This window comes from Callospermophilus lateralis, chromosome 13 (genome assembly GCF_048772815.1).
Source record: "Callospermophilus lateralis isolate mCalLat2 chromosome 13, mCalLat2.hap1, whole genome shotgun sequence".
NCBI lineage: Eukaryota > Metazoa > Chordata > Mammalia > Rodentia > Sciuridae > Callospermophilus > Callospermophilus lateralis.
In genome coordinates, this window is record NC_135317.1 from 87,050,754 (window position 1) to 87,339,111 (window position 288,358).

The window sequence follows — 288,358 nt, forward strand, 5'->3', positions numbered from 1 at the left end:
TTACTGTGGTTTGTGGATCTTCCCCATCAAAACAGCTGAGTGATTGGCAAAAGGCAGGCTGAAGAAAGGCAGGGTGGAGTATGCCATTATCTATCGTCATCATTTGCCAGTGTAATGCAGACTTGTCAATTATCCTGTCATGCATCAACTTATGTTGAGTTCGAAAACAGTAAATGTCATACAAAAGTATAAGTGATTTATACACAAGACTACAGGAACACTTAAAATCTGCCATGCAATGAAATGAGATGCACCAACAGATTGCACGGTTTGTGGTTATTACCAACAAGGGGAAAAAATATAAAACAATAACAAAAAAAAAAAAAAAAGAAATAACTATTTGAGAGCACTCCAGAGCAGGAGCCCCTTCTCAGCCCCTTCCTATCTCTAGGAGCATTCAATTCATCAATCTGACTAATAATGCTTTGGTACTTTAAGTAACAAAAGCTCTAGCACTCAAATCAAAAGCAGTCTGTTCCCTGCTGCACTTTGTAACCATCTGACAAAATGCAAAAAGGCCTTGCTAAAGAACATTCCCAGTGTTGCAGGGGGAGGAAAAAAAAAAAAACAAAAAAAAACCCAAAACAGAAAATTCAAGATAGGGTATAAGCTCTAGCTAAGTGACCCTACACATGGTGGTGACCTATTTGAAACAGCCAATCTTCCATTTGTATTTTGAGGCTAGTCCTTTGGAATCACAGTTTTTAAACGGAAGCATATGAAATGTTTTGCTTTCATTGTCAGATCCGTTACCAAGAACAAAACAAGTTCAAAGACAAGAAATCAGAAATTGGTCACACACCTAGCTTCTCTTTTATTTTTCATTCCCTGCTCTGCTATCCCATCATGGAGGCTGCTTTGATCTGGGGCTTCTATTACTTCCTATCTGTTGACATGACTTCAATCTGTCTCCCGCCTTCCCTCTCCTCACTCTCGCTCTTGGCTTTGTTCTGTCTTCCTGTGTGAATTCTGACCTGTTTCCACAGCTGTTCTACCCTCTGGATTGGCTTCTTGCACTTGGATCACATATTTTATCCTTTCAGCCCTATTCACACTCCATACTGCCTGGGCCACTTTCCGTTTTGCCCTTTGGCCTTATCGTCCTCAATGGTCTTTACTACTTTTTTTTTTTCTTTTTACTGCTATTTTTTTCTCTAGTACTTTCACTCTGGTTCCTTTATGTCCCTATATTGTCCACATGCTAGCCATCAAACATTCAATGCACCAAATTGGTTTTATCATTGCACAGCCAATTTTCACAGCCAAATCTCTGTTCTTCTTTTCCACAGTCCACCTGGATGTTTCTATACAAAGCCAGACTAATCTCAGCTCAAGCAGACACTGACCACACATAATCAAACAAAATACAGAACAACTCTAAATTATGCTAGCCTATCACAAGGAAACATTGAATTCTTTATCTAACAAAACTGAAACATAGATGGTTCGTAGAAGAGCAAATTGCATGTCCCAGCTACCATCTCTGAAGTATTATATTAATTATTGTTATGTTTATGGACTTCACTGAACATTAACAAAATCTACTGAGAGAAAGGATTTTCTTTAGAAAAGGGACACATGGGAGCCTCTAACCTGAAAGATCAACCTTGCTTTTTAATTCTTCAGTAATCAAGGTGGAATTGTGGCCTTTGCAGTTTATGAGACAAGGACGTCTGTCACATCCTTTTTTCAGATAATCTGACAAACCAATCTATCTGATACAGATAAGAGCAATGATACAAGTGAGCAATCACATCGCAGTATATATCATGCCTTACTATTTTGTTTAAAAATGCAAATGAAGAGCTGGGGACATAGCTCAACAGTAGAACACTTGGGTTCCATTCCCAGTGTTGCAAATAAATAAATAAAGTCATTTTTCCTAAGTCTTTCTGAAATGTAAGACTTCTGCTGTTTTTTACATTACTCTTTGACATCATCAACAACAAAAATTAGGACACAAACATGAGGCATTATCTCTCAAGCTCTAAACTGCTCCTGCATCATAAGGAAGGTGCTGCTGAGAGGCACATTATCCCCTTTATTTATCACTGAACACAGTTCTGTGGGTTTATATTTAAACAGGACTATTACAATGGAAAAGTGACATGGTTCATGACTCCTGGTAGTTTACTTTCTAAATCAAAATGACATTATAAATATAAAAAGAGATATCTATTCTGCAAATAATATTGAAAAAAGAGTACTACTAGAGTAAGTTCTTCCGCAGAAATAAACATTCTGAATTCTTTTACCAAGGAAATGACATAACAGTGGGAGATGTATGTGAAATCAGACCCAACTGTGTTCAGATCCAAACACTCCTGCTACTGGCCTTCGAGTACCTGGGCAAGTTATTTAACTTCTATGATCTTCCTTTTCTTTTATTTTCATCTGATTTAAAATTATATATATAATTTTAAATATCTTCAATCGAAAGCAATAAAAAATGTTTTTTACTTTTTCCTACTATTCAAAAACGTTCATCCTACCACAGCCCCTACTGAGCACACTCCAGAATACTAGCCTTTCTCTGTTCTTGAAACTTCCAACCTAAAGAGCTCATCCCAAGACCTTCTCATGTCTAACTCTTCATCTCTCAGCCCAAACTTCTCTCACCCAGAAGAAAAACCGGCCTTGTTCAGTGGCTTCCTATCCTGTTTCTGTTCTGTCATCTTTGTGGAACATGAGCTCATTGCTATTATTTGTTAGTCTCATTATTTACTGGTTGACCGCCCACACACACCAACACACACACACACACACAGAACAATCTCTGTGAGAGAACTTAAACACCTGGTTCCTTGTCAAATCAGCCCAACATTTCAATCTGACCCTGAGCAGTAGAAAGCCAGGTTAGTGAACGAGGTTATAATCTTGGAAAGAGCATGCTGGTCCCAGTGTAAACAATGGTTTGGTTCTGAAAAAGACAAAACCATGGAGACAATAAAAAGACCAGTGTTTGCCAGCAACTAGAAGAGCACAGACGTTGTTTAGGGCAGTGATCCCACCCTGTAGGACACTATGATGGCAGATGCATGTCATTATACATTGCTCAGAAGCCACTGAATTTAAGGACATGTCCCCACAGATTCACCAATCATAACAAATGTGCCACCCTGCGGGGGGATGCTGACAGCGAGGGAGGTTGCACGTGTGAGGGGACGGGGCTTATGAAAACTCTGTGTAAGGAAAACCAATCCTCCAGATGGGGAGCTGAAAGAAGACTGTGACGTAATCAGGCCTGTATGACAGAGACCTCAGCTACAGTTACAGTAGACTGCTTTACAGGCTAGGTCCACGTCCTGATGGTGTCTAAGTGTCCCTCTTAAAGCCAAACATCTTCTCATGGACACAAACACTTGGGTATGATCAACCTAGCATTTAGTAAATTGTACTCCTTACCTACATTGATCTACCTTTTTTTCTCCATGTTTATTAAAAAAAAAAATCATATAATTTAAAAAATGTATTATTTTGACCAGCCAGATCCTAATAGGCTTTTTTTTTTTTTTTTTTTTTTTTTTTTCAGTACTCAGGACTAAACCCAAGGCCTAATTCATGCTAGGCACTCTACCATTGAGAACACACAGGCTTTTTGTTGTTGTTGTAGTTGGACACAATACCTTTATTTTATTTGTTTTTATGTGGTGCTGAGGATTGAACACAGTGACTCACCATGTGCTGGCGAGTGCTCTACCACTGAACCACAAAACCAGCCCTTTTTTATTTTTATTTTGAAATAGTGTTTTTTTTGCCAAGTGTCCTAGACTGGCCTCAACTTGTGATCAATCTTCCTGTCTCAGCCTCCTGAGTAGCTAGAGTTAAAAACATGCACCCCATCACCAGTTTATAGTAAACTTGTAATGAGTTTATAGTCAACTAAATCCTAAAGATATTTATAAGAATATACTATCAAAACATTTTCTCTGTTTTTTAAAAATATCTTTTGGTTTCATACCAATCTACTAGGTTATTGCCATCCTTTGATTCCTTATTCATCCAACATAATATTTGGCTATTCCATCACTCCAAGATGGGTGTCACCTACATATTTTATAAATATATCTTGTGTATTTTTATCCTATTGCAGGAAATGATTTTTTTATAAGCAACTGGAGAGTGCAGGGATTTTTCACAACCTACAAATGTCCTTTGCCTCTCCTTTCAAGCTGTGTTCTATACACTAGATTACAGTACAAGGAAGAGGCTGCCCAGAAATTTCTGCGTTTCTTTATGAAAAATAAAAAAAAAAAAAAAAATGGGTGAAAAAAATTGACCCATATAGAGCCAAGAAGCCTCTTTGTGACAGAACTAAAGAATTCCATCACATTTTTAAGGTTTTTTGTTTGTTTGTTCCCATGAGTTTTAATATCCATTCATTCATCAATCGAATCTCTTTGCCATTAGTTTTCTCATTACATTCCTCCATCTTACCCTTCAAGACAACAGTTAAAAACGGGGGCTGTGCTGACACCTAAGCTTGTAACCAACCAGCCACCTCTCTAGATCAACACAGCCCTGGTTAGAAATGACAAACCCTGCCTTCCTGGAGCCTGCATTCTAGAGGAGCAGATTCTAGTGGCACTGAAATCTGGCCTTTCTGTAATTGCCCATTTATTCTGCTTACTAGCTTTCCTAAGAGGATTTTTAGGTCAGGGTACCCTGAAAATTCCATGCTGCTTCTTTGTATTTTCCTTCATACCTTGCCTCCTTCTGGTTTCATGCGTGGCCTTTTAAAATTCTGTACTCAACAGACTGGTTCTGAGACAGAGGCATTTATTTCTTTGGCTTCCTCCCCTGTCTGCATACTGCTTGTGACCACAGCTGGGGACAGACAAATTTGCTTCCAGCTCTGGCTGTTCCTCCAGCAAATTATTCAACTTCTCCGCCTGTTTTCTCATCTATAAAGTATAAATAAACAGAGGTACTGCAGAGCATTGTTGTGAAAAATAAATGGGCTAACTGATCGGAAATACTCAGCAAAGTGACCAGGATAAAGGAAAAATCTTGCGATTTATTTATACAAGGTCTTATCCTCTTGGTTTATGCTTCCATTGAGTTTCTAACAATGTAATCGCATCTTGTTTTGTGAAATTGTAGATCTATGTTCTAGCTCAGAAGTCACCTTCTCTGTGGTTCCATCTTTGCTCCTCCCTGTCCTTATTAGGTCAACCATTACCTGGGCTACGTCCTCTAGCCCAGGTAATGTCTCACCTGTAAAACTGCAGGCTCCATGGGCCAGGAGGCTGGTTTTCTGTCTTATTCACAAGTGAGTTTCCAGCAATTAATACCATGCCTGACATATAAAAGCATGCAAATATATGTTGAAAGAACTGATTGGATTTAAGAGACATCTGTACCCATGCTGGATTTTCCTACTCCCTTTTTCTGTATATTATTTCTTTGAGGTAGTTGGGTGAATCATCTAATGGAAGAATGACAAGGCACTCTTAGTTCCCTTCAATTATAAATCACTAGCCACATTTTTTTGTTCATTAGAATTAAGTCAAGTTCATTCTCCTCACGGTTGCTTATTAGACTTAGGTAATAACTACATTCATCTTGAAGGTTTAACATGCACTAAAACTATGCCTATGACTTCTAAGCTTACTGTTTGCAGATTATTCTTATGGTGGTTGTCATAGATGTATTTGAGCACAAAAATATGGCAGCATTTTATATGCAATAGTTGACACATTGAAGTCTATGATAATCTACTAAGTATGCCCATTGGTACCATGCCTAATCTAAATATTAGTAGTCCAACCCTGAAGATTGTAAGGCTGGGGAGGTAACGAGGATTCACTATGAATCTACTGGGTGCATAGCATTGTAGTAGTTACTATGGCAATATAGGGGGAAAAAATCTATTTAAAGAACAAACTTTATATTAAAGAACACAAATGGCACTTTAGTTAAATAAACCTGAGAAACCAGGGCTGCTTCTCTTGTAGGAGTTCAGTTTGATACCACAATCTTGGGCCTTCTTTGCAAAGAAAAGCAGAGTAACATATGGCAGGTTTTGTAGCTGTGAAAGTTAAGAAGCTGCCCGTGCCAATCCACACAATCCAACCCCAAACACAGACCTCTTTGGTTATTTTCATTATCCTGTGATGAAAGGAAAACACACAGGGCATTTTTTAAAATTTTTAATTTTTTTATAAGATAATCGTCACTATGTGAGGAATAAGCTGATAATAGATCCTTAGTGAACACAGAGGTAGACATGGCCTATGAGAGACATTTATGTGGATCTGTGTTATCTTTTTCATTATCACTTTAATGTGATTATCTCTTGGTGACTGACTACCCTACAATGCAACATACTCTGTTGAGGCCTGCTAAAATTTCTCAAGTTCAAGAAGTCAAAAAGGGGTTGAGGTTGTGGCTCAATGGTAGAGCACTTGCCTAGCATGTGAGGCACTCGGTTCGATCCTCAGTCCCACATACAAAAACAAATAAATAAAATAAAATTATTATGTCTATCTATAACTTAAAAAAAAAAAAAAAGACAAAGGGGCCAGACAGGACTGGTCAGGAGGCTCTGTGCATGGCCTCTCCTCCCCTCACATGGTGCCAATCTTCTCTCAGGACTCAGGTTAACCCAAACACAAGTAAAACTGCAACAACATTCACTAAAAAATCTCCTTAAAGACAGAAAAAAATCCCAAAGTCATATATATATATATATATATATATATATATATATATATATATATAATTTTTGTAGTATTTTACACAGACATACATTTTGTGATGATTCACAAATTATTATTTCATAGGTTGGGGTAGAAGAGGCTGGTCTCTGTTATGACGTGATTGAAATTTTTCTGTATAGTATTTCTTTGAGGTAGTTGGGTGAATTATCCATAAAGGAGAGTTGGCAAACATTTTCAAAACAATAAAAATATAAGTAAATTCATCCACAAAATGTAATCATTAATTCTAATGATTTCATTAGTTTCTGTCCCCAACTCCTCATCATTATGAGGCAAATATACAATAGGTGACAAATGTCATAAAATATTGATACTGCCAGTATCTAGGACAGAAGTCAGAAAAATGTAAAAACTGGTCAGATCTTGACTGTTGTATGTGCTGCTAAATGAAGTTTTGCTGGAACCTAGTAATGTCCTTATATACTCGTCCTTACATATTGTCTCTGAGTGCTTCTCTGTTGCAATGACAGAGTTGAACAGAAGTGACAGAAACTGAATGATCTACAAATACTAAAATATTTACTACCTGGCTCTTTACAGAAGATTTGCTGACTTTTGCTCTAGAATATACAAAGCTCTAACAAGGAAGGAAGGGACAAAAGAAAAAAAAACAGGAAAGAAGGAAGACCAATCTCTTTAATAAGTAAAATAAGCTCCTCTTTAGTGGTGAAGTGCTAGTCCCCAATGTGATGATACTTGGAGATGGGACCTCTAAGAGGAAATTATGTTCTGATGAGGTCATGAGGGTGGGGTCTTCATGAGGCATTAGCGTCCTTATGGGTAGAAACAAGAGAGCTTGTTTCTCTCTCTACTATGTGAGAAGAAAGCAAGAAGATGGTCCTTTGTAAATTAAGAAGAGAACCCAACAATGTTTGTACCCTAACCTCAGACTTCTAATCTCTAGAACTATGGGAAATAAATATGTGTTGTTTAAGCCACCTCATCTATAGATTTTTGTTATAGCAGCCCAGGAAGACTAATACAAGAACAGAGATCTATCCAGCTCCAAAGCGTATATTCCAGGTATCTGCTAAGCATTTTTTACAAACCTCATCAGGAACGTCCTTCATAAGCAACACTAAGCATGAATTAAACAACAAATATCTCTGGCATGTTTCTGCACCCTGCAATGAGAAAATACTAATATAAAAAGTATTTCTAGAAACACCTCATTAAAAATGAAGGAGTCACGGCAACATCTGCTTCCATCTCCCTTTTGAAACCAACTGAAAAATTGAGAGACAAAATGAAACACAATAAATAGAAATAAGACACAACTGCACACCATGATCAATGAAGAAGATGCAATGAACCTTGATTTATATCTAGGAAGTACATTAAGAGCAGACACAAGAAGCTGTTGTCAAATGGTGCGTGATTTATTTATCTGCTAATTTGTTTTTCTTCAAATCGAGACTTTGCATTGAAGAAATCATTTTCCCCCAATCTGAACAACTGAGCATATCAGTCCACACAATTTATTTAAACTGACATGAATACCACTGGAACTCTACAAGAAATAAATAGACTTGATCTTATCAGTTTGTCATAATCCCCTTCAATATTCACCTCTTCCTAACTTTTCTGTCTCCTTATCATCTCAATTTCTTTCTCCTCATTTACACAGATTATCTTTTTTTTTTTTTTTGGCAGTATTGGGGGTTGAACCCAGGGATGCTCTACCACTGAGCTACATCCCTAGACCTTTTTATTTTTTGTTTTGAGAAAGGGTTACCTAGACCAACTCTGAACTTGTGATCCTCCTGTCTCAACCTCCTGAGTCACTTCAATTACAGGTGTGAGTTATCACACCTGGTTCCACAGGTTATATTCACTCCTACTTTACATCATATAAAATAAGAACCAGTAAAAACAAATAGCTGCTTTATTCTTCTCATCACAACTTTTATTTTATTGAAATATCCAAGTTGTCACATATCCAGTATTCTGGCCAAAGGGAACACTTGCTGGTTTTTTTTTGTTTGTTTGTTTGTTTTTTAATACTAGGAATACTGTGTTTATGTTTATGAGATTCATCCACAATTCATTGCACATGTTGATGATGCAGGTACCAGTAGCTTTTTATTTTTATTGCAGAGATACAACAATTTGGCTATCTCTTTAGTTCTTGATGAATCTCTGGGTTATGTCCATATTTGGGCTGCTATGAATAAATCTAACATGAATATTCTTTCGAGTCTTTTTGTGAATGTGTGTTCATTTTAGGAAGGTGTATTAGCTAGGTATGGGATGAATGGGTGATGGGGAAGGCCTTTGTTTCATTTTATTAGAAACTGGAAAACAGCTCTCCAAAGTCATTATAATATAGTTGCAGTTTTTAAATATTCCACATTTGACTTTCTTCGTTCTGCACCCTTGTTCATTCTCCTCTCACTTGCTGCAGCGTCCATCCAGTGATTATGTGTTGAAGTATACAATCCTTTGGGTCCATTTCATTGGCCTCATCTTCCAGGAGGTGTTTCTATCCCCAATTCCCACACAACCAGCCCAGACTCATTTTTCTACTCTAATCTCTCTTTGCATGATGTATTACTTCTCCTAGGGCCTTTTTCACTCAGCTTTTCCTATTTTGCATATCATGAAAGCAAGATTATTTTGTGTACCGTTGCATCCCTCAGGCCTAGCTCACGGACGGTATCAAGCATACAGCAAGCCCAGAGTCAAGATTTGTTAAAATGAGTGAATTGTTATTTCAATATATACCTTATCTCTTTCCTAAGATTACAAATTCCTTGATGACAGAAATCATATTTTAATTTCTATAATACCTGAGATTTTTGGCATGAAAATTGTTAGTTGAACAAATATCTGATGTGTTTTTATAAAAATCATTTTAATGAAAGGACATGACTGTTAACAATTAAATAAAATTCAATTTGGAGAACAGGTAAAATAACTAGTGGGTTTAAATTTTTTCATATGGTTCCAATAACCTAAATTTTTCATCTGATTAAAAGCTACTTGTTTGTTACAAGGTGACAGTATATAAATATATAAATGTCCTTTCCCAAATCTTTATTTCAAATCAGAGTTGATTTCATATAATGTTTTCATAATACACATGTATGCAAATGTAGTCACAGGGATTCTTAAATATTAATCAAGAGCACTTAAGTCTTTGGTTGTTCCAACTGATTCTCATTTGATAGGAAATTTAATTTTTTGAAAAGGCTGTTGTATTAAAACTCAATTATTTCTAAAGATATTGTTGTATTAATATACTTCATTTTAAATCACCAGGCATTGTAGTAAATGACAACAACATAATTAATGTATAATTGGGATAAAGCTTCTAGCATATAAAGCTAAATATTTTTCTCAAGATAATATTATAAGATCATCTAAACTTGTGAAATGAGTTCTTATTACAGAAAGAAGGTGGAAAAAAATAAAACCTTTCTAAAATCTTGCTCCATTATTTAGAATATCCATTCACCTCCTGAGCCAAAGGAGGTACTTCAGGATTCCTGTACATAAAGCTGTTTAATAGATGTCCTCAGATATTTTACCTGCCATTACAAAATTTGGCTATTATGAGAAATGTTATAGCACAAAATGTACTTTATTGTCAGTGGAAATTTAAGAGGAACTGTGGACATGACACTGAATTCCAATATTTTATTTAACTAAGCTAAGAGACGAATTTTCAATTTAGAAAAGGCAGAAAGAGAAAAAAATTTTAAACAGACATAGCAACTTTGCTTGGTTAAAGAAAAATGCAAACATAGATACTAAATCTTTGGTAGTTGTTATAACAAATATGATGTCTTAAAATCTTAGGATTGTTTAGGGAAGATTGCTTGGAGTAGGTGGTGTGCTCAGACTGATATTTTTAAACGTATATTTTCATCATTGAAACCAAGGGTCTGAAACTTTTTCTGGAAAGGGCCAGATAGTAAATATTGTTTTGCAAACCATAATGTCTCTGTTGCAACTACTCAACTCTGCCTTCAGAGCTCAGAGAAGTCATAGATGATGTACAAACAAATAGACGTGGCTGTGTTTCATTTGCATTTTTCAGTAGACTTTTTAACTTAATAAAAGAGTAACATTTCCTCACCATCACATCACCCCACTCAGTCTTTTAATAATTCTCATTACTGGACCATAAATAAAAATGCTTCCACCACACAAAAAAAACATGTTTGCATGATATATTTTAAAATGTAACCGAGGACTTCCAATGTCAGCTCCAATGTGAAAAGAGCCTCGAAATCATTACTTCTGTTCTTACAATAAGACAATAAAGAAGTAGAAAATCAATGGCTTTTCTTCAATCAATTAAAGAAATGAGACCACAGGGAAACCATCACCCTGATATCCAGAGACAGTCAAGTATAGAGAAAAATAGCCAACTTCAGCTTACCTGGAACAGAAGCCACTAGTTCCATAAACTCATAGGAACACTCAATTGGTAATTTTTGACAAATTGCTGGAGGCAGAGTGTGATTAGCTTCAAGAGTGAGAAACACCTGGGGTCCAGCCTTTTCTGGGTTTTACTTCCAGGCAACCTTAACAGATTCTCACAGTAAAAACCTGTGAGAGGTTCTGTCCAGCTGAGAGGGCGAAAGAACTATGCCACTTTTTTTTTCAGACAGGGCAATAAGAAAGTCTCCATCTTTAATAAACCCAGAGTATTCTTCATAACCAAGCCTTACTGTTCAAGAGAGATTACTTTATCAGAATCTTATCTACCCGGGGGCCTTGTTGTCCCGTTTCATCTAAAGGAAGAAATAAAAAGTCTGAGAAACATTTCTGAAGGTCACAACCCAAAGACTCAGGACCACCACTGAAAGAGTAAGATTTCATCATAAGATTATAGAACACCACTTCTCCAACACACCTTAGCTCCTCATCAACAGTCCTCCAGCGTAATAACAGTGACTATTACCCAATAAAGTGGAAAGGCAGACCACCTGAGCAGGCGTCCTCAGGGAAATCTAAGAACAGGAGAGGGGGGCGCGGAAACAAGGGTACCTCAGGGAAACAAAAACCTCTTGCACCCACAGCTATGGGAAACATTAAATATGGCCCCAGCTTAACATAATATCTGTGCCATATTTGAGTCTTGTTCTCATGCTTCTTTTCTCACTTTAGCCTGTGGTTTTCGGTGTACTTTGTAATTTTCTAGTAAAAACCAAAGATAATACATTGGGCAAGAGATACTGAAGTAAATAGGCCTTTAAAGAGTTAACACCTAGAAATGACTTTCCATGCTGGATGGTATGGTAAGAGAATATTAAGTTTTATGGAAAACTGCCAAAATATTACTAAAGTGGTTGTACCATGGGTGTTCCTGCCAGCAAGGAATGAGTTTCTGTCCCCACATCCTCACCTATGTCAGTGTTCTGGATTTGAGGCTCTCTGGTAACACGGAGGGATATCTTATTGTTGTTTTAATTTGTACTTTCCAGATAACCTGTGAAGTGAGGCATTTTTTAATATACTTATTTTCCATTTTTTTAAAAATATTTTTTAGTTGTTGATGAACATTTATTTATTTAATTATACGCAGTGCTGAGAATTGAACCCAGTGCCTCACACATGATAGGCAAGTGCTCTACCACTGACCCACAACAACTCCAGCCCTTATTTTCCATTCTATGGAATTTGTTAAGGTCTTTGGCCCATTTCGAATTTGGGTCCTGTGTTTTCATGCTGTCCAGTTTACTCCTGTGTGTATTTTGTAAAACAATCCTTTCTATGTATTTTGCAAATATTTTCTCCTGGTTTGAGACTTGTTTTCCCATCCTCTTGACAGTGTTTTTCCTATAGCAAAAGCTTTTAATTTTCATGAAATTTAGCTTGTCAATTTTTTTCTCTCACAGATCATGCCTTTGATGTTGTATTTAAAACGACATCATCAAAGACAAAGCCAACTTGATTTTCTCTGGTTATCTTCCAGGAGTCTTATAGTTTTGTATTTTAAATTTAGATCTGTGGGCTATTTTGAGTGGATTTTTATAAAGGGTATAGGGTCTATGTCTAGATTTACCTTTTGTGTATGGATGTCCAGTTGTTCCATGTTAAAAAAAAAAAAAAAAACTATCCTTTCTTCATTGAATTGCCTTTGCCCCTTTGCCAAAGATCAATTGAATAATGAGCCCATCAAAGACCTTATTCATATGTTTCAGTGGTTTTGATCTCTAGAATTTCCTTTCGATTATTTCTTATAATTTCTACCTCACTGTTTATATTACCCATCTGTTCTTTCGTGCTGTCTACTTTTTTCATTAGAATCCTTAGCATATTAATCATGGTTGTTTTAAATTTACAGTCTGATAATTCCAACATCCCTGTAATACCTGCATCTGGTCTAATGCTTCTGCTGTCTCTTCAAACTGCAATTTTGCCTTTTAGTATGCTTGTCATTATTTGGTGTAAGCCAGACACAATGCAAGGCCTGTGGTAAACAGGCCTTTAGTGACATGGTAGTGATCTATAGGGAGACAGGGAAGGTTCCATAGTGATATGATTAAGCCTTAGTCTTCTAGTGAGCCAATACCTCTGGACTATGACGTTCACAAGCTCTTCTCAGTTTCCCCAACCCAGATCCCTTGAAGTAGGATAGGAAGGCTGGAGAGGGCTAAAGGTGCCTATTTTCTTTCCTTACATCAAGACTGTATCAGGCTGGAGTTGGGTATTTCCTTTCTCTAAAGTGGGATAGTCTGTAGTAAAGCTCCAAGTTTTCCTTTAGAAAAAGAGTTTCTTCTCTTAAAGGCAGACCTCACTAAGAAGAGCAGAGTGCTCTGGGTATGTTTCCAAATGTCTACTGCCCCTTCCCCTAAGCAAGAGGGGATTTTTCTCCAATCCTTATTTAAGAACCTGTAGAGCTGGTGGAGGTAGAACTGAGAGCACGGTAGGCCCTCCCTGTGGCTCAGCCTGACAGGAGTGCTCAGACTCCTCCACACTGAGCCTCCAGCAATTCTTCCATTATGTTTCCTCCCCGGGTGCTGGTTCACATGGAGCTTTCTGCTTCAATTAGGTTGTGATTCTCAGAATCTGGCTCTTCACTTTGGGGGTCAGTAGTTTGCCCTTGGTTCTCTGATAAATCTAAGAAGAACTGCTTGATTTTTAGTTTGATTTTTTTAAAAAACTGTTAAAACAAAGTGACAGCTTTCAAACTCCTTATATACTGGACCAGAAAACAGTGTCAAAGAAAAATACTGCCAGACACTAGTTATAAGCAGCAAGACATATTTTATGCAGACTACTAGTGAAGGGAGGAGAGACTGCAACATTAACTGAATTTAACTCCAACTGAGACAAAGGTGACTGTGGTTTTTCCATTTTTAACAGTACAACAGAGAGAGAACAATGGGAGACAATAGGAAGTAAACAGGGTGGACAAAAAATTGGGGGAGGGCTGTGTAGAAGAGTAGGGGGAAAAGAATCACAGAAACAAGATTACATAGAGAATTACTGTAAAGATTTGTGAAGGTAGGATGGGATAATGGCAATTTGGTGGTATTGTGTTTTCATAAGCACAAAGTCAGCAATGAGAACTGGGATCACCTTTAGAAACAGGTACAGGAGGTAGCCAGGTAAAAGTTCCATAAGTCTCTTAGCATAGTGTTGGGACAATTCTTTTGTGCCATATAGGAGTCCATATTTCACAATTGTATTTGACCAATGATCTAAAACAGTAAGTGTGCAATGATTTTATAGTCCTCAAGGTTAATGAATGCTTAACTTGCACAAACACTAAATTATTATAGCCCCATAGAAACCTAATATTAAGATGTCATTTAAGGTGAAAGTTGAAGCCAGGCTAAAGTGTGATCAGGCCTCTGAGCACAGTGTTGGGAGAAGTCTTTGGTGTCACAGGAGTTCAAATTTCATAATTATATTTGAACAGCACTCTAAAACTAATAAGTGTGCAATGATTTTGTAGTCCTCAGAGTTAATGATCGTTTAACTTGCACAAACACTTGATAAATTATTATAGCCTATAGAAAATAACATTTAGGATATCATAGCTTAAAGGATCTGTTTAAAAGTGGCCATCTTGAATACAATTAACAATTTAAATTAGACTATCATTTGTATCCAACTGTATTTATGCTTAACCCTCAAACAGCCTTTGAACACAGTTTGTCTTTCTACTGATTTCCTTTCTGATAATTTAATTAAACTGTGCCATGTAATAACCAATCTATGTATTTGAGAAATTTATTTTAATGCCTATCCAATCTTTTAACATCTATCCTGCCCAAGGGATGAAGCTCCACCTCAGCTTCAATTCAACTCCCTTCAGAAGAGCTTCACACACTTAAAAAAAAAATTACTTTTTCTTAGAAATAATGTTTCAAAATGTTTCAGCACTTGATCTCTGCTCTGTTATTATGAATGATGTATAAAGATTGCATATTGGCTGCTCCATGATATTTTAATTTTTGATAAACAATAAAAGCAACTAGGAGTATAATATAAAGGTAAGCTAAATTATAAATAGAAAGTCTACAGTATGTACATTTTGTCGATACAGGTCTACTTCTTTCATTGGAAAACCTTAGAACCAGATGCATTTGGCAACTCAGAATTTTTTGGATTTTAGAAAAATAATACACTGCCTACCATGTTTATTATGTAACACTCACAGTGGTGTCTAGAACAGCTCCACAGGATGAAACTCATTAATAATTTTGCAGCAAAGTATATAAATATTCACACTAAGTGTGGTTGTGATAGATAAAAACATACATAACCCCATGTTAGTTCAAGTCAAGTTCAACACCCAAATGCATTTTGGTGCCAAACTTATAAAAAATTTTGACTTTGCCAAGAATTTTAGATTCTTGGCATATACTTAATGCTCAGAAAATTCTCTTTGCCCAAATCTAAAATAAAATGGTTCAAAAGGTAATTCTCCCTCTCTTCCGTATGTCAGATGTGAACCTTGATGGCTGTGTGCTTTTTTCCTTACTAAACTGAGGTCTTTCAAAATAGATCAAACTCATATCAAACCAATGTAGGAAATCACAATTAAGGCTAAATGTTATCCCTAATAATCTGTAACAACATAACTTTTCTTCCTTCCAAATTCCTTTTGATTGGTAAATGTGTCTAATACTTGATAGCATTATTTCCCTTGGGGGATATGTAGCGTATAGATACACACTGGTGGGTTGGTTGGTTGATTTTCATTTGGGTGTTCTTCAAATGAAATACTTTGAGTCTTTTGTAATTGTCTGCACACTCGTGCATGACAATGTCTAGCTCCTATGCTCCTCTGAACACAGTCTGTCAAGTCCCTTCTTGGCATGCTCCCTTTTGGGCTGATATTTTGACAAGCATCTGATATGCTGTAGCTCTCAAAATCCATTTCTTATTTAGCAAAGGAGTCAGAATGACCACAGGATTTATGCACCCTCTCCTCTCTCCCTCACATGTCCCTTCAGAGGTTTTCTGTGACAAGCAGTTTAAGAAGCACTGTGCTAAGAGACAGCTCTCCTCTCAGTCCCTCAACTGCTACTTGAAAATTAGTTTGAATGTAATTTCTCTTCCATTTTTCCACCAAAAGACTTCCTTCCCAATCAAGCTTTATCCACGCATTTATCATTGTCAGAAAAGATGAATGGCAAAATTATCACACAGAAGAAGATTAAAACTCAATGTTTTAATACTTTTACAATCATGTTCTATTATTCTTCCTGGGAGCTTTAATAGATAGTCAATGAGAGCCAGCAGTAAAATTCTGCCTTGGTTCAAATTCTGGATTTCCCACTTAATAGATGACCTTGAACCAGCTGTATGTTCAGCCGTGTGATAATGCCCACAAAGCTTACCATGAGGATAAATTAGTTAACACCTGTAGACTACTCAGTGCCTGTATACAGTAAATACTAATGAAAAGTTCATTATAAATAAAACACATCTAAAACTGCTAAAAAGTTCTGTTATATACAAAACCCATAAACAAATAAATATGTAAAATGTGCTAATAAAAAGTACTTCTCAAAACATGTGACTTCTGAACAGTAAGTTTCTGACTCACTTTTTCCTATGGAATTGTAAATTTATATGTGGTTCCAATACTGATCAAAGTCCTCATTACTTCTCTCTGCATATACTTAATGCTCAGAAAATTCTCTTTTCCCAAATCTAAAATAAAATGGTTCAAAAGGTAATTCTCCCTCTCTTCTGCTTGAAATGGCCTTCCCTCTTACAGTTTCAAGGGTAATTTTTAGTTATCTTTTTAGATTAAGGGTGACATTTCCTCCACAAAACCTTCACAGATTCTCTGTCCCACCTTTAATACCCTATGTATATCTCTCTCACTGTTCTTCTATAGTGTTTAGAATTCCCTATTCTTTCCTCCTTCCCCATCTTATTAAGAGCAAGGAGAGTTTTATGTATCTTTGTCTTTCTATTGATTCTTTGAGTACTTGACATAGGTTGGGGGGTAGGGATACAAGAAAGTGTAATTCAAGGAAATGACTGACTTCATGATTCAATGAGTGAAGCTTACATCAAAGCAAAATATCTACCATTTCTTACCAAACTGGTCTCATTTTACATGCATTTCATACCTCATTTGTAAAATACATCAAATGTGAAATCTTTACTTCAAGAGTACTATATTTAGAATTCAAGTAATTGTGCCTGATTGACAGAGTATGAGACCAAATTTTCTTATTTTGCCTGTATTTTTCCCCACTGAAAAAAATTGCTACTTGGAGAAACTCCCCAGGGATTATGCTTTTAATTAACCTGGTGAGAATTGGGACATCATGAATTTTAAAATTCTTCAGGTGACTCTACTGCGTGTCAATGCTTGGAACCACTGACCTAGATCCTGCATTATGTTTATCAGGCTTGTTTACCTCAACAAGATCCTAGGCTTTCCACTTAGTTGTACATTGGGTCTTGGAGAACCTTGTTCTCAGCACCTATTTTGGGTAGCTTGGATAGGAAATATTAGGACGCTGGTTCTTCACATCTTGATAGTGCTGTGCATTTTAAAATTTTGTGTGAGAATGATAGCTCTTTGTTCTAGAATGCCCTCAAACTTGCCCAGGTGGAGCTACTGAATTCGTGTCAATAGATTTCAGCCCCGCTGTAAACCCTAGTACTAATGTTCTTTCTGTGCTTGTAAATACCATATGCCAAGTGGAACTTGTCTTGTGACTGGTCAAGGTCTTACCCTGGATCCTAGGTCTCTACTCTTAGCTATATGCCTTAGTAACTGGGCTCCTGCTTCATTCCCTTCTGCACGTGTCTTGAGTATGAGTGGCTAACGCTTCTAGCAGCTGAACTTCCTAACCCTTGGAACCACCTCTCCTTAACTGGATACCATGAAGCCAAGCACCCACCAACCTGGACAGGTGTAACCTGGATGGCAATGCTTTGGACTTAATTAAGGATATGAACCCTTTTGTCTCTTTTTTGAATCTACATTTGAAAACATGTCCTTATAAGTCTCTTTCTCAAATTACCCATTCCTATTTTTCTCAGTCTTGTGTGGACACACAGAGCTTTTCTATGATGTAAATCTGCCTGAACTCTTATTTCTATTTCCCCCCATATTCTTACAGGAACTAAGGGTTACTTCTGGTGAGAAGTAAAATGAAATTACTTCTGAATTAGAAATACAGAAAGTAGAATCCTTTGACTTCCACAAGTTTGATAAAAATCATTTTAAACTTGACATTCATCTATATTTTCAGTGTAGGAGAGAAATAGTTAAGCTCTAAAGCCCCGGTAAGGATTCTTTTTTAATTTAAGTATTCTCTACCCACTTGAAATCTACACAGTAAAACTATAATCAAATTTCTGACTGTATCCGACTAGAATTCAAAACAATATACCATTGCTCACATTATATCTGTTTAAAAAATACCAATAACTATTCATCTTCATAAAAAAAAAGGTCAAGCCAATTAATTTAGGGAGTGCCCCCAAAAGTAGTTTGGGCAAATGTAACTAAATGTTTTTAGCTGACATGTTTGTCAATAGAGAAAAAATAATCCTATACAATAAAAATATGCATTTGCAATTGAGGAACACTGACCTGATATGTACATAACCTGAATTGGAACTCTCCCTTTACCCAAAGAAGGCAGCTGGATGCTGTAATACTTAGGCCATCACTTCACATACAGGGAAAAACCCTTCCAAACAGCCCAGATCTTACTTTATCAAAAAGCCCAGATATAGCCAGGCCTATCAGTATCACTCAGACCTTGCTTTGGGGGCTAAGGATGTAGCTCAGGGGTATAGCACTTGCCTGGCATACAAGAGGCCCTGGGTTCCATCTCCAGCACCACTAAAATAAGAGGAAAAAATCGCTTTTTAGATGGGATTGAGGTGGGTTCCTTATCCAAACCTCATATCTCAGACCCCAGACTCTGGGTTGGGTTCTCTGCTTTTCTATACAAAGTTTTTCTACTCTGGACTTAAGTCTCTTGGTATTTATTTTCTATTTAATAGAATTAATATATTCTTAAGATTCTTTTCCTGACTGCATATGTTGCATATATTCATAATAGTCCTATTGAAAAATGCCAGGTATAGTGGTACACACCAGTAATCCCAGCCACTCTAAGGGATGAGGCAGGAGGATCTCAAGTTCCAGGCCAGCCTGGGCAACTTAGCAAGACCCTATCTCAAAATAAAATGGAAAAGGACTAGGGATATAGCTCAGAGGTGGAGCACTTCAGGATTCAATTCCCAATACCACAAGAGGAAGAAAAGAAAAACCAATGTTGAAAAATGCAAGTAAACACAATAAAGAAACCAGACATGGTGGCACACCAGCAACTGGGGAGACTGAGGCAGGAGCTTCAGCATCTTAGCAAGAACCTCAGCAATTTAGTGAAATAAAAAATGATTTTTAAAAAAGGACTAGGAGTATAGATTAGTGGTAAAGTGCCCCGGGATCAATCCCCAGTACAAAAAAAAAAAAAAATTCTACAACCCAAATAATGTGTGATGTTTATCTTACAAGTTTTTAAATAAATCTCTTAGAGGCCCTGTTTTATAATCCAGATTTTTAAAATTTACTTTTAACATGTAATAATTCTATGTCCTTAAATATTTTCCTATATCATCATCTTTCTTTCTTTTTTTTTTTTTTTTTTTTTTTTGTTTTCAGCTTCATAATGTTGGTTAAAGGGCATAAACTTTTAGATGTAAGCTGAATAAGTTCTGGAGATCTAACATACAGCATGGTGACTGTGTGAGTCATATTTTTGTCTCTGCAACCAAGACCTGGTGAGAACAACTTAAAGGAGGAAAAGTTTATTTTGGCTCACAGTTACAAATGTCCATGGTCAGTAGACTCCACTGCTCCGGGCATCATGGCAGAAGGGTGTGGCAGAGTAAAGCTGTTCAGCTCATGGTAAACAGGAAAGGGATGGAGGAGTCAGGGACAAAATATAATCCCCAAGTGACCTACTTCCTTCAGTCCCACCTGCCTACAGTTACCACTGAGTCAGTGCATTCAAATTATTAATCCATCCAAATGGATTAATCCACTGATGAGGTTACAGCTCTTATCTAATCATCTCACCTCTGAACACTGCTACATTGCATATCATGCATCCAACATAAGAGCTTGTCTGAGGACACTTCATATTCAAACTGTAACAGTGACTATAGTTAGTAACTGAATTGTTTACTTGAAACTTGATAAGAGAGATGTGTACTCACACATGCACAAAATTAGAACTATGTATGGTGATGGACTTGTTCACTTGATGGTGGCAATTGTTTCACAATGTCAATGTATATCACATCATCTTGTTCTACACTTGGAATATATGTAATTTTCATCTACATCATCTTGATAACTACATACTATTCCAATGAATGACTATGTCATAATTTGTTTACCCTTTCTGTTGTTTCTAATTTTTTATTATAAACATGGAATGATGCACAATAAGCTATTAGAATGATTACCTGGGAACAGGTAATAATGATTGGTGAAAGGAGAAGGTAGATAACAAGGTAGTTAAACAAGAAAGAAAAAAAAAAGAAATATACACACGCGCACACACACACACACACCCTTACCTATGATATGATCTTTCTAAAATCTTTCTCCATAACACCAAAGCTACCCTTTGGTGCAGCTTATAAGTAAGTGGATTAGATATATCAGGACACTCATTGCAGAACTGCTTGAAACAGCATTCTTTCTTGAACCAGTCTTCAAGAACCATATAACTCTTGACAAGGCCAACGAGACTTCCATGTGGCTAAAGGGAGTTCTCACTCTCTACCCACTATTCCAGTGGATTTCTCATGCCTTCCTGAAACTCTCTTCATTGCCTTATGGTACTCAGCACTTTCTGGGTTCTACTCTTACCCCACTATTGATGCCTTCTCTGCCCGTTTTGCTGATTCCTTTCTATCAACACATCCTACAAACATCAAAGTGCCCAGGGTATAATCCTTGCACTTCTTCTCTTTAGTTACCCTCTCTCTGAATGATCTCATCTAGTTCAATGTCTTTAAATAAAGCTCCACATGGATGCCTCCAGCCCAGATCTCCTTACCCATGATCTCTCTGCTGAACTCTAGACTTGTACATCCAACTGTCTGCCTGCCTTCTCCACTTGCATGTCTAACAGACATCTCAAACGTGACAAGATTAAAAGGAAATTTTCCCTAACCCCCATCAAAACCAACCACTTAAGCTGGCATGGAGCTTCTCTCACTGTCTTCATCATTTCAGTAAAATGCAACTGTATTTTCCAGGTTTTCTGACCAAAAATCTGAAGGTATTGTTGACTTCCTTTTTTTCTTCACAACTCACATCCAAACCCTCAACCAATCAATCCTCTTACCTTTATCTTCAAAATGCATGCCAAGCTTTACCTCACCATTTCCTATCACCTGCACCAACAAGCTTATCTCTAAGGCGTTGTGATGGTCTCTTTCCTCATCTCTCTGCTATCTTCTTCTGTGCTCTCAACGGAGCAACCGGCTGTGTTAGTCAGCTTTCCATCTCTATGACAAAACTATTGAGATTTAAAAAAAAAAAACTATAAAGGACAAAAGACATCTTTCCCTTATGATTTTGGAGGTTTCCGTTCATAGTCCATTGACTCTGTTGTTTCTGGACCTGTGTGTGGTAAGACAGAACATCATGATTTGGAGTATTTGGTGGAACAAAACTGTTCACTTCATGAAAACCAGGAAGGAAAGGAGGAGTAGAGGAGGAGAAAAAGGGTTATTGTCCCCAAATACCCTTCCAGGGCACATCCCCAGTGGCCTTACTTCTCCAATAAGGCCCCACATTGCACAGTTTTTACCACCTTCCTTTTGCATCACCATCTGGGAACCAAGACGTCACACACATGAGCCTTTGAGGAACATTCCAGATCCAAACTATAACAACAGTCATTTTTTTTAAACATACTTCCCTTCTTCCTCTCACCAATACTCCCCATCTCACTGGATCTGCCCTATCCAGACTGGTGTTACAAATTGCTAGCACTCTCTGTCTTAGGGCTTTGAACTTGATGTCCTTGATGCTTGAGATAATTTACTACCAGATATCTATGGAACTTCCTTCACTGAATTTATTACCCTGCTTTGCTCTTCTCCATATTATGCTCCACTTATTTCCACCAGATATAATAAATATTTACTTGTTCATTCCTTTATCATCTGAATCTCCCATAGTAACTCCATTAGCACAAGTAATTGGTTAGTTTTGTTCACTGCCAGATTCCCAGCACCTAGTGCAATGCCTGGAATATAGTAGATATTTAGAAAATATTTGTTGAATGAATAAATAAAATTTCAAAATCTTGTCACAGTAGCCCACCTATAATCCCAGCAACTCAGAAGACAGATGCAGGAAGATCACAAGTTCAAGACCAGCCTCCACAACTAAGACCCTTTCTCAAAAAAAAAAAAAAAAAAAATCTGGGGATTTAGCTTAGTGGTAGAGCACCCCTGGGTCCAATCCCCAGTACCACCATGAAATAAACAATAAGATTAAACATGAAATTACATAACATGTAAAAACAGAAGAAAGTGATGCAGAAGATTTACTCCCCCATCTCCTATTAACTAACCTTTTTAGAGGTACATTGCTCAATACAATAACCATTAGACATATGTAGTCACTGAACACTTAAAAGTTTGACTAATCCAATCAAGACGTGGTATTACAGAAAAGTCCATTGTTTTAGTCAGCTTTTTTTTTTTTTTATTGCATGCCACTGTCTGAATGCTATGCTGTCTAGAAATTTCTTCCATCAAATTAAGAAGTCCATTGCTTTTAAAATCAGCCTCACAGAAAGTCTCAGGACATAGGAAAAATGCAGACAACTTCTCAATCAGAACATAACATGAATTCAGATTCCAATAGTGCCTTCCTTTTCCTCTAAACCTCATGAGCCTAGTCTTCTTCTTTACTGTACACAGTCTTATTGACATGCTGGTCTTCTAAGCTCCCATCAGAATCACCTATTAAACTCCCCCAAATTCCAAAAGAAATTCAAATGCTTATGAACTACATGGTCAGGTTAGTCACAGCAATGACCCCACTTCTTGGTACTAATTTCTATTTTAGTCAGCTTTTTCACTGCTATGACTAAAAGACCCAATAGAACAAGTGTAGAGGAGAAAAAGTTTATTTAGGGCTCATGGTCCATAGACAGCTGGCTCCATTCCTTAGGGCTTGAGATGAGGGAGAACATCATGGCAGAGTGTGTGGCAGAGGGAAGCAGCTCACATGATGATCATCAGAAAGAAGAGAGATTCACTTGCCAGACACTAAATATGTACTCCAAAGACAACCCCAATGACCCACCTCCTCCAGCCACACCCTACACACCCTCTGTTACCACTCAGTTAATCCCATTAGGGGATTAATTCACCAAATGGGTTAAGGCTCTCATAACTCAATCATTTCTCCTCCAAACCTGCATTGTCTCATACATGAGTTCTGGGGGGATATATCACATCAAAACCATAGTATCCATACTTAATTTCAAAGACTTAGTACCAAAAGAAAAGGAATGTATTTATTATTTTCATACTAATAATTTTCATATTGATTACATGAGAATGTTATAATTTTTTTGATATTTTAGATTAAATAAAATATTAAAAATTACCTTCGCATGTTTCTTCTTTATTTTTTGATGTGACTATAAAATTAGAAATTATATATGTAACTGTCCTATTTTTAAATAAATCTTAAAATTCAGTCTTGTTTTTATTCTTCTCAATTCATGGGGCACAGATTTGGAATTCTACCCCAATATCTGCTCACCATTTCTTCTTAAATAAAAGTTTCTAATTTTTCTAATAAAAGTGTACCAGAATTAAGAATCTCCCAGCTCTCTCGCAGCTGGGTATGGACATTGCTTTGCACTGTGGATGGCGTATGAAAAGAAGTGATGTGTGCTTTTCAAAGAGAAAGTTTATCCCATCCCATTCCTTTTTCCTGGGTCCCACTTCTGCCTGGAATTTAGATCACCTTGGGCATTGTGAATGAGAACAAAACCCTTCAGATGACAGAGCAAGAAGACAAAGAAAAGATGGTCCCTACACAACTGGGTAGGTCATATTGCCCCATGAGGGAGACATAAAATTCAACCTCTCTCCAGTCATTATTAATTTGGGTCTCTTTTTCAAGCAGGTAAAACAATTTAATACAACTGATGACTATAAACTGTCAATTTGACGGTACATTTGTAGAGATTTTTCACTTTTCATTTATTGTGTCTCATTTGACGTTCACCACAGCCCATCAGATCTGTAGGACAGATCTTACTGACCTAATGCTATAGATGGGGAAGGCTTGAAGAGACATTGAGACCTGTCAAAAGAGTAAATGGTCCTAAAGTGACACAACTGGAATTGCTGCACACGTTTTCTACCTGTACCATAATGTTCTTTCCCCCATGTTACTCTATAGGGGAGTGTGAACCTGTAGCACACCCACAATGATTACACATTACACATTTCATCAGGATTTTTTTTAATAAATGAATACAAAATATTTTCAAAAGACTATTCTGATTTTCTATATGAAGTATATTTAAGACTGGAGAAGATGAGGACACAGACCATGTTTTTCATAACTCTTGTGTTCTTTTTGCATCCAACATTCTGTCCAGTGAGTCAAGTTGACACAGGGACTGGCATGGAGAGTTTTCAGGGGCACAGCAAGGCCACACAGGTGATGTGTCATAGATTTTAAAAAAAGCAATTAATAATGGAATAAAATAAAACAACATGTGCCATAAAATTAAACCCCAAGCAGCTTCAATACTTGTAGAAAATTGAATTTTTTTCAATGAAAACATACCACTAAGGGAACACATAGAAGCATCAATATCTAAAACACAAGTTACACCTGGATTTAAATTTAGCTATTTTCTTTTTTCATAGACAGTTTATTTTCACTTAAAAACATGAAGGAAGAAATTTTGACATAATTAAGTGGGACTCTGGGAATCCTTTGCAATACATTTTACTTTTCATCAACCTGAGTTTTAGTGCAAGTCCATATGTAGTTTGATGCTATGGGGCGGGCAGCAAAAATCCTGTATTAACAGCTGAAGCAGTAGATGTTCCCACACTGCTTTGTACTTAAGCATCTCAACCTACACCCAAATCCATGCTTAGGGATAAATCAATGACTGAGTTCTGCTCATTCAGCTTTAGCCCCTCATTGCCAAGATTGCCAATAACGTACATACTGCAATAGCAATTTGGGGGATGAAGGCATTGGTCTGTAAGAAATTGGATTGAGAACAATTTATTTTACACAATATCCAGCCATTGAGTGATATAATTCAATCTCTATCAAGCCATGACAAAAATGAAAATGCTTAAATTCCCTTAGGAACAGAAATCTAGTCCCTATCTATGTATGTTTTTCACTTGAACACTTTAATTGGAGTATCACAGATGAGTACATTTAAAACCACTTTAGAAATAACATAAATAAATATCTAATCTATAAGCTTAAAACTACAGTAATCAAATTTTTAAAAAATTTTAGTAAAAATCATATGCAAATAATTGTACCTTATTTTAATTGACATTCCAAAAGCATTACTCTTTTAAATGCTAAGTTCTGAACTCAAGAGACAATAGCTCAACACTTTCACAAGTGACTTCCAAGTAAATAAAATCAGACTAGCCTAATGATGAACAAAATACCAATTTCCATGTTAAACGAATCAGAAATCTTTTAGGTTTTATTGACATTTGCCTTTCTTTCTTTCCCTAGATATAATCAATAACTAAGTCTTGACAATGCTCCTAAGTAAGCCTAGGATGCATCAGTTTGTAATCTTCACTGCTAATAACTTTGTTCAAGCCACCATCACCTCAGTACCGGGACCTGGGTCTCTCCACATCAACTCAGGCCTTCTCTCCATTTTATTCTCCAATAACCACAGTGAACTCAATATATATATATATATATATATGTGTGTGTGTGTGTGTGTGTGTGTGTGTGTGTATGTATACATACATGTATATATACGTATATATACACATGTATGTGTATATATATATGCCAGGTTTGCAAAAGACATGTATGTACAAGAACATTCCCTGCAGCATTTTTTCTAATCATATCAAACCATATACCCCAATGTTCATAACAGTAAAAATGAGGCACTGGAATTCTACATGGCCAGGGAAATAGAATGAGATACAATTATGTGGAACAACATGGATGAATATCACACACATGATGTTGAGTGAAGCAAATCAGACTCAAAGAAGTACACACTTGTAATTCCACACATAGGAAGTACAAAATTCAGCAAAATCATTTATGACATTGGAAGTCAAGATGCTGATGATCCTGAGGGGAGACAATGATTGAAAGAGAAAATACTGAAGTCCTAAGGCTTCTGCTCTAGGTCTGGACACTGGTTGCACGGGGTGTAGTTCACTTTGTGAGAACTCATCAAGCTGCACACTTCTGATTTGTGCCCTTTTCTCTGCATGTATTATACTACAACAAAAAGTCTACTTTGCAAAAAACACCAACTGGATCATGCCATGCTCCTATTTAATTATAACCTTGGGACCAAAGGTTAATCCCATTCATGGGGTCGTCAACATGCTCCAGCCAGTTTCATGAGAATTGCCCTCTGTATCTTAAATTAATAATAATCTTTCCTACTTCAGGGCCACATCATATGACATTCCCTCTACCTGGAAGCCTCTTTTTCTATCCTTTGCCTGGTTAGCTACTATTCACCTTTCAAATCTCCAATAAAAATTTATTTTCCCCGGGAGGCATCTCTGGTCTTTAGCTCTAGTTCTGTAGTGCCTTCTTTCCTCTTCCTCATTTATCACTTGTAACCTTTATGACCTGCTTCACCAATCTCAGAAACACAGTTCTTCCTCCTCTCCCTTTCTCTTCAACAAATTACCCAAGAACCCTCACAAGCACCGTTAAGAGGGAATCCATCATCTCCTTCTTGGGCCCCCAAAGAATTCAGGCACATAGGCACTTGATCTGTCCAAAATGTTTATGCTTCAAATGAAGGGTAACTGGAATCTGTATATCCCAACCCTGTACACTTCTTGCCATTTGAGTCACACAGGACAAGTCCCAAACAGTTTGATGGACAGAATTTGTGGACAGCAGCTGCCTCATCCTTGTTGATCCGGGTCTTGGCCAGATCCCAGTGACATCCCAGACTTGGTTCACCTGTACCTGCACAGACGACCACCACACTATACTGCAACCTTAGGCACCTAAGTGTGGCTTTTCCACATACTAGCAGGTCTCAGCTCACCCACCAAATTCAGCCTGAAGATACATTTTGTTTGGTGCAAGCAGTGTCTTCTGTTTATCTATTTAAGATTGACCTTTAAACTACATGAAAATCTGGAGTTAGAACTTCTCTTGAAAATTTAGGAAATCTTCCAATAGTGGACCTATAATTCCACATGGCAATAATGGCCTGAAACCAAGCAGCAAGTACTTCCTTGAAGAAATCAGGAGGCCTTTAGTTTGCCACAGTCCCTACTATTTATTCTCTGTTGCCTCCCTAAATCAAGACCAAGAATCTGTTGTCATTTATCAGTGTGGAATGCACTGATAGTTTTCATTTTAAGATTAAAGTGAGGGGTGAAGCTATGGCTCAGTGGTAGCATACTTGCCTGGCATGTGTGAGGCACTGGGTTCAATTTTCAGCACCACATATAAATAAATAAAATAAAGATCTATCAACAACTAAAAAAATATTTTTTTAAAAAAAGCAAAGTGAACTATTTTCCTGTGTGTATTTCTCTTAGATATGGAGGAAAGAACAAGCACCTTCATGTTTTAATAAAAATTGGAAAAGCATATTTATTTCAGGATATAAAAATATTCCTACATATGTATTATACAAAGAGCATGTTTCTAACAAAAGACGACACCATAATGACACAATCATAGAAACAAATCAAGTGTGACCAATAAACCTAAAAGGCAAGTGATGTAAACTTAATGCACTGAAAGATTAAAATTTCAACTGTTTTTTAATATGATTAAACTAGAGGATATGAAGCACATCCAATATTAAATAAACTAATTGCTCAAGCACAACACCTTTTATAGATTATTAATTTATTTTTCGAAGTGCTTACTAACTACAGCAGCAACTATGTGTCCTGAACAGAAACAAATTACAATTTTCAAGGGCTTATAATTCTTTCCAGAAATTCTCTTGTTCAACACACTATTACTGAGAACCTAAAGATCAAGTTATAAGAGATGATGTTTGGCTTCTGAGAACTTATCACATCACAAAAGAAGCAGTTTATAAGCAATATCCCTCCTCCACCAAAAAGGCTTTATTATAGTCTAAACCCAAGGTAACTGTGGCTTCATTCATTTTACAGTTGCATAACTACAAGGTCCCTGAAGATCTGCTCCAAGCTAACCTTGTGTCCCTGCCTGGGAAGAGAGGAGCTGATGTTTTCCACAGACTTAAAAAAAAAATCATCATCATTATCAAACTTGTAATTAAATTATTCTCTGTGAAATCATTTTTTTAATGTGTACCTCATGAACCCACATTGAAACCCACAAAATCATTTCTGTTGTTCACTACTAAATGAGCAAATCACAAGGATTCTAATAAATACACTGGGATGGAATGGGTTTATTAAATACTATGTAGCTGGAGAGAGGCAGATCAAAGGAATGGTTCAAATCATATTTTCAACTTCCTGCAGTGACCAGCTGTATGAACCTCCTCAAGGTTCCCTAGATTAAGGATATTTCACCCAGCTATCCATGTGGCCCCCACGCAGACCACGGTGCAGAGTCCAGCTGCCAATAGTCAAGATTTTTAAGGCTTTCAGTGGACACACAGGAACAGATTTCCCCAGATGCCGCAGGTGACAACTACTGCTCTCTGCAGGAAACCAACCTGCCTCTGTGTGATAGTCAGCTTTCCAGATGGCTCAGTAAATCTAACCCTGGCATTTACCCACTTTGGTGTAGTCTCTTCCACGTTTGCCAGGATTGGTCTGTGTGACCAAGAGCATTTGTACCTCTGAGATTAGGTTATAAAAAAAGACCATGCCTCTCTTTCTCTCTGAGATTACCTTAGGGGAAGCAGGCTGCCATGCTGTTAGCCATGGGGAGGTTTACATAAGAAGAATAATGGAGACCTGCCCACAGTGAGCATGGCTCTCCACCCCAGTTTAGCTTTGAGAGCACTGAAAGAGCAGGGAGACTCAAGCCAGAACCACACAGCTCCAGCTCCACCTGAATTTCTGACCCTCATCAACTATACCAGATAGTAATTGATTGCTGTTTGAAGCTGCTAAGTTTCAGGATACCTTGTTTTACAGCAACAGATAAACAAAACACTCTGAGAATGATTTTGAAGTACAACCTATTAAAGTAGTAACCCTACTTAAACATGGAATCCAGTGGTTCTCAGGGCACAATTATCTCATATTTCTTATGATTGTCTTAAAGTTTCCCCAAAGATAAGTTTTTTAAAAAAAAAAAAATAGGATAAATACTAGAGAGCTTTTCTGATGACTTAAGGTAGCACAATGTCAAGTGCATGGTGAGCACTCTATAAATACTTGCTGAATTAATTGTTTAAACTACATTTTAATAAAGCATCCCACTGCATGTTTGTTCGGTTAGAAAATTACTCAAGGTGTGATGAACTAGGTTAAAATACACACAAAGAAAATATATCCATGAAGAACTGGTTCCAAATGCCATTCTAATAATTCAGCACAAGGGATATGTTCATTAAACTAAGACCTTTGACAAGCATCTCTGATCTCTAAAACTTTGATTTCTCTTTCTGTATTCAAAGTTGACAGGAAATCTTGTTAAGATTTAAGAGAGGAGAGGCATCAGTGTGAAATAAAAAGACACAAATGGAAGAATTTGACAATTAACATGAAATATTTATATGATGTTGGATTATAGAAATGAAAAAAAAAGTATCTAGGACAAAAGTTCTCAGGAAATCTCAAACACCTTGTTTAGAGTATCTTAATACGACAAAATAAAATTAAAAAACAAAGTGAAAACATTTCTATGTTGAGACCTATTGTTAAGTACTCTTCAGAAACACTCTATCTTCAAAGGTTTATTTAGTGAATATTTCATCCGGATTTTTTTAAAATATGCAAAATCCCATTTAAACTAACCACCGGATAAAAACTTTTAACATTTAGAAAGAAAAATTTCATTAAAAAATTTAAAATTGTCCTATGATTTATAGTTGACTTTTTTTTTTGGTTAGTTGAGGTAGTAACAATAGATTTTTTTAAGTGATAATCCATCATTGGGAGGTTACAAGTAGGCAGCTCTTTAATAAATGTTAGCACTAGATGATTTCTTCCATTTTTTAATTAGAGCTTTACAGTTATACATAGCAATTGAGTTCATCCCAACAAAATCACACATTTATGGATTCAATTTCAGTTCATGATCTTCCCCCTTTCCTTCCCCTTTTCTTTCCTGTCCTTCCTTCCCTACTCTGCTTGACTTCCTTTCACTCATCTATATATTTATATTTGATTGGTTCTTTTTACTTAAACATAGAAGTGAAATTCCCTGTGGTATATTTATATACCCACACAATGATTTTTAAAGAATTCATTCCACATTGCCTCCCCTTTCCCATTCCTCTACTCTGCTTGTTAATCTCCTTCTTGTACACTACTGATCTTCCTATGTCTTTATGATATCTGTTCTTTCCTCCTCCTTTCCTTTATTTTACTGTAGCTTCCACATGTGAGAAAAAAAATTCAACCTTTGTGTTTCTGAGTCTGGCTTATTTCACTTAGCATATTTTTCATTTCCATCCATTTACCAGCAAATACCATAATTTCATTCTTTTTTTATGATTGAGTAGAACTCTATTTTATATATATAATCCAGTCATCTATTGACAGACATCTGAGTTGATTCCACAATTTAGTTATTGTGAATTGTGCAGCTACAAACATTGAGGTGGCTATATTGCTATTGAATGCTGATTTTTTTTCTTTTTGGAAAATACCAAAAAGTGGTATAGCTCGGGTGGTTCCATCCAGAGTTTTCTGAGGAATCTCCATACTGCTTTCTAGAGTGGTTGTACTAGTCTGTATTCCCACTAACAATATATAAGTACACCTTTTCCCCCACATCTTCAGTAGTATTTATTATTATTTGTATTTATGATCATTAGCATTCTAACTGGAGTAAGATGAAATCTTAGTGTAGCTTTGATTTGCCTTTCCCTGATTTCTAGAGATGTTGAACATATTTTCATATATTTGTTGGCTATTTATGTTTCTTCTTTTGAGAAGTTTATTTCTTTTTCCCATTTATTAATTAGATTATTTGGTGTTCTTTTTTATTTTTTGCATAGTTTATACATTCTGTATATTAATCTCCTATTGAAGGAATAGCTGGCAAAGATTTTCTCCCATTCTATGGGTCTCTCTTCATACTCTTAATTACTTCCTTGCTATACTGAAGCTTATTAGTTTGTTGGCATCCCACTTATTGATTCTTGGTTTTATTTCTTGCACTTTGGGGAATCTTGTTAAGGAAGTCAGTGTCAGATCAACACGATGGAATGTAGACCCTGTTTGCAAGATTTCTGGTCTAATTTCAAAGTCTTTCATCCATTTCAGTTTGACTTTTATGCAGGGTGAAAGATAGGGATCTATTTTTATTTTTCTACATACAGCTATCCAGTTTTCCCAGAATCATTTGTTAAAAAGATTGTCATCTCCAGGATATATTTTTGTCACCTTTGTCAATTATCAGATGATTTTAAGTATGTGGGTTTGTCTCTGTGTCTTCTATTCTGTTCCATTGGTTTTCGTGTCTATTTTGATGTCAGTACCATGCTATTTCTATTATAACTCTGTGGTATAATTTCAGATGAGGTACTGTGATACCTCCCACATCACTTTTTTTGCTCAGTATTTGGCTATTCTGGGTCTTGTATTCTTCCAAATAAATTTAAGAATTGTTGTTTTCTAATTTTGTAAGAATGATGGTGTCTTGATGGGAACTGCAATGAATCTGTATTTTGTGTTTGATAGTATGGCCATTTTGACAATATTAATTCTGCCTATCCAAGAACATGGGATGTACTTCCATCTTCTAAGATATTCAATTTCTTTCTTTGGTGTTCTATAATTTCCATGGTAGAGCTCCTTTACCTCCTTGGTTAGTATTTTTTTAAGATTATTGTGAAAGGGATGGTTTTTCTGATTTCTTCTTTGGCCAAATCACTGTTGGAATGTAGAAAAGTTAATGATTTACAAGTGTTAATCTTATGTCCTACTACTTTACTAACTCATTTATAATCTCTAGAAGTCTTCTGGTGTTTTTTCTTTTCTGGGGAAGGGATCTTCTAGATATAGGATCATGACATCAACAAACAGAAATATTTTGACTTTTTTTTCTAATTGTATCCCTTTGATTTTCTTTTCTTGCCTGATCATTCTGGCTAATGTTTCAAGTATTACATTGAGTAAGAATGACAAGAGTAGATACCTTTGTCACTGTTCCTGATTTTAGAGGAAATGCTTTTACTTTTCTCCCTTCAATATGATGTTCGCTTTGGGTTTGTCATAAGTAACCTTTATGATGTTGATGTAAGTTCCTTGGGTCCCTAGTTTCTCCAGCATTTTTAACATGAATGGGTGCTGGGTTTTATCAAAGGCCTTTTCTGCATTGATTGAGATATTCATGTGATTCTTGTCCTTAATTTTAAGTGGTGACTTACATTTATCGATTCACATATGTTGAAATACCTTGCATCCCTAGAATGAAAGCCACTTGATCATGGTATATTATCTTCTTGATGTGTTTTCAAATGCAGTTTGATAATATTTTACTAAGGATTTTTTACATCTATGTTATTCAGGGATATTTATCTCTAGATTTTCTTTCCTTAATGTGTCTTTGGTTTTGATAGCCAGGTTAAACTGGTCCCCTAGAATGTATTTAGGAGTGTTCCCTCACTTTTGATTTCATGGAATAATCTAAAAAAGACTGGTATTAGTTCTTTAAAGGTAGAACTCAGCTGAGAATATATCTGGTTCTGGGCTTTTCTTTTTTGAAAGGCTTTTAATGCTGTTCCAATTTCATTACTTGATATTAATATGTTTAGGTATTCTATGTCTTCCTGGTTGAATTTCAGCAGGTCATATGTGTCTAAAATTTGTCAATGTCTTCTAAATTTTCCAGTGTATTGGAATATAAATTTTTTAAATAGTTTCTGATGATCCTCTAAATTTCAGAAGGGTCAACAGTGGATATCTCCTTTTTCATCTCTAATTTTAATCATTTGGGTCTCTCTATTTTGCTTAGTTTGGCTAAGGTTTATCAATCTTATTTATCTTTTTGGAGAAAGAACTCATTGCATTTGTTCTTGTATATTTTTTTATTCTCAATTTCATTAATTTCAACTCTGATCTTAATTATTTCCTATTTTCTACTGATTTTGGAATTAGTGCATAAGCTTATTTATCTGGGATCTTTTTATTTTTTTAATGTAGGCACTCAGTGCTATATCTATATCTATATATCCATATATCTATATCTATATATCTATATCTATATACTGGTATACGTGTATTTATTTATTTATTTATTGTTGCCACAGATTGAACCCAGGGCCTTGTGCATGCAAGGCAAGCACTCTGTCAACAGCTATATCCCCAGCCCAGGGGTATATATTTTGTATCTGGCAAGTGGAGTCTCTCTCTCTGTCTCTGCTTCTTGGTGTGATGTACTAAACTGTTTTCTTCTGCCATATCCTTCTGCAATGGTGTTCTACCTCACCCTAAGCCCCAAGGAATGAAGCCAGCTGTCTATGAACTGAAACCTCTAAAACTATGAGACTCAAATAAACTTTTCTTCCTGTAAAATTGTTCTTGTCAGGTCTTTTGGTCATAGCAGAGAAAAAGCTGACTAAAATTGTGCAGGACTGAAGGCATGGGGTGTAAGTATTGAGTATCAAACCCAGGGCCTTGTGCAGGCTAGGCCGGTTCTCTACATCCACAGCCAGGTAGAAATAATTTTGATGCTTACAGCCTCTGTTTTATGTTCTCCAAGATTACTCCCATACTGTACATTTCAGGTTCACAAGCTTCAAAGGTAGGCATGAACTTGAGTATCTTTGACATAATATATAGCCTTTGATGCTATAATAATGGTACTTAAAACCAAACTCTTTAAAAGTTGCTTCATACAGGACAGAAGCCTCCCTTGATATTTCTTGTCTAAGTGCTCTTTTCACACTGTCAATTCACACACACACACACACACAGAGTCTTAATAGACAGAAAATACAAGCTTGCTCTTTCTAGATCCCTAGCCCTAGCACAGTAATGCAGAACAGTAAAAGACAGCAAGTGCAATTGTGAAAACACTTTTCAGGCATTTGCTTGTTTCACATTTATTAACATTCCACTGACTCAAAGAAGTCCCGTAAATGACTCTAGAGTCAAGAATGTGGCAGAAAGTCCCAAATGGAATGGAAAGCATAGTACATATGACCAAGGGCATATGCAGGGGAGATGAGGAATCCCTGCCCCTCATGCAAAATATTGCTTTACTACCAACTCACATTCATCCCAGCAACTCTGCATCTCTTTCCTCATTCTAGTTCTACACCCTTCTTTTCAATTATTGAGTTCTCCCAAGCCCCATCAAGTATTTTCCCTTTTTAAGTTAATTAAAAATGGATATGGATTACTTATTGCCAAGGGAAAAAATGAGTGAAAGCTTTCTTGAAGCTCAGTATAAATATGCTTACTATATAAACAAATGTATTACTTTATTTCACAAAACAAGAGAAAGAAATTACTTTATTCTTTTAGATTATATGACTCTGTTTGATATTTCAAGTTGATTTTTGTACACTTCACTTAATAATTGATATATAGTCAAGTGGCAGTGATAAGTAGTACCTTTATTTTCTCCATCAGTATTTTATCATTTCTCTTTAAAAACTAATAAAAACATAAAATTATATCATTTATTTCTTTAGCCGCTCTTATTATCTGCCTTTCCCCACTATATGTAAGCTTTGTGAAAACAAGATTATTATTCATTATATTCACTTTGTATATTCTCAGCATGTTTAACAGTGTTTAGAGAGACTCAATAAATATTTGTCTAATTGACTTAAACTCAATTGTGAAGATAAAGCAACCAATTTAAAAAGTATTGTTAATCATATTTACCAATTTATTATAATTTTTAAAATTTCATTTCTTAACTCAACTGAAAATCAAAATTTTATTCTTGCCACCCTACCTCTATAAGAAAAAGGAAACAACCTTGTTCTGATTATTGTAATTACTAACGAATTAGTAATGTAAACCCTACAAAGATGAGGGAAACGTTCTGTTAAGAATGAATATAAAGGAAAGCACAAAATAAGTGATGAATTTATATGACTTCATTCAGATGGCAAAAAACCCCCACAAAACTCTAAAGTTGAGGCTATTTGCTTTACTAAGAGGTTGTTTCTGTTTTCAATGAAAAAAGCAGGAGAGAAAATGAGGCCAAGACACCTGTGGTAAATTCCAAAAATGACTACAAATTCTACAAATTATTTTGTTCCTGTATGTACATCTTATAGCAGAGGACTTTGTAGCTTCATTCATTAAGAAATAGTGTCTAATGAGATGGGCATCATACCCTAAGTACATGTATGAAGACATGAATGGTTTGATTATACTTTGTATACAACCAGGGACATGAAAAATTGTGCTTTATATGTGTAATACAAATTGTAATGCACCCTGCTATCATATGCAACAAATTAGAATTTTAAAAAAGAGAGAAAGGGTCTATGTCTTAATATTGTGCATCTGGGTTTGGCCTTGGAATTTGTTTTGGCCAATGGGACATCCGCATCCATGTTAGAGGTGGATATGTGGAAAATGCTCATGCATTAGGGCTTACACTTTCATGTTGTCTTTTTAAAACCCTAAGACCACTGTGTAAAGAAACCTGCAACAACAAATTGGAAGATGAGACACCACATGGAAGGGAAAAGTTATGCCAACTGAGCCCCACCACCCCGAGCAGGTTACAGCTTCCAAACAAGGAAACTTCCAACCAAGGCCAATCAAACAGTGACCTGTCATGGGAGTGATGCCATTAGAGACCCAAGTCAAAGCAGCTCAAAAGGATCATCCAGCCCACCCAGAGTGCCATGAATACTACGTGTTGTTTTAAACCATTAATTTTGGGCATGATTTAATACACAGCAAAAGCTACTATTACTTGAACTAGTAGCTGAAGATAACAAGAGGACCAGAAGCATCATCAACATCAAGGCAGGGAGAAATCTCTTTTAAGTTCATGTTAGATATTAAATAACTAGAAAAGTACAGTAATAAATTGGAGAGGAGTTCATAAGATGATGACTCTTTTAAGTTCAATTTTATACTCTAGAGCTTCAATTTCTTTAAAGGACTTCTCAAAAATATTCTTTTTTAAAAATATATATTTTTATGAAAAAAATATATTTCACATATAAAGCCAATACTATGAAGAACTTTGCTAAACTGATTGCCAATCCCCCCATTTCTAAACTGAAGTTGTTTGGTAATAAAAGGCAGGATTTGTTTTGTCAGGTGACCAAAAAATCATATTCTTCTCTTAGAAATGGCTCTGAAAGAATTATGTTATTATGCAAAGGAATAAATCTTTTCCATCACCCTCTCTGCTAGGCCAAAAAACAAATTTAAAGTAGTTTTCCAAAGTTTCAGTACAGGATATTAGTATGACCATGTAGAATGTAAGCAAATACAAACCACCAGTACTTTCTGGGTTTTCAAGGAAAAGAATATTTTTCTCTCATTTGTAACCCCAAAAAGATTACATCATATGCCCCTTGTATTGTAGCCTAGAAGACCTCAGATAAACTTCAGTTTTCCACTCTGATAATTTCAGAAATTCTGATGATTTTATTTAAGGAAGAAAGTTAATTTTAAAAATGTATCAAGGTGTTAAAAAGTTTAAGATTTGATGGAGACAAAATATAATTGATATGAAATTCTAAAACACCACATGGAAGAGATCTGATCACCAGCTGCATAGTTTTGTTTTGTTTTTTTGGTATGAATTCATAGGCACTCGACCACTGAGCCACATCCCCAGCCCTATTTTGTATTTCATTTAGAGACAGGGTCTCACTGAGTTGCTTAGCACCTCACTTTTACTGAGGCTGGTTTAGAACTCATGATCCTCCTGCCTCAGGCTCCTGAGCCACTGGGATTACAGGCCTGAGCCACTGCATCCGGCTACCATCCATATAGCTTACAAAGGTAATATCAAGGAATTCTTTCCAACGTCTGAACTGCTCATCCAGTAAAAGATTATACAAAGACTTCAGAGAGGAGAAGAAATGATTTTGACATAATCAACTTTGGAAATAGCTGGGTTTATGCTCTGAGTGGGGTGCTGGGGAATAAGAGTGGTACCAATACAGGGGAGCGCTACTTCCTTTGCAAGGGAAGGGGGTTCCTAGGGGCCACAAGGAAAATAAGAACAACATTTCTCACATTTGCAGGTCTTAGAACAGAGCTACTTCATAGGTGAGCATGCCTAAGCCATAGCTATGCAGATTTCTCTTGGAATCTGATGGGAGTCTCAAAAAGAAGTTAGTTAACCTTGCATTATCTTGAGCCTCCTGGAGAAGCAGAGTGATGTTGGGAGGCAAAAGCCTATACACCTAGGAGCAAAGGAACTCATTTCAATAGAGACAGTTCTTCAGGCCACTTGAATTAGAATATGCAGCAGGTGACTGAGAATCAACTAAAAGAGCCACAAAAAACAAGATCTGCTTTAAATCTATGCAGGGCTCAAACAGCATGAAGTTAGCTCCCAAGGGTACTTGTTCAGAAAGGAACTTCCTATTTCCTTACCATTCCTTTCTCCTAGCTCTAGGGCACAGAGGCAGCAGTAGGAGAGGAAGGGGCCAGAGGGAGAAACAAGGAAGAAATAGAGAAACTTCCAACCACTGGCCCCTCCCTACCATGTGCTTCCAAAAAGCATGAAAGTAGCAGGGGATATGACACTGAACAGAGTTCCACAGTTTTAATTTTTTGTATATTTCAATATCGGAATTAAGATTGTAATTATAACTTAAATTAACTATAGTAGGTTATGTACATCATTCACAATTGAATAGGCTACTGTAGGTGATGGAAGTTGTAGAAAGTAAGGCCTACCTGGAGGAAATAAGTTCTTAGGGGTATTATCTAGACAGATAAATCTTGTCCCTGGCTTCTCCATACTGTGTACTTCTCCCCCACCCCTACTTCTTGGCTGCCATGATGTGAGCACCTTTCTTCCACCATGTCCTCTGCCATGACCTTTCTGCCTCAACACAGGTCTAAAAGCAATAGAGCTAGTTGATCATGGACTGAAATCTCTGAAACCTTTCATCCTTTAAGTTGATTTTATCAGGAAATTTATCCAGAAAAAGCTAACACAATGAATTAGGAGATTCAAGATAGTAAAGAAAGATGTTAATTCTCCCCAAGTTGATCTATCTGTAAATTTAACATAATTTTTATCAAACCTTCACAAGACTCTCTTAGCAAATTTAAATAAATTGATTTTCAAAATATTTAGAAAGGCAAAAAACTGGACCAGGTAATCCAATTTTGGAAAAATAAAAATAAAATGGTAGAAAACATTCTACCCAATCTTTTGTGTTACCATAGAGCTATAATAATCAAGATAGTCTAGTATTGGTGGAGGGATAAATACATACATCAATAGAACAAAACAGAGAACCCAGAAGTGAATCCACACAAAAATGGACGACTGATATTTTTATAAAATGCAAAGGAAGGACTGTGAATAGAGAAAGGATTAGCTTTTCAACAACTAGTGTTGAAGTGACTTCTATAGGCCAGAGAGAGAGAGAGAGAGACAGAGAGGAGAGAAAGGAGAGGATCTCATACCCTATACAAAAATTCAAAGTGCATCATAGATTTAAATGTAAAGCACAAAATTAACTTTTAGATGGCAGTATAGTAGAATATATTCTGAACCTATGACTAGGTAGAGTTCTTAAATATGACAAGAAAAGTATAGTCTATACAGAAAAAAAATCAATAAATAAGATTTGAACAAAATTAAAACATTTGCTATATGAAAAACTCTGTTAAGAGAATGAAAAGACAAACTCCCAGGGATGAGGGTGCTGGATATTTGCAAAGCACAAATCTAACAAAGGAGATGTATCTAGAACAAACAGGCAGTTCTTACTTTGCACAGTAGCGTGGGACTATAAAAAATGACCACGTAAGCTGAAGCCACACAAAGCTTCCTTTAATCAGTTAGAAAATATAATTGTTCCTTGACCTTTAAAAATTTTTGTCAAAACTTTCTCATTATTGGTACCAAATGTACATACAAATTTTTTAAGGTATTGAAACCAATTTATTTAGCACATCGTAACTTAAAGCTTTAGAAACTTTGAGAATTAAAGTGCTTTATATATTTGCAAAAAACATCAAGAGTAGCTTCAGTAATGCCTTCTTGTGATAAAACTTACAATAAAGAACAAACATCTTTTCTGAACCTACATGAACTGTCATACTTCTTTATATGCTTGGATTAGCTTTTTAACTTTTGCATTTTTTAACTTTTTAGTTTTTTTATAACTTTTTGCATTTTTTATTAACTTTTTTAACTTTAGCATTTTTAATATCATGAAATATTTCTAAGTGTTCCTTTAATGTAAAGATTTTGCCACTTTCTCTGGGATTTCTTCATCCTTCCCTTATTCATGTTATACGGTTTGCTGTCACTAAGTTCCTCTGGCTGCATATCTAGTCTCTTGAATGGCAGCAGTATCAACATTCTCATACTCGACTATTTTCTCTAAAATTCCATTTATGGTTAATTAGAATTTTACTTCCAGTTTTGTAATTTTTTGTTTCTGTGCTACATTTTCAAGTTTGTTGGCCAGTTCCATTTTTCACTTATTCATTTTTGTAAAATGTCATAGGGATTTATCACTGAGAGACAAGGAAGTAACACAAACACACATTTTGCTTAAGAGGTATGCAATGATCAATCACCAAAGACTTTGAAAGAAGTGAATTGTCATAGATCATGATGCACATCTGTTATTTATGTTTTGATCTGTGGACTGGAGAGCTAGCAATACTTTGTGCTTTATGCAATCACTCACAGTTAATGTTATGGTAACTGAAATTTGAATTATATAATTTGAGCCATTGCACTACAAGGTCATGCATATTGGAATCATGCAAAGCGAGCACTGAATATATAAAGAACTCTCAAAACTTTCCTTTAAAATAAAAAGAATCAAATTAGAAAATGGATAAAAGACAAAAGTACACCTTTCACCAAAGAGGATATACAGATAGCAAATCAGTACCTAAAGATATGTCCAACATCTTAAGCCATTTGGGACAAATTAAAAATCATGATGATGTATTGCTATACATCTACTACAATAGAAAAAAAAATTTAAAGATCATGACAATACTAAATGCTGACAAAGAATTGGAAAAACCAGATCTCTTAAACACAGCTGGTAAGTACTTAAGAGGTACTTCAGAAAATCCTTGAGCAGTTTCTTAAGAACTGTTACCACACCACCCAGCAACCATATCATAGAACATCTATTCCAGCAAAAGCAAACAAAAAACAACTTATGTTCACACATTCATATGTACATGAATGCTCTAGTAGCTTCATTTGTCATAGCAAAAATATATATAAGAAAATAATCTACATGCCCTTCCATAGGTGAATATCTGAACAAACTATTATAACAAACATTGCTATACCGGAACACCAGTCAAATATAAAAAGAAACAACTATTGATACAGATATTGGGTGAATCTCCACAACATTAGAGACAGAAAAAGCCAATCTCAAAGGTTGTACTGTATGATTCCAATTATATGAGAGTCTCAAAATGGCAAAATTACAGAAAAGGAAAATGGATTAGCAGGTTGCCAAGAGTGGTGAAAGGAGGGTGTGTGTTTGTGTGTGAGACAGGGGCAGCATAAGTCACCTTTGTGTTGATGGAACAGTTCTGAATCTTGATTATGGTGGTAATAACACAAATCTACTCAAGACAAAACTGCATAGAACCACCCATACACACACTCAAAAATGAAGGCATGGAAAACTGAAGAAGTCTGATTGGAATGTGTGGATTAAATCAATATGCCTGCTTCTAATACTATACTCTTGTTATAGAAAATGTTATCTCTAAGAGCAATTGGGTGAAGAGCAACTGGGACCACTCTGTATTATTTTTACAATTTGTTATGAATCTGTAATTTCTGTATTTAAAAATAAAACATTTAAAAAATTTCCTTTATTCAGAGGTGCCACTTTGGGGAATTTATCCATAATACACTTACATATGTGTACAAAGATGTGTTCATATGGATGTTCACTATAACACTATAGTGGCAAAAGACTATGCTTAGTCTCAACTCTCTCCAAAGTGGTAAAACAGCTATCATGGGAAAGAGTATGCGGTTGGTTAAAAGAAACATGACATTTACTATATGATAAATGTCATCTCAATTTAAAAACTGAGAGAAAAAAACAAAAAAACAATTTCCAAGATATGATCTTAAGTGAAAAAAGCAAGATGCAGCAGAATGTTAATATTTATCAGAGAAAGAGAAAGATTGATGTATCTGCTTATGTACCTATAGAATAGCACTGGAAGGGTCCTAGGATTATTGGACACAGTTATCACCACCAGAAGAAAAAATGGGTACCTTTTGAATTTGTAGAACATGAATAAATCGATATTTACTGAGCTAGAGTGTCATTGCTATCACCGTGGTTTTACACTTACACTAACTACTAAAACACTATCCATCTGGGTGTGATGACACTCACCTATAATCCCAGTGGCTTCAGAAACTGAGGCAGGAGGATCTAAAGTTTGAGGCCAGCCTCAGCAATTCAGTGAGGCCCTTAGCAACTCAGCAAGATCCTGTCTCAAGATAAAAAAAATCAAAAGGTCTAGGGATGTGACTCAGTGGTTAAGCACCACTGGGTTCAATCCATGGTACCAAAATCAATCAATATAGACAAACACAATCAAATTCATTTTTCACTCTGGCTTCCACACAATTATTTTACCACAATGTCTTTTCCTTTTTCATTTGTTTCTTCTGACACTATATATTCATGTTTACCATAATTCTAACACATGGCCCTTCCTGATGCCACAGTTTCTAAGACACTGTTCATTCTCCACTCTGAAAGAAGTCTCTCATAAGCAGCATACACTCTATGTTCATCAAAATCCAATCAAGAGACAAAATTACATCAGTAATTGAATAGAGAAAGTTAAATATCAAAAACTGTTATTAAAGATAGTTTACTGGGCTGGGGATGTGGCTCAAGCGGTAGGGCGCTCGCCTGGCATGCGTGCGGCCCAGGTTCGATCCTCAGCACCACATACAAACAAAGATGTTGTGTCCACCGAGAACTAAAAAATAAATATTAAAGTTCTTTCTCTCTCTCTCCCTCTCTCACTCTCTCTTTAAAAAAAAAATGGAAGTTGTAAAGATGTTGTGTAAAGCTAGAAACACAAAATTCACACCACTTTAAAAAAAAAAAAGATAGTTTACTAAAATGGTAATAATGGATACAGAAATAACAGAGACAAACACTCCCCCTGATTGTAGGAGAGTGTAAGTCACTCCCCTATCCAACTACCCGAGGGCTGAATTTAGAGCTCATTGGAGAGGTCAAGGATGCCAAAAGAATACAAAGTGTAGACAGAAGACACTGGCCAGAGAGAACTGTCTAGTGGGAGCATCTTACCTAGTGATGAGATCCCTGGAGATTGTGAGTCGGGCACAGGCTGTCTATAGGAATAGCTCCCCAAGCAACAGAGAGACTTGTAGGAAGGTGCAAGCTGCAGCTGTTCTATAAAGACTACTGGGGGTGCAACCAGGCCTTCCACATGTCAATCTGAATGCGACCAGATCAAAGCAATGACACATGTGGTCCAGAGAGCAAAGTGCTCTCCCCTTGCCATGGCCTTATCATGTTCTTCCACGGCACAGTCTTAACACTGAGCCCACTGACCAAGGAAAGATGCATACAGAGTCCAATTTCAACATCACAATACAGCACAAAGGGTAGATATGGAGCTGAGACAATCAATTGGTATATTCTACAATCCTGAAACCAAGTGAATTCAATGGGATGAGTGACATAACTGCAACTCCAGAGTTACCCAGTGCTGGTGCTATGAAAGTACAGAGGAGGGGAAAAGTGAATTTATAATTATTCCTTACTAGATATGTGTGCCTTTACTTAGTCTTTTGTATGTATTTAATTGATAATGGGTTTCATTTCTTTAGAGACAATCTAATAATTTTCAGATAGGTATATTTCTTAAAGTATCATGTGTGTGGAAAATGAAAATTTGGTTTTCTGTTTTTAATCAGTCGTTATCTAGGTTATGATGATGCAAACACATCTGTGTTCAACTGGTTTTAAAAGGATTAATTCTGGTCCGATTTTTTTCTCATATGTGATGTTACTACCAACGGCAAATTGCCTTATGATGCACATAATGTGCACAAGAATAACAAAACACCTGTTATTTAGTATGGACAAATACTAAGATAGATTTACAGATATGAATTTGAGCTTGGTCTTGAAGAGTTTTCAACATATTTTCCAGATAGGAAAGGAACAGTTATGAAGGTATAGAGATGGGAGAAGAAATGATAGGTAGAGAGACTGCAAAGCAGTGTCTGAAGCCTAAGTCTTTGGGAGGAAAGAATTAAATAAATAAATTATTTGGGTCTTAGGTTTTCAAAGTTAGTGTTTCAAAACAGTTATCTGTGGACTACTTGAGAACCATGTTAAAAACATATTTCTAGGTTAATATCCCTAGACACCTGTTTAACAAGTTTGGGACAATCAATCATACAACCATTCCCTTCATGGTATGCTAATGTTCATGATCCACACACCACTATTAGATAAATATTTTTCTTTATTGCTATAGGTCTCCAAAGTCAGTCACACACACACATCAAGGAGCATACAAGATGATTCATTGGGGTGTTGGAAAAAGACATTAAAATACAGTCACACTAAAATTCAGCTTAATTTATATATGGACTGATACAGATGCCGCCACTTGATCTATGTACAAGGTGAACTGAGGGAGAAAGACCTTAAGTCCTCATTTCCTCAACCAGCATACTGTGATAGACAACGGCTTATAGATGTTTCACAAAACAGAAAAGTGATACCAAAAATGTGTAGAAAAAAATTTTAAAAAACATAGACAGTAGTAAAAATACATGAATGTGGAAACAAGAAAATGGCAGAATTGACCTCTTTTCTAAATCTAAATTGGCTCTTTGCTAAATTACAAGATAGAAAGTTATGAAATCAGATAAATAATAACTTTAAGAAAAAAAATGCCATGGAAAGAACATTTTGAAAACTATCACTGATAATGTTCTGTGCTTTTGTGGCTGAAAACACAAGTGTATTGCCTATCAAAATTTTCATATCTTCAAAACAACTTGGAAATAACTTTCTGAGCTATTAAAAAATCTCTAAAACCTCAATACATGTTTTTTTTTTTTTTTAAATAAATACTCCAAAGTGCTTCTTTGGGCTTTAGGAAGCCATTTATAAACAAATATATAACTTCAGATTAGTTGCTAGAACAAATGTTGTTAATCTTCCATGAGGTCAAACATTTATTCTCACTGGGACTAAGATTGGAACACTTTTACTCACCTCACTCCCCTGTTTGGTCCTCACCTGGAGGTTCTGTTGGGACAGCTCAGTACTGACATTAATAGTGAGATTTTCCATGTAGTATGTCGTGTCTTTTCTACTTGAAGAGTACTTAACCCTTTACAGATTCCCCTTCTATCACAAAATGAAGTTGTTTTTATTATTTGTCCATTTAAAATTTTGGGAGCATTTACTTAGGTGAACTTACTTTGGGGATATATTCTATGGATCCTGAATAACCTCAAGATGAATGATCTTACTTTGGAAAGAGATTTTAGGTTACAGTGTTATTCTAAAGTCTAGAAATGTGATTTTCTTTCTTTCTTTCTTTTTACCTTTGTTTATTGTTGTCTTTTTTAAATGTGGTGCTAAGGATCAGACCCAGTGCCTCACACATGCTAGGCGAGCGCCCTACCACTGAGCCATAAGCCTAGCCTCTGTGGTTTTCTTTTTCTTTGTACATTCTTTTCTGTATCCTGAAATTCAAACATTTGAATATTTTCTCCTCTATGTCTAGTGAATATTTCAAAATCAACATTTCAAAACTAAAACTGATCCTTCCAGCTGCTACCATGCCCAAATTAGGCAGAAACTCCATTCTTGCAGTTACTCAAAAAACTTTTTGAAATGTCATAGACCATTATCTTACACACTGCATCCAATCCACATACTCTCAAAATATTTTGAAAATCGCACCACTTCTCCTTCTTCTACCAATACCACACTGGTCTAAGCCCCCATCATTTGTTGTTTAAATTATTGCAATACTCAAAGATCTAGTCTCCTGGCTTCTGCCCTTGAAATCTTCATAGTGTATTCTTGAATTATAGTCAGCAACTCTTCTAAACCAAATCCATTCATATCATTCCTCTGCTTAAAATTTCTCCAATGGCAGGGAACGATGGAACATGCTTGTAATCCCAGTGGCTTAGAAGGCTGAAGCAGCAAGATTGTGAGTTCAAAGCCAGACTTAGTGACTAGGTGAGGTCCTAAGCAAATTAGCAAGACCCTGTCCCTAAAGAGTATATAAAAAGGGTTAGGGATATGCTTCAGTGTTTAAGCACCCCGGAGTTTAATCCCCAGTACCAAAACCCAAAATTTTCCAATGGCTTTCCAGATGCATCAATAAATAATTGCCAAGTCTTGCAACAGTTACAAGGGCATACATTATCTTGTTTCCTGCTGACTTTCTGCCCTCATCTTAAGTTTTTGCTCTCTCTAGGTATATTCCTGCCTCAGGGTTTTTGACTACTCCCTGTCTGGAGTGCTTTCTCCCCACATATTTATAAAACTAGCTTCCTCACTTACTTCAAATTACTGTATAAATCTTACCTTATCTGCCTCTAAGCACTATGAGATAGAAAATCCTGCCACTACCTTATCTCAATATAAGCCTAGTCATATCATGTTCCCCCTTTCACCACTTATTACCATGTAAGACACATTTATTCATTTACTTATTGTCTATCTCTTCAACGTTGATGAGGGTGTGGCCAACATTTTTGTTCACTAAAACAGTGCTTGTCATTGGTGCAAAATAAATGATAAATACTTGAATTGAGTATCTGCCTAGCATCTTTTCCCCAATGTTTCCTGGAACCTACATGATGCAAGTTCCTTCAACCTAATAATTTTCCTCTGTTATTTGGTACTTGTGTCCTCCTAAATCCACCCCCACACTTCCTCCTCCTTTGGTTCTTCACTAATACACATTTAATAGCCTAGGCTTATCTTCTGTTTTCATCTTGTCTTTGGGTTTTGTTTCCTAGAGAGAGCTACAATTTGGTAAACTGTGGTTATTCCCCAATGCTTTCTCTTCCTTCTTTTTGTTCCCCGCTGGTACCAGGGATTGAACCCAGTGGTGCTTAATCACTGAGGCACATTCCACAGCCCCCTCTTTAAAAAAATACTTAGTTGTAGATGAACACACAGTATCTTTACTTATTTTCATGTGGTGCTGAGGATTGAACACAGTGCCTTACACATGCAGGGCAAGCGCTGTAACACTAAGCTAAAGCCCCAGTCCCCAACCACTTTTTAAAAATATTTTATTTAGAGATAAGGTCTTGCTGAGTTACTGAGACTGGTTTTGAATTTGTGATCCTCCTGCCTCAGCCTCCTGAACCGCTGGGATTACAGGCGTGAGCCACTATGCCTGGCCAGACCTCCTTTTCTACATTTTAATACATTTTACTTTCTGTAAATTTTTATTTTATACTGTGATTAAAGTCTTACATGCTTTTTCAGAATTAAAGTTGCCATCCATCTAGACCAGCAATTTCATCATCCATTTCTGAGTGTTTTCTCTCACTTGTAGATGCCATTTTAGTTTTCCATAGACTATTTTCCTTTTGTCTGCTCATCCTCCCTTTTGCACAAGTCAAACTTTGGGATATTTTATGCCATAATAAACTCATGAACAATAGAAACCAGTTACCTTTGTTTCTGTGGACTTGCTGTCAACCAGCAAATTGACCATTTCCTTCACCAATGACTAGAGGAAAACCTATCTTTCCTCTATTTTCAAGAACTTGTTTTCTCAGAAACTCATGGGGTGATGTGAAACTTAGCTCACATGTGGTGTCCGAGAAGGTACTCTGAAGTTGAGTCTTACTAGTACTGCAAATGTGGACTGCATAACTTTTCCTTTAAGTTCATGGTTCTGTGAGATCAAGACTCTTTCAGGAGTTTAGGTCTTTGTTGAAGGTTTCATAGCTGCTGGTCTACAGGACCCTATCTGAATTAAGAAAAAATTAAAGACAAGCTCTCCCTTCCCTATGCTGGTATAATCAAAACGGTTATATACATCCTTCTGATTCTAGTCTCCAGCCCCATAGCAACTGCTCTGTCCAAAAAAGGTAGTTAGCAGATGGAATAAAAAAGTTTCACAGGAGGGAGCTTAAGACACACAATAAAGCCATCTCCCTAGGGCCCTGTTTAAGAAAAACATATAACTAAATTTAAATATGGATGGAAAAGGGTAAATATAGGTTGACAAGATGACAACAGTAATAGTCCAAAATTTGTGACAATAGGAGAGGTTGTAGGAGAAATGCAATATGAATGGATATGTCTTTGATGAGTGACAAGACATTTAAAACACTTAATAGAAGGAAAGAAAGAAATGAAGCTTCTTAAATGTATACATATTTGCTCAGAAAACAGTGGGAAGTCCATGACTTCTGTTTCCTCTGTCAAGAAAAAGTAAGGGCACTTCTGAGTGAAGACAATGGAGTAAAATTGGATCCATTTGGGTCATAACAACCTAAAGAACTGGCAAAGAAGTGAAAGAGGAGGAAAGATAAGAAATAAAATCAATCACCAAACAACAAAAAGTACACATCTTCACACTAAAAGTGAAATAAATGGATTCAAGTAAGACTTGGATTAAAGACAAGCTCTCCCCCTCCATATTCTGGTATAATCAAAAGGTTATATATATTCTATTGATTCAGAATAGCATCTAACCTACCTCAATAAGTTAACAGCAGCCTAGGAATTCTTAACGCAAAATCCAACACATGAGGAAACAAGCGCACAGAAGTTAAAAAAAAAAAAAAAAGAAAAGAAAACCAAAAACTCCAATAAAAAATACTTTGTTCCCATCAGTATCTCCAGGAATCCGTTTTCTAGCAACCTGCATTTAGTTCAGGAAGCATTAAGGAGAATGTTTTTAGTAATGAGATGAATATATAACTAGTGACCTCAGTATTGGCAGTTAAAAAACTCAAAAGGAACAAAAGCCCAGGCCTTTCAACAGTCTTTCCCACACCCAGTAAAACAGCTACAGAACTGGCAATATTTATTGCCCAAAACCAGCCTCATAAGAAAGCAAAATGGGGAAGCAAGACTATAGAAGATGCTAGACTGTCAAAAAGCCATATGTAATAAAAGCAGTCCTCTATCTGTATCATAATGGGAATTTTATTTAAACAAATTTGGTTGTTTTGGGGGGGTACTGAAATAACTTAATCATCAATATTTTATTAATTCATTTCCAAATATCTAAATATAAATCCACTCACTGTCTCCATATAAAGCCCAAGTTTTTTGAGGATGGATCCTTTCAGGTTCATGTTCCCCAATTACCTCATCCTCCTTGTTGCTATCTCCCTTGTCACTGCTAGTCTCAACATTCTCAGTTATTTCAATACTCATGTAACCACAAAGATCCTTCACTCATCTCAAAGACCACCTCCTCCTATCAGTCATTTTCAAGGTTTTGACTTTTTCTCTTTGATTTTAGATCACTGCTGGTATCTTTGTTTCACACATCTCATTCTGACCATATCCTTTTCTCATCTTTCAGGCTCATTTCACTGAAGCTTTTAGTTCACAGGATAGTGCCACTTTCTCATACCCATCACATCTTGTCCAAGATTTATTCCTCAAACTACATATCACCTTGCAAATGTCAATTCCCTGGCCTGCTTCTACTTCCACTATAAGTCAAAAACCCAACTGCAATCCCCTACACCTATAATCAAGCAGCTAGAGAAAAACCACACCAATGGTTTGTCAAGCTTTGCTTAAATCGTGACCACTTCTTAAGGATACAACACAGTTCCAATTACTGCCATATTTTCCCATTACATTGGAATTCTCACATAATTTCTTTTCTTACCTCAAATTCTTATATCAACTTTCATTAGTCTTAAACAACTTTAATGTGCAATCTATTTTGTTTTGTACTGAGTGGTGCATTATGAAATAAAAATACATCATCTAAGAATACAAATGTTAAGATCATTTTATAGTCAAAACATAAACTTTAGTAATACTTAGTTGTGTTAACATGAGCCATGAGCAATTTCACTCAATCTCCCCCAACCATTACACACACCGACATGATACATTCAAACTGTTTCATTTTAAAAACCAATGTTTATAGTCGGGAGTGGTGGCACACACCTGTAATCCCAGTGGTTCAGGAGGCTGAGGCAGGAGGATCATGAGTTCAAAGTCAGCCTCAACAAAAGTGAGGGGCTAAGCAACTCAATGAGGCAGTCTCTAACTAAAATACAAAATATTGCTGAGGATGTGGCTTAGTGGTCAAGTGCCCTTGAGTTCAGTCCCCACTGTCCCACCCCACCAAAAAAAACAAATGCTTATATTATTGATCAATTAAAAAAAAAGATAAGTATCACTGCCATGTTTAGTATTAATATTAAACTCCATGAAGGCAGTTCTTCTGTTAGAAAACATTACTACATTTTATCACAGTGAAATAGTGACCCAACATGTTCCCATTTGAAATTTGTTGGCCTGTTAAGTATAGGTCAATAAAATACCCAAATGTGGCAACAGAATCCCTCAGATGTCTTCTGCTTCATTACAGTCTCGGCTCTATTTATATTAGTTATGTAGTAAAGATGAGCATTCTCTAGATGAGGCTGGATTGTAAACTATAAATTCTGTGCCAAAGGATCTACAAATAATCATTAAGCAGACTCAAACACACAGCCTTCTCCAGAGCTGTTTTATAATTTCTTTTACAGTCATTTAAGAAAGCTGAGAGCAAAAAAGGAAAATTTACCATAAATGTTCATCACTACACTATTAAACAAAAAAAAAAAAGAGAGAGAGAGAAGTGTTTTAGGAAATGAGAGGAAAAAAGCTTATTTGTCAATGTTCTGTTATTTATATATTAGCACCTTTGAGCCTAAAATTAAAAAAAAAATTCAACAGCGTTTACAATTCATGTTGTATGTCAGTTATATGGATGCTCATCCAAAAGCAGATGAACAAAAGAACAGAACAGCATAATAAAATATGTACTTAGTGGACACTTATGAATGGAATGAAAAGTAAGTTTGCATGGAGTCCATTAAAGTCTTCCATTAAAGGAACTGGGGGTTGTGGCTCAGTGTTAGAACACATGCCTAGCATGTGTGAGGCCCTGGGATCAATTCCCAGCACCACATTTAAAAAAAACAAAACAACAACAACAAAAAACCCCCAAATGAACAAAATAAAGATATTGTGTCCATCTACAACTAAAAATATATTTTTAAAAACATCTTCATTAAAAATATCCTGATGCAGAAGATTCAATTATTGACATTGCCAATATGATGCTGTTAATAATTTTGATTATACAGAAATAAAATCTGTTGTAAAATTTATTATATTATTGTTGGTTATTATGTCAAAACCATGGCAAGCTATAAAGGTAATGAAATACACTTAATACTATTGCAATAACATAGAACATATGGCCATAATCAAAGTAAGTTTAGTAGAGCATGAAGTTTGGTACCTTCAGGAAAACTATGATTCTCTAAATTTTTTACCTAATTAATGGGCAAGGAGACTGTAAATGAATTTAACTCATTAGTTTTCAAAGTGAAAACTTATATTTATTTCTAAAACAGAAATATTATGCTTGACAAATATTATAAATCACACCATGTAAAGACAATATCCCAATGTACAATGTTTCTGTCTTCGTGGTATTAGGGAAAAGAAAAAATATTTTTTAAATATATGTTTTAATTTAAAAAATACTTTTTTTGGTTGGTGATAAGGGGGAAGGTGGAAATATCCCTAAGATTTTTAATGTAAAGTACTACCAAATACCTTATTTACTTAATCTGTATTCATGAATCACTTTGCTTGGGAAAGAGTCAACAATTGGTGATTAAGCAATCAATCACAGTGGGCTACTATAATATAAAGAAACTGCATTAACTTTGTAAGTACTATAACAACCTTAAGGGTTAAGTAGCTCTTAGTATTTTAAAAGTGGCTACAAAGGGAATTCAACAGCAAATAAATACTGGAAGGGATAGATCACTTGCTTAAATTTAAAATATTATCACCTCACTTTTTTAATTTTGGCAATAAAACTATTTTATTTCATTAGCTTTGTTCATACAAAAATGCATACTGCATTTCAGCAGATGGCATATATTTAAAACTTCTAAGATACTCCTATATAAAAACTACCTAAAATAATATACAAGACCAAACACAATGACCTAAAAGTATTCTTACTAGATATAATTCTTTACAATTCTATTTAACATTTTCATTTTTCCTTAGATATTGTGCCCACATACGAATATGTAAACAATACTGGGTTCAGCAAACTTTCAAATATGGCGATGAATACGCCAGAACATTTAGGACATGGCATTTCAAAACTTCCTAATCATAATCTTAGTTTAAGACAAATTCAGTCATTCTTCCCTTTTATTTCTAAAGTATTTTTATTTTATTACTATGAGAATCAACATGATTCTCAAACCTAAGTGAATAAACAGTGAAAATCCAGTCTAGTCACATCAGTGTAATCAATTTTTATTTTTTAAAGAAAAATAGCAGCCAGAAACTTTCTGAGTTGAGAACATATTTCTACAATTCCTATTTTATTTTATAAATAATAAATTTCTCTTTAGCATTCTACATAAATCTTAAACAGGCAGACCAAAATGTTCTTTATTAAGAAACATGAGCATGTATTGTGTTTGTGTAGGTATGTGTGTAGGCTTTAATAAAAATTTATCTGGAAAATAAACTTCAAGTTATATTTTACATTTAAATAAGCACTTTAAAAACACAAAATTTAGGGCTGAAGGTTTAACTCAAGTGAGCACTTGCCTAGCGTGTACTAGGAGAGTTATAGGGGGCTGGGAACACACTAAACCAAAAGCATTAAGTTTAAAGCCACTTTCTAAGCCATTAATTTTGACCAGTTTTAAATTTTTGTGTAATACTATAAAATATACTGTTAAATCTCAAAGAATTTCATATACTACATTAGTTTGATAAATATTCCCTTCCCACCCTCCAAATAAGAACACTGTTATCACCTTAATTTTGTTAGGAGTCAAAAAAAATTTTATTTAGGAAAAATATTCCCTTCAGTGTTGATTAGACAGTGTATTTTATTTGAGTAATTTACTCTTTTGTGCAGACCAATTTAAAGTATGCCTCTTTTCATAAACAATCTGACTCATTCTGCATGGCAGATAAGAAAATTAATACTTCTTTCTACCTTAAAATTCAGATTTTCCTCATTATGAATTATTCCTGTATGGACTGCTATTGTGCTATTGCTAAAAACAGAGTTAGTAAGGAAATGAACACATGGAAACAAACCATAAAGCTATAATACTAGTTAATAATAAAATATATTAAACATTATTTAAATATTAAACAGCAAAATAGTCCTTCTATATTAAATAAATAAGATTTTAATTTGTCATTTGGGAATATAGGTCAATACCACAATAGGAGGGATGGTCTAGTGCAAAGAGTGACCTCACACAAAACACACCCACACACATTAGAAAAGGAGAATGAGGTGGAAACACAACATTTAATACTGGTTTTGTTTTCAAATAACAAATTAAACCAGTGATTCTCCTTCCTTCTTGCATTTTAAATTACCTCGAGAACTTCTGAAAAATACTGAGATCAGGTCTTATCCCAGATAAATTAAATGAGAATAGGCATTTAGTCACAGATATTTTTTCAAAACTCTCCAAGTGATTCCAATGTTCAGTGTTCAGATCTATTGATGAAATCTACGTGCTTCTTTCTTATTGTTACTTGACTCAGAAGACTCCAAGGAATAAAGAAACAAAACCTCTCCTTTACAGTCAGAACACACTAGGGTATCTCCAGTTAATAGTAACTTATGGGTAAGTCAAGTTTATTAATGTGCTGTTCATTTCCATTAAATTATCTACTTATGCCTCTTTCCCCTGTTAATTCTGTATTCCCAAACTCCAAGATCAAGTATCGTCAAACTACGTTTCTGCAATAAACCAGTTACAATGAAAATACATCACTCATTCATGCATATAAATATTTACTGAATGCCTACTATGTGCAAGGCACTGTCTTAGGTGCTGCTGTAGAACTGAGAGTTTTGTTTTGTGGGGTTTTTAGAATTAATCATTATAAAATTAATTACATGGACCTAAATAAGGGAACAAATGGTCAAAGAGAGAAAAAGTAACCCAAGTGCATACTAAGACTCTGATTTTTAAGTACATGAAATAGCATATTTGTACTTTTCCTAATGTTCCATACAATATTTCCAGAAGCCTTTGAATATACATAAGGAAAATTCAAAATAGAAAAATAAACCTTGTTCAAAGATGTTAATTTTAACCACACTCTGTATCAAGTAAATTTCATGTATCAGTATAAACACCAAAAATCTTTATGGAAAGGTAGTCCATGTCCACTTGTAGTAGTCTTAATAAGTAATCTTACATAAAAATATTACAGATTCTAGTACATGTCTATTTCATCATGGAGTTTACACAATACATAATTTGAGAACAGATTCATATGCTGAGAAATTCTAATGTGAACAAATTGAGTTTTCTTTTATCTTCAGAAAGAGTAGATGCAAAGAAAGGGGGAAGAAAATGAGAGCAGAATCTATTCAAACCTAATAAACATACTAAAATTTAATAATTTAAAATGCTGACTGCTTTTCTTTTGGAGAGCCTTGTGAATTCCCTCTGAATAATATCTTATTTTTATTGATAAGAACTTTTGTCATTACTTAAAATATAAATAATAATTGCTTCTCATTTTAAAGACAGCATTAAATTTCAAAAAATGACTAGAGAATATCAGCTTGATAAGAAAGGGCTAAATGTTTATATATTTTCTTTTAAAAAAATGTTAAAGAGAGAATCACTGTGAAAAAAAAAAATGACATAAGAAAATGGTCAGCAACAGTTCTAATGGTAAAAATAATTGAGGGGAATTAAACTTCCCAGGAGTTTTTAAGTAGTAAAAGATTAAAAAAAAAAAAAAAAAAAAGACTCCAGGACCTTGAATGCAACACTCTGTCTAAAGTAGAGAAATAGTAAAATATTTTACTAAGTTAAAATATAGGTTTTACATTTTATACCATATTGAATACACACAAAAATACCAGTGTTTTTTAATCTTGTTTCTGTTCAGACACTTAAGCAAATGATCTTTGGTGCCCGGAAGTTTATCAATAGTTAGGGATAATGGAAGATAAAGAAGTCCAAAATTGACAAAGACGACTCAAAATCCTTTACCATATAAAATAACAAGAAAGTTATACTGCAATGGTGCTGATGTATACTTTCCCTCAAATCATACTCTAGCTTCCAAAATAAGCTGCTATATAGCCAATCATGTTTTTAATTTGTGTTTTGAGATTTTCCAACAGGAAAGGTATCGCAAATAGAAATATATCATTCTAAGATTTAAAATTATCAAGTGAGAAGAATGTACATTCATCAAATGTATTCATTTATAAGAAGTCTTGAAAGGCTGAACAGTCAACCAAAGCTGAAGAACTGTTGTGGATTTTTCATTATTTCTTTTTAAATAAAGAATACATGTAGACATAGCATACATACAGGTTGAAATTTTGATTCATTCAAAATAGTCACATCCCTTTGCTTGGTTTTTGAAGTTCCAGAGTCTAAAATTTAATACCATTCATAACACAGTATTTTCAGTAAAAGGAATTAGAGAGCAATGAAAAATCAGAAGCAAGATGGCTTAGAGAGCCTTATAACCTCTAAATATACACACATTTATAACCTGTATTTATTTTCTAAAGAAACAAATTTTAAGTAATGCTAATTTAACCAATAGAGAAAAAACTTCTATCAAAATATACAATTTCCATTACAGACTAGAAGGCTAATATTAAAAAAATAGTTATAAGCCAAAAAGTTTGCTTATATGGATGACAGGCATCATCCTTTTGAAGCAAAAGCATCAAATAAGGTCTTATAAAAGATTGATCTGTGACCTTCTTCATTTATAAGTTCCTGATAAATTCATAAAGCTTCAGTCTTTAGATCAAGGTATATCCATGCTTCTTAATCCAGATTTTTAGAGATGGAGGAACCAAATAAGTCAGAATCTCAAGTGGGATTTATGCTTTACCATGTACCTGAAAGACAATTTTACAACAGGTTATAATTATTACATGAGTTTCAGAATTTTTTAGAATATTATACATAAAAATAAGTTAATTTTTTTAAAAACTTAAAATCAACAGTGGAACAAGATATTTTGTTTTCTAAGAGATTAGCAACTTGATACTACAAACTTTGAAATATAAAGACTTTTGAATTAAGCAGGAGACATTCTTTTTATTAAATTCTATAACCTAAGACTCTAGCTAGGAAAAATGTTTCTCTTTAATATATTATCAGTTATAATCATATTATGCTACTTCAATCACCTGACTTTGAGAAAACCTATAAAATCCAGTGATTTTACACCAAGAAAGTAGTAGGTTTTAAGGAACATCTCATCTCAAGAGAACAACAGATTTAGTAGTATTAATTTGATCATATGCTCTTCTCCAATTTGTCAATTAATAAAGAACTTCAAAACTCTGTTTATACTAATTAAAATAAAATTTAAAAATTCATTTCTTTTCATGATTTTCCCATAACCCAAATAAACCCAGAGTTAGGGACTTTTTAGTTCTTGGCATCACTAATGCCAAGAACTGGCATCACTTAATCCATACCTCTTGGATAGATACAAAATGTGGTTCTGAGAGGTCAGATAATTCATTGAACAAATAACAAACTAATATACACCTATGTTTTGACTCAGAGTTTATTGTTTCTTCTAATAGACTAAAAATCTTTTCTTTGCTTTTTTTTTTTTTTTTTGTACTTTGTATTTTTGGCACTGGGAATTGAACCCAGGGGGGCTTTACCACTGAGCTACTTTCCCAACCCTTTTTTATTTTTGTATTTTGAGACAGGGACTCACTAAGTTGTTTACGGCCTCATTTAGTTGCTGAGGCTGGCTTTGAACTTGCAATCTTCCTGCCTCAGTCTCCACAGTCTCTTAGATCACAGGCAAGCACCGCTATATGCCCTGCTTCTTCATCTATTTCTAAAGTCAATATATCAAACATATTTGTTAGTTATCTATTAGAGATCAACATCAAATTACACAATGCTCAAAAAGAAGGGAATGAAGGAATATGGTTCACAACTTTAAGAAACTTAAAATTTAACCAAGGAGACACTAAAATTACTACAATAAAGTAAAGGTAAGTATATTTTAGGATCAGAATTACCTATCCAATGTTTCCCAGAACCGTAAGAAAACTGGTCTATCCAAATGACGTTTATGATAACTGAGTTCTAACACTGTTACATCCCATTTTTGAACGTTTGGATCCAGACGAACTTCGTCATACTTGAGATGAAAGGCTTTAACTACACAGGAAGCAGGGAGGGAAAAAAAAAATACTACTTTTTACTAAAACTATAATCAACATTATAAAACATTTTATGGAAGTATAAAAATATTATCCACCACATACACAAACTAGAACAATTAAAAAAAAAAGACCTCCTTTTCCACCAACTGAAATTATATCACAAACAAAGTAATCTTTTTAAATTTTTTTTATTTGTTAAAGTGGTCTTTTTAAATATATGCTAAACATGCAATGTCATAAAAATGTTCAGTTTGACAAATATTTAGTGAGGGCTTATATATGCCAGCTACTGGGGACTAAAATGAAGAATAAGGTAAGATAAAATGCATATGACTCAGTAAGGAATAATAAGAAAAAGACTATTCAAATACACCATAATCAGGGTACTTAGAGTTTCTCAGAGACCATGAATTCAGAAAAGGCTTTCATCGTCAGTGACGTTTATCTAACCTAAGACCTAAAGGCCAAGTGAGAAATAAGCAAGCAGAGAAGAAAAATGACCCATTATCAAGAGCATACTCAAAGAGAAAATGGCTTAGTCTAGGATAAGCAGTAACAGAACTGCATCATGGAAAGTATAATATAGGGAAAGGATAAGGGATAAGACCATATAAGTCAAGAGCAATGTTGGGCGTGTAGGCCATATTAAAAGACATGGATATCACCACAAAGCACTAAATAGAATCTACTACAATTTAGTAATGTAGAGGATAAAGAGACGGAGTTCTTTGTATGGGTAGAAGACACATGGATGGCAAGAGGAAGATTCAAGAAATCAGGGAGAGGGGAAATGGGAATAGGAAAGACAAAAGAATGAATCATATATTACTTTCCTATGTTCATATATGAATATATGACCAGTGTAACTCCACATTATGTACAACCACAAGAATGGGAAGTCTTACTTCATACATGTATGATATGTCAAAATACATTGTATTGTCATGTATAACTAAAAAGAACAAATAAAAATTAAAAAAAAAAAAGAAAAAAGAAATCAGGGAGAACAGGACTTAGTAAAAAGTGGTGAAAAGGGAGAAAATATATTTGTAAGTAAAGATGTATCTAGCATATAGTTAGTGCTTACTATATATTCTGCACTTTTCTAGGCATTAAGGATATAAACTTACAATCTTTCTCTATCCCTGACAACCAGCTAAATCATACCAGGTAGTTTATTCTTGTATTTGCAGTCAGTTTACCATCAATGGAGATGTTACGCATGCACATACACAAAATGTTTTATTAGATTTTTTTCCTCCAATTTTTTAGTCTTCTTACTAACTCTTATGATTTTAACTTTTTTTTAAATTTTTTTAAATGTAAATAAAATATTTATTTTTTTTATTCTTTTTTTTATTGGTTGTTCAAAACATTACAAAGCTCTTGACATATCATATTTCATACATTAGATTCAAGTGGGTTATGAACTCCCATTTTTACCCCAATTTTTTTTTATTTTAATAATCATCACCTAGTGTCAGAGGCTTCCAAAGAGACAACAAATGACTTTGTAAATTTTTTGGTAGTACCTTGATAATCGCTTGTTCTGTAGTGCTTGCTGGCATATTGGCTTTTAATATTAACAACCAATTAAAGGTCAATTCTTGATGGAAATTTAAAATGCATAATTTGTACAGGGAGGGGAGTATTGTTTGTAAATTACTTTCTTTTAGAAATGGAAGTCTCTTCCTCAAACACAAATTATTCATTCTGAATTTAATTAAACCAATTCACAAAAAGGACTATGTGAAGTTCGGAAAACTCATTAAGAAGTTGTCAATTTAGAAATTTTTAAAATTATGAATTAAATATAATCCCACAATTTCAATACTTTCTATTCTACTTACTGCATGTTTTACTTTTCTAATTTGCTTACTGATTTGTTTTAAATCTTCTTTAAAATATATGTTAAAAATAGTTATTTTTAAAAAAATGACTTATCTCAAGCCATAACAATCTATATTCTCCTTTAGTAATTTCAATAGTTTTAATTTTGATTGCTATTTATTTTTTCACCAAAATAATTTAAATTAAAGCTGTATATTAAAGTCCAAAAGTTCGATCCTCAGCACCACATAAAAATAAAGATATTGTGTCCAACTACAAGTAAAAAAACAAAAAACCTGAGGACAAGAAATAATTTGAGAATGAGGAAGAGAAAAGGCTGAGTTCAAAGTACCAGTGCAACATCATCAAGGAGTTACCTCACAGTTAGTGAGATGGCCAGAATATCAAGCCAGAGACATAACTTTTAAAATAGAGAGATACAGATGGAGGCTGAAAGACTATAAGAAAAAGTTGAGAATTAAAGAAAAAGAGAAATAAGAACATAAATGTACAGTTGCTAGCCAGAGAAAAAGTACCAAGAGAATGAGATAAAGTGTAGCAAGTACTTTAAAAAGAATATTTTAAAAAGGAAGAAATACGTGAGGGAGTCAAATTCTGATAGGTCAAAACTATCCAATATCTAGGTCACTGGTGACTTTGGTGGGAACAGTTTTTAGCACAAAAGAGTCAAAATACAAAGGACTGACAACTAAACAGAAAGTAAGTTAGTAAAAACAATACTTTAAAAAAAGGGAAAGTGTGAGGTTAAGAGTAAGGGTTCATCCTGTGGATATTAACTAAACACTTCCCTGTATCAGGCACTCTTCTGTGTTAGAGTACAAAGGGAAGAGAATAAAGCAGAAAGTACTCTTCTGTCATGAAACTTGCATTCTGGCCAGTGGAGACTTAGAATAAAGATATAAAAATTAGATGATGTTAAGCAACTTTAAGTGCTCTCAAGAAAGTAAAATAGCTTAAGAGAGCAACTGGGAGTAGGTGAGAGCAATTTCAAATAGGATGGTCCGAGGAGAATTCTGTGAAGACAGAACACAAGCTGAAATCTCAATGAAGAGAAAAAGCCAATCTTACTACAATTATTCAAGATGATGGGAATAGATGAAAAAATTCACAGGCATTTTAAGTATTGATATACAGTTCTGATTAGCAAAAGCCAACTCATTTTATAAACTGGTTATTGATTTTAATCAAAGCATATGGATGTATAGTAATTATTAATGACTTTAAGATACCCCCCAAAATAATTACTAATGTTGTAGGACAGGCAACATTCACTTTCAGATATAACTACACAGAAAATATTAATGTGTAAAACGAAATTTGAAAAATATTTCACAGGTGTTTAAGTTAATATTATGCTACTTAATAACAATCCATTAATATACACATCATATATGCAGAACCATAAAGAACATTTCTACATTGGATAAGCAGTAAATATACAGAGAACCTTACTTTTAGCAAATATGTCAACTGGTGATCCATCAGGCAAAAGCCATGGCCAACCTTTGAACTGCCAAGCAGGACCTTGCACAAAAACTGCTACAACTCGGTCCCTGTAAGTAGAAAGGGGATTGGGAGAGAGGGGGCATAGGAAGAATATCTCAAATTTGACCTTAGTTAATGTAAATCCCTAAGGAAAGAGTTTCATAATTATCCATGTGATATAATCTCCTATTAATTTTTCTGAAGATACAAATATAGCAAAAACATCACCTTAACTTTTCAACCTGAATTTTAATTACCACTAGACCACATTAATTACTGTACGTCCTTCTCATGCACCTAAGTCTTTCAAACATAATTATACAAACAGTAGTTTTATGTCAACTTTTTAGTTTTTGCTTATATTAATTGAAATAGGGGCCCACTTTTTCATGGCAACAGTGAATACTAGTTAATCTATTAACTGAAAAAGATGTAGTTTTAAAAGGAAGTAATTTAGTATTCAAATACATCTTAAAACGTTTTAATGACAAAATTGCCATTTTTGACAATCTTACTTTTCAGTTCTTCCAATATGTGGGCAGAAATCTGAAGATACAAACTTCCTTAACTTTCTATAACTTTTCCTACTGTTTTATAATCATTTCATTCACTCTAAATGTTGTAAATTAATTTTTCAAAGTAACTTCTCTTTCCAACCATCCCCAACCATCCAAATTTGTTTTCTAGGAAAGAATAAATCTATTTCTAAGCCCTCATATTTCATTATTTTTCACAATATTTAATTAATTGGAGAAAATATAAGTACTGCCATAAACGTAAGCCTACAACTAAAGAGGTGGGAACAAAAACTATCAACAATAATGATTAACCTTAATGACAGTTACTATGGGACAGTGCTGTTTTGAGCATTTTACACATTACTCATGTTAATCCATTTAATTTCCAAACCAATTTGCTGAAGTGAATGCCAGATACCCCCATTTTACAGATGAAGAACAGAGGGTATTAGAGAAAAGCCCACAAAAGGCAAAGAAAGAAAGGAAGGGAGGGTAAGAGAGGAAGAAAGAGAATGAGGGAATAGAAGGAATAATTAATCTTGAGCAATGGATATGATATTTGCTCCCATTTGAGGACTGATAAACCATTAGAATAGTCACTCGGCATTATTACTATAGAAACAGCATGGCTTTGCAACTCCTTGTAACAATCTTAGAAATGCTGACTACACTTTGAAAATCACTGCTTTAGATGAAGATTCTGTATATCCAACCAAACATTAAACCAGGGTTACCTGCTATTCAATTTAAAAACCTACAGCGACTGTCAAGGTTGCTATGAAAAACCACAACCTTAAAATTCTTATTCTACACAAGATGTCTGAGGCTAAAATTTGATCTTAAGTAAACAAATTTCTACATTCAGGGATACATGCCCCAAACCGTTAAAAACATCTTTAATAAAGCAACATGTTATTAAATAATCCCTAAATTTTACAACCTAACTTGTCCCATGTATAGGTGAAAGACCTATTGGTACCAACCAAACTAAAGGGAATTTTTCTGGACAGAGGTCACCTACATCCTATTGGGTCTCACAGAATTAGCAGGAAAGCAATATAATATAAATGCTACCCAGTCTCCATAAATTCTTGAAAGGATAATTAAAAGAAGACAAGGAAAATACTAATTCTGCCTATGACACCAATGATAAGACTCTAATACATATAATTTTATAGCACTGTGATGACACCTGTGCACATTCTTGGAATTATTTTCTCTATATAATGATATCTTGTAAACATATAATACACAGTCTTAACCTTCCTACTAGTTTTAAGCTTAGTATCTGAAATTCTCATCTTACTCACTTTATATGTTACTCAATTATCTGTTACGTACTGGAAAGAATTCTAATAAAAGAATCCTTTACTCTTTTATAATTTTTTAACATAATAATATTCTCAATTGCATGAAATCCAAAACCGAAAACTGACAATTACTTCAAAGGTAAATTTCATATTGTGCCATATGTTCTTTGAAACTCTGAGGCTTCAAATTTTTACTCCAATTTAAATTAATTAAAATTTATGATAATTTGTAATATCTGATTTTATAGGTACTTTAAATTATAAATAGCTTAATGTTTGGGTTAAAAGACATTTTAAATAACTACATACTGATAAAAAGAGCTGACCATGTTATTCTTTTCAGTAAATTATGCCCTTACTATGCCATTATTTATATCTTACCAGAAAATCTAAATTCTCCAAATCAAGATTTTAAAATAGAGGATCTTAAGATAACATTAGTCTATTTGTTCTGTCCTTTTTAAAAGCTGATCCAGAAAAAAATAAACAAGTAGAATTTTTTATACTCTAAGTTTTCAGAAGTTAGTGTGGTTCTTCTTATAAAGAAAATAAAGTTTAGCAATTCAAAATGTAAGTTTGTTTAGGTATTCCAAGAATATTAAAATTACTGGTGACCAAATTAGATCTGTATATATTAACAGACTTTTGTTCAGAGCTCATAATAAAATCTAATACTTGTTCAATTTTTAAAAATCAATACTCAAGAAAATTAAATGAATATTAAAAAAAATATATATAGACACAATCTTACCAATCTTGAGGCATAAGTTTAAGAGGCTGGTCAACAACTCTATAAGGTACTGTGACACTAATTGCAGTGCCCCCTGGTTGCATCTGATCTTTTCTTCTCTGTATTAGTGTTTCATTTTCTCGTTGACATCCTTGTTTCTTCTTTTCATCTGATGGAACAAATCTTAGCAAAAAAGTGAAAAAAATCAAATGAATTCAGTGTGGTAATATAAGAAAAATTTATATTTTAAATAATTTCTAAACATCAATGTTTTAAACTAAAAATGCTTACTTTTAAATAAACCAGCCCTGTGTGTACAAAAAATAAAGCCTGGACAGTGTGAATCTTTCCTTTGTATGCCAAATAGAACTCAGACACACACAGATCACAATTTTTGTGTATATAAAAACACTATTCATATTTATTTAATGAGCACTTAGCATTTTCCACACTGATCCTTGGTTTCTCAAATGCCATTAGAAGACAACTTTGTGATAAAGGGAAGCTTATTTAAAAATCAAAAGACCACCTAAGAGAAAGTTGACTTCTGGGGTTGGTTAGACACTCTTCTTCACTGGGAAACTTAACCTATCCTGGAGCTTCACAAAACACCCTATTTACGTTTTATGCTTCAGCAAAATATCAGAAAATATCACTGAACTTCAGGACTGCTTTGAAGACTTTAGAGTAGGAAAATCAGTGTATGCCAAAAGTAAACACCACTAATACTATCTTACTATATGTCCATTGTACCCCCAATAGACATTTTCAAAAATAATCTAACATTCTGGAAAGCTCCTGCCACCTCCAAAATTTGCTAGAGTTCATGAGCATTCTAAATTAGCATCATTTATTACTTAGAGCATAGTCCCTCCTATTCATTGCAACAAGTATCATTTTACTGCTGAGACATGAAATGAAAGGTCTTGTAAAAGGGCAAAGAAGATGCATGAGATATTGCATCTGACAGAGTCCCTTGAGAATTTTCAATACCACATACTGGATTCATCATATTAATTTTGTCATCATGAAAACTTTTAGTACATGTTGATAATGGTAATAATAACTTCTTGTCTAAACTGACTATTCTCACATCCATTTTATATCTGATGAAAAAGTTAACATGTTAACATGCCCATATCATTTCAGAATTTCTTCCGGATAAAATTTGCTCCATATAGATCTTGGTTATTTAATTTATTAATCAAGCCCACAATGAAAACATCAAATACAATACTAATGCCTGGAATAATAAAACACTATTTCATAAACTAATTTTTCTTGCATTGTTGGAAAGTGAATTCTAACAAAGTCACAACTAACAAAAACATTAAGTGAAAAATATGTAATACATTGTCCCATAAATTATACAACATAAACAGTTGTCCTTTTGAACTATGTTCCAGATATACAGAACAAAAAGATCTTACTTCTAATAAAAAGATGCTTTTTCTTTAATTTTTCTCAATCAATCTATACCTAGATGAGGCTAAAATTATTTAAATTCCTAAATATAATATTGTAAGTCTCTCTTTTATGACTTCTAAAATATGGCGTGAAACTATAAAATTATTTGAGAATATAAAATTACTTACAAACTTTGATAATAATGAATTAAAAATATGAGTGATCTATTACAATATCCAATTAATAAAAAGTCTATTAAACACATAAATCAACTTCTGATATCTAAGGAAAAAGAATTATATAGCATCTGCATGTTTACATGTTGGTTGCTGTACGTTTTATGAAAGCTCAGAGTTTCTCATAGTTTTTAAATTAACCAGAGCACTCAACCTTTTTATACATCCTGGTATTTTTGATTTTATCAATTTCTGATTTTATCAAGGCATTTTCTTATAGTAGCCCTCCCTGTTAGCAGTAGAAAGCAACTTTATTTCAAAATGCTTTTCAGTCTTATTTTTAGTATAAGGTGAATTCTTCTGGAATTTGATTAGGTACCACATGGAGTCTTCTGTAAACCAAGCAATCCATCTTCACTATAATAATAAATTCACCTTTTTAAAAAAATTCCTTTTGTCTTGATCTTAGAAGATAACATAAGGGTAGACTTTATAACCTCTTCTTCTAAACCTAAGCCCACTAAATGATAAGTATACCATAAGTGATCTATATAGATTCTACTTACTCACCCTACTGTAGTTCATGAAATCTAAAATACCAATGACTATGAGACATACTGTTTATGTTGTACCTCTGGGGGGGGGGGGTGCCTGCTGGTTTAACTAGGACAATACTTTAACAATACACTACATAAATCAGTACCATTATCCCTCCAAGAATCAGATGATTCTCTGAATTTGAACTGTACTACTTGATGTTTTGGTAGGAAATCCTCTCACCTGTATCTGAGGAACAACCTTTCTTAGATTCCATAAAGCATTTGGTGGTTATTTTACAAGGAAATAAGAGATTGAGGTCATTCCTCCAACAAGGAAGAGTTCCCAAGTAATTAAGCATGTACGATATTTTTACTGGCATAAAATTTACATATAATGAAATACACAAATTAGTTTCAACAAATGTATATCCATTCCAATCTAGATAAAGAATTATGCAATTCTTCATCAATTCATTAAGTTTTCTTTGCATCTTTCGGTCAGCCAATCATTATGCTTCACTCAATAGGCAAGTATAGTTTTGCTTTCCACCACCATACACTAGTTTTGCCAGTCCTGGGAATTCATATATACATAATCATAAAGGATATATCTCTTTGTGCTTAGTCTTCTTTCAATCAATTTAATGTTTCTAATATTCATCCATCCTATGAAGACTATCATTCTCTTTTACTGCTGAGAATCTTGTAAGAATTATACCATGATTTATTTATTCATTCTTCTTCTGGTGGACAATACTCTAGTGTCTTAATCCATCTGGGATGCTACAATCAAAATACCATAGACTGAGTAGTTTATCAACTACAGAAATTTATTTCTCTTAGTTCTGGTAGCTGGGAAGTTCAAGATCAAGATGCTGGCACAATTGTAGTCATTGTGAGGGCCTGCTTGATAATTCAGTCTTTTTCCCCCTCTGTGTCTTCATCATGAAAGGGGAGCAACAGAGCTCTCTGAGGTCTATTTCCTAAGTGTACTAATCCTGTTAATGAGGGTACAGTTTGCATGATCTAATAACTTTCTAAAATCCCTGCCTCATAATGCCACCAAACTGGTAATTAGGTTTCAACATACAAATTTAGGAGGAAAGGAAATATATAAACATTCAGTCTATACCAGGCTGGTTCCAAAACATGAGTTACTGCAAATAAAGCTAATATAAATATTTTTATATAAGTGCTTGGGTGAATATATGCTTTTATTTTTCTTACTCCTTCCAGTGGAAATATTGGATCACAGGCCATGTTTATTTTTAAAGTAGTTAGTTGTATCAGTTTATATTTCCACAAAAAATACATGAACTCTAAGCCTAGAGTTTAGCCTTTCTGATGGGTAGCATTTGTATACCTTCTTTTGTTTCTGCATACTTTAAATGGGATTCTTTTTAAACTTGATCTATAGGAGTTGCTTACACATTCGACACAAATCTTTTGCCAGAAATATGTAATTAGAGTATATTCAAAACCATGAAAACTGCATCAGTACTACCACCTAGCCTGAGCAACTCTTAAGATGTCATCAATTGGGGCTGGGGCTGGGGCTGGGGCTCATGGGTGGAGCACTCGCCTCCCACGTGTGAGACCCTGGGTTCGATCTACAGCACCACATAAAAATAAATAAGTGAAATAAAGGTATTGTTTCAACTACACCTAAAAAATAAAATTTTTAAAAAAATCCAGAAACAATGAACAATTCCTTAAAAAAAGTCATCAACTATAAGATATAGTCAAATTTCAGAGAAATTAAATCACGAAAAATAAATGTACATTTTAGCATAATAAAGTACATAATGTTCTACCTAATTAAACAAAGTTATGATCAAAGTGCTATATGTTACAGCATTATTCATTTGCCTACATTAGATCACTGACAATTATCAATATATCTGGTTCTATTACAACTCCATTCTCAGAAATTTCAGTGAGGATAGCAATAATCAGATGAAAGAAAACTGAAGGTGTTAAAGAAAACTGGGCACAAATTAAGCCTATCAAGTTCTAATCAAATATCAGTCTTGGGCTGTGGATATGGCTCAGTGGTAGAGTGCTTGCATGAAAAGCATGAGGCCCTGAGTTCAATTCCCAGCACCACAAAAACAAAAACAAAAAACTTCAGCCTAAAAATAGCACACAATAGTATTTTATTGGTATATTAATAAAAATTACTGCAGTTCTCTAGTTATAAGGTGACAATCAATATTCAAACATGAATGAAATAATTTTGGTTTCTAGGTTACCAAATGTTAAATACATCTCTAGAGGTATATTTAAGCATTTATTTGATCTTAAATTTAATACATATTTATTTCACTATGAATTTATCTTTTTTATTCAAAGCAGCATTCAATTTTCTACAATTTAAAAGCAGCCTTTTTTTTTTTTTAGTATAGTAATTTACATAATCTGCCATCTCCCTACTAGATTTCAGGTCTCTTGAAGATAGAGCCAGTCATTCAGGATATTCATATCAACTAGCAATACTGCTCTTCAGTCAGCATATAGTTAAATAATGGATTAACTGAAAACTCCATGTGAAATAATCATTTAGATGAAATTCTGACTTCTTAAGATTTCTAAGTGTTCAGCTGGGCGCAGTGACCTATAATCCCCATAGCTGGGGAGCCTAAAGTAGGGGAATACCAAACTTAAAGAGACCTTGCCTCAAAATTTGAAATAAACAGAGCAGGGGACTGGGGATAGGGCTTTGTGGCAAAGCACCTTTGGGTTCAATCCCCAGTACAATAAAAAAAAAAAAAAAAAAAAAAAAAAAAATTCTAAGTATTCTGACTTCCATTCAGGAATTATGACAATTGTATCTATGTACATGTAAAAGGGTTTAAGGAACAGTAAGTTAACATGAGTTAATATTAACATATTATGACCTTTAAAAACTGTCTTGTATTCTGTTTCTGGTATGATAATATGACAGACTTACCTAGTAACTGGAACATTTCCAAAGAGAAAAAAATAAAAATTATTAATTAAGTATAAAAAAAAATTTTAAAGGCATCTCTGAGCTAGCTACAATAAAGAAAGAATGTTTGGACAAAAATGAGTGACAAAGGGAATGCAAAGAAGAATGAATGACATTGCTGTCTGCTAACTACAGAAGTCACTCAGAAACCAATTAAATCTCATCTTTGTTTCTCACATTTCACTAGTCTCCTAGAATAGGAAACTGAGCTCCAAGCCTGCTCAATGTAAGGAATCTAATCGGAGTTTCTTTCTTCATGAAGAGGGACTCAATACAACAGTAAACTAGAAACAGTAAACTAGTAAACTACCACTCATCTTCATTCCTATCCATGCCTTAACCCATACCCTGGCATTTACAAAGAAAAATGTTTCAAAACTGTATATATGGTAAGAATAACATCTGGATGTTAAAAATCTCAAAACTGAAAATTCAATTTAAAGTGATGCTAGATTGGTAATGTTCCCAGGTGCTTATTTAGCAAATCGTCTCTGTAATACTCCCACATTTGCTTGAAACTCAAAGAATTTGCATAGGAAAAAAAATTCCAAGGAACATCTAAAGAGATAAGAGCCAAATCTTCCAGAAATGATGAAAAGTGACAACTCATAGATTCATTCTAACAAATGCCAAGTGAGATGCATAAAACACAAGTCCATATCTAAGTACAGTAGATCAACAAAGGGAGCTAGGAGATAGAGCAATAGTATATTCAATATTCTGAGAAAAAAATATTATTTTCCAAAGTGGCCATACTATTTTGTATTATCTGCAGTTGTTGGGAACAAGAACTATTTTCATTCAAATACAAGCTCCAGTAATTGTTCTGTCTGCTTCTTTCCCAATGGCTATTTCCCAGGTCACAATAGATCCCTCATGGGCATAAACACAACAGTATTTGATGAATACAAGGGAAACCCTCTTCATATTTTTGGAGTACTATGTGTGTGCAATCTCTCCTACTTGGAACCCTGCCCTGAGAAACTACTATCATGGCCAGAATCATATGTTTCATCTAATCAGTTTATCATGTTTGTAGAAGTAAAGTGGATCTGTTAATATTTCTATAATATGACCTTAATTTTATTATTTAGAATGTTAAAGGTTAAGCTGAGTTTTATTTTTTGTTTCATTTACTTACTGATGGGTTAGAAAACTGAAGAATCCTCAATTTTACATAAAACCAAATAGAATCTATGCCAACTTGAACTATGGGTTACAGCCAACACTATAATTGTGTGGAGGAGGTTTCAATTATGCATTAATTACATAGCAAAAGCCTCCAGCTGACTCAAACGGTAGGGAAGATGTCAGTTGCAATGAGGTGTTAAACAATGAAGGGAGTGATTTAAACTTGGAAGAAAAATTAGGCATGATCTATCCTAAAACTGTAGTTTGTTTAATTGTTTGGCTTCTCTATAGTAAGGCTACAAAGAGAAAAACACTAAAGTTTCCTTTAAAATTTCTTTGTACTAAAAATATTAGATTTGTAATATATTAAGATGAACAACGAAATGTGGAGAATGAAGAACTGAAGACAGAATTTGTAACATTTTTAAAACAACAAAACATATTCATAAAAAGTAAATAATAGTTGTCAATTACTAAAAACTGAAAAATGGATAATGCCAAATTTGTACATCATAAAAATGACTTCAAAGGAGGCTTAAAGATCACCTGATACAAAAATAGTTAAGGTGTAAAACACTCAATGGAAGCCAGGTGCAGTGGGGGGTGCCTGTAATCCCAGCAGCTAGGGAGGATGAGAAGGAAGATCGAAAGTACAGGGCTAGCCTCAGCATCTCAGCGATACCATGTGTCTAGATAAAAATATAAAAAAGGATTGGGATGTAGTACAGTGGTTAAGTAATGTCCTCAGTTTCAATCCCCAATACCAAAAACAAAACAGACAAACAAACAAAACCACTCAGTATTAAATGTAATGAAGCATCATGGGAACCTAAGTCAAGTTCCAAGAGTAGCTATGACTATTATATTTATCAAAAACAAAGGAATATAATAATATAGACACAGTAAAATAATGGCAGTTTCAAAAAAATTCTCTCATATTCAAATGCTAATTAGATACATAAGTTCCCTATTCTCTAATTTTCTCACTGTGGTTCCCCTCTTCTTTTTCTTTCCTGAAACATTTGCTTAATATCCATTTTAGGCAAACACTGTTTAAAACAATGTAGCTACAAATATGAATAGAATAACAAGCCCTTTTCTCTGAAGAACACAAAACTATTTTAAAAAACCCAAAAGGAGATCAGTAAGACAAGGCAACCATCACCAAAAAGAAAACAGATGCATATCTTATTTCACAGATTATAAATGATGAAAAATTGCCTTTTCTATATTAGAAGGTGGAAAGGAGACATGAATGCTCATAAAAACACTAAACATTTTTTAAAAGTAGTTAATGCAATCCATTTTGCATTGGTTTGAATTTTCATTATATTATCAAACTTAAATGAATAAAACAATGTATAGATATACTTGTATGTGCCAGGCTACCTATATTTTGTAAAGAAAATTATTTAAATTGAAGGCACCCTTTAAAACTAAACTCTGTGTGAGTAAAATTTGAAATGAGAGAATAGTAATTTATTTGGTTTCATTTTTAATCAGTCCTAAGTTATTTCAGAGCCAGATGATATTTTCTTCTTGGAGGGGAGGTTGCTTTTATTTTCCTCCTTAAATAATTATCATTATTACTCTACTGAGAAAAAAGTCAGAGACTCTACATTCTTCTTTTGAATATTATTTGTTGTTGAATAAACATTTTCCTAGTTATCACTGGAAATATATTATACAAACTGTCAACATTAGACATTTCAGATTATAAAATATTATTATAACACTGAAGTTAGGGCTTATTAAATTTTGTGGAGGAGTCTCTCTTGTTTTTGATGGTTATCACATAACTCTCAGACCAAAATAAAACTCCATTTCTTAAAGTAAATATTTATTAGGTGTCTCCACTGTCCAAAGGGCAATACTATTAAACTGGTGTTCAGGAGACCTGATTTTATTTCCTGCTTTGCAACTAACTGGCAGAATTAAATAAAAGGCCGAATAGCCTTTAAGGTTCTTTCATCTCTGTGTTTTCAACCAGGAATAAAAGTCAAATTAGATGTATTCTGCATCCGTTTTAGGTCCAGAATTGTGGAAAATAATAAGTTTCAACTACCTCTTCAACAAAAAGCACTATCATGTGTATTCTCATTAAAATCATATAATTTGTGAGAGATGCTACATAAAGCTTTTAATGGTTGATAACTGTTGAGGTCTGATTTGATTCTAAACCTATCTTCAAGACATGATTCATACTTGTGAAGTATCAAAGGATGTTATATTTTCAGGTATGGCATTGAAACTGGTTTTTATACCAAGTGCTAGAACAAATACTATTTTATCAGTTGAAATGAATGACTCATAACCCACTAACACCACAATCATATGAGCTCCTAGAAGGTTAGGTTTGTCATGTATTTGTCTACATAGTAATTCACTCTTGAGTTATACTGCTATATAGATGTTTGTTCCCAATATATGCAGCAATCTCCCAAGCAAGTTATCACTAGATTACATCTGAATCTCTTAGCTGAGGTATTAGCAAAACTGATAAAAGATTTTAAACATTTCTAATGCTGAGTGTACCCCAAACCCAAAGAACATATTTATTGCTAAAGAGACAAATATTTTATGAAATATTCTGCATTTTTAATTCTCCTCAGGTAAGACTCGAACTTAATGAAGAAGCATGAATTAAATTTGTTGTTGCTGTTACAGTTTAATGTACATCTAACAGCAGACTAATAACAACAACTAAAGTAGAATAAATATATTTTATGAACTTCAAATTCTAATAACGCAGTATACCTGATAGTATAAAACCAGCTACTTTAAAAACACCCAGAAATGCTAGATACAATGTAACAAATATATGAAATGCAAAATAACTGAGCTAGAAAGAAAATCATCACTTCTATAGGAAGAAAAACTGACAAGCCATCCAATGCACTGGTATTGCAGAGAAACTGTAGGCATTTATGTTTTTTTGGTTTTACAAAACTCACAAGGACAAAAAGGAACTAGAGCTGGAACCTACAAAAAGTTACATTATCAACTGTGGGGGGAGGGGGGTTTTACTTGGACTTTTCCAATCAAATGTCAAAGAAGCATATCTATCTTGATCTGACTCTTCAATTAGGAGAAGAAGAAGAACTCCCAGATGATTTGTGGGCCAAGGGTCCATCTCCATGTCACTCAGAACTGATCCAAATTTGAATTTATACTACCCTAGTAAATCAGAAATTCTCAAATTGAGAATTTAACACAAAAATCAGCTAAGTCTTTGGGTACTGGAGCAGCTGGCAAAAAAGAATGACAAAAATCACTGGAAGAACATGCCTTCAACCTCAAATTTCCTCAAATAAAACCATGTTAAAATTAGTGAGCTACAGTTCAAATTCATAACAAACATCCAGATTAAATGACCTGGGTACACAACACAAAATGGATAATTTGACAACTTTGATTTCATTAAATACTATAAGAAAGTACCAAATACTATGAAAATGTTATAGCAGAACATAGTTAACTCCCCTCTACAACCAGTAATTATATTACCACTCTTATCTTCCCAAAATATTGTATACTTTGAGTTCTTCTACTTTCTTTCCCCATATTACAAAACGCACTCTGACAGAAGAATTCCTTGAGCTCTCTGTTTCCCAGTAGCCATGAGCTGAGCAGCTTCATATCCTCTACCCTGGTATTCCATCTGACCTCAGGCCCACAGCAATCGACATGGCGAAACATGGACTGAGACCACTGAAACTATAAGCCAAAATAAATTTTTCTTCCTGTCCTAGCAATGAAAAGCTGACTAACACGTTTATTAGAATAAACTTAGTACACTATGACTGTGATCTTTAAAAAAAAGAAATGGGGAAGAGACACTTAAAATTTCCAAGTTAACAAGCACTTGTAAATTTTAACATAGGGTATATGTTTCATATTCACTTCTTTCATCTTTATTATTACATTTCCTTTTCATTTTTACTCAGCTTTTGCTATGAAGGTTAAACAACTATGCTTCCCCACTTGCCAGCCTCCTCCAACTATATATTTAATATACTGAAAGAACCTTCATTTGCTTTGGAAACTTTTTTCAGATCTTCAGGGAAAAATCAAAACATAATTTAGGATGGGGAAGTGGTTTGAACAAGGTCCCAGGTTTAATCCCAAGAACTGTGCTAAAAACAAAACAAAACAAACAACATAATTCATTTTAAGAGTCAATAAAATAGTATCCTTCTCATTAGGACTTTAGACAGCTTTTCTGTAACTTTCTCTAAAGGATACAGATACAAAAATTATATGTGAAAAATTATACTTTAGCTGTCAAGTAAAACTTTGTTTTTGTTTTCTTCAAATAATACTAAATTAGTAACTAACTCTTTTATCTCAGTGTCCTATAAAAAGATTTTTTTTTTTTAATTACTTACTTCAGATCTTGTAGAAGGTCTTTTGCATTAAGCATGGTTATTAAAGAGGTGGTAGCTGCGGGAATTATGATAATGGGTGTTCGAGATCCTGGAAGAACACAATTTTAAAGGTGACAAATTTATTATTATTATTACTTATTGTTATTAAAAGGAATTATACTTACTTCACTAAAAATTAAAAGCTAATAAATGTACAATTTTAATTGGGGGCCGGGGGCACACCGGGACTGGGGACTAAACTCAGAGGCACTCAACCACTGAATCATATCCGCAGCCCTATTCGTATTTTTTATTTAGAGACGGGTTTACTGAGTTGCTTAGTGCCTTGCTGTTGCTGAGGCTGGCTTTAAACTCACAATCCTCCTGTCTCAGCCTCACAGGCCACTGGGATTATGGGTGTGTGCCACAGTGCCTGGCACAATTTTGATTCTTTTGAGCTAAAAAAAAAAAATACATTAAGCCTGGGGACGTGGCTCATTAGTAAAGCACCTTTCCCTGGCACCAAAATATACGAATGTATGTATGCACACATAACATATTTGAAGCCAACAATAATAGTAAAAAGGTTTAATCATCAGTATAGTTTAAGCACTGACTAATAAGAAATGATACCAACCACACATATATGATATAGCTGCACAAATATTATTAGTCCTGGTTTTGCAACCTAGTTCATACACACTTACTTTCTAAAATAAATTTAAAATCATGACCTCACCTTTCTTCTGATTTGGAGGAGGTCTTGCTTGAGAAACTGTAAGAAGGAAAGGAAAAAAAATCACAATTGAGTTTTCTAAAACTTATCTTTATGTTCATATTTAAAGGAGGCTTACATATTATCTATGGTAAATATTACTTATATTCACATATAACTAGTTGTAAAATAAAAAATATACAAAACATCTTAAATAATGTTATTCCTGCTTCATAAAAATATTAAAATGCCTCAGCATAACTCAATAATCTGTAGTTACAAGAAAAGTAGACACATTACACTGCATTATAATATGTTCATGGATGTTCAAGTCTGGCAAGCAAAGAAATGATGTGATAATTATTATCCATGTTATAAATGTAGAAACATTACTGCATGTAACACTGTGGAAAATGGTAATACACCTAACTTATATGAATGAAAGAAAGGAATCCTTGGGAGTTAAGATCTAAAGTATGTCAAACATTTTTTTTCTTTTTTTTAAATTGCTTCTTGGTTTTTACTGAGAGGAAAAGAGCTTTTAAAACTAGCATGTTTGAACGGCTATATTATCTGAAAATAACCTTACTGTTAAGTAATTATTGTTATGCTATTAAAAACACAAGTACATACATATCCTTTTGCTATTTATATATGTAACAGACTTTAAAACATAGAAATATTTACTGACATAATGGCAATAACAACTTAATACATGTGAATATTTGTGATTAAAAATGCATGTTCAATTTTCAATATTTATCCATGTAATAAAATTTTACCAGTTGTTTTCTATGTGCCACATGCTATGCCAAATTTTTTTTAATTGCAAAAATAACAATTTAGAGGATTGAATATACTCATTCAATCTGTATGGTCCTATAATGGGAAAAACAAGACATAAAACACCTGTAAAGATCATGGAACTATTAGCACAGAATGCTTTGTATATAATGTATGCAACTTTTTAAAAAATCATTTAGGAGGATAGAGAGCTCTCAAATGGACTGCAAAATGTGACAAGAGACTCTAAATGTACTACAGTTATATAAATCAAAGAAGCAGGTAAGTCAAATTAGCTATATAAGACTAGAGGTAAAAAGAATATACCTAAGAACTATAATCTAGCTGGTAAAGTTGTTACAATAACATGATTTAACAGTTCTGCAACTACTGTGCTCACAGACACTGGAATTAACTGAATGGTAGATAGTAGAGAGAAAATCTAATTCAATATCAGTTCTTAAAGATTGTAGGATAGGGAGCAGGAGCATGGGAGGAATAGACAAACTCTAGATAGGGCGGAGGGGTTGGAGGGGAACGGAGGGGCATGGGGTTATTAAAGATGGTGGAATGTGAAGATCATTATTATCCAAAATACAGGTATAAAGACATGAATTAGTGTGAATATACTGTGTATACAACCAGAGATATGAAAAAATGTGCTCTATGTGTAATAAGAATTGTAATGCATTCTGCTGTTATATATAAATTAAAAAATTCTACCTTTAAAGGGAATCACACAAAACAAACATTTTAATTAATTGCTCACACTCTTCTGTATAGAGATTTTATTGTGATAAAACAGAATTCAGCAGAATGATCTTTTCACCCATAAATACAAGCTCAGACATACACATATTTAACATCATAGCATTTTTCTTCTAAGGAAAAAAAAAGTAAAGTTGTCTTAAATCATTTTTAGGATTAGAGCTTACAAATAAATCTGATTAGTTAGTATCATCTGGTACATAATATAGTCTCAGTTAATATCTACTGGAGGTATAGGGATGACAAGATGAACAGATGACAGAAGCAAGCAGGGGTTTCCATCATCGTTATAAAATAGAGTTCAAGCTAAAGTTAATCAAAAGTGATAAAGAAGTACATTTTATACTGTTCAAGGGAATCATACACAAACAAGACATAACAATTATAAATATATATGCCACAGACAATGGAGCATCTACGTTCATCAAACAAATTCTTCTAAAGTTCAAGAGTCAAACTGACCACAATATAAAATCTTTAATATACCTCTTTCACCACTGGATAGATCTTCCAAACAAAAGATAAACAAAGAAACTACAGAACTCAATAGTACAATCAATAACTTAGACTTAACTGACATATATAGAATATTTCATCTTTCAATAAGAGAATACACTTTCTTCTCGGCAAGACATGGATCCTTTTCTAAAATAGATCATTTAATATACCACAAAGCAACTCTCAGCAAATACAAAAAAGTAGAGATACTAACCTGCATTTTATCAGATCAAAATGGAATCAATTAGAAATCAACGATAAAATAAAAATTACTCCAACACCTGGAGATATTTAAATAACATGCTACTGAATGAACAATGGGTTGCAAAAGACATCGAGGAGGAGTTTCAAAAATTCTTACAGGTAAATAAAAACACTAACACAACATATCAAAATCTCTGGGAGATTATGAAGGCAGAACTAAGAGGAAAGTTCACTGCATGGAGTTCATTCCTTAAAAGAAGAATAAGTCAACAAATAAACAACCTAACATTACATCTCAAATCCCTAGAAAAAGAAATACAAATCAATCCCAAAACCAGTAGAAGACAGAAAATAATTAAAACCAGAGCTGAAATCAATGAAATTGAAACAAAAGAAACAACTGAAAAATTGACAGAACAAAAAGGTGGTTCTTTAAAAAAATAAATGAAATTGGCAGACCCTTAGTTATGCCAACAAAGAGAGAGAGAAAATTCAAATTATTAAAATGTGATGAAAAAGGTAATATCACAACAAACACTACAGAAATACAGAGAATAATTATCTTGAAAACTTGTACTCCAATAAAATAGAAAATATTAAAGGTATTGACAAATTTTTAAGTCATATGATTTGCCCAAATTGATGATATACACAATTTAAAATTTAAACAGACCAATATCAAGCGATGAAATAGAAGACGCCTACCAATAAAGAAATGCCCAGGACATGATGGATATACAGCCATGTTCTACAAAACCTTTAAATAAGAACTAATACTAATACTCTTCAATTTTATTCAGGAAACAGAAAAAGAGGGAGCACTTCCACACTCATTCTATGAGGCCAATATCACCCTGATTCCAAAACCAGGCAAAGATAAATCAAAGAAAGAAAACTGCAGAACAATATCTCTAATGAACATAGATGCAAACGTTCTCAATAAGATCCTAGCAAATTGAATACAAAAACATATCAAAAAGATAGTGCAGTATTATCAAGTGGGATTCATCCCAGGGATGCTACTAGGTTGGTTCAACACATGGAAATCAATAAATATAATTCATCACATCAATAGACTAAGAATCATATGATCATCTCAACAGATGTAGAAAAAGCATTCAACAAAATACATCAGCCCTTCATGTTCAAAACCTTAGAAATAATAGGGATATCAGGAACATACCTCAACATTGTAAAGGCTATCTATGCTAAGACCCAGGCCAACATCATTCTAAATAGAGAAAAATTGAAAGCATTCCCTCTAAAACCTGGAATAAGGCAGGAATGCCCTCTTTCACCACTTCTATTAAACATAGTTCTTGAAACTCTAGCCAGAGCAATCAGACAGATGAAAGAAATTAAAGGGATACACATAGGAAAAGAAGAACTCAAATTATCCCTATTTGCAGACGATATGATTCTATACCTAGAAGACCCAAACATTCCACCAGAAATCTCCTAGAACTAATAAATGAATTCAGCAAAGTAGGTGGATATAAAACCAACACCCATAAATCAAAAGCATGTCTGCACATCAGTGACAAATCCTCTGAAAGAGAAACTAGGAAAACCACCCCATTTACAAATAGCCTCAAAAAAATAAAATAAACACAGACTTAAATGAAAAATATAAAGCTATAATACACTTAGTAAGTTAAAAAAGGAGAATATCCTCTGACTCTCTAGAGTTAGGTGAAGAGTTCTTAGACTTGACACCAAAGGCATGATGTATACAAGTATATAATAAGTAATTGGAACTTCGTCAAGTTGAAAATTTTGCTATGTGAAAGAACCTGTACATAAGATGAAAGATAAGCCAAACACTGAGATAATTTACTTCACTGCACATACTCAATAAAATCATTGCATCCAGAATACATAAAGAACTATAGCTCAACAGCAAGAAAATAATCTAATTAGAAAGTGGACAAATTACATGAACAGACATTTGATTAAAGATTCACAAATAATAAATAAGCATATCAAAAGATGTTCAACTACACTGGCTACCAGTAAATACATATTAAAACTATAATTAGATACCATGACAAACTTCTCATAATGACTAAAAAGTATAGGTAAGGATAGAGAAAAACTAGATTGCTCATATGTTTGCATTTGGAATGTAAATTAGTGCAGTGACTCTGGCAAATATTTTTTTCATTTTTTTATAAAATATCCATACAACTGTACAATTGAATTTCATTTCCCAAATTTGTGAAATTTTATGTTTAATAAAATTATATACACACACAAAAAAAATAAAATACTTAGGAATCAACTTAACAAAAGAGGTGAAAGACCTCTACAATGAAAACCACAGCACACTAAAGAAAGAAATTAAAGAAGACCTTAGAAGATGGAAAGATCTACCTTGTTCTTGGACAGGCAGAACTGATATTGTCTAAATGACCACACTACCAAAAGCACTATACAGATTCAATCAATCCCAATCAAAATCCCAATGACATTCCTCATAGAAATAGAAAAAGCAGTCATGAAATTCATCTATAAAAATAAGAGACCCAGAATAGCCAAAGCAATCCTTAGCAAGAAGAGTGAAGTTGGTGGCATCACTATACCAGACCTCAAACTATACTACAGAGCAATAATAACAAAAACAGCATGGTACTGGCACCAAAATATACCTGTAGACCAATGGTATAGAATAGAGGACACAGAGACTAACCCACATAGCTACAGTTATCTTATATTAGACCAAGGAACCAAAAACATAATTGGAGAAAAGTTAGCCTCTACAACAAATAATGCCAGGAAAACTGGAAATCCACATGTAATAAAATGAAATTAAATCTCTATCTTTCACCATGCACAAAACTCAACTCAAAGTCGATCAAGGATCAGGGAATTAAACCATTCAGCAAAGTAGGTGGATATTTCAGAGGATTTTCTATTAGACCCTGCATCTAATAGAAAAAAAAAGTAGGCCTTAATCTCCAGCATGTTGGATTAGGCCTCTACTTCCTTAGTAAGACTCCTATAGCACAAGAATTAATATCAAATATTAATAAATGGGATGGATTCAAACTAAAAAGCTTCTTCTCAAAAAAAGAAACAATCAGTGAGGTGAATAGAGAGCCTACAGCTTGGGAGCAAATTTGTACCTCTCACATTTCAGATAGTGCACTAATCTCTATGGGATATAAAGAACTCAAAAAGCTAAACACCAAAAAATAAAAAATAAAAAAAAAATAACCCAATCAATAAATGGACCAAGGAACTGAACAGACAATTCTCAGAAGGTGATATACAATCAATCAACAAATCTATGAAAAAAATGTTCAACATCTCTAGCAATCAGAGAAACACAAATCAAAACTACTCTAAGATTTCATCTCACTCCAGTCAGAACGGCAGCTCTTACGAATACAAACAACAGGGGCTGGGTTTGTAGCTCAGTGGTATAGCGCTCGCCTACCACGTGCGAGGCCCTGAGTTACAGCACCACATAAAAATAAATAAATAAAATATAAAGTATTATGTTCAACTACAACAAAAAAATAATTATTAAAAAATAGAATACAAACAACAATAAGTGTTGGCGAGGATGTGGGTGAAAAGGCACACTCATATGTTGCTGGTGCGACTGCAAAAATTGGTGCAGTCAATATGGAAAGCAGTATGGAGATCCCTTGGAAAACTGGGAATGGAATCACCATTTGACCCAGCTATCCCTCTCCTCGGTCTATACCCAAAGCTTAAAAACAGAATACAACAGGGACACAGCCACATCAATGTTTATAGTAGCACAATTCACAATAGGTAAATTGTGTAGCCAACCTAGGTGCCCTTCAGTAGATGAATGAATAAATAAAATGTGGCATATATATATATATATACAATGGAATATTACTCAGCAATAAAAGAGAATAAAATCATGGCATTTCCACATAAATGGATGGAGCTAAAGAAGATAATGCTAAGTGAAGTTAGCCAATCCCACAAAACTAAATGCTGAATGTTTTCTCTTATATAAGGAGGATGATTCATAGTGGGGTAGAGAGAGGGAGCATGGGAGGAATAGATGAACTCTAGATAGGGCAAAGGGGTGGGAGGAAAAGGGAGGCAGCATGGGGTTAGAAATGATGGTGGAATATGATGATCATCATTATCCAAAGTACACATATGAAGACACGAATGGTGTGAATATACTTTGCATACAATCAGAGATATGAAAAAGTGTGCTCTATATGTATAATATGAATTGTAATGCATTCTGCTCTCATAACAAATTAGAATAAAAAAAATAAAAAATAAAATGATGAACAGATGAATAGGTAAACAGGAGAGAGATATAATATGTGTAACTAAAAGGAATGATAAGGAATGTCATGGAAGGCAGAAAAGGGGAGAGGGAAAGGAGGAGCAAAGAACAAATACCAATATAATTTCAGCCACAGATCTCGTTTCTTCCTTTTATGGGGGTGGGGTGGTGGTGGTGAGGGAGTCTACAATGAATTCAATTTAAGAAAATATTTACTAAAATAAATATAATATAAATATAAATATAAAATAAAATATGAGAAGACAAAACACAACAAACTAACGTGGGAAAATTAACCTGGTAAGTTGATTTAACTATGCTGAGCCTCAGTGTCCTCAACTGTAAAAACAGACTGCTACAGTTCTACAACCGGAATAGAATTTTAAAAAATAAATAATAACACATGGTAAGTCCTTAGTTGGGTCATAGTATATATTCACCATTTATTGAACTCTGCAGCTAAAGCTGGTGATAACTGCTTCTGCTTCTACTCCAGTACTTAGGCAACTGTGATGACTAACAATTTGCAAACCAAGAAAAATTAACATTGTTGCTTTGTTTGATTTCAAATTATGACATTCTTCACTTAAAAATTTATTCAGAGACTAGGTAAAAGGTACTCATACTAAGTTATTATTAAATGGAAAATAAAAGAGAAATAAAATAAACCTTGCCCTGAAAGAGCTTTTCAGGAAAACAGGGGAGCCAGAGCACAATCATACAAATTCGAACACAAAAGGAACATTAAGGAACAAAACACAGACACTGGCAGAAGTGTCCTACAGAATGCTTTTACAAAAAGCCTCTTAAAGAAAGCAACTAGCTGGGCACAGTGGAGAATGCCTGTAATCCCAGTGGCATGGGAGGCTGAGGCACGAGGATCGTGAGTTCAAACCTATTTTAGTGAGCTTAGCAACTCAGTGAGACCCTATCCCTAAATAAAATATAAAAAAGGACTGGGAATGTGGCTCAATGATTAAGCACCCTGAGTTCAATCTTCATGGAAGGAAGGGAGGAAAGGAATGAGGGAGGAAGCAACTAGCAGACTGTGTGGCTATAATTCCAGCAGTTGGGGAGGCTGAGGTAGGAAGATCACAAGTTCAAAGCCAGACTCAGCACAAGAGAGGTGCTAAGCAACTCAGTGAGAACTTGTCTCTAAATCAAAAATACAAAATAGGGCTGGGGGTGTGGCTCAGTGATTGAGTGCCTCTATGTTCAATCCCACCTCCCCCTCCCCCCAAAAAGAAAGCAACTAAATTTTAAATGAAATTTGAAGGATAAAAAGGAGCCAACTTGCAAAGAACTGTCCACAGGACTGTCTGCTAAATGTCAAAGGCAGGAAGAAGCTGGTGGGCTTTTGGAAATGAAACAAGGCAAATGTATAGACCACAGAGAAGAAAGCATAGCAAAAGTTGAAGCTAAAAATCAATAGAGGAACCAATTCACATAGTGACTTTTGTATATATTAAATTTCTATTTATTTTGTTTTTCATTTTTTGAGATGGGGTCTCACTATTCTGTCCAGGCTGGTCAAACTCCTGGGTAGTTTGATCCTCCCACCTCCCACAAGCAGCCACCATGCCAGGCAAAATTTTGTATTTAAAGTGCCATTGCCTATAACTTTTAAGATAGAAAATGATGAGATCTGATTTTCATGTCACAGCTTCTTCAAAAAGAAAAAGAAAAAAACAGGCAAGGGATCAGAGGGGGACAAGTGTGAAAGAAGAAAGCTCAGTTAGGACTATTACAATCATCTACAATTTGGATGTTCCTCAAAGTTTATGTGGTTTAAGAAAAGACGAAATGAAAGAAAAAAGGCAGCAACAATGGATTTCTAAAAAGATGAACATGCATTCAGATACTATGACAGTATATTACCCTCAACTTTTATATGCATCTTTTGAGGGCCAAAAATAAAAAGGTTATAAACTAAAACTGGACAGTTTAACATACACTGGTCTAGAGAAATGATGATCTTGAGTAGGAGGTAAAGAAAAACGAACGAAGTAAGGATCTGTAGATATTTGTAGATAAATCTGACAAGAACCCCACTGACAGATTAGGAAAGGGATAGGAAATATGAACAATAAATAATAACATCTAAGTTTTTGTCTTAAAAAACAAGAGTTGGTGGTTGTGCCACTTATTTATGAAGAAGCAGGAAAGTGTAGAGTAAGAGATCTTGGGGAAAAATATCAAGGAAAATCTATTTTGATAGTTTTAAATGCCTATGGTATACCAAATATAGAACAGAGAGTTAATATAAGATACCAGAGGTAAGAAGAGATGTCTAATTGAAGACACAAATTTGGAAATCATCAGCACATAGATTTAAAAGTATACAATGAGTACAGAAGTACTTCAACCAGTACCTGGATTATAACTGGATGACTAAGTCAAAATTATATAAAATATGCAGGAGATCTACTCACCTCAGAACATCTAAGAATTAGAAATAAAGAAAGCTGGAAGTATGGGTGTGCATGTATTAGAAAACAAAGAAAAATATGTTCAAGAGATTTAATCAAGCTATAAAAGGGAAATAATACTGAGTACTATGGCCTATTCAAGACTTATAACTTTTAATCCATTGGAAAAAATGGATTAAACATTATTTATTGGTCATTATACTTCCTAAAGAAATTTAAGTTTGGGAGTTTTAATAATATTTTCATTGTAAAGTGTTTAAAATGTTTTATTTGCCTATAGGCTTTGCCTGGAACAGTATTAAGTGGAATGACAGAATTAAGTAAACATTCGACAGAAAAATAAAGTAAAACTTTTAAATGTTCAAAAATGGAACTCCATGCTTGAGGTGCTTCATTCAACCAAACAATTGGTGGTTCAGTCCCCAATTTTGAAAAGATCCAACCTAACAAAATAACATAGTTCTATAATCCCTCATCTACTGCAAATTATACTGTCAGGTGTGTTTTGGGTATTCATGTTTGTTTGTTTGTTTAACGATTAAAAACTAGTGATATAAGTGAACATGTCAAATCAACCAATATCCCTTCAAAACTGGGCAGCACTCCATAAGCAAATGCACTTAACATCTCTGCATCAAAACAAAAATATTCTCAAAAATAATAAGGATAATTAAAGATTTCAAATTGCTAACATCCATTCAAATAATTTCTTATTGACAAATGAATGCTAAAGACTAATTTCTTTTAGAATGATAGATAAGTATTGTGGACAGATAGTGTCATCAAGAGTAAATGGAAGGAAGAAGAGAGTTTATATGGATAGGCATAGGAATACCTGAAATATTAAGAGACTTATAGTTCAGATTAAGTTCCATCAATTTAATCTCCACTGCACTTTGGTAGAGCAATTGAAAAAGTATGATGAATATTCAGAGTTGAAAAGACTTAGAACCTCTTATTTTCCTCAAGATCGTATTAGAACCTAGCCCCAAGAACTTCCATTTTATCTCACACTTCTGAACAGAATGTCTTCCCCTACTCCTCTCTTATGCATGCTGATTTGGAGAAAATGTGAAGTAGAAAAGTTTTATTTATTTATTCTGATAGTGCTAGGGATTGAACCCAGGGGCACTCCACCACTAAACCATTATCTCCAGCCCCTCTTTAAATTCTATTTTGAGAAAGGGTCTTAAATTGTTGAGGCTAGCCTGAAACTTGCAATTCTCCTACTTCAAGCCTCCCCAAGTAGATTGTATTACATGAAAAACAACACTCCACAACTGGAGACAATTTTAAACCACGGAACACCAATCTAGGTAAGAATCCTCTTCACCTTTTACATAATTTCTGAATTTCTCATGTGATCTTCCTTAGAATGACAAACCACAACCCCTACCCCACACTTCCAAAGAACAACAATTCTGTGTCTATGATTCAACTGCTTCTACAATGTTTCTATACTTAGTAGGTAGTATTCCACTCCTTCATCCCTATTTCCTTCACTTTTTCTTCCTTCCTGAAAAGAGCTCCTTTAGCCTCACCCTAGTTTCTGGCAAAGGGCCTAATACATGCAAGGAATTTTAACATCATCTATTGAATTTAACTGTTCTTCCTTATACTCACAATGGCTTTTGGTGTGGCCATCTACAGTTCTGTCATCTGAAATAAATTAAACTCAGCTGATGGAGCACTCCTTCTCTCCTCAAAATAAAAGGTATGACAAAGACTTCAAGCAAACCCACTGTGAAAGTGAGAGAGAGAGAGAGAGACAGACAAAGAGAGACAGAGAGAGATACACACAGAGTCTAGTCATCTAAGAAGAGTATGGATGAAGAACACAGTGAAATTGCCTACAAAACCATTTCAATATAAGTCTCATGTAATCTTAACACCATACTTCTGAAGCACATCCAGAAATAATTAATATTTATAATGTTCATAATTTTAGAATATGCTCATGTGGGAAAGTACAACAAATAAAAAGATACCCAAGTCTGTACTGTTAGCACTGCCAAATTTATGAGAAATATCACCTAGTAAAATTCTTGCCTATGCTTTTCCAATACTTTCCCATTTTCTTGTGACTTTCGACACACTGAGGTTAAAAAGGAAGGAGTGTAGGCTATCACTGATGTTAGGTTAAATATAAAAAATAAAACAAATATTTTTTAAAAACCAAAATACTTATAATGATACAATATTGGTATCTAGATGCATTTTTAAAGATTATTCTTTTTGGGTAGTAAGAAAAGAAGGAAAAACAACTTCATTGCTATCTTTACTTAACATATTTTTAAAATGCTTATAGAACTTTTTGTGCTCATTAATAGAGATGTCTGAAATTCTAAACATCAAAGCTGCACACCAGTCTAGTAAAATTATGATGCTGTGCTTCTGTATAAAAACAAAAATCACATTTGCACATACTACCACGAACCTAGGATAGGGAATGAGTGAGACAAGGAATGCAGTCTTAATTTTAAACTCATTTTAAAAGTGATTTTAAACTCTTCGCAAATATACCCATTTATTCAAGTAAATATTTAATGTATAACTTTAAAGTATGGTGCTTTAAAACCTATTTTAGTGTTACATACTACTTTATCAATGACTTTTAAATCAAATTGGGGAAAATATCCCTTCAGTAAAGAATATTGTAAGTTAGTCTGGGAAATAAACAATTTAGCACACTTTTTATTTTAGCTTTTTTATGTTTCTATGCTAAAAACAGAAAGATTTATTGATGATTCTGACCAAAGTGTAGCAAGCACAGTATGAATATGATCATAGTTTTGAGATCTGCTTCAGTGATACTGATATTCAACTTGAAGAATAAAGAACTTCCAATGTATCCTCAGTAAAATTTCAGTTTCTGGAAAATAACGAAAACCAGATTCATATTTTTACCTGGTCTTGGTACTGGCTGTGCTGCAGGAGTCTGAGTCTTACGGGCAGATGCACCTTCCTTTAAAAGAATAAAGATTTACATATGACATCAAAGTTCCTTTATGTAATAAACACTTTATTACAAAGAAATCTTGTCTTTCTATCAATCACTCCACCAAACCCTAAGAGTTTGAAAAATTAAAAAAAGAAACAAACAAACATTTTCTTAATGTTATTAGTCATGAGGTATAGAAACAGAGATCTATGGTGGAAAATAGAATTTAAATAGCATAAAAGTTATTGTAATAATTTTTAATTGCTGACAATTTAAAACTCTCAGAAATGTCATTACCTGTTTTAAAATAAAACCAATCATGGGGGAGTGGGGGGGGAGAGTGGGTATTGGGGATTGAACTCAGGGGCACTCAACCATTAAGCCACATCCCCAGCCCTATCTTGTATTTTATTTAGAGATAGGGTCTCACTGAGTTGCTTAGCACTTCGCTTTTGCTAAGGGTGGCTTTGAATTTATGATCCTCCTGTCTCAGACTCCCAAGTCACTGGGATTACAGGAGTGCACCACAACGCCCAACTATCTCCCTCCCCACCAAAAGTCTCAAAATGAACAAATGATACATAATCTCATGTTTAAAAGACATAAACAGTACTACTCTGTAATGCACTAAAAAATATAAACACTTCAAAATGCTTTTAAAATATTCAGGAAAAAATCACATTGATAAAGATGAGATTTGTTTTAGTTGAATTATGAATGGATGTGAACATCTTGAAAACTAAATAACAAATCTCAACTAATTAATGAGCATGTAATATGTACAAGGATATATGTTAAGTGTTAAAGTATATCAATTATATACTTAGGAATAGATGCTTAAGATACTTTAAAAGATAGTCTTTAGTGTAATAGCTTCACTCATGTTCACACTAATTTTTCATAACATTTTTCTTTACAGAAAGCTGCAAATATAAATTTCATAATGACTATTAATTCATGGAGATTTTACTCTAGTTGTACTCAACAGAAGGAAACTTGGCAAGTATTAGGACAAGTACATGAATCCACAATAAAAATAAGTCTTGGCATCATAAGAAATACAAAGAAATATTAATAAATAATATTTAATTCTACTATATTTTCTTTGAAACTTGAGGTTTTACTTGGTAAAATAATTTAGAATAGCAGGCTATCCCCCAGCATTTTTAAAACTCAAATAATTGACTATAAAAATTAGTACCAGAAAAAATTTTCACTTTCAATACAGCAGTATTTCTAGCATTCAGTTAGAATATCAGAGAAACCATTCTTCACTGGAAGAAACAATAGTTTCAACAACCATTAGCAAAATTTCCTTGAAGAAGAAACAAATATCCTTTTCCAATATTCTCACTATTATGCATTTAGTTATAGATTGTTGTAGTTACCATTGAGTCACTGGGGTGCTGACTTCATGAATGTATATAATTTTTGAACTCATCAAAGTTTACTTATAGTTATCTTTCTCTAGCAAATTACATTCAAGTAAAACTTTAAATGTAAAACAAAGTAAGTAACTATTAAGATGAAAACACAGTACTTAACATCAGCATAAAGTGGGAAATTTTCTAATTATATTTATTTCCAAGTTCGAGTTGGGGGATCTGTTTTATTTCTTTGTAATCCCAGTGCCCAGAGCACAGTAGGAACTCAGCAAATGTTGGCTGAAATTAACTACATCCGTTATGTAAAACATCGAAGCCAAAGCCTGATGTTAGCTTCATAAATTATCCCAAGTTCCTACATAAACATCAACTAGACATTGTATAACAAAATAACAAGAATAAACATTAACCATATTACTTATCATTTTTAATATGTAAATATCAATTCATAGGGATGTGATCTAAATATAAACAGAAAGAGGAAAATTAAAAGAAATGAGACAAGAACAATAACAAGCACATACATAAGGAGGTATCATCTGTCTGTAATGCTAGGTGAATCCAAAGCAAAGTCCTTCTTTTGGAACAGAATGGATTAAGTTTAAAATTGCCATAATATAGCACTATGGCACATAAAGAGAACTATCCAAACCAAAATGGATCTGTCTACTGAAATTAACCTATGTGAAAAAAAGTGTGGCTTTGATAACATGGGTTAGGTAAAAGACAAGAGCATATGATATGAAGATAATTCTTTTATATTATAAATTATTACCCATGGAAATTTTTACCTACTTTTGAGTAAGCTCAAACTGATCCCTTTAAATACCAATAATGGCTATTATCTGTTTGCCTACTAAGCAATCTTTGCTTGGTGTTTAATCACTCCTTTTTGGCAATAATACCTATCCCCTGGTTACAGGGGAAGGTCAATCAAAAGTCATTCTCTGATATTACCTTTTATAAACAGCTAGCTGGTTAGACCACTAATTACAAGACTAAGCTGGGAGGTATGCCTAGAATCACTGGTGATCACATACCTTGACTCATAGAGAAAACTCACTGGGAAAAGGAGAAAATAAAAATCAAATGCAAGAAAAGAGATAGAATACAATCCTCTTCTTAACGCCTAATATCTAGTTCTAGTGGCCTGCAAGGTCTGCTTTACCTCTTACCACTCTTCATTACATAAGCCATTAAAATCCCCCATTATCTCACCACTCTACATACCCCACATACCCTGTTAAGCTTCAAATAGTTGAGTAGAATTCCTGTCAGTTGCAAAAGAGAATTTTATCTAATGTTGTCTTCTTTGGTTAATAAAAAGTGAATTGTCAAAATCATTATAGCATAATTTTGATTCATTTTTGAGTTAGTACATACATACTCACACACATACAAAACTGTGACGATCCTTACTAATCATGCCATTAATTTATGACCATTTCTAAGACTCCCTAACCATCACTAGGTTAAAAGCACAGTATACTCTGATCTCCATTATTTTGAAATAAAATTGTATAAATCACTGCAAAGAACCTCAGAAACCATATAATCTAATCCCACTACTCTCTAAACATGAAGAGATAAAGGTGAAATAGTTTTTCTAAAGATGAAGAGACAAAGGTGAAGTAATTTTCAAAGGCTGCATAGCAATTTATCTGGCATATATTAAAGAAAGGATAATACTTTGTCAGTAATATGAAATAGACTGAGAGTTCTATATTTTTAAATATATTTGGGTTGAAGAAAAAAATAATACCCCATCATAAAAAGAAAAATATTAGCACAAAAACAACCAATCGAGCTGACAAGTTGTGCTAGCTGAAGAGGAAAACCTGCTTTCTCTTGAAAAACTCAGAAGCAATTACAAATGCACCGAGACTTGAGACATTCTGGAAAGGAAATAATTGAATTAAAATGAAAGGCAAAATAGTGATAGAATCATATTTGCAAACAAAGCATAAGACTACAAAACAAGGTATACTATTTACAAGTAATTCTTGTTTGCTTTATTGTAGAAAAAGAGGTAATCTAAGATCTTTTGGTGCTAGGAGACAGAGTTCCAGTATTTGCTGCTTTTTTAGAAAAAATATAATAGAGTAAGAAAAAATATTTCATAGCAAATGCCAGTATGAAAAGTATATCAATTAATTTTAAGAAGTCCCATTTACATAACAATGAAATACTGAAAACTCTTAAGAGAACACACGCAGACTCTAAAATTTATGTCATTTCCGACTATTAATAAGAGCAAAAGTCACAAGTTTTTAAAATTAAATAAACATAAAATGTGCTCTAGCATGCTTTTTACCTTTATTTTTAAAAAGTTAAGTTATTCCTATAGTTTGAAATTGATAATTAGAATTCCCAAATATTAGAATGTTTATTTAAATATTTGAATATCTAAGTACTTTTAAAATGATTCTTTTGGGAAAAACTACTGTAGAAAAGAGAAACAGCAACAGGGGGACAAATTAAAATGAGGGTAAATACACAAAAGATTTCAGATACAAAACACTTCAACACAAATAGTGGTGTATTTTTTAGACTTATCATAACCCAGAGGCATTAAGTACCCAATGTTTGCTAAAAGTTAACCTACTTAAAAAATAAGTATTCCCTACCTTTTAACATGCATATGAAGAGCTCTGGAGTTGAAAATAAATGAAAACCTTCTCTTTCATGTCAAACCTCCAGCAGCTCTATCCACAAAAGTAACTATTTAAATGCTTGGTCATGTTCTCATTCACTATCCAAACTCAAAACAAAATGATAAATACAGATGTAATATCTATAAGTGAAAAATATTAAGCTACAGAAACCAGCAACTTGTTAGAAATCAATGGCTAGTAAGCAGCAAAACAAATCTCAGCCTTTTTTAATGCTAAAGCCTATGCTCCTAACTATCACTCTTCTATGAAGACTCCCCTTGGAGATATGTATTTTCTCTCCTCCCACAATCATCAAATGGTACTCCTTTAGGCTTTTTTTTTTTTTTTTTTGGTATAACTCTATCAAATCTCTTATGTTTTACTCTGTTTTGTGCTTCCATAACAAAATATCATAGATTGGGTAATTTATAAATGAGACAAGTTTATTTCTCACGGTTCTAAGGCTTAGGAACTCCAGATCAAGATTCTTCAAGGTTCTTACAGGTCTGGTATATGGTTAAGGGCTGCTCTAAGACTGTACTTCCTGCTACATAAACTAGAAGAGACAGACAAGGTGTTCTCACACAGTAGAAGAAAGGAAGATGCCCCCCCCCCAAAAAAAAAAAAACAAAAAACTACACACAAGGACTTGAGCTACTTCCCTCCAAACCTTTTGTAAGGTACTAATCATTTCATAAACCTGAAGCCTTCATGATTTAATCATTATCCAAAATGCATATGATTTAATACCACCACAACGGGGATTAGGGGATTAAGTTCCAACAGGTAAATTTTAGGAGACATTCAGACCATAACAACTCACTATGCCATGTAATCATCTATTTGTTTGTGTTTCCCACAATCAGACTGCAATTACTTGAGGTTAGGGACTGTTATGTCTCCAATGTCTGGTGTAGAACCTCCAATGCCTGGACATAGGAGATACATATATTTGTCTTAGAATCACTGATTCACCATCATTACTTAAAATAAAATACTTTTATCCACTAAACAAAGACAGAAATAACCATCATGCAGGATTTTCAAGAGAATACAAAACATTCATTCATTCAAGAATATCCCAGTGTCAAATAGGAAACTGGTCCACTTTAAGCTCTGAATATAATCCTTACAGCTCTGCCACTGTAACTTATTTTTAAAATAGACATGTTTCTTTCTCTTCCTCTCTCTCTCTGCTCCTCCCTAATCTCTCCCCCTCCAAAATCTCAGGGGAAACAGAATTATCTTTCTTCCCCATCCTAGACAGAGTCATCTGTCCCTGAGTACATACCCACCATAGAAAGGAAATAATTCAGACTTTGAGGATGGTACCGGAAAATCTCAGAAATGACTACCTCCCACTTTTACAAGTGAATTACAACTCCAGACAGAGAACATGTGGAATGTGGTCTTTGAGTCACCTCTTAAAAGTCCCCTGGTTCCTGCTGATGGGCAGAATCACAAGTCTTTGGGACAAGAGTTCCCTGTGTTTCTCATTTGCTAGCAAAGCAGTAAAACCTTCTTTTTCCTTTTTCTCAAAACCATGTCCTCATTATTGGATTGGCATCACAGACAAGGACCAAGTTTTCGGCAACAAAACTAGGAAAGCGGCAGTATAAACAAGAGCAAGATTGTTCCTGCCATCGTAGGAATTACAATCTAGTGGAAGATATTAGTAATAAATGAATAAACAGATGAAGAAATATTTAAATGGAAGGGGGGTAGTCATTTGTCATAAGTCTATTTGTGCATGTGTATGTTCAATTCCGTGCCCAAAGCAAAGTGGGACTAATAACTGGTCAACCATCTTTCCAAAAAGAAACATTCTCTGGGGGCCAGGATGGTGGCTTAATGGTACAGCACTTGCCTAGCATTTGCAAGGCATTGGGTTCAATCCCCAGCACCACGTTTTTTTTGTTTTTTTGTTGTTTTTTTTTTTAAAAAAAACAGAAACAAATAAAATAAAGGTACTGTGTCCATCTACAACTAAATGTATGTGTGTGTATATATGTATGTATGTACGTGTGTGTGTGTATATATATATATATAAACACACACATACATAAATACATATTAAAAGAAAAAAAGAAACATTCTCTATACAGGAATACCCAAAGAACTAACAAACAAAAAAAAAAGTCAGCACCATATTAAAATTATACATTATGACCAACTAGATTGATTGCTGGAATGCAAGGATGTTTTAACGTATAAAAACCAATCAACATAACACATTAACAAAATAAACAGGAAAAAAATACCACCACACCAATGGTAGAAATTACAACATTCAACACACTTGACAGATTAAACAACAGTAACAATAACTCAAGAAATAAGAATACAAGGAAATGCCCTCAACATAATAAGTTATATATGAAAAACCCAAAGTTTATATCAGATTCATGGTGAAGAACTGAGAGCTTTTCTTAATCTACATCAATCTACTTGATCCAAATCTATTCATAGTAATTAAAACTTTGCCCTTGGAATATTATATTCATTTTCTTCATAGTTACAGACAAAATTGGAACACATACTGCTAGTGGGTAACATTACAAAGAAGTAAGACATTCATTGATTAAAAACTTAAATTAATAGCAGTTTTAAATCCATCATTCAAAATGCCTTCCTGGATTAAAACTGAACTGGTTCAATTATAAATGAATCATACAAAAAGAAAGAGAAGTGTAAAAATTGTTTAAAGATTATAGAGGGATCATGAAAATCTTATCTCCACAGATTCACTAAACATATTCTAAAATCCTTGGCATGCTAAGAACAGTTTTTACATGTGTCACTAAGTCAGATGTACAAAGAGATAAGAATACAAATACAGGCAACCATCAATCACACCAACAAAGAGATAAGAGAGCAAATACAAGTTGCAAGAGATCACTTCAAGAAAGAGAGAGAGAAAGGGGGTTGGAGGGTGGGACATAAATCCTTGAAATAAAGAAACACTAAGTTATATAAAAAAACTCAATAGACAGCATCACCAACAGACTAGATCACTTAAAAAACAAGACCTCAGACAATGAAGACAAAATATATAGTCTTGAAAATAAAGTTGACCTCACAGTGAAGATGGTAAGAAACCATGAACGGAATATGCAAGAAATATGGGATACCATCAAAAGACCAAATTTAAGATTTATTGGGATAGAGGAAGGTTCAGAGATTCAAACCAAAGGAATGAACAATCTCTTCAATAAAATCATATCAGAAAATTTCCCAAGCATGAAGAATAAGTTGGAAAATGAAATACAAGAGGCCTATAGGACATCAAATGTACAAAATTACAACAGATCTACAGAATAGGGATAGAATTTTAAATGCCACAAGAGAGAAAAATCAGATTACCTATAAGGAAAGACCAATTTGGATCTCAGCAGATTTTTCAACCCAGACTAAAAATTAGAAGATCCTGGAACAACATATACCAAGCACTAAAAGATAATGGATGCCAACCAAGAATCTTATATCCAGCAAAATTAAGCTTCAAATTTGACAATGAAATAAAAACCTTCCATGATAAACAAAGCTAAAAGAATTTATAGCAAGAAAGCTGGTACTACAGAAATTTTTGGCAAAATATTCCACAAGGAGGAAATGAAAATCTGCAAAGGGAAGAACTACAATAAAGGAAAAGCCAACCAAAGGAGAAACCAATTCAGGCTAAATACCAAAAATAACTGTTAATACAAATCATGTCTCAATAATAACCCTAAATATTAATGGCCTAAATTCACCAATCAAAAGACATAGGCTGGTAGATTGGATTTTTTAAAAAGACCCAACAATATGCTGCTTCCAAGAGACTCATCTCAGGAAAAGATGCCCACAGACAGAAGGTGAAAGGCTGGAATAAAATATGCCATTCACATGGTCTACATAAACAAGCAGGGGTTTCTAAACTATCAAATAAAGTACACTTCAAGCCAAAGTAAATCAAAAGGGATAAAGATAAACATTTCATACTGCTCAAGGGACCCATGCATCAACAAGAAATAACAGTTATAAATATATGAGCCCCAAATGTAATGGAGCTTCTATGTTCATCAATCAAACTCTTCTCAAGTTCATGAGTCAAATAGACCATAACACAATAAACTTGGGTGACTTTAACAAACCTCTTTCACCACTGAATAGACCTTTCAAACAAAAGATAAACAAACAAAAAAAAGGCACAGAATGCTGCCGCTGTCTGGCTGGGCACAAGATCACGAGCCACTCAAACAGGAACAAACTTTATTTGAAAGAACCGCCAATAACACGACCGCCCGGGAAGCTTCCCGATCCACCCACGCGGCGTTCTGCTGGTTCCTTCCCGGAACTCTAGCGCAAGCGCCTCCCCGGAATTCCCTCCTACTGCACTTTCCCAACCAATGGGAACTCTCCAGGAGTCCCGCAGCAGGAGTCCGGTATCCATATGAATGTACTTTTTAACATAATCGTATCATCTCAATGGCTAGCTGGCATCACCTTTCAATCAAAAATGCCATGCATCATATTAATTGGCTGTGGCTCCCAGCATCTCCCCCTTTCTGTTTAATTAAGCAACAAGTAATGTGGCTAGGGACCGTGCCTGTTAGGTTTGTCCAATTCAACATATGGTTCTTACCCGTCATTGGAAAACTGACCTTTAGGCGTCAGCCTCCTGTCTTAGGTTGATACCATTGCAATTGGATCATACCCGTCACTGACTACCGATCCAGCATATAGCCATACTTGTGGATAGGCCTATGCACCAGTGGGGGGGTGAGGTTCTTTGCCTCACCTCTGTTGGCCCCCAGATTTGGCCTTGGTGCCAGTGGGGGGGTGAGGTTCTTTGCCTCACCTCTGTTGGCCCCCAAAATTAGACCATCACTAGTAGAAGGGAGGAGGATACAGAAATGCCACAACACCAAATCAATTGACGACTCCTAGGGAAAATTGCATCACTGGTGACACATCAGCAAAGATACGCCAGCATTACCATAATTTGTTGTATCAACAGATAGATCACAGTGCATACAAGTGATACATAGTCCAGGCAAGTTTTGTAAGCAGTTCAAAGTGGAGGAATCTATCAATATGTCCATTTCCTCCCAAGATCATTGATGTATCAGTTTATACAGTTTGTTGTGATAATTATCGAAGAAGTTGTAGTTTGGTTTCATCTTTGTCTTCACCGGCACTGGGATGAAAAATAAGAATTCTGACAATGATGTTAAAGAGAAAAAGAAAAAAAAAAAAATGTAACATTTTAACAGGTACTAAGAAAACATTTTTTTTTTTTTTTTTTTTAGAACAATTTACATTATCTTGAACAGAATTATTAAATATAATGAAAAGGAAAGATGAAAATAAACAAACAGATTTGTTAACCTGCTTATTTGTACACATATTAAAATAATTTTTAACAGCTGTTTACCCAATTTAAATTAAACCATTAAAATTACGTGAATAATAAAAAGTACTTGGATCCATTTTTTTTTTTTTTTTTTTTTGAGCACTCCTCATATATGATCTATGGACATACGCACATATAGACACATAACACAAAACAGAAGTGTGCACATATAACATACAACACATAAGACAATAGTAAAGGCCTTGTAGTTTCGCCTAGGTGAAATCTCCATTGCAATGTTAAAAACTCCACAGTTAAAAAATAAAACTGATCAGAAAAACATCAACCTAGGTCTGTATGAGCTCAAAAATAAAATAGAACCTATGATATGGAAAAATGCAATAATAAAATAGATATTGAAAAAAGCATCCTGGTTAATCAGTCGCAGATGTAAGAATGGCCAAGCTGGAGTTCTGGATATCAGCTGTTATGGATTTGAGTCAAATTATCTTCTTTTTGATCTGTAGAAATCGTTTTAGTTAGTCTTTCTGGAATCCAAATCGGCTGCTGTTCTCCCTGTGGAAACACGCAAACAGAGCCCCGACTCCAGACAATTACTGGGTCAGGACCTTTCCATTGTCCTGTTAGAATATCTTTCCAAAGAACTTTAGGCTTATGCACATTTTTTGGATACATATGCCTTTCCGCAGCACTAAGTCCTGATGAATCCAAATTTAAAAAGTTTAGAGTAAAGAGGGTTATTTTAAGTTTATCTTTGGGGGATATATACCCCTTTCCAATTCCCTCCTTTTGTTTTAATAAGTACATTTTAATAGTTTGATGAGCTCTTTCAACTATGCCTTGTCCCTGTGGATTGTATGGAATTCCTGTTATGTGAGTAATGCCAAATGATGAGCAGAATTGTTTAAAAGAGGTAGAAGCATAACCGGGACCGTTATCTGTTTTTAACTGTTTTGGAACGCCCACAGTGGCAAAATTTTGTAAGCAATGAGCTATAACATCTTTAGTTTTTTCTCCGGCATGAAGGGAGCCCATCAAAAATCCAGAAGAAGTATCAACTGTAACATGCAAATATTTTAATTTTCCAAATTCTGGCAAGTGTGTGACGTCCATCTGCCAAATATGGTTAGGTATCAGTCCTCTAGGATTGACTCCAAGATTAACTTGTGGTAAAAATGTCACACAATTTTGACATTGTTTTATTATATGTCTGGCTTGTTCTTTAGTTATTTTAAAACGTTTTTGTAAAGTATTAGCATTGACATGAAACCTTTTATGAAAATTTATAGCTTCTTCTATTGTGGAGAAAATATGTATGTCATGTGTAGATTTATCTGCTAATTCATTGCCTAAACTAAGGGCTCCAGGCAATCCTGTATGTGCCCTGATATGTCCTATAAAGAATGGATCTTTTCTGTCCCAGATTAGACTTTGTATAGTGGAAAACAAAGAGAAAACAGTAGAAGAAGGGGAAATCCTACCTGCATCTTCAAGGGATACTATAGCATTAACTACATATTGACTATCAGAAAATAAATTAAATACAGAATCTTTAAACATCATAAAAGCTTGTAATACTGCATTAAGCTCTACCTTTTGAGCTGATTGTTTGGGTACTAAAAATGTAAAAGTTTGATCAGGGGTAACTACTGCTGCTGTACCATTATTTGATCCATCAGTGAATATATTTGGAGCATTCATGATAGGGGTCTTTCTTGTCATTTTTGGAAAAACTACAGGATGCTTAGACCAAAAAGACAACAAAGGATTAGATGGCAAGTGATTATCAAATGAAACATTAGATTTACACATGATTATTGCCCAAGTATTTAACTCATTGGCTAACTCATCAATTTGATCCATAGTATATGGAGTAATAATTTTATTGGGAGAAATCCCAAACACTCCCTTTGCTGCTTTTATTCCTTTGAGTATTAATTGTCCTACAGCCTCAGGATATCTAGTAAGAATAGTATTAGGAGAATAAGATAAATGTATCCACAATAATGGACCTTCTTGCCAAAATACTCCTGTAGGAATATTTTTTGTTGGTAGTACAATAAATAATAAAGGCAAACTTATATCAATTCTATCCAAGTGCATATTTTCCATATATGTTTCAATGATTTTTAATGCCTTTCTTGCTTCAGGCGTTAGCATGCGGGGTGAATTTGGATCTGATGGACCTTTTAGGATATCAAATAAAGGTCCTAGCTCTCCTGTTGGTATGCCTAGATAAGGCCTTATCCAATTTATGTCTCCCAATAACTTTTGAAAGTCATTAAGTGATTTGAGTTGATCTACTCGTATTTGAATTTTTGGTGGACGGACCATGGTTGAGGATAACAGGACTCCTAGATAATTAATTGGAAGATTTAATTGTACTTTATCTATTGCTATCTCTAGATTATAATTTTTTAATAAGTTTGTAAGTGTGGCATAACATTCCAGCAATATGTTTTTATCTTTATGTGCCAATAATACATCATCCATATAGTGAAATATTTGTAGTTCAGGATTTTGATTTCTAAGTGGTTGGATTGCTTTGTTAACATAAATTTGACACATAGTTGGACTATTAGCCATCCCCTGAGGGAGTACTTTCCATTCATATCTCTGATCAGGACCTTCATGATTTAGTGCAGGGATAGTAAATGCAAAATGTGGACTATCCTCAGGATGAATAGGAATTGAAAAAAAACAATCTTTAATATCTATAGCTAAAACATACCAGGTTTTTGGTAAAGCAGACAATTGGGGAATCCCTGATTGAGCAGGTCCCATAATAACCATCTCATTATTAATGGCTCTTAAATCTTGTAATAATCTCCATTTACCAGATTTCTTTTTAATAACAAAAATGGGAGTATTATGGGGAGATATGGAAGGTTGTATATGTCCTTTCGCTAATTGTTGTTTAACCAGATCATGGGCTACTTGTATCTTTTCTTTAGTCAGGGGCCACTGAGGAACCCACACTGGTCTTTCTGATTTCCAAGTAATTTTTATTGTCTCAGTGGCCCTTTCTGAAAATCCAACCCATGTCTGTCTGTTCCTTGATCTATTTGAATTGGTGCTGCTATATTTTGTCCTTGTTTTCCTAATCTTTTTTCTTTTTTAAAACCTTGTTTAGCCCTAGTAGTGGGCGCATTAGGATTGATGTTATTTGTTAACGTTAAACCTAATTGATCTAGGACATCTCGTCCCCATAAATTTATAGGAAGATGATCCAATACATATGGCTGTATAGTTCCCTCACATCCTTCAGGATCCTTCCAATCTAATACCATTGCACTTCTATGGGGATTAGTAGCCACTCCTAGGCCTCGAAGCGTTTGAGTGGCTTGTTGTAATGGCCAATGTTTTGGCCATTCCTGACTAGATATGATGCTAAGGTCTGCACCTGTGTCCAGTAGCCCATTAAAGTCGTATCCTTGAATATTTAGTTTTAGCATGGGGCGAGAATCTAAATTTAAAGACAGCATAGCCCAATCTACACCTGTGGAGCCCAATCCCCTGGTACCTCTTTCTACAGTACGACTAGAAAATTTATCATGTAGGCTGGGTATTATTAGTAACTGTGCTATTCTATCCCCTGGTGAGATAACTGATATGCCTCTTGGAGAACTAGCTATAATTTTTATTTCACCTTCATAATCGGGATCAATTACCCCGGGACTTATCATAAGTCCTTTTAGTGTGGAAGAACTGCGTCCCAATAATAAGCCTACCGTTCCTTGGGGAAGAGGTCCTTTTACTCCTGTGGGAATAATTTGAATTCCCATCTCTGGAGTTAGTACTGCTCTTGCGGAGGCGCAGATGTCCAGCCCTGCGCTCCCTCTAGTTTGTCTGATGAGGGATTTAATGGATAATGTGTCCTGGGCACTACCTTGATGGTGCTGTTGGGTTCCTCCATTGCCCCGTATATTTGTGGTTTTGGGCCCCGGAGCATTGGGCCCTCCAGTCCGTTTTTTGGCAATGGAGCCTGATGCCTTTCTCCACGATATCGTGGGTAAACACTTGATCCTTGTCCGTTTTTTGATAACGGAGTGCCCTCTATGGTAGTTTGAGAACGGCATTCATTAGCCCAATGTCTCCCTCTACGGCATCGTGGGCAAATACCTGGTATTCTATTTCTTTGATACCTAGCTTTGTTAAACCCTCCTCCTATGGGACAATTCCTTTTAAAATGTCCTGTCTGATCACAATTGTAGCATGTTTTTGGCCTGGCATCTAAAGCCTGTTGTACTGCTGCTAAGACTTGTCCTTGTTCATTAATGTCTCTACATAATTTAATATATGTGTTTAAATCTTCATGTTTCCATGGTCTAATGACCTCTCTGCAGCAACGATTTGCTTGGTCATAAGCCAGTTGTTTTATAAATGGCATTGCTTGTTCTACATCTCCAAATATCCTAGAAGCTGTCTGAATAAGCCTATCTACAAATTCAGCGTAAGGTTCGTTAGTTCCTTGTATTACCTTAGATAACTGTCCTTGTAAATCTCCATGCCCCTGTAAAGTTTTCCATGCCCTAACTGCATCTGCAGCAATTTGTGCGTATACACCAGGATCATATTCAATTTGTTGCCGTTGACCCTCATAAGGTCCCTTTCCTAACAACATCTCCAGATTTCTTTGAGGGTAACCGGCTGCTGTATTTCGCCTAGCTGTCTCCATGCAGAATTCCTCATTGGCAACCTTCCATAACAAATATTGTCCTCCATTTAGCACAGATCGACACATGTTAGCCCAATCTGCTGGTGTCATGTCTAAGTTGGTAATAGATTCAACCATGCTTATGGTGAAGGGTGCTTGCGGGCCATAGGTTGTTACAGCCTCTTTTAATTGCTTTACTGTTTTGAAATCTAGAGCGCGATGAATTCGTTGCCCTCCTGCCTGCTCAAGTACAGGGCATGCTAGTCTTTGGGATCTTGCCTTAGGATTTTGTGCATTAACTACAGGAATTGAGGGCCGCTCAGCTCTTACGCCCTCTGGTGATAGAACGGAGTTAGTAGCAGCCTCCTGTTGTAACTCCCCAACTGATGGTCGTTTTTCCTCTAAGCTTTCTTTCTTCAAATTTTCCTCTGTCTGACTAGCTGGAGAGACCTTCTCTTTTGCTTGACCTGACATGTTTTCTACCACAGTTTGGACCTCTAACAATTTACTTAACAGTTTTTCGGTTTGTTTTTTACTAGTTTCTAATCTACTATAAAGGTAACGCAACCCAGTTAGGTAGCATAAAACAAACCCGAAACAGAATGAAACAAAAACGGAGCAAAGAATAGTTGTATCAATTTTCTCTTTCTCCGGGCCAAACAACTTCAAGCCTTGAGCCAACCATTTTTCCCAGTTTGCCTGAGAAAATTCTAGGGATAGGCAGCTTGAAACAAAAACAAAATAAATCAAAAGAAGAACACATTGTTTTTTGAAATGGTCACCCATTCTGTCGCCTTCCCTCAGGGGCGAGCAATTTTACTCACCTCCAAGCTTCAGGCGCTCCCCGTACAGGGCCACCAGTTGCCGCTGTCTGGCTGGGCACAAGATCACGAGCCACTCAAACAGGAACAAACTTTATTTGAAAGAACCGCCAATAACACGACCGCCCGGGAAGCTTCCCGATCCACCCACGCGGCGTTCTGCTGGTTCCTTCCCGGAACTCTAGCGCAAGCGCCTCCCCGGAATTCCCTCCTACTGCACTTTCCCAACCAATGGGAACTCTCCAGGAGTCCCGCAGCAGGAGTCCGGTATCCATATGAATGTACTTTTTAACATAATCGTATCATCTCAATGGCTAGCTGGCATCACCTTTCAATCAAAAATGCCATGCATCATATTAATTGGCTGTGGCTCCCAGCAGAATGCAATGATAAAATCAATGACTTAAGACTTAACTGACATGTATCGAGTATATTATCCATCAAAAAGCAAATACACTTTCTTCTCAGCATCACATGAATTATAAACAGACCATATATTATGCCACAATGTAAATCTTAGTAAATACAAAAAAGTAGAGATACTACCCTACATTCTATTGGATTACAGTGGAATGAAATTAAAAATATCAATGACAAAATAAAAGATACTCCAAAATCTGGAGACTAAATAATATGGTATTGAATGAACAATGGGTTGCAAAAGATATCAAGGAGTTTAAATGAGAACACTAATACAACATATTAAAATCTCTGGGACACTATGAAGGCAGTTCTAAGAAGAAAGTTCATTGCATGGAGTTCATTCCTTAAAAGAAGAATAAGTCAAATAAATGACCTAATATTACATCTCAAAGCCCTAGAAATAGAACAAGTCAAACCCCAAAGCAGTAGAAGACAGAAAATAATTAAAACCAGAGCTGAAATCAATGAAATTAAAACAAAAGAAAAAAACTGAAAAAGTTGACAGAACAAAAAGGTGGTTCTTTGAATAAATAAAATTGAGAGACCCTTAGTTATGCTAATGAAGAGGAGAGAGAACATTCAAATTACTAAAATATGTGATGAAAAAGGAAATATTACATTAGACACTACAGAAATACACAAGATAATTAGAAATTATTTTGAAAATTTGTACTCCAATAAAATAGAAAATATCAAAGGCATAGACAAATTTCTAGATATATATGATCTGCCCAAACTACATCAGGATGATATACACAATTTAAACAGATAAATTTTAAGCAAGGAAATAGAGGCATCAGAATCCTACCAACCAAGAAAAAAGCCCAGGACCCGATGGATACACAGCTGAATTCAACAAGACCTTTAAAGAAGAACTAATACCAATACTTCTTAAACTATTTCATGAAATAGAAAGAGAGAACACTTCAAACACATTCTATGAGACCAATATCACCCTGATTCCAAAACCAGGCAAAGATAAATCGAAGAAAGAAAACTGCAGAACAATATCTCTAATGAACATAGATGCAAACGTTCTCAATAAAATCCTAGCAAATTGAATACAAAAACATATCAAAAAGATAGTGCAGCATTATCAAGTGGGATTCATCCCAGGGATGCTACTAGGTTGGTTCAACACATGGAAATCAATAAATATAATTCATCACATCAATAGACTTAAAAGATAAGAATCATATGATCATCTCAACAGATGTAGAAAAGCATTCAACAAAATACATCAGTCCTTCATGTTCAAAACCTTAGAAATAATAGGGATATCAGGAACATATCTCAACATTATAAAGGCTATCTATGCTAAGCCCCAGGCCAACATCATTCTAAATAGAGAAAAATTGAAAGCATTCCCTCTAAAACCTGGAATAAGGCAGGAATGCCCTCTTTCACCACTTCTATTAAACATAGTTCTTGAAACTCTAGCCAGAGCAATCAGACAGATGAAAGAAATTAAAGGGATACACATAGGAAAAGAAGAACTCAAATTATCCCTATTTGCAGACGATATGATTCTATACCTAGAAGACCCAAACATTCCACCAGAAATCTCCTAGAACTAATAAATGAATTCAGCAAAGTAGGTGGATATAAAACCAACACCCATAAATCAAAAGCATGTCTGTACATCAGTGACAAATCCTCTGAAAGAGAAACTAGGAAAACCACCCCATTTACAATAGCCTCAAAAAAATAAAATAAAATAAAATACTTGGGAATCAACAAAAGAGGTGAAAGACCTCTACAATGAAAACCACAGCACACTAAAGAAAGAAATTAAAGAAGACCTTAAAGATGGAAAGATCTACCTTGTTCTTGGACAGGCAGAACTGATATTGTCTAAATGACCATACTACCAAAAGCACTATACAGATTCAATCAATCCCAATCAAAATCCCAATGACATTCCTCATAGAAATAGAAAAAGCAGTCATGAAATTCATCTGTAAAAATAAGAGACCCAGAATAGCCAAAGCAATCCTTAGCAAGAAGAGTGAAGTTGGTGGCATCACTATACCAGACCTCAAACTATACTACAGAGCAATAATAACAAAAACAGCATGGTACTGGCACCAAAATATACCTGTAGACCAATGGTATAGAATAGAGGACACAGAGACTAACCCACATAGCTACAGTTACCTTATATTAGACCAAGGCACCAAAAATATAATTGGAGAAAAATTAGCCTCTACAACAAAAAATGCCGGGAAAACTGGAAATCCACATGTAATAAAATGAAATTAAACCTCTATCTCTCACCATGCACAAAACTCAACTCAAAGTCGATCAAGGACCTAGGAATTAAACCAGATACCTTGCACTTAAAAGAAAGGTGAAAGAAAAAGTTGGCCCAAATGTCTATTATGTCCGATTAGGCCCCAACTTCCTTAGTAAGACTCCTATAGGGCAAGAATTAAAACGAAGTATCAATAAATGGGATGAATTCAAATTAAAAAGCCTCTTCTCAGAAAAAAGAAACAATCAGTGAGGTGAACAGAGAGCCCATAGAATGGAAGCAAATCGTTACCACAAGCAAATCAGACAGAGCACTAATTTCTATGATATATAAAGCACTCAAAAACCTTAACACCAAAAACCCAAATAACCCAATCAATAAATGGGCCAAGTAACTGAACAAACAATTCTCAGAACAGAATATACAATCAATCAGCAAATATATGAAAAAATGTTCCACATCTCTAGCAATTAGAGAAACGCAAATCAAAACTACTCTAAGATTTCATCTCACTCCAGTCAGAATGGCAGCTATTATGAAGACAAACAACAATAAGTGTTGGCGAGGATGTGGGGGGAAAGGCACACTCATACATTGCTGGTGGGACTGCAAATTGGTGCAGTCAATACAAAAAGCAGTATGGAGATTCCTTGGAAAACTTGGAATGCAACCACTATTTGGCCCAGCTACCCCACTCCTTGGTTTATACCCAAAGGACTTAAAAACAGCATACTACAGAGACATAGCCATATCAATGTTTATAGTAGCACAATTCACATTACGTAAATTGTGGAACCAACCCAGATGCCCTTCAGTAGATGAATGGTTAGGGAAACTTTGTTATATACACATAATGGAACATTACTCAGCATTAAAAGAGAAAAAAAAATCATGGCATTTGCAGGTAAATGGATGGCACTGGATAATATAATGCTAAGTGAAGTAAGCCAATCGCAAAAAACCAAAAGCCAAATGTTTTCTTTGATATGAGGATGCTGACTCAAAATGATGATGGGGGGAAGGGTAAGGGTGGAGACAAGGGGTAGGAATGATGGTGGAATGAGTTAGACATCATTACCCTAAGTACATGTATGAAGACATGAATGGTGTCCTAAGTACATGGTATGAAGACACAAATGGTGTGAAAATACTTTGTGTACAATCAGTGACTTGAAAAATTGTGCTCTGTATGTCTAATATGAAATGAACTACATTCCGCCATCGTGTATAACAAATTAGAATAAATAAATATTTTAGTTTTAAAAATCAGATCTTTGACACATCTACAAGTAAATCTGTGAACTGATAAAAATACCTATTTCAACATGGAATTGTCAGACATTACACCAGACATGGCTATCCAGATTCTGATACCTACCAATAAAATCACAATAAATGCAACAATTATACTGACAGATTTAATTACTGTAAACATCAATGCCATAAGCAACATGAATTTCTAAAATGGTGAATTACCTGCAAAGTTCAGTACAAAGTAAAGTACAAGCTTCCTTTGATATACATTGTAGTTACATTCTTAGAAAATTCAGTGCATATTAAAACTAAAAAATATACTTTATAAGCCAATGTTTTAGATTCATTTAATTACAAAAAAAAAAAAAGATCTTTAATCAATGGGACACTCAGAAGTCCTACAGAACACAGTAATATCCTTTGCTGTTTACAGAAATTGTCTCACACACTGCAGGTCTACTACTTATCTTAGCCCTACCACTAAATGCTCTCCAGAACCTTTAGAGAGCAAGCAATACTGTCCCCAGTACTGTGCCCATTGAGAACCAGAGCTCTAAAGGTACTATTCCTGGCTGAAACTGCTAGGTGTCTAAGAAACCAATAGCACTTGCCATATCACTACTGATTTTAAATGTTTATATTTTCCCTTAGGATCACTGATAGTTTGTAAGAATTAAAACAGATAAAGACATCTATATAGTTCTAAAAATGACACATCAATTTAACTTTGCTCTCAAGTCAAAAGAAATTTTTAAACAATATGAGTATCTGGCTGCACACTTGGTGAAAATGGAAGGAGAAAAATAAGGCAGGCAAACACTGACACTTGTGGTCATTCTGAGATTGCTAATTTGCTCTCAGGGTAATTCCTGCTTTGTGAACTCAAAGAATAAAGCTGAATTATGGATCATCTATATACTTCAGAGGATAATTCTAACTTTTAAATAAACACTATTTTTTTCTACAAAAAGGGAATACCATTTACTAACAATAAGCAAAAATAAGTCTTTTGTCTATTTTTTTTTACAGAATGGAATACAATGCATCAGATTTTAAAATAATCAAGAGGTATAAACTCTAATATTACTATGCAAAATTGCTGAGGGACCCCAATGAAACTAAAAGTGGCCTTTAGATAACACTCTGAAATGGCAGTTTTCAGAGTTGTGCAGTGAAAATTATGACTCATTCCTGTCCAGTACTGAAAAAAAAAGACAGCTAGTTCTTCTGATCAGCATCAGCCGAAATTAAATACTTTCATTTTAGAGGCCAACTACTCATACTAAAGCATAAACAGAAATGTAGACAAATGTAGTAAAGAGTAGATTTATGCCTCCCTTCTCATATTACTCAAAGATAATTTCTCACTATTTTAAGTGGTCTCATCCTATAAAATTTAAAAATTTTCTCTAAATCTTTTTTCAACCAAGGACATGACTTAAACTTATATACAAATATAAATAGATAATAAAACTCCATGAATTACTATCAGATAGTGAGCAATTTGCACAGCAGGTTTACATCTGATTTACTATGTATTAATCATTTGAAAATATTAACTGCATAAAACAAAAGAATAATTATTTCCTCTACCCAGTAAAAACTAGGAATCAGGAGGCATCCCTAATCCCATCTTTAAATTCTAGCTTCTTGAGGGCTCTTCTAGACAAGGTAAGGGAAATGCTAAAACCAGATGGACATTTATGGCCAGAATGCACACAGTAATGGACACCTAACTGGCTATCATCCCTGATATTAAAAGTAAATCTAAGCAAATAATAATTATAAGTCATTTTATAACTGTAAAAGTAGCTGCCAGTTTGCTGAGTCTCACAAAGAAACCTGCCACATTTACTGTCTTAGATTAACTGTAGAATTCAGATATGAAAAGAAACTAAAGGAAGAACTTGTACAACTTGCCTGTCATAAGATTTTTACTTTTCTCTTGACTGGAAACATGTAGGATGCTACGAAAAAAGAAAAAAAAAAAAAAAAACTAGGAACTTTTAATGTCACATCTGCTGTTTTTCTTTTTGGTATTTTGTTTTGTTGTTGCTGTTGTGGTGCTGGGGACTGAACCCAGGTATAGCCCCAGTTCCTCTTTCTTTTTTTGATTCTGGGGATTGAACTGAAGGGCACTTGTCCACTGAGCCACATCCTCAGCCCAATTCTGTATTTTCTTTAAAGACAAGGTCTCACTAAGTTGCTTAGCACCTCACCATTGCAGAGGCTGGCTTTGAACTTGTAATCCTCTTGCCTCAGCCTCCCAAGCTGCTGGGATTACAGGCATGGACCCAGCTCTGCTCTCTTTTTCTTTATAGAAAAGTTCTTAATCAGCATAACTTAAACCTAAGAAACAGTTTGTGGATATATACCTCAAAATCTGAAGAAACTTCTAAGTACACAGGCATCTTTTGTTAGTAATTTTTAGGAGTCTCCTGCTATATCAATACTTGGTAAGCATAGTTGAAAAAAAAAAAAAGCCTGCTGGTAATGAAGGGGCTCAAGCCAACACTGGAGGGAACCATTAATGAACATGAAGCTCTCCTTAATTAGGATTTCCAGGTGTGGTGGTGCACACCTGTAATGCCAGAGCCCTGAGAGGCTAAACTCAAAAGTTCCAGACCAGTATCAGTAACTTATCGAGGCCCTAAGCAATTTAGTTTTTTAACAAAAAACAGGGCTGGGCATGTAGCTTAGTGGTTATTTGTCCCTGGGTTTAATCCCCAGTATCTCAGCCCACACACACACCCAAAAAACCCAGTGGAACATCAAAGAAAATTCAATCAAAAAAATTGGCAAAGATGATGAATATGGAAATTACTCTGATTTGATCTTTATATACTGTGTTAAAATGTCACAATGTATCCCATAAATATGTACAGTTACTAAGCATCAAAAAATTTTACTTTAAAAAAGGATTTTAAAATAATTATTTTATCCATTCCTAGAGAAAGATAAGGAATGTGTTAAATCATCTTCATGTACCCAACATTTAATAATCTGTGCCTAAATGAAATTTTAGTATGCAGTAGTTAATCAAAATTTATTTATTGAAAAGGCGATCAAAGTGAAAATATAAACATCACATAATTCTATTAATGATAACTGGGTATGTTGTGTCAGTGTTGGGGAAAAAATTCTCAATTTTTCTAACGCCCATGTAGTATAATGATTAAGAATACAGCATAAAAATTTAGATACTCTTGCTCTCAAGTTAACCAATTTGTTCTTTAATCACTAATAAGCTGATATTTGAGCTAACTATTAACAACTTTAGCCACTGGTTTTTTTAAAATGGTATTACAATAATGAAATGGATATTACAATAATGAAACCATCATGAGAAATAAAAGCCATTTTATGTAACAATTTAAGTGGTTAGCATACAACCTCACTTTGGGTAAACAATAAATGGCCACTGCCTACTAACTCACAGTCAAATTTTATATAAGAAATCACTACTAAACACTGATCTACAAAAATCCACTTCTACTTTTGGAAAAAGATTATTTTAGGTTGTTTCATAACCTTTGCTCTGTTACTCCAGTTTATCTAATAAAAAAGAAGTAGTATGCATTGTAGTATGGTGGGAGATAAAAACTAAGTGCTAAGAAGAGTTTTAGTACTCTCGCTCAAACTCGATTAACCAAAGTCCTTAGATTACATATATATATATATGTAATACATATGTATGTGTATCTATATACAGATACATATATATATCAAATTCCTTCTACAATTTTTAGAAAAATGACATACGCCTAAGAAACAAAATCACATGATTCCTAAAACTAAAGAGCACATTTTATTAGCACACTTTTATTACTAAAAACCAAATTATTTTTTAGTTTTTAGTAAAAATAATATATATAAGGGCAGTGGCTGGGGCCATGGTAGAGCACTGACACGGCACCTAGCGAGGCGCTGGGTTCAATCCTCAGGACCACATAAAAATAAATAAATAAAATAAAGGTATTGTGTCCAACTACAACTAAAGAAATATTTTTTTAAAAAAAATATAAGGACAGGGCTGGGACTGTAGCTCAGTGGCAGAGCGCTTGCCTTCCACCTGTGAGGTACCAGGCTCGATCCTCAGCACCACGTAAAAATAAATAAACGAAATAAAGACATTGTATCCATGTATAACTAAGGAAAAAAAATAGGGGCTGGCGTTGTGGCTCAGTGGTCAAGTGCCCCTGAGTTCAATTTCCAGTATCATAAAAAAATTTTTTTAAATGAGGACAATTTTTTAAAATATTATAGAAAATATAAATCTTTATTCAATCATTTGAAATAACAGATATTACTGAGGACGAACTATAAATTTCAAGGAATTACTTAGTCCCTAGAATATGAGAGGAAAAACTGATAAGGCTACTTTAAAAAAAAAACAAAACAAAACAAAAAATTGCCCATTGCTCTTTCAGGAAAAAAAAAAAAAAAAAAGCAAGATACCAAAAGTGTCCAAGAGATTAATCATATTAAGGAGGCTTTCAGATTATCTAATGTTTATGAAATCTGCTTCATGACAAGTTACTAAACCATCCTGAAATACCAGTATAAGACAACATAGTTAAGAAAAAAAAATAATTCACTGGGCACAGTGGCTCCATGCCTGTAATTTTAGGGGCTTGGGAGGCTGAGGCAGGAAGATAACAACATGTTCAAAGTCAGCCTCAATATTGAGACCCTGTCTTTTTTCAAAATAAAATATTTTAAAATGGGCTGGGAAACGTGGCTCAGTGGTTAAGCACCCTTGGGTTCAATTCCTGGCACAAAAATAAGTAAATAAATAAATGATCCCATAATTCACCAAGAAGATGCTATACAAATGTGTTCTACTACTATATCATTTGTTTGAATCTATGATAAATGTAATTTTAAAGAAAAGAAACAAATTAAAAATGTTGACATTAAAAAGTGATCAAAATTTATTGCCTTCAAAAAACACTTAAAACACAGCAAAAAAGAAGTGAGCTATGTCACATCTTTCAATAGTTAAAAGCAATCCACAGCAGCTGATTTATACCAATTGCAGAAAACAGAGGAGAAAAGTCTAAATTACAGATGAAAGATAAATAGTCTAAATCTTAACTACCTATTAGCAAACTCAGAGCAATGTTAGGGGGTGGGGGTGGGGGGCTTGAAGAGAAAGAAAAGTCCTGAAGGGGTTAAGTTTTATCAATTTACGTTTAAAACTTTGTATTACTTATGCCCTACCCAAAGCATTTAAGAAGCATAAAAGCTACCATCTAACACAGAAATGTTTAGAAAGCCCTAGCTGCTTTTTTTTTTTTTTTGGGGGGGGGGCCCTGCGGGTGAGCTGCAATAAAATAAAATCATAACCATTCATTTCATAATCTTCTCATTTTCACATTATTCACTCATGCTACACTTACATTAATATATACAATCTATCACATAGAAGTAAAATCTCTAAGCTTCTCTCTACCTTAGGTTTTTAGTCAAAATGAATGCAAACAATCACGTGGGATTCAGCCAAGCAGTGACGTTAAATTCTGCTCTGTCAGAGAGAGCATCTGTCAAGCCCACATTTAAACTGCTGCCTGCTTGTGCAGCAGCTGAAGAACCGTGGATTTCATATTATAGACTAAAACCCCAGTGAAACTGCTCAAAAAAAAATCTTTCCTGCAGCTGCCACACAGCAACGAAAGAAGAGAGGTAAATCCTATTCTTTTCCAACACAACCGAAGCACTAGATTCTAGCTCTGCTGCTTTACACTGCAGCTTAGTGTTAATACTAGAAATATGGATACTGAGAAGAGAATACAGCACTGCATTGTCCAGCCAGGAAAACAGCAGATGTAAAAAGCTTCAATGCATCAACTGTCGGAAAGAGTCAACAGTGCTCCAAATACAGCGGACAACTACAGCTCTTTTGTTTAACAAAAGAGAGAATGAAAGAAAGGGGAAACCTCAGAAGACTGGGACCCATATGAACAAGGAGGGTAACTTGAAGACAAGCAGACAGATGGACACTTTGGATACTGTGAAAAGCAATCGCAGAAGGCAGACTGTTGGGGGATGTGCGCATGTTCGATAGCATCTTTTTTGCTGAAGTGATGGCGTGCCAAAACTATTTTCAATGGGCATAATCCTCACCACATAAATGGCCTGACCAAGGAAGGTATGTCGATATCTTGTGTATGATATTTGTTTAAATGTGTTACCTTTTTATAACCCTGGAGGCACTAATCCTTTATAAACAAGTTCACATAGTTCACTGCCCTTGAAACTAAGAAAGGGGTTCTAAATAAATAATTTTTAAAATTTGTCATTGTTTAGAAGACAAGCTACCACTGTTTTATTCAGCTAAGTATATAGCTTGGAGTAATTATGGACTATAGACATATAAGATGGAAAAAGCAAATAGTAACAAAACATACTTAAAGGATTCTCTGAGAAATTAAACTTAAAAAAAATCTGTAGCTCTGTACAGAAAACACAGCAATCCTCCATTAAATTAGGTCAAAATGAATCCTTATCTCGTAAATTAAAGTGCACTCTTTAAAATGGCTATGAAGAGACAATGCAGTGAAATTACATTGAACAGCATTTAGGATGATCTTAATATTATGAGCTTTTTTGCAAAGTCCTCTTAAAACAAAATATCTAATTGCTTACAGTAATGAAATCTTCCCTCCAAAATCTACTTGCTCTAATAATGACAATGAATACAATCTAAGAGTATATCAACAAATTTTAAGTATTATTGAGCTATAAGATACTAAAAGGAAAACATTAGAAAAGGATCACATAAGGCAGTGTGAGTTTGTGCATACCATAACACCACAGTAGAGTCACATGTTAGTACAGTGTCCACGAACACAACTTTAAACAAAGAAGTGTCAATAGTTGCTTTAAAAAAAAAAATTCTACTTGAAATAGTGAACTTTTATTTTAGGTAACTGATTCTAAAGGAAGAAACCTCAAATTGCTCCTGGAGATCATTCTAAAAGTGAAACTCCAAAACACAATGTGAAGATACTATGATATAAAATATCCACAAACAGCAACGCAAAACAGCTCAAAACATTAAATATAAAGGGAGCCAATATGCTTCCAGGGTATGTTAATATGTAGTAATGAACCACTGCCACTATATGTACATTCAGTATAGAGATCAATCAAATAAACTATTATAGCAACAATCATCATTAGAATAACAAAAAGAAAAAAAACTCAAAGAGTTCTAGAACAAGGATATTCCTAAAAATTTTATAAAACTATCAATATCTTGATTTTCCCTGTTTTATAATTTACTAGTATTATTTAATAATCACAGAAGGCAAACATTTTTAAGATAATATGTAAGCACAGTATTACAAAATTAAGATTAGCCATCTATAGCAGGCCCTACTACATCTCAACATCAACTCTCAATAATAACCATGAAGTTTTATTCCAACAGATTAAAATAATATAGTATTAAGAAAAAAAAGGCTGTAAAAATCAAGTCCCTCTTGTTACCTTTATTAATGTTAAAATCACTTAATTAAGCAGTTTTATAAGCTAGATATCTCAAAAGGAAAGTGTATAAGTTTTTCTATTAAAGCACACTTAAATCTAAGGCTGTTCCAATAGACTAAATATATCAACACGTTTGAAAGTCAAATGATAAAACTCTGTATGCATGTGAGTGAAATGAACTGCATTTTACAGTAACATCATTTGCATTAACTTCAATCCACAAGATGTAAATAAATACACACTGAAAATATAAAAAAAGAATTGTAAGAGATAAATCAAAGTCATTTCTCTTCTAACAATATAAAAGTACAAAATTATTTGCATGCCAAAATATTAAGCTTTTTTGTCTTGTTCTCACTTTTCAAGAATTCAAATGTAACAGGCATTAACTGGAGAATATATATTATCATTTGATAAAAGGAGAAATAGTTGCTTCAATTTTACTTCCTCTTAACAAAACACTATGATAAATACCTAGGAAACTTCTAACAAAGAATTTTTTTTTAAGGCTAGACACATGAGCTTCTTTTATCAATGGGAGATTCCAAAACAAGCAGATACAGATTTTAAGCCTCCACAGATTAATATTTAAAGACACACAACTATCATAAAATTTAAATTAAAGTGCAACATTATGATATATTATTATAAAACATATTAGAACCAAAGATTTGTACTTGATAGATCACAATATGTATTAATTTTTTCTTTTCTGTAGCACTGAAATGTTTTGGAGAAATCACTTCAGGTATAATGTTTTCATCAAAATAACTTAACTTATTACTATAATATTTATTTCATTCACCTCTTCAGATACATGACCTTATCAATATCTTGATTCAAATACATGACCTTATACTTATTGCTTTTTAAACCATACATCTACACATTTAAGAGATTTATTTGACTGAAACAGAAAGCTGGTACACTGAACTTGTTTGGAATACTTGAAACAAATTTTAAAAGTAACTTTTGTTTCTTTTAAATTTACATACATAACCCTAACATCTACTGATCTCTTTTTGAGGTGGGGAGAGGGAATTTACTAGTTGCCAAATGCATCGTTTTGTAATAAAATTTTAAAAATTGTTTCCTGGTCTAAACACAAAGGCCAACTATTTACAAGTACAAGAAGGAAAATGATGACTTTCTAAATCAGAATACTCAGCTCTATTATTCTTAACTTCGCTTACAAAAGAACTATATTTTGTTGATACAATGAATAGTCTTGTTCTTCATTTACAGTAACGTAAAAAAATTTAAATGCATGCAAATAAACTCTAATGAACAATTGCTTTTAAAACCCCAAACTTAAAATAATTAGCTTATAACTATGAGATGATCAATTATTTTGTTAAGAATATTAAGACTTCTAAAAGCACTATATAATTTCAAAAAGTAAGAATTATCAAATTCTGGTTGGTGCCTGTACTGTTATACTTTAGAAGTTCTTTCAAATTCCCACCTACTTGCTCCTCCTAGTGGCTGCTACTAGAATAGTACTTTCATTCATGTCTTAACTTTCTATCCAATATTTTCAAGGTATTGATATTATGTATGTGAATTTTAATCTGTAATCATTCAATTATGAGAATTTACATGTAAATGCTATTTTTCCTAAAATAATTTCATGTCAATGTTAAATCTATTATTAACCATGACTCAGTATGACAAGCTAAATAAGCAAATGCATTTACATAAATTTTTTAAATAAACAAATATTTCTACATTATAATTTTCATTAGTTTTCTTTTGCTTAAAGAAATTATTTTCAGAAAAGAACTGAAAAAAATCAAAATTATATATTTGTTAGTCTTCTTTCCCCAAAAGTTTTCCATTCTTTTAATGCAATTCAAACTACAGCTCTTTGCTACCACTATGCTCCCCAATTCTTGGTGTGGAAAATCTAAGAACAAAGAGAAAAATCTAAGAACAAACATGAATAAGTTTGTGCTGTGCTCTTGAAAGCCTCGATGCAAGATGACATAGCCAATTTTTAATATGTGGAATCATGAACTTCCCATACTGAACTGACATTTCAAAAACTTTTTTAAAAAATCTAAGTGTTGTGATATTAAAAGTCCTAAGAATTTGATAAATTGTCTGAATGCAGATTTACAACAGCATAATTCAAGAGTATTTTAAAACATTTTATGAAAATTAAAATTTTTAACAGTTAGAACTGATAGTAGCTACTGCCTATATTTTATAGGAAGCCTAGAAAAAAATGTTGCAGTATATATGATATCCTCTGCCCAAAACCAGATAATTAAAATAATTTTTATATACTTCAAAAATCAATCTTAAGGACAAAGAAAGACCTCCTGAATATTTCATATTTGAAGTGGAAGGTTAAAATTAGAAGAGAGTACTTGAAAATGTTAATCATTTATTACTGTCTAAAAATTCTACTCTGAAGTTACTGGACCCTGAAAATTAATTTTGACAGGTGCATCTTCTCATTGACTTTCTCAACACAGTAGGGGCCAATGGAAACATGCCAAGCAGTGTACTGTGACTAACAGAACTCTGCCATAATCAACCTTGCACCGTCTGTCCCACGACTGATACATGACCATTTTACAAAAAAGGCCGCTGACTGTGCACCATACCACCAATGGTATGTCAAATCAATTTTAATTAATGCCAATAAAGTTTCCATCTGTTCTCAAGGCCTTCTTACGTGGCCTTTTCTCAGGAATCCAGAAACTTATAACTTTTAAATCCTTAACTTAAGCCAATGTACAAATGACCAGAGCTATTAAGACAATGAAATAAGTAGAAAATTAATCTATCACTTCTCTTTAAAAGTGCTAATTGCTACCAAAATATTTTTTAATTAATCTTGTTCTCAGTAATATTATTATGATGCAGAAAGGAAACAAATCATGAGCTCTTTCTGCATTATTATATTTTCTCAGATTAACCTCTTATTTGTCCTAATTTTATTAGCACCCAGAGGCCCTTTCAGACAGTTTTGTAGTATTTAGCACTTTATAAACCTTTATGCTTTATCTTTATAGGATGACTACAGGGGATACAACGTGACTGAATTAGAAAATGAATACCAAAGAACAGTATTGATTCAGAGAAGAAAACAGTATTTTCAGCCACCAATATCTCCTATACCATCACTGGATATTTACAACATGCTTCAGTGGAGAAGAAGGCATTGCTGCTTTGCAAAGATGACCTGGACCGCCAAGAGGTCTCTGTTCCGTACTCATCTTATTGGTGTACTTTCTCTAGTGTTTCTTTTTGCTATGTTTCTGTTTTTCAATCATCATGACTGGCTACCAGGTAAAGCTGGATTCAAAGAAAATCCTGTGACATACACTTTCCGAGGATTTCGTTCTACAAAGAGTGAAACAAACCACAGCTCCCTTCGGAACATCTGGAAAGACACAGTTCCTCAAACTCTGAGGCCCCAAACAGCAACTAACTCCAATAACACAGACCTGTCACCACAAGGAGTTACAGGGCTGGAGAATACACTTAGTGCCAATGGAAGTATTTACAATTTAAAAGGCATTGGACATTCAAATTCTTACCATTTCAAATATATTATCAATGAGCCTGGAAAATGCCAGGAGAAAAGTCCTTTTTTAATACTACTAATAGCAGCAGAACCTGGACAAATAGAAGCTAGAAGAGCTATTCGGCAAACCTGGGGCAACGAAAGTCTAGCACCTGGTATCCAAATCACACGAATTTTTTTGTTGGGCATAAGTATTAAGCTAAACGGCTACCTTCAACGTGCAATACTAGAAGAAAGCAAACAGTATCATGATATAATTCAACAGGAATACTTAGATACATACTATAATCTGACCATTAAAACACTTATGGGTATGAACTGGGTGGCAACATACTGTCCACACGTTCCATATGTTATGAAAACAGACAGTGACATGTTTGTCAACACTGAATATTTAATACATAAGTTACTGAAGCCAGACCTGCCTCCTAGACATAACTATTTTACTGGTTACCTAATGAGAGGATATGCACCCAATCGAAACAAAGACAGCAAGTGGTACATGCCTCCCGACCTCTACCCAAGTGAACGTTACCCTGTATTCTGTTCTGGAACTGGTTATGTTTTTTCTGGAGATCTGGCAGAAAAGATATTCAAAGTTTCTTTAGGTATTCGTCGTTTGCATTTGGAAGATGTGTACGTAGGAATCTGTCTTGCCAAGTTAAGAATTGATCCTGTGCCCCCTCCCAATGAGTTTGTATTCAATCACTGGCGAGTTTCTTATTCAAGCTGTAAATACAGTCACCTAATTACCTCTCATCAGTTCCAGCCTAGCGAACTGATAAAATACTGGAACCATTTACAACAAAATAAGCACAATGCCTGTGCCAACGCTGCAAAGGAAAAGGCAAACAGGTATCGTCACCGTAAACTACACTAAAAAAAGACAATTTTTTTCAAGTGTGCAATCTGTAAATATTGCTAAAAGCATGTATAGTTAAAACTGACAACATCCATAGTACAAGGTTTAGTTAAAACTCATCACATAAAGGAATTAAAAAAAAATATTTTTTTAATTTCTTAAGAAACTAATTCTTAAAACTAAAACATCATATGACAAAAGGTATCCCAAAACAATCTATAAAAAACTGTGTAAGGGGAGTCTGTGTATTAACATGCAACAACAAGCATGCATACATCAATGGTTCAAGTATTATGTTAGGGGCCAATAAAATGTATCTGCATATATTTTCCACATAAATTTTAATTTAAAAAATGAAGACAGTAAAAAGATCCTTCATTTAAGATTTAGCTTTTCATTTCAATTCATAATTAAATGTAAATAAAACATTACTATCAATTTTAAGGAAACTTTGTAATTGTGCAAAGGAAAATTTCTGACCTGACTTCTAGGGTTCTAAAAACTTATATTCCACGCAATAAGATTTAGTTGAGTTATTCCATAATGTTCAGATGTTTCATCAATGCAGTACCCATCCTAGTATTTGCTTTTAAAAATAACTGAGATTTCTTTTAATACTCACATATACTGGGGAAAATTATTTTGACATAATGTGATAAAATGTGAAATATTAATGTGTCTCAGGCTCAAGTTTTTATAAAAACAAGTTATTAAATGTTTCAAAGTAGACAAACTTTGTTTCCTCATTGGTGTTAAGGGCCAAGCTAGTATTTCAATGAGTTATTAGATTTGATCAAATACTGCACTCTTTAAGAATAACACCATTTAACTTAAGTACATCTGATTTCAAGTATATCTGCAAAAATGAAATCATATTCCTCTAACTGAAGCAAAAGTAATCACCTATAGGTACAGAAAGGATGTACTGGTGAAAAAAGGAGGAAGGATAAAGAATACAGCAGCAGTTTCATTCAATACATTTTAAGATGCATGTCTGCCAGACTGCAACATACGAGTTTATTTCCTGACAGCAGGTGTACACATGCCAATACTTAATCATTTTATGGCATATATTTCTTTCTCTGAGTGCCAAGTTTACAAACTTGCAGTTTTTAATTTGGTAGATGACAACTATTCTTCATCACCAATTAAAAACCTCTTGGGGAGGGATGGGGGGAACTACAGATGTTTGATGAACACTTGATTCTAGGATGAACAATGTATACAATGCACTTTTAAGAAGTCTTTTTTTAATAAAAGGTAAATAAAACTTTCACAGAGTGATATGATACAAGTATTTTCACAATAATTTTGTATGGCTCCATCATGAACTTTAAAATCAAGAAATATTAACCTCTAACTTTAAAATGGTGTTTTTATTCCATAAGTATATTAATTTGTCAGTCTTAGGATGTTTCTTCTATGGATTCTAGTAACATTTTTTCCCTGATCCTATTATGAAGGGATAAATCACCAGAGTATAACTATAATATCTATTATAGTTCAGAATCACACACACAAAAAAAAGTTTAAATACTTATTAATTGGTTTGTTGAATTCTATTTACATTCAATTTATCTACCATATGCAAATCAGTAGCTTACGTGTTCTACACTATATCAAGTAATTCTGAAAAAGAGCTGTGTAACACCCCCAAATCTTGGTTCAACTCAATTTTTCACTTAATTTACTCTCTAAGATTGCAGAATGACCAAAATTCTAAATAAAAGTCACACTTAAGAAGAAATCACCAAATTAGTACTTAATCAAATACAGAAGAAATTCTTCCATCAGTGCAGTCATTCCTCTGATTAACCTCAAAAGTTTAAAAAAAAAAAAAAAGCAGGGGGACACATACATGTATGTGCATACATAAACGTAAATAGAAAGAATCCACGTGCTATTTTTGCAAATACAATTAAAACATAGGATCTTTAAAAGGTACTTATTTTTTCTTCTAAACAGGCCAGGCTCAAAAAAAAAGTAACTTACAAAAAACTGAATTCTTAGCAGAATCTTAACAGACACTTAAATTCCTTCTATCTCAGGTATCAATCTAAAATCATTTCTATATTCCTAATAATTCTATCTTGAAAAATGATAATCTGATGATGACACTGAGTTCTCAAAGGGAACTGGACTAAACAGTGAAGTTTATTATAATGTTGAAAATCCTTATTTTAAAATAAATATCCTACTACTAATTTATTTTGACCTTTGGTTTCAAAAACATGCATGTTGATTACTTGAACAAAATAAGCTGATATCTTAACAACTGTTAATTTTGTCTTCTTTATCCTAGTACTATGTAATTTTTGCATACATGAAAATATAATTTTAAATGATAGCATTGGACTTGGTAAAAGAAAAGATTAAGGGACTACTATGTGCTCCTTATGTTCAAAATGTCAACAGATATTTTAGAAGCTGAAAATATCAAAATTTTCAGCACAATACTGGTTTATTTTGATTAAGGTTAGAAATAATGAAATTCGAAGTAAATAATTCAGATTTTCCTCACCTCATTTTCATTCATAGCAAAATCTAACATGATCTCAACTGGCATTTTCTTAATATCTATTTCCAAGAAATCCAACAAAAAAATACTTGCAGCAACAGCAGAAACTATTTATTGATTGTGTAAGCAGTTTACTTGGTACTAATAAAAGCACTTCATACACATGATCTCACATAACCCTCCTAAATAATCATTTTTTTTTTTTTTTAATTTTGAGACAGGGTCTCAAAGTTACAGGACTAAGTTAGTTACTAACTAAGTTAGTCCTGTAACTTAGTTACAGGACTAAGGTTAAACATATAAGATCACAGAGCTAATAAAAGCAGCAGGTTTCCATTTTTAAAAAATGCTCTTAACCATTCAGCTATTCTGCTATACTTCACATATGACAGCTACTAAAAGGTCTACTAAGCTAAGAAAAACTGGTCTGTCCTCTATTCTCCCATTCTCTACTTGTTTTTCATCCATTGCTAGGACTTCCAGGCTTCACAGCCACGTTCTCACACTGAAGGGACACTTAATGACAAGTGCAAATAAAGAGAAGGGAAAGAAGAAGTTATCTAATCTATCACTGATTTTTCTTTTCTCCTTCTCAGTTGCTGGTGAATAGTGATAAGAATCTTTGAAAAGTACATGTATTACTGTTTATCTCTTATTCTTTTTGGGCCCTGAGTTACATCTGTAAACAGCAGGCAGGTAGCAGTCAGCACTTTATTTATATATACATAATATTTATTATTTATATATATTATATAATATATATATATTATTTTTGTTTTAGTTGTAGTTGGACACAACACCTTTATTTCACTTGTTTATTTACTTATTTTTTTTTTTTTTATGTGGTACTGAGGATCGAACCTAGGGTCTGGCACGTGCGAGGCGAGCCCTCTACCGCTGAGCCACAAGCCCAGCCCAAGACAGCACTTTTAAAGTGCTTCTTTTGAAGCACAATTGATAATTGGTGGTGGGGGTGGGGACAGGGATTGTGGTTACCAGGAATTGGATCCTGGACACTTTGCAGGTCCTTTTTATTTTTTATTTTGAAACAAGGTCTCATTAAGTTGCTGAGGGTCTCACCAGGTTGCTGAGATTGCCCTGAAGTTACAATCCTCCTGCCTCAGTCTCCCCAGTTGCTAGCTGTATGCCATGAAACACCTGGCACTATTGATAACATTTAATAGACAAAATTGACAGTGTATTTATCCATTATGCTGTTTAGTCAACCTACTATTTTGTGAAGAGGTAATAAAGTTAGTTTTCCAGCTGATTTAGGTAGTTTTCCCTCACTTCCATTTTTACTGCTTAACAAAATTTGATTATTAATGCAGATTTAGAAAGAAATCCTCCATTTATGTACATTTTACAATACCTCAAAGAATTTCCACATTACCACTTAGATATTACTTGCAAAAGACTGGTACTGTAATAATGCACATCAAATATTAGAATGGACATTTTGAGTTTCAGGAAGAAACTTGTCAATCTACACTCCACCTACACACATACCAATTTACCCTTTTCCAAGTATGATGTAATTATAAACCTTACTGCTCTCAAGATATGACCTGCAAGGGATTCAACATTTGAATCTTACTTCAAATGGTAACCTAAATGTAAAATAATGGAAAAGAATAACCATATCTTAAACTACTAAACAGAAAGCTATAGTGTAATATGTAAAACCTTAATTCATGCTTTCATAAATGACTTCTAATTAAAAATACTTACATAAAAATCAGACCAATATAATTTGCTTTGCTGTAATGATAACATATTAAAAACACATGTGAATATAAAAAAACAAAGAGAACACATGACATCTTGATGGCAATGAGAACTTTGTAGAATTACAGAGTTTAAAAAAAAGCTAATAAGATCACATTATAATCACCTTAAATTTCCTTAAAGGCATTTAAAAAAGTGTTCCAGTTATTATATTTAAAACATATTCCTAGAAAATTAAGATCAAGGGTTGGGAACATAGCTCTGTGGCAGAACATTTGTCTAGTATGCACAATACCCTGGGTTCAATCCCTAATACTGGAAAAACAAAAAATTCAAAGCACAACATTTCCAAATATGATTACACAAAAAACTAAAAAAGTTTATTTGCATGGCAATAAAAACTCATCAACAAACTCAGAAGTCAAATGAAAAATTGGGAAAATATACTTGCAATCTACAAGGTTTATAATCCCAATATATTAAAAGGATAGACAAAGAAAAGATAATGACTGGGTTGGGGCTAGGGCTCAGTGTTACAGTGCTCATCTGGCTTGTGTGAGGCACTGGGTTTAATCCTCAGTACCAAATACAACTAAATAAATAAATAAAATAAAGGTATTGTGTCAAACTACAACAACAACAAAAAAAAAGACAATGGCCACCACCATCACCCTGATAGAAAATGGGCAAAAATGTTAATAGTTTACAAAAAAAAGAAATAATATGCCTCATAAACCAAGGTCAACTTTGGTCAAAAGAAACATGCTATAAACTTCACTGAGAAATTATTATTTACCTATCAAATAAGCAAAATATTTAGCCTGCTGGCATCACACACTTCTGACAGACCTGCAGAGGAAAAAAGAACACTCTCATATGTGCTGGTGGGAATGTGAAAACTATAACTATCAATGGAGGAGAATTTGGTAACATCTAGCAAACTTATATAAACATTTATCCCTTTACCCAGCATTTCCACATCTAAGAATATCTTGCCAAACGACAGCAATAATAGTATGAAACAAAAAAAGCATAAAACTAATAACGGAGGCAGGATTTATAACAGCAGAAAATAGTAAACAATCTTGATATCCATCTATATAGGACTGTGTGAATAAACTACGTACATCATGAAGTGAGTCCAAAAGAAAAAATAAACGCATTTAACTATCATATAGTAAAGAGTAATATTAGTATTATTATTTTGAAATTATTATTGGAATCTTATCAGATAAACAAGAAATTACATTGCTATGGTTAGGAAATGCTATGAGCAAAATTCTCGTGTTAAACCTCCAAACCCCAATGTGATTATTTGGTGGTGAGGTCTTTGAGATGTAGTTATAAGTAGAGTAAGACTAGGGATGGGAACCCCCATGATGTAATACCCTTATAAAAGTGTATCTCCTTCCAACCCAATTTCAGCATCAGAGGAAAGACTCGAACATAAAGCCAAAGAACTTAACCCTTCTTTTAGCTTGGACCAAAACTACCAATGACTATTACAAATTTAAAATAAAATAGAAATTCCTATCTCTGTCTACAAAAATACTGAGAAAAATGGAGGCTGGGGAAATCACAATGGCAAGAAACACTTTTAAGATACAATCTCTAAATGCCCGTTGCCTTATACTCCACTCCCGCCACCAAAAAAAAAAAAAAAAAACAAAAAAAAAAAAACCTGTATAGAAATTACTAATTCCATATCTGGAGTAGAAAATGTATGCGATAAGTATGCCAGAAATCAAGGAGGCAAAGACTAATTAATGTCAAAACATCCTAGAAACCAACTTCAAGAAATTCCTACTTGCCTAAAATGAAATAACTTGGTAACTATGTGAGATAGTGGATATGTTAAGTCGTTTCACTATAGTAACTATTTTACTTTACAAGTATCTTATGACATCATGCCAATCTCAAATAAAATTTATTTTACAACAAATAAGTAAACAGAATTCAAAAATAAAAAGAGGCCATTTGAACAATAAAATGACTAACATAAAAATCTGAATTCATACTGGTGATGGAAAAAAAATCTGGCTTCAAGATGCAAAGGAATCTACACTTTACTAAGAAAATATAAAAAGGAAAACAAGAAAGGAAATTGTCACTATTTTAACTAAACCTAGTTCAGTCAGGAAGAAAATATTTTAAAAATATTTTCTCACTGGGTTGCTTAGCACCTCACTTTTGCTTAGGCTAGCTTTGAATTTGCCATCCTCCTCTGCCTCAGCCTCCTGAGCCACTGGGATTACAGGCATGAGCCTCTGTGCCACCAGGCTACTTGTATTCTTGATAACTGTCATTCTGACTAGAGTGAGATGAAATCTCAGTGTCATTTTAATTTGCATTTCTCTAATTGCTAGAGATGTTGAACATTTTTTCATGTACTTATTGACCATTCACAATTCTTCTGAAGTGCTTTTTCACTTCCATTGCCCATTTACTGATTAGGTTATTTGATTTTTGGTCTTAAGTTTTTTGAGTTCTTTGTATATCCTAGAGATTAATGCTCTGAGGTACACATGGTAAAGACTTTTTCTCATTCTGTAGGCTCTTTGTTCATGTTCTTGATTGTTTCCTTTGCTGTGAAGAAGTTTTTTTAGTTTGATGCCATCTTGATTAGTGATTCTTGATTTTATTTCTTTTGCTTTAGGAGATTTGTTGAAAATAAGCTCCTAAGCCAATATGATGGAGAGTTGGGCCTACTTTTTCTTTTAGTAGGTACAGGGTCTAATGCCAAGGTCCTTGATCCACTTTGAGCTGAGTTTTGTGTAGGCTGAGATATAGTTCAATTTCAATCTATTGCATATGGATTTCTGGTATTCCCCACACCATTTGTTAAACTATCTATCTTTTCTCCAATATATGTTCTTAGTGCCTTAATTGTATTTTGTGAGTATTTCTCTGTGTCTTCTATTCTGTTCCCCTGGTATTTTGTGCCAATACCATGCCGTTTTTGTTACTACAGCTCTGTAGTATAATGTAAGGTCTGGTATTGTGGTGTCTCCTGCATTACTTTTCTCACTAAGGATTCCTTTGGTTATTCTGGGCCTCTGATTTTTCCAAATGAATTTCATGACTGTTTTTCTTTCTCTATGAAGAACTTCATTAGTTAACAGAAATTGCATTAAATCTGCATAGTGCTTTTGGTAGTATGGACATTTTGACGATATTAATTCCGCCTGAGAACATAGGAGGTTTTTCCATTTTCTAACATAGCCTTCAATTTCTTTCTTTAGTGTTTTGTAGTTTTCATTGTAGAGGTCTTTCATTTCTTTTGTAGATTGATTTCTAACTTTGGGTTTTTTTGTTGTTGTTGTTTTTTGGGGGGTGTTTGTTTTTGTTTTTTGGGAGGAGTAAATGGGGACAGTTCTCCTGATTTCTCTTTCAGCTTATTCATCACTGGTATACAGTGTTAGTTTTATATCCTGCTACTTTGCTGAATTAATTTATGAGTTCAAGAAGCTGTTTGGTGGAGTTTTTTGGGTCTTTTAAATAAAGAATTAAGTCTTCGGCAAATAGGGATAGTTTTTGAGCCCTCCTATTTGAATCCCTTTTGTTTCTTATTTTGTCTAATTGCTCTGGCTAGAGTTTCAAGGATTGTGTTGATATAATTGGTGAAAGAAGGCATCCCTGTCTTGTTCTAGTTTTTAGAGGGAATGCTTAAAAATTTTTCTCCATTCAGAATGATGATGGCCTTGCGTTTAACATCAAAAGTCTACCAAAAAAGAGAAGCCCAGGACCATACAGAATCTCAGCCAAGTTCTACCAGACCTTCAAGGAAGAACAAACACCAATCCTCCTCAAACTATTCCATGAAATAGAAAAGGAGGGACCCCTTCCAAACTCATTCTATGAAGCTAGCATCACCCTGATTAAAAAAAAAAAAAAAAAAAAAACAGACAAAGACAATATAAGGAAAGAAATCTTCAGACCAATATCCTTCATGAACAGAGATGCAAAAATTCTTAATCAAATACTGGCAAATCACATACAAAACATATTAAAAAGACAATGCGCCATGATCAAGTGGGGCTCATTCCAGGAATGCAAGGTTGGTTCAACATATGGAAATCAATAAATTTAATTCATCACATCAATAGAATTACAAACAAGAATTACATGATTGTCTCAATAGATGCAGAAAAACCATTTGACAAAATTTAACATCCATTCATGTTCAAAACACTAGAAAAATAAGGGATAGTAGGAACATACCTCAACATTGTAAAAGCTACATATGCCAAATCCAGGGACCTATGTTTCATCATGAGGAAAAGCCAACATACCCCCAAATTAACCACACAGTTTTTCTGCCTGGATCTGATACACTATAAAATGTTTTCTGAACCTAAAAATTAATGAACAGAAAGGACTGGACAGTTCATGTTCGCTTAAAATTTGTTTTAAAATTACATTATTTTATCAGAGATCTGTTTCCTGACAAGATAATAAGGGAGAAACAAAAAAAGCTATGACCTTCTTCCTGATAGGCTTATGTAATAGAGAAAATCATTCCCATTGAAATAATTCCCTTAGCTGGGTTTTAAAAAAAGGGGGGACTAATAACTAAACAAATAAATAAATAAATAAAACCTGGCTTTTTAAAAAACAAAACCAAATTTTCTAATCGAAGCTCATAAGTAAAACCTTAGATTTAAAATATTTGGATATCTGTGAAAGTCTGAAAGTACAAAGTACATTTAATATATATTTAAACCCAAATGATCTTCTTATATCCCCAAACTTAATACTTTTTGAATATTCCCTATCTTAGTGAATGGCTAAACCCAGTCAACTGACCACACAGGAATACCAGAAATCATCTTTGTCACTTCCTTCTCTTGTTAATGCCCTGGATCTCTAATGGAATCTATGCCCTTTTCTTCATCTTACCCAGCTAACATATTATCTCTCATACTGAATACCTATATAACCAGTTTTCTTAAGTTTATGTAATCTGCTCTCTATATTTCAGCCAGAGTAGTTTATTCAAAATGTAAAGCTATTCATGACTTAACACTGCTTCATTGGCTTCCAAGAGTACTTAAGTTCCAAAATTTCTAAAATCCTTGGCCAGCTCCATAAATGATTCCTTTCCTTGCTAAGGTCAATCTCTACACCCAATCTTTTGATCTCATTCCTACTGCTACTTCATTATCAATTATTTTCTCTCTCTCTCTCTCTCAAAATTAATTTTCAAAGCAAGAAAAAAAAACCCTAGAAGAAAAACAATGAATTGAAATTTTAATCAATAAAACAATGTTTGAGTTTAAAGCATTTTCATTTTATCTGAAAGAAAACTTTTTAAGGTATCAAGTTTTTTTCTGTAGTAAGAAAGAATGGTAGCGATACACATAGAAGGGATTTTAGAGATGTTAGGAAGAAAGGTATATAAGACTTTCTGACAGCTGGTTCCTGGAGGTAAAGGAGAGGGATTAAAAGCAAGGATGATTAGTAATATCCTGGCCTGGGGTGATGGTGAGGTGCCAACACTGTACAAGAACCTGATTCACCAGAGACAAGGTACTAAAAACCCACAAAACAAAGTTGGAAAGGACTATCATGTGGCCCTGAGGGCCTATACGCTCTGCAAAGCATTAATAACAATAATAATAAATTATAATTACAATTTTACATATAAATCAAAAAATGCAAAATGACCAAAAATATAATATAAAATACGAACTTAAGATTTATTTTTTTATATTATTCCATCAACACCTACATGCCAAGCACCTTGTTCTCAGCTGGGAATATAGTGGAAGACTCCAAGAGAAATTTTCTACCTTTTGGTCCAAATATGAAGAAACACAGTCAAAGAAAACAAATAATCAAGAATATTACTAGAAGAAAAAAAGATTCCTAAAAAGCAACCTTTATAGTGAGATCTGGAATTATAAGAGGGAACCAGTCTTACTAACAGCAAGGGAATAATGTTCCAATCAAATAGAAGTGGAAGGAAAAAGACCAAGAAGTGAACAACCTGAGAAGTTGTTTAAAAACCTAGAAAAAGCCAGTGAAGCAGAAACACAGTCAGGATCCTTTCTAATGTGTACTGTTCCTTCACTATAGAGCACAGAACTGTGGACAGAATTCACAGGGTTTCTGAATTTGAATGAAGAAAAGAACTTTACAATTTTATTTTTACCAACCTTTCAAATGAAATTAACAATCCCTTCATGAATATGGGCAATATTACACAATACTAATAGCAATGGCTGTTACTCTATTACCAAGATAATTCAGGTATTTTCTTATCATGATACAATTGTTAAAGATAGATATCCTAAAATACACTCATGTTCATCACACTTTAAAATTGTGGTACTTCTTTTATCTTCCACTAGATGTTATTATATGACACATCAGTAAAAAAAGCACAAGTCACCATGAATGCATATACTTAAAAAATCTTGATAAACTAAATTCAACTTGTGTCACCTGTTTGGGTTCTATTTCCAACAGGTACACTACAATAAGACCTTTTTCAGAAATATCAGAGAAATAAAAAAATAAATGGGTACCAGTTATCAACATATTATTAATCATTTTGTAAGGTGCAATAATGGCTTGTAGCTGTTTTATGAAAGTTTTTTTTTAAAGTCTACAGATTTTATAGAGATGCAAAATATGTACAATAAAATGACAATCTCTGAGGCTGGGTTGTGGCTCAGTAGCAGAGTGCTTGCCTCGCACATGTGAGACACTGGGTTCGATTCTCAGCACCACATAAAAATAAACAAATAAAATAAAGATATTGTGAAAAACAAAATAAAATGACAGTCTCGGGATTTTGCTTTAAGTTCAAAGCAAAACAGTGAAAGAAAACAGATATAAGAATGGTTTACAAAATGGAAATTATAGAATCTGTATATTGGGCAGATCATGTGCTATTTTTCTAATTAAGTTTGAAATATCTCACAAACAATTAAAAAAAGAGAAAGGCAACCCTTTTGGTAGCTGCTTTGCAAAAAAAGAAGGCCCTCAGGAGAAAGAAAAAAGAAGTGCTACCTATCAGCAAATTAGAGAAAAATGTCCCTTTATTCAGTGATGTTCTAGGCCATGATCTAACTGATGAAGTGAAAGCTAACTAGAGATTTACCTCTTCTTTCCCTATGATGCTCAGTAAGGACAGCAGGAATCCTTAAAACTTGCTATGGTATTATTCAGAATATCTTATAAGTAAGCACTCTGTCCAAAGGCACTCATGCAATCATTTCAAAGAAAAAAAAGAGAACCTAGATTCCATTATATCTGCTGTCTGGATGTAGAAAATTAGTCTTTGATCGTAAACTAGTACATCTTGGCAATAGAAATAGCAATGGTTTAGGAATAATAATCTTATAGTCTTAAACTAGCAAGTACCGATTAAGCTTAGGCTTTATATTTATGACACTTGAGAACATTCAGATCATGGGATAGGGGAAAAGAAGGAAGTTAGGTAGCTGCAAATACACATGAAGGATACACTGCCAGACCACTGTACTTTTCCTGACTGGTAGTAAACAAAATGCTTGGATGGGAGGATGAGGATGTGCTGTATTTAGGCAATCAAGTCATAGCAGATGGTTTCTAGGTTGTAAAAAAAAAAAAAAAAAAAAAAAGAGAGAGAGAGAGAGAGAGAGATCATTAAATGAAAAGAAGTCCGTTCCATTTGTATAAATGGGGTGGGCCACATAATTCTCCAGTCTCAGTATATTTAACGCAGAAACACTAACAAGGTTCTACAACCTGGAAGAAGGAGAACTTACTAATCCTCTCTTTTTCCCTATGCCTATTTATATTGTCCTGTTCTCCTAATGTGCCACATAACTCAACAGAACCTCTCTAATCAACTACTGTTTCGTCTTTGCATTTTAAAGTCTTTTCTGAGCCAGGATGACAGACAAAACCAAAATACCTTTAACTTTATTCCCCAAAGATCATATGTTGTCAGAAATCAAAAGAATGTCTGCTTAGCAGAGTTCTGTACATTCTTTCATTAGTACTAATAAAAATAAAAACAAAATCAATTCTACACTGGGCACAGTGGCACACACCTGTAATCCTAGCAGCTGGAAAGGATGAGGCAAGCGGGTCTCAAGTTCAAACCAGCCTAAGCAATTTAGCAAGACTCTGTCTCAAAATAAATAAAAAGGGGTAGGATATAGCTCAGTGGTAAAACACCCTTGTGTTCAATCCCTCATACCCAAAAAGAAGGAAGGGAGGGAGGGAGGGAGAGAAATCAATTCTACTTGGCTTTAGGCAAAATTCCTGATTAGAAAAGATTTATTCAGGGCTGGTGTTGTAACTCAGTGGTAGAGCGCTTGCCTTGCATGTGTGGAGCTCTACTTTCAATCCTCAGCACCATGTAAAAATAAAGATACTGTGTCCATCTACAGCTAAAAAAAAAAATATTAAAAAAAGATTTATTCATAAACTACATGTTCCTTCAGCATTAAGTGATGCTTTGCCTTTGCATTTTAAAGTCTTTTCTGAGCCTGGATGACAGACAAAAACAAAATACCTTTAACTTTGTTCCCCAAAGATCATATGTTGTCACTACATTTTTTGGTATAAATCACTACTTTCAGTATAAATCCTAACTCATAAACAATTTTTATTTAATAATTGTACATCTCCTAAAATAAATAACATGATTTTATTTTAACTATAATAGACAGGCAATAACTGCCACCACTCTTTACACTAAGTACTCTTATTTAGTATGTGCCAAATGTGTATCTATATAAGATCCTTGCTAAAATTCATCTAAATATCAATCCCTAAGGACATAAAATTCAACTAGTATTAATACATAAATGAGTAGAAAAATTACTGTCTTCTAGAGTCAGTTAATAAAAATTAAAAGAGTTGACATACAAAATCTATAAGCCAAATCCAGGACAATATCTGCTTTTACATGGTTCATGGGCCAAAAATGCTTTTTATATTTACTGTTGGGAGAGTAGGGGAACAAGAGGAAAAAAAGTTATGTTAATAATCACATAAAACTCAAATTTTGCTAGTCCTTACAGCAAGCTTAATTGCAATGTAGCCAAATTAATTAATTTGTCTATTGTCTATGTATAGAACTGCCTTTGCATGGCACCAGCAGAGAGAACTACTTGAAACAGAAACTGTAATCAGCAGCCTGGTCCAGGTATATTAGCCTGGACCCTGGTCACCTGCCCAAATAAGAAACAGACAAATTTGGAAAAAGTAAAAAGAAATTTTATGCAGTTTCATCAAACTGGTAGAAATAGCAGCCTAATCGAGCAAGCAGGGATCTGGGCAAGGTTCCAGGATTAGGCTGACAGAAACAAAAATCTCATGTTTTGCTCCCATTTTAGCAATGCCAGCTAGCATACTACAGATCATAAGAATTAAGCTATATTGCCTCACCCTATTTTAATCCTCAAAAAAGCATCTATTTCTGTTTTTTAGTTTTTTGTTTGTTTGTTTTGTTTTTCCTCCCTCCCAAGGCCTACAATAATGCCTAGCATACAACAGGCACACAATAAACATTTATTAAATGAATGTAACATCATATCATTTTGTGTGCCAATTTTTTCATTCAATATTTAGATTTCTTTTCCTTTTTTTTTTTTTTTTTTTAATTACTGGTGCAATACCCATGAATCCAAAACAAGAAAAAAAAGTATGTTCTTAAGGCATAGTGAAATGTACGTTTTTATTAATGAACTACGCAATGATACTGACCTGAGCTAAAAGAATACAATATACCATATGCAAATATTACCAAACTAAACACTTATCGCAACATTCTCAACTCACAAAAAGCAACGGTTGGAAAAAAATGGAAAATTTAAAATGGAGAATCTCGGGACTAGGGTTGTGGCTCAATGGTATAGTGCTTGCCTTGCATGTGTGAGGTCCCCGGTTCGATCCTCAGCACCACATATAAATAAGCAAATAAAATAAAGGCATTGTGTCCATATACAACTATAAACAAATAAATATATAGATAAAATGAGTGTCTCATCACAACAGAACTTCTTCACAAAAAATAAAAAGTTAGAATGAGGCTTCAAAGAAAGTTTCTGAGCCAAGTAAAGAATATTTAGTTTACTTATAGTAAGTTAACAAAACTGTATTTGATTGAAACAGCCATAAGAAATATACCCAGGGAAAACCAACCTGGGACTGGTATAGAGACCTACTGCTTGAAGAGTTGAAGACACTGGGTGCAACATTGATAGTCAAAAGTCAAGGTGAATGATTGTTTTGGTTTTGTTTTATTTTGCTAAGTTGCTAAGTTAACAAATGTTACTGATGTCACTAAGTTGTTGTTTATTTGAGAAGTCAATGTCATGTTTGGAAGTGACTAAACAATTAGGTCCTACAAATAATCTACATAAAACAACTACAGGCAAGAATAATTTCTATGTTCAGAAAACAGGACTGAAATACAACCAGAAGTGCCATCAGTTGAGATGTGTTACAACACATAGTGGTAAATACATTTGTGGAGCAGAAATCAACAAAGATGGATAAATTCACAAAACTAAAAAAAAAAAAAAAAATGGGTTAGGGTTAGGGTGTTGAAAGCCTGATACTTTATCAGTAGGTACTTTTCAGAAAATATTTGTATTTACCATGTATTATTGAGTCATTAGCATCATTAGGAAACTTCATTTACTTTTTTAGATTTAATCCACATTAGTTCCATGAATTTTTGTTAGAAATAATCTTAATGTGTTCTACCACACAGCAGTCAAACAGTTTATCAGTAGCAAAAACTTTGCTCACGCTGGCCTCAAACTTGTGATCTTCCTGCCTCAGTCTCCTGAGTAGCTAGGAGGTAAGAAAGTTTCATTATGGTTTTTTGTTGTTGTTGTTTTTGTTGTTGTTTTCAGTTTAAGACCAAAATTTAAATTTTTCTGTATGAAAACATTCAACCTGGGGCTGGGGTTGTGGCTCAGCAGTACAGCACTTGCCTAGCATGTGTGAGGCACTGGGTTCGATTCTCAGCACCACATACAAATAAATAAAATAAAGGTTCATCAACAACTAAAAATATATTTTTAAAAAAATCAACAAAACATCCAACCTTATCAACTGCATCAAATACTGAATGGCTTTCATAGATTTTGCTACAGACTTGATCTGTACCAAAATTTGTTTTTTAAACAATTCAACTTGAATTACAAGACAAAACAGATTACAAAAGAAATTCATTATTGTCAATTTGAAGATAACTGAAATATAGGTAATCTCAAGTTGCTTTATATACATCCAATGCTGTTAGAACAAGAAATGAGAATATCATTCTCACAAAATCTGCAGCAAATATATTTTCCAAACTAAAACTAAAGTTCAGGTGGGTTCTTAACTTCAATATATAAATGTGACAGAAATTGCTATTTATCAAAGTTCCTTTATTTGGAAAATTTCCAAATAAGCTTCCATTGGCAAAAATATATCTGCAATAAAATGACACGCTAAAAAGGAATATACTGACAAAATACTTTAGTAGAATACTACAAATATCTTCTAAGAAGTGAATGTGCCCAGTTCATGTCATGTGCTCATGAAATGACGATGATATTTACCAGTATCTATCTGTTCAAAAAGATTTTTTTCTGGGGCAGGCATCTCCAGCCCTATTTTGTATTTTATTTAGAGACAGGGTCTCACTTGAGTTGCTTAGCGCCTTGCTTTTGCTGAGGCTGGCTCTATACTCATGATCCTCCTGTCTCAGCCTCCCAAACCACTGGGATTACAGGCTCGTGCCTGTATTATTAAAAGATAAAATACATAAAATAGAACAACATTAATGATGAATACTTACAATGAGTTTGGTGATAGGAAATTTAACTGAATCCCAATTAAGTAAAATGTTATCCTCTCCCCCAAAAAGAAATGCCATTCTTCTCATCAGTAAATCTATACTGCAGATTATTATTATATATTATTGTTACATTTACCATTAAATCTGGGGGAAATTGGACTAACATTATAGAAGAACCTAAACAATTTTGTCTAATGGTCTGCAACTCTAAAGTATTTACTATCTAGCCCTTTTTAGAAAATGTTTGCTAATCTTTTATTTAAATTGTTTCATTTAAACTTTTTATATTAGTGCAGACTAGAAAATGTAAAGCAATAGTGAAAATACATTTAAACCATGAAAATTATCTCTACTTATTTTATTCACACCTGACTCTTCATTTCTTTAATTTCATTAAAAACAATTTCATGCTAAAATTTCTAAGAGCTCAGCTAAGAGGAACACTAAAATCGTTTTGGAAATAAGCTTTTGTTAGAATCCTGATCACTGTTTTTTAATGAAATTAACCTAAATGTAGAGGGCAAAACAGAACGTACATGTAAAATACATATATGGTAAAGAATAAACTTGCTTTATATTTTTTGCAAATGCAAAAAAATTTAAAAATCAATACTAACTACATAGTAAATAAGGGTCTTAATGAAAATGGTAGGTTTTTCATTGTAGATCAAGACCTGATCACTGTTTCTTAATGAAATTAACCTAAATGTAGAAGGCAAAACAGAACGTACATGTAAAATACATATATGGTAAAAGATAAACTTGCTTTATATTTTTGGCAAATGCAAAAAGAAATAAAAAATCAATACTACATAGTAAATAAGAGTCTAAATGAAAATGGTAGGTTTTTCATTGTAGACCAAATGCAATAAAGTTAGCATTATTTAAATATGAGATTTCCACCACATTTTTATCAATATTATTTATCCATATGTGAGAGGGAAAGGGAAGTGTGTGTTTGAGAGAAGAAGAAACAAACAGAGGAGAAACTCTTTTATTACTAAAAATAGTTCTGGTAATTTCACTAAATAATTCATATATAAAATATAACCAACTGAATAAAATGTGAAAAAAAAAACTTTCCATACAATCCACCAATCATTCCTATATATTCTTTACAGTTCGCAATTATACTACACACACACACACACACACACACACACCCCTCTTTCAAATAAATATGTGAAAGAATTTTTTAATGATGCCATCCTGAAGCTGTATAAAATGTTCATCCCATCACAAAATGATTATATATCTACTTATAATGTCATATAGTCTTCTACAATTATTCTCATATGATACCTCCATTTGTACTTCTTACAAAGAAAACAAATTTTAGTGTCTTTGTAGCACTGAAATTATCCAAATAATTAGGAGGGTAGGATTTAATTAGCCTCACCAATTTTATTATCAACGTATACACAAAAGGTACACATAAGTTATTTTTAAAATCCACTAGTAAATCCTTGTCCTTCTCTCTTCTTCCTATCAACAAAATTAAATGACTAATCCTAGATCTACAGTTCAGACATGAAGCAATGAAATTCTACCACTCCTATACATTTTTTGTGATAAATCAAATTCTTTTGATATTTAATTATGAATTTTTAATTCAAAAGTGCTAGTTCCCTCCAGAAAACTTTCTGACAAAACAGAAAGGGATGCTAGTCCTAATGTTGAATAAATAATCTACAACACATCTAACAAAACACATCAATCTACTACATATCTAAAGAAACACATCATATCTATTTGGAGAGTACTTAGACATGACAATAAGGAACAAAGTCACAATTGCAAATGAAGACAAAACCTATGGAAGAACTGTCCAAAGCAAAAGGCACACCGTGCCCTTGCAACAGATCTTTCTTTAATGAAGATGTGCAGATATCAGACCACTTGAATATCACTAAACATGTGAAAGATTATTATACAACTATAAACTATACTAGAACTTTCAGTGTTAACTTCTTTACACAGAGAATCTGCATGTGCTAGATAACAGGATTTGAACATCCAGTACTCTTGGCAATTACACTGCTCACTATAAATTAACTAACCAACATTTTATTTCAGACGTTATTTTCATAAGCTTGATTAATCTCTCATGGTATACTAACATTACCCAGTTCCTCAGCATTTCTGTAAACCACGACAAGTTACTAAAGTAATGCCACCCTATGAGACAAATTCAAGGAGCTTATCTTCCCCTAACAAAAATAACCTTCTGCAGGGTTGCTAAAGATCAGCAGTTATTTAGCCTTGGTTACATAATAAACATGGTGACAAAAATTATTCAGGTACCTAAAAAAGGACCTTGTGACTATGGATTTGTCTTTAGTGATCTATCTACAAGAGGGTCCAGTCCAATGTAAAACATAAATGTAATAATGTTAGTGTAACATGCTGAAACATGTTTCCATAAAATGTATTACACTATAACCTTTACACTAATTCTTAAAGCTTTAAAAAATTATAGAAACCCCTTTCAAAAATACTAATAACTCAAAAAAATTAAGAATAATTCAAATATATCAAAGGTTTCCACAAAACTGAAGTCCACTAATTTTTCACAGTGTTAAATCATTAACATCTATTACACTGAATCCAGATTTCTAAAAATCATTTACCAATATTAATTTATTTAAATAGTTAAATTTTTAAAGTTTTATTTTCTGTTATTGTTAAAGTAACTCTTATAGGGAAAAACAATAACACATACCAAAGTTCTTGGTAAATTATGATGTTCCTACAAAGTTACTATCATAATGACTGGTTATGTTATTCCACTTATTGAATACTCAGCAATTCCTGAAGAGGCCTCAGAATATTTTGTATGCCGTTTTAAAGTAAACTGTTGACATAAAATCATATCAGAAACTGAAATTTAGGACGCATGTTTTTATAAAGAAAACTAAAACCATCTACATAACAGAAGTCAGAATTCAGAAACTTCTGAAAGATCAAAGAGCTAGTTAAACTTTAGTTCTCAAATTTGGTATGTTTAATTATATTAGGAATTTAATTTCAGAATATTTAGGGCAACAGATATAAGACAGAAAAGACACCAGCAGAAAAGAAGCATCTATCTAAATATACCAAATCTAAACCAGACCCTATGGCCCAATTCTATCATCCCAACAACTTGGAAGAACTCAGCAGGACCCTCAGAAACTTACGAAGACCCTGTCTCAAAAGGAGGACAATAATTATAGGATCAATAGTGTTCAGAATTCACTGTAGATAGTAAAAGATGGAATTAATTCTTTATACTTGTAACTTATAAAAAATGTTCAATTGACTTAATTTTAAAATATATGTACACTTGAACTAGCATACTGTTGCAAAATCTAAACACAAAGAGCAAGGATTTTATCAAAGACACCATAAAGAGACTGGGGTTGCGACTTAGCAACTTGCCTAGCAAGGTCAATCCTCAGCACCATATAAAAATAAGTAAATAAAATAAAGGTGTCCAACTACAACTTAAAAAAAAAAGAGAATTCTTTAAAGACACCATAAACACAAGTTCAACAGTAAAACAAATGAGTTTTAAGGCATAACTTTTGTCTTCAATTAAAAAATAAGATCTTACGCAGTTTCCATTTCTAAATATTTCAAATTAATGCATCTTCGACTTATTCACAGCAAAGTACCATTCTGGAAATTCAAATAAGAACTTAGTTTATAAATAATAAGATCTGTCCTGTCCTGATCAGAAGCAAATCAGTGTTTAAAAACAGATATTTAAAATAAACATGGGAACAATCACTCACAGAGGAACATGAGAAGCAGGAAAGACAAGAAGAACAACACTAAAAGAAACATCCATCAAGAAAAAGACCTGGAAAAGAAACCAAAACTTAGAATTAAAGATCAAATGAGGTTTGGTGATACAGGGGAGGGGAGAAGGGAGGAGATGAACTAACTAGACAATCCAATAAATACCAAGACAAAAATAATAAAACAAATAAGAAAATAATTTGGATGCAGAAATAATATAAAAGATTGAAAATTCATGGATAATTTTAATGAATTTATGAAGACCTAGAAACTAATAAAGCAAATTAAAATAAGTCTCAGTTTTGTGATCATGTCATTAACTAAATGGTCATTAAGAAATTGATTTTAAAGGTTATGCTATAGTTAATAACAGTTAACAGAAAAGTATCTATCAAGAATATATATAAATATCCACACATAAAACGTCATTAAATATACTATGTTTTCATATGAATAAAATGATTCAAATCATCTATCACTGAAATTAAAGAAAATATTAAAGATTAAACCTCTGTTCTCAAAATAAGAAATGAAATACCTAAAACTAAACTGAGTGGGAGCCAGAACTTAAAAGTGATAAAACATGTTTAACAATGATATTAATTTTGTTAAAATTTAATGAATTAAAGTCATGCCAAGCAGGTAAATAGAAATTTAAAAATCTATTGTAGTATGTTTGAGAGAATAATAACCTAAACAAAAATTAAAATCTACTTTTGTGTAATTCTGAGAGTCATATATATAATTCCAGCATTAAAGAATATATAATCAGGGCTAGGGCTGTAGCTCAGTTGCAGAGCGCTTGCCTAGCATGCATGAGGCACTGGATTCAATCCTCAGTACCACATAAAAATAAACAAATATAATGAAGGCATTTTGTCCATCTACAATGCAAAAAAAATTTTTAAAGAATATATAATCATACTGAAATTTCATGTTGTTAAGATAATATCATCATATTTCCAAACTAGTTTCTATTTTTTTTTTTTTTGGCTCTTCAGTATCTACCAATGGACCACCTATGTTCACTTTTTTTAAACTGCTGTTGGAATTACACATAACAGTGGGATTCTTTATGCCGTATTCATACATGGATATATATTTTCTCCTATTCTTACAATAATTAATATTAAAACACCTTGAGACAGGTGATGTCAAGTTTGTAAATGAAGAATTGTGTGCCATGACTTTTAGATTACTCCTGACTTATGCCAATAATAACTTTGCCTACACTTTCAAACTAAGTCTCAATTTTGTGATCATGTCATTAACTACATGGTCATTAGGAAACTGATTTTTAAAGGTTATGCTACAGATATTACTAAAGATTATGCAAAAGATCTTACTAAAATTCCTAAGATGTTTTGGGTAGACCAAAAATTACTCTTCAATGAAATGCAAAGCTAAATTAATGGAATTTGTACAGGCTTATACCAAAAATACCATCCAGTATGCATTGGATTCTTAATAAATGCCAGTAAGATATATAAATTGAAAAACCTTATAAAAATTACCTTCAGCTTACATGTATTAAAATTGACACCTGTTAATATATTCTGTTGGTAAAATTTATTTTTCTGGAAGTATATTAACTTCTAAATGCTGATTATGCTGATTAAAAATAATAAGGTTAAATTGGATTCTAACACCTCTTACCACAAAGAAGGTATCAGTGCAATAAGATCAATAAGTATGTTTGAGAGAATAATAACCTAAACCCACCCAATCCAAATACTAAGCAACTTTTTAAAAGTGTTATATGTACTATTGGGTACAAAAAGTCTATAATATACACTTAATGCAAAAAATGTCTGCAATAACTACAAATAATTCCATGCTACAATCAAACAACACTAAGGATAATACTAAAGAAGGTACACCAGTACACACTTAAACCTCAAAACAACTCCCTAAGTAAGTTAAACCACTTTTCAGATTAAAAAAAGCCAATGTCTAACATGCTGCAACAAATCATAACAGAAAATTCTCTCTTATGTTTACCTCATATCAAGACACAGCCCAAATCTATAAACAGCATTCCTCCCCCCACAAAAAAATCTGCTACTGGGAAAATTACTATTCAAGAGATGCCACGTATGAAGATGTGAAAAATAAATAAATAAATAAATAAATTTTTGAAGAGAGATGTTTTATGAGAACAGAGGGAAAAATATATCTATGCAATTTAGTGATAGCTTCTTAGAAAAATCTATGAAAATGAAGACATAATTTTTAAACTGCATAAAATTACTAATATTAATACTGAAATATTAGGGTATCAGGTAGAAATTAATAAAGCTATCATCCAAAAGCTTAAGAGAGATAATGGGATTATACAGTATTTAATTTTTACCTCTTATTTAAATATATATACATATATGTATATATACACACATTCAAGTGAAACCAAATGTTTTATTGTGTTTCAGGGGTACACATACATCTCAGACTGAAATAGGATAAAGCCACTCTGTTCCCTGAAATATTAGGATAACTAAGTTTTTAAAATTATTTCAAGTATAATATTCTTAATATTTCAAGTGTGTTGGCTCATGCCTGTAATCTCAAAGGCTCAGGAGGCTGAGGCAGGAAGCTGAAGCAGGAAGATCATGAGTTCAGTTCAAAGCCAGCCTCACCAACTTAGGGAGGTCCTAAGCATCCGGGTAAGACCCTGCTATAAATAAAATATTAAAAAGGGCTGGGAATGTAGCTCAATGATTACATACCCCTGGATTAAATCCCTGGTACCTAAATAAATAAATGGAAAGAAGGCAAAATAGCCACTCTTGAGATAGATGTGGTTGGTGCCATGAGACTATGGATCCCATAGCTAGTCAGGAAACTGGAAATCTAGATTGTTTATGTAATAAACTCTTTTTAAGTGTCAGCAAATGTTATGGTTTGGATGTGAGGTGTCGCCCAAAAGCTCACATGTGAAACAATGCAAAAAGGTTTAGAGGAGAAATTATTGGGCTATGGCCTTAACCTAATCAGTGAATGATTCCTTGATGCTATTAACTGAGTGGTGACTGGAGGCAGGTAGGGTGTGGCTGAAGGAACTGTTTCCTTGAAGTTGAGGATATGGAGTAAATGTTTTGCATATAGAGAATGAATGAAGTCTTTGATCATCACGTGAGCTGCTTAGATTTGCTATACTCTTCCACCATGATGTCCAGCCTCACCTTGAGCCCAGAGGAATGGAACATGCATGCTGTCCATGGACTGAAACTTCTGAAACTGTGAGACCTCAAATAAACTTTTCCCCCTCTACAATTGTGCTGGTTGGGTCCTTTTAGTCACTGCAGCAAAAACACTGACTAAAATATTAAGTAAGCTAAATTTTACTCTACAACGGACATCTAACATATTTGAAGCCACATTTACATGGGCACAATGAATGACCTCAAAGTATGTTCAACGAGACACACAGGAAAATGCACTGACATTTTGAACAAGTAGGTTGTTCTAATTCTTAAGAAGAAACTTTCCTATAGGCATACTTAAAACCTTCACAAAAGCCAAAAAAGTCTTCTTTTTATTGCCATATTCTTTCCTATCACAGAGCTTTTAATCTTACTTTTTATTTCCTGTTCCTAAAATATGCTTTCCTGACAAGTTAACTCCTAGTGACACTTCAGCTTTTGTCTCCAAGTAATATCTCCTCAATGAAGTATTTGTTGACTCCTGTAACAAATTCCCTAATTTTAGGGTCTCCTGGCATAATGTACACCTCTACACACTCGATACATTCACATCACATTCAAGTCACTGACTAATGTCTCTGCCACACTAGACCATAAAATCAAGCCCATGAGAACACATATGGTTTTGTTCACCTCTGATAGACACCAGGATATCGCATGGCAAAGAGTAAGTGTTCAAACAATATTTGCTAAAGAAACACAGGAAAAGAAGAAGTGAGAAAGGGAAAGAGAGCCCCAAGGAAGAATACCTTAAGCAATTATCTCCATCTTGGTTAGCCTGGGTTCTAGAAAATTTCAGAACATTTGTGCTACTATACATTGCTTCCATGATACCCCAAGAAGAAATGAACAATAAATTAATAAACAACCAAATGAGAAAGAAAGAAGCTTTACCTAACAGTGATAGAGTGTAGAGGTTACTAATGTATGTATTCCTGCTTTAAAAACACAACCTGGTCAGGAGTAGTGGCACACACCTATAATCCCAGCAGCTCCAGAGGCTGAGGCAGGAGGTCTGTGGGTTCAAAGCCAGCCTCAGCAAAGGCGAGGCACTAAGCAACTCAGTCAGACCCTGTCTTTAAATAAAATACAAAATAGGGCTGGGGATGTGGCTCAGTGGTTGAGTGCTCCTGGGTTCAATCCCTAGTACCCCAACCCCCACCCCTCAAAAAAAGAAGACAACCTGGTTGAGAGATTAAGATTCTCTAAATCCCCCCAAAAGTGTTAAGGTGATGGTGACACTAATACACCTCTAACACAGATACTAGAAATCTAAATTTACTATCAAGAGAATGGTTTCCCATAAAACACTTATGGTAAGAACTACTAAATCTGATCTACATAATAAGAGCTAATATGTCTTTCAGTCTTTAAGTAATTTCAGGGTACAAAATGCTTTCTCAAAAATGAAGATAATAAGGTGATTAAGAGTCAATGAGTGCACAACCAAAAATTGTGCTTCATATGTGAAATATGAATTGAAATGCATTCTGCTGTCATATATAACAAATTAGAATTTTAAAAAAAAAGTTAGGCTTAGGTTGTGGCTCAGCGGTAAAGCACTCACCTAGCACATAAAAAAAAATTAATAAAAAATAGGTATTGTGTCCAACTACAACAAAAAAATTAAATATTTTAAAAAAGAGTTAATGAAACTGAACAAGAAAGGAAAAAAAGAACAAATAGGGGTTAGAATTTGTAACCTTTGTACCTGAACAAACTATGGAGGTTAAAATGAAGTGATTCTTAATGCAATTACCAAATTTCTGTAAACAAGAGTCAACTGGGATTGCAGTTTTTTATACCCTCTCCACCAGAACTAGAGTTAGGCTCCTTGCTACTATCAAGTAAGAAAAATAGTATCTTCACCTATTTATTTTAATTATTTTTAATAATAAAAAGCAATGTCAACTAACATTTTCTTAGTCTAAGATGGCTTTTCCACAAAAGGAATCCATGAAAACTTATATGTATTTTCTCCTAAGAAAGCTTTCTATTTTCAACCCATAATTCTAGGATAGTTTTATTTAACCTGATTCCTTGTAAAACTAATTCTTTTCAAAAATGTTCCCCAAAAAGTGGAAGGAAAGGGGCAAATTCTGGTAGCAAATAAACTTTGGAAAGACATTTTCTTTTGTTTTTAAAAGAAGCATACATTTATATTCCAACTTAGATATTCAGACATTAAAAACAATGAGGCAGGAGGATCCCAAGTTCAAGACTAGCCTCAGCAACTTAGCAAGGTCCTGAGCAACTTAGTGAGACTCTGTCTCAAAAAATAAAAGGGCTGCTATGTGGTTCAATTGTTAAGAAACCCTGGATTCAATCCCAGGTACAAAAGAAAGAGAGAGACAGAGAGACAGAGACAGAAAGACAGACAGACAGACACACACACACAGACAGACACACTGTACCACAAAATTTGGCTAAGCTACTATTTTCTTAATCATTACAAAATCCAAGTAATACTTTCGGGGGGAATGCTCCCAGCTCAGAAAAGCTTTCTAACAACTCAACAATTTCATGACTTGTGCCTCTGAAACCTTTACTATAAACCACATTTTATGTCCTGTCAAAAAAAGTCAATTAGAAGCTGGGCATAGGAGCACACACCTGTAGTCCCACCTACCCAGAAGGCTTAAACAGGAGAATCATGAACCTAACAGTTCAAGACCAGTCTGGCCAACACAGGTGAGACAACCCCTGCCTTCCTTCTCAAAAGAAAAAAAGTGAACCATATACATTCAATATACAAATTTGTAATCTTAAAGATGGCTCGGCTTCAATTTCAACAAAGTATTGTTTGTATATTAACAAAACCCTGCCTGGGCCTTGTTATGTCCTTAACAAATTTCAATAATTTATGATTCTTACGAAATAGGATTACTAAAGCACATGCCCTTCTCCTCTAACAACTTCAGGGAAAAAAACACATTTGTATTAAAGTTGCCAACTTGTTGATTTAGTCTTTCATCTACTAGAACACTGATGTTTAACTTAAAAGATATGTAGATTAACCCTGGACTCATTCTAATTTCTATTAACTAAGCACAACAAAACTGAAAAATAATGGTAGCAAAAATGAATTAATATCTTAGAAAGGAAGTCACAATGTAAGAAACAAAGCCTTTTATCACATTTTACAACTGTGTATGTGTGGCTGGATATTACAAGAGACAAACTTTCTTAACCAGAGAATTAAGAAGAAAGTAGGCAAACTTGCAAACTCACAAATAGAGTAATAATTTCAAAACAGAAAAAAAAAAAAAAAAAGAAGGAAAATTATATTAGAAGCCTAAGCTTGGGGGTACAACTAAATAATAATTTTTAAAAAAGTAATAGCAATTATCTTCAAAGCTTTCAAGTTCAAACTTGCTTGTATTCTTTCAATAACTGCTATATCAGGACAAAAACAGCACAGAAATTCAAAATGGGTGATGAAATAATAAAATTACTAGCAATTTGATCATTTTTCGTCTTACTACTGAATTCCTAAAAAAATACCTTTTTCTGACTCTTTTAAAAATTATATAGCATAAATTTCCTTAAATTCACCTCTTTTAAGAATATTTAGAACAAAGTCTCTGATAAGGAAGCAAAAAACTATCATTCTCACACCGTTCAGTTAAGAATATATTCTTGGGCAGGCACAGTGGCACACGTCTGTAATCCCGTTTGCTCGAGAAGTTGAGACAGGAGGATGGCAAATTCAAAACTAGCTTCAGCAACAGCAAGGAGCTAAGCAACTCAGTGACACCTTGTCTCTAAATAAAAAGTACAAATTAGGGGTGGGGGTGTGGCTCAGTGACCAAGTGCCCCTGATTTCAATTCCTGGTACACCCCCCCCAAAAAAAAGACTTATATTCTTGGATTTTAGAAAATATTGCTCTGTACAAAAGCACCACTATAAAAACTATCTTTGCATAGAAGCTCAAATAATCAAACTCACTCCACGGCATTTCAGAGCAATGGGAAAGGAAGAAGTAAAACAATGACAATAACAAAAATAACTCTGATGCCTACCCACGAACGCAACTTCATTCAGTTCCTCAAAGGTATAATATCATCACTTAAGGTTGAATCAGTAAGCAAGTTCTATCCCCAAGAAAACATCAATAACTACATAACTTAAGAATTTAAATTAAATCTTACAAGCCATGAATTATATTTTAAAATCAGGAGAAACCAGGCAAATCTCAAAAGATGGATGTATCTAATTTCTTATCACTTTCCCCCTCCTTCATTTAACTGTACACACTGGTCTTGTTGGCTGTTGCTCCATAGGGCCTCAGTCCTGACCACTGCCTTGCCTTATAGGAAATGTTCTTCTGCCAGGTCTCTTTTTGGCTGTCATCTCCTCAGAAAGGCCTCTCTGACTAATATCTTTAAAGAAGCCCCATTTGTCTTAAAGCTACATGCCCAGCCTCTAAAACAAGGTGTGATGTAAATGCTAATGAGAACAGAAACAATTTCAGTAATATAAAAACAAGTCTGATAATCTAAAACAAATATATAACAAAATATCTCATACCCAGTCCCACCTTAGTTTTAAAAAAGAAATAAAAATTTTAACTTTCTGATGAGATTCTCAATATTGCCTACTTCTAGAAATAACTAAGTTAAAGCATGGCCAATTTTGAATATAAAAATGTATCTTAATTCATAGCAAATATATTATGATTCCATGCAACATGGAGTCTATAAAGATCTGATGACACAAGAAAAGATGAAAGTAACTTTGGTATTTGTTTCTAATATAGGCACAGGTATTTTAAAGTATAAAAGGCACAATGCTCCAGACTCTGGAGCCATAAGTATGCAAAATAATTAGTGTGCAAAATAAAGTAAAGGATTCAGGCTCTACAGGACCAAGTTACATCATGGTTTAAATAAAAATTAAAAGTCTTAAATTTTACTTGGTCAGAACATCTAGAAATAATAATTTCTACACAGCATCATTCCAGTTGCAAGTTAGTCCAAACAGTTTTCATTTACACATACTCAAAACCAGTTTGGGAAAAAGAAACAAAACACTCATCGATCAAATAATAAATCACAAGATCCACCAGCACAATTGGTTATTAGATAAATGTTTCAAGTACAAAATATTAAATGAGGACCAAAATTTTCCTCAACATCTGCTACTTACATAAAATACCTGGATCTCACATAAAATATTATCTATAATCAAAATGACTTACCGTTACAGATTTAAGTGTCATGCCATGGTAGGTACCCATAGTGTCAATTTTAAAGCCTTCCGTTTCTACAAAGAAAAGCAGTTTATTGTTAAGACTTTTGATATTATATGATAGATTAAAAAAACTAAAGTAAGAATTTCCATTATATCTCAAAGTTCAACAGTACAACAAAGTCTTCAATTTACTATATATAAAGGTTCAAAATGGGCTGGGATGTGGCTCAGTGGTCGAGTGCCCCTGAGTTCAATCCCCGGTACCCCACCCCACCCCCCCAATTTTTTTTTTTTTAAATAGAATATGGAAAACATGATTTGATATCTAGAATCTCTATTCTAAAATAAATAGTTTTTTACATACCAGACCCTATTCTAAAGACCTTATTAACTGGTTAATATCCAACATAACTCTAATAAGAGATAGGTACTATTACCATTAGTGTTGTAATTACAGACAAGTGGAAACTAAGATGGGATGCACTTGAAGTAACATTAAAATTTCAACAGAAATTAACAGACACGAGCATATCTGGATCCAGAATCCAAACTACTAACAAGGAGTTTACCAATTTTCTGTAAAGGCCAAAAGCTTTGCAGGCTACATAAGGTCTGTAACAACTCAACTGTGCTGTTGCAGAGTTAAAGCAGTCACAAATTAAACATGAATTAAATGTGGCTGTATTCTAAAAAAAAAAACAAAATACTTTTACAAAAAACAGTAAGGGCTGGGGTGGTGGCTCAGTGGTAGAGCGCCTGCCTAGCATGTGTGAGGCACTGGGTTCCATCTCAGCACCACATGTAAATAAATAAAAATAAAAGTCCATTGACAACTAAAAAATATTTAAAAAAAAAAACCACAGCCAAATTTGGCCTGTAAAGTTACTTTGCAAACACTTACTCTTAAATATGAGACTCCTTAATATACTAACTCTCAAGGTCAGCACAATAATAAAGGGAGCAACTTGCCTTCTTTTCCTTTGAATCTTTCTTGGTCATATCTGTTGTAGGCAGCTGGGATAGGCTGTTTAGTACGCAACGTAGGATCCTGTAGAAAGATAAATTATGAGTTACAAGTTAATATTTTAAAATACTGGTTAATAGTCATAATTAAAAACAAAATAGAAATATTTATATTCTAAGCTATTTGTCTTAAAATAGCCAGTAAGGCTGGGGTTTTAGCTCAGTACTAGAGTGCCTGCCTAGCATGGGTGAGGCACTAAGTTCGATTCTCAGCACCACATATAAATAAATAAAAGGTCCGTTAACAACTAAAAAAAAAAATAGCCAGTAAGACAAAAAGTAGTGAGGAGACCACTTGATGACCATTAATCATTTTTGAGACACTATTTATGAGTAAAAACTTAATATCACTACCAAGAATTACCAATCCATAACTGCATAATTTAATTTGAAAATACTTTATCCAAAACTCAGTCTATAATGAAAGGGCCACATGGCAGATGATTAGGGAAAATACAGTCACCAACCTAACATAGATAGAAAAGATGTCAAAATAAGTCCCAACTCAAGAGTAATAGAGATTTATATTTTAAACAATGGTCAATTGTCCCACATAACAATAAGTAGGCCAGATACAGTTTACCTAAAATAATTACTCAGAGGGTTCTCCTACTTAACCAATTCATACCAGATATGGCAAGGTATATTTTCTCAGTCTTAATGACACCAGAGTTCCTGCTGAAGTAACTTTTCATGCTGAAAAGAGTCTTCACATCATTAAGGTACACCAAAGCAGCTTTACAATCTTAATTTAAAACTTTAAGATGTCTTCAAAACTACAACACTGAAATTTTTGTTATAAAAATGGCACTTTCATTAAAACTACTATATAAGGTGCAAAACATTCTTACCACAGGTGCTGCATTTGGAGCTGGTCGCTGTTCAGGCGCACGCCCTTCCTCCCTGGCTTTGACAGACTGAAGAATTGCAAAAATATTCTTGGAAAAATTCTAAAATATAAATGGATTCTGATTAAGTCCACTTAAAATTAAATATACGAAGGCAGTAAGTTTACTTAATAAGCAATTATGATTAAATTTTCCTCCTATCAGTTCTTCCCTTCTTTACCATATCAAGATACCATTATCATTGCTATGGCTTAGACGTGGTTTGCCTCGCCAGTGATTCATGTGCTGGAGACTTACTTGTTCCTTGGTGTGGTGATAATGAGGTGATGAAACCTCTAAAAGGTGAGGCCTAACAGAAGGTAATCAGGTCATTGGGGGCATTGCTCTCAGAAGGGATTAAAGCTTTTCTTTAATAATTCTTCATAATGGGTTGTTACTCAGCAAGGATAAGCATTCACTTGTCCCCTTCTGCATGCAGTCAATTCCTTTTCCATTTCTCCGCCATACTGTGATCTAGCTAAAGGGGCTTCACCAAAGGCTGAACAGATGAGACTGCTCATCTTGGACTTTCAAACTCTAAAACTGTGGCCTAAAAGAATCTTCCATTTTTTTTTCTTCATTTCACACCCACACCCCTGCCCTGTGCTGGAACCTTGCATATGCTCACTATCCTCTACCACTTTGCTATAATATGCCTAGTTCTTAACTTCTTTTCTTTGTAGAGTACCCAGTCGCAGGCATTGCATTACAGTAATGGAAAACACAATGAGACAGTTAAGCAAAAAAGTATCATCCAACTACTACTAGAAAATTCATTAGGAGACCAATTATTATAAATGCAGCATTATTCATCTCATTTTTTCATTTACTTAAATAGCAATTTTTATCTACAACTTTATTCATATTCTGTATCTAATGAAATGCATAACCAGCAAACAAGCTAAAATAAAAATATAACATTTGCTGTCAAAAGTGGTACCCTAATTTTGACAGAAATCAACAATATCCTCCTGTAAGTAAAATAAACCCTAATATTAATTTCAGATTGCCATGGATTATATTAGATGTTCAAAGTTCTCAGTTACTGTTAGACGTCAATGTGAACACTGGGAAAAAAAAATCAGAAAAGTTGGGAAGTATTTACTAATAAACTTAGAATAAATTTTTGTATGAATAATCTTAGCGACATTAGACACAACCAGTTGAGTACTGCTTCCTTTATGAAATATTCTTCCTTGGCCTTTGAGACACTATTCTTTCTTGTTTCTTTTCCCTCCCTGATTCTAACAGTTCCCATGGGGCTTTTCTTTCTGCTTATCAATCACTCAGAAGTTTAAGGAATATTTAAGACTCTACTATAAGCCAAAAATCTTGATTGATACTCAAAAGCAATGACAAGATCAGCAAAGACACGGTGCCTGCCCTCATGAACCTCTAATACAACGTAATTTCTCTACTACAGAAAATTAAGCATTTGTTTCCTTGTCTTAGACCACTTTTCCAACCTTATCACTTCAAATACTCACTATTTTTTATTTATTTATTTATTCATTTGCTGGTGGATCTTTATTTTCTTTATTTATATGCAGTGCTGAGAATCGAACCAAGTACTCCATACATGCTAGGCAAGCGCTCTAACACTGAGCCACAACCCCAGCCCTACACAGTAGTTTTTAAACTTTAAGTATCATTCTCTCCACTGTCCTCTTGATTAAGTTAGCTGCCCTTACTCGATGTCTACCCTATCATGAGCATGTTTTAATTACTGCTCTATTTATTTAACTTTTTGTGTTCTGCCAAAAAATATAACCTCTGATATCTAGGACAAATACATCTCCAGATAGTGCCTAGCACTTGCTTGGTTTGTATATATTAAATAAATACTACACAAATAAAAATATATAAAAAATGAGATGTGCCTTTTAAACATAACTACTACCATCGTATTAGGTACAAAAATATGCAGTTTTGTAATTCTTTATAATAGCAAAACAGGTCTCAGAACTCCTTTGTACTCCTAGAAATTACTAAGGACCCTAAAGACCCTAGTTTGTATGAGTTATAAAATTTATCATATTGAAAAACTGAAACTGACAAATTTATACACACACACACACACACACACACACATATACATATATATATATATATATATATATATTTTAGTGGTAGTTGGGCACAACACCATTTATTTATTTATTTACTTACTTACTTACTTATTTATTTATTTATATGTGGTGCTGAAATGGAACCCAGTGCCTAGTACGTGCTAGGCGAGCACTCTACCACTGAGCCACAACTGCAGCCCAACCAATTTTTAATATATAACCCATTTTAAAAAAAAGAAAAACATGATTGCATGTAAACTTAAATGACAATTTTATTAAAAAATTATTTTCCAAAGTGTACAAAACAGTAGCAACAAGAAGGACACTGTTTTAAATTTTTCCAAGTGTCTTTAATATCTCTGGCTTAATAGAAGATAGCTATATTCTAATATCTGCTTCAACAATCTTTGCTGTGCTACCTGGCTTGATCAAAGAATATTGAGAAAATGTAGCTTCACACAGTTAGAAAAGAGAGGGATATAATTGTTTTTCAGATAACTGTGGATATTCTTTGGTATCATACTAAAATAAAACCATATGGTCAGTTGTTGATCTGTATATGGAAGCCTCAACTATAAATTTATTTTATTACTACTTTAAACTTCAGTGGTTTATTTTGTACTTTATGTAGATTGTTTTTAAATCCATGTTCTAGTCATCTGGAAAAATATCAATCACTGTTATGCATATTTTCCAAATGTTAACAAGTTGCATTATACAGTATCAACAAATTATATTTATTATTATATTTGCATTTTATTTGTTAATAAAACTCATAAAAAATTCATCAAAGAGTCTAAGAATTACAAAACTGTTAAGGTCATAGAAGCAAGAAAATTTCTCAAAAAATTTAATTTTCTCATGAAAGCTCATATTTTATCATTGGCAACAAATATCGTCACTTGCTTTCCTTAAAGGAACAGACTTCTTTCCTTCTTTTTGAAAAAAAATGTCTGCCAAATACCCAAGTCTAAATAAGTTATTCAAATAAAAAATGGTTTTCTGTGAAAATGCAGCTGATTAACTGACAACTCACACAGTGCTATTAAGGTGTACCGTATTTTGATATCCAGAACTACAATATACATTTCAGTCTTATTACATAAAATACTAAAAAAGATTTACTAAATGGTCAAGGTTTAACAGAATTAATTTTTTTAATTTTTATTTATTTATTTTTTTTAGTTTTAGTTTTAGGTGAACACAGTATCTTTATTTTTATGTGGTGCTAAGGATCAAACCCAGTGCCTCACACATGCTAGGCGAACATTGAGCCACAACCCCATCCCCTAAAAGAATGAATTTTAAAACCAAATCAAGAACATCATCATGGGGCTGGGACTGTGGCTCACTGGGAGAGCACTTACCTCACATGTGTGACGTGAGACACTGGGTTCAATTCTCAGCATCGCATATAAATAAATGAATAAAATAAAGGTCCATCAATAACTAAAAAAATGTAAAAAAAAAAGAACATGATCAGGATGAAGAACTAATAAAGTTTGATGCCACTGCCTTGTTTCAAGCCAGTTTTACCAGCTATTGCTTTTACACCAGACTGAAGGCCAATAGTAAGAAATGCAAATACAACCTTAGTATTATTATGAAAATAAAAACATGAAAATCCAATCTTGCCGGGCACAGTGGCACACACCGGTAGTCCCACTGGCTCAGGATGCTGAGACAGGAACATACAAGTTTAAAGCCAGCCTCAACAACAGAGAGGTGCTAAACAACTAAGTGAGACTCTGTCTCTAAATAAAAAACAAAGTAGGGTTGGGGATGTGACTCAGTGGTTGAGTGTCCTTGGGAACAATCCCTAGTACCAAAAAAAAAGAAAAAAGAAGATCATCTCACTACTTTAAAAATAATAAAATACTGAAAAACTCTAATTCTAAAAGAATCCATTGAAATGTTATTATTACCTATTTGTTGTTTGGTAGAATTACAAGTAATTATCATCACCTGCCTCATACTGCTATGGTTTGTGTTCTGCAAAATTTATACGGTGGAAACTTAATCCTCAGTGCAATAATGTTAAGACCTTTCATAATGATCAAGCAGGAATTGAGTGGATTACATACTATGGGAGTGACTTTCAGATAAAAGGATGAGTTCAATCCCCTTCTATCTTTCTGTCCCTCACTCTTTCTCATCCTTGTTACCTTCTACCATGTTACGTAGTAAGAAGACCATCCTATATGTGGTCCCTTGATCTTAAACTTCCCAGCATTAAGAACCATGAGCCACATACATTTCTGTTCATTATAATTTATTCAGTCTATAGTATGTATTCTGCTTTTAGCAGCACAAAATAGAATAAGGCATATACTAATTTGTAGAAGCTTAAAAACATGTTTTAATGGCACAGGAAAATTAGTTTACTTTATTTGGGGTGCTTGCAATGATTTAATTGTATAAAAAGATGTGTCGTATTTCTCATGAAAGTTTTCACCTATCCTTTTTTTACTGTCTTTTCCCCCTAAAACTCAGAAAATAAGAAGACCTTAATAATTAGCAGCAGTGATGTTCTAAAATTTATAGGACTCTAAGTACTTAACAGTATTTTTCACAGCTCAACAGATAAAAACAGTATACAAACTGATTATCAGTTCAAATATGGTTTTATATTTAAGAAGATTAAATCACAGAGGTACAGTTATTAAACAATTCTTAATTATTAACTTACTTTTAAAAAGACACAATGGTACCCACAAACTGTATTAAATTAGAACAGTTTTTAAATTGTGGTACAATCCTGCCATCTAGAGCTCAAAGAAAATTATTCACCTCAGTTATTTGAAAATTTAATTTTTGTTTTAAAAGGAAGAAGAGGCATATCACCTGTTTTATTTCCTTACTATAAATTTAAGATTTTCAATAATTAAAACAATAAGTCACAGTATTATTCAAGTATTAGCCATATTAGGCCATGAAAATAAATATAATATTGTTTTATTATAAATAACAAAAATGGAAAATGGGAGTTTACTCATATGCTCGAATTTATCTACAATTCTAAGCTCTAGAGAATGACTATTAAAAGTACTTTTTGAAGTAAGTCAAAATACAAAAGAAACGGAAATAACTGTTTTCATATACAGTCTTTTCAAGTAGCTATATTCCTATTTATATAGCACAGTAAATTTAAAGCTAAAATTTCAACATTCTACAATCAAAATCATTCTGCCTCAAACAATGTTAAAGTCAGTTTCATCAATAATCCCACACAATTCTTCAAATGTTCCTATCAGACCATCACTATTACCAACTTTGCATAAGTGGAGAACTAAGAGAGAACATATTGTAATCCCAGTAACTCAGGAGGCTAAGGAAGATCACAGATTGGAGACCAACCTCAACAATTTGGCAAGAACCTAACCAAATTAGTGAGATTCTATATCAAAATAAAAAACAAAAGCAGTGCAGGCATGGTGGCAAACACCTGTAATCTCAGCGGCTTGGGAGGCTGAGATAGGAGGACCAAGAATTCAAAACCAGCCTCAGCAAAAGTAAGGTGCTAAGCAACTCAGTGAGACCGTCTCTAAATAAAATATAAAATAGGGCTGGGGATGTGGCTCAGTGGTCAAGTGCCCCTGAGTTCAATTCCTGGTACCCAAAAATAAATAAATTAATAAAAGTAGCTAGGAGGTGTAGCTCAGTGATTAAGTGGTCCTAGAAAACAGATAGAGAGAGAGAAAATCTGGGACAAGGGGAATTGGGATATGAGGACTGGATGACGTAGATGAAAATATGTAAATAAAACAGAATTAATGCATCCATTTTTTGAGAGATCTATTAAGATACCAGACCATCCAGAATCAAATATCTATATTCCAAAATTTTAAATGTATATCTTTTTTGATCAAAAATTTGTTTTTAAAAATCCTTAAGTTGTATGGACATAAATGAAAAAAGACACATGTACAAAGATTTTTTTTTTTTTAATGTGTTATCTCTAACACTGAAAAGAAAGGGAAGGAAAAAGAGAATGAGGAAAAATGGAGGAAAACAGAAGAGGAAAGGAGTCAGGGAAGAAAAAGAAAGGGGGAGCAGAGCAAGGGAGAAAATAAAACCAACCCCACATGCTGAAACAAAACAAAAATATCTCCGCTAATAAGGACGTTAATAATAAAAAAAAATTCCTATATCCCTAAAATAGAATCTAATGTTTAAAATATACTCAATAAATATTTAGTGATTTCTCTAAGTTTTCTACTTTATAAGAATAAAATTAATGATGGTATCAGTTCTCTGATGATTAGAGAGCTCGCCATTCAATATTCTCTAATTATGAAGTTCAGGCAAAAATCTGATTCAAAAGAGAACTGGGACACTCCATATTTAAAAAAGATGTGTGAAGGGGCATGTATCCTAACTCACACAGCTTCTCTGGTGACCAATAATAGAATGGTAAATACGGCCATTTGGCAATTTACATTACTCCTGATCTTTCAAAGAAATAAAACATGAAATTTCCTAATATAAAATTTTAACCAATTCTACAACTAATCACAAGATTAAACATACACACTCATTTTACAAGTGGGTGAAATATTTTTATTACCTTTCCTGTACTCTGTAATATAGTTGTTCGTGTCCTCCACACTCTCTCTCTGCTGACTATATCTCGAGTCACATCCACCTCAGCGTCCACAAAACTCCTCTGTTTAAGGGCAGTTATGTCATCATCTAGATCAGTCTTGATAGTAGATCTTTTCTTAGCCATAATTTTAGCTTTGATTGCAGCAATTTTTTCCACTGACATAGCTTCAGACAAAGACCTAAAAGCAATTTATTTTTTTAATTCTGACAGCAAAGTTTCCTTGAACATATCATATATTGTTATATTTATAAATTTCTGGTAAAATTGTTTTTAAGTGGCACTTCTCATCTCAAACTGGCATAGTTGATATTCTGTAATCATATAAGATTTTTATAGATAAGGGTACACACACAGACAATATCTATTGAACAAATTCATACTTTCATAGGAAAGATCAACTCAACAAAATTCCTCAGAAGTTTTTCATCTCTCCCTCAAAAGACCTGAATTCATTAATATGGGTGCTTTTTTTTTTCATATTTTATGAAATTTTACTAGCTACTCTAGCTCTATATCTACGGAAATTACACACAGATACACACACTCATGCCACCTGTAAGGGGGCCAAAAATTCAACCTGTAAAAAGTGCGGGAGCTTGGATTTTCCTTAAAATTTATTTCAAGGTTACAAACCTACATGCCATTGTACACATCATATTTTATAGATGAAGGAGGTTTTTAAATACCACAAAAAACACACAATCATTTTAATCTCTGGAAAATGATACCATATTTTGAACTTTCTTAATATTCCCTTTACTTGATTTTCAAATAGGTAAAAGAGCAAAGAAAGACGATGCTTTCAGAAACTATTAAAAAAAAAAACTTTAATACTGAAAGTATGGACTTCATAAGATGATAATCTTAAGCACAGTGTTTTTGTAATATAAAATGACAAAGAGAAAAAGTGGTTGAGTACCTTAATAACTGTAGACAAAAATATTACTTTAGTCACAAGATGAAAATCTTGAAATACGTTTACATAAGATCTGGAAAAAGGATGGAAATTCCTGCAGGTTTAAATACAGTAGTATTATATAATATACTAATTTTATTTAGAATAGGTATGCAGGTACTTTATAGCAGATGCAATACACATCAGGTATTTGACTCATTTTGTATAACATCACACAATATTCCCCTAAAACCTAGAGCATACCAAAGTATCTTTAAACAAATTCAAATACTTTTGAAAACTACTTAATCAAGCCTGCCTTAAACTTTCAATTATTGGACTTTCACTTCTAGCCAAGATGAAGTAAAAGAAACAGGATTAATCCCTCCAACTTGAAAAGTTTTCATGTCAAAATACATGAAACAATGGATGACTACACACTAGCTACCAAGCCATAAAGGATAGTGATTCCCTGACAAATGACCAAAAAACAAGGTAATTCCGACAGCTGCCTCTACTTACTGCCTTGAAAATATCCAAGACTTTGGAATTCATAGGCTAGAGCTTCTGAGAAGAAAGAATTGAAGAAGATCCCCTTGAGTATTCCCAACAAAGTACGGATTAGCATGTAAGTATGAGGAAACCATCTCAACCTGAGCAAAAGAACCACCCCAGAGGTTTGGAGGGAATAGTGCATGCCCAGTGCTCACAAGGAGTTCTCCTCAACCAAAGTGAAAAGTTCATGTTCACTGGTCATTAGGAAGAGAACTCAGTCTCAGTGGCAAATGCTCTTGCCTGGCATGTGCAAGGATCCTGGGTTGGATCACCAGTACCAGAAAGGAAAAAAAAAAAAAAAAAAAAAGTAAGAGTACTCAGAACATTCTTGCCACAGCAATGGGTAGAAATAATTACCATAGGAATAATTACTATAACTGACCATTGTTCAAATAACAATATTAAAACTAAAAATCCACAGTAACAAACTGTTTCTAGGTGATTTAACTGTGCAACAATTCAAAGTTAAAGTAGATTTGGAGAAATAAAAAAAATACCTAGTACTCAACAAGGTAAAATGCACAATGTCTGGTTTCCAGCCAAAGATTTCAGGGCAAATAAGGAAAATATGCAACAAAATGAAGAGAAATACTAATCAATAATTAGTAGAGCCATATTCCATGCATTCAACAAGTTGTAGAGACACAGAATTTAAAAAAGCAAAACAAACTTTTAGAGATGAAAGTTCTAAACAGAGAGATATTAAAAACAATACATAAAGGCTGGTGTTGTGGCTCAGAGGTAGAGCACTTTCCTAGCATGTATGAGGCACTGGGTTCAATCCTCAGCACCACATAAAATAAAATAAAGACACTGTGTTCACTTATAACTAAAAATAAATTAATTAATTTAAAAAATGCATAAGATTACAGAAAAAAATCACTGAACTTAAATATACATAAAAAATTAGCCAAAGTACAATTTTGAAAAAAAATTAAGAGAATAAAATAAAGAATCAAAAACAAAGGGAAGAAAAGAAAACAAATGACCTCTCAGATGACATCAAATGGAATTTAAGCAACTCAACTCCAAAACGAGGAAATCAGAAAAATTCAAAGAAACAAGGCTCCAAAATTTTTCAAATTTAATAAAAATTAACCCAAATATTTTCCCAAGAGACTGCAAGCACGAGAAACACAAAGTTCTCCCAAAACTATGCCAAAATCAGCAAGAGAAATTTTAAAGTAGCCAGAAGAAATAATGTATATTTCATAAAAAGAAAAAAAAAATTTTTAAATGAGAACACACAAGTGAGATGGGAAGCATATTCCCCCAGTCTAGCCTACAGATGAAACTAGAGCCTACAGATGAAACTAGAGTCTTGGCTAACACCTTAACTGCAGCTTTGTGAGGCTGAAGCACAGAAGTCACCCAAGTCATGCCAAAATTCCTGATCCAGAGCTACTGGGGGCTATTAAATGTGCATTTTTTAAAAAAGAGATGATGTTGTTTATGGCCAGAATGTAGACTTTCGCAAAATTAATGTACCCATTTTAACAACAACAGCAAAAAAAAAAAAAAAAAAAAAAAAACCCTATGATCATTTCAATATAATCAGAAAAAGCATTTAGCAATGTCCAACATTTGATTTCTCATGGGAAAAATATCTCTCAACAAGCTAAAAATAGAAAAAATTTCTTCAGGGCTGGGGCTGTACTCAGTGGTACAGCGCTTGCCTAGCATGTGTGAGGCACTGGGTTTGATTCTCAGCACCAGATACAAATAAATAAAATAAAATAAAGGCCCATCAACAACTAAAAAAAAAAAAAAAAAAAATTTCCTCAATCTCACAAAGAAAATATAAAAAATTCACAGGGCGAGGTGGCACACATCTGTTAATTCCAGCATCTTGGGAAGCTGAGGCAGGACAATTAAGAGTTCAAAGCCAGCCTCAGAAACTTAGCAAGGCCCTTAGCAATTTAGCAAAGCTCTGTCTCAAAATAAAAAGGGCTGTGGACATGGCTCAATGGATAAACACCCTTGGGTTCAATCCCTTGCATCAAAAACAGTCATATCCAGAATATGTAACAAACTTTCAAAACTCTATTAAGAAATCATACAACCTATTAAAAAAAAAAAAATAGGGGAAAAGTTGAAGACCTTTCACCAAAGAAAAGAAGTTAAATTAAAACTTTGAAAAGATGCTTCTTACAACATCATTAATCATGAGAAAAATGCAAAATTAACCATAACAAAATACCCACTACACCTATTAGATTGCTAAAACTATACAGCCTGACTATACAAAGAGTTGGCATGAATGTGGAAAAACTCTTACACACTGCTGACTTAAAAGTAAAATGATACAATCACTTTGAAAAATGGTTTAGCAGTTTCTTAAAAAGTTAAGTCTGGGGGCGGGGATTGTGGCTAAGTGATAAAGCACTTGCCTAGCATGTGTGAGGCATTGGGCTTAATCCTCAGCACTACATTTAAAAAAATAATTAATTAATTAAATTATTTTTTAAAAGTTAAGTCCATACTACCATATGCTCCCATCATTCCTCTCCTAGGTACTTACCCAAGAGAAATGGAAGTGTACATTCATGCAAAACCTTGAGCACAAATGCTCACAGCAACTTTAGTTGTAATAATCAAAAAACATCCAGATGCAGTGGCACATACCTGTAACCCCAGCAACTTGGGAGGCTGAGACAAGCGGATCATGAGTTCAAAGCCAGCCTCAGCAAAAAGCAAGGCACTAAGCACCTCAGTGAGACCCTGTCTCTAAATTTAAAAAATAGCTGAATGTGGCTCAGAGTTCGAGTGCCCCTGAGTTCAATCCCTGGTACCAAAAAAAAAAAAAAGACCAATAGTGAAATGTCTATCAACAGGTGACTGGTAAGCAAACTGTGGTACTTACATACAATGGAAGAATACTCAAATAAAAAAGGAATGAATTAATGATAGACCCACCAACAAAATTAATCTCAAAACAATTATGCTAAGTGAAACACACATACACACACAAAAAAAACCAAACTACTGCACAATTCCACTTACATATAATTCTAGAAAAAAACAAATCCATCCTTACTAACAGCAACTCACTGGTTGCCTAGGAAGAGGATGCAGGAACAGGTGATAAGGATTACAAAGGTACACAAGAAATTTAAGGGGGTGATGTTGTGTTCATTTCTTATGAATGATAAGATGTTCCACAGGTGTAAACATACATGAAAACTTATCTTTAAATACTCAAAATTAATTGTATGTTACCTACACACCACAATAAAGCTTTTAACAATCTACACTGAGAATGGGGGTGTAGTTCTGTGGTATAGTGCTTGCCTAGCATGCACAAGGAACTGGGATCTACCTCAGCTCAGCATTATCACAAAAAGAAAAAAAATTCCTGCACTGAATTTTTAAGAATCATACTATGCCAAAGAAAACATTATGAAGTAATTTTAAATATATTAAAAATCAGATGCTAAGCAAAATAAGTCAAACTCAGAAAGCCAGAGATATGTTTTCTCTCTTACATGAAAGAGAGCAAAAAGGAAAAGAAAGATGGAGGCAGGGTATGCAAATCTTGTGAAAAATCAGAGATTAGAATAGAGAAAAGGGACCAGGGATGGGAGGAGGGAAGGGGTCCAGGAAACTCTGGAGAGTGATATTAGCTATATTGTTATACTGCATCTAAATATGAATTTGTAACAACAAATGCCACATTATGTACAACTATAATGTACCTTTAAAAAAAAAAATGGTAAAAAATAAATCAGGCATCTGCAAGTTAATGCTACAGGCCAAATATGGGCACACCCTTGCTTTTGTGTCATCTTTGGCTGCTTTCCCTACCATAAAAAGAGTTAAGTAGTTGCAAAAGAAATAATATTACCTGCAAAGTCAAAATATTTAACACACTTGTTCTTCAGTATCCCAGGGGACTGTTTCTAGGACTCCCTAAAGATATCAAAATTCAAAGATGCTGAAGTTTCCTTTATAAAATTGTAGATTATTTGCATATAATCTACTCACATTGTCCCATGCACTTTAAATCATCTCTATACTACTTATACCCAACAGAATACAAATACTATGTTAAAAGTTGTTACACTGGCCTGGAGTAGTTGGAAGGCTAAGAGTAGAGGATTTCAAGTTTTGAGGCCAGCCTGGGCATCTGAGTAAGACCCTGTCTCAAAAACTAAAAAGGGCTGGGGATGTAGTTTAGTGGTAAAGCAGCCATCGATTCAATCCCCAATACTGCAAATAAGTTGTTATACTATATTGTTTAAATATAAGGACAAAAGGGCTGGTGATGTAGCTCAGTGGCTAGGCACCAGACTAGTCTATGAGAGGGCCTGGGTTCAATTCCAAGTACTGGGTGGGGGACAAAAAAGGACAAGAAAAAAAATCTGTACATGTTCAATACAGATACATTTTTTCCAAATATTTTCAATCCACAATTGGGCTGAATCCACAGATGCTGAAATCACTATTAGAGAGCCAACATATATATACAGCACTTTCAGAAAGTTTGCTGATTTCTGCTACAAATCAAGAGATTATATTATAAAATAAGTGGCATATCAGGCACAGTGGCACATGCCTATAATCCCAATGACTTGGAAGGCTGAGGCAGGAGGATTTCTAAGCTCAAAGCCAGCCTCAAGAACTTAGTGAGACTCTATCTCAAAAAATAAAAAGGGCCAAGCACGGTAGCGCATGCCTATAATCCCAGCAGCTCAGGAGGCTGAAGCAGGAGGATCAAGAGTTCAAAGCCATCCTCAGCAACAGTAAGGTGCTAAGCAATTCAGTGAGACTCTGTCTCTAAATAAAATACAAAATAGGGCTGAGGATGTGGATCAGTGGTTGAGTTCCTGAGTTCAATCCTCGGTGACAAAAAGTAAAAATAAAATGGGCTGGGGACCTGGTTCAGTGGTCAAGTGCTTCTGAATCAATCCCTGATACCAAAAAATAATTTAAACAAAATAAGTGGCATAAGGTAAAAATTATTAAAAAGAAACACAAATGTGGTAAAAGAATAATGAAGAAGGCTTTCTAGAAAACAAGATAAGCATATGGCTTCCAACCCATCCTATCATAAAACATGCCCACACAGTCCTTAGGACCAATGAGTTCCACATCTGTAAATTCGACCAACATCAGACTGAAAATATTAAAACAAAACAAAACAAAAAAAAACTGTATGTACTAAACATGTACAAACCTTTTTTTCCTGTTATTATTCCAAAACAATGCAGTAAAAGTACTACATACTATTTCCATTATATTGGGCATTATAAGTAAACTGCGTGCACAAAAGAATATGCAGAGGGTATCTATAAGCAATATGTAATTTTATATAAAGGATTTGAGCATCTGTGAATATTGGTATAAGGGGTGAGAGGGTGCTTCTGGAACCAATCCGCTATGGATACTGAGGGAAAAAATGTATTCTTTTGAAATCAGGGGAGCAGAGGCATATAATCAATTAAAGAGGTAAATGCAAGTGTGGGAAGCATTTTAATTTCCCTTTTTCTATGTATATTTATATATACCTAAACTCCATATTTGGTACTAAAAAATTCTTACCTGATCTGTTCAGTTTGTACAATCCCTTCCTTATGACCCTCCAAACGAGCAGCCAATCTCTCTTTATCAAGGCGCACACACTCTTCATCCTGGAAATAATCACTGGTTAGTAAACATTCTAAATTTTTATTTTAAAAAAACTGTTTTTGCAGTGCTAAGAACTGAAGGGCTAAGGGCTTTGAGTATGCTAAGCATGCAGTCTACCATTAAACTTTATATATAAAGTTTTATGAAAAAAAAACCACTGTACATAATTTTTCCTTACAAAATCCTCATCTACACATTTCCATGGAAGTAATCCATGACTTTCATGAACTTTAAGGATACTTTTAGTTATACAAAGAAAACCACAACAAAATATATGCTGGATCATTTAAGACTAGATAGAGCTATGCCAGGCGTAGTGGCCCACGCATGGAATTACAGTGGCTCAGGAGGCTGAGGCAGAAGGCTCCAAGTTCAAAGCAAACCTCAGCAAAAGCGAGGCCCTAAGCAACTTAGTGAGATCCTGTCTCTAAATAAAATACAAAGTAGGACTGGGGATGTGGCTCCATTATCGAGTGCCCCTGAGATCAATAGCTGGTACTAAAAACAAAACAAAACGAAAAGACTAGAACTAACTATAAATGCTCCTCAACTTACAAAGGGGTTCTATTCTGATAAACCCATAATAAATTGAAAATAACATACACCACAAGTGCATTTAATACACTGACCTTACCAAACATTATAGCTTGATATAACTTACTTAAATGTCTCAGAATATATCCTCTCACCCACACAAAAACCAACTTTATTACTAAGCGTTGGAGAACAATTATTATTAGTTGAATACTGTGCTAAAAGTGGAACACTTTCAAGTCAATGTGTATGTAACATTTCTGAACCATTAAAAAAGCCAAAAAATTGTCTAGGATCATCTGTAAAAGCTTACCAAAAAAACTTGCTTAGTCATTTATTTCTATGATTAAGTGTTCTTGCCATAATACATCATAACTACTTTTATTCAGAAAGATATCATACAACAAATGATCCTTTATAACTGAGGAAACTTATAACTAAATATTATGAGAAGCCTTCATCAGAGTCAAAAACTTCATTCTGAATCTAGGGGTTTTTTTTCCATCTGTTGCCACAAGTCCCAAACCGAGTAAAACTTTAATAGTTTTCAAAGCATGTTCCTTAGAACATTAGAGATTTCTTATAAAGTGTCCCAGGCAACTTCAAGATCTTGACTGACATTTAATTTTGGTAGCTCAGAAAAAAAAAATTTTTTTTTCCATACAGGCAATTAAGCCCAGGTGTACATAACCACTAAGCCACATCCCAGCCCTTTTTTATATTTTATTTAGAGACAGGGTCTCACTGAGTTGCACTGGGCCTCGCTAAATCACTGAGGCTGGCTTTGAACTAGTGATCCTCCTGCCTCAGTCTCCTAAGATGCTGGGATAACAAGTGTGAGCCACCACACCCACCACTCTCAGCTAGTTGGTAGCTCAACTTTAATATATATTTATGTATTTCAGGATGTCAGCTAAAATGTCTGAATACTTAACAAGACAAAAATCAATAATTCTAATTTAGTTCCATGCCTATATGCAATAAATAAGCAAATGATCAGAGTCCACGTCCAATGGCTAATGAATATGAAATTGTACTAAAAAAAAAAAAAAGCAGAGCCTACTCGATAGATCAAAAAATATGGGGGGGCTCCAATTCTTACACTAACAGTAATCTATCACTTAAAAAAATCTTCAAATGGACACATGGGCTGAAATGAATGGAAGGCTATTTTGGCAAATGCATTATATTTTTCTCATTTATAATAAAGGTATATAACCCCTAATAGTCAAGTTCCTTAAGGAACTGCAAATTAAAAGACAATTGCAATCTAGACTTTAATCAAATCAGAAACCCTTCCCTCAAGGTTTCTTTTTCCTGGTATAATGTAATATTCATACACTGAACTAAAACTAAAAATTGCTTAGGTAATGTGTTTATATAATACAATATTACTTTATAAAATGATCTGGAAAAAACCTATGCTATTTTATGTTGATTTTTCAAGCTACTGGAATCCTAGCAATTTAGCATTTCTAACATGTTCAATTTTTTCAAATAACTAAATTATAATGTTCAGACTTTTCCGATCAAATGATATCCCTGACTTCACTCCCTTTGTCAACCGTCAGTCACAATATTCTCTCATAAATTGAGCAAATTTTCAGTTTTACTGCCATAAAACTTGTACCAAGGGTTAACAGAATAGCTAGGATCCAGAGTACCTTGGCTCTAATACTAGTTCTTCTAACTTCGGCAAATCCCTTCTTTGTTCTGGAGCCTCACACATCAAGCCTAGTACCACACGTCAAGCCTCACACGTGTCAAACCTAGTACCACAAACTTCAAGAGATTGTGGTGAAGTTAAATGAGTAAATACACATGAAGTATTTAGACTATCCCCTAGCACATAGCAGTAACAATGAATCAGTTATCATTTTTGTCATTATGTGAAATATATCAAGTCTGTGTTTCAGAATATACCTAATTAAAATTACATTATTTTAGCATCAATTTTATCACTGGTTGCACTATATATAAATTACCCACCAATCCTGTCCCTTCAAGTTACCTTTCTTATAATTGTGGATGCTTTACTATCCATATAGCAGACAAAAAATATATATTTGTTCTAGTTGTAGATGAACACAATACCTTTATTTTATTTGTTTATTGAACCCAGTGCCTCACGCATGCTAGGCGAATGCTGTGCTACTGAGCCACAACCCTGTGCCCCGCCACTTATAAAAGGTTTTATGAGATAGTGGTAGGCCAGAATTGGCCTTTGGGTCCTAGTTTGCCTATCCCTAGAAAAAGGTGGTATGGGAATTTGCTCTACTCTTCAGAGCTGTGAAGTGCTTACTTCATTAAAATACTGACTTAATGGGTTTCAGATTTCTTGTAGCACTTTAGCTAGCAAATAGAATATTAATATTGCTTAATAATCCTTAAGGAATGTTAAGGATAGTTTACATGAAATAGAAGCCACTTAAGAAATATACTTATGGGACTGGGGCTATAGCTCAGTGGTAGAGTGCTTGCCTGGCACGCATGAGGCCCTGGGTTTCATCCCCAGCACCACATAAAAAATGAAAAAATCAAAAGTTGTTTAAATATTTTTAAAAAGTATTAAAAAACAAACACATAAAAAATATATAGTTATTTTTACAGATCTACCGCATAACACAATGACTATAGTTAATAAATGTATTATACTTTAAAACTGCTGAATAATTTTTCTTTGAAAACTGCTAAAGGAAGTTTTTATTGTTCTCATTACAATGATAAGTGTGTGAAGTAATGTAAGTATTAATTAGCTCAACTGAGTCATGCCACAGTGTAGAGGTATTTTAAAACATAATACTATTTATAATATACAGTTTTTGCCAACTAAAAAAATGCAGTTCTCTTTGGAAAGAAAATTAGTTCTGATAAAAGTCTAAAATAAGAACAATCATGGTTTCTAGCAATATTAATTAATACCACTGATGGAGACAAGTGTTATCTCTTCAATGTTAATTGACAGATGATAGGTTCAATCATTTGTTTAATTAAGATTAAGATTAAACATTCCTCTGGAGTGTTAATCACCATTTCAGGGGGTTTTATATGCAACAGATATGGAACTTCTTAAAGATTTACAAAAAATAAGAACATAATAATATAATTAAAATCCAGAAAAACAAAACTCCTAGGATTACTACAAACAACTCTTGTTACCAAACAATCTCAATTTCAGAAACAATATGAATAATCTTTAAATAAATTCTATTACCTCAATTCTTGGTTTCTTTGCTTCTGCTAAAACTTCATCTGCAGCTCGTTTGACTTTAAGAAAAAGAGAAGTAAATAAATGTATAGTTTTGGGATGGATTTGTGAAAGTTCAAATAAAGATGTGACAAGGCATACCTTGAGTGGATCGCTGAAGACCTATTTCTAGAGGGGCACTTCTGTCTATACTTGCTGATGTTGCTGAAAAATTAAAAAACATTCACATAAACAGATCAATATTTAAACACATATTGGATTTTATTACAAGTAAAATTCACAAGCTTTGTCATAGTTTGTATTTCTGTGTGGAGACTTACTCCAAAAAAAAGTAAATTTTAAAGCATTATTGTAGAAGTATTTTATAAAAAGATTAATCTGTATTAGAAAGCTTATGAGAACAAACTATTCTTAATAATTTAGCTTACATATTACTGAGATGAACTGCTTCAAAGACTATACTTCAGAATCACAACACATGTACATTAAAAAGTTTACCTAAGTATAAATATGATCACACATATATGAGGGTAAGTTTTTTAAGTTAACATTCACGTTAAACATGAAATCTTTAATTCTTTACAATTGGTAGAAAACTTTCAATTACCTTTTGAATTATTTGGGGACAGGGTAGTGGGGATTGAACTCAGGAGTACCGGGCCACTAAGCCACATCCCCAGCACTGTTTTGTATTTTATTTAGAGACAGGGTCTCACTGAGTTGCTAAGCACCTTGCTTTTGCTGAGGCTGACACTGAACTCGAGATCCTCCTGCCTCAGCATCCTAAGCTGCTGGGATTGTGTGCGCCACTGTACCCAGCTTGAATTATTATTATTTTTTAAAGCATTTTTTTAACCTTTATTTTATTTATTTACTTTTATGTGGTGCTGAGGATCGAACCCAGTGCCTCACACTTGCTAGGCAAGCGCCCTACCACTGAGTCACAACCCCAGCCCCTTGAATTATTTTTAATGACTCAAAATAATGAAACTGTCCCCCTCGACCTAGATTCTACCATCCTATATAAACATTGGTTGTGCTTATATATCTCTCTAGAGTTTCTTTCTGTAGATATAAGAAATACAAACTTTTACTTTTATTTTAACCTTTTATTCTGACAAAATATTCTGAATCTTACTTTTCTGTTTACATAACAGTATTCTCTCTTAAATTCTTCCACATCGGCATATAGGACATTTCTTTAACTCTTTTCTTTACAACTACAGTATATGCTATTGTATGGATTATAATTTATTTAACCAATTCCTTGCAGATGAGCAGTTCTAACAGTCTTCTGTCATTACCAACAATGGTAAAATGAAACTATATATATGTCACTTCATACATTTTCAAATATGCCTCCAGGATAAAGTTCCAGATATAGGATTTCTAAGTTAATTTTGTGGTGACAGACTGCCAACATCTTCAACAAGGGTTGTAACTATTGAGATTATAAATAACAATGCAAAACGTTTCCTTATAGTTTGACTAGAGCATATTATTAAAATGTTAGGTTAAAAAATGCTATTTTTGTTAAACATTTCTAGCAAGTAGAGAAATGCAAATCAAAACTACTCTAAGATTTCATCTAACTCCAAAGAGAATGGGAATTATTAGAATACAGATAAAAATAAATGTTGGCAAGGATGTGGGGAAAAGGTACACTCGTACATTGATGGTGGGACTGCAAATTGGTGCAATCACTAGGGAGAAAGTAGTACAGAGAGTCCTCAGAAACATGGAATGGAACCACCATTTGAACCCATTGCTTGGTTTATACCCAAAGGACTTAAAATTGGCATATTACAATGATACAGACACATCAATGTTTATAGTAGCTCAACTCACAATAGCTAAATTATGGAATCAACTTAGGTGTCTTTCAACAAATGAATGGATAAAGAAAATATGGTATATATACACTAAGGAATACTACTCAGCCTTAAGAAAAATCAAATTATGGCATTTGCAGGTAAATGGATGAAGCTGAAGAATATCATGCTAAGTGAAATAAGCCAAATCTAAAAACCAATGGCCAAATGTTTTCTCTAATAAGCAGATACTGATCCATAATGGAGTGGGGTAAGGAAGAGTAAGGGAACTTTGAATTGGGAAGAGAGGAGTGAGGGGAGGGGAAGGGGTTTGACGGTGGGAAGGATGGTGGAATAAGATGGATATTATCACCCTATACACATGTATGATCACACTATACCAGAATGACTCTGCATCATGTACAGCCATAGGAATGAGAAGTTTGCTCCATTTGTAGACAACGTGTCAAAATGCATTCTACTTCATGTATAACTAATTAGAACAAATAAAAAATAAACTAAATTTTTTTAAAAAGAATACAAGTAACAATAAATGTTGGCGAGGATGTGGGAAAAAAGGTACACTCATATATTGGTGGTGGGACTGCAAATTGGAGCAACCACTATGGAAAGCAGTATGGAGAATTCCTCAAAAAACATGGAATGGAACCACCATTTGACCCAGTTATCCCTCTCCTCCATCTATACCCAGAGGACTTAAAATCAGCATACTATAGTGATACAGCGACATCAAAGTTTATAGCAGCTCAACTCACAATAGCTAAACTATGAAAAGAACCTAAGTGCCTTTCAACAAATGAATGGATAAAGAAGATGTGGTATTTATTCACAGGAGGAATATCCTTTGCCTTAAGGAAGGACAAAATTATGGCATTTACAGGTAAATGGATGGAGCTGGAGAACATCTGGCTAAGCAGAATAAGCCAATCCCAAAAAAACCAAAGGCTGAAGGTTTTCTCTGAATTGCAAATGCTAATTCACAAAGGGGGGTGGTGCCCTAGGGAAAAACAGAAGTACTTTGGACTAGGCAGAGGTGAAATGAAGGGATGGGAGGGGAAATAGGAGTAGGAAAGACAGCAGAATGAATCAGACAATAATACCCTCTGAGCATATGACTACATACGTGGACAATATATGTAGAGGACTGAGAAGGAACCAGAAGAATGAGAAGCTATATCATAACTTATGTAGGATGTGTCAAAATGCATTCTACTGTCATGTATAACTAATTAGAATAAAAATTTTTTAAATGATAACTTTGAATAGTTTGTAATTGATTTTTCAAAGAAATTAGCATATTTAGCATATTTTCTTTGGATTAGTGAACTGTATGACCGAAATTCATGGTTTTAAGTCTCTTTTGGTATATATTTCCAGAACAACTTCATATATTAGTTGAGACAGTTTTTTTCCTAATAAAATTTGAAATATTTCTTATCAGTGTGTCAAGTCTTTTATTAAAATACATAACTTTTTTACCTTTACCAAACTATTAACTGAATAATCCCACCTTTTCCCCAGTGATTTGACATGCCTCTTTTTACTCATGTTAAATTAACAAATGTACTTCTAATCCTACAGATTAAAAACTGTTTATTAGTTTATCAACTCTCTCTCAGTTCTAAAATTATTAGGGCTTTGTTAAAACTTCCAAAATCTAAAATAACTAGTCTTTTTCTCTTGCTCTTCCACAACTTTAAAATTAACTTGTCTAGTTCTACCCCTCTTTAAGAAAAACTGCTTGGATTGTTACAAATGCCAAGTGAAGAAAGACTTTCAAAAATGGGAGTGGTTAATAGTAACAAATGTGTTGACAGGTGGAGAAAGGTAAGGGAGCTCAATAGAGACAAAGCATAATCACTATAACTAGAAAGAGGAACATATGAACAGAGCTACGTTATTTATTTTTTTTAGTGGGAATATAAATTTTCCAATACTTATTTCATGGGGGGAACGACTGCTACTTAATAATTGCTACTTCAGAGTGAGCAATTTAGGGAGCTGGGGTTGTGGCTCAGTCGTAGAGCACTTGCCTCACACATGTGAGGCACTGAGTTCAATCCTTAGCACACATAATAATAAATAAATAAATGTTTTATGCCCATCTACAACTAAAAAATACTTAAAAAAAAAAAAAAAAGAGTGAGCAATTTAAAAGGTACTCACATGCTTCACCATTGAGATATCCAAGAAGATCTTTTCGGTCAGGTCTTCTAACCACAGGAATATTTTCAGTCTGAAACCAAAATTTTAAATTACATATTAAATAGATAATAATTATATAAAACCTGATAAGTTCATATGATCTCTAAATTTATTCCAATATCTTGATAACATTAAAATCAGATTTGTAAAAAAATATGCTAAGCTAAAAGAACCTAAAAATCTTGAAAAATTTTTTAAATGTTAATTTTTAGTAATTTTATTTTGGAAATTCCAGAAAGATGTATTAAAGATAATTATTAGAAAGGAAACAGTAACTCTCTTTTCAAAATATTAATTTCAGTCTTTTTTTTTCCTCATGGTTTACTCTAGGTCCTTATTTTTTTTTAACTGCATTCAAGATGTCTGCAAGTCAGACTAATAACTTTTAGTCTGCTTTCTCAGTTTATGCACCATCTCAACAGTGCTTTCATTTCTCACGCAAAAACTAGGCCTCTTCAAAATATTCAGCATGACCTCTTCCAAATAAACCGAATTAGCCACTAAAACTAAATTTTCATAATTAACAATATGCACATGTTGTTTAGAGAGGAGAAAAGGCACAGGCAATTATACAGAAAAATGTATGGTGGTTGTTTACCTTCTACATATTTCTTTTTATCCTTGAGTATGTATAAATTCTGTAAATAGGGGGGAAAAAAGATTTAAAAAATGAACCTGAAAAAATGTATCCATTTCAGAGAAATGGATAATTTTCCTTTACTAACCTACATTATCAAGATGTAAAGAGGTGAGCAAATAAAACTGTATAGTTCAGGTAAGAATAACTTTTGGGCCAGGAAATCAATGAACCCTATCGCTACCACAACTGCTATATCATTTTTCTAATGTTAACAGTGTAAGAAAAAATGATGGCAAATTGATTATTCAGGTTTAAATCCTTTGTCCGGGATAACAAAAACAAAGAAGTAATAAGAACCCTTAATACCAATGGCCAATTATTTCACAATGAATATTGATTACCTTTCACTATGCCAAACATTCTGTACTTACATCTTGATTACTTAGTTGAATATTTAATCACTTAAAAATTATTCTTTTTTTTCCCCTAAAAGATCAAGCTAAATTTTCATTTCTCCTTAGGAGTATAAAACTTTTAAAGTCCATGGGTTTTGTGTGTGCATGTTTGCAGATTTTTTTCCCCAAATCAGTCACCGTGGAATATTATAAATAGTTTAAATATTTGAATTAATTTTCTTCAAATTACTATTTCTAAGTTTAATAATATACTTCATTGCTTAGTCACTATTGAATTACATACAAATTATAGCCAACTAAAAGACATAGTCTACACATACTAAACTATGAGCCAGGGGCCTGAGGTTGTGACTCAGTGGTAGAGCACTTGCCTATCATTTGTGAGGCACTGGGTTCAATCCTCAGCACTGTATATATACATATATATATATATTTTTGTTTCTTTGTTTAAAGTAAGTAAATAAAAATAAAATAGGAGCCAGAATACTTATTTCAAGAATGGTCTGTTCACACGAAAAAGCAAATAACATCAAGAAATCAGAAAAGTGGAGCCCTGGAATTTTAGAATTCTACACCTCTAATTTGAGAAATATTTAAGAAAAACAAAATTGAAATCTTATGTGACCAAGGTCCACAGTAATAATAACTATCCATTAATTATACTCTACAACCATTCTAAAAGAACATGATCCATAAATCTAAACTGAATGCTTAAAATGCTTAGAGTGGTTTTTTTGGATATATCCAAAATAAATGGATATATCCAAAAAAAACACTCTAATTTCTGCCTAACTCAATTTTTAAAGATACAAAATATCTTTACAGAGATGTCAATATTTTTCTCCAATATTTACCAAGTATAAGTATTTAACACTAAACATGTATATATGTATATCTCGCTCAGAAAAGCAGAATCTATGGTTTAATTCTTACAAAAACCTATCAGATGAAATGACACCTTCTTCTCAACTGCTTTAAGTAGCAAGTTATTATTTAAGATACCATGCATAAGTCAGTAACCTCAACTATTAGTTAGAAAGGAGGGAAAATTTATAAAACTAAATTTTACACAGATAAAATGCAACTAGGGGCTGGAATTATGGCTCAGTAGTACAGCACTTGCCTAGCATGTGTTGTGAGGCACTGGGTTCGATTCTCAGCACTGAATATAAATAAGTGAATAAAATAAAGGTCCATTACAGGGGCTGGGGATGTGGCTCAAGTGGTAGCACGCTCGCCCGGGTTCGAGCCTCAGCACCACATACAAACAAAGATGTTGTATCCGCCGATAACTAAAAATATTAAAATTCTCTCTCTCTTTAAAAAAAAAAGAATTTTTTTAAATGCAAACTAGCAATAACTCAAAAGCTCTAATGATGACAGACATGAAGATATTTATGAAGCTTGAATAAAACCATTTAAAACTCTAAGAAATGAAAAAGTATTTATAAATTAATACATTTCAATAAAGTAGTACTTGTAAGAATGTTAAAACAATATTGTAAGCAGATATTTAATTATTTCAGTATCTCAAAAAATATATCAAATTCTATCAAAAAGAATCTGTGGGCTTAATTTTAAAAACTGAGTATTATCATTTGGGGGCATTTTATTTAGGTATTTATAGCAATTTGCAATGCCACACAGCTATCATACCCAAATAACTCTGAAATCTATTATCGATTATAATAAAGAACTTCCCTAGAATGTCATCATCACAGCCTCTATAAAATTAGTTATTTTCAAATTGTTTCTAAAGATTTGTATCTAAGTAAAAGATTTTCAAATATGAGAAAGCAAGCAAAACTGAAAACAAATGAATTTATCAAGTATGAAAATAACTGCTAAATTAATTAATTCTAAAACAATGTCTATTAATACTTTTATGACCAAAATAAATTTTTTCCCAAAACATCAGGATCCTTCCCACATCTTATAAATTTTTATAAAAACATCTCTGTAAATACCTTTATAACTTCTCTTGTTATAACATGATGTTTATTTCAGATTAAAAAAATCACAGATTAAAAAATTTGTATTAATCATAAAGTAGCCAAATTTTAATCCTCCAGGAAACTTATACATTTGTGATCCATGAGGTAAATTATCCATGCCAAACTATACCTATAAACAATTAAGTTAAAAAACAAGTTTTAAAATAAACCCTACTTACAGCTGCACGACGGACATAAACAGGATGAGAAAGGTGCACATTATTAAGTAGAAATAAAATGGAATCCAAAGTGTAGTACTCTCTGGGTTGGCCTTCCTTTCCAGTCCTGAAATAATTAAAGCAAAATTTTTATTCACAATTTAAATTCAATTATTTGGGCTCAGGTACATGTATCGATTCATCTTTACCCACTTGATCATCCAACAATGTACTTAACATAGCTAACGAAAATACACATAACTGGGGCTGGGGCTGTAGCTCAGTGACAGAGCACTTGCCTAACATGTGTGAGGCACTGGGTTCGATCCTTAGCAACACATAAAAAATAAAATCAAATAAAGGCACGCTGTCCATCTATAATTATAAAAATAAATAAGTAAATAAATAATAAAAAATACACAAAACTGTCTGAAGCAGTAGCACATGCCAGTAATCCCAGCTGGGGAGGCTGGGAAGGCTTGGGATAATGGGATCAACACCAGCTTCAGTGAGGCCTTATACAACTCAATGAGACCCAGTTTCCTAAATAAAATATTTTTAAAAGGCTGAGTATGTGGCTCAGTGGTTAAGTGCCCCTGAGTTCACTTTCCAGTACCAAAGAAAAAACAAAAACAAAAACAAAGCCCCTAAATTATAAAATCTACTAAGTGTAATGTCAGGAAAGCAAAAAGAACACAAAGGAAGGCAATAACAAAATGCAAGAAGTAGGGAAAGCACACACATGTTTACTATAAAGAACAATACAAACTTTTTAGAACTGGACCCAAATTAGGCTCTGGGCTTTATCAACAGAGAAAAAAACCTAATCATTTGCCACCATGCATGCATGTAATCCCAGAGGGAGGCCAAGGCAGGAGGATCATGAGTTCAAAGCCAGACTCAGCAATGGAGAGGCCCTAAGCAACTCAGTGAGACCCCATCTCTAAACACAATATTAAAAAGTGCTGGGAGCTGAACTGGGTGCAGTGGCACCTGCCTGTAAATACCTGCAGCTCGGGAGCCTGAGGCAGGAGGATTGGAGACTCAGCAATGAAGAGGCACTAAGCAACTCATTGAGACTCTGTCTCTAAATAAAATAGAAAAAAGGCTAGGGATGTGGCTCAGTGGTTAAGGGCCCCTGGGTTCAATCCCTGGTACCAAAAATAAATATCAGTTATAGAACGGAGGATCCTTAAGAGAAAACAAATTGTAATAAAACAATACAGTCTACAGGAACAAGCTCTCCAACGTTGTCACCTATGGGTAAGCTGCTCTAGAAGATCACCTATTTATAGCTGTCCAAACCTAAGTGGGGCCATACTTTGTGTTCAGTGCCTGAGAAACTGGAGCTATATATAACTAACTTAATGTCCAATCCCACCCTTTACCCTACTTCAAAAAGTCACACAGCTCTGAAAGATTTTTCAGCAAGGAAGCAGACCAAAATGCAAAGGGGGGGGGGGGTGTGCTAGGGATATAGCTCAGTTTGTTGAGTGCTTGCCTTGCATGCACAAGAGAGTACTTGTCTTGCATGAACAAGGCCCTGGGTTCAATCCCCAGCCACCACAAAAAAAAAAAAAGCAAAAGGTATGGAAGATGGAAAGAGATGGGTATTCAATCCCACCTTTCCCTCTACATCTACCCATCATAATTCAAATGTATTATTTGAATTCATTTGAATACGGCCCACTATAACCAGTCCCCAATTGGACTTTTCTACCATCTCTATATTAATGTATTTCAAACCACACCTCACTTATTACTGTACAAAGAAATTTCAGTTTTTCCTTATGATAGAGTAAAAATAACAATGCACTGCATGCAATAAGGGTATGTAATGTTTTATACATACGTATATCTTTACAGGTGTACATACACAGCAATGATTCACTGCTGAAAAGTCTGAAATCTGTTTTAAGCATTTCTTTTCACTGCCTTCAATGAAGTGCTGTCAAAACATGTCCTTTTCAGCCCTTATGCCTTTAGTATACAGCTCTGTCATCCTGAAGGACTAATCTGTCACTTTTTTTTTTTTCCTTCATAGAAGTTAGTTTTTGTTTGGAGGGAGTACTGGGAATTGAATCCAGGGTTGTGTGCTTAGTAGGCAAGCACTCTACCTCTGAATTACATCCCTAGACCTCCTCTAACTCAGAACTCTTCCCCATTCTGGGTGGAGGTAAGGTGATGGAGATTGAACTCAAGGACACTTCACCACTGAGACACAGCTCCAATCTTTTAAGACAGGATCTCGCTAAATTGCCCAGGCTGGCCTAGAACTTGCAATCCTCCTGCCTCAGCCTCCAGAGTAACTGGGATTTCAGATGTGAGCCACTGTGCCTGGGTTTTTACCCATTCTGTAAAGCTTACTCATTTGTCGATGCATTCATTCAAAAAAGCTCAGTGGGATGCAAATATGTCACATACTTCTATGAAAACTTCCTTAAAATACCTGTAACTAGAAGTAACTGTTCTGAGATAAAAAGCCTTTCACAAGTTACTTATTCTTATCTCTTCTACTTGGATTAATTCTTCTGAGTCAGGAGCCAGGGTTTCAGGAATTTTTCTATTCCTTGAGTTAAACTGCCCTAAACCCTGAATATTTGTTATTAATTTTATATACACATATACACACACACATACACACACACACATATATATGCACACACATACACACATACATATGTATCCATTAAAAATCCATTCAAGGGCCAGCCTTTTTGGTTGTAGATCATGGTAAAGCACTTGACTAGCACATGTGAGGCACTGGGTTCGATCACCCACACCACATAAAAGTAAATAAATAAAATAAAGGTTGTGTGCATATGTGTCCATCTACAACTAAAAAGTGTTTTTTTACTTCAATCAGATATTGCTTATGCAATTATCTTCAAAGGGTAAAACAAGAAATTCAGAATGGCGTTTAATCAATATTTCATAAAGCTTATGAAATAAGAAGGCTAAAAGAAATCCCTTAAATTTCCCAGTTTTTCATCAACTCTCCATAAAGCCCTTTCCACTCAAACAAAATGAATAGGAAAGTTCTGGTCTAAAGGTCAAATTATCAAAATGAAGCATCAATAACAGTGATCAATCATTAAATGATTATCAAAACTATATCTAGATGTTTTCCTGAACGACTTAAAATTCACTAGACCCCACGTAGCATGCATGGATTGACGTCCCAAAACATTTTTCTTGAATACACACTTTCCAAAATCACACACCATTATTTTCTTAAATCTGTAAAGCTGATTTCATTTGATCAGTAACTTTCTAACTCAAAAACTCCTGCTTTCCTCTCTAGCACTGGTTTTGATGATTATTCCAAATTAACCAACTCTTTCCCATCTTAGCTTCACGCAGTCGCGCCCTTCTCTCTTCCTGAGGAATAACACCCTCCCCAATTACTAAGGAAGAAGAAACCGACCAGGAGCTGCAAAAGCCACCTGAGACAGAACACATGGCAGTCTCGAAACGAGAAAATTTTAAGAACAAAAAGGAACGTCTCCGGCAGCAGACGGTGTGCTCCTTTGTGCACCTACGTTCAGGTACACTTGTGCACCAGCCCTACACGTTGCTGGTACTTGATACATACTGGGGGGAAAAAGAACTGGTAAAGTCACAAACTCCCATGTTCCCGTTCCCTTTGGCTTCCCAAAGATTTAAAGGGATGGACCGCTCCAGACAGTTCCTCCTCTTCCCTCCTCACCCTAAAAGTGCAACTTGGGCTCTAGAGAGAAACTTTTTCCCATAGCACCCGTTTATCCCCCATCCCCAAGGGAAACAGGGGGAGGGGTTAGGAAAGAGGTCGCCTGGGGGCGCCCAACACCCCTAGGCCGAAGCCAAGCCGGACTTACCCCCAAACTACATAGTTGGTCTTCACATTCTTGGGCCAGGAGAACTCCCCGAAGATCACTTCGTCTCCCTTCACCACAATCTCCTTCTTCTGGATGTTGTACTGTCGCAGGACGCTGAGCACGTCCGCCATCTTCCCCCCCCTCGCCGCCGCTTGCCCCGGGCGCCGCCGCCGCCACCACCGCTGCGCCTGCCTCCCTCTTCCCCAGTCGCCTCGCCCTCTTCCTCCTCCTCCTCCTCCGCCGCCGCCGCCGGGAACCAACAGCAGGAGAACTAACAGCCGTCCTCGCCTACGACAGCAGCAGGGGCAGTAGCCACCCAGGCCGCCAAGGACCCCGCGCTATAAGGCAAGGCCCCGCCGCTGGCTGCCCGCGGAGAACGCCTGACTGCGCGCCTCCAGCGCCTCACGGCTGCCGCCAGGGGGAGCCGCAACTGCCCGGGAAAATGCCCCTCCCAGACTCCTCCTCCTCACGGAGACAAATCCCTGAACCGCGCTGCGCACCAACACCGCGCCCACGTACAGCGCGCGCACGGGAACACTGCCGGGCGCGCTCACTCAGAGGCGACAGGTGCGCGCGCACCTGCACGGCCGTTCCGTACTTCCATCCCTAGAGCGCGCACTGAGTGTTCGACGACCTGTGCAGCGTGAGGCCGTCGCCCCTGGGGCCCTCGCTGGGCGACGGTGGGGCTCCGCAGCGTTTGCCAACGACTGGAATCGCCTGTTTATCTACGTGGGACCCACTTCTAAGTCGGATCCACATCTAGCAAAAGGTCTCTAGATCCTACTGATCTGGATAAGCCCTTTGAGAAGACGTGTTGGGCTTTGGTGTTTCTGGATCTGGTGTTTAGTTTTTGTCTTTTTTTTTTTTTTTTTTTTTCTCCTTTGCAGAGTGGAAAAAGACCAAGTTCGGTGGAATACACTTTTGACACCATATTTGTTAATGGTTTTGACCTTACAGCAGCTGTAGGTTAATGGAGAAAATGGGATTAATACGAGAATAAGGTGAAAGCGTCTAAACAAGTTAACAAAATATCATAAAATATTTGGAATTTCCTGCCCCTTTTCTTAGAGGATAACTTTTTCTGTCCTGGTCCCTACTCCCAGCGAATCGCAAAGGACTAGAAATGGTTCCAAATTGTAAATGGGAAACCTACTCTGACAGAAAGCTCAAACTACACTAATTAAAAATACTTTTGGACAACTGCAATTTTTAAAATCGCGCTCAGAAGATTCAGTGGTCCTTGAAGAAATGGGAACATTTAACTAAATTCAACATACCAGTGCCTTACCGACATATCCCATGGTCCCCCCCCTCCCAACCCCCACGTTTATTTTTCTTGTTACAGTAGAAGAGGGGAAGGCAACTTTGTGACAAAACAATGCCTTGACCAGTTTTGAAAAAATACATATATTTTTATGTGCAGCAAATAACCATACATATACAGAAGTATGTGGGTGGTTTCATATACCATGTTTGGCTATTTTGCAACTGTGAATTGAGAAATTTTGTCTGTTCCAGGAATGTTTTCAACCCAGTATTTTCTTGAGCCCCACCCCCAAACACGCATACTATAAAGAACTGACTGCTCTTGTCTATCCCACAAACTTTTTATTCATATCTATATGAGGACACAGAGTATGTCTTGGCCTCCTTGATTGACTTGCCTTCCTCCTCATATACAAAACTAAGGAAGAACAGACCTGTTTCCACAGGTATCCTAATGTCTAGCACAATCTTTGGTACATAATAGGCAGGTTGGATAGAGTCTCAGTAAATGGTGAAGTAATAAGCAGGATGAGTTCAAGGAATTTAAGGTTACATGATAGAGTAAGTCTCTCAAAATGATAATTTATTTTATTTCATAAACAGATAATGTCCAAGCCATCTCCTTAAAATTACTTCACTAGGCTCCCAGTCAGTTGGAGGTCATCCTCAGCAACTTGATAAGACCCTGTCTCAAGAATTAAAAAGGGGTGGGAGTGTAGCTCAGTGGTAGTGCACCCCTGGATTCAATCCCCAGTACCCTCCCCACACACACACACAAATTGACTCCTAATGTGGGTTTAATGAGAATAAAAAATGCAATAAAAGGTAATATTAGTAGTAGAGATGAAAATTTTAAAAATTAATAAGAAAAAGGTAATCTTATTTGTTTGCCTTGGGCAAAAGTTGTTCATTTCTCCAGTTATGAACCCTGGAACAATACTATGAGTTCTCCTCATAGAATGGATGAGCATCCATCAGAAAATATCATGTATTTTGGGAAATAGTGGATCCAAGATCACTACATGGAATTTTACCACTTCCTCAGTTGCAAACAATACCTGTCCTTTCCAGAAATGTTTTGTTTTATTCTGATGCATTTTCCAAATGACAGATCCCTAAGGTTTAGATCGTATAAGGTCTGTTTAGATAGGCATTTGGGAAATGCAGTTTGAAAGTGAAACTAGAGATAGTATAAGTCTCATACTGCTCAAGGGAACCATACACCAACAAGACATAACAATCATGAATGTATATGCCCCAAACAATGGTGGGCATATTACATTCATGATATCTTCTCAAGTCGAAGAACCAAATTGACCACAACACAATAATTTTGGGTGATTTTAACACACCTCTCTCACCACTGGATAAATCTTCCAAACAAAAGTTGAATAAAGAACCTATAGAACTTAATAATACAATCAATAACTTAGACTTAACTAACATATATAGATCATTTCAACCTGCATCAAGGGGATACACATTTTTCTCAGCAGCACATGGATCCTTCTGTAAAACAGACCATATAATATGCCACAAAGCAACTCTTAGCAAACACAAAAAAGTAGAGATACTGTCATGCATTTTATCAGATCATAATGGAATGAAATTGGAAATCAATGACAAAATAAAAAATAAAAATTTCTCCAACACCTGGAAACTAAACAATATGCCACAATGGATTGCAGAAGACATCAAGGAGGAGATTAAAAAATTCTTAGAGGTAAATGAGAACACACAACATATTGAAATCTCTGGGACACTATGAAAGCAGTATTTAAGAGTAAAGTTCATTGCATGGAGTTTATTCCTTAAAAGAAGAAAAAGACAACAAACAAATGACCTCACATTATATCTCAAAGCCCTAGAAAAAGAAGAACAAATCAACACCAAAAGCAGTAGAAAGCAAGAAATAATTAAAATTAGGGCTGAAATCAATGAAATCAAAACAAAAGAAACAATTGAAAAAATTGCCAAAACAAAAAGTTGGTTCTTTGAAAAAAAAATAAATAAAATTCACAGACCCTTAGCTATACTAATGAAGAGAAGGAGAAAGAAAACTGAAATTACCAGCATATGTGATGAAAAAGGTAATATCACAACAGACTACAGAGTGCAAAGGATAATTTGAAATTATTTTGAAAACTTATACTCTAATAAAATAGAAGACATTGAAGGCATCAACAAATTTCTTAAGTCATACGATTTGCCCAGATTGAATTAGGAAGATATACACAATTTCAAAGAGATCAATATTAAGTGATGAGATAGAAGATGCCATCAGAAGCCTACCAACCAAGAAAAGCCCAGGACAGAAAGGATACACAGCCAAGTTTCACAAGAAGAACAACAAGTTGTACAAGAAGAACTAATACCAATACTCTTCAATTTATTTCAGGAAACAGAAAAAGAGGCAGCCCTTCTAAATGCATTCTATGAGGCCAATATCACCCTGATCCCAAAACCAGGCAAAGACATATCAAAGAAAGAAAACTTTAGACTAATATCTCTAATGAACATAGATGCAAAAATTCTCAATAAAATTCTGGCAAATCGAATACAAAAACATGTCAAAAAGATCATGCACCATGATCAAGTGAGATTCATCCCAGGGATGCAAGGTTGGTTCAACATACGGAAATCAATAAATGTAATTCATCACATCAATGGAGTCAAAGATAAGAATCATTAGATCATCTCAATAGATGCAGAAAAAACATTTGAAAAAAATACAGCACACTTCCATGTTCAAAACACTAAAAAAACTAGGGATAACAGAAACATATCTCAACATTGTAAAGGGTACGTATGCTAAGCCTCAGGTCAACATCATTCTAAATGGAGAAAAATTAAAGGCATTTCCTCTAAAAACTGGAACAAGACAGGGATTCCCTCTTTCACCAATTCTATTTAACATAGTTCTTGAAACATCAGCCAGAGCAATTAGATGAAAGAAATTAAAGGGATATGTACAGGAAAAGAAGAACTTAAATTAGCACTATTGACTGACGATATGATTCTATACCTAGAAGACCCAAAAAGCTCCACCAGAAAACTTCTAGAACTAGTAAATGAATTCACCAAAATAGCAGGATATAAAATCAACACCCATAAAATCAAAGGTACTTCTGTATATCAGTGACAAAGCCTCTGAGAAAGAAATGAGGAAAACTAACCCATTTACAATAGCCTCAATAAAATAAAATACTTGGGACTCAATGAAAGAGGTGAACTATACAATGAAACTACAGGACCCTAAAGAAAGAAATCAAAGAGGACCTTAGAAGATGGAAAGATCTACCTTGCTCTTGGATAGGCAGGATTAATATTATCAAAATGACCATACTACCAAAAGCACTATACAGATTTAATGCAATTCCAATCAAACCCCCAATGGCATTCCTCATAGAAATAGAAAAAGTGGGTTGTGGCTCAGCGGTAGAGCACTTGCCTGGCATGCACGAGGCCCTGGTTCGATCCTTAGCACCACATAAAAATAAATATTTTAAAACAAATTTTAAAAAAAGAAACATTAAAAAAAAGAAAAAAAGAAATAGAAAAAGCAATCGTGAAATTCATCTGGAAAGAGCTAAATAAGGATGGCTAAAGCATCCTTAGCAGGAAGAGTGAAGCAGGTGGCATCACTCTACCAGACCTTAAACTATACTATAGAGCAATAGTAACAAAAACAGCATGGTATTGGCACCAAAACAGACTGGTAGACCAATGGTATGGAATAGAGGACACAGAGACTAACCCACAAAATTGAAATTATATTAGACAAAGGTGCCAAAAACATGCTTTGGAGAAAAGATAGCCTCCTCAACAAATGGTGCTGGAAAAACTGGAAATCCATATGCAACAAAATGAAATTAAACACCTATCTCTCACCAGCACAAAACTCAACTCAAAGTGGATCAAGGACCAGAGAATTAAACCAAAGACTCTGTGTCTAATAGAAGAAAAAGTAGGCCCTAATCTTCATCATTGGATTAGGTCCCAACTTCCTTAATAAGACTCCTATAGTATAGTGCAAGAATTAAAACCAAGAATCAATAAATGGGATGGATTCAAACTAAAAAGTTTTTTCTCAGCAAAAGAAACAATTCGTGAGGTGAATAAAGAGCCTCCATCCTGGGAGCAAATTTTTACTCCTCACACATCAAATAAAGAACTAATCTCTAGGGTATATAAAGATCTCAAAAAGCTAAGCACCAAAAAACAAATAACCCAATCAATAAATGGGTCAGTGACACTTCTCAGAAGAGGATATACAATCAATCAGCAAATGTATGAAAAATGTTCATCATCATTAGCAATCAGAGAAATGCAAATCAAAACCACTCTAAGATTTCATCTTACTCCAGTCAGAATGGCAGCTATTATGTATACAAATAACAATAAGTGTTGGCGAGTATGTGAGGGAAAAGGTACACTCATACACTGCTGGTGGGATTGCAAATTGGTGCAGCCAATATGGAAAGCAGTATGGAGATTCCTTGGAAAACTTGGAATGGAACCATCATTTGACCCAGCTATCCCTCTCCTCAGTCTAAACCCAAAGGACTTAAAAACAGAATACTACAGGGACACATCAATGTTTATAGCAGCACAATTACAATAGCTAAACTGTGGGACCAACCTGGATGCCCTCCAGTAGATGAATGGATAAAAAAAAAATGTGGCATATATACACAATGGAACTTTACTCAGCAATGAAAGAGAATAAAATCATGGCATTTGCAGGTAAATGGATGAAGTTGGAGAAGACAATGCTAAGTGAAGTTAGCCAATCCCCAAAAAACAAATGCCGAATGTTTTCTCGCATGTAAAGAGGCTGATTCATAGTGGGGTAGGGAGGGGGAGCATAGAAGGAATAGATGAACTCTAAATAGGGCAGAGGGGTGGGAGGGAAAGGAAGGAGCAGGGGGTTAGCAAGGATGGTGGAATGTGATGGATATCATTATCCAAAGTACAGTGTATGAAGACACGAATTGCTGTGGACATACTTTATATACAACCAGAGATGTGAAAAATTGTGCTGTATATGCGTAATAAGAATTTTAATGCATTCTGTTGTCATTTATTTTTTTAAAAAATCAGTTTAAAAAATAAAAAAGAGATTTTTAAAAAAAATATTTACTTTTTAGGTGTAGATGGACATAACACAATGCCTTTATTTTTATGTGGTGCTGAGGATCGAACCCACCCGTGGAAAGCGAGAGCGCTCTACCGCTGAGCCACAATCCCAACCCTCCCCCCCCCAAAAAAAGAGGTATTATAAGTCTCTTAAAGTACTTATATTAGCCGGAAACCAGTAGAATTGTTCAAATACATGGATGAGATAGAGGCTGTATTAATTTATAAAGTAATAATCTGTGTGTCCCAGAAAGGGTAAATATTGTTGCCATGAAAAATAAGGGCAATATAAAGGCATATGAAAGTTGAGCTTTCCAACAGCTTTGATAATTTTAGTTTTAGGACGTAGTTAGTTATTTTACTTTTTCTAAAGTTTGCGGAAGATAATGGTGTGGAGTTATAGCTCTGTAGCGAAGAAAAGCCTACCTTTACAGTCTTGCCTATATTATACCCCTAGCTGATATAATGTGCATCGGAAACAATCTCTGTAATACCTACACAATTGTCCCATTAATGTTGGCTCCATATTTTTGCTAACTGATCTCTGCTAGAATATTAAATATTTTACTTAAGATGTACTTTTACATGGCTTCTTGTTTACATAATAGCAAAACATCTAAAAGTTTTTAACCTGTATGATCCATTGTATCCATCTTTTTACTATACTATCTGTATGGTTTTACATCTTCCAGAATATCATATAGTTGGAATCATACAGTATGTAGCCTTTTCCGATTGGCTTCCTTCATTTAGTAATGTGCATTGACATTTCCTCCACATTTTTTTAAGGTCGATAGTACATTTCTTTTTAGCACTGAATAATATTCCATTGTCAGGATATACCACAATTCATTTATCTATTCACCTACTGAAGGACATTTTAGTTGCTTCCAAGTTTGGGCAACTGTGAATAAAACTGATAGAAATATCTGCATCCAGGTTGTAGTAGAGATACTACTACACACCCCTTGAATGATCAGAATCTAGAACACTGAAAACACTCAAGGCTGTTAAGGGTATGGAGCAAAAAGGGACTCTCATTCATTATTAGTGGGAAATGGAAGATAGTACAGTCACTTTGGTAGACATTTGGCAGTTTCTTAGAAAACTAAACATTCTCTTACTATGCTCCAGCAACCCTTAGCATTTAAACAAAGGAGTTGAAACTTCTATCAGCTTTATTCACAACTACAAAAACTTGGAAGCAACTAAAATGTCCTTCGGTAAGGGAAAGGATAAATAAATTGTGGTACATCCCAACAATGGAAGAAACTGCCAAATATGAAAGATCTTTCCATGTGCTTATTTGAGATATGTATAACTTCTTTGGTGAGGTGTCTGTTAACATCTTTGGCCCATTTTTAGTCTGGTTGTTTAATTTCCTATTGTTGAGTTTTAAGAATTCTTAATAAATATTTTGGATAATAGTCATTTATCAGATGTCTTTTGCAAATATTGACAAGTCTTTCAAAAGGAGTATGGGTGGGGGATGTTGTTTGTTGTTTTTTGTCTTACGTACCAGGAGTTTAACCTAGGGATTCTTTAATACTGAGCTGCATCCCTAACACTTTTTATTTTAATTTATTATTTTTTTAAATTTTTGAGACAGTGTTCACTGAATTGCTTAGGGCCTCACTAAATTGCTGAGGCTGTCATTGAACTTGTGATCCTCCTGCCTCAGCCTCCTGAGTCTCCAGGATTATAAGTGTGTGCCACAATGCCCAGCCTCAAAAGGAGAAATTTTTCATTTTAATGAAGCACATCTTATCATTGTAATATATGGAAAATGATAAACCCCAAAACAGTGTGGCCTGGGAAGAGGGAGTGAGGAAGAAGGGAACACATGGATAACATTGATTCTTTCCCAATACATTCTTTCCCAGTGACAAGACAATCCCTGGGAAGGAGATATCCATCCAGCCCAGAATGTCAGTCTCTGGAGGAAGCCAAAGCATTGACCCTGCCCCAAATATATTCTGTCCCAGTGACAGTACAATTGGACCTTAAAGAGAAAGAGATAAGCACTGAACACTGACTCCAGACCCTCCATTCTTCCTCAAGTAAAAACATTACCCAGTAAAAACAAGTTTCAAATTCTCACAAACCTGCTTCCTGAGTGCCCAAACTGACATGTTCTGTAAATAATTAAGTCATCTCTCATTGCAACATACATATAAGCACAGATTTCTCTTTGGGGCCAGTGGCTCATTTTCCATCAGGAAAGTGGGTCCTTAAGATGTATGACTCCACTGCTGAATAAAAGCTCTTCTGATCCATGAAGTTTGCACAGGGTTGGGTCATTTTGTGCTAACTATCTGTCTGTACTTCTTCATCTTTGTACAATAGCAAAGATGCTATTATTTCTACGAAGTTATTGCCAAACCCAAGGTCATTTTGCTTTCTTGTCTTATGAGAGTTTTATAGCTTTGTATTTTGCACTTATGTATGTAATTCATTCTGAATTAATTTTTGTAAGAGATCCAAGGATTGCATCATTTTTTTCTTTTCTTTTTTTTTTTTTTTTTTTTTTTTGCATGTGGATATCCAGTTGTTTCAGCATTGCTTGTTGATAAGACTGCTATTTCCTCATTGTCTTTTTCAAAGATCACTTCCTTATATTATATAGGCATATTTCTGGACTCTATTATGTTCCATCTATTTTTTTTTTTTTTGCCAATGCCATGCTGTCCTCATTACTTGAGCTTGATGATGGAGTGGTGTCAGATCTGGGTTTTTAATTTTTCTATAAAATTTAGAAACAGTTTTATTGATAGCAAAAAATAATTTGCTGGGATTTTAATTGGGATGGCATTGAATCTATATATCAAGTTGGGAAACACTGATATCTTGAGAATATTGAGTCTCTTTGTCTATAAACATTAAATATTGCTTCATTTATTTAGTTATTTGATTTCTTAAATCAGTCTTACAGTTTTCCTCATATATAGATTGTACACTTTTTTTTTTAGATTTATTCCTAAGTATTTCATTTTGGGGTGTGCTAATATAAATGGTATTGAAACCAGAGTTTGAGATGATTCTGGGTTACACCAATTTCTTTCTGGATTCTTGTCTTACAAATTTGAAGAATAAAAGCCACAGATAATAACAAAGGCAAGAGTGATGGTATAGGATTTGTTTAAATGAGAAGAAAAGAGAACTCTTGCAACGCAAGAGTTTATTCCACTTAAATGTGTTAGAGACTTATATAGCTTCTGGTTAAGGACATTGTCAAAATCCATGTTAAATAGGTTTTGGAAAATTACCAAGGCTATTGGCTCAGCCCATGACTTCTGGTTAGCTATGTCTTTTAATCCTTGATCTGAACTTCCATTTGGGTTCTCCCCCACCTTTCCATTTCCACCTGCTCTGGGACAAAGTAGTTGGCTAAAGTGTTTGGAATGTTTCTACAGGTTAACCAGGGAAGTGGTTTTACATTTGAAAAAGAAACTTAATCGAGACATTTACTATAATTGCCTGATCATTAACTATCTATTTTTATTCAGTATTGTGTTTTTAATTCCAAGTTCTACTGGTTTATGGTTTATACATAGAAAAGTGACTTATTTTTGAAAATTAACCAGGTATTCTGCAACCACAACAATTAATAGTTCTAGGTATTTATTTATGTATTAACTCATATTTATTCTATACAGATAATCATATTCACCTGTAAAAAGTTTTTCTTTCTTTCTTTCTTTCTTTCTTTCCTTCCTTCCTTCCTTCCTTCCTTCCTTCCTTCCGGTACCAGAGATTCAACCCAGAGGCACTTAACCACTGAGTCACATCTCCAGTCCTTTTTGTATTAAATAAAATACAAAAAAAAAAAAAAAAAAAAGAACAGGGTCTTTCTGGGTTGCATAGGGCCTCCTGAAATAGCTGATGCTGGCTTTGAACTTGCAATCCTCCTGCCTCAGCCTCCCAAGCCTCTGGGATTACAAATATGCACCACCATACTTGGCTCTATATGCCTTTTAATTCATTTTCCTGTCTTATTGTATTGGCTAGTACTTTCAGTATGATGTTGAAAAGTACTAGTAACAGTATCCATTGTTTCTTTGTTCATGACTTTAAGTGGTAACAGTTTGAATTTTTCATCACTGTGATATTAGCTACAGTTTTTTTGTGGATATTCTTTTTTTTCATAGAGAGAGAGAGAGAGAATTTTTTAATATTTATTTTTTAGTTTTCGGCAGACACAACATCTTTGTATGTGGTGCTGAGGATCGAATCTGGGCTGCATGCATGCCAGGCAAGCACGGTACCGCTTGAGCCACATTCCCAGCCTTTGTGGATATTCTTTTTATTCAAGTTGAGGAAGTTCTGCTCTATTTCTAGTTTTCTGAACATTTTTATTATGAAATTAATATGGAAAGTTTGGTTTTTGTTCCTCATGCCAATCCAATAATAAAGACATAATTTTGAGAAAAAAGAAAAAGAACTTATGTTGCTTTGCTAGCAAAGGAGAAACACAAATGACTCCTGTCCCAGAGGCTGTGATTCTCCCCATAAGGTAGAACAGAGGGTTTTTAAAGAGATGATTCAAAGGCTACATTACAGGTGTTCACAGTCCAGAGTTGTAATTCACTTGTTAATTTGAGAGATAGTCATTCCTTAGATCTTCCGATGCCATCCCCAAGTCTAAAGTACCTAATTCCTGTGGTGGGTATGTGCTCCTGGACAGATAACTCTACCTAGGATGAGGGGAAAAAGGTAATCCTCTTTCCCCTTAGATTAGGAAGAGGGAGGGAGAAGGGAAGAGAAGCATGTTCATTTTAAAAATGACTTACAGTGGTAGAGCAGCAAAGGCTATATTCAAAGCATAAAGTAGAAACACAAAATCATATTAAATTTTTGTTAATGTTTTTTCTGAATCTATTGATTTCTTTAGGCTGTTGATGTGAAAAATTATCTTAGTTGACTTTCAAATGTTAAATCAGCCTTCCATACTTCAGATAAATCTCACTTGGTATTAGGTAATTCTGATTTCACAGAATGTCTCATGAAGTGTTCCTTCCGCTTCTATCTTCTGAAAAAGATTTCAGAGAATTAGCAACATTTTCGTTTTTAAATATTGGTACTTTCTGTTTGGGAAGGTTATTAATTATCAATTTAAATTAATAAATACAGGCCTATTAAGATTATTTGTTTGTAACTACTATAGCCATTTATGTGATTCACCCCTTTGAACTGTTTCTTCTTTTCTTTTTCTTACACAATTTTTCACACTCTACTATATTCACTTTCCATTTGTACTTTTAACTCCTGCTATTTATTAACATTTAAACAAAATAACTGTTATCTTTTTAAAAACACTATACTACAACATAGAAATTAATCAAATGATACTTTATATTTGCACAATAAAACTCTCTTTTCAGAGAAGAAAATGAAGTATATGAAAATTGTCTAACATATAAATCAGCTAAAAAGGAGAAAGTAACAAACTAAATTAATAAACTTTAAAAAAAAGATTGTTCTTGTGTGAATTTTGACAGATTGTGTCTTTCAAAGAATTGGTCCATTTTATCTATGTTATCTAATTTGTGGGATATAGTTGTTTGCAAAATTCCTTGATTATGTCCAATGAGGTGATGTGATTGCAGCTGGGCATGTTCTTTGCGGAGGTCCATGGAGTTGTGCTCCCTATCAATTGTAACCAGTCATTGCTAAGCATGTCTATGGCTAGTGCTCCTATAAGAACTATAAGCTCTTTATCAATTGCAAGCAGACATGACTAAGCATTTCAAAGGCTGCTGTTCCTTATGGCCATCAACTTATTGAGACCCAGCAGGTCTATGGCAGATGCTCCTTACAGGCTCATTGGGCAAGTGCCCCTGAGTTTAATCCCTGCTACGGAAGAAAGGAAGGAAGGAAGGAAGGAAGGAAGGAAGGAAGGAAGGAAGGGAGGGAGGGAGGGAGGGAGGGAGGGAGGAAACAGTTCTTTGGTATATCCTGAATTGACTTGTTTCTCTCTTCTCTCTCTTCCTGCTGGGAAAAAAAAAAAAAAACAGGGCACTTTTCTCTAATATTTACCATGAGAGCCTAGTTCAGCTCATGTAGGTAAAATTCACAAAAATATGAGGGATGTCCTATGACTGGGTCCCCCTAAAACATTTAACTCAGACTTGTCCACTCTGAGCCTTCAGGAATTCAACAACTACTCAGATTTTACTCAACAATTACCCACACTAGTGCCTGTGGCTATTTCTATTCATAAATATCTATTCTGGTAAGATGTAACTTCCTATATGTTCCTGTGTCTCCGTTCTTGGGGGAAAGATTTGCCCGGAGTCCTCACCTCTCTTACAGATCTGAGTTGTTAATTTTTTATTCTGCTCAGCTTTTTACTTGATAGTAGGATCAAATACTGCCGTCCAACCTCATGTAGAACAAACATATCTGGTGTTTACCTATATGTTATTCAAGCATCAAAGATCATTTTTTATTTATTTATCATTTGTCTAAAGTCTTAAAAGTAGTTAAGGATCTATGCCGCAGTCTGGCTGGGCACAAAATCACGAGCCACTCAAGCAGGAACAAACTTTATTTTTTGAAACTGCCGCCAATGATCCATACCAGTTCTGGGAAGATTCCAAATCGACCCACGCCGCGTTCTCCCAGAACCCAAGAGGTGGTTCCTCCTCCAGAATTCCCTCCTACCGCACTTCCCCAACCAATGGGAACTCTCCAGGAGTCCTGTAGCAGGCAGAGGTGGACAGCAGGAGTCCAATATCCATATGAATGCAAATCTTAACATAATCATATCATCTCAATGGCTTGTTGGCGTCACCTTTTAACCAAAAATGCCATGTAACATATTACTTGGCTGTGGCTCTTAGCATCTCCCCCCTTCTGTTTAATTAAGCAACAAGCAATGTGGCTAGGGACCGTGCCTGTTAGGTTTGTCCAATTCAACATATGGTTCTTACCTGTCATCGGAAAACTGACCTTTAGGCGTCAGCCTCCTGTCTTAGGTTGATACCACTGCAATTGGATCATACCCGTCACTGACTACTAGTCCAGCATATAGCCATACTTGTGGATAGGCCTATGCACCAGTGGGGGGGTGAGGTTCTTTGCCTCACGTCTGTTGGCCCCCAAAATTAGACCATCACTAGTAGAAGGGAGGAGGATACAGAAATGCCACAACACCAAGTCATTTGACAGCTCCTAGGAAAAATTGCATCACTGGTGACACATCAGCAAAGATACTCCAGCATTGCCATAATTCGCTGCATCAACAGATAGATCACAGTGCATACAAGTGATACATAGTCCAGGCAAGTTTTGTAAGTAGTTCAAAGTGGAGGAATCTATCAATATGTCCACTTCCTCCAAAAATAAATCGACTCATTGATTGAGCATTACTTGTTGAGTTATTATTCATTGATGTATCAGTTTATACAGTTTGTTGTGATAATTATCGAAGAAGTTGTAGTTTAGTTTCATCTTTGTCTTCACCGGCACTGGGATGAAAATAGGAATTCTGACAATGATGTTAAAAAAAATATGTAACATTTCAACAGGTACTAAGAAAAAAATTTTTAGAACAATTTACATTATCTTGAACAGAATTATTAAATATAATGAAAAGGAAAGGTGAAAGTAAACAAACAGATCTGTTAACCTGCTTATTTGTACACATATTAAAACAATCTTCAACAGCTGTTTACCCAATTTAAATTAAACCATTAAAATCATGTGAATAATAAAAAAAATTCGGATCCATTTATTCATGAGCGCTCCTCATATATGATTTATGGACATATGCACATACAGACATACAACACAAAACAGAAATGTGCACACGTAACATACAACACATAAGACAATAGTAAAGGCCTTGTAGTTTTACCTAGGTGAAATCTCCATTGCAGTGTTTAAAAACTCCACAGTCAAAAAATAAAACTGATCAGAAAAACATTAACCTAGGTCTGTATGAGCTCAAAAATAAAATAGAACTTTATGATGTGGGAAAAAGCAATAATAAAATAGATATTGGAAAAAGCATCCTGGTAAATCACTGTCGCAGATGTAAGAATAGTCAAGCTGGAGTTCTGGATATCAGCTGTTATGGATTTGAGTCAAATCATCTTCTTTTTGATCTGTAGAAATTGTTTTGGTTAATCTCTCTGGAATCCAAATCGGCTGCTGTTCTCCCTGTGGAAACACACAAACAGAGCCCCGACTCCAGACAATCACTGGGTCAGGATCTTTCCATTGTCCTGTTAGAATATCCTTCCAAAGTACCTTAGGCTTATGTACATTTTTTGGATACAAATGTCTTTCCGCAGCACTAAGCCCTGATGAATCCAAATTTAAAAAGTTTAGAGTAAAAAGGGTTATTTTAAGTTTATCTTTGGGGAATATTTACCCCTTTCAAATTCCCTCCTTTTGTTTTAATAAGTATATTTTAATAGTTTGATGAGCTCTTTCAACTATGCCTTGTCCCTGTGGATTGTATGGAATTCCTGTTATGTGAGTAATGCCAAATGATGAGCAAAATTGTTTAAAAGAGGTAGAAGCATAACCAGGACCATTATCTGTTTTTAACTGTTTTGGAACACCCACAGTGGCAAAATTTTGTAAGCAATGAGCTATAACATCTTTAGTTTTTTCTCTGGCATGAAGGGAGCCCATCAAAAATCCAGAAGAAGTACCAACTGTAACATGTAAATATTTTAATTTTCCAAATTCTGGCAAGTGTGTGACGTCCATCTGCCAAATATGGTTAGGTATCAGTCCTCTAGGATTGACTCCAAGATTAACTTGTGGTAAAAATGTCACACAATCTTGACATTGTTTTATTATATGTCTGGCATGTTCTTTAATTATTTTAAAACGCTTTTGTAAAGTATTAGCATTGACATGGAACCTTATATGAAAATTTATAGCTTCTTCTATTGTGGAGAAAATATGTATGTCATGTGTAGTTTTATCTGCTAAATCATTGCCCAAACTAAGGGCTCCAGGCAATCCTGTATGTGCCCTGATATGTCCTATAAAGAATGGATCTTTTCTGTCCCAGATTAGACTTTGTATAGTGGAAAACAAAGAGAAAACAGTAGAAGAAGGGGAAATCCTACCAGCATCTTCAAGGGATACTATAGCATTAACTACGTACTGACTATCAGAAAATAAATTAAATACAGAATCTTTAAACATCACAAAAGCTTGTAATACTGCATTAAGCTCTTCCTTTTGAGCTGATTGTTTGGGTACTAAAAATGTAAAAGTTTGATCAGGGGTAACTACTGCTGCTATACCATTATTTGACCCATCAGTGAATGTATTTGGAGCATTTATGATAGGGGTTTTTATTGTCATTTTTGGAAAAACTATAGGATGCTTAGACCAAAAAGACAACAAAGGATTAGATGGTAAGTGATTATCAAATGAAACATTAGATTTACACACGATTATTGCCCAAGTATTTAACTCATTAGCTAACTCATCAATTTGATCCATAGTATATGGAGTAATAATTTTATTGGGAGAAATCCCAAACACTCCCTTTGCTGCTTTTATTCCTTTGAGTATTAATTGTCCTACAGCCTCAGGATGTCTAGTAGGAATAGTATTAGGAGAATAAGATAAATGTATCCATAATAATGGACCTTCTTGCCAAAATACTCCTGTAGGAATATTTTTTGTTGGTAGTACAATAAATAATAAAGGCAAACTTATATCAATTCTATCCAAATGTATATTTTCCATATATGTTTCAATGATTTTTAATGCCTTTCTTGCTTCAGGCGTTAACATGCGGGGTGAATTTGGATCTGATGGACCTTTTAGGATATCAAATAAAGGTCCTAGCTCTCCTGTTGGTATGCTTAGATAAGGCCTTATCCAATTTATGTCTCCCAATAACTTTTTTTTCCTTAATAAAGGTGGTTTACTTTATTAGCATATTAATTCTATCATGACATTTAAAAAATAGTATTATATGGTTTTTTTAATTTTTTTATTGATTATTCAAAACATTACAAAGATTGCAGAATCACATCGGTTACACATCCACATTTTTACATAATACCATATTAGTAACTGTTGTATTCTGCTACCTTTCATATCCTCTACTATCCCCCCTCCCCTCCCCTCCCATCTTCTCTCTCTACCCCATCTACTGTAATTCATTTCTCTCCTTATTTTTTTCCCATTTCCCTCACAGCCTCTTATATGTAATTTTGTATAACAATGAGGGTCTCCTTCCATTTCCATGCAATTTCCTTTATCTCTTTCTTTCCCTCCCACCTCATGACTCTGTTTAATGTTAATCTTTTCCTCCTGCTCTTCCTCCCTGCTCTGTTCTTAGTTGCTCTCATTATATCAAAGAAGACATTTGGCATTTGTTTTTTAGGGATTGGCTAGCTTCACTTAGCATAATCTGCTCTAATGCCATCCATTTCCCTGCAAATTCCATGATTTTGTCAATTCTTAGTGCTGCGTAGTACTCCATTGTGTATAAATGCCACATTTTTTTTATCCATTCATCTATTGAGGGGCATCTGGGTTGGTTCCACAGTCTAGCTATTGTGAATTGTGCTGCTATGAATATCGATGTGGCAGTATCCCTGTAGTACGCTCTTTTAAGGTCTTCAGGGAATAGTCTGAGAAGGGCAATAGCTGGGTCAAATGGTGGTTCCATTCCCAGCTTTCCCAGAAATCTCCATACTGCTTTCCATATTGGCCGTACGAATTTGCAGTCCCACCAGCAATGTACAAGAGTACCCTTTTCCCCACATCCTCGCCAGCTTGTTGTTGTTTGACTTCATAATGGCTGCCAATCTTACTGGAGTGAGATGGTATCTTAGGGTGGTTTTGATTTGCATTTCTCTGACTGCTAGAGATGGTGAGCATTTTTTCATGTACTTGTTGATTGATTGTATGTCCTCCTCTGAGAAGTGTCTGTTCAGGTCTTTGGCCCATTTGTTGATTGGGTTATTTGTTTTCTTATTGTTTAATTTTTTGAGTTCTTTGTATACTCTGGATATTAGGGCTCTATCTGAAATGTGAGGAGTAAAAATTTGTTCCCATAATGTAGGCTCCCTGTTTACCTCTCTTATTGTTTCTCTTGCTGAGAAAAAACTTTTTAGTTTAAGTAAGTCCCATTTGTTGATTCTTGTTATTAACTCTTGTGCTATGGGTGTCCTATTGAGGAATTTGGAGCCCGACCCCACAATATGTAGATCGGAGCCAACCTTTTCTTCTATCAGACGCATAGTCTCTGATTTGATATCAAGGTCCTTGATCCATTTTGAGTTAACTTTTGTGCATGGCGAGAGGAGGGGATTCAGTTTCATTTTGTTGCATATGGATTTCCAGTTTTCCCAGCACCATTTGTTGAAGATGCTATCCTTCCTCCATTGCATGCTTTTAGCCCCTTTATCGAATATAAGATAGTTGTAATTTTGTGGATTGGTTTCTGTGTCCTCTATTCTATACCATTGGTCCACCCGCCTGTTTTGGTACCAGTACCATGCTGTTTTTGTTACTATTGCTTTGTAGTACAGTTTGATATCTGGTATCGCTACACCTCCTGATTCACACTTCCTGCTTAGAATTGCTTTTGCTATTCTGGGTCTTTTGTTTTTCCATATGAATTTCATGATTGCTTTATCTATTTCTACAAGAAATGCCGTTGGGATTTTGATTGGCTTCGCATTAAACCTGTAGAGAACTTTGGGTAATATCGCCATTTTGATGATGTTAGTTCTGCCTATCCATGAACAGGGTATATTTTTCCATCTTCTAAGATCTTCTTCTATTTCTCTCTTTAGGGTTCTGTAGTTTTCATTGTATAAATCTTTCACCTCTTTTGTTAGGTTGATTCCCAAGTATTTTATTTTTTTTGGGATATTGTGAATGGGGTGGTTTTCCTCATTTCCAGTTCAGAAGATTTGTCGCTGATATACAGGAATGCCTTTGATTTATGCGTGTTGATTTTATATCCTGCCACTGTGCTGAATTCATTTATTAGCTCTAGTAGTTTCTTTGTAGACCCTTTTATGTCTTCTAGGTATAGGATCATATCATCCTCAAATAGTGATAATTTAAGTTCTTCTTTTCCTATCTTAATGCCTTTAATTTCTTTTGTCTGTCTAATTGCTCTGGCCAGTATTTCGAGAACTATATTGAATAGAAGTGGTGATAGAGGGCATCCCTGTTTTGTTCCAGATTTTAGAGGGAATGCCTTCAGTTTTTTTCCATTTAGAATGATGCTAGCCTGAGGCTTAGCATATATAGCTTTTACAATTTTGAGGTAAGTTCCTGTTATCCCTAGTTTTTCTAATGTTTTGAACATAAAGGGATGCTGTACTTTGTCGAATGCTTTTTCTGCGTCGATCGAGATGATCATATGTTTCTTATCTTTAAGTCTATTGATGTGGTGAATAACGTTTATTGATTTCTGTGTATTGAACCAGCCTTGCACCCCAGGGATGAATCCTACTTGATCATGGTTCACGATCTTTTTGATATGTTTTTGTATACAATTTTCCAGAATTTTATTGAGGATTTTTGCATCTAAATTCATTAGGGATATTGGTCTATAGTTTTCTTTCTTTGAGGTGTCCTTTTCTGGCTTGGGAATCAGGGTGATATTGGCCTCATAGAATGAATTTGAAAGTTCTCCCTCTTTTTCTATCTCCTGAAATAGATTATGGAGTATTGGTATTAGTTCTTCTTTAAAGTTCTTGTGAAACTCTGCTGTATATCCATCCGGTCCTGGGCTTTTCTTGTTTGGTAGTCTTTTGATGGCTTCTTCTATTTCCTCACTTGATATTGGTCTGTTTAGGTTGTTTATATCTTCCTGATTCAATCTGGGTAGTTCATATGTCTCAAGGAATTTATCGATGCCTTCATTATCTTCTATTTTATTAGAGTATTGGGTTTCAAAATAATTTCTAATTATCTTCTGTATTTCTGAATTGTCTGTTGTGATGTTGCCTTTTTCATCTCGTAAGCTAGTAATTTGGGTTCTCTCTCTTCTTTGTTAGCGTGGCTAGTGGTCTATCAATCTTATTTATTTTTTCAAAGAACCAACTTTTAGTTTTGTCAATTTTTTCGATTGTTTCTTTTATTTCGAATTCATTGATTTCAGCTCTAATTTTAATTATTTCTTGCCTTCTACTGTATTTGCTGCTGATTTGTTCTTCTTTTTCTAAGGCTTCGAGGTGTAGTATGAGGTCATTTATTTGTTGGCTTTTCCTTCTTTTAAGGAATGAACTCCATGAAATGATTTTTCCTCTTAGTACTGCTTTCATAGTGTCCCAAAGATTTCGATATGTTGTGTCTGAGTTTTCGTTTACCTCTAAGAATTTTTTAATTTCCTCTTTGATGTCTTCTGTAAACCTTTGTTCATTCAGTAGCATATTGCTTAATCTCCATGTGATGTAGGGTTTTTCCTTTCTCATTTTATCATTGATTTCCAATTTCATTCCATTATGATCAGATAAAATGCATGGTAGTATCTCAACTCCTTTGTAATTGCTAAGATTTGCCCTGTGACATAAAATATGGTCTATTTTTGAGAAGGATCCATGTGCTGCTGAGAAGAAAGTGTATCCGCTTGATGTTGGGTGGTATATTCTGTATATATCAATTAAGTCTAAGTTATTAATTGTATTATTGAGCTCTATGGTTTCTTTATTCAACTTTTGTTTCAAAGATCTGTCCATTGGTGAGAGAGGTTTGTTAAAATCTCCCTGATTTTTGTGTTGTGGTCTATTAGACTCTTGAACTTGAGAAGAGTTGTTTGATGAACATAGCTGCACCTTTGTTTGGGGAATATATATTAATGATCGTCAAGTATTGTTGATGTATGGTTCCCTTGAGCAGAAGTAGTGTCCTTGTTTATCTCTTTTGATTAACTTTGGCTTGAAGTCTATTTTATTTGATACAAGTATGGACACCCCTGCTTGCTTCCGGGGTCCGTATGAGTGATATGATTTTTCCCAACCTTTCATCTTCAGTCTGTGTATGTCTTTTACTATCAGATGAGTCTCCTGTAGGCAGAATATTGTTGGATCTTTTTTTTAATCCATTCTACTAGCCTATGTCTTTTGATTGGTGCATTTAAGCCATTAACATTTAGGGTTACTATTGAGATATGGTTTGTATTTCCAGCCATATTTGGTTATGTACGATACTTAACATGATTTGTTTTTCCTCCATGCTTGGTTTTTCCTTTACTGTACTACCTCCCACTGTTGGTTTTCATTGTTATTTTTCATTTCCTCTTCCTGTAATGTTTTGCCAAGGATGTTTTGAAGAGCTGGTTTTCTAGTTGCAAATTCTTTTAACTTTTGTTTATCATGGAAGATTTTTATTTCATCTTCAATCCTGAAGCTTAATTTTGCTGGATACATGATTCTTGGTTGGAACCCTTTCTCTTTCAGTGTTTGAAATATGTTGTTCCAGGAACTTCTAACTTTCAGAGTCTGTGTTGAAAGATCAGCAGTTATCCTGATTGGTTTACCCCTAAATGTAATCTGCTTCCTCTCTCTTGTGGCTTTTAAGATTCTCTCCTTATTCTGTATGTTGGGTATCTTCATTATTATGTGTCTTGGTGTGGATCTCCTATGATTTTGTATATTCGGTGTCCTGTAGGCTTCTAGTATTTGGATTTCTTTTTCATTCTTTAAGTCTGGGAAGTTTTCTAGTATTATTTCATTGAATAGATTGCTCATTCCCTTGGTTTGGACCTCTGTACCCTCTTGTATCCCAATAACTCTTAGGTTTGGTTTCTTGATGTTATCCCATAATTCTTGGATGTTCTGCTCATGATTTCTTAACATTCTCGCTGAGCTGTCTATGTTCTTTTCAAGTTGAAAAACTTTTTCTTTGTTGTCTGAAGTTCTATCTTCCAAGTGTTCTACTCTGCTGGTAATACTCTCATTTGAGTTTTTAAGTTGGTTTATTGTTTCCTGCATTTCCAGGATTTCTGTTTGTTTGTTTTTATATCCTCTATCTCCCTATAGAGTTGATCTTTTGCTTCTTGGATTTGTTTATATAATTCATTGTCAAAGTGATTTTTCATTGTCTGAATTTGATGAATAATGTCTTCCTTGAGACTCCAGATCATCTGAAGCATGTATATCCTGAACTCTTTGTCTGACATGCCATCAGCTGCAGATATTACCTCATCTAATGTTGAATTGACCTGCTTTGTTTGTGGTCCTTTCTTTCCTTGTCTTTTCATACTGCTCATGATTCTTTCTAGCTTTGTGAAACTGTTGTGCTAATGTTTTTCCCCTTATATATTTGTATTGTTTTTGTATAGCTCCAAAATCCCTCTTTTGCGGAGAAAGACAATGTTAACAAATCCCAATATCAACGGTACATTATCTAAGAACAAGTTTTCATTATTAATACATTTATAGTTAGATTCTAAGACTATAGATATTGGTTTTAATTATTACTTAAGAATATATTCCTTAGTTTCATAAAAGGCGTACCATATCTGGTGGCATATAGAAAACTTAATTTCAGACAAAGGATGTTATACTTAGGGGGAAAGGAGTGAGGGTATGAGGTTAAACTAACTTAGCACCTTTGGAGAACTTTAACCACTAGACTGGTAATTTATGGAAGAATGTATAGACTCAACCTCCTATGTAGATAGTTACCCTATGTATAGATAGCAAAAGTTAGGAGATTGAAAGTGGGATAGAGAGAATATGAATTTAAAAAAAGAAAGAAAAAAATAACAAGGAAGAAAAGAGAAATAAGAGAAGGTAAAGGGAAGTAAGATAGAAATAAAGAAAAAAATGGGGGGGAGGTGGAGTATATGCAATTCCTCTATATTATATTACTTTGGTAATTCAGTTGTTCATGCACAGTTCTTGGTTTCACATATGCTGAAGTTGTGGAAGAGAGAGAAGAAAAGAGAAAGAGAGAGGAAAAAAGAAAAAAAAGTCTTTCAGAAAACCGTTTTCCTTGCTTCCAGTAGGTGGCGTTGTCTATTCCTAGCTTGAGCCTCTGTATTCAAGGTGGTGGGTATAGCCAGTGTGAAAGGAAATGAGCTTCCACCTGTATCTTCCCTACTCTAGTCTCTGAGGTAAAAACCAGTTGCCTGTACAGTTGTTGTTTTGTGTTGATAGCTACAACCCCCAAAAGCTTGTGGGAAATATTTTGAGTTATCACAGCTAAGGGTGGGGGAGTTGGAAACCCGGTACCTGGATCAGCCGCACAACTGTGCTGGTAGCCACACCCCCTTTGATGGGTTTTAAGGGTTGATGGGCTTACTCCAGACTAGCACTCGGGGCGGGGCCGGACTTCCTCCTCCGGTCTGGCTGGGCGCCTGGCGCGTCTTCCTCCTCCGGACTGGCTGGGCGCCTGGCGTGTCTTTCCCAATAACTTTTGAAAGTCGTTAAGTGATTTGAGTTTTTGGTGGACGGACCATGGTTGAGGATAACAGAACTCCTAAATAATTAATTGGAAGATTTAATTGTACTTTATCTATTGCTATCTCTAGATTATATTTTTTTAATAAATTTGTAAGTGTGGCATAACATTCTAGCAATGTGTTTTTATCTTTATGTGCCAATAACACATCATCTATATAGTGAAATATTTGTAGTTCAGGATTTTGATTTCTAAGTGTCTGGATTGCTTTGTTAACATAAATTTGACACATAGTTGGACTATTAGCTATCCCTTGAGGGAGTACTTTCCATTCATATGTCTGATCAGGACCTTCATGATTTAGTGCAGGGATAGTAAATGCAAAATATGGACTATCCTCAGGATGAATTGGAATTGAAAAAAAACAATCTTTAATATCTATGGCTAAAACATACCAGGTTTTTGGTAAAGCAGACAATTGGGGAATCCCTGATTGAGCAGGTCCCATAATAACCATCTCATTATTAATGGCTCTTAAATCTTGCAATAATCTCCATTTACTAGATTTCTTTTTAATGACAAAAATGGGAGTATTATGGGGAGATACGGAAGGTTGTATATGTCCCTCCGCTAATTGTTGTTTGACCAGGTCATGGGGTACTTGTTTCTTTTCTTTAGTCAGGGGCCACTGAGGAACCCATACTGGTCTTTCTGATTTCCAAGTAATTTTTATTGTCTCAGTGGCCCTTTTTGAAAACCCAATCCATGTCTATTTATTTCTTGATCTATTTGAATTGGTGCTGTCATACCTTGTTCTTGTTCTCTTAATCTTTTTTCTTTCCTAAAGCCTTGTCTAGCCCTAGTAGTGGGTGCGTTAGGACTGATGTTGTTTGCTAATGTCAAACCTAATTGATCTAGGACATCTCGTCCTCATAAATTTATAGGAAGATGATACAATACATAGGGCTGTATAGTTCCTTCACATCCTTCAGGATCCTTCCAATCTAATACCATTGCACTTCTATGGGGATTAATTGCCACTCTTAGGCCTTGAAGCATTTGAGTGGCTTGTTGTAATGGCCAATGTTTTGGCCATTCTTGATGAGATATGATGCTAAGGTCAGCTCCTGTGTCCAGTAGCCCATTAAATTCATGTCCTTGAATATTTAATTTTAGCATGGGGCGAGAATCTAAATTTAAAGACAGCATAGCCCAATCTACACCTGTGGAGCCTAATCCTCTGGTACCTTTTTCTACAGTACGACTGGAAAATTTATCATGTAGTCTGGGTACTGTTAATAACTGTGCTATCTATCTCCTGGTGAAATTACTGATATACCTCTTGGAGAACTAGCTATAATTTTTATTTCACCTTCATAATCGGTATCAATTACCCCAGGACTTATCATAAGTCCTTTTAGTGTAGAAGAACTGCGTCCCAATAATAAGCCTACTGTTCCTTGGGGAAGAGGTCCTTTTACTCCTGTGGGAATGATTTGAACTCCCATCTCTGGAGTTAGTACTGCTCTGGCAGACGCGCAGATGTCCAACTCTGCGCTCCCTCTAGTTTGTCTGATGAGAGATCTGATGGATAATGTGTTCTGGGAACTACCTTGATGGTGCTGTTGGGTTTCTCCATTGCCCCGTATATTTGTGGTTTTGGGCCCCGGAGCATTGGGCCCTCCAGTCAGTTTTTTGGCAATGGAGCCTGATGCCTTTCTCCACGATATTGTGGGTAAACACTTGGTCCTTGCCCATTTTTTGATAATGGTATACCCTCCATGGTGGTTTGAGAATGGCACTCATTAGCCCAATGTCTCCGTCTATGGCATTGTGGGCAAATACCAAGTATTCTATTCCTTTGATACCTAGCTTTGTTAAACCCTCCTCCTATTGGGGCAACTCCTTTTAAAATGTCCTGTTTGATCACAATTATAGCATATTTTTGGCCTGGCATCTAAAGCCTCTTGTACTGCTGCTAAGACTTGCCCTTGTTCATTAATGTCTCTACATAATTTAATGTATGTGTTTAAATCTTCATGTCTCTATGGTCTAATGACCTCTCTGCAGCAACGATTTGCTTGGTCATAAGCCAGTTGTTTTATAAATGGCATTGCCTGTTCTGTATCTCCAAATATTCTAGAAGCTGTTTGAATAAGCCTATCTACAAATTCAGCGTAAGGTTCATTGGTTCCTTGTATTACCTTAGATAACTGTCCTTGTAAATCTCCATGCCCCTGTAAAGTTTTCCATGCCCTAACCACATCTACAGCAATTTGGGCGTATACACCAGGATCATATTCAATTTGTTGCCGTTGACCCTCATAAGGTCCCTTTCCTAACAACATTTCTAGATTTCTTTGAGGGTAACCAGCTGCTGCATTTTGCCTAGCTGTCTCCGTGCGAAATTCCTCATTGGCAACCTTCCATAACAACTATTGTCCTCCATTTAGCACAGATCGATACATGTTAGCCCAATCTGCTGGTGTCATGTCCAGGTTGGTAATAGATTCGACCATACTTATGGTGAAGGGTGCTTACGGCCCATAGGTTGTTACAGCCTCCTTTAATTGCTTCACTGTTTTAAAATCTAAAGCATGGTGAATTCATTGCCCTCCTGCCTGCTCAAGTACAGGGCATGCTAATCTTTGGGGTCCTGCCTCAGGATTCCGTCCATCAACTACGGGAGTTGAGGGCCGCTCAGCTGTTGATGGAGCTGTTGGTTGAATTACGCCCTCTGGTGATATAACGGAGTTAGTAGCAGCCTCATGTTGTAATTCCCCGCCTGATGGTTGTTTTTCCTCTAAGCTTTCTTTCTTCAAATTTTCCTCTGTCTGACTAGCTCGAGAGACCTTCTCTTTTGCTTGAGTTAACATGTTTTCTACCATAATCTGGACCTCTAACAATTTACTTAACAGTCTTTCGGTTTGTTTTTTACTAGTTTCTAATCTACTATAAAGGTAACGCAACCCAATAAGATAGCATAAAACAAAACCGAAAAAGAATGAAACAAAAACAGAACAAAGAGTAGTTGTATCAATTTTCTCTTTCTCAGGGCCGAACAACTTCAAACCTTGAGCCAACCATTTTTCCCAGTTTGCCTGAGAAAATTCTAGGGAAAGGCAGCTTGAAACAAAAACAAAATGAATCAAAACAAGAACACATTGTTTTTTGAAATGGTCACCCATTCTGTCGCCTTCCCTCAGGGGCAAGCAATTTTACTCACCTCCAAGCTTCAGGCGTCTCCCGCACGGGCCACCAATTGCCGCAGTCTGGCTGGGCACAAAATCACTCAAGCAAGAACAAACTTTATTTTTTGAAACTGCGGCCAATGATCCGTACGCGTTCCGGGAAGATTCCCGATTGACCCACGCCGCGTTCTCCCGGAACCCAAGAGGTGGTTCCTCCTCCGGAATTCCCTCCTACTGCACTTCCCCAACCAATGGGAACTCTCCAGGAGTCCCGTAGCAGGCCGAGATGGACATCAGGAGTCCAATATCTATATGAATGCAAATCTTAACATAATCATATCATCTCAATGGCTTGTTGGCGTCACCTTTCAACCAAAAATGCCATGTATCATATTACTTGGCTATGGCTCTTAGCAGATCTAGAACACAATTTTAGCTACCACATTAAATTCTTATTCTTCTTAGCACTTTAAGAATTTAGTAAAATTAGAACAGTGTGTATAGCTCAGTAGTGGAGATCTTGCCTAGCATGTGTGAGCTCTTGGATTCCATTCTTAGCACCTGTGCAGGGGTGGGAGTCGGGGTGGAGGGGGCTTAATAAAATTAAAACTTTTTAAATGCTATTATTACCATCTAATTCACTGAAAATATTTACATACATTTTATTTGGGTATATGTGTATACATGTAAACTTAAATATGGTAGAGAAACAAGAATAACTCATTAAACTAACCTAGAAAATTTAAGAAGTTTCAATCATAGGCAATTTAACCCTGGTCCTATTCAAAACATGCTATTTATTATGCGGTATTAAAATGTAAAGACTGAATCATGACAAGAATTCTCTTTTTACCTGGTAACTAAGGCCTTGTGTCATTATCATGTAACTATGGTAACAAAGGATGTTCAGTAAATATGCTTTCACAGATAAACACAAAAAGTATGTCAACTTTTTTTTCCTTTAGGTATTGTGACTACTTATCTAGACTAGATATTCCTTGAGTGAATTCACAATGACTGGCTATGTTTGTTTGTTTGATGATCAGTTCATCTCTAGAATTTTCCAAGAGAGGGATAAAGCAGGGAAAGAAACAGAAAAAAAAAGGGATTCAGCTTCAAACAAATATGAAATTACCACTGTAAAAAGCTCATTATGCTTTCTCTGCAAAGAGAGAAAAGAAACCTTAGGTGGAAAAACACTCCTTATAATATGTACACACACAAAGAGTGTTACTACAGCTCATTTAAAGAATTACTTGGGTCCTTGCCAATTTTGTCCAGACAAAGCTTAGGAGAGACACTTAGAGCTTAAAAGAGACACCTCTACCTGGCTTCTTCCTATAGACTTACTCCAAAAGATAACTAAATAAGCAAACACACCATAGAAAGAGAGAGAAAAACCTCAAAAGGCTAGAAAATACTTTCACCAAAAAATTGTCCAGATAAATGATGAAAAAGTCAGCATTTATTAATCTTCAAAGTAAGAACATAAAGAAGTAGGTATCTCTTACCTTAAATAAAATGTTTTTTTTTTATCTCTTTTAGACAAACAAAACAATTTTCTCATGAAACAGTCTTCTCTATTTCTTCTAAATAACTTCTTTTTTTAAACATTTTTTTAGTTGTAGATGGACACAATATCTTTATTTATTTTTATGTGGTGCTGAGGAGTGAACCCAGGGCCTCACATGTGCATGGCGGGCGACCTACCACTGAGCCCCAGCCCCAGCCCAAATAACTTCTTAAATGAACAAACTTATTCTTATTAAAAGATGAAAGTGAATACTATAATTTTAAATTATTCTTGATAAAATTATGCTAGTGAGAGAAATAAGCATATGAATTAACACTGTAGTGTGAAAACATGAGGGAAGCAGGGTTTGGCAGAGAATGGACAGTTTTCAATTAAGAAGACCCCACGAATACAGGAATGTTCCCTAAACATATGCGTAGTTGTGCAGCTCAGGTCCCTAGAAATTGGCCAAAGATTAATTGTCATAAAACACAGGTTAGACAAACCTCCTGATTCCAAGCAGATAAAATTAAACAAAGCAGAGACACAAAGATAAGACTAAGGAGGAAGTTTTTGTATAATTCTCAGTGGAAACTCAAGGCAAAGTAGGTACAAAGACATTGGTCTGAGGAGATCTACTGAACTTCTCAGTCCCCAGGGAGAGCTTAGGAGAGACACCTCTACCTGGCTTCTTCCTATAGACTTCCTCCAAAAGATAACTAAACAATCAAACACAGGAGAGAGAGAGAGAGAGAGAGAGAGAGAGAGAGAGAGAGAGAGAGAGACCTCAGAAGGCTAGAAAACACTTTTACCAAATGATAATACAAAACAATGCTGATCAGATAATGATAGGATTCCAGAAGACCTTATTCACAGGAAGACAAAATGAAACCTGATGTGAATAACCTCAATAAAATATTGGAGCTCAATTCTGCATATACTTATCTCTCTACTGGCAGTCTCAATCAGAAGGAGACACGAGGTTGCACATATTTATAACAAAGAATTGAGGATCCTCATCTGCAGAAGCAAGTATCTCAACTGAATTTTGGTACAAACATCATTTTTGTCAATGACTTGACAACAAAAACTACCAGAGGCACCCACTGGGAGAGGCAGTCCACCATAGGCCAGAAGCATACCTGATTGTTCTTACTGGGAGTAACAGAGTGTAATGCCAGCTGTAACTTGATCCTGGATAGTAGTTGTAGCTAGTCACATAGTGCTATGGTTTGAATACGGATGGTCTGCCCCTTCCGAAGCTCATGATGCAATTTGGTCCCCAGGATAACTATTAAGAGGTTGTAGGATACTTAAGAGGTGATTAGGTCATTAAAGGGATTGACATAGCTCTTACAGGTTTAGATTATTACCACTGCTGTAAGAGCAGGTTGTTATGTTTTGTCTCTTCCACATGTGCCCACTTTTTCTTCCCCTTTTTGGCCATGTTATGATACACCATAAGACCCTTCTTATAAGACAAGTGTTGTGCTCCTGGACTTTCCAACCTCCAGAAGCGTAAGCTAAATAAACTTCTTGTTTTATAAATTATCCAATTTCAGGTATTCTGTTATAATAACAGAAAATGAACAAAGACATAGGTAATTTAATACATTAAGGTAATTCCAGCACAACTACTGCTCATTCCCCATGTTCATTCACTCAAGGTCTCACTTGAAGGAATCTTCTTGTGAGGTTTATGGCCTGCTTAAAAAGTGATGGGCCTTTGACCTTTGGTTGTTCTCATGTAAAGCAGTCCACTGTATATACTAGTATCATCTGATCCTCCATATCTTCCTAAAGGAATTGGGGCTATGGAAGTCAGTGTAAATATGTTGATTGTCAGCCAGGTGCAGTGGTGCACACCTGTAATCCCAGCGGCTCAGGAGGCTGAAGGATCACTAGTTCAAAGCCAGCCTCAGCAATGGTGAGGTGCTAAACAACTCAGTGAGACCCTGTCTCTAAATAAAAATACAAAATGGGGCTGGGGATGTGGCTCAGTGACAGAGTGCTCTTGAGTTCAATCCCCAGTACCAAAAAAAAAAAAAAAAAAAAAAGGTTGATTCTTGCGAAACTACTTCTGTTAAGTCCTTCATCTTTTATCTGAAAATCTTGTGTCTGTGTCATCATCCAGGAGACTCTGGCAAAGTCACGTCTCAGCTTGCAAGTAGAATAAAAACTCAGACCTGTCACAGCTCTTGACTAGAAGATGGCAATTTTTTTTTTTCTATAAAGGCCCAAATAGTAAGTATTTGGGGGCTCAAATATTTGGTCTCCATCACTTATTTTTCCTGTTTGTTTCGAAACACTTTAAAATGTAAAACTCATTCTTGGTTTTTAGACCATACAAAAGCATGCCATATATGGGATTTGGCCCAAGTTTCTTTTTCATTCTTTTCTAGTGCTAGGGATCACACTTAGGACCTCAGGCATGCTAGACAAGAATTTTACCACTGGGCCACATGTCTAGCCCCTTGTCCCAGGTTATCTGACTCCTGTTTTTTTTTTTTTTTAGAGAGAGAGAGAGAATGAGAATTTTTTAATATTTATTTTTTAGTTTTTCGGCAGACACAACATTTTTGTTTATATGTGGTGCTGAGGATCGAACCTGGGCTGCATGCATGTCAGGCAAGCCCGCTACTGCTTGAGCCACATCCCCAGCCCCTGACTCCTATTCTTGACATGCCTTTATTACTCAAATTTGGGTCTATTGACAATTTGCTATAAGAGAGACCATATATTATGTGTCTCTGTGCCGCAGTCTGGCTGGGCACAATTCAGAAGCCACTTGTCAAAAGAAACAAACTTTATTTTTAGAACCACATTCAAAACCACACAGCTCCTCAGGAAAAACCTTCAGAGCCCACTGCCACCACCAGCTTCCCACAAGCCTCTCAACCTCCCCCACTCCTCCTGCTCTTGAGGCTGATTGGCTGGGTCGCGTGGGCGGAGCCAAAAAAGTCCCCCAGTGAGCAGCTCCGTGGTCTGAAATAGCTCAATGAGCATCACCTCAGAGGAGCCAATCAGTTGGCAGCTAGAAGTTGCTGGGGCTGCTGTGAGCCAATCATCAGCTGGCAGCTGGAAGTTTGATGGCGGTTGGAAGTTTGCTGGGGTCCCTTCGGCTGAGGCTCTCAACATCTCCCCCTCTCTGTTTAAACAATAAGCATGAGGCTTAGGGACCGTGCCTGCCTTAGGTGGTCCAATAGTACATATGGTGCTTACCCGTAATCGGATGAGCTGACCTCAAGGCGTCAGCCTTCTATCTTAGGTTGGTACCATTGCAATTGAATCTTACCCGTTATTGATTACCGGTCCAGCATACAGCCACACCTGTGGATAGGTCTTTGTACCAGCAGGGGAGTGAGGTTCTTTGCCTCACCTCTATTGGCCCCCAAATTTTAGCTGAACAACCATGACAAGCAGAAGGGAGGAAGATACACCAAGCCAATTGACGGCTCCATTTGGAAAAATTGTACCACTGATGACACCATCAGCAAAAATACCCAAACACTACCACAAGTCGCTGCACCAATAGATAGTTCACAATGAATACAAGTGAGTTCACAATGCATACAAGTGATACATAGTCCAGGGAAATTCTGCAAGCAGTTCAGTGATAGCTATTGCAGAAGCTGTAGATTGGTTTTATCTTTGTCTTCACCAGCACTGGTATGAAGATAGGAATTCTGGCGATAATGGCTAAAGAAAAAATTATGTAACATTCCAGAAGGCACTAAAAGAAAACAATTTTCTTAACAATTTACATTATCTTGAACAGAATTATTAAATATAATGAAAAGGAAAGGTGAAAGTAAACAAACAGATCTGTTAACCTCCTTTTTTGTTCACATTTTAAAACAATCCTCAACAGCTGTTTACCCAATTTAAATTAAACCATTTAAATCACGTGAATAAAAAAAAATATTTGGATCCATTTTTTCATGAGCGCTCATCATATATGATATATGGACATACGTACATACAAACACAACATAAAACACAAGTGTGCATACATAATATAATACATACAACACATAACATAATAGTAAAGGCCTTATAACTTTTTACAGGTGAAATCTCCATTGCAATGTTTAAAAACTCTATAGTCAAAAAATAGAACGGATCAGCAAAACATTAACCTAGGTCTGTATGAGCTCAAAAAACAGAATAGAACTTCATGATGTGGGATAGGGTAATAATAAAATAGATATTGAAAAAAGCATCCTGGTTCTGTCACAGATGTAAGGATAGCCAAACTGGAGTTTTGGATATCAGCTGTTATGGATTTGAGCCAAATCATCTTCTTTTTGGTCTGTAGAAATCGCTTTAGTTACTCTCTCTGGAATACAAATCGGCTGCTGTTCTCCCTGTGGAAACATACAAACAGACCCCTGACTCCAAACAATCACTGGGTCAGGACCTTTCCATTGTCCTATTAGAATATCCTTCCAAAGTACCTTGGGCTTATGTACATTTTTTGGACACATACGCCTTTCCACAGCACTAAGCCCTGATGAATCCAAATTTAAAAAGTTTAGAGTAAAAAGGGGTTATTTTAAGTTTACCTTTGGGGAATATAAACCCCTTCCCAATTCCTACTTTTTGCTTTAATAAGTACATTTTAATAGTTTGATGAGCTCTTTCAACTATGCCTTGTCCCTGTGGATTGTATGGGATTCCTGTTATATGAGTAATGCCAAATGATGAGCAAAATTGTTTAAAAGAGGTAGAAGTATAACCAGGGGCATTATCTGTTTTTAACTGTTTTGGAACACCCACAGTGGCAAAATTTTGTAAGCAATGAGCTATAATATCTTTAGTTTTTTCTCCAGCATGAAGGGAGCCCATCAAAAATCCAGAAGAAGTATCAACTGTAACATGCAAATATTTTAATTTTCCAAATTCTGGCAAGTGTGTGACATCCATCTGCCAAATATGGTTAGGGATCAGTCCTCTAGGATTGATTCCAAGATTAACTTGTGGTAAAAAGGTCACACATTTTGACATTGTTTTATTATTTGTCTAGCTTGTTCCTTAGTTATTTTAAAACGCTTTTGTAAAGTATTAGCATTGACATGGAACTTTTTATGAAAATTTGTAGCTTCTTCTAGTGTAGAGAAAATATGTATGTCATGTGTAGTTTTATCTGCTAAATCATTGCCCAAACTAAGGGCTCCAGGCAATCCTGTATGTGCCCTGATTTGTCCTATAAAGAATGGATCTTTTCTGTCCCAGATTAGACTTTGTATAGTAGAAAGCAAAGAGAAAACAGTAGAGGAAGGGGAAATCCTACCAGCATCTTCAAGGGATATTGTAGCATTAACTATATACTGACTATCAGAAAATAAATTAAATACAGAATCTTTAAACATCACAAAAGCTTGTAATACTGCATTAAGCTCTACCTTTTGAGCTGATTGTTTGGGTACTAAAAAATGTAAAAATTTGATCAGGTGTAACTATTGCTGCTGTACCATTATTTGACCCATCAGTGAATATATTTGGAGCATTCATGATAGGTGTTTTTCTTGTCATTTTTGGAAAAATTACAGGATGCAATGACCAAAAAGACAATAAAGGATTAGATGGTAAGTGGTTATCAAATGAAACATTAGATTTGCACATAAGTATTTAACTCATTAGCTAACTCATCAATTTGATTCATAGTATATGGAGTAATAATTTTATTGGGAGAAATTCCAAACACTCCATTTGCTGCTTTTATTCCTTTGAGTATTAATTGTCCTAGAGCCTCAGGATACCTAGTAAGAATAGTGTTAGGAGAATAAGATAAATGTATCCATAATAATGGGCCTTCTTGCCAAAATACTCCTGTAGGAATATTTTTTGTTGGTAGTACAATAAATAATAAAGGCAAACTTATATCAATTCTATCCAAATGTATATTTTCCATATATGTTTCAATAATTTTTAATGCCTTTCTTGCTTCAGGTGTTAACATTCGGGGTGAATTTGGATCTGATGAACCTTTTAGGATATCAAATAAAGGTCCCACCTCTCTTGTTGGTATACCTAGATAAGGCCTTATCCAATTTATGTCTCCTAATAACTTTTGAAAGTTGTTAAGTGATTTGAGTTGATCTACTCGTATTTGAATTTTTGGTGGACGGACCATGGTTGAGGATAATAGAACTCCTAAATAATTAATTGGAAAATTTAATTGTACTTTATCTATTGCTATCTCTAGATTATAATTTTTTAATAAGTTTGTAAGTGTGGCATAACATTCTAGCAATGTGTTTTTATCTTTGTGTGCTAATAATACATCATCCATATAGTGAAATATTTGTAGTTCAGGATTTTGATTTCTAAGTGGCTGAATTACTTTGTTAACATAAATTTGACACATAGTTGGGCTGTTAGCCATCCCTTGAGGGAGTACTTTCCATTCATATCCCTGATCAGGACCTTCATGATTCAGTGCAGGGATAGTAAATGCAAAACGTGGACTATCCTCAGGATGAATTGGAATTGAAAAAAAAACAATCTTTAATATCTATAACTAAAACATACCAGGTTTTTGGCAAAGCAGACAATTGAGGAATCCTCGATTGAGCAGGTCCCATAATAACCATCTCATTATTAATGGCTCTTAAATCTTGCAATAATCTCCATTTACCAGATTTCTTTTTGATGACAAAAATGGGAGTATTATGGGGAGATACAGAAGGTTGTATATGTCCTTCCACTAATTGTTGTTTGACCAGGTCATAGGATGCTTGTATCTTTTCTTTAGTCAGGGGCCACTGAGGAACCCATACTGGTCTTTCTGATTTCCAAGTAATTTTTATTGTCTCAGTGGCCCTTTCTGAAAATCCAACCCATGTCTGTCTGGTTCCTTGATCTATTTGTATTGGTACTGCTATACCTTGTTCTTGTTTTTCTAATCTTTTTCCTTTCCTAAAACCTTGTCTAGCCATAAAAGTGGGTGCATTTTGATTGATGTTATTTGTTAATGTCAAACCTAATTGATCTAGGACATATCGTCCCCATAAATTTACGGGAAGATGATCCAAAACATATTGTCCGAGACCAGCTCCAACAGGGGGTCTCAGGAGATGAACAGATGGTGAGGAGTCGGCGAAAGAGGGGTGGAGAAACAACACAGACACCAAAGTGCAGGTGTTGATCCCAATCTTTACTTGTGAAGTTGATCATATATACTTTTCATTTTGGCAGACTCACAGTACTTGGTGGTTACAAAACAGGAATCATTATTCAAAGAAACAAAATATTACTTAGCTACAATTAGAATAGAAGAATGTATCTTGGCTTATGCATAAGCAAGCATTTGTACTTTCAGTTCGTGTTTTGCTTTGAGCTGTTTCTGCTTAGTTAACTTTTAATCATAGTTACAAATATCCCAAACTATTGGCCTATACCTTGACTATTCATTCTTGACTTACTGACTGGAACCGGTGCCATGGTTATGGCAAGTGGTTGACTTGTTATTAATTTTAATCAAACAAGAGTAACAGCACAAACCATTGTGCACAGGAACAAGAACAAGTTGCCCAGTACTAAGCACTAATCTGTCTTCTTAACATTATTTTTTCTTCTCTAGATTTAATTTAATTTCTCAAAAACTTCCTTGACAGGAATACAGGGAGTTTTTCATTAGACATTAACAATTTACACTCCACAGCTGAATCATTGCATTTAGAGCAAACAGATCTATTCTTTAGAAGTAGTTGCATTAATTGGGAAAGTCATGTTTTTTCCTTCATACTTAATGGTCATATGAGAAGTCACAACTATACTTACTAAAGGAATACAAAAACAAATCAGCCCATTCCCAGAAACATACTGCGCTCCTCCAGAGGATGGACGCCTTGCGCCATCCACCTCAGTAGGGCCTTGCCATTGCCTGAGTCAGGGGAGGGGCGCAGCAACATATGGTTGTATAGTTCCTTCACATCCTTCAGGATCTTTCCAATCTAATACCATTGCACTTCTATGGGGATTAATCGCCACTCCTAGGCCTTGAAGCATTTGAGTGGCTTGTTGTAATGGCCAATGTTTTGGCCATTCTTGACAAGAAATGATGCTAAGGTCACCTGTATCCAGTAGCCCATTAAATTCATGTCCTTGAATATTTAGTTTCAGCATGGGGTGAGAATCTAAATTTAAAGACAGCATAGCCCAATCTACACCTGTGGAGCCTAATCCCTTGGAACCTCTTTCTACAGTACGACTGGAAAATTTATCATGTAGGCTGGGTATTATTAGTAACTGTGCTATTCTATCTCCTGGTGAAATTACTGATATACCCTTTGTAGAACTGGCTATAATTTTTATTTCACCTTCATAATCAGGATCAATTACCCCAGGACTTATCATAAGTCCTTTTAGAGTAGAAGAACTGCGTCCCAATAATAAGCCTACTGTTCCTTTGGGAAAAGGTCCTTTTACCCCTGTGGGAATGATTTGAACTCCCATCTCTGGAGTTAGTACTGTTCTGGCGGAGGTGCAGATGTCCAACTCTGCGCTCCCTCTGGTTTGTCTGATGAGGGATCTAATGGACAATGTGTCCTGGGCACTACCCTGATGGGATTGCTGGGTTCCTCCAGTGCTCCATATATTTGTGGTTTTGGGCCCCGGAGCATTGGGCCCCCCTGTCCATTTTTTGGCAATGGAGCCCGATGCCTTTCTCCACAACATCGTGGAAAAACACCTGGTCCTTGTTCATTTTTTGATAATGGAGTACCCTCTATGGTGGTTTGAGAACGGCATTCATTAGCCCAATGTCTCCCTCTATGGCATCATGGGCAAATACCTGGTATTCTACTCCTTTGATACCTAGTTTTGTTAAACCCTCTTCCTATGGGGCAATTCCTTTTAAAATGTCCTGTTTGTTCACAATTGTAGCATGTTCTTGGCCTGGCATCTAAAGCCTGTTTTATTGCAGCTGCCACGACTTGCCCTTGTTCATTAATGTCTCTACATAATTTAATATATGTGTTTAAATCTTCATGTTGGTCTAATGACTTCTCTGCACCAACGATTCGCTTGCTCATAAGCCAGTTGTTTTAGTAATGGCATTGCTTGTTCTGTATTCCCAAAAACTCTGGTAGCTATTTGAATAAGCCTATCTACAAATTCAGCGTAAGGTTCATTAGCTCCTTGTATTACCTTAGATAATTGACCTTGTAAACCTCCATGTCCTTGTAAAGTCTTCCATGCCCTAACTGCATCTACAGCAATTTGTATGTATACGCCAGGATCATATGCAATTTGTTGTTGCTGATCCTCATAAGGTCCCTTTCCTAACAACATATCTAGATTTCTCTGAGGATAACCAGCTGCTGCATTTTGCCTTGCCAAGTCCTTGCAAAATTCCTCATTGGCAACCTTCCATAACAGGTATTGTCCTCCATTTAGCACAGCTTTACACATATTAGCCCAATCTGATGGCGTCATGTTCAAGTTGGTAATGGATTCGACTGTGATTGGCTGTGAGCCAATCATCAGCTGGCAGCTAGAAATTTGCTGGCAGCTGGAAGTTTGCTGGGACCCCTTCGGCTGTGGCTCTCAACATCTCTGTGTAGTATTTCTGTAAGAGGTTGTTAGATTGGATATAATTTTTATTTTCCATTAAATATTTGGGATAGAATTTGAGTGTGCTCCCCCCACCCTGCCTCCACAAAGATTCACTTGTTGGAAGTGTGGTCCACAGTGTGGTGATATTAGGAGGTGGTAGAACATCTAAAAGGCTTTGTGAGCTACATACAGTCTCAGTCACATCCTTTTTCTTGTTTCCAAAAAAACCATTTAAAAATCTTAATATCATTCTTTCTCAAAGGTTGTACAGAAAGAGTCATGTGGGGCTGTGGGATGTAGTTGAATGATAGAGCATGTTTAACATGGATTCAATCCCGAGAACCATCCCCACCCCCCATAATGTCATGGACTACATTTGGCACACAGGGTCATATTTTTCTTTATCTAGAAGATGTGAAGAATGAAGTGAAGCTAAAGCTGTAATTGTTGAAGCAGAAGTTACAGTGATCATTTTTAGATCTATTTTCAGAGGTGATTACTGCATAGTGTTGTTTTATCTTAATATATTTTGGTCCCAGAGTGGTTTATCTTATTGTTGATACTCTGTGAAATTATTTATATTTAACAGGGAAAGATCAGGATCCAGCTGCTAGTGCCAATCCAGACCCTGTATGACAAAGGCTGCCTTTCTCTTTGGCTGAAAATAGGTAGAAACTGAACTGACCCATCTCAGATACCCTATTAGATTTACCCTTTACAGCTAACAGTGCATGTCTTTGTGAGTGTGTGTGTGTGTGTGTGTGTGTGTTTGTGTGTTTGTGTTGACATTAGAGATTTAACCCAGGGGCCTCAGTCTGTCCTTCCTTCCTTCCTTTACTGTTTTCTTTTTCTTTCTTTCCTTTTTTTTTTTTTTTTTAACTTTCATTTTGAGATACAGTCTTCGTAAGTTACACAGCCTGTCCTCAAATTTGTGATTCTCCTGCCACAGTCTCCCAAGTTGCAGGGAATATATGCTTATACATGCACATGACTTGATAGGTCTTTGTTCAGTGTTTGACCCTAATAATATAGTGGACATTTGATGACATCGGAACAAGAAAGACTTTGTGATCAATTGTCAATTTTATCATTTGTTAAGTATAGTGTTGTTAAATTTTTCATTACTAATTAGAAATAGAAATATTTCACTGTGAGAAGCAATGTAGTGGGGTTATTGAGACTCTTGGCTCTAGAATCAGATCACTTGTGTCAAAAACCAGCCTATCAACATATAACCTTAGCAAATAATGACCTTTTCCTATTTTGAATTGCTTATATGTAAAAGAAGGGTAAGAATGTACTTGCTTCTTAGAGCTTTTAAGGAAGTGAAGTGAAAAAAATATTTGAACACTGAAAGTTCATGTGGTGGCGCATACCTGTAATCCCAGAGGCTCAGGAGGCTGAGACAGGAAGATTGTGAGTTCAAAGCTAGCCTCAGCAACGGTGAGGATAAGAATGCCACATAACATTTTTTTTTTGAAATACCATTGAAAATTCTCACTCTTCAGTGTTAACCAAGTAATCTTACTAAATTAAGAACATGAATTATTTATACTATGTGTCTTAGATTTTTCTACACACACAATTCGCTTTTCTCTATAAATAGTTAAAACTTTCTGTACTATTGTTATAGATTGGATCTTAAATGTCCCCAAAGGCCTATGCGTTAAAAGATTTGTCACATTTCAGAAGAAAACATATATCCTGGTCTTGTCATTCCAAGTTTATTGATCCAAAGACTTCAGAAAATATATTATATGAATATAAAAAATGATACATAGGGATGGAAGTGGTACTTGGAGAGAAATAGAAGTCTTTTAAAATAAATCTGTTATTGATGGCATACTAGATACCAGTTCTTCAGAGAATTGAAGTGATAAAGTTATCACATTCTTTAACAGCAGTTCCCCTAATCTATGATATATCTTTCATCTTCTTCATAAGTATAACAGGGAATAATTAGTTTAGGAATGTCCTATGTCCAATTCTATCATAAAGATAGAAAAATACCACTCTCTGATTTCCTTTCGCTTATTTTCAGGACTCAAAAAAAACATTTAATTTTATCTTTCAGTTTTGACGCTTAAAAAATAAATAAATCCTTAAATAAATCTTTTCTTTCTTACTATGTTTGCAGACATTTTAACCTATTTGAGAGAGGTATTTACTCATAAATTTCATTTTTGAGTTAGGAACCTGAGCTATATATCTTCTTGAATGAGAGAGCTTCAAATAACATCTGAGATTTCCATTTGTATATTTATATCCATACATGGTCTTTTATTCCTAGGTTTTTATAAAAGACAAGATATGTTCTGTGGTATAGTTTAAAAACACAATATAGGGGCTGGGGTTGTGGCTTAGTGGCAGAATGCTTGCCTGTCATTTGTGGGGCACTGCGTTTGATCCTCAGCACCACATACAAAAATAAGCAAATAAATAAAGTCATGCTGTCCATCGACAACTACACAAAAGTAAAATAAATAAAAAATAAAAACAATATAGGGTGCCGCAGTCTGGCTGGGCACAAAATAACCGAGCCACCACACAGCCTTGTAGGTTCAAACAGCAACTCTTTATTCCCCAACTCTCACCAGCACTCTACACACACTTCCCAGGAACACACTACCTCCACCAGGCCCTGCACACCAATTCTCACGGAACCCCGAGAGAACTCAATAGGAACTCCAATGTAGCCAGCACCAGAGGCAGCAGGATCCACCCTAATCCCAGCAGGATCTGCCCTAATCCCAGAGCCACCCTAATCCTGGAGCAGGCTCACCTTTCAACCATTCCCTCTAGCAAAATGCCAGGTGTCATTCCGACTAAACTGTGGCTCTCAACAATAGGGGGTGGGGTAGTGGCTCATTAGTAGAGTGCTTGCCTAGCGTGTGTGAGGCACTGGATTCCATTCTCAGCACCACATATAAATAAATAAAGGCACAGCAACAACTAATAAAATATATTTTTTTAAAAATCACAATATACAAGGTCTTTGACTTGGGTTTGGTTCCAGGCAAAAATCTACTAAGATTTCTTAAATGAGCCCGGTGACGTGGCACATGCCTGTAATCCCAGCGGCTCCAGAACCTGAGGCAGGAAGATAGCAAGTTCAAAGCCAGCCTCAGCAACTGTGAAATGCTGAGCATCTCAGTGAGACTCTGTTTCTAAATTTTAAAATACAAAATAGGGCTGGAAATGTGGCTAGTGGCCAAGTGCCCCTGAGTTCAATCCCCAGTACCAAAAACAAAACAAAACAAAACAAAACGACAACAACAACAAAAAACTTTCCTGAATGAAGTGTCTAATGTTATTTATGATGAGCCCTTTTCCATCACACTTAAGCTAAAGAGGTGATTCAAAGTGGGTCCTTAGTGAAACTCAAGGATGAAGCTGTACTGGTTTGGACCTGCCAACCTATCACCCAGTCATGGAGGGGGGAATAAGAGGAGAAGGTGGAAAATTGAATTCAATCACCAATGGCCAATGATATGATCAATTATGCCTATGAATGAAATTTTGATGAATACTCTTGACTGGCAAGGTTTCCAGGAGGTTACGGGTTGTGAACACATTGATTTCCTGGAAGGGTGGTATGTCTGGAGAGAGAAAGCTTGGAAGCACTATACCCAGCCCTCTGCCTCTTATATCTTTCCCGAGGCATTAACTTTACCATTTGGCTCCCCAAGTTGTATTCTTTATAATAAAACTTCAGTGGTAAACATAGTACTTTTTAAGTTCTGTGAGTCATTCAAGAAAATTATTGAAACAGAGAGGAGGGCAAGGGAATGTCTGAATTGATAGTCAGCCAGGCAGAGAAGTAAAGATAGCCTAGAAACCACACTTGTGGTTGGTGTCTAATGTTGGGGTGAGGGGACACCACCTATTAGTCTGAGTCCTTAACCTGTGGGGTCTGTATCAACTCTGGATAATTGGATTAAATTGTAGGATACCCAGCAGATGTCAGAGAATTGGAGAATTGGTTGTTGTTCGAAAAAACAAATAGTTCTTCTCAAACTTTCCCATGCAATAACACTGTGTTATAATTTTTGTACTTGTAGAATGAGAAACTCTATATTGACAAAAAGCTTACAACAAAATTCAGTAATGGTTTTAAATGAGTATTATTTCAATTACAACTACAGTGTATTTGGGGGAAAAATACAAAAGGATACATTGTTCAGTATAATATAGTACATAGGGCATACATAAACTTATTTGTTTTTTAAAATTTTTTTTTTAGTCATTGATGGACCTTTATTTTATGTATATATTTGAGGTGCTGAGAATCGAGTCCAGTGCCTCATGCATTCTAGGCAAGTGCTTTGTCATTGAGTCTCAACTCCGGCCCAAATTTGTTTTAATTTTGAAACAGGGGTTTTTAACAGTGATGCCAAAGTGAAGATATAACACATCTTTATCATGAACTTAACACCATGTTCAAAAAACTGGAGAGGAGATAAAAAGTTACCTCTACAGGGCAGGAACCATGTCTGTATCCTGTGAGTACAACAGTGACTGGCATGGTAGATAATTAACGAATATAGTATAAAAGACAATATGATTATGGTGCAAAAATTCACAGAATTTTAACAAAACACACACGACTTCAATGAGATGTCAGGCTATTTCTAGAATGTTCTGGATTCTGTAGCTGTGCAAAGTTGAACAAATTGTTCCCTCCCAACTCCCAAATATATGGGGCAAATTCCTGGAAACTGTGAATGTAACTTATTTAGAAAAATTGAGGGCTGGTATTGTGGCTCAGTGGTAGAGCGCTCGCCTACAACAGGAAGGACCCAGGTTTGATCCTCAGCACCACATAAAAATAAAGGACTTGTGTTGTGTCCATCTACACCTAAAAAATAAATATTAAAAAAAAGAGAAAATTTAATTCTTTGAAGATGTAATCTCATTAGGAGATGAGTGCATCCTGGGTTATCCCCGTTGGTCCTAAATCTAATCCACAAGAGTCCTCATCAGAGACACAGGGTAGGTGATATGAAGATGGAGGCAGAGATTGAAGAGATGTTACAATCAAGAGATCTAAGGTACATCTGGAGCCACCAGATGCCAGATGATACAAGAGGAAGGAAATGAATTCTCCTTTTCAGTAATTTCTTAAAGGAACAAGTCCCTGCAAGACTCTGACCTATAAAAATGTGAAAGAATAAATTTCTGTTAAGTACACAGTAATGTGTTATATAATAGCCCTAAGAAGTAGTATAATAGCTGGCGCTTGAGAGTTCACAATCATGCTCCTGTTTAAGAAAAAAGTTTCTGCAGGGCTGGAGTTGTGGCTCAGCAGTAGAGTGCTTGCCTAGCATGTATGAGGCCCTGGGTTCAATACTCAGCAAAGCATAAAATAAATAAATAAAAACAAAGGTATTGTGTACAAGAAGAAGAAATAAATATTTTAAAAAAGAATTTCTTCAGAGAAAGAATCTGTATCTGTTAAGGTTCTCAAATACCCAAGGTCCACAATTTGGACTCACTATAGAGGCCCTTTCAATTAAATCTCATAGTTTATTGATCTTAGTGACTTCCAATTCTAGGTGGGGGATAAAACTGCTCTCTGTGTCAAACAAAATGCGTGAACTTTAGTTGATAATTTAAGCTATAGAAAAGAAGTTTGAAAGGAATTTAGAATTAGATATGTCAATTTTTAAAGTTGAAACTGTTAAAACTGAGGGATCTCTGAAATGAAAAGGTTTAAAAGCTATTCTGGATGCAGGCAACAAAGAGATGGGTCCTGGGACAAGTTCCCATAGCTCTCAGCAGCAAGGTTAAATAACTGTTGGAAACATGTCCTCCAGAGTTATAAGCCAAGAGCATTTTCATAATGCAAATATGGGGAAGAAAAGCACAGATTGTTTTAATTAAACCTACATTAACTATAGATAACAGGGGAGGAATAAGGGGAAGTGGGGAATGTATTTAGATAAGACAGTTTATAAGGAGAAGCACTTGTTGCTTCTGGACTGGCTTTGGTTTTAAGCAGGATGTAGTGGTGACTGCTGTTCTGACACTTCAGGCTTGAATCAAAGTTTTAATACACATTCAGGAATGTGGGTAAATTTTTGTTGGTTGGGACTACAGTTGTTAACTGATTAACTTTCTCCTCTCTTCCATCCTCTGGCTCTTAAATTTAACACCTCTGAAGTTTTATCAATACCCTGCTGAGGGCATGAAAAAAGTTATAGTACCTGTGAGACTTTAATTACTAGTATCTTGATCTAATGATACTAGCCACCACCCACTATGCTCATGCCAAACATGTTAGTGAAGAACCAGAATATATATATATTTCTTTCTTTCTTTCTTTCTTTCTTTCTTTCTTTCTTTCTTTCTTTCTTTCTTTCTTTCTCTCTCTCTCTCTCCTCTCTCTCTCTCTCTCTCTCTCTCTAGGTTTATTGAGATATATCTGACAAATAAAAATGCTTATATTTAAAGTGTACAACTTGATTTGAGGGTGAGTAATGTGGATTAACCTCAGGGCCTCCCACATGCTTGGGAAGCACTCTACCACTGAGCTACATAACCAGGTAAGTTGGCTGGCCTTGAACTTGTGATCTTTCTGATGGTCTCAAGCAGCTGGGATTACAGGTGTGTGCCACCAGTTCAGTACAACTTGATAGTTAAATATGCATTTACATTGCATAGTAACCACTACAATCAAGCTAATTAACATAGCCACCATTCCTCCTAGTTACATTTTTTTCCCTTTTTCTGGTAAGAATACAGCAAATTTTCAGTATAAAAAATAGTAGCTGGGTGTGATCACATACTCCTGTAATCTCAGCAGTTTGGGCGGCTGAGGGAAGAGGATCGTGAGTTCTATGCCAGCCTCATAGATTTAATGAGGTGCTAAGCAACTAAGTGAGAGCCTGTCTCTAAATACTAAATAAGGCTGAGGACCTGGCTAAGTGGTCAAGTGCCCCTGAGTTCAATCCCTGGTACCCCCTCCCCCAAAATAGTATTACTAACTACAGTCACTTCTGTACATTAGATCCCCATTTATTCATCTCCCGTAGCTGAGACTCTGTATCCTTTGACCACCATCTCCATGTTTCCCCCTTCACCTAATCCCCAGCAATCATTATTCTCTTCTCTGCCAGTATATTTCTTTTCTTTTCTTTGTAGTTGGTCACAACACCTTAATTTTATTTATTTATTTTTATGTAGTGCAGAGGATTGAACCCAGGGCCTCACACATACTAGGTGAGGGCTTTATGGCTAAGCCACAACCCCAACCCTCTTCTAGTGTATTTCTTAATGTACTTGTACTACTGGAGCCATCATAAATATGACCCCCAAACCATAATTTCTATAGCTACCCTATGAAGCACAAAGATGTTGAAAATTATCAATATATTATGCTTAGGTCAAACATAATGCTTTTAGCACTTGCATTCTGGGATCCATAACTGTTCAGGGCTAGGGTTGTGGCTCAGTAGCAGAGAGCTGCCTAGCACGTGTGAGGCCCTGGGTTCTATTCTCAGCACCACATAAAAATCAAATAAAGGTATTGTGTCCAACTACAACTAAAAAATAAAATAAAAAAACTGTTCAGTAAATTTTGTATTTAACATCATCTACCTATAAGGGTATTACAATTAAATCGCAATGTGATTGTTTCATTGCAGAATGGTCTTTATTTTGTATAACAATGTGAGACAGGTGAAGTCTTATTTCAAAACAAAAATAATAGTATTTCCTAAATAGCTATCTTTTGACTAAAAAATACAAAACCCAAACCAAAAAACCTCCTCCAACATTACAGATAACATACTGTCAAGTTTTAAAGTTAAATTTGGGCTTACGAAAGAAAGACGACTTGACACCCTTTGGAGATATTTGTTCTTGAAATTAAGTTTCATTCTTTTATGAAGTAATGAAATACAGCCCATGTAAACGTAGGAAAAGAACTGTCAGAAACAAAATTTTAATTTTATACCATGGTAACATGACTCTTAACTTTATTTCAGCACAAAGAACCCCAAAGGATCTGTATTGTCTTAATAATTGTTTAGAAGCTTAGACATACCACTTGACCTTTGACTTTGATAGGTTTCAGTGTCCCCAGGAAATACAAATATAGAGACTCAGAAAGAGCCATTATTACATCACTGAGTGGCTTAGACAATCTTGTCATTAACAACTCTTGCCCATTTTCAAAGTCACCAGGAAACATTTCTGGGCTATTTTGTTTCCTAGTTTCACTCTTATCTTGAAAACAGAATCTTTGCTTTCTTTGAACGTCCAACATTAGATTGAGTCTTTTCTTTCAATTGAGTGTAAAATCCAATATTCCCATGATGTGTATTTGGGTTTTGGATCCATGACCTAATTTGAGGATGGCGTCCAGGCTCCTATTTCACCCACACGGAAAACCTGTCTGACAGGAAGTTGTGATGGTGCCACCATCCTCATGTAAACATCCCCAGCACTGTGATTCTATTTTGGACAGTTGTTATTTTCCTTCTCGGTCCCGCCGGAATGTTGGCCACCACCCTTCTGCACGGGCTCCGCGTGCCTGTGGGCCTTAATGAGCTTCCCAAGCCCTAAAAGCAGCAGGAGCGGGGTGTGCGCGCAGCCTGGAGGTCTGCAGGTGAGCGAGCGCGCGGCTCCGGGAGAGGCTCTCTCGTGGGCGGGCACCGCGGCTCCAGCGCTCCGGAGTCGCTCCGCTCTCCAGCTGCCCGGAGGCCGGACCCGCGGAGGCGCCTAGGAGACCGGCGGCGGCGCGGACAGCCCGGAGGGGCGGGGCTGGGCGGGCCCGGAGGCGCCACGGCAGGGCGGGCTGGGGCGGGGCCGGCCGGGGGTGGGCGGGCTCTCCGACGTCGCGGTCCCCGGCCCCTCCGCTAGTCGCTGTCTGGAGGTCTCACCATGCTGTGGCGTTGCGCTGTTTTGGCGGGGACGCAGCTGATCCGGAGCGGGAGCGGCTCTGCAGGGCGGCGCGGCGGGGCGGCGGGAGCTCACAGAGCTGCAGGGACTGCGGCCTCTGGGTATGCGGCTCGCCTGCAGGACAGGCCCTGCGGGCGCCGAGGCCTCGCGGAGACTTGGACGAAGCGGGTGGCTGGAGTCCCTTCCTCCCGCGCCGGGTGGGCGAGTGGGGCCGCCGCGCGGGCGCTGAGCCCTACCCAGCGGAGGCCCAGGACGCCAGGGGAGAGCGGTGCCCTCAGCGGTTGTATGGATTTAAGGATCCCGGGATGCACTGGCTTAGACCACCCCGCTGTGGGTTACTAGATACAAATACAAGACGCCTTAATGATTTGCAGTTTCACATAGACAGCGAGTGAATCTTAGTACAGAAGTATGTCCTAAATATGGTCCTGGACATACTGAAAACGAAGGGTATTTATTAATTTAATCGGTCTCCCTTTGTTAAACCTGGCCAACCTTACCGCAGGAAGTGAAGGTGACGATCCTATTAAATGGCCAAGGCTTTGAGGATGGGGACTGTGACATTCACGTAGGTGTTGCCTCTGGAAACAGCGGCAGCGTTTCCATCCTCTTCCCAGCTTTGAATACCCCCGGCATCCGGATTGGCAGCTGAGACCCACTGATGGCCCTGGTTGATACTGAACCCGCCCACGCCACAGGTGTCTGTTTTGCCAGCTGCTACCTCGGGGCCTGCCAGGGCCCATCGGTCCTTGGGTCTTGTTGTCTTTCCTTATCTAGATAATCTAGGAACTAGTTTTGCAAGACTCTAGGAACTCTTGATTAACTTTACAGGACAAGCCAGGGAGCCCATCTTGAAAGCGCTAATCACTATTTGATTGACAGGTCCTTGAGGCCCACTGGTGTTTCCCTAGTAAGGTATCTGGGGGTATGTAGCACTTTGCTACTTACCGCTGATAAAGATGCTTTATCAGATTAGTAGGCGTTTTATCAATGCTGAAGTGAAATTACTGTGCAGTTACCTTCTGCGTGAATGCCCCTTTCCTTAAAAGCTGGTTTAGCTTTGAGGAAGCTCAAGTAGAAATTGAAGGTGGAAGGGTCCCTTCCAGAAATTTGACAGGGAAGAGGGTGATATCTTAGAGTACACCTATATCTCTCACTACCCAAGAAAACATTCTCTTAGGAAAGTTCTACTGGAACTCCTACTTCAGTAGTAAATGCTGTAGTAGGTGGTTTGGGAATGACAGTTCAGTGCTGGACTTGAGATGAAAGGGACTTGTTTTCTTAGTTGAAAAGCCAAATAAAACTTTAGATTTATCCTATCTAGAGTTCCTTTGGTCCAGGCCAGCACTGCCTAACCTTTTCTGTTTAGTCTTTACCAACTCAGTCCCAGTTTTTTCTCAAAGCTGCCTTCTCCTCCTTAGTTATCCAAGGATAACGTGTATTGGAAAAAAGCCATTTAAAATGGATTCAACTAAAACAGGACTAAAATTTCATGCTATACAATTCTTTAAAAAAAAAAAAAAAAAGTTTTGCACATTCTAGGGACTTGGGAAGCTAAGGCAGGTGGATCACAATCCCCAGTACCAAAACTAAAACAAAAAAACAAAAGCAAGCTTTGGAACCTTTGAAATATGACATTCACCTAACAACTAAAAATAGTTGAAAGTGACATTTTTTATTTTAAATGCACTTATGAAGAATGGAGCATTGATTTGGAAGGGAGCATTTTTTCTTATATCAGAATTTGTATTTTGCCATATAATCAATCATAAGGAAAGCATTTAAAAAAATATTTGAACTTTCAGTTCTTTGTGCTATTCTTTTTTTTTTTTTTTCCAAGATAGATTTGCTCAGACTGGCCTGGAACTCGAGGTCTTCCTCTCTCAGTAGTTGGAATTACAAATCTATGCTACCATACCCAGCTTGTCCTACTTTATTACTCCTAAGATATTAAAATAATTCTCTTAGAAAACATCTGTTATCTCAATTCTTTTTAAAGTTTAGTGATTTCACTTTGCAATTAGTTTGCCTCATGATGTCTGATTTGCTTCTACAGTGCAGTAAGGCATGGCTGAACAAAATAGATGAGTGGATAAGGGAAAGAAAGGTTGTAGGGCTAAGAAGAGATATATATATGATGATGTTTAACTAGTTGGTTTTTAAGTGACTATTTTCCTGTTTCATGGATGCCTCCTTTTACAAGCTCCCAACAGTCGTGGCTAATAAATACTGACATAATCAGGAATTAATAATAGTAATATCAAATGTTTTCAAACTTTACTCTGTGGAAGGTACAGTTCTGTTTTCTGCAGATAAATTTATTTAATCTTCACAAAACCCTTTGAGATGAGAGTGATTCTTGTTCATTGTATTTTGTGGATTGGAAAACATAGGAGCTACAGACCCTCCTGGTTAGGGTACCTTGTTTTCCTTAAAATCCTTAAATCTTTGTGTGTTCATTGCCACACAGAGTACAATTTCTGCATATTTTAAGGAGATGAAAACCATATATTTTAACCCATGGACAGGCTATCAATAGGAAAGAATGTTTGAAATCTGGTGGTTATAGATTTATTTATTTATGAGAAAGATTATGCTGAACTTTAAACACAGGGAATGTGATTTGATCAAGGGAATAAGGACCATAGTTAAGAACACATGTCCTTTTGGTTTTAGTAACCAAATGCTTTGCAAATTGATATTTTACACTGATAAGTAAAACTTTTTTTTTATTTTATATATTTGAATGTTTATTGGAACTTGTGATAGATTATCATTTAATTAACTACACTGCCTTTTAAAATTCCTTTTAGGATGGGGAACCATGCATCATCATCTTTGGGGAAGTCAGAAACTACTCCTGTGAACCAAATCCAAGTGAGTGATGTGGGAGGTACAGGAAAATTATTTTCCTCTTCAGAAGAAAGAATTGTCTTATCCATTTGTTGCCAGCTGGCTGAACTGGCAAGATGAGTTGGGTTCAAAGGAGCTGGCTGTATCAATAACTAGGAAAACAGTGAAGAAACCATGCGGCACATGAACATGAGTTTCTATGGTTGAGAGCAGGATAGCCTGGTGACCCCAAGGGTCAACTCCATGCTGGCAGCGCTAGAAAGAGCAAGAGAGTGAGCACACCCGAAACTCCCCTATTTATTGGGGAGAAGACATTCGATAGAATATTTCACCCAAATAAGGCATATGTAATTGGTGATGTTTTGTAGTCAGCAGATTGACATCTTGGCAAGTCACACCCATCTCAGTTGCTAGTGGGATCACAGGCAGAGAGAGAGGAAGACACATTTGCCTCACACAGCCCAATCAGTGTGCAACACCAGACCAGTCCCCTCATACACTCAAATGCGCATACCTCACACACACAGCCCATGGCTGGCTCCCTCTGGACACCCATTTAATATGCTTATTCACTGTCCAGATGTGACAAGTTCAGCAAGCGAATTCCTAAACAAATTTTTATTTTGAAATCTGTTATCATAATTCACATGGCAAAGAAGTCCTACATCATTTTGGTAGTCAGAATTTATAAGATTTATTTATTTTGGTACCAAGCATTGAACCTAGAGGTGCTTAACCATTAAGCCACATCCCTAGCCATTTTTTATTTAGAGACAGGGTCTCACTAAGTTGCTGAGGCTGGCTTTGAACTTGTGATCCTCTTGTGATCCTCTTGTCTCAGACTCCTTCCCAGGTTGCTGGGATTACAGGCATGTGCCTGTACATTACAGGCATGTACCTGGCTGAGATTTATTCTTGTTGAAATTTATACTCCAGGTTGGATCTATAAGGCTGACTATTCTTTCATCATACCCAGCTTAAGTCTACTGTTGACCCAGTCATGCTGTCCATAGCCTGGGAGACTGATTTTGACCTGGGCTTGCTTGCTTTTTTTTTTTTTTTTGTTATTCTCACAGTTCTATTTTATTTCAGGGAAAACATACAGATTAAAATTAGCCAAAGGAAAAGATACAGAGAATGGATTTCTGCAAGGGTGCTAAATATGAAATTCTCATTGTCCTCAGATACTCTTCCAATACTGACAGTGCCATCTGTAGAGTACTGTCATCCAGGTCATTTGAGATTCTGTGTCCTGAGTTTTTACTGAAGCTTCATTATTTAGGGTGTGGGAGATGGATTTGTTATCCAAATGGTTGAACTCAGTTTTTAGCCCCAGTTCTATCTAACCTGGCCTAGGGTTACCTGTTTAGCATAAACATCAAGTGTGGGCTGAGGGTCCCCTTACCCTCTATAAATAACAAAGACATTTGTGTCACCCAAGAAATTCCAAAGATTTAAGGGCTTCTTTCCAGGAACCAGAGACAAAGGCAATACGTTTGAGCAAAATCAAATTCTTTAATAAAAACCTTTTTTTTTTTTTTTTGGACGAGGAAGTGAACCCAGGGGTGCTTAACCATGGAGCCACATTCCCAGCCCTTTTTTGTATTTTATTAGAGATAGGGTCTTGCTGAGTTGCTTAGGGCTTAAGTTGTTGAGGCTGGGTTTGAACTCGATGATCCTGCCTCAGCCTCCTGAGTCACCTGGATTACTGGTGAATGCCTCCGAGCCTGGCTTACTAAAAACCTCTTATCTGCTTATAAAAATACTAGCTACTCCGAGTGCAGTACATGCTAATGTTTAATAGCTATGGTGACATAGACCCTAGTATGCAACAGTTACTACATAGATGATTCCGGGATACTGTATGCTTTTGTGCTCTCTTGCTTTCCTCTCTTTCATGGTCAATCATAGTTAATTCTGCCTCAGAAAATTTCTTCTATATGTATGCATATTTTTCTTCCCTTGTAGCTTATAAAACATTCCCATTTCTTTCTTTCTCTCTTTTTCACCACTTTCTACCACCACATACAAAAACCTTATGTCCTGGGCTGGAGGAGTAGCTTAGTGGTAGAGGGCTTGCCTCATGTGCTTGAGGCCCTGGGTTTGATCCCTAGCACTGAAAAAAACAACCCTGCATTTAGTTGAATACATGGCTGTTGAATATAACAGCAATGGTGGAAACTTACTGTGAAGGGATTGCTTCTTTTTTAGCCGGTGGGTACCAGGGATTGAACTCAGCCTGCGAGGGAAAGAAACATCAATCTGGCGCCAACCGAAATGTCTGTCAATCAGTGGGATCTCCTGACTAATGCCTGTCAATCAGCAGGACCCCCTGGCCAATCCTGGAGTTCCGCTAACTCCTCTGACCAACTCCAATAGGACCCTGGACTCTAAAAATACCTTTTCCTGTCCCAAGCCCTTCCCTTCCTGCCATGAGCCCCATAAAATCCCAGTCCGGTTGAGCCCCCATGCGGTTTCTCCTCAGACCCTCAGGTTTCTCCTGTCCACTATGTGGGTCTGGTCTGATCGAGTTCTGCCTGGGAGTGATATTTCAAATAAAGCCTCATTTGGTGGTCTTTTTAAATCTGCCTCCTTTGGTCGCTGCCCTCCTCTCCTCACCTGATCTTACATTGGGCACTCAACCACTGACAAACATCCCCAGCTCTATTAGGTATTTTATTTAAAGATAGGGTCCGAGTTGCTTAGCACCTCGCTTTTGCTGAGGCTGACTCTTGGTCCTCCTGTTAGCCTGTGGAGCCCCTGGGATTACAGGCGTGTAATCCACTGTTGCCCAGCTGGATTGCTTCTTAAAACAAAAACAGACCATGAGGGTTCAGGAGAACCTGGCACTGTCACCTTGAGTTCTAGCTCACTCTGGAATCTCTTCATTAGTTTTCTATTTCATGCTGTATCCACCATGGTTCTTTCTCCAAATCATGGCCTCAGTGAGCCTAGCTAGAACCCATGGCAGCATAATGGAGGCAATAGCCTGGTTTTGGTGTTGTGAGGGATTAGGTCAAATCCAAGTATTGCAAACTTCTCAATCTAGGCAGAAGGATTGAGTTAAAAGCCAGCCTTAGCAATTTAGCAAGACCCAAACCAAGCAACTTAGTGAGACCCTGTCTCAAAAAATTAAAAAGGACTGGGGATAGAGCTCAGTGGTTAAGTACCTCTGAGTTCAGTCCCCACCCCACCCCAACAGATCAGCTTATAGACAGCTATGCTATAACTGAGGATTCTTCTAGCACCCAAGGGTGGATATAACTTCTGAAGTACTTTGGGTATTGTATGTCGTTTTTGTCCTTTATCTTTCAAGGTGCTACTTATGACCCATGTGAAAACAATCTACACAGATGCCTAAGTGCCAGACCTGTCTGTTTAAAAAATCTTTTCAAGGATCAGGATATAAAAATATTTAGAAACAAAGAACAAAAAATAAACTTTAATGGCCATGTAGATGCACAGCATTTTCATGCTCACTGGGTTAAAGTCCTGGTGAGTAGCTTCCAAACCAGGCTGGTACTGTAAGAACCATTGTAGGAGATTTTTAAAAAAAATAGTTTCTGACCTCTGCTTCAAACCCATTGAATCAGCATTTCTGGAAGTAGCTTTTTCAGGACCAACAATATAAGAATTCCTTTTCAATATAGTGCTGACAGCTTTGTACTACAAAGATATATAGGATTGAATGGAAGTGGAGGAGGAAGCTGTTGTCTATACCTGGATTAGTGTTTTAAGGAAAGTTATTAAGAAGTTAATTCCTTTTGAACACCTACCTTTGAGAAGCAGTGTAACAGATTACATGTCTAGACCTATTATAGAGCCAGATTTGCCTGGGCTCAAAGCTCAGTTCACCCACTAATAGATGAGGATCATTAAGTTATTTATCTACCTCTGTGCCTCATTTTCTTTCTTTTGTTTTGGTACTGGGGATTGAATCCAGGGGTGCTTAACAACATCCCCAGTCCTTCTTATTTTTCATTTTGAGACAGGATCTCACTATGCTGCCTGTCGCCTTGCTAAGTTACTGAGTCTTAGCCTTCTCAGATGCTGGGATTATAGATATTTACTACTATGCCTGGCTCTGTGTCTCATTTTCTTCACCTGCAAAATTGAGAAAATAATAAGACCTACTTCAGGATTATACTGAAATTTCAGTGATCTAGTGAAGTGCTGAGAAAAGTGCTTTTATACCTAAGTGTTAGCTTTTCACGAATTGACTTATCATTGTTATTTGTTAGTATCATTACTATTCCTTGCCAGGCACTTTATATGTTACATTTTTGCTCCTTCTAACATCCCTTGGAAATGAATAATATCCTCACTTTGCAGATGTTAAAACAGATGATAACTTAGTTTGATTTCTCAGTTGTAAGACCTCTAAAATCCACTCTACCATGATTTCTTTCTAAAAGGTAATGTTGAGAATTAAATTGATTTTCTTTTCGGTCTTGTTTCAGGAAACCATTTCTGATAATTGTGTGGTGATTTTCTCAAAAACATCCTGTTCTTACTGTAAAATGGCAAAAAATATATTCCGTGACATGAATGTTAATTATAAAGCAGTGGAATTGGACATGCTTGAATATGGGAATCAGTTTCAAGATGCTCTTTATAAAATGACTGGAGAAAGAACTGTGAGTATATCCTCAGCTGTGCTGTCATAATAGATGGTAACTCAGTTCACCTAAAGACTAGACTTTGTATTAGGAAAAGGAAGCCAGAAGTTCTCTGAAGATACCAAGAAATGGCAAATTTGGAAACCAGAGTCTTATAATAGGGAAAAGCAGAGTTAATTCATTTTGTTTTTTATTTTTACTGTGTGTGTGCTTGCTTGGGCACTGGAGGGGATGATGGTGTTGTTATAAGTACTTATGTAGAGTTTCTTAAGGTCCTCTTTCAAAATAAAGGTGTTAAAGAGGGCTCATTCTTTAGTGACTGAGCTAACAGGAATGCGCTTCCGTGTTTATGGATTTTTCTAATATGCAACGTAAAAACTATGTTGCTATTTTCCTCTTTTATATTTGCATGGAAGTTTATGGTATATGTTCCCCCTTTAGTGAATGTTAAGAAAAGACTACTTAAACACCATAAATACTTTTATTTTTGTGTTACATACCATAGTGATTATGAGGAAGGCCTTTAGAATCAGATTTTCCTGGATTTGAATCTCCGATCATCTCATTTACTAAGATTGTCATCTTGGGCACATTCTTCCTCATTTTCCTCCAAAATCAGGCTAAAAAATAGTACCCAAGTATGAGTGTCAGCAATTATCAGAAATGATTTCATAATTCTAACAATAAGTTAGGCCTAATTTATCTTTTATTTATCTAACAGGTTCCAAGAATATTTGTCAATGGAACTTTTATTGGAGGTGCAACTGATACTCATAGGCTTCATAAAGAAGGGAAGTTGCTACCACTAGTTCATCAATGTTATTTAAAAAAGAAGAGAGAATTTCAGTAATGTAGGTACTTACCATGACTAGTAAATATTAATGTGATAATACCTGACAATGCCTTTTAAATATTTGAGGATGTTTTAAATGTGAATTATCTTCATGATTAAAAATAATGAAAAATAAATGGCTGTGGACACCTTATCTTCTTACTTGCCAATTCTTGAGCAAGAGATGATATTTATAACCAAAGGGGTAGTTATATCATAAGAATGCATTTAATTAGGAATTTATATATGAATTTTACAGCCAAGAGCTAGGAGATAAGCATTTGAAATTATTCCCTATAGCATTTAGGAGTTAACTCCTTACCTTGTGTAGCTTTTAGTAAGGACTGATGTGAGTTTCTTTCAAGTTTAAGGTTCTCACTAATAATAGTTGTGAATCAGGTAGGGATATCTTCTACCATATTGTGTAAAGCCTTCACATTCTACTTCTAGAGCAATGTATGTCTTATACATTAAAATTCAATATGTCTTATACATTAAAATTCATAGAGTGGAATGAATTTTTCCTTGGGGAAACCAAATGACTCATTTAGTCACTTGATAGTTCCAGGGAACAGAAATTAAATGGAGGAAGATTTCAGCATTGTATAAAGATGAACTTTTGAAAGCAGTTCACAAGTGAACCCAGGGGCACTTTACTTTTGAGCTACATCCCTAGTTTTTTTGTTTTTATTTTGAGACAAGGTTTTGTTAAATTGTCTAGGCAGGCCTCAAACTTGAATCATCCTGCCTCAGGCTCCCTAGTTCCAGGAAATTAAACATATGTGCCAATGTACCTGGCTCTTGATTTTAAATACAGAACTAATTATCCAAATACTTGAAGTTTTGGTGAGCATATTCTGATGCAACCTGCTCTCACTCTTTGATATTATCCTATACCTCAGACCTGATAACTTTTACCTCAGACCTGATAACTTTTACGGAAAGTTTTACAGGAATTGAGATAATTTCTATAAATTGACACTGACACAAAATGTTTATATTTACCTAGTTCAGTTTTTTGTTAGCATAACTCAAAAACAAGTTTTAAGAATTTGCATTTTCACTAAATCAAATTGTCTTGATCCTTTACTAGATCTCTACTGGAAAAGAATTCCCAACCATACATACTTTACCCACTGAGCTATATCCCTAGCCTAAAATTCTTATTTTTAAAAAATAAACATAAGCAGACGTTTTTCTGATGTGCATAGTATTTATTTGGTACCCCTATCAATTTCTACAATAAACAGATCAGAAGCAGTTCACATAGTGCCCACCTGTACTCCACATCTAAATGAATTACAAGTTGAGCATCTCTAATCCAAACATCCAAAATCTGAAATGCTCCAGAATTGGAAACTTTGTGGGCCCTGACATGATACCACAAATGAAAAAATCCATGTGGAGGTCACAGTCATGTGGAGGTCACAGTTAAATGCAGGTGCATTAAAAATATTTTATAAAATCACCTTCAGGCTATATATATGGAATATTCCCCAAATATTATGAATATGTATATGCAAATATTCCAAAATCTGAAGAATTCCAAACATTTCTGTGTTCTAAGCATGTCAGATAAGGGATATTCAACCTATATTTAGTAGGGTATTTTGCAAGGCTGGAAAGAAGTAGTCAAGATTTTTCACCATAGTTGGTGAAAACTTTAATCATGAAATAAATTTAATCATAAGCACATTTATCCATTCCCAATCAGAAAACAGCAAAATTACATTAGATGTATTATTTACAGTGAAAACTTGGAAGACTTGACAAAGCATCTATCAATAATCTTAGAAAACTGTGTGCCCACATTAAGGGTTTTCCTTAGAAATGAAATAAACACGAAACATGTTTATGAAACATCAAACTTTATATACCTTTAAGCACCAGCTTGACAATTTATTCTTTCAGTTTTATAAAATATTCCTGCTTTGAAAGGTAAAGTGAATGTAAAAATGCAAATGTAATTAAATTACTGACCTGGAAATATTATTATTGCAATGGTCTCAATGTTTTAATACTATATTCACTTCTTTGAATTTGTTTGTAGGCTTGAAACAAAATATTTGCCTTCTGTCTCAAAATATTCCCTTAAAAATTAATCATTTTTGGAACTGTACAACTGTATTTGTCATTCATACTGTTAAATATATGAACTTGGTCCATGGTGGTCATGTTGTAGTCATAAAGCCCAGCTTTTTGGATAACTGGTTATACAAAACAATAAAAAATATTAAACGACCATAAAATATTACTGATGTTAACAGTCACATATGTATAACACATCAGTGTACCCAGATTATCCTATTAATGTGTTTAAATTACTAATGTACAATCAGGTTTTAAACTTAGCAGTTAAATTCCCATTCATTATGTAAAATTAAAAGCTCTAGAAAGACTCTTTGAATTCTGTACTTCAGAAACATTATAACACTATTAAGGCATTACTTAATAAACAGACCCCAAAGAAAGTAACTAGTATATCTATATAGGAGAGCTAGTCATATTTTAAGGCAGTCAAAAGGGTCATTTTTCACTTTAAGGCTCTTATATATTTAAATTTATTTTATACAGACGTTAGTCTGAATAATTTAAATATTTATCAAGTGACCAATTAGGGAACTCAAAGCCTTTAATAAAGTAAGTAAATGGGCAGTTTGGAATTAGATTATAACATTCCCCACTTCCACTCCTCCCCCTTAAAAGATTATTCCATATATCTATCTCATCCCTTTGGACAATTTCTTCATACTCACAAACTGGCAATAAAAATAAGAAAATTGAACTCAGACACATTACAAAATTTGTGTCTTGTCACATCATACCAAATTATATATAGTTTAGAGTAACAGTGCAATAAAAATGTTTTTCTTTTTTACTATCCACTATGTAAAATATTTTAAATTTAATTTGATTATGTAGGGATTCTAAAGTTTACATTGCAAATAAAACCTAATAGGTATTTTAACAGAAGTTTAAGTAATGTTTGTTTTAATACAGCATTCCAACAATTTTATATTTAACTTCATTCACTACCCTAGACAGTCTAAATGTTTATTAAGTGAAACCAGTAGAAATGTTAACTAATTACTATTTGGTTAAGTATACATTCTGCTAACTTATAAAGTGCAGAAAATTAAACATTTTAAAATTAAAAACTACATGTCACTTGTGTTTGTAAAGTAAATATGCACGGAAGGACTAAGTAAAATAGAAGCAAAAGGAAAAAATCTTCAGAATCAGAAACCTTTTGTGGATTTTTATTCACCTTAATTTCAGTAACAGAATCCTATAATATATTCACTTTTCTATCACTTTCCTGTATACCTTGGTATTTTCAGGGATTAGGAAAATGTGCCATTTATTATAACTTTATTCAAAAAGTATGATGAGCTACAGTAGTTTTCTACATAAAAATATTATCTTAGAATTAACTTTTAAAAGTAAATTCCATAATTTTTCAGAAAAGCAAATAAAAATTTACCAATTAAAAAGCATTTAATTCCAATACAGGTTATTTACAAGGCTTTTTATGCTATAAGCTGTGTTTGTGGTGAGGGATGGGGGAGTTTACTCAGTGAAATACTTAATATGAACATGAGATATGGTATTTTATTAAAGACTAATTAGTTATTTTTCTGTTTTGGTACCAGGTATTGAACCCAGGGCACTGTAGCACAGAGCTATATTACCAGCTCTTTTTGTTTGAGATGGGGTCTTGCCAAGTTTAGAGTAACAGGGAATTTTCCTAGTTGCTAAGGCTGGCTTAGAACTTTTGATCCTCCTCTCAGCATCCCAAGTCACTGGGATTTTAGGTGTGTGCCGCTACACTTGGCTAGAGTAGTTAACTACTTTGTGACGAGTGCTTGTACACTAGAGCAGTTCCCTTCAACGCAGGTAGGTACATCTACAAATACAAATGAAGGGTCAATCACTGATATTAGTGAAAGACCACACAATTTCTGGAAACATCTAATACATTTTTTATTATATAATTTGATTTGGAGAGAGAACATACCAATCTGGTTATTGCTTGAAGAGACCTGCCATTATAAATTTGAAAAAAATATGACCTTAAATCTGTATGAAACAAAAAGCAGTCTAAAAGACATTCATCTCTCTTAAATTTGGTTGACTTTCCTGTCATTTAATTACCCAGGTAGATAAGACTAGAAAAAAAGATGGTGAAAATGTTAGCAGAAAGGAATTTAAAAAGGGGGGGGGGTGAAGGTATAAAAGGAATCTCCATTAAATAAGATAAAGGTGAAGACATCGGGCAAACACTAACTGAAATCCATACAATATATAGTAATTTCATAGCTTAACATTTTCTTAGTCTTTCTTGTGCATGTTTATATTGAGGGTATATGACAGTGCCTTAAATCACCCCAACCTGTGGTATTAAGACTAGGCTTCAGCTTTTAAACTTCAGTTTATGTTGTCAGACCCTCAAATTTAATCAGCAATTCTGCCTTATCTTTCCAAAACTTATATATTTTTGCAAAATGTAGGGGAAAAAAAAAGAACCCAATAAATGGTATTTCATCATTTTTAGACTTATTATTTTAAAAGCTCATGCAAATGTGTTATATTATCCCCTTAGATATAGTTTTTTCATCTATCCAAGAGGCTGTTAGTATTAGAATATATTTCTTCCTTCTTTATCAGAGTGTTGTGAATTCTTAGTCAATATATTATCTGTGAAAATCTTTCTTCTGCAATTTTCCATTCTGAACAGCAATGTTTAAAAAAATTACTTGGCCTAATGAACTAGTTTTGTAAAACTTTTTAATCCTTCAAAACTCGGATCTATTAACAAGAATATTTTTAATTAAAAAAAGTTCTAACTAGTATCGTGAGCCTTTTAATTTTTCAATAATAAATCACTGATTCTTCCACTATCCAAGCATCAAACATTACTTTAGCAAAAGAGGTTCCAATGGGGCAACACTAAATTTCATTCACAACCATATGGCCACACTAACATTCTCTCAAAATAGTTATTTAGCTAATGTTTAATAAATAGAATTTCCAAAGAATTTCAACTAAAAGAAAAGGTGAGACTGTAAATTCATTTTTTATTTTTCTAATTACAACTATATCTTGGAAATATGTCATTACCTAGGACTCTAACAACTGAGTCGTATCCCAAGCCTAGGACTGTTTTTAAAAGCAGTATTTTCCCCAATATTAATGTAACAGTAATCCTAGAAGTAATTCAGAAAATAAAGCTTGTTTATCACTCAAGTACATTGTATTTATAATGAGGTAAAGTCTTTTACTTTTTTTTTTTTTTTTTTTTTAAGAAAGAGTGAGAAAGAGAGGGAGAGAGAGAATTTTTTAACATTTATTTTTTTTAGTACTTGGCGGACACAACATCTTTGTTTGTACGTGGTGCTGAGGATCGAACCCGGGCCGCACGCATGCCAGGCGAGCGCGCTACCACTTGAGCCACATCCCCAGCCCCTCTTTTACTTTTTTCTATAGGACTGTTATATAGCAACATAGCTTATTAAAACAATAACTGTGCTTGAGGATTACTATGAATTAAAAATGATAATGTTTACATCTGTTTTTCTACTCTTAAAGCAATCATATATATACATTTCCTTAAAAGTTTTCAATAATTCTATTTTCTGAGAATAATTCTATTCTTCTAAGTGAATGTGTTCCCACGATGTGGGGAGTGAAAAGTGTAACAGGAATGAAGAGACCAAGATTTGTAGATCACGTATAGTGTTAGAGACTCAAATTCTGTTTTGAACCTTGGGTCTCCAGATGAAATTCAAAAGTTAGTTTTTAAGTTTCTAAGGTATCATTCAAGCTCTAAAGTATCATAGTTTGAAAGTAAAATTATGTTCTCTGGTGGTTTCTTTCAGTTTTCCTTTCATATTTGTCATTCTTAAATCTTACTCTAATCCATTTAATTAGACCTATCTAAATACTTCAAAAAGTCTCCTCTAATACATTTTTCTGATGGGTTTAAAATTAGCTCCTATATTTGTATGAAAGCTCTATCTAAATAGCACATAACTGAAGTTAAGTAAAACATTTCTATTATATTTAACAGTTCTATTAGGAATAAAAAAATCATATTATAATTTTTAATTTTTGAAGATATTGGGTTCTTCAAATTTGATCTGAACATAATACTGTATCAAAAGTGGCTGTTAAATCCATTCCATGCTTGATAGAAGGTTAAAACCAGAAAAATATCAGAAGCGATGTGAATCTGGAGTGGGAAATACAACTAGCTTTGTGGACCAAAAATCTCTTAGGTAAATAACTGTTACTAGTTTTAAAAACTGCTATTAGTTGTCTTGCAGGAATAGCTAAATATCAAGGCCAGCATTAATATGCCAAATACATTTCAAAAGAACATTTTCTTACTGTTCCCAAAGCCCCAAACTACTATGAAAATAGAAAAAATACGTATTCAAATCCTCACACTATTAAAGTCACCTTGCCTCCAAAACATAAAATCTCTAATTCCCAAGCACATAGGTGGTTATAATTTATGTTTACTATTGTTTTACATTTATCATAAGAGCTTTAAGAACCCTAAAAAATCTTTATTTAATATTTAAAGAACAATGCATAAAAATGCAAGTTTTACATGTAACAGCTATCTTAGACAACCTTTATAGAATTATGAGAATAGATATTAACATTTCAACAGATTGCTTTAATGTTAAACTTCCTAATGAAGATGGGATACTTGTTCAAGAAAATAATGAATATGTTAGTGTAATGTAAAGGAAGTTTAATGCACATAAACAAAAGATAAAAATAGCAATTTCCTACAGACTGATTAGTTCAAAATATGCTACTCAAAAACTGCTTTTCAAACCTGAACGACATGGCTTGCTCTATCAAAAAAGAATGTTCTGTCACAAAAATGGATTGTGGACATGTTTACTATTAGAAAATATTTAAAACCCATTTATAATTGACTAGAAAAAGTAATTAAAATAATTTTTAAGAGTAAGGAAAAGGCAGTTGAGATTCTAATTATTTTACTGTTAAGATTATGAATAGGGAACTCAAATTCTTGAAATGTTATTTCTATTTGTGAGTATGAAAAACAAAAATGTGACGACATGAGGCTATGTTGTTATTTAGAGGAAATCACTGTCAAGTTACAGCTTCATTCAGAGCAATAAAGCACAATAAACAAAGAAAACCAATTCCACACCCAACACAAATTTTAGTCTCTTCAGACCCTATAACATTCTTAGGGTTTTCCATTATGTTTCTTCTTAATGGTAACAGATTCTACAACTACAAATAAAACATCAAGAATAAAATATCTGTTTCATTGAATAAGAAAGCTGTTATTTATATGATCTTAGAAAACTCTGAAAGGAAATTTTAAAACTCACTCATAATTTAATCATGTGTCTTAAGTTTTTTATCCCATATATATAAAAGTTTACAGATGAGTTTCATATTCCTTCACAGTTATATGGTCTAGTGCATTTCAGAGTATCTGGGTATTATCAAAGCTGTCCTTTTCCAATGAAAACATTTAAGAAAACATTAAGCACTTCTCAAATAAGTAACATGATGTGGAACTGCTTACTTTTGGATATCACCTTTTTGAAGTACAAATGTATCATTGACCAGAGCAAAACTGTTTGACTATTTTATAGTATCTATTAACAAAAAGTTCTCTATGAGAGAGAGGAAGCTGTAATATCCTGAAGCTGTTTCCCAAGAGCTAGTTTAGTAGATAGAACTTTGGGTTCATCTTTATTTTTCCTTCTTCCTAGTTTTTTTTTTTTTTTTCTTTTTTTGGTAAAGTTACTTTCAATTATGCACACACTGCACTATCATCGTTCACTGGATTGAGATCAGGTGGGAAGTAGCTGCATATTTTCAGCGATAGCAATGGACCTCTTAGGTCATGATGGTGTTTATAGTTAAATCACATCTAATGTGAAATTTCGAATTACATCCAGGGCTCCGGTATCAAAGCCGCACATATCCAACATGCCTCTATCATCTGGGTCTGCAATGGTAAAACCATTTGATGTCATTCCACAAACAATGAGTTTAGCTGGAATATTCATTTTCTGTAGAAAAAATACACAAAAAACACCAAATACATAACAAGTTATATGTAAGGAAAAACAAAAACTTCCAACATTATAACAATTTAAAATCTCTGTACCACATCTTTTACTTAAAAAGCCAATTTTTTTTTGGGGGGGGTCATTTTTGCTTCAATCTTTTAGAGTCCAACAATATGAGCTATACAAGAATGTAAAACAAAATTGTGTAAAGAACCTACCTGAATTTCTTTGTTCTACATTTTTGTTTTATGGGTTCCACAGTACATTTTTAAGCAGCCTGGAGACTTTGTAATTATGAAACCTGTTAGGATATTCAGGGGTGCCAAACATTTTTATCAACATATCAAATGTTGGGTAATATGTGTGAATACACACAAATATAAGGAAATACATCTTTGGGATTTTTTTATATTTGGTTTGTAGTTTTCATAAATATATACATATTCTACAAAAAGTTTTCTACAATATATACATGTTCTACAAAAGATAAAACACACACACACACACACACACACACACACACACACACACACGGTACTGGGGATGGAACCCTGGGGCAATCAACAACTAAGCCACATCCCCAGCCCTTTTTTGAATTTTATTTAGAGACTGGATCTTGCTGAGTTGCTTCAGGCCTTGCTAAATTGCTGAGGATGGCTTTGAACTGGAAATGCTCCTACCTCAGCCTCCTGAGCTGCTGGGATTACAGGCGTGCATACTTAAGATCTTGTTCTCTACTTCTACATTTATGGTTAAAATAATTGAATATTTGAGAAAAACCAATAATCACTGAGTGTCAGACACTACAATGAACTCTTTAAATAAATAATATACCTAATATAATTGTTGTTCTGACCCTAAAAGGTAAGTACTATTATGTATTGTGACATGTATCAGTTAAGTAGTTTTCTCAGATTCACAATTTGTGGAAGAGAAAGACTCAGGACTCAGACTTAAGGCTGAGTAAAAGGCTGTATTAAATCTATGTTCTATTCCTGCTCCTATGATTCTCAAAATTACATGCATCACAATTCCCTGGAAGGCCAGTTCCACCTTCAGAATTTCTGATTAGAGGTGACAGAAGGAACCTAGGAATGTGCCTTTCTAATGAGGTCCCAAGTGATGCTAAGGCTGCTTGTAGGGAAACCATACTTTGAGAACAACATCTTCCTTAACAAGTCTATTTCTACTTATAGTCCCAAGTCACATTTTAAGTGCTAAACAGACCCATGTTGATTAGTGGCTACATTACTGGAATCTGCAGTTACAGAACATTTATGTCATTTAGGAAAGCTCAGTCAGGTTGCACGGTCTAGAACATAGGTATTTCCATAAAACTTAAGACATAGATTATAGCTTTGTTTAATTTTTTATAGTTGTTTGCAAATACCACAAATGAGACTTTAATTTTTCAAAGAGTACAATGAATTATTAAAAAAAAAAGTATAGCTAAGGTAAATATTTTATTACCATTTGCAATAGTATTAGTAACAGCACTGCAACTAGTTTAAATAAATACATTATGTATTTGTAGTCACTTTTTATAATTTCATCTTTATTTTATTTTTATGTGGTGCTGAGGATCGAACCCAGCGCCCCGCGCATGCCAGGCAAGCGCGTTAGCGCTTGAGCCACATTCCCCAGCTCTGCTTTTTATAATTGCAAGTACTGTCTATAATTGACACTGGGTCTACACAAAGATCAGAACTACTTTTAGTATTTTTATTTTTTTAAACAATGAAAAAGAATAGATTATTATTCAGATGGGGAAAAACAACAGGATTTGTTTTACCTTTCGATACTCCTTTAGAGCAATAGCAGGATGGATGCTTCCAGCAAAGGTCTCGTTATCAGTGAATACAATGAAGACATCAGCAGCTGTGTTTGTCTTCTGAGCCCAAATTATTGGAAGAGAGCAATCTGTTCCACCTGCTGGGATCTAACCCAGGAAAAAAAACCAAAAAACCCCCCCATGAATTAGAATAAAATTGCCCTAGTGTCCATAAATGAGATGTCTGAAATAATTACTTAAAAATACAATTTTCATGTTATTTTATTTACAGCCAATATATATATAAAATATATACCTTCCCTAATAAGACCATAGTTTCTTTTTAATTTTGTACTTCTCAGGAGAAAATAATTTGTTCTTACAAATACATAGCATGCAAGATGTCAATATAAAATTATTGTATAATACATATTAAGTAGTATTTTTTGTTTTGTTTTGTTTGGTACTAGGGATTGAACCTAGAGGCACTTAACAAATGGGCAACATCTCCTGCCCTTTTTATTTTGATACAGGGTCTAGCTAAGTTGCTTAGGGCCTCGCTCAGTTACTGAGGCAGGCTTTGAACTTGCAATCCTCCTGCCTCAGCCTTCCAAATTGCTGGGATTATAGATGTGCGCCACCAAGCCCAAGTACTTTTTTTTTATGTTAAATAAACTTAATAAAATTTTCTTACCTGATTCATAGCTATTAAAACTTGCTGTAAGGTCATATCTATAGTCACGGGGCATGGTACCATTTCATGTGAAAAAGCAACTATAGAAGAATCCTTTTCTGTTCGTGTAACAACCTGAAAATTCAATGGTAGTAATTTTCAGCAGATTGCGGGGGGGAAGTATAGTATTGACTTCATCTTAAACAAACAACACTATGAAGCTTGTTTTATTTCTAAACTTATACTACCGTGCAACAATAAAGTATACTACCGTGCAACAATAAAGTAATAAGTCAGTGGTAATATAGTTTACACGAACTTACAAAGAAGCTGGTTAAAAAAAAAAAGCCACTTTTCACAATAATCCTTTGAAGCAAATAAAGACTATATTCTCATTTTATTAAATTAGGAATAAATTCACAGTAATGAAAAAAAAAAAAACCCTGAAAACAAAAACACCCAAATAATTTTCCTGGCTCTCTATGTTTTCTGATATCTTTGTCATCAATATTTTTAAACATCTTTATTTTTTTATTTTAGCTGTATATGGACACAGACTTTTATTTTTATTTTTTAATATGTTGCTGAGAATCGTATGTGCCTCACACGTGTTAGGCAAGCTCTTTACCACTGATCCACAATCCCAGCCCTTTGTCATTAATTTTTAAGCATTATCTACTTCCTCAAAAATACTATTAATATTATTATGGTATAATTTAAAATTTCAACTCTGACTATTCCTTAGAAATAATTTTCAATATACTTAAATCTTCTTTACAAAATTCTTTAAATATAAAATGAAGTGAAAAAAAGATTGTTGATATATCTCCCTTTATAATTTAACCCCATAGAAAACAATTTCTTAGAGGAGCAAACACTCTATTTTATGTGTTCTCACCATGCACATTGCTGCAGCAACAGTACTAGCATTGAGTATACTACCCAAAACTCTTTGGTTCATAGAAGCACTGACATCAACAGCCAGCAAGAAACGCTTTCCAGTTGGCTCAACTGTCTAAAGAGAAAACAAAACAATCATTAAAAGTTGTCTCAGAAACTGTAAAATGAGAATTTTATTTCCTTACTTTTCATTCAAAAGAGTCTCTAATTTTTTTTTTTTTGTATCAGGGAATTGAACTCAGGGGTACTTAACTACTGAGCCACATCCCCAGCCCTATTTTGTATTTTATTTAGAGACAGGGTCTCACTGAGTTGCTTAGTGCCTTGCTTTTTGCTTGGCTTGGCTTTGAACTCTCATTCCTCCTCCCTCAGCTTCTCTAGCTGCTTGGATTACAGGCATGTGCCACTGGGCCTGGCTTTTATATGTGTTTTTAGTTGTTGATGGATCTGTATTTATTTATTTGTATGTGGTGCTGAGGCGAAACCCAGTGCCTCACACATGCTAGACAAGCATGTTTGTTTATATGTGGTGCTGAGAATTGAACCCAGTGGCTCACACATACTAGGAAAGTTCTCTACCAATGAGCTACAACCCTAGCCCAATTTTAACCATTCATAAGTGTAGAATACAGTGGCATTAAGTACATTCACAATGTTGTATAACCATTATTTGTATTTTAAGAACTTTTTCATTACCCTAAATGGAAACTTTATTATCAGTCCCAACTTGCCCTAGTATCTGTTATAGGCAGATTCTTTTTCATTTGTTTTGGGTATTGGGGATAGATTGAAGCCAGCAGAGCTTTACCAGGGAACTATATAACTAGTCCTTTTTATTTTTTTGAGACAGGGTACAGCTAAGGTTGGCCTTGAATCTGTGATCCTCCTAATTTAAGCCTTCTGAGTTGCTTGGGATTGTGGGTGTGTGCTACTAGGCCAAGCATCTGGCCACTTCTATACTATTTTTTATCTCTCAAAATTTGCCTATTCAGGCTGGGTAGAGTGGCGTACACCTGTAATCCCAGTGGTTCAGGAGGCTGAGACAGGAGGATTGCGAGTTCAAAGCCAGTCTCAGCAATAGTGAGGCACTAAGCAACTCAGTGAGACCCTGTCTCTAAATAAAATACAAGATAGGGCTGGGGATGTGACTCAGTGATGGAGTGCCCCCTGTGTTCAACTCGGAAACCAAAACCAAAAAATCCCCAAATTGACTATTCAGGATACATTATATAATGCAATCATATAATACTTGCTCTTTTATGTCTGGCTTGTTTCATTTAGAATAAAGTTTTCAAGATTTATCCATGTTATAGTATTTATCAAATTTCACTGCTTTAAGGCTAAATCATATTCTATTCTATTCTATGTGTATAAAACACTTAAACTGTTAATCTTTTGATGAATACTTGGGTTGTTTTGTCTTACTGCTGTAGTGAATAATGCTGCTATAAATACTGCTATACAAATATCTGTTTTGAGTACCTGTTCCAATTATTTAGGACATATACATAGGGGTAGAACTGCTAAATGGAATGGTAACTTTATGTTTTAACTTTTTGAGCCCTTGTTTTTCCCAGGGGCTGCAACATTTTATATTCTCATTAGTAATACAACAAAGTTTTGATTTCTCCACATTCTTTCCAATATTTATTTTATGCTTTCTAATATTAGTGTTACAATTAGGTGTAAAATGTACATCACTGTTTGTTTTCATTTGCATTTCCCTATTGACTAATGAAGATGAGTATATTTTCATGTTCTTATTGGTCATTTAGAAATCTTTGGAAAAAAGTACTTTGCCCACTTTTAAACTGAATTATTTGTATTTTGCTGTTGGATTTAGGAATTCTTTTTATACATGGACAGTAAACCCTTATCAAATAGATGATCTGCAAGTATTTTCTTCCATAATATAGGTTATTTTTTCATTCTTTTTCTTTTTCCTTGCTGGGGATGGAACCCAGGGATTCACACATACTAGAGAAGCACTCTACCATTGAGTCACAACTATGGTCATTTTTAGCTCTTAAATGGTCACTGATCTACTGTGTACTATTTTTTTATAGTGTAAGGAGCCAGCCTAACTTCATTCTTATGCACATGAATATGTAATTTTTCTAGCACCATTTGTTGAAGACTGCTTTTCTCCATTGAAATATCTCAAAATTCTTCTTAAAAAAAATCAACTGACCATATGTCAGGGTTTATTTCTGAATTCAGAGTATTTTGATTACTGTAGTTTTATAATAAGTTTTGAAATACAGAAGTGTGAGTCCTCCACTTCTTTCAAAGATTGTTTTGGCTACCTGGGATCACTTGAAATTTCATATGGATTTTATAGTGGGTTTCTCTATTTCTGCAAAACATGACATTGGGATTTGAAAGAGATTGTATTGCACCTGTAGATTGCTTTGGGTAGCACTGTGATCTTAAGCATTCCAAACTAGAAACATGGATGTCTTTCCATTTGTCGTCTTGAGTTTTATTAACAATATTTTGCAGTTTTCAGTATGTGATTCTTGCATCTCCTTATATTTATTCCTATCTTTTGTTGTTTTTTTGATGATACTGTAAATGAAAAAAAATTCTAAATTTCTTTTTCATTGTCATTGCTACTAGATAGATACAACTGATTATAACAAGTTAATTTCACATCCTGTAACTTTATGTTAGAGTTTTCTTGTTTTATAGTTTGTTTTGGTGTGTGGTGTGTGGATTCTCTAGAGTTTTGTACAATGTAAGATCATGGCATCAGAGGACAGGGATAATTTTACTTCTTCCTTTCCAATTTGGAATTTTAAAAATTACTTTTCTAATTGATAGAATTTCTAATACTACATGGAATTGAAATAGAAAAAGTAGACATCTTTGACCTACACCTTATCTCAGAGAAAAGTTATCAATCTTTCACCCTTCTGAATAAGATGTTAGTTTTTCTTTGGTACTGGGGATTGAAACCAGGGGAACTTTACCACTAAGTTATATTCCCAGTCCTTTTTATTTTTTGAGACAAGGTCTCACTAAGTTGCTTAGGTTGGCCTCAATCTTGTAATCCTCCTGCCTGAGTTTCTGACATTACAGGTGTGTGCCATTACACCCAGCTGTCAGGAGTTGCATACAGGAACTAAGCGCCCCTTAGCTTTGAGCGATGAGAATGTGGAGATGTGGCAAGCCAGCCATGGGCTGTGTGTGTGTGAACTATGAGCACTGAGCACATAGTGTGGACTGAAACGATGTTGCCCCTGTTTGGGTGGGTGATGTACTTTGGCTTGCTCTGCCTATGATCCCCACACAGCACATGAGATGGGCATGGCATTCCTAGGTGTCAGTCAACCTGCTGACAGCAAGACATCACTAACCCCCTGAAACCTGACCTTATGCCTCATTTGAATGGCTTCTCCCCAATAAAAGTGTTCAGCACATGCTTCACGCTTTCTTGTCTGCCTTGTCCCCCTTGTGGGAGCTATGGCTGAGGAGTGGTCACTAACTCAAAGAAAAGGTACTTTCTATGTTTTTATTTAGTCCCCAAATTCACTTGGAGTGACCCTGACCGATCTAATCATGTGTTGCAACACCCAGCTATGTTTTATTAAAGTTCATTTCTACCCCTTATTTATTTATAAACTATTTTTCTTTTTAAAATTATGAAATAAGCCAGGTATGGTGGTGCATGCCTGTAAACCCAGTGGCTCGGGAGGGTGAGGGGGAAGAGTGAGGCAGGAGGATCACAAGTTCAAACCTAGCCTTAGCAAAACAGCAATGCCCTAAGCAACTCAATAAGACCTTGCTTCAAAATACAAAAAAAAAAAAAAAAGGACTAGGAATGTGGTTCAGTGGTTAAGTACTCTGGGGTTCAATCCCTGGTACCAAAAAAAAAAAAAAAATCATGAAATGATGTTAAGTTTTGTCAAGTGCTTCACCCTCACTCTACAATTTAGATGAGCATGTGTTTCTGTCCCTTCATTCTACTAATGTGATACATTACACTGAATGGTTTTTATATGTTGAATCATCCTTGCACATCAGGGATAAATATCACTTGGCAATGGTGTATAACCCTTCAAATTTGCTACTGAATTTGGATGTAATTTGTTGCATATCAAGAAAACTTTAAAACCCCCAAATTTTAACTTATTATTCTGTTATGGGATTTCCATTCTGAAAAACTCACTTGCTATCAAGACTGATGAAATTCATCTACCAATTAATGGAAAAAACGGGACAGAGAACCAAGTCATAGAAACCTATAAGAATGCAAACTTTAAAATTTAATAATTTATCAAAATGATCAAAATCATCTTAATATAGTAGTTGCTAACCAAAGATAATAGAAAATACTTTACTTATAAACTTATGATGTTATTGCCAGTCACAGTGGTGCATACTTGTGATTAATAGCAACTTGGGAGGCTGAGGTGGGAGGATCACAAATTCAAAGCCAGGCCAGGAACTTAGTGAAACCCTGTCTTGAAATAAAATATAAAAAGGACTGAAGATGTGGCTCAGTGGTAAAGCTCTTCTGGGTTCAATCCCCCAAAACCAAAAAAAACCCAAAAAAACTTACATTATTATTTATATACCCTCTTCACATAGATTAATGAAGAACAAATGAATATATACTCTAAAATGGTTACAACTATTCATACTACCTTTAAAATGTTTTTACAAAAAATGTTAATTCCCAAGTCATTAAAAAAAAAAAAAAAAAACAAACGTCAAACCTTAAATGTTTTATAAAAAGCAGCATCTAATGCTTTTAATATTTCTTCATCAGGGCGCCACTTCAGTTTTCCTCTGAGTCCATGACCTGTTTTATAAGTTTCTAGTGCAACTAAAACATGAAATGGATGTATTCGAGCCTAGAAACAAGACAAAGATAGAAAGTAAAAGCAAAATTCAAGTTAAAAAATAGTAATTATGCATCTTCATTACATGATGTGCTACTATGTAGCTAAGAAATACATTTTATAAAGAAAAGAGAAAAATGAGGATTTTTAACCTTTGAATTCTGAGTCAGAATGTAATCTGGTATATTGGGGCTGGGGTTATAGCTCAGTAGTAGAGTGTTTGCCTCTCATATGTGATGCACTGGGTTTAATCCTCAGCACCACATAAAATTGAATAAATAAAATAAAGGTACTGTGTCCACCTACAACTAAAAATATATATATTTTTAATATTTTTTAGTTGTAGATGGACACAATATCTTTATTTTATTTATTTATTTTTATGTGATGCTGAGGATCAAACCCAGGGCCTCAACACTTGCTAGGCAAGTGCTTTACCACTGAGCTACAGCCCCAGTCCCTAAAAATATTTTTTTAAAAATGTAATCTGCTATAAAGGTCTCAGAACACTTAAAATATGCACTAACTACATTTCCAAAATTTAGAAGCCAACTTTTTCAATTAGTAGATAAAAAAAAAAAAAAAAAAAAAAAGATGCATGATAATACTTACCTTTTTCAACAGTTTTTCATTACATAGTTTTTCACATACTAAAGATACTTCTGAATTTCCTGGTTCAAGCACTGAATTAGCAGTCATCTTTCCTAGATTCCTTAGCAATGCAGTAAGAGGCATTTCTTGTAACAAAGCCTTCCATACCTATAGAAAGGAATGTAAAGAATCAAGGAGAAATGAACTGAGTATAACACAGGTATATCAATGATAGGAGTTTATTCTCTAAAGCTTTTATTTAGATTTCAAAGTACTTTCAGAATGAGAATTTGTCTTAAGGCTAATCAAATAAGCTTAACTTACTCTTACTAGAATAAGAAAGTATGTATTTTATGAAGAAAATACAAAGATGATTTTTAAAAATTAGGCAGGATATGGTGTGGAGTGGATCTGACACAAAATGCCAATTGGACATCAGTATTAGATGTATTAAATTAACATTAATTTCAAGATTTTTTTAGTTAATTTCTGTCTGTCTCTCTTTTTTGCAAGACTGGGGATTGAGTCAGGGCCTTTTACATATAATATTTCCTTTTAAAATAATTAATTTACTCACCTCTTTAGATTTTAAGTGATTTGTTAGAAGATGTTCCCTAACTAATCTATGTTCTTCTATTAGATGAATGACTTCCAGTTCATCTTTTGTGCGCTTCACTTTCTCTACAGCCTCCAGATACTTTAATAATTTTTCAGTTTCCACAGTAAGTGCTTTTTCTTTATACAATTCATGGACCTCCTTCCAGCCCTTTGTAATATATTTGGTCACAATGGCAAGTCCTTTAATAAGATAAAGAATTGAAAAGGCAGGCAGGATTACCAAGTAAAAAATAGAACATGTTTCAGGAGAATGCAGCATATGATAGCTTAACTCCCCTCAAGTGAGATGCAGTTTTCTTCACTATCACAAACATATTTAAGCAAATGGAGCAAATTAATTTCATGAAATTCATCATTAGTGTTTAAATATGAGACTTCTGGGGAAAGAAAACATCTATATCCTAAATAATTTACAGAGGCTTGTTCCCCCACCCGTCCCACAATACCAGCATTATAAACTGTAGGCAGTGCCTATTTCAGGTTCACAATCTCAGAACAATTCACAAGAATACAGATCTATCTCAATTAATAGTTATTTGTCCCTCTCTGCTTCTGAATCAATATGCTTTTCTGAATAGTAGAAATTAAGTGGAAATGGACAGATAGGTACTTTTAAAACTGTCTTTAAAAACAAATTAAAGCATATATATATAAACAATACATATTTCAGTTAGGACATTACAGGATAAATTAAGAAAAAAGAAAAATAGTTTGCTCATTCCTTCTGTAATTTCTTCTAATAGTAGAAAGAGCTTTGTGGGTGAAGAAATAAATATTGATCTTTCTAGGTCTTAGTTTCCACATCTGTTAAAAAGGGGGAAATTCATTTACTAAATTTAAATGTCTATGAGGCAAAGTCAGAAAAAGTAAGGAAATAAAACAGCCTATGGTGATGTCAAAGTCATTAGGACTGTGATGAATTGAGGAGAGCATATACTGACATGTGTTAGCCAAGTATTGCCTTAGTACTATCAAAAATATACTTTCAAGAAGTCAGAATATGGATTTTTATGAAGTCTTCTGACTTCCATTTTTTCCTTAAAATATTTTATTGGTCAAATTAAACACAGCTAAGCAAGAATAAGTCTATGTGCTATTTTTTTGAACTCTAAACAATATGAGCAAAAGTTTGTACCAATATACAGGAACTTCTAAAGTATTGTGAATCTTTTATCTTCCAGATTTTTGCTTTTGGATTGAACCCAGAGAGTGCTTAACCACTAAGCCACATCCCCAGCCCTTTTTTTTTTTCATATTTTATTTTGAGATAGGGTCTAGCTGAGTTGCTTAGGGCCCCACTAAGTTGCTGAGGCTTTGAACTAAAGATTCTCTTTCCTCCGCCTCCCAAGCTATTGGGATTACAAGGTGTGCACTATTGAGCCTGGCTTTATCTTCCAGATTTTGTAATGATATATTAAATGATTAAATGTTTCATGCAAGCATGTCTTCTACATTGTCTTACCAAGGAAAATAATTTATTAAAGCAATCTTATCCTACCCAATTCTGTAATTACAGTAGCCTGCAGGTACATAATACCCAATAAATGAATCACACTTTGATTTCAGTTAGGACATTAACATATTACTTATTTGGTAGCTTATAGTTTATTTAAAATTCATTCTGAAAAGCCAAGGGGTCCTCTAAGCCAGACATAATATTACTATAATTAACAAGGTTTTAAATATCAGTTTTGTTCTTATCAGTTAAGAAACATCTACTAACTCTGTATTTTGTAGATCAAGAAAAGAAAGCCCAGAAAAACTATTTCCACAAGTTCAGAAACTAATCTGTCCAATCAGAATTAGAAATAGGTGATCTTTTAAGTCTCACACTTACTTTATTTTACTATGCAGTGTTTCAACAAACAAATTAGGCTGGGTGCCTATCTCCCTTATACTACTCAAAGATTTAAGTACTAAAAAAACAAAGCGGCATAACTGGGAAAAATCACAGGTAAATATTTACTTACATGACCTTAGAAAAAGCCTTTCTAAACCTAACATAAAACAAAAACCTGTGAAGGTACAAGTTTGACTACATTTAAATCCCCAACTTCAATGTGCCAGAAGCACGCCTGCATATGTATGCACATGGGCACATACACACACAAAAGACAAAGAAAAAAATGGGGGGGGTTTTGCATGAATATGTATCATAATAAATCACTAACTCCTATAATACATATTCCAAGTACTTAGAACAATGTCCATCAATAATAGGTACTCAATATTTGTTGAATGAATGAATGGTGATAATAATCAACATCAAAAAGAATAAATATGTTGAAACAGGGGAGGGGAACTAATAATGCACTTCTACTACATACCAGAAAATTTGTATGCTAAGTAAGTATTTTAAGATACATTATTATGTTTAGTTATAATAATTGTAAATGTTATCCTTCTCCCTTTTCTAATAGAGGGAGGATCAAAAACTCAGAAAGATTAATTTACTTGGCTTAAGTATACAAAGTAACAAGCAGAAATAAAATTTTCAAGTTTCATTTCTGATAGGAAAAAAAGCCAAATTTTAGACATGCTGATATTGGCAGAAGTTCATATTTTAAATTATTTCTTCCAAGAAGTTTTTATATTCTTCCTAAGAGGGACCGATAATTATTTTAGATACAACTAACTTCAAGTCTTTTCCCATAGGTTTAGAAAAAGTACCCAAGTTACCCTGTGAAAGCTATGGACAATTAACACCCTACATTGTTAAACTGTGCACTATTTTAAGTAGCCTTTAGGCTCCTTGGCAAAAATGTTCTAGAGAGATAGATGGGGATGAGGGGTGTCTACAGCAGTATAATTTTGTTATCTGCCATCTGACAAGCTGGTGTTTTGCTTATTACAACTTTAGTTCATACTCCATTCATAGCCCACTCTCATTTGGGTAAATACTCGAGCTAGCATGGTGACATTTTAAGATTTAGATGTTAATTTGTAAAATTGTTATATGATTCTTGATTATCAATGTCTGGATTGCCTATGATTAGTTGTTAGGTGTTTAGTTCCAGGTTGACATTAAATATTTTAATTAGTGAATCAACCTGTCTCAAAAAGGCTAATTCTTGGAAATAATTACATAATGTCAAATAAAAATTCACTATACAATATATACAATAATCCATTCCCCCATACCCTATGAACATCTTATGCTTACCTTCACTGGAAGGCTTAAGATGTGACAGTCTTAACAGATCTTTGTGAGACCAGCCATTTCTTTGTTTATATTTTGTAACTGCTAGAGCAAGCGCCATGCCTCCTTTTTCATTGTACCAGTCTGCAATAGCCTTCCGGAGAGCACGACCCCACATACCACATTTCATGCTTTCCTTCAGATCTTTCTTAAATTGGATAAAAGTAAAGAGATGTGTAGGAATACGACAAACTTCAGAAACAGCTTTAAATGCTGCTTGTTTTGTGCTTATGTCAGAACACTGGGAACAAATAGCAAGTGCAAAGAGCAAAGGCTCTTGCTTTATGGTTCTGCCTTCTTGACTAAATGACTTTATTTCCTGTATCACTTCATAACCTTTGCCATCTTCAATCAATCTAATTAAAGCTTCAGCATTTTCAAGGCCCAGCTTCTGTTCTTTGATATAGTAAGTCCCACCTTCAGAACCAAAACATAAGAACCGATGCAGTCTATTCATGTCAGTGACTTGCCATACATATCCATCTTCAGAATTGGCTATTTGCTTTTCATTCAGTGGCTGCATTTGATTTAGAGTTTCCTCCATTTTTCCTTTTAGGAAACCTATGAAAAAAAGCAAAATGTTATTATAATAAATGTACAAAATAAAATCGTATAAAGGAAAACAATATTAATATTCACATACTGAAGTTACTAGAATCTGTTACACATATAATTAAAAATATCTTTAAAGCCAAGTTTTCTTTTAATATAAAATCAATATAGATGCCCTTAAGAAAAATTAGAAAAAGGAAAAAATGAAAGGAAAAGAAAAGCCCTATGTGACCACCAAAAATGACCTCTAACAAGACTTGCTTAAGTTTTTAAAATGTTCTTGCTTTGTATTTATATTTTTATAAACCAGGGAAATTCAAATACTTTAAAGCAAACAAACTAGATTATAGCCATGGTGATATGATAATTAGCAACTACAACTAAAGAATCATATTTCTGAGGTACAGTCTATTGTCTGGGAGATGAAACAGGTAGTACAGCACAATGTCTCTAGGCCCAAAGAGGAGGAAAGGGAGAGGAAGAGATCAAACAATGTTAACTGACTCTAGGAAATATCTTACTCCCTGAAGAACTGTAGACATATTTTTTTGCTGCCTATCAAACATCCATTCCTCTTTCTCTTTTCTTTTTCAAGTCTTTCAGCCTTTCAGGGTGTTAGGCCTTTCCCTAGCCCAAAGGAGTAAATCTTGATTGCTCTAAGCTAATGGTTCTCAAACTGGATGTGCATCAAAATTATCTAAAAGGTCGATTAAAACACACACTGGTGGGTTCTACTCAGCTGTCAGTGTCTTTCATAATTAAAGAAGTCTAGGGTGAGGCCTAAGCATGTGTTTTCATCACAAGTTCCTAGATGCTGCTCATGTGGTATATACTTAGCCACAATCCTGGTGCTCTCATTCTCCTTGCTATGAGAGGGATATAAATTGGGTGCTTGTTAGGATCCACTGCAACCTGTTTGCTGGAGTATGCTTTTTAAATCTTCTCCTCCTTCCTTTTTTTTTTTTTTGGTAGTAGGGATTGAACCCAGGGGCACTTAACTACTGAGCCACATCCCCAGCTCTTTTTATATTTTATTTTGAGACAGGAGCTCACTAAGTTGTTCAGGATTTCGCTGAATTGCTGAGACCGGCTTTGAACTTGTGATCTTCCAGCCTCAACCTACTAAGACACTTGCATTACAGTTGTGTGCCACTATGCCCAGCAAGTTTTCTTTACTCTTAAAGGGGGCTTAGGCTCTTGAAAAGGCATGTTTCTCTTTACTGCCCTGTAATATTATCATCTGCAAGTGATAGTGGGTAGTGAAACTATCTATAGACCATGAAAAGAGTCAGATTTTGAGGACATGTCAAGAAATCTGAGATCCTTGAGCTCCTTGGGACTGAATTTCCTCTTATGTCATAAACGTATCCTTGGTGTTTAAGCCATTTTAAATTTTTATTATTTGTAATTGAGAGCATCCTAATTAACATTCCTCTAATTGTGCTTGCTTGTGGTTTATGTCATCTGTAATGACCTCCACTCTCTCCTTACATCATTTCTACACTTGGGTCTTAGCCAAAATCTACAAAGTTACCAGAACTAACTTTCCTACAATTGCATCCCTTTTTATTCCTTAAGGGAACAACCACAATCATCACTGGTTTATCAGTCTACCATTATTCTTACTGTACTTCAGTAACTCCAGATCCTTCATTCAGGTCCCTAAATCCATCCACAGGGTTTCTGCCCATGGCAAACAACACAACCAACAAAAAATCTCAACGAGCACCTAATGTAAGACATGAATGTTTCTCTTCACAAAAAGTAAAAAAGAAAAAAAAATGAACTCCTGCTTTCAGAGAAACCACATTCATTTGTGGAGGTATAAATATAAATGCTGTCTCAATAATTCAGGAAGATCTGTGCAGCAAAGACAAACCGAAAAAGCTGAAAGGCATTCCAAATGGAGGTTTCCGAAATGCTGGTCTTTTTCTATAAATTCTAGAAAAGGAATTATCTAAATGTACTGGCATAGTTGTAAAGACACACTGACAGAAATGTAGTAGCTTAAAGAGAAACACATGGTAGAAGTTTTGTTTTGAAAAGGATATATGTTTATACATTGTGGGGGAGGGCTAAGGAATGGAATCCTAATGAATATTAACAATTGGGAGCTTAGGAAAGAAAGGTCCTTTACTCAGAGATCAAGTAGATAAAGGGCGGGAAAATACTACTGGACTTAGTAAACAGAAATAACTAGAAAATCTAATGGCAGTACAGTGGTTATAAGAAATAGATTTATTATAGTGAGATAGGAGGGTATTCAGTGAGGAACAGAATCCACAGATAGACTACTCTAAAAGAAGCATAGGTATAAATGATGAAAGCATAGGTATAAAAACTGAAATCTATCCTCAGAACACTTGGAATGGAACCACCATTTGACCCAGCTATTCCTCTCCTCGGTCTATACCCAAAGGACTTAAAATCAGCATATTACAAAGGCATGTTTCTCTTTACTGCCCACAGCCACATCGATGTTTATAGCAGCACAATTCACAATAGCTAAACGGTGGAACCAACCTAGATGCCTACTATAATTACTATCCAAAGTACATGTATGAAGATACGAATTGGTGTGAATATACTATGTATACAACCAGAGATATGAAAAATTGTCCTCTCTCTCTATAATATGAATTGTAATGCATTCTGCTATCATATATAAATAAAAAAATCACATTAAAATACAACATACTACAATAATGCAGTCCCATCAATGTTTATAGCAGCTCAACTCACAATAACTAAACTATGGAACCAACCTAGGTACCCTTCAACACATGAATGGATAAAGAAAATATGGCATATACACACAGTGGAATATTACTCAGCCTTAACGAAAGAAATAATGGCATTTGCTGATAAATGGATGGATATCATGCTAAGCGAAATAAGCCAATTCCCAAAAACCAAAGGCTGAATGTTTTCTCTGTTATGAGGATGCTAATTCACAATGGTGGGCGGGTACTTGGGAAGAATAGAGGTACTCTGGATTGGACAGAGGTAAGTGAAGGGGAGGCATGGGAGTAGGAAGGATAGTAGAATGAATCAGACATTATGTGCCTATTTGATTATACAACTGGTATGATTCTACTTCATGTACAACCAGAAGAATGAGAAGTTATACTCCATTTATGTCAAAATGCATTCTATGGTCATGTATAACTAATTAGAACAAAAAATTTAAAAAAGGACTGGAATCTAGAGGAAAACCTTAAATTTTTTTTTTTTTAGTTGTAGACGGACACAATATTTTTATTTTTATGTGGTGCTGAGGATCAAACTCAGTGCCTCATATGTGCAAGGCAAGAGCTCTACCACTAAACTACAGCCCCATCCCAGAAAATTTTTTTTTTTTTTTTAATCTTCAATGGGAGGGTACTGAGGTTAAGACTAAAAGAGTCAATTGGAAAGTTGAAAATACAGTAAAGAAAGGGTATTATGGAAAGAGTGATATTCCTGAAAGCAGACATATAACTTTAGAACATCTAGGTCGAACTGGCCTACTCATGGCAAGAGATAGCTGTGAAGATTACCCATAAAGTGATTTGAAACAGATGGAGGTATAAAGAAATAAGAGGAAGTTCCCATCTGACAGAATATGTAGAGTTCTATGGGAAGCCACCCATGAATTACTTGAGGGTCTTTACCACCGGGTACAGCAGCCAGGGAGGTTTAGGTTTGGCATTGTGAACTATTTGTGGCTCCTCCCACTCAATAAATTACCCAATGCACATGACCTTTATCTCTGCTCTAGTAGGAACATCCCTCACAGAAGCTCCAGACATGGGTGTAATCCCTTGGGAACTGAACAGGCCACCTTTTTTTGGCAAAGAATATTCCATGGAAAACCTTTGATGTTCCCGATATAAATAAAGCAAGCCCGGGCTCTGTTTTGCTCTTTTTAGTGTAGAAGTGCGATCCGTGCAATCGGCTAGCCTGTCCTGCTCCTGCTTTTTAAAAAATATTTCCTATCTCCTGTAGTTTTTTCCTTGTTCTACTTTTCTTAGCCTTTATTCTGCTGTCAGCGCATCCCACCGAGAGGAATCCCATTTCCTCAGTCCACATGGGACGTGGGTGGAAGAGTTCCAAATGGTATGTGGAGCAGTTTGGTGTCTAGGGGAGCAATGAAAGACTGGGTCTGTGATGGGAACATATGATGTGGGAACAAGTGCATCAGAGAATGGAGCTCTTCAGATTTTTAATGTGACTAAGGGGGCAGTTTTATTGAGTCGTGTTCAAAACACCAGTGTCAATATTCCAAATAAAACTGGTACAAATATACTTATGTCAATGAAGGTTAGGTCTCAGGTATTATATGAGCATATCAGTCATTAGGGACTGATTTAAAGTACTGATTATAGGTTGAAACTCCTGGTGTAGTTGATGTTTCTTTTTATTCTCACCCCCTTTTTAATTTGCCTTTCAATCCAAAAAACTTTAAGAAGACTAACAGCCTTCTCAAACACTGATAACTTAATTGACAATTCCAGTAGAAAAAAAATTATCTTGTTTTGATCTTTACAATGCATTTGTTAATACTGATCTCTCATACACCCATACATATATATATACACGTATATATGTATACACACACACACACACACACACACACACACACACATTTTGGTACTGGGAATTGAATTCAGTGACACTCAACTACTGAGCCACATCCCCAGTCCTATTCTGTAGACAGGGTATCACTGAGTTGCTAAGCGCCTCACTGTTGCTGAGGCTGGCTTTGAACCTGGGATCCTCCTGACTCACCCTGAGATTACAGATGTGCACCACCTCTCCTGGTTTTTAAACATATTTAATATTAAGTATTCAGGTATCATTTGTAGAACAAGCAGTAAAATAAACATTTAAGTAAAAAAAGGATGTCTAGAAAAAAGGTAATCTCTAAAATATAACCCTTATAATCACTACTATAAATTTAAATAAAAATTATGGGAGGCCATCGTCTTGTTCTGAGCACCTATACTAGGTTTTAATAGATCAGACCAAAACAAAATGGAGTCATTCATGCTAAATACCACATAGTCAAACTGAAAATTTAAAGAAGCTGATAGATCTCAAAACAGACAAAATTTTCCTGAAAACAGGAGATTCTAGTTCATCTGAATCAGCAAGGTAGTATCTCTTTAACCCTTACAAAAAAGCAATCTGAAGTAACCTGACGTTTACCAGTGTATGGTTTACATATGACATGTCCCCCCAAGGCTAATGTATCAAAAATGTAAGAATATTTAGAGGTGAAATGATTCATTTATGAAAGTCTTTAACCTAATCAACGCATTAATTCCCTAATACGAATTAACTGGGTGGTAACTCTAGGCAGGTGGGTGTGGCCAGAGGAGGTAGGTCATTGGGAGCATGCCTTTAGGGTATATATTTTGTTCTGGTAAGCAGAGGTCTCTCTGCTTGCTGTGTAACCTTCTGAGCTGCTTTTCTCCACCACATCCTTCTGCCATGATGTTCTGCCTCACTCCAGGCCCATAGGTAATGAGTTGGCTGTCTATGGACTGAGACCTCTGAAACTGTAGAGGGCCAAATAAATTTTTCTTTCTACAAATGTTCTTGTCAGATCTTTTGGTCACAGCAGGGAAAAACAACCAGGTGCAGTGGTGAACACCTGCAATGCCAGCAACTCAGGAGCCTCAGGCAGGAGGATCACAAATTCAAAACCAGCCTTAGCAACTTAATGAGTCTCTGTCTCAAAAAAGGACTGGGGATGTGACTCAGTGGTGTTAAGTACCTCTGGGTTCAATCCCTAGTACCAAAAGAACCCCTCCCCCAAACAAACATGCCTAGTGGGACCAATCTATTTTGTAGAATAAGGTGTTGTCCAATTCTAGAATTAGTCCATTTTATGCTTTGAACATAAGTCTTTGCTGCTCTGCCAGTGCAATTTATTTTAAAACAGACAAGTTTCTTTCTCTTCTTCCTCTCCCCTTTCCTAATCACAGGGGAAACAGGATCACCTTTCTTCCCCATTGTAGTCAGAGAACTAAACAACTTAGACTTCAGGGATGGCACCAGAAGATCTCAGCAACAATCATCTCCAAATTAACAAGTGAATTACAGCTCCTGACGAGAGATCACATGAAATGTAGCCTTTGAATCACCTCTTTAACACCCTCCCCCTCCCCAGGATGGGCAGAATTACAGCCTCTGGGACTGGAGTCCTGTTTCTCCTTTGCTAGCAAAGCAATAAAACTTTATTTTCTCTTTTCTCAAAACCGTGTCCTAGTTACTGGACTGGGGACAAGGACTGACCTTTCAGTAACAATTAGGATCCTTAAATTTGTTGTAATTTTGTCTCTGGACATAAGAAAGTTAGTACTTATTCACAGCTTTATCAATAGACTCTTCCTTTTCTATATTACACTGACAACCACAAAAACAAATCTTTTCAACATTTCTTCAGCAGAAACTGCTTAGCTTTCTATATGCTCATGTGACCATAGTTTCCAGGATGCACCATAGAACAGTGGAACAGATCATTAACAACCAGGGCACCTTATTCTCTACTTGCTTATGTAAATTTACCAGGGTCAAATTTTTAAAGTGAAGATGGAAAAAAGTGTGGCAGCATGTCTCAAGCTACTCTCCTTGTTGTCAGTGATTATTAATAGCCAAATTAACTTTAAAATTGGCCAGGTAATGTTAAGGATGGCCTTAGGCCTGAGCCTAAGCAACTCCATTTTAAAACTCCAATTTGAAACCTGCAGTCTCACCAGGGATGCCTAAAGGAGACCTCCAGTATGGCTCTCAGGAAAAAACAAGTCACTTCTCCCTACCCTGACAAACTCAGGGTAAAGTCTCTGGCATGTAGTCCTCGCCCCATAAGGGGGAAAGGCAAAAAAAATCAGGGTGAAGATCACCAGACCATATACTTTAACCCCAGGATAAATGACCTCACTGAGAGACCTGTGGCAACTGATAGGGATTAAAAGGGTGGTCAAAAGCTTCAAAATTTAGTATAAATGAAGGAGCAAATGAATACATTCAGCCAGCCAACACTGATGCTCTCACGTTGGAGAGCCTAATGAGGACCTGGATTGACACCCCAACCCTTCTCATCAGCCTGATCCTCTGCCAGTCTCAAATTCTACAGCAGCCTCTTAACTCTGGTGAGAAAAGGACTTCTCCTCAGCCAGCAGTAAGCTCCACCCCTGCCTTGGTTTCTGATCTGATCACCACAGTCTGAATGAGTGTGCATCTGCTGGACTTAAAGCCAAAAGGCTTGAGACTTTTGATCTAAGACTTAGCATGCAGAGGGAATGTCTATCATGAGCCTGTCATGATTAAGTGTGCCTGCAGTGCTTAGAATTAATCTAGAATTGTTTGCTGTGAACTGATTATGTCTATTGCAGTGCCTCGCATTAAGGATTGTAATTTTCTTGATTAAGAACCTACAGAGGGCTGGGGATATCGCTCAGATGGTAGAGTGCTTGTCTTGCATGCACAAGGCCCTGGGTTCAATCCCCAGCACCACAAACAAACAAGAACCTACAGAGTAAAAATGTATTGAGTGATTTGAGTGAATAAAGCATTGACAAAGGCAGAAGCATCTGGAAATTCTTTATCTCTCCCCTCCCCCTCCACTGGGTTGCACCTTTTGCCATGGGACAGTAATATGACACTGTGGTATAATAAAGAACATCTGGTCTTTGTACTTGGTTCCTGGTAGTCTCTCAAAAACCCCTGGAATTTCCTGAGTGTAGGAGTCTTTGTTATACTAACAAAGTGACTCACTGTGGGCTCTAAAGTTGTACCCTTTAAAATAAAACTGCACTCCTAAGTCTATCACTGTTGAGTAAATTACATGAGTCATTCTAATGAATTAATCTTGAAAGTTTTGTGGAAACCTTGAATTTGTAGTTGGCAGGGTAAAAGTGTGGGTAGCTGGGGAATCCACCTGCAACTGGTATCTCAATCAAGGGAAGTTTTAAGGACTTTGCCTTTTTACTTGTGGAATGTGATACTAATTCCAGGTAGTTAGTATCAGAATTGAACTGAACTGCAGAACAAGGTGTCAAGAGAATTGGTATTAGAATACAGAACCAAAGGCACAAGTGACAAAAGAAAAAACCAAACTGGACTTCATCAAAATTTAAAACTCACATTTCAAGGGACACTACAAAGAAAACAATACAATAACCCATGGAACAGAGAAAGTATTTGCTAATCATAGGTATATATAAAATATATAAATAACACAATTGTAACTCAATTAAACAGGCAAAGGTTTTGGACAGTTATTTCTCCAAAGATACGCAAATGGTCAAAGAATCTGAACATATAATTCTCCAAATCATTGGATACAATGAACAAAGATATATAATGAAGATCATCAATCATCAGTATACGTAAATAAAAACCACAATGATAAGCTGACGCGTATAATCCCAGCCACTCAGGAAGCTGAGACAGAAGGATCAATGCCAGCCTCAGCAAAAGCAAAGCGCTAAGCAACTCAATGAGACCCTGTCTCTATAAAAAATACAAAACAGGGCTGGGGATGTGTATAGCTCAGTTTGAATGCCCTGGTTCAATCCCTGGTAACCACCACCTCCATTAAAAAAAAAAAAAAAAAAAAAAACCCACAGTGATAGGCTGGGGGTATAGTATAGCTCATGTAAAGCACTTATCTAGCATTAGTAAGGCCCTGGAACTGATCGTCAGCACTGCAAAACAAAACCACAAGGAGATACCACTTCACATCCTCTAGGATGGCTATCCTCAAAAGGACAATATTTTAAGTGTTGGTAAAAATTTAGAAATTGAAACCCTCTTATGCCACTAGTTGGAATATAAATCATGCAGGCATTTTTAAAATTTTTTTTTATTTTAAAGTCTGGTAACTAAAAAAAAAGTCTAGTAGTTACTCAAAAGTTTATATATGGTTTCCATATGACCAAGAGATTCAAGAGAAATGAAAATGTGTGTCCCTACAAAAACTTGTAGACAAATGTTCTTATCAACATCATGTAATAGACAAAACCCAGAAACAAACCAAATCATGATCAACTGAGAAAAGATTAAAACAGTGGTATATCCATACAATGGACTACTATTTTGCAATTAAAAAGGGATTCAGTACTGATACATGCTAAAATTTGAACAAAGCTTGAAAACATGTTACTTGAATAAAGCCAGTCACAAAAGGCTATGTGTTCCATTTATATGAGATTGAATAAGCAAATTCATAGATTAAAAAAAAAAAAAACAACACACTAATAGTTACCAGAAGCTAGGGGCAGGGAAAACTGGGGGAGTGACTGCTAACAGAGGAATTTCTATTGAGGTGTTAGAAATGTTTTGAAATAACATATTGGTGATGGTTGCATAATTCTGTGAATATATTAAAAACCATCACTGCACTGGATACTTTAAAATAATGACTTCATGACTTGGGGATTATATCCTAAACCTTTTTATTAGGAAAATAGAAATTAAAAATTGGCTAGGTGAAATGTATGGCAAAGTTATCAACTATCAAAGTGGAAAGCAGCAGAAAAATCATTATGCAAAAGTGATATTTAGCCTAATACTTCTTATATTTGACTTTAGAAAGCAATATGAGATACATACAGACATACACAGCAATTTAATTTCTTCTTTTTTATGCTATCATCATCTCCTTCACAAAAGGCTTAAGCTCCATTGCCAGTGGTTTAGAATGCAGTAGGTCAGGGAGTGAGGTCAGAGACTAGTCAGGAGTTAATCTACTTCTGAAGTGTTGTAAATCCAAATTAACAGCAGAAATATAGTTATTCTTTGGTCTGTCCTAATCTCTTATACCCACCACTCTGAAGGATCTAAAACAGCTGAATTCATTAAACCTCTAAAAAATTAAAATCTTGGGGAGAAGTTAAATCACAATTCTATTAAAAGTATGACCACATTTTAAATCAATTATGGATGTCTTATATTCTGGCTATTTCTGTCTTGATTTAATTTAGAATGCAGAATAAATGCTAGTAGAACACACTATGTAATAGCATTTCCTTCCGCTTCATTCATTAGAAAACAATACACATAGCGTCTTTTACCAGTAACTAATTAAAAATCACAATTTTTTCTTGAGTTTAATAGTCAAATATCTTTCTCTCTCTCTTTCTCTATTTTTTTTTTTTTTTTTTGGTACTGGGGAGTAAATCCAGAGGTGCTTAACCCTTGAACCACAACTCCAGCCCTTTTTTGTATTTTATTTAGAGACAAGGTCTCACTGAGTTACTTAAAGCCTTGTTAAATTGCTGAGGCTGGCTTTGACCTTGCGATTGGATCCTCCTGCTTCAGCCTCCTGAGCCACTGGAGGTGAATGTCTCTTAATCTGTTACTTAAAAATGTTAACTTTCACACCAAAGAGTCAAACAAATTTACAGTTTATTCCTTTTAAAATGCAGTTACGATTGACATTTGTAATTATAATCATTGAAAAATAAAACACATATATAAATACACACACATACACTATGAAGACTAGGGCCACATATTCAAATATCTCTACCATACAGACAGGAAACAGAAATAAGTGGATCAAATCAAGGGTAATACAATAGGAACTAGTAAGGAATTGCAGCAAATGTGTCATCATTGTAGTCTAAACAAAGATGTCAACTGGTTGCCAGATCTCATTTTTCAGATTTAGAAATACGGCTTTTTATGTGAAATCTCAGTATTAAATGTCAACACAACTGAAGAAATCATTATAGTTATGGTTCATAAGGAAATAAGGCTAGACTTACGAGACTCAAAATTTTCCAAATAAATATCTCAAGTGCAGATTTTGAGAACACTAACTTGTGGGTAGTGTCTAGGGAGCAAATTCTGGCTTCAAAAAAGTATTTGTCAATAATACAACAAACAGCTGGGTGATGTGGCAAACGCCTGTAATCTCAGCGGCTCTGGAAGCTGAGGCAGGAGGATCATGAGTTCAAAGCCAGCCTCAACAATGGCAGGGCACTAAGCAACTCATTGAGACCCTGTCACTAAATAAAATACAAATAGGGCTGGATGTGGCTCAGTGGTTCCCCAGCATGCGCGCGCGCGCACGCACACACACACACACACACACACACACACAAAAACCCAACCAAAACAAACTAACAAACAAATCATAGACTTTGGCTTCTGCTCCACAATATACTCAGGCTTGTTTTACAAAAGCTGTTCTTTCTTTCTGTAAAATTTACCATGTGTTTTGCAGCTTCACACAAAATCTGTAGCACAATCCTCCCTAACTCAAGGGTTTGAGAAGGAAGAAGTCAAGAGTTCTATCCACTAAAGCACTCTCCCCTCCAAGCCAAAGGCCTGTCTTGGAAAATGCTTCAGCACACACATATTCAAGACTTAATACTACAGTACCCTGTAAGAACATGATGAATGAGGGTGATTCAGTTAAAGTAGCCATTTTTTGTTCCATTCTTCTTCTAGTTTTAGAATCATACCAAATGTTTCAGATTAATATGCTATATGTATTAAAACATAATTTTCCTTAGAGGTATCGCATCCCCTTGCACCAGTCTATCATCCCCATGAGCTTTTAGAAGAGATGTCTCTCCTCTCCCCCGTTATTTGTTAGTCGGAGGTTCTAATATTAGAAATATTCAAAGTCAAATTGGTAGGTAACAGGTTTTATTTAAAGCCAGCTTTGAAAGAAGACACAAGAAAATTGTTTTAAAAGTTCTATCTTCCCAGTCCCTGAAGGTGAGCAGAACTTTTGGAGGGAGGCAGGGAAGAAGAGAGTGCAAAATAAGACAAAAGGCAGGAAACGTACATATGCAAATTGTTAGCGTGTGTTAGACCCGAGGAAGGGGCAATTTTTGCTGTCAGCTTCTTTGGCGCCGGCAAAAAAGTTTCCTTTCTGAGCATGATAAAGTTTGGTCTTAATTCATAGGGGGACCCCCCCCCAAAAAAAATTCAGTGTTTCATTTTCTCTAAGATAAATTCGCCTTCTGTCTTCCTACAAAGCACCTTCTTCCAAAACCCAGAATCCAAGACAACGCCTCTGCGCGCAGAAGCCGCGGGAGGAGGAGAAAGAGGAGGAGTGAAGCCAGACCTCTAGACGCCGGCCTGTGGGAGCTATGCATGTAGAGACTCGAGCAATCCCGGATTCGGAAAGGACCCGCCCTTCGGAGCGTCCAGGCCGAGCTCAAAGAGAACGCTCCAGAGCGATGATGGTTCGCTACCCAGAGTGTGTAGGGCGCGGAAGCAGGGAGGGAGAGAACGATGGTTGGCGAAGTGTCTGCCCCGGCCTCTGCAGCTGGGATGGAGGACCGGTCAGACCCTGCGCGTCCCGGGGTTGCTCAGACCGCACAAAGGGCCTTCAGCTGCCAGTCCCCGCCCGCATTTTCCTTACCTGTGCCTGGCGGCCGACCCTCGGGACCCACAGGGCCGCCAGAAGAAGCCCTGCGTAGCACTGAGAAAAAACCAAAAGCAGCAGAAGGACTGGCAGCCACAGCCGGACAAACACCGCCGGGACTTCTACGTTCGGTTCTCCGAAGCGAGCCCCGCCCCTCTTCTCCTGCACCGCCCTCCCTCCAGACGGCGAGGATCCCGGATGTTACCTCCTCCGAAGCTCTGAATCTCCGCCCTTTCTCCTCAGGTCCCCGCCCCTTTCGAACGGGCCGCTGGTTCCCGCGAGGCCTAGAGTTTCGATGTCTCCTGGGTAGCTAGAGCGTCTTCCTGCGCTGGGTCGCGCTGCAGGTGACGGCGCCCGGAGGCTGTCGGGAAGTAGGCGGGGTGACGTGTGGTTGACGAGCTCGGCGGCGGGTTTGCTGAGATCTGTGGCCGGCGGCAGCTGGTGCGGGGGGCTGCCGAGAACGCGAGGTGGAGCGGGGCGGTGTGTGGCCGGGGCCATGACGGGCAATGCCGGGGAGTGGTGCCTCATGGAAAGCGACCCCGGGGTCTTCACCGAGCTCATTAAAGGATTCGGTGAGAACCAATGGGACCGTCCTGGGCCGGGGGGGTCACGGGAGGAGGCCCAAGCTGGGCATGGAGTGGCCACCTGCGGCCACCGCCGCCCCGCTTCTGATCAGAAATGACTTCAGGAACCTGGAATCTGGGAGGGGGAATCTAGGGCTTATGCTGCCTCGTCCGTCAGGGGCAGTCGCGTTTCCACAGTCATCTTGAGAGCCACACCACGAGGGCAAGGATCGTGCCTATGTTGTGCACTGCTGTATGCTCAGGAATCGGTAGGGCCTTCCCGCCCCAATTCTTGATGCACCTGTCCTTCCCTTTCCACTGTTTTCTCTGCGAAGCCTCCTGTCCCAGGGCAGTGTGGTCAGGTGCATCACTTAGGCCATCAGCCTTATCGGAAGAAGCCAGTCCAGGGTGTGTCTTCAGGGTGGTGTCCAAGGCCCAAGCCGCTCAGGAACTCGAGATTCTAGTTACTCAAAGCAGAACACCTTAACTCTTCCACATACGCTGACTGCGTGGGCCTGACAGACTACTTCTCTGGTTCTTTGGCTCCCTGGGCATTTTTGGCTTCCGGTGAAGTGAGCTTTCTTGATGTAGTACTCTACATTAGAGGCCACATGCTTTCCTCATAATTTCTTTCTAGCTTTAATCGTTTTCTTCCATACTACTCAGCACATACTTCCATACTTTTTAGCCTTCCCTCTCAATTGTTCCCACCCTCTTTTTTGGGAAAATAAGTTCATATTTGTTACATTTCCTCAAGTATTATTTGGAACCATTGTGTTAAAACTTGTTATTCAGGACAGAAATTAAATGTCAATGTAGTACATAGCTGTATATTTGGAATATCATTTTTCTAGCACATGTTCAACTATTATATCTCAGGCACACTGGTAAGGATTGGGAGTTATTAATGTGAATAATCTGACTGCTATTCTGAACAACTGACAAACTCCTATGGTGTCTTAATTGCTATGCCAAGAATATTCACAAACTAAGAACACAGGTCATGAAGAGCATGGACAGAAGAGAAGCATAAACTGATGGTGTTATTTGTATATAGATTAGGGAACAGCTAGCAAAGTGACTAAAATATGATATAATGGTCAGGGAAAGTATTTGAATCTGAAGCTGATCAGGTAAACTGAGGCCAGATTGTGTGCCATATGGTACAGTCTGGTTGCCCTATAGTCACTGGGGACTTACTGTCAAAGATCCTTGAATGAAGTTCAAATATATTCAAATGAAATTATCTTTATAATTAAGGTTTACTATGCTTGTGGAGTGCAGAGCAAATTAGAATGAAGTGAGAGAAGGTCAGTTTGAGGTGATTGGCTTGACCATTGACTTCAGATGAAAAAGTAGTGAGATAGGAGAACATAGATTCAATAATTTTTCTGTGTTTAAATCACTAGTTGCATGTGGAAATGCCTTCTCCTCTTTGTGGAGCAGGAGTACATCCATTACATGCTACATTAAAAAAAGGAATTCTCAGGGCTGCCAACCTTAAAGTACAGGTTGAGTGGTAGTATATTTCTCCTACATGAAAAGAAAAAATCAGCTTTGGGCGCTGGTGGAGACGATTACAGAAGAGCAGACATGAAGGACAAGAAAACGAGATCAGTTTTGGACATAACACCGATGTGTGCAAGTGTAGCCATAAAGTTTACCTTCAAAAGCTTAACTGTTGTGACATGTTAAAATTGACTTTCAGAAATATGGTGCTAGGTAATTTTATTTTAAAATCAATTCAGTCCATCATCAGCTATTGTTTCAATTTCATATGTGCAAAAAGCTTGGAATTTGAAAATGATTTAAATAAAGTCATGCATCAGAGTGATATATAAGTCCACTTTTATAAGCACAAATGAAAAAAATAACTGTTGATGGATTGGCTCCATTAGCAAAGGAACGTTACAAAAAAAATTAGATACTTCAAAGAAAAAAATCCAATTTTTCCAATCATTTTCATTTTTTTCCCATTCAATTCATCAACTAAAAAAACTTTGGTGGAGCATAGTGGCGCATTCCTATAAACCTAGTGACTTGGGAGGCTGAGGCGGGATAATCTCAAGTTCAAAGCCAGCCTTAGCAACTTAACAAGGCACTTAGCAACTTAGTGAGACCCTGTCTCAAAATAAAAATTTAAAAGAACTGGGAATGTAGCTCAGTGGTAAAGCACCCCTGGATTCAATTCCCAGTACCAAAACCCCCTCTAAGCTTTTGGAATTTTAACTGTTTTGAAAGTGAAGTATATGATTATATTGTGAATGCTGTTGCAAATTCATTTTGAAAGTTCATCATTAGAGAGGAAATTATTTGTGGAAGCAGTGAATTTATAAATATAAATTTTAGTGAAATGTAGTATCATAGTAAAACAAAGATTTTATTTTAACTAAGACATAAGTAATACCAACTCTGCAAATTAAAAAAAAAAAAAAAAAAAAATGTAACCAGGCTTGGTGACCTGTAATCCCAGTGGTTTGGGAGGCTGAGACAGGAGGATTGTGAGTTCAGAAAGCAAGGCTCTATGCAATTCAGACTGTGTCTCTAAATAAAATATAAGATGCAAAATAGGGCTGGGGATGTGACTCAGTGGTCGATTGCTCCTAAGTTCAATCTCCAGTACCCCACACCCCATACCCCCCCAAAATGGAAAAATAATACCAAAATCATTCTATGAGAGCAGATATTACCTTGCCCAAACCAGACTATAAGAAAAGGAAACAGTAAACCTGTATCCATAGTCAACATAAATGTAAAGATTTCAAACAAAACAGGAGAAACCCATTGAGAATTGTTTCCCACCAAAATTTACAATTCCTTTCTACCCCAAACCAGCATTCCTTCAGACACTTAGATTAGTGTAACCTGACCAGCATGATCAATACCAAATCTGTTAATATCTTGTAGTATGTACAAGAGACAAATTTGGTGTTGGCCTTTCCGTTTGGTTCAGAATATTAACCCAGGTATAGCAGGGTGTATTAGTGATTTCTTTTTCACCCCAGTTTGGCATGACAGAGCAATTCTGAAGTAATTTCATCATTAATAACAGCTGACATATTCATTAATGCAGATCCAAATGACCTTTGAGTCTAAGATGGTATTTTATTAAGAGAAAAGCTTATGATAATCACTTCTTTTTTGGGTACAGGGGATTGAACCAGGGACACTTTAGCACTGAGCTATATCCCCCAGTCCTTTTATTTATTTAATTTTATTTTTTAAAAATATATTTTTTAGTTGTAGCTGGACACAGTACCTTTATTTTCTTTACTTATTATTTTTATGTGTGCTGAGGAGTCAGGGCCTTGCAACGTAGTAGGTGAATGCTCTGCTGCTGAGCCACAACCCCAGCCTCATATTTATTTAATTGAGACATGGTCTCACTAAGTTGTAAGGCTGCCCATGATCCTCCTGCCTCAGCCTCCTAAGTTCTGGGATTGCGGGCATGTGCCACCATACCCGGTGTATTTCCTAAGGTGTATTTCATTTTGTTTTGAATAGAGGCAAATTAAGATCTGGATTTCACACAAGAAATAAAAAGTATATAGTCTTGGAGGTTCACAAGTGTTGATTATAATTGTTGTGCCCCCCCCAAATGGGATCAGTTCAATTGAGTGTCTCATTTTGTTTTGAGGATAGAAGCAAAGTGTTGATTATAATTGTTGCCCCCCCCCCCAAAAAAAATGGGACCAGTTCAGTAGAGTATCTCCAATTTAGGGAAATACCCAATTCAGTTCAAATTATTTTCTAGCCTTGTTTTTGAAGAGGTTGCTTGAGACTGTTAATCAGTTTTTCCTATTTGGTCATATCACCAGCCAAATGGCATTTATCTGCACCATGGGACAACTGAGAAATGGGTTGTGGAAAACATCTGGGGATATTCTTTGTTGGGGATGTAGAGGCTGTGACCATCCTTACTACTTTCGGTAGTTTTGGTAATTTAGGGGGATCAAAAATTATCAAAACTGTTGGAAGTTAGCATACCTATAGCAGTTGATTAAATTTAAGGCTCTGGTGACAGTTTGGGAGAGCTTCCTGCACCCCCCCCCCCAATATTTTCTTTGTGAAGAAGCTTCCAGACTCATTTTTAATTTTTAAATTGTATTTGTTTATTTTTTCATGTAGTGCTGAGGATTGAACCCAGTGCCTCTCATGAGCTAGGCAAGTGCTTTACTACTGAGCCACAACCCCAGCCCTCCAGATTTATTTTTAAGAAAACTTTTTTTAAAAATATTTTTTTAGTTGTCGATGGACCCTTATTTTATTTATTTATATATGTTGTTGAGGATTGACCCAGTGCCTCACTCATGCTAGGCAAGTGCTCTACCACTGAGCTACAACCCCGGTCCAAGGAAACTATTTTTGAAACTAGGTTTAGAATAGAACTGTTTATTAGACCCACCAGTATTATCATACAGATGTGTTATTCAGTATATAAATATTTCAAAACTTGTACCATTTTAATTCAGTAACCCCTTTCACTTTGGAATACTGACAAAGCATAAATCATCCTATTTAAGACCCAGTTTATATAATAAAAGTTTTTTTTTAAATCAGTGCATATAGTAATGCTCATTCCTACCTCTGAACTTCTAGACCATGCCCTGTGTACCTTTCATATCTAATATATGCATGCTGTATTGTCCTTGTTTACTAGATTTGTGAGGTTTTTAAGTATTGTTGATAGTAATTTATTAACTTCTGTCCTTGCCATGGCCTAGTATTGTGCTTGGCACACCAAAGATGTTTGGTAAATGCCAATATTTCACTAACTTAAAAAAACCAAAAAAACATAAAACTTCCTCTCCTCCCTAATTTTTTATTTAATATATAATATTAGGGGGTTTGCATTAAGTTGCTGTGTTTAGTGTTTTATAACCTTAATATCTCACAAGAATTTTGTATATTAGATGAAGCAGGTAATATCTGCCGCAGTCCAGCTGCAGCAAAATAAGGGGGTGGGCGGGGGGGAGGTGGTGGTGGTGTGACAAGCAACTTGTGTAGATTGATACAGCAGGAGTAGGAGCTGTTTATTGTAGGACAGGAGCGGTATTTATACATTCCACACAGCTTATCTTAATTAACATAAACTAGATACAGCAGTCAACCAATAAGGAATCTCCACACTTAATGGCTTGCTGGTGTTAACTCACAAATCCCTCCCCCTGGCAAAATATCAGGCGCCATCCTGACTTGTTTACAGACTCTAACATTCCCCTGGCAAAATGCCAGGCACCATCCTGACTTGTTTACAGACTCTAACAAATATCCTTGTTTTATATGTGTATTGGGGAAAAAAATTATGTTTTTGCTCAAGGTTAAGAATTTTAGGGCAGTGCTGGGATTAGGATTCAGATCTCTGAAATCATTGCTTATTCTATTTCCATGCTGTATTAAATATTAAATATATGTGTAAGGAAGTAGTTGCTAACATTTGAGTACTGTGTTTTCCTTACACTTATTTGTGTTTGACATAAGATTATTTAAGCATTGTCACAATTTGAAATTCCACTTGTGTACAATATTTTGGAGTACTTTGATTCAGTGGTTTTTTTCTTTTTTATTGTGGTATGATAATAATATACAGTGTTTTAATGTTTGGTCTTTCTTTTTATAATCGATTTCTGATTGCAGTAACCAGTGTTAATAATTGCACAGTGTCCTCTTCCCTCATTAATACTTGTACAGAAATTCAAGTTTGTGAGATTCCCCCCTCCCACTTGATTATATGTGAATATCTATCACTCTCAATCAATTTTTTTAGCTGTTTTTTTAATAGGTAGTTTAAAGATTTCTCCAACTCTCAGTTGAAAATAATCTGAAGTAGTACAAAGTGCCCAGATTTTTATAAGGGTTTTGATTAGTTTCCTGGCATATACTAGCCATAGTGAATTTAAGCAAACCACTTTACATCCACAAAGCATCATTCATTAAATTCTTGCCTTTCCACGGAGTAAACTCAGGTCACTAACTTGCCCTAGAAGTATACAAGTATTCAAAGAGATTTCTTTCCAAGGGAGAGAGGGGAGTCTGGCCTTTCAAAGATTAGAGAAAACGTATTAACACACTTTACACATAGGAGATACTGGTAAATAGAGTTGTTTTTCTGTATTGTGATAATTATGCTAGTTAATATTAGACTATACTAGGCACTATGTTAAATATATCTCATGCTTTCTGTCATTTATTCCTCACAGCAAATCTCTGAGTATGGGAAATGGAGAGGTTAAATAGTCACATACCTGGTAAACGAAGCAGAAATAATTCAGTCTAGCAATTTGAAGACCCAAGTGTTCATACGTGATTACTATGATACTTGCTGCTACAGTAGTGTTTCTCAACTTTGATTGGCACTATTTACATTTTGGGCTAGATTATTCTCTTCCTCCCTCAGCCTGCCTCAGCCTCCTCAGTAGCTGGGATATGCAGCCAGATAATGTTTGTCAGAGTTTTCCTGTATAATGTAATATGTTTATAGGCATTTCTCATCTCTGCCCACTAGATGCCAGTAGTGATCTCCCCCCATTCTCTGCCCCATGACAATAGTGACAAAAAAAAAAAAAAAATCTCTGTAGGCATTGCTAGATGTTCTCTGGGGGTCAAAATCACCCTGGTTGAAAATCATTGTCCTAGAAGAAATGTATGTTTGAATAGGGGTGGGAGTGACTTTGAAGTAGTTGAAAGTATATAATTGGAGTTTAGGAAAAAGATCAGAACTATAGGTGTGGTTTGAAAGTCATTTAAGTGGTAGCTATTTACTTTGCCAGAAGGAAAAAGTGTACAGTTTGGTAGGGAGGAAGGGCTAAAGACAGAGGGCGGGGGTGGGGGTGGGGGGGTGGGGGGAGTGGGGGTAGGGGGGGTGGGGGGGTGGGGGTGGGTGGGGGTGGGTGGGGACTTAACAGATGAAGAAGAGCCAAAGATTGAGAGATAGAAGGAACAGTTGTAGGGTGCTGATGTAATGAAAATTAAACTCTTGAAACTTTTAAAAATATATAATATTTTTATTTTATCATTTTAATTAATACATCACATTTTTCCATTTTAATTTGTCCATGTCCTATTGAACCCAAGTATACCTTTCTTTTAGTTAATATTTAATGATGAAGGAGAAATGAGTTATTTTGTTTTCTAAACAAAATAATTTCTTATTTCAGGTTGCCGAGGAGCCCAAGTAGAAGAAATATGGAGTTTAGAGCCTGAAAATTTTGAAAAATTAAAGTAAGTAAAGTTTTAGTTGTGTTAAACGAGCCAGGCATGGTAACACGTGCCTGTAATCCCAACAGCTTGGGAAGCTGAGGCAGTAGGATTGCAAATTTGAGGCCCACCTGGACAACTTAGTGAGACCCTGTCTCAAAATTAAAAGAGCTGGGTATGTCTGTCCATGGTAGAGTGCTCCTGGTTTTAGTTCCTATTATAACAAACAAAACAAAATAGCAAGACCCTGTCTCACAATAAAAGGAGCTTGGGCTGGGAATATAGTGCAGTTGATAGAGTGCTTGCCTCCTCGCATGCACAAGGCCCTGGGTTCGATCCCTAGCACCACCAAAAAAACCAAAAAGTTAAAAAAAAAAAAAAAAAAAAAAAAGATAAAAGAGCTGGGCATGTCCTTCACTGGTAAAATACTGCTGGGTTCAATCCCCAGTACAAAAACAAAAAGAAAAAAAAGTAATATACCTATACTTAAATCTATTGAGGTTACTAAGATTTGTCTATTTATTTTATTTGAATTACCTGAGTACATTATCTCCTTTAAGTCTTTTCAATCCTGTGAGATAGGTATTATTCTAGTTTTATAGGACCCGAGGCTCATACAGAGTCACTAATAAGGGATTCAGTCCCAAGATTATAATTCTGTATCCACGAAGTACTGATTGGTAGGTTTTGCACAAAATTCACTTGTAGATTGTAGTGTTAGAACATGGAATATTTTATCTTAAAAGCATGACTAATAGGTCATTATACAAAAGCATATTTAATAGATAATGTACATTAGTTGTAATTCAGAATTTGCCTATACGTTGTCATCTTGCTTCTTGGGAAACTTAAAGTTTAAGGTTTCAGTATAGATGCCAGAAAGAATTTTCCCCTTACCCAATCTCTGTGATTAGAGTTCCTCTTGGAGCCTGTCCTTACCCTTTACCTTGGTACCCTCAATCATTGACCCTGTATCTGCAAATGGAAGACCACAGGAGTTTTCTTTCTTTTTTTCAAATTTTTTTTAGACATTGATGGACCTTTATTTTTATTCATTTTATTTATATGTGGTGCTAAGGATCGAACTCAGTAGCTCACACATGCTAGGCAAGCATTCTACCACTAAGCCACAACCCCAGCCCAGGAGTTTTCTTTATTAAGAGGGTTCTTAAACTCTTGAAATGGGGACAAGGAAGAGACTTTTAAAAAGGAAAGTGGGGACTTAGGGATGTGGCTACTGTTTTTAATAGTAAGAAGGAGATGGTTTTCTTCTCCTACCTACCTTACTCTTATCCACAAAAATAGCAACCATTTTAGATGAAATAAGAGATCAGTTGTGACTGAGATCAGGGAAGATTTACTAAAGATGCTTCTTTTTAATTCTCTTCAAAATGGGGAAAGATTTTTGATGAGGAGAATGCCACTGTGAAAAAGTGGAGAAAATCCTAAAGTGGTGATTTAATGTTTTGTGCTCATCAGTGATTCTGTTAGGAATGTGAATGACTTCATTATGTATTGAGATGATGGCAGCCATTCGTACTGTAGTAGGTTTGTCCATGAATCTAATAATGTAGGTGACTTCTTAATATATGTGCTATCAGCTGTTTATCTGTAAACATTCTGTAGCAACTTTATTCATATATGTTAGAATTCAGTCAAGTTTAATAGCTTTTAGTTTTGCTATGTTCTTAATTTTCTATTTTTAAATGAATTGATATAAAGTATCAGTGAATAGTCCATAGATTTGAGAATAAACCTTTTATTATAATTCTGTGTTATCCTATGTAAGTTTTAGTTTTATTAGGCTCTGAGGCAACATTCAAAGCTATAAATGGCAGTAGCAATCTTAAAAATTTCTCATATTTACTTAATAGTTTACTTAATTAGTTTTGTATTTGTTAAATAGCTGATTATAATTTAACATATTAACAGTGTTATAAAAGAGTCAGAGTTTGGTGTCACTAATTTATTTTTTTATTTTGTAGGCCAGTTCATGGCTTAATTTTTCTTTTCAAGTGGCAGCCAGGAGAAGAACCAGCAGGCTCTGTTGTTCAGGATTCCAGACTTGACACAATATTTTTTGCAAAGCAGGTATGGTTCTTTGATACTCTGAAAGGTCTCAAGAACCAAGGGAGTCTGGTCTGTCTGTGTGCTTCTTGTGTAGCAATCCTCAAACTTTTTGTCTCAGGGCTCCTTTGTATACCTAAAAATTATTGCCCCAAAGAAGTTTTTTTTTTTAATGGGATTGTCTGTCATTATTTACCCATATTAGACATTAAAACTGAAACACTTAAAATATTTGTCAATTCATTTTAAAATAACTGTGATAAAGTCATTACATGCTCATATAAATAACTTTTTTTTTTTTTTTTTTTGTGGTGCTAGGGATTGAATCCTGGGCATTGCATATGCTAGGTTAACATTCTATCACTAAGCTATATTCCCCACCCAAAATAATGTATTTCTAATGAAAAATAACTGTATTTAACAAAACAGAAAAGTTGGTGAGGAGATTGTTGAAAATATTTCCAAATCTCTTTAATGTCTGGTTCAATAGAACCCTTAAAAATAAGTTTTGGTGTGAAATTTGTCCTTTGTTATGCTAATATGCTTTGGATTATTTTGTCCTTCAAGTGGATTTCTTTTTTTTTTTTTTAAGAGAGAGGAGAGAGAGAGAATTTTTTAATATTTATTTTGTTTTCGGCGGACACAACATCTTTGTTTGTATGTGGTGCTGAGGATTGAACCCGGGCCGCACGCATGCCAGACGAGCGCGCTACCGCTTGAGCCACATCTCCAGCCCTCAAGTGGATTTTTTGATCTTCAATGATTTTGAAACATCATGGGTTGGTCTTTTGGAAAATTTCCTGATTTTTATACCTCTTCTAAGTGTTGACTTTTGATGTGATTTGACAATAGCAGTGAATCACATTTGTTAATGTCTCTGTCTATATCCTTGGAAAAGTTATTAAGTATCAGGAAATTTTTGAGCTCACAATGTTGGTCCCAAATTTTACAAAATTCTGATTTTTACTTGAAAGTGCAAATTTTGTCAGTAACAAGTATCAGGAGTTTTCTTCAAAAATCATTGGTTCATTTTCACTAAGTTTTAAGAAAATATTTGCCAAATGCCTTATCTGAAAACCATATTTGTCTTCCATTTGTTCTATCAAACAAAAATGGTGTTGGGCTGGGGTTGTAGCTCAGTGGTAGAGTGCTTGCCTGGCATGTGCAACGCACTGGGTTCAATTTTCAGCACCACATAAAAATAAATAAGTAAAATAAAATATTAGGGCTGGGGATATAGCTCAGTTGGTAGAGTGCTTGCCTTGCATACACAAGGCCCTGGGTTCAGTCCCCAGCAACACACACACACAAAAGTATTATGTCAAATAAAAATGGTGTTCCAAAAAAAGGTGCCAACTTAACTGATAACAAACTATCATACAAGTGCCTTTTTTTGAAATAACAAGCATATCTTGATACATAGCAGTTTTTTTTTTATTTCCTATTTCATTACACAGAATATTAAAAAATTGTACTTCAAGGTCAAAATTTAATACAAATAACTTTCACTGCTTTTGTGTCAAAGTTGTTTTTTGATAAAACTGGATCTTTGTATCATTTGATTTTTTTTTTTTTTTTGAACTATATGTGTCAGTGAAACATTTAATACAACATTTAGATTTGTGCTAAAATACCAGCACTTTCACACCATTGCTTTTGTGCCATCTGAAGATGGAAAAACAGGAAAAAAGCTAAAAACTCTCTTAGGATTGTTATGGAAACAATTTATTTTCTTTGAACTTACAAACCCATTAAGAAAGAAAGGTCTTAGGTATTCCTAGAGATCCATGGACTACACTTTAATAATTATTGTTCTAGTTTATACAATGATCAGAAGTTGAGTTTAATTCACTTTGCTGAATGCCTGAATATCATCTGGCTTATCATTTAGAAAAGCTGAAAAAGGGAATGATTACTTTCATAAATTAGTTTGATTAATTTGATTATTGTTTAAAATTCAAGCTAACTATGATTGCATTTGTTTTAAAATTGAACTTATATTTAAGAGATCCCCAAAATTGCTTAGTGTAATTAAGAGTAACCTTTTTTTTTGGTATGGGGGATTGAACTCAGGGGCACTTGGCCACTGAGCCAAATCCCCAGCCCTTTTTTGTATTTTATTTAGAGACAGGGTCTCACTTAGTTGCTTAGTGCCTCACCATTGCTGAGGCTGGCTTTGAACTTACGATCCTGCTGCCACAACCTCCCAAGCTACTGGGATTACAGGCATGTGCCACCACACCCAGCCATGATTAACTTTTAGAAAGGTGGAAAAACAAAAATGCTTGTTCTTATTGCTAACTTATAGGTCAAGTCTTTGCTTTTCTACTTGGTAATTTGTTTTCCTTTTTCTCTTATTGCTTCTTTGCATTTTCCTTTGACTTTCTAAATTGAGTATTTTTAGAGAAATCAGAATTTTCTCTTACTTTAAAGAAAATATGGTTTTATTATTATGATTTAGGAAAGTACCATTTTTTAGGGTTTTATTTATTTTTCTATATTTTTATTGGTGCATTATAGTTATACATTAATGGATTTGTTGTTACATATTTGTACATGCACACAATATAAAAATATAATTTGGCTAATGTCCTTCCCCAGTATTTCCCCTTTTCCTTCCCTTCTCCCTTTTCCTGGTTCCTTTACTATACTGATTTCCTTTTGATTTTCATGAGGTCAGCTTCCCCACCTTTCTTTTACTTTTTCCTCTCTAACTTCCACATATGAGAGAAAATATATGACCCTCGACCTTTCAAATTGAACTTTTTTTGCTTAACATAATGGTCTCAAGTTCCATCTATTTTCTTGTAAATGACAAAATTCATTTTTCCTTATGGCTGAATAAAACTCCATATAAAAATGTGTATATATATACCACATTTTCTTTATGTACTCATCCATTGGTGGACTCCTATGCTGCTTTTTTGACTAATCTGAATTGTGCTATTATAAACATGAGTATGCATGTATTACTATAATATGATGACTTTAACTTTTTAGGATAAATATTGTGATATAGCTGGGTCATATGGTGATTCCTTCCATGCCTAGTCTTTTGAGGAACCTACATACTGATTTCCATAGTGGTTGTACTAATGTACAGTCTGACCAACAGTGTGAAAATGTTCTTTAGTAGTCATTACTGTTTGTATTCTTGTCATTTTTTTCCCCAGATAGCAGTACTTTATATTATAGAAATAAAGTTGTGAAAGTGAATATCCTTGTAGTACCTTATGATTCTACTAGCCATTTTTTAATAGTTTGACTCATTTGATCAATAAGTAGAATATATATATCTATTATATAAAATTTAAGCATTTTAGGACATGTGAGTTAAAAAAGAAGTACTTATAGGGGCTGGGGATGTGGCTCAAGCAGTAGCGTGCTCGCCTGGCATGCGTTCGGCCTGGGTTCGATCCTCAGCACCACATACAAACAAAGATGTTGTGTCCTCTGAAAACTAAGAAATAAATATTCAAAAAAAAAGAAGTACTTATAATTTCTGTTCTAGAAATAACCACTCTTAAAGTCTTACATATTTTTTATGTCTGTGTATTTAATTGTATTTCTTTCACACAGACTATAAACCTGGGAGTTAGGGGTTTTATTTTTAAATATAGTTTCTGGTACATAGTAGATATCCAGAAAATATAGACTGAACTGTTCATCTTTAAGACTATTATAAAGGACTCTGGAAGTCACTAACAGCAAGACACTAAAGATGTCTGATTTATAAAGGCCTAGGTATTTTTAAGGTGTATGAAAAACTGTAAAGAAAAAGAAATGATACTCTACTAGAGTTTGAATTTATAATTTCTGGAGTCACTTGTCAGTTGTCTATTTCTGTGTTCCATTTCTATTTTACTGTAATTTAATATTTTATGTGTATTATATTTTAGCTGTCTTTATTAAGATGTCAAATTAGTGATTCCCTAATAATATCAATTTTGTATTATATTATTGCTAGCAGTTTTTATTAAACGGATAGATCACTAATTCTCCAATAATGTCAGTTTTCTTAGTATATGACTCTTATAAGCCTAAGCTGGGAGACTTGTATGCACATTAGCTAAATATATAATTCTTTTTTTATAATTTTAGTTGAAAATGGACACAATATCTTTTTATGTATTTATTTTTATATGATGCTGAGGATGCAGTGCCTCACACATGTGAGCTAATTGCTTTACCACTGAGCTTCAGCCCCAGTCCAAAATATATAATTCTTGATTTTATTCTTCAGTAGCTTCCAATTCTGTTTAGACTCTTAGGAGTATTTTCAGATGAAAAAAAAAAAAAAGAATTAAAATCATTTTTACTTGTGATAAGAGTATACAGATTAAATGTATAGTGTTGCTATTTATAGATGGAGTTATATCCTTTAGAGAGGTAACATTGGCCATCTTATGCTAGTCATCTACTGTAATTGGAAGTATATGTGTGTATATCATTGATTAATGAAATATCAAGGGCTGATCTTATAGCTTAGTGGTAGAGTGCTTGCCTTGCACATGAGAGAACCTTGGTTCAATCCCCAGAACTGCCTGCCTGCTTAAACAAAAAATCCAAAAAACAAACACCAACAGTCAGTGTCTCTCTCTCTCTCTGTGTCTCTGTCTCTGTTTCTGTCTCTATTTATATCCAGAAAAGAAATTATATCCTAGTAATTGCAGATTGTATATAAGGATCCAGAAATGACATTTTGGTAACACTTCTATGTAAAACATTACATTCTTATTATTGTTTCACTAGGGAAAAAACTAAGGCATGCTTTACTTGCTTAAAATCATGCTTCAGTGTCTGACTCTCTTGTTTTTTCTTTTAGGAAAGAATGATTAGCACTTAAAATATGGCAGATATTGTGCTAGGTGCTTGAAGAATGAAAAGCTGTCATGATGCCTGCCCTCAGAGGTGTTTAGAGTATAGTACAGGAAATTGGAATTAATAAATTAAATGCAGAATTACAGTGGTCATATGTACTACATGGAGTGAAATGAAAGCAGTATTACGAAATTTGTGATTAATCTAAAAATCCTCACTTGGTCACCAACTATTGAGTTTGGTGTCCCACTCACTCTTGATAGCAATTGCAATGTGAGGAGTTCACAAGATAGTCCTCAGGTTCTATAATCTGCTAGTAAGGCTCACAGATATCCCTGAAAGTTGTTACACTGAAGTTTTTTCTTTTTTTAACTTATTTCACATTTGTAGGGCAATTTTTTTGTTTTCTATATCTTTATTTTTATGTGGTGCTGAGGATCGAACCCAGTGCCTCACGCATGCCAGGTGAGCACGTTACCACTTGAGCCACATCCCCATTCCCACACTGAAGGGTTATTACAGAAAAAAGATACAGATTAAAATCAGGGAAGCCAGGCACAGTGGCATATGCTGTAATCCCAGCAATTTGGAAGGCTGAGGCTCAGGATTGCAAGTTTGAGGCCAGCTTCAGCAATTTAGTATGGCCCCAAGCAACTTAGTGAGACTGTCTCAAAATACAAGTAAAAAAAGGCTGAGGATGTGGCTCAGTTGTTAAGCCCCCCCCCCCCCCCCCCACTTCAATCCCCAGTATCAAAAATAGATAAATAAAATCAGGGAAGAGACACATAGGGAAGAACCTAGAAGAGAGTTCCATGTGTGGAGCTTCCAGCTGTCTTCTAGTGTTGTCACAGATGGTTCTTTCTTGGCAATGCTTTGTGTGACAGTATGCAGATTATTGCCATCCAGGGAACAGGAACTGGTTCTTGATGGTTATACTTACAGGGCCTGAGTCATGTAGGTGTGGTTGGTTACCCATGTGGCTGAGCTTAGTCTTTAGCTCCACAGGAGATTGAACTGATAATGCTGACCTAAAGCTTCCACTCACATTCTCCTTTTTAAAATCAGTGTGGACCAAAGCCCCTAGGTAAACAGAGACATTTTCTTGGGCATGACTTTTCAAGGGCTTCCTGGGCCAAGTGGCCATACTTCTCTTTAGGTGAGATCAAGTTCTTTGCTACACACATAAAAATGGGGTTTGATGTTGTCAGGGAAGTCTTAAGAAGGTCTCTCTGAATAAGTGACAGGGGCTGATATATAAAGGTTAAGTGGGTATTAAGTAGGAAGAGAGGTTGAGGATCATTCCAGGTTAATAATAGCTTTATAGCACATGGAAGTGAGACAAATAAAAGATAGTAGAGGGAAGCCAGTATTGCTGGAGATAGAGAGCAAAGGGGAGATGTCCTGAGATATGAAGGTGAATACACGGTATATTAGGTTTAAATACAGTTAGGTTTAGAGAAACGATTGTTTATAACAAATAGTCTCCCTCCCCCTTTTATGTCCAAAGCCATCAAGGTTGCAGGTTTTTTCATTTTGTTCCTTTGGGTATGTCTTCTATTCCAGAGGTTTCTTAATGGTCTAAGATGATTGCTATTACTTCGTCTGTTCTCTCATTTCCATATTTCAGACAGCAAGAAGGGGACAGTTGTACACTTTGTTTCTTTTATGGACCTTTTCTAGAATTTACCTGGGTCACAAGCTTTCTTCTCTTTGTCTAAAACTCAATAACTTGAACAGAGCAGGGAGGAAGAGCAGGAAGAAAAGATTAACATTAAACAGATACATGACGTGGGAGGGAAAGGGAGAGAAAAAGGAAATTGCATGGTAATGGAGGGAGACCCTCATTGTTATACAAAATTACATATAAGAGGTTGTGAGGGGAATGGGAAAATTAACAAGGAGAGAAATGAATTACAGTAGATGGGGTAGAGAGAGAAGATGGGAGGGGAGGGGAGGGGGAATAGTAGAGGATAGGAAAGGTAGCAGAATACAACAGTTACTAATAGGGCATTATGTAAAAATGTGGATGTGTAACCGATGTGATTCTGCAATCTGTATTTGGAGTAAAATTGGGAGTTCATAACCATCTTGAATCTAATGTATGAAATATGATATGTCAAGAGCTTTATAATGTTTTGAACAACCAATAAAAAAAAAGAAAGAAAAAAATACAAAAAAAACCCACAAAAACCTCAATAACTTGAGTTAAACTGTAAAGGAGACTAGGGAATTTGTCTTCATTCTATGTGACCATGGGCCTAGGTAAAATGTGATAGTCTAATCTTTTGTGAGGAGAAGATAGATATGGGAGAACAACTGTTAGCCTGTACATGCAGACAGGTCAGACCATGGAAGATATTTTCTTTATCTCAAAATAAAAAATTAAAAGGCCTAGAAATATTGCTCAATGGCAAAGCACCCTTGGATACAATCCCCAGTACCAAAAAAAAGAGAATTGGTACAGAATTTAAAAGTAGATATTACCAAGAAGCTTTTGCAGAAATCCATGTGAAAATATGTGAACAGATAGGAAAGCAGTAATATTTAGTAGGTATAGGTAGCACCTTTAATGTGTAATTGATTGCATGAGAACAAAGGAGGAAGTCATATTAATGGTGATGCCTGTGTTTTTCTTTTTTCCTTAAAAAAAGTTTACTGATAAAGTACAAAGAATGGAGTTATGATAATTCCTGAGAGATGATACACACTTAATGATTGGACAATTCATGGATTCCATTTATGTATTTTGTTATATAGTTATATATTTTAAGAAATGTAGTAAGTGCCTAAGAACTCACCACCCACTGTAAACTTCATCTGTTTTTCTTCCTTTCCTACCCTTTGTTCAACATAACCTTTACCTTCCCTCCTTCTATCTAGTATAATTGTCACATTGATTCTGCTTACCATTTCTGTGCTTTTCTTCATGTATATATGTGTATGTATGTGTACATATATATTTTTTTCTTTTTTTGGGGGAGAGGTACTGGGGATTGAACTTGGCCACTGAGCACTTGGCCACTGAGCCACATCCCCAGCCCTATTTTGTATTTTATTTAGAGGCAGGGTCTTAATAAGTTGCTTAGTGCCTTGCTTTTGCTGAGACTGCTTTTGAACTCCCAGTCTTCCTGCCTCAGCCTTCTATTTTTATCCTAAAAAGATGTGTATATACAATTTTACTCAATAAAAGTATCACACTCAATATACATTTTTTTTGTCATTTAATATCATGTTATTAAATTTCATGCGTAGCTGGGCACAGTGGTACATGCCTATAATCCCATTGGCTCAGTTGGCTGAGGCAAGAAGATAAAAAGTTGGAGGGCAATTTGAGCTACTTAAAAAGAGCCTGTGTCAAAATGAAAAATAAAAAGGGCTGGGGACATAGCTCAATGGTAGAGCATCTCTGGGTTCAATCCCCAGTACCACACACACACACAAAAAAAAAAAAAAAAAAAAAAAAAAATTATGCATAAGTTGTTTATCATGATAGTTCATAATATCAATTGCATGGACATAATACAGTTTGTTTGCTTTTCTGTAGATGTTGATTGCCATTTAGGTTTTCCATTTGTGTTACTGTGAATTATGTGGGGCTATAAGCTTTTTAGTACATTTCCTATTTTATTTATGCAAGTTTGCCCTTCAGTACTTCTGGAAGTAGAATTACTACTTCATCTGACAGGTAAATGTACAACTCTAGGAGGCAGTATCAAAATGTTTTCTCAGTATTTCTTCAGTTTATACTTTCACTAGCACAAAAACCACATATTCCAATACATGACATCCTTGGGCCTTTTTAATTTTTGCTACTCAGTTAACTATATGATGATACTTAAATATTGTCTGGACTTCTGAAGTTATGATATGTAATGGGTCGTTTCTCTTGTTTTTTCCAGAAATAACTCTGCTGTCTTAGTCCTATGCTTTTTGTGGAAATTTTATAATCTTACCAAGTTGTATGAAAAATCGTGTTACAATTTTGACAGTAGTAGCACTGAATATATATATATATGTGTATATATATAAATTGAAGGAGAATGTATACCTTTCTGAACATGGTCGGTTCCTATTTCTTTATATTTAGAATTTTAAAATGTTGCATAATTTTGTCAGGTGATATTTCTGTAGATATAGATCTTTTGTTAGATGATATAGATCTTTTGTTAGATTTAGTCTTCATTTCTTTTTCGGTACTGGGGATTGAACTCAGGGGCACTTGGCCACTGAGCCACATACCCAGCCCTGTTATATTTTATTTAGAGATGGGTCTCGCTTTTGCTGAGGCTGGCTTTGAACTCAACAATCCTCTTTCCTCAGCTTCCCGAGTCACTGGGATTAAAGGCATGCATCACCATGCCCAGCTTATTCTTCATTTCTTGATATCTTATTATAGTTGTAAATATCTCGTTTTCAGTTACTTTTTCCTAGTATTTGTACTGGTATTAAGAAATGCAATTCACTTTTATGTATTAATATATTTGGCCATCCTGCTAAAACTTTCCTATTTTCTGTAATAATTTGTTGGATTTTTGGGGGGAATGGAGTGTTTCTAACTAAATGACCATATCATCTTCAAATAACCCCAGTTTTGTTTTCTTTCTTTTTTAAAATAATTCTTTTGGATCTAATTACTATTACTATTATTATTATTATTATTATTTTGTCTTATTGCTTGGCTGAGATTTCCTGTAAAATCATTTGTGACTTTAAAAGGGAATACTTTTACTATTTACCCATTTAGGATATTTACTACAGCTTTTTTTAATGTAATTTTTTAAGATAAGGAAATTGTTTAAAGATATATTCTTATGTAAAAAGTTCTCTTATTAAATAGCAAATGTCTATTATGAAAGGGTATTAAATTTTTTCAAAGGCTTTTTCTGCCTCTAGATGATTTTGTTTATTTCCTTTTTTGGTAGGTTACTTCAGTTAATTACATTTATGAATTTTTCTAATATTAAGTCATCCAATAGCTCCATTAAGTCATGGTGTGGTTTCTTTTTATATACTGTTGGATTAAATAGTATTTTGTTTCAGGCTTTTAAAATCAATATTATTAATGAAATATGCCTCACTTTTTCTTTTTGTGATGACTGACTTTTTTAGGTTCATGCTGTCTTCATGAAATGAGATGGAATTTCCTCTTTTAAAGTTATAAAGTGTGTGTGTAAAATGATCTGTTTCTTTAAATTTGGCAGAATTGGTGTGTAAAATCATCTGAGGTTGTTTTCTGTTTGAGAGTATTTTTTTTTTTTTTTTAACCACTGTTTCACTTTAATAAAGGACCATTCAGGCTGTTTCTATCTTTTTTTGTTATTTTGAATTAGGATACTTTTTGTCAGAATTTCTCCATTTCTGCATAAGTTTTCAAAATGGTTTCTTCTGGATTTTTATTTGCAAATTGGTGTGAAAGTGATTTATACTTTATTAATTTTCCACCTTTTACTAGTTACTTCACACTGTCATTATCACTAGATGACTGGTTTCAGTTCCCTTCAATCATTCCTATAAACCTGAGTCTTTCTGAAGCAGTATTAATTTTTATTTCCCTAGTAAAACTTTTTACTCTTATAGTAATCCTCAAGGTCAGTGATTTACTGTAAATCAGTATGCTCTTTACCTCTTAAATATATCCTCTTATTTTGTTTCTTTGTTCAAACTCTTTATTTCATAGAATAAATTTCATTCTCTGTTCTCTAGGTCCAAGTTTTCAAAGCCCTGTTAAAATTTCACATATAGGGAAACCTTATCTGATACTCCATTGTAAAATGATTTCTTCTTTAACTCTTTTGGTTTTATTGTTCTCTTTTTGGTGATAAGTAGCACATTTATCTCTACTTTTTAAAACGTTTTGTTATTTTGAGATGGGGTCTTGCTATGTTGCCCAGGTGTTCAAACTCCTGGGCTCAAGGGATCTGTCTGCCTTTGCTTCCTTAATCAGCCAGCTACTTGCTAGAACTATAGGCACATTCTAAAGTAACATTTCTTTTAAGAAACCATAATTTACCTTCTATACTGTTTTTTTTCTGGACTGTTAATAAATGTTAAAATTTAGTTTGTTTATATTGCTATAGCTATGACTCAATGAAGATTGATTATATATGTAGTACTTTAGGCTGAGTATTATTCCCCAGGGCATCTACCATGTTTTTTTTTTTTTTTCTTCATAAGTTTTGAAAAGAAGTTATTCTTGAGTACAAGGTTACATAATAAAATGCCTGCAATATCAGGTTGACAACATCAATATGTGAATTGTTGTGTATAAGAGACATGAAATGAAAGAGCTCTGATAAACTAAAGTGTATACCTCATCAAAGGAATTCAAGCCAAATTCTTAAGGTTTGGGGCTAGCTCTGCTTGTGACCCCTGTTCTATTTTTGTTTCTGTTGTTGAACTCTACTACTTAACTTTAAAATGTGTTAAAAACCAGAGTATATAGAATATTCATAATAAAGAATTTAAAAAGTTGGGGATCACATAAATAATATATATTGCATTAGGTTTTTTGTCGTGTAAGTTACAAACTTTTCTCAAATATGTACATATATCTATGTATAGACACACATATATATGGTAATATTTTGTTGGTTTCATAAGGACAAAGATCACATCTCTCTTGTTCATTGTTCAGCATTTTCCACAAAGACTGGCAAATATTATTTGAAAGAGTGGCTATACTTTTTAATTTTTTTCCCCTTCTTTTGGTAATTCTTTACTGTGTATAGCATAACCACTTAGTGCCACTAAACTCTTTTAAAAACTTGAAGTGTTTTTATTCCCATGTTCCCATGTACACTGTCATTACTCTTCTTGAGACACATGCACAAGATAAGCTATAAGCTATAATTGTTCATGGACTTTATAAATTGTTATTCACATTAAAAGAGAAATATCAGCAACTATAGGACATTTTTTTCTACTTCTGTAAAAAAAAATGTAAAGTGGTAGGTTGCAGATTTGAAGTGCTTAGGTCATAGAAATGTTTCATAGATAACTCTAAAAGCTTTGCTATGTAACCCAGCATTGATGTAATGTGTTATGATTTTGAAAGAATGTGTGAACTCTGACTTCACTGTACTCCTGTCATCAGACAATTTTATCCTAGGTAATTTTAGCCCAAGATAAGGGAAAGTTAAATATTAGAAAGTTTTAGTTAAGCCACATTTATGGTCTTCTTTAATCATTAAAATTTATCATCCAAATTCAGTAAAGAACTGATTCACATCAAAGTTTATGTTAATAGAAATCAGTGACAATGTTAATTGGATTCCAGATCTCCTCTAAATCATCAATTCTGAGATGATTTTGAATACATACTACTTTCATAGAGGAATTATAGAAATGATAGTGGTATTATATTTGTTAGGAATTGGGAAGAAGAGAATGGAGAACACAGTCTTATCATGTCTGTTAAGATGGGGAGTAAGAGAAAGTACCTTAGTTGAGAATATAGTCTTAACCTTTTTGTGTCTCAGCTTTCACAAGTATAAAGCAAGAATAAGAATGTTGCTTCTTTAGGCTGGGGTTGTTGCTCAGTGGTATAGCAGCTGCTTAGCATGTATGAGGCCCTGAGTTAGATCCCCTGCACTCAAAAAAAAAAAAAAGAAGAAAGAAAAAGTTAGGGATGAGGATTGTAGCATTTATCTAGCACGAGTCAGGTTCTGGATTTGATCCCCAGTGCTGCCGACAAAGACAAACAAAAAAACAACAACAGCAAAACCCAAAGAATAGTTCTTCTTCTTCATAGGTTAGAAGGATTAAAAGATTTAATAAATGAGCCAGGCATGGGGCACAGGCCTGTAATCCCAGTAGCTCCGGAGGCTGAGGTAGGAGGATCTCAAGTTCAAAGCCAGCCTCAGCAACTTAGTGAGGCTCTGAGACATTTAGTAAGACCCTGTCTTGAATAAAAAATAAAAAATGGTGGGGGTTGAGGATGTGACTCAGTGCTTGAACACCCCTACATTTAATCCCTGGTGCCAAAACAAAACAAAACAAATTTGTTTATATGTGAAGTGCCTAGAAAGCTACATGGCTTTTTGTTAAATGAACATTTTAATAGCTGGAGTACAAAACTGTAAAAACTGATTGAGTGGACATTATATATTCTTTGGGAGGATTCAAATGAGAGTAGAAACTAATATGAGTTGTTGCAGGATTATCTAAAAGACACGTAGATGGGTTGAATAGGCAGAAATATGTTTAGGAGGAAGTGAGTGAAGGGAGGATAAGTTCATTTGGCTTAATCAGCTATGTTGGATGATTGGTCTTGTAACCTTAACTGAATTGGCTTTCATTAATGTTGTAAGTTCATTTGTTTTCTTTGTTTTATAGAATCAACTCTGGAATTGCAGCCAATTCCTGAAAATAGACTAGACTAGAAATCAAACATTTTTATTATTTTTATGCTAAGTCTATGAAATAAAAATTGGAAACTACTAATATATTTTGGGGGTCATTTTCACCAGTTAAAAACTTAAAAAATTAATAATATCTTTGCTTTTATGTTTTATAGGTAATTAACAATGCATGTGCCACTCAAGCCATTGTAAGTGTGTTATTGAACTGTACTCATCAAGATGTTCATTTAGGAGAGACATTATCAGAGTTTAAAGAATTTTCACAAAGTTTTGATGCAGCTGTGAGTAAAATCTTCTTCCTAATCATAAAATGACCTCTTTGTCATAGTTCTTATTTTGATATACTGCTTCTGAAATTGTTTTAGATGAAAGGTTTGGCACTGAGCAATTCAGATGTGATTCGACAAGTACACAACAGTTTTGCCAGGTAATGAGTCTTTATGTTAAATAAGTACAGTTTCTGTTTTTGTTTCTTTGTCTCATTGTTTTTTTCTTAACTATAGACAGCAAATGTTTGAATTTGATGCAAAAACATCAGCCAAAGAAGAAGATGCTTTTCACTTTGTCAGTTATGTTCCTGTTAATGGAAGACTGTATGAATTAGATGGATTAAGAGAAGGACCAATTGATTTAGGTAATCTGGTTTCTTGGTGTTTAAATTTTTTTTTTAAACATTTATTTTTTAGTTGTAGATTGACACAATATCTTTATTTTATTTTTATTATGTAGTGCTGAGGATCAAGGTGAGTGCTTGTTGCAAGCTAGGCAAGCGCTCTATCTCCAACACAACCCCAGCCCTAGTATTTATTTTGACAAGGACAAAAAAGTTGACTATTCATCTTTATTTAAACTATAGTACTGCTTACATTTTAAAAGTGGAGGTTACTATAAGGTAGTATAATATGAAAGTGTTAGCTTTTTATGGAATTAAAATAACATAGGAATGACATGTTAACTGCAATAATTCAATTGACCTTTAATTTTTTTTCTAAGAGAAAATATTTTTTTAACCCACAGATTACATAATTTACATTTTATTTTCCAGTTAACTTAAAAAAATACTCAGTAAATTTAAAAGGTTGTTATTGTCATTTTTATTTACTGGGGGATAACAAGCATTTCTTACATCATCTTGGAATAAAATATTTTCATTTGGCTTGAGTTTGGTGGCTCATGCTTGTAATCCCAGCGTCTTGTGAGGCTGAGGTAAATTTTTTTTTTTTTTAATTTGAAGTTGGATCATTAACAATCACTTTAATTTACTGTTCAGCAATCTCCTATTAAATATCTTTCTTTGTATTTAGATAGAATGTTATTGTGCTCTTCTTTGTACTAAAGGGCAAAATTGTCCTTATCTTACCCTGTCTTTAACCTTAAGGAAAGATGATAAATGGTTATTAAGGGTACAGTCTGTAGTTCTGAAATAATACTAAAACAATGATCCACGGAATTTGTTTTTTTTTTGCCCCCCACAGTGCTGGGAATTGAACCCAGGAACTTGTACATGCTAGACTGCATCCAAGCCCATCCATGAATAATTTTAACTCCTTATTATGAGCTCATTAAATTTTCTCTTTTCCTTTTTAAAATGGATTGAATGAAGTCCAGCAGAACTTGTTTTAGTTGAGAATCTGATATTATATGCTATTCATAAAATTTTGTACTTTTTTTTAATTTAAATTTTTAAAAATATTTATTCTTAAGTTTTAGGTGAACACAACATCTTTATTTTACATTTACGTGGTGCTGAGGATCGAACCCAGTACCTCGGGCATGCTAGGTGAGCACTCTACCACTGAGCCAAAATCCCAGCCCCAAATTTTGTACTT

The 288,358-nt window shown here is 35.1% G+C and overlaps 5 protein-coding genes and 1 non-coding gene across 10 annotated transcripts in view; 4 read left to right on the forward strand and 2 right to left on the reverse strand.

The window, feature by feature from the left end:
• Nucleotides 1-52,264: 52,264 nt before the first annotated feature.
• On the reverse strand, nt 52,265-175,858 carry Cdc73 (cell division cycle 73). Its single transcript, XM_076831627.1, has 17 exons — nt 175,689-175,858; nt 171,853-171,958; nt 168,645-168,714; nt 164,788-164,850; nt 164,653-164,705; nt 160,818-160,906; nt 153,788-154,004; nt 147,116-147,214; nt 146,211-146,289; nt 145,249-145,313; nt 86,284-86,341; nt 74,434-74,469; nt 73,716-73,803; nt 63,107-63,268; nt 60,495-60,595; nt 57,045-57,186; nt 52,265-55,892 (listed from the first exon to the last, which is right to left on the reverse strand). The coding sequence occupies exons 1-17, from the start codon at nt 175,817-175,819 to the stop codon at nt 55,856-55,858; spliced, it is 1,596 nt and encodes a 531-aa protein (XP_076687742.1). The 5' UTR covers nt 175,820-175,858; the 3' UTR covers nt 52,265-55,855.
• On the forward strand, nt 115,765-117,033 carry B3galt2 (beta-1,3-galactosyltransferase 2). Its single transcript, XM_076832362.1, has one exon. It carries the CDS (start codon nt 115,765-115,767, stop codon nt 117,031-117,033), a length of 1,269 nt encoding a protein of 422 aa, XP_076688477.1.
• A 45,665-nt stretch (nt 175,859-221,523) lies between the features above and the next one.
• Nucleotides 221,524-230,073, forward strand: Glrx2 (glutaredoxin 2). Its single transcript, XM_076831898.1, has 4 exons — nt 221,524-221,716; nt 224,429-224,492; nt 228,929-229,105; nt 229,809-230,073. Exons 1-4 carry the CDS (start codon nt 221,598-221,600, stop codon nt 229,935-229,937), a joined length of 489 nt encoding a protein of 162 aa, XP_076688013.1. The 5' UTR covers nt 221,524-221,597; the 3' UTR covers nt 229,938-230,073.
• A 5,173-nt stretch (nt 230,074-235,246) lies between these two features.
• Nucleotides 235,247-263,666, reverse strand: Ro60 (Ro60, Y RNA binding protein). Of its 2 annotated transcripts, none has more exons than XM_076831892.1 (9): nt 263,519-263,666; nt 250,558-251,154; nt 247,354-247,574; nt 246,798-246,944; nt 246,060-246,197; nt 241,337-241,453; nt 240,460-240,573; nt 239,787-239,933; nt 235,247-237,994 (listed from the first exon to the last, which is right to left on the reverse strand). In XM_076831892.1, exons 2-9 carry the CDS (start codon nt 251,135-251,137, stop codon nt 237,842-237,844), a joined length of 1,617 nt encoding a protein of 538 aa, XP_076688007.1. In that variant the 5' UTR covers nt 251,138-251,154; nt 263,519-263,666; the 3' UTR covers nt 235,247-237,841. The 2 variants fall into 2 exon arrangements, with proteins under 2 accessions (XP_076688007.1, XP_076688008.1); XM_076831893.1 differs by lacking the exon at nt 235,247-237,994 and adding an exon at nt 238,132-238,295.
• A 116-nt stretch (nt 263,667-263,782) lies between these two features.
• Nucleotides 263,783-288,358, forward strand: part of Uchl5 (ubiquitin C-terminal hydrolase L5) — a 42,311-nt gene continuing 17,735 nt past the window's right edge. For 2 of the 4 annotated variants that reach the window (XM_076831894.1, XM_076831895.1), the window contains exons 1-6: nt 263,786-264,093; nt 271,242-271,305; nt 273,267-273,372; nt 286,685-286,810; nt 286,895-286,956; nt 287,033-287,163. In XM_076831894.1, coding sequence (XP_076688009.1) covers nt 264,018-264,093; nt 271,242-271,305; nt 273,267-273,372; nt 286,685-286,810; nt 286,895-286,956; nt 287,033-287,163 — 565 coding nt within the window. In that variant the 5' untranslated portion in view covers nt 263,786-264,017. Of the gene's footprint in view, nt 264,094-271,241; nt 271,306-273,266; nt 273,373-286,684; nt 286,811-286,894; nt 286,957-287,032; nt 287,164-288,358 lie in introns of all 4 variants that reach the window. The other 2 variants (XM_076831896.1, XM_076831897.1) reach the window with 2 other exon arrangements.
• Nucleotides 265,494-265,625, forward strand: LOC143379750 (small nucleolar RNA U109). The gene has a single exon (XR_013088529.1). It is a non-coding gene; the product is annotated as a small nucleolar RNA U109 (small nucleolar RNA).

Coding starts and splice junctions, on each gene's coding strand:
- B3galt2 (XM_076832362.1), top strand. CDS start 115,765: ATGCTTCAGTGGAGAAGAAGGCATTGCTGCTTTGCAAAGATGACCTGG.
- Cdc73 (XM_076831627.1), bottom strand. CDS start 175,819: ATGGCGGACGTGCTCAGCGTCCTGCGACAGTACAACATCCAGAAGAAG. Junction 73,804..74,433: donor TCCTCCAAATCAGAAGAAAG/GTGAGGTCATGA, acceptor GTGTTCTTCCAG/GATCTCGAACACCCATTATC. Junction 57,187..60,494: donor AGTTGACATATTTGCTAAAA/GTAAGGTTCTCT, acceptor CTTCCTGTGTAG/TTAAAGCCTTTCATCTCAAG.
- Glrx2 (XM_076831898.1), top strand. CDS start 221,598: ATGCTGTGGCGTTGCGCTGTTTTGGCGGGGACGCAGCTGATCCGGAGC. Junction 224,493..228,928: donor CTCCTGTGAACCAAATCCAA/GTGAGTGATGTG, acceptor GTCTTGTTTCAG/GAAACCATTTCTGATAATTG. Junction 229,106..229,808: donor AAATGACTGGAGAAAGAACT/GTGAGTATATCC, acceptor TTTATCTAACAG/GTTCCAAGAATATTTGTCAA.
- Ro60 (XM_076831892.1), bottom strand. CDS start 251,137: ATGGAGGAAACTCTAAATCAAATGCAGCCACTGAATGAAAAGCAAATA. Junction 246,198..246,797: donor ATGAAAAACTGTTGAAAAAG/GTAAGTATTATC, acceptor TCTTGTTTCTAG/GCTCGAATACATCCATTTCA. Junction 239,934..240,459: donor TTTTAATAGCTATGAATCAG/GTAAGAAAATTT, acceptor TTCCTGGGTTAG/ATCCCAGCAGGTGGAACAGA.